Source organism: Leuresthes tenuis, unplaced genomic scaffold (assembly GCF_036924035.1).
Source record: "Leuresthes tenuis unplaced genomic scaffold, fLeuTen1.0.hap1 SCAF_14, whole genome shotgun sequence".
Lineage (NCBI taxonomy): Eukaryota > Metazoa > Chordata > Actinopteri > Atheriniformes > Atherinopsidae > Leuresthes > Leuresthes tenuis.
In genome coordinates, this window is record NW_027325368.1 from 7,053,260 (window position 1) to 7,300,318 (window position 247,059).

The 247,059-nt window shown below is 39.7% G+C and overlaps 18 protein-coding genes and 3 non-coding genes across 26 annotated transcripts; 17 read left to right on the top strand and 4 right to left on the bottom strand.

Moving 5' to 3' along the window:
* The first annotated feature begins 420 nt into the window (after positions 1-420).
* sdr39u1 (short chain dehydrogenase/reductase family 39U, member 1) lies at positions 421-4,223 on the top strand. The gene is made up of 6 exons (XM_072363480.1): positions 421-571; positions 1,203-1,309; positions 1,515-1,597; positions 3,034-3,155; positions 3,243-3,395; positions 3,774-4,223. Exons 1-6 carry the CDS (start codon positions 556-558, stop codon positions 4,199-4,201), a joined length of 909 nt encoding a protein of 302 aa, XP_072219581.1. The 5' UTR covers positions 421-555; the 3' UTR covers positions 4,202-4,223.
* Positions 4,224-5,746: 1,523 nt separating this feature from the next.
* On the bottom strand, positions 5,747-11,728 carry mettl17 (methyltransferase like 17). The gene is made up of 14 exons (XM_072364315.1): positions 11,574-11,728; positions 10,385-10,526; positions 10,143-10,292; positions 9,942-10,029; positions 9,623-9,704; positions 9,449-9,522; positions 9,279-9,373; positions 9,118-9,188; positions 8,295-8,402; positions 8,092-8,160; positions 7,941-7,991; positions 7,769-7,861; positions 7,422-7,618; positions 5,747-6,086 (listed from the first exon to the last, which is right to left on the bottom strand). The coding sequence occupies exons 1-14, from the start codon at positions 11,640-11,642 to the stop codon at positions 5,990-5,992; spliced, it is 1,386 nt and encodes a 461-aa protein (XP_072220416.1). The 5' UTR covers positions 11,643-11,728; the 3' UTR covers positions 5,747-5,989.
* Positions 11,729-12,139: 411 nt separating this feature from the next.
* On the top strand, positions 12,140-20,071 carry parp2 (poly (ADP-ribose) polymerase 2). Its single transcript, XM_072363684.1, has 17 exons — positions 12,140-12,294; positions 12,917-13,126; positions 13,467-13,637; positions 13,832-13,902; positions 14,912-14,962; positions 15,171-15,267; positions 15,383-15,458; positions 15,542-15,644; positions 15,751-15,904; positions 15,985-16,123; positions 16,232-16,295; positions 16,642-16,776; positions 17,059-17,186; positions 17,294-17,393; positions 17,519-17,617; positions 17,810-17,934; positions 19,380-20,071. The coding sequence occupies exons 1-17, from the start codon at positions 12,222-12,224 to the stop codon at positions 19,537-19,539; spliced, it is 1,956 nt and encodes a 651-aa protein (XP_072219785.1). The 5' UTR covers positions 12,140-12,221; the 3' UTR covers positions 19,540-20,071.
* A 113-nt stretch (positions 20,072-20,184) lies between these two features.
* LOC140268722 (protein lifeguard 1) lies at positions 20,185-23,951 on the bottom strand. Its single transcript, XM_072363689.1, has 5 exons — positions 23,651-23,951; positions 22,970-23,170; positions 22,383-22,511; positions 21,421-21,564; positions 20,185-20,438 (listed from the first exon to the last, which is right to left on the bottom strand). Exons 1-5 carry the CDS (start codon positions 23,924-23,926, stop codon positions 20,304-20,306), a joined length of 885 nt encoding a protein of 294 aa, XP_072219790.1. The 5' UTR covers positions 23,927-23,951; the 3' UTR covers positions 20,185-20,303.
* Positions 23,952-26,239: 2,288 nt separating this feature from the next.
* LOC140268822 (uncharacterized) lies at positions 26,240-34,638 on the bottom strand. Of its 2 annotated transcripts, XR_011907564.1 has the most exons (6): positions 33,838-34,638; positions 32,460-32,555; positions 32,266-32,371; positions 30,133-30,234; positions 27,748-28,739; positions 26,240-27,717 (listed from the first exon to the last, which is right to left on the bottom strand). XR_011907564.1 is itself a non-coding variant. In XM_072363810.1 (5 exons), exons 1-4 carry the CDS (start codon positions 34,361-34,363, stop codon positions 30,177-30,179), a joined length of 786 nt encoding a protein of 261 aa, XP_072219911.1. In that variant the 5' UTR covers positions 34,364-34,638; the 3' UTR covers positions 26,240-28,739; positions 30,133-30,176. The 2 variants fall into 2 exon arrangements, 1 of the variants encoding a protein (XP_072219911.1); XM_072363810.1 differs by having other exon boundaries at positions 26,240-28,739.
* A 219-nt stretch (positions 34,639-34,857) lies between these two features.
* tep1 (telomerase-associated protein 1) lies at positions 34,858-64,184 on the top strand. Its single transcript, XM_072364630.1, has 56 exons — positions 34,858-35,042; positions 35,628-36,152; positions 36,278-36,478; positions 36,610-36,759; positions 37,424-37,588; positions 37,673-37,810; positions 38,020-38,091; positions 38,330-38,454; positions 40,996-41,153; positions 41,475-41,584; positions 41,680-41,758; positions 42,440-42,629; positions 42,954-43,299; positions 43,404-43,556; positions 43,710-43,781; positions 45,276-45,397; positions 45,499-45,576; positions 46,253-46,396; positions 46,608-46,899; positions 48,205-48,326; positions 48,444-48,557; positions 48,746-48,863; positions 48,987-49,175; positions 49,308-49,495; positions 49,578-49,719; positions 50,240-50,419; positions 50,516-50,608; positions 50,848-50,983; positions 52,093-52,252; positions 52,575-52,708; positions 52,785-52,873; positions 53,151-53,265; positions 53,374-53,400; positions 53,470-53,677; positions 54,068-54,188; positions 54,483-54,604; positions 54,717-54,816; positions 55,179-55,334; positions 56,034-56,246; positions 56,525-56,581; positions 56,785-56,920; positions 57,154-57,405; positions 57,965-58,116; positions 58,388-58,495; positions 58,630-58,734; positions 59,171-59,300; positions 59,420-59,505; positions 59,649-59,775; positions 59,919-60,049; positions 60,327-60,451; positions 60,926-61,072; positions 61,461-61,560; positions 62,470-62,581; positions 62,812-62,894; positions 63,260-63,364; positions 63,763-64,184. Exons 2-56 carry the CDS (start codon positions 35,628-35,630, stop codon positions 63,880-63,882), a joined length of 7,923 nt encoding a protein of 2,640 aa, XP_072220731.1. The 5' UTR covers positions 34,858-35,042; the 3' UTR covers positions 63,883-64,184.
* Positions 64,185-66,354: 2,170 nt separating this feature from the next.
* LOC140268798 (uncharacterized) lies at positions 66,355-81,392 on the top strand. Its single transcript, XM_072363782.1, has 34 exons — positions 66,355-66,493; positions 66,609-66,668; positions 67,785-67,856; positions 68,241-68,309; positions 68,409-68,477; positions 68,875-68,946; positions 69,036-69,107; positions 69,227-69,286; positions 70,201-70,272; positions 70,369-70,425; positions 70,685-70,756; positions 70,836-70,901; positions 70,997-71,056; positions 71,541-71,606; positions 71,743-71,793; positions 71,888-71,947; positions 72,126-72,173; positions 72,287-72,358; positions 72,445-72,498; positions 72,604-72,675; positions 73,354-73,407; positions 73,876-73,941; positions 74,157-74,234; positions 74,328-74,381; positions 74,501-74,557; positions 74,806-74,889; positions 75,593-75,649; positions 75,761-75,862; positions 75,960-76,010; positions 77,295-77,348; positions 78,031-78,108; positions 78,222-78,261; positions 78,748-78,799; positions 79,007-81,392. The coding sequence occupies exons 1-34, from the start codon at positions 66,491-66,493 to the stop codon at positions 79,962-79,964; spliced, it is 3,012 nt and encodes a 1,003-aa protein (XP_072219883.1). The 5' UTR covers positions 66,355-66,490; the 3' UTR covers positions 79,965-81,392.
* A 1,985-nt stretch (positions 81,393-83,377) lies between these two features.
* On the top strand, positions 83,378-93,932 carry LOC140269154 (uncharacterized). Its single transcript, XM_072364179.1, has 16 exons — positions 83,378-83,480; positions 86,710-86,762; positions 87,564-87,590; positions 87,708-87,776; positions 89,099-89,152; positions 89,346-89,426; positions 89,585-89,638; positions 89,729-89,785; positions 89,892-89,948; positions 90,390-90,464; positions 90,538-90,588; positions 92,230-92,334; positions 92,640-92,711; positions 93,287-93,352; positions 93,678-93,746; positions 93,849-93,932. The coding sequence occupies exons 2-16, from the start codon at positions 86,715-86,717 to the stop codon at positions 93,930-93,932; spliced, it is 969 nt and encodes a 322-aa protein (XP_072220280.1). The 5' UTR covers positions 83,378-83,480; positions 86,710-86,714.
* A 140-nt stretch (positions 93,933-94,072) lies between these two features.
* Positions 94,073-110,009, top strand: LOC140268270 (uncharacterized). Its single transcript, XM_072363037.1, has 30 exons — positions 94,073-94,140; positions 94,226-94,291; positions 94,409-94,477; positions 95,884-95,952; positions 96,053-96,124; positions 96,430-96,489; positions 96,598-96,654; positions 97,259-97,327; positions 97,912-97,977; positions 98,326-98,397; positions 98,815-98,874; positions 98,958-99,032; positions 99,113-99,169; positions 99,251-99,319; positions 99,408-99,473; positions 101,430-101,495; positions 102,070-102,123; positions 102,214-102,279; positions 102,369-102,443; positions 102,620-102,682; positions 103,049-103,108; positions 103,254-103,313; positions 104,580-104,651; positions 104,818-104,880; positions 105,004-105,063; positions 105,329-105,403; positions 105,487-105,526; positions 105,622-105,673; positions 106,348-106,762; positions 107,170-110,009. Exons 1-30 carry the CDS (start codon positions 94,093-94,095, stop codon positions 108,835-108,837), a joined length of 3,864 nt encoding a protein of 1,287 aa, XP_072219138.1. The 5' UTR covers positions 94,073-94,092; the 3' UTR covers positions 108,838-110,009.
* A 3,605-nt stretch (positions 110,010-113,614) lies between these two features.
* On the top strand, positions 113,615-120,444 carry LOC140268272 (putative ferric-chelate reductase 1). Its single transcript, XM_072363038.1, has 7 exons — positions 113,615-113,739; positions 114,145-114,239; positions 115,515-115,721; positions 118,123-118,227; positions 118,482-118,623; positions 118,873-118,998; positions 119,388-120,444. Exons 2-7 carry the CDS (start codon positions 114,147-114,149, stop codon positions 119,438-119,440), a joined length of 726 nt encoding a protein of 241 aa, XP_072219139.1. The 5' UTR covers positions 113,615-113,739; positions 114,145-114,146; the 3' UTR covers positions 119,441-120,444.
* An 828-nt stretch (positions 120,445-121,272) lies between these two features.
* Positions 121,273-129,646, bottom strand: LOC140268923 (heterogeneous nuclear ribonucleoprotein C-like). Of its 5 annotated transcripts, none has more exons than XM_072363922.1 (9): positions 129,508-129,646; positions 126,614-126,717; positions 125,033-125,301; positions 123,890-123,962; positions 123,650-123,697; positions 123,394-123,560; positions 122,671-122,829; positions 122,394-122,569; positions 121,273-121,868 (listed from the first exon to the last, which is right to left on the bottom strand). In XM_072363922.1, exons 2-9 carry the CDS (start codon positions 126,616-126,618, stop codon positions 121,761-121,763), a joined length of 1,005 nt encoding a protein of 334 aa, XP_072220023.1. In that variant the 5' UTR covers positions 126,619-126,717; positions 129,508-129,646; the 3' UTR covers positions 121,273-121,760. The 5 variants fall into 5 exon arrangements, with proteins under 5 accessions (XP_072220023.1, XP_072220025.1, XP_072220024.1 ...); XM_072363924.1 differs by having other exon boundaries at positions 122,671-122,784; positions 129,508-129,645; XM_072363923.1 differs by having other exon boundaries at positions 122,671-122,784; positions 123,650-123,700; positions 129,508-129,645.
* Positions 129,647-135,938: 6,292 nt separating this feature from the next.
* glis1a (GLIS family zinc finger 1a) lies at positions 135,939-178,893 on the top strand. Its single transcript, XM_072364465.1, has 9 exons — positions 135,939-136,026; positions 153,217-154,252; positions 160,475-160,636; positions 165,780-165,893; positions 169,552-169,678; positions 171,021-171,177; positions 176,693-176,829; positions 176,923-177,021; positions 177,187-178,893. The coding sequence occupies exons 2-9, from the start codon at positions 153,365-153,367 to the stop codon at positions 177,327-177,329; spliced, it is 1,827 nt and encodes a 608-aa protein (XP_072220566.1). The 5' UTR covers positions 135,939-136,026; positions 153,217-153,364; the 3' UTR covers positions 177,330-178,893.
* Positions 178,894-182,087: 3,194 nt separating this feature from the next.
* On the top strand, positions 182,088-189,724 carry LOC140269330 (uncharacterized). The gene is made up of 3 exons (XM_072364379.1): positions 182,088-182,212; positions 186,266-186,438; positions 186,528-189,724. The coding sequence occupies exon 3, from the start codon at positions 186,530-186,532 to the stop codon at positions 187,751-187,753; it is 1,224 nt and encodes a 407-aa protein (XP_072220480.1). The 5' UTR covers positions 182,088-182,212; positions 186,266-186,438; positions 186,528-186,529; the 3' UTR covers positions 187,754-189,724.
* A 5,297-nt stretch (positions 189,725-195,021) lies between these two features.
* On the top strand, positions 195,022-200,429 carry best4 (bestrophin 4). The gene is made up of 10 exons (XM_072363747.1): positions 195,022-195,065; positions 195,150-195,318; positions 195,391-195,491; positions 195,569-195,802; positions 197,478-197,632; positions 197,736-197,813; positions 198,338-198,490; positions 198,951-199,031; positions 199,115-199,269; positions 200,067-200,429. Exons 2-10 carry the CDS (start codon positions 195,167-195,169, stop codon positions 200,335-200,337), a joined length of 1,380 nt encoding a protein of 459 aa, XP_072219848.1. The 5' UTR covers positions 195,022-195,065; positions 195,150-195,166; the 3' UTR covers positions 200,338-200,429.
* A 1,690-nt stretch (positions 200,430-202,119) lies between these two features.
* On the top strand, positions 202,120-209,642 carry hectd3 (HECT domain containing 3). The gene is made up of 20 exons (XM_072363609.1): positions 202,120-202,192; positions 202,556-203,012; positions 203,693-203,946; positions 204,027-204,162; positions 204,319-204,440; positions 204,784-204,897; positions 204,997-205,079; positions 205,185-205,350; positions 205,505-205,586; positions 205,873-206,055; positions 206,140-206,192; positions 206,278-206,446; positions 206,541-206,654; positions 207,445-207,534; positions 207,717-207,923; positions 208,043-208,172; positions 208,823-208,897; positions 209,005-209,086; positions 209,190-209,261; positions 209,416-209,642. Exons 2-20 carry the CDS (start codon positions 202,659-202,661, stop codon positions 209,498-209,500), a joined length of 2,571 nt encoding a protein of 856 aa, XP_072219710.1. The 5' UTR covers positions 202,120-202,192; positions 202,556-202,658; the 3' UTR covers positions 209,501-209,642.
* Positions 209,643-210,898: 1,256 nt separating this feature from the next.
* rps8a (ribosomal protein S8a) lies at positions 210,899-214,054 on the top strand. Its single transcript, XM_072363116.1, has 6 exons — positions 210,899-210,960; positions 211,867-211,973; positions 212,208-212,307; positions 212,524-212,699; positions 213,028-213,157; positions 213,899-214,054. The coding sequence occupies exons 1-6, from the start codon at positions 210,957-210,959 to the stop codon at positions 214,006-214,008; spliced, it is 627 nt and encodes a 208-aa protein (XP_072219217.1). The 5' UTR covers positions 210,899-210,956; the 3' UTR covers positions 214,009-214,054.
* Positions 212,022-212,131, top strand: LOC140269555 (small nucleolar RNA SNORD46). The gene has a single exon (XR_011907652.1). It is a non-coding gene; the product is annotated as a small nucleolar RNA SNORD46 (small nucleolar RNA).
* LOC140269554 (small nucleolar RNA SNORD38) lies at positions 212,359-212,426 on the top strand. Its single transcript, XR_011907651.1, has one exon. It is a non-coding gene; the product is annotated as a small nucleolar RNA SNORD38 (small nucleolar RNA).
* On the top strand, positions 212,863-212,931 carry LOC140269553 (small nucleolar RNA SNORD38). Its single transcript, XR_011907650.1, has one exon. It is a non-coding gene; the product is annotated as a small nucleolar RNA SNORD38 (small nucleolar RNA).
* A 1,489-nt stretch (positions 214,055-215,543) lies between the features above and the next one.
* acadm (acyl-CoA dehydrogenase medium chain) lies at positions 215,544-223,383 on the top strand. The gene is made up of 12 exons (XM_072363257.1): positions 215,544-215,650; positions 216,727-216,838; positions 216,931-217,028; positions 217,380-217,449; positions 217,876-217,976; positions 218,713-218,793; positions 219,564-219,694; positions 219,900-220,008; positions 221,019-221,159; positions 221,900-221,995; positions 222,132-222,380; positions 222,472-223,383. The coding sequence occupies exons 1-12, from the start codon at positions 215,636-215,638 to the stop codon at positions 222,541-222,543; spliced, it is 1,275 nt and encodes a 424-aa protein (XP_072219358.1). The 5' UTR covers positions 215,544-215,635; the 3' UTR covers positions 222,544-223,383.
* Positions 223,384-224,763: 1,380 nt separating this feature from the next.
* On the top strand, positions 224,764-230,802 carry rabggtb (Rab geranylgeranyltransferase subunit beta). Its single transcript, XM_072363948.1, has 9 exons — positions 224,764-224,823; positions 225,153-225,260; positions 226,076-226,273; positions 226,410-226,515; positions 227,158-227,210; positions 227,456-227,566; positions 228,486-228,611; positions 229,175-229,324; positions 229,454-230,802. Exons 1-9 carry the CDS (start codon positions 224,821-224,823, stop codon positions 229,592-229,594), a joined length of 996 nt encoding a protein of 331 aa, XP_072220049.1. The 5' UTR covers positions 224,764-224,820; the 3' UTR covers positions 229,595-230,802.
* Positions 230,803-247,059: the final 16,257 nt, after the last annotated feature.

Below are 247,059 nucleotides of genomic sequence, written 5' to 3' on the forward strand. Positions count from 1 at the left end.
ACTGAAACAAATCCCCATCATTAATGTAACAAGTATAGGAGATTTTTTTCCCCAGTATTGATATAAGCACATAAGTATGAAAGAAACAACCTTGACTTTTATTAATTCATTTTAATAAACATTAAAGAAAAATAGCCTGCAAAAATAACCTTATAATATCTACGTCTTGGCAAACAACTACTCAATATACCTCTACTCATCGTTTTTTTAACCGTACATCTTTATATATGAATAACAATTAAACATCTAATTTCCCCAAATTTCCCTTTATTAATGAATTTAATAAAACAACCTCTTTTTACATTGCATCCTCGCTGTGATGAAAACATCCGTGAAACCAGTGATCTGCAGGTGTTTCCATCACTGACTACAGCCAAGATACAATAGAACTACAAAATTACGTATCTGCCTGCCTGGACTACGGGACGCCCATTGGTCCAGAAATGATCAAATAAGTTGCGAACAGTGTCAAAGCAGCACAGTCGGACGGGCAAGGTGTGAGAAACTGCTACTGTCAGAGATTTAAACTTAGCGCCTGGCGGTAGTTTGCTGGCGATGAGAGTCTTAATAGGTATGTGCATCGTTTACAGAGTTAGTTCTTTTTATAAAAGCTACTCGGAAAGGTCAGTGTGACATAACGCTACTAGCTAGCTGTTAGCTAATATTAAATCTCCAGCCAATAATTGAGCAGCATTAATGTTTTAGTCAACTAACATATGTAGTTGGTCTATAAGCCGCGTATCAGCCTTTGAATCATACAGTTAACACTGTTTCTGAGGTTTCTTTTTATTATTGTTATTCAAGCTAAGTTCGGTCAAGGAAGGCAGAATCTTGTTTTGTAAGCGTGCATCATACGCATGCGCACTGCTTGTGATTTTTGCCCATTCAACTGCTATCAGAGAGGCTAGGTTAAATAACAGATGCAATCAATTTAAACAGCAAAAAAGATAAAGTTTAATCAACACCTCTTTGAAATGCTCTGAAGAAAAACTTTACATTTTCAACAACAAGATTCCTGCTGTGGTTACCTCATGGTATTTGAGTCTGTACAATTGATTTATTAACTTTTTAAAACTTAGGGCCAATATGAGAACCTTTCCTCTTCATATTAAAAGTTGTTGTTTCTCATGGTCATAGTTGTAACCTTTTATTATTCTGTTCGCTCTGTTTGGACATTTTTCTCTTTATTGTTGTCCTTGCAGGAGGCGGATCTGGCTTTGTGGGCCGTGAGCTGACGCGCCTGCTAAGAGACAAGGGCCATGAGGTCACAGTGATATCTCGCCAACCAGGACCAGGGAAGATAACATGGGTATGATCTCAAGTTGATACAGAGTGACAATAAAAGAAGAGATCAAGGTCAATTTAAGAGCTTGTGATTCAGGCCAAATAGCTTCAAATTAACTTTTTCAACCAGTATGTTGAAATGTACAATCATTTATTTTTTTCTCCTCTCCATCACTATGCCAAATCGCTGTGCTTTTCTACAAATCCACTGCTCCTCCTGGCTCCTGCAGGGTGAATTGGAGTCTAATGGCCTCCCACCATGTGATGGTGCTGTTAACCTGGCAGGAGAGAATATCATGAACCCGCTTCGATGGTGAGTATCAAATAAGCAGAACCACAGATTAAAGAGACCACCAATATTTCCTGTGTCTGTTAGACTGCAGGCTTGTGGATATGTGTCAGTGATGGCCGGGACACTGATGTAGATACAAATAGCTGCTTTGTACTGCTAAGTCGGATGATAAACCGTGCAGCAGGAATACAACCAGAAGATTGAAGCAGAGTTACCAAAAATATTGTGCCAGACACTAAGCCTTGTGAAACTGTGTGTTGGTATGTTTCCAAAGCACTGAAGAGTCAAGTATGTTGTGAAACGAAGACAAACCGCACATATTTTATTCTTTCTTTATTCAACAGTATTAATATCGTCGGGGGTAAAAGGCCACTAGAATGAAATAAGAAATGGGTTGTTTTTTATTTCTTTTTATTTTCAGTGCATATCAAATTAATGGATGAATTGATTAGGTTGGATTTTCTGTGAATAAAATTAGTTATTTAATTGCAAGAAATGTATGTAAATAAATAAATAAAGTGGGTGCTGGGACAGACTCGGAGTCTTAGTGACAGCAATTTTTCAAACGCACCAATGTTTTGTGGTTGATAAACTAAAGACAAATCGATTCACACTTCAGTTGATGTTTTTCATCCTCTTGCTGGCTTCCGTTAGGTCTTATTGTTTTCAACTTTGTGGTGACAGTTTTGGAAATAAATTCTCTGGTGTCAGCAAGACAGTGGCCCCATACACCAGTTGACAGGCATTTGTTACACAATCTGAGAAGTCGTTTAGGGAAACTGTTTGGAAATGGGGCAGCAGTTGACTGAATGAATCGTATCTATCATTTGTGAACTTCAAGTTAATTGTATTAATAATTTGCCACAGGTCGAGCATGTTAATAGATCTAATTTTTGTGGTAGACTGTCAGAAGAGTAAAAAAAATCTTTTCCACCAAGAAAACCCGCCTGAGCTGCTCTTTGTTCAATGAAGAGAATCCTCTTCAGTCCTGATGCTGTGGCACACTTTTACTCTTGCAGTAACGAACCAGCTCAAAACCCTCCGGGATTCTCTTACATTGCCTCACAAGGTAATCTGCACAAAGCATCGACTTTAACACTAATCCGGTATATTTCGGATGAGCTGAAGAACCAGCTTAAATCAAGAAGTCAATACAGAGTATCAGAGTTCTGCACAGACCTCATTTATGCTCTTGAGGATGAAAGGGAGCAACATTTTACAGCCAGTCTCCAAAATCTGTCGGAAAACTTGAAACCGGAATAATCTAAACTGTACTAAACAACACTAACACACACACACGTTTGGAAGAAAAATGACGAAAAGTCACATTTGACATTTATCTTCATTTTCTATCTCTTATCTGTATTGAGCCATCCTGTACATCTCATACTAATCAGTAATTCTGTCTGTTGTTTGTAACACTAGATTTTGACCTATTTTTCTGTTGTTTGTTTAAGGTGGAATGAAAGCTATAGAAAGGATTTGTTCACCAGTCGCGTTGACACTACAAAAGCTCTATCTCAAGCCATCGCTGCATCCCCCAGTCCACCTCACTCCTGGGTGCTGGTATCAGGTGTAGGTACGTGTCTGGCTGGTTGTGAAGCAGACCAGTTGAACTAATATAGACGGACACATTAACGCTCCATTTTTACTGCTTTATTTGCAGCTTGCTACAAACCCAGTGTGTCAGCGGAGTATACAGAAGACAGCGAGTGGACGCCGTTTGACCTCCTCTCAAAACTTGTGAAAGAGTGGGAAGGTGCGGCGCGTCTTCCTGAGAATGTGGCAAAAAACACCAGACAAGTTGTCATCCGGCCCGGTATGTACCACGATAGTGATTCCCAGTATCTGAGAGGACCCTCATTATTTATTCAGCAGGCTGATGAATTTGCACATTGACTCTAGATTTTTGCTTCTCAATTGGAGAAGCAGTAATATTCAAGTATACAAACATTGTCACATTTTAGCTTTTTGCTTAAACTCTGAAGATGTATTGGTCAACTGTATTGAATTTATGGTGTGAGGAAGGTAAAAGAGTCAAATAAAGCGTAACTAGATACCTGCTGGGTCAACAGCGAGGCTCTTTGTCTTTAGGGAACACAGACTAAGCTGGTTTGGGACTTTTACAACAAAAGATGCTAAATTAAAAACTTTTTTTGTCCTGCTGTCTTCTTCATTTCACCCCTCTGGCCACTAGGGGCAGTGCTGGGTCGTGACGGTGGTGCCATGAAGCAAATGCTGCTCCCGTTCTGGCTCGGCCTCGGGGGCACCCTTGGTTCTGGAAGGCAGCCCTTTCCCTGGATCCATGTTTCGGACCTGGCAGGAATCATCGCCCACTCTCTGGAGCCCCCTGCTGACGCTCCGTTCCCCTCACCGCAGGTGTACAATGGAGTCGCACCCTCGCTCAACACCAACTACGAGTTCACTAAAGAACTAGGTCGGTCCCTGAGGAGGCCCACCATCTTTCCTGTGCCTGGCTTTGTCATGAACACCCTGATGGGCTCTGAGAGGGCCGTGATCCTCACTGAGGGCCAGAAAGTCATACCGAAGAGGACTTTAGAGTCTGGGTTTCAGTACAAGTACCCTGACCTAACATCGGCCTTGAAGCAGATTGTCGGGAGTTAATAAACAAAGGAAATTTCTGTCATTTTGTGTTCCTATTTACTGTATCCCATGACTTTAAACAAATATACATGGGCTCATATGTGGATAAAAGTGAAAACATTCTTCAGATTTGAGGTTGGTTGCCGTTTTCATATCACATAAAACCAGTGAAGGAGTCTTGTTTTAAAAACTGGAATTTGAATATAATTCTGGGCATCTGTTCATGCTTTTCATTAAAAATATATCTGAGGAAAAACTCCCATCACTAGTTTCCATGGTGTCTTTTGCCAAACTGATGTGTTGACTGTCCACTATGTTGCACAGACAAGAAAAATAATCAGTGGGCAGAATGAAGAGGCTAAATGGCGACTACGGCTCAGGAGGTCGTCGGTTGGAAAATTGTCCAGATTACTTAGATGTTGCAGGATCCTTTAGATGATGCTGAACCCCACAATGCGGTCCTCATTTCTGAGTTGTTTTGATAAAAGCATCTGGTAAATGGATGTAATTTAAATGATGGACGATAAGGGTCCAGAGGAAACAGATGAGTTGAGAGTTGAGGGTTGAAAATCGTAGTGATGGGTTAAGGTTAAGATTCCCTTCCCAGGCTTGTTTGAAGTATGAGCAGAGACCAGCACTTGTTTTCTTCCCTCTTGTCCTTAAAGTGTGGCTTCCTTTCTAAATTCTGTTTGAATCAGAATGTATTTGTCTGAAGAACATCTTTCAGTCGTGAGTAAATGACAAAGCAAAATATGACATCAGCTTTAGTCGTGAATACAGTCAGCTGAAAGAAATTTCTCCTAGTTTCCATTTCCACAGCAACTTCGATTCATTAAAGATTCAGTTATCTGAACCTCGCTCATAAAACTCAACTGGTGCACATCCCAGGATCCACTGAACTGGGTGCTGGGTCAACGACAGCAAATAAACGAATGGATCTGCAAAGGATTGTATTCAGCTGTCATGTTTGATGATGCAGATTAGGTCAAAGACAGCCAAATAAAATCCCAAAGCACTGAACTAAGCTATAAGTCTGGTAGTATTGTTCGTTATGATTGCAGTGTTGTGCTGAGCTCTTTGTTATAATGAAGAACAAAATAAACATTTCTGAGAAAGTACTTTAGAGCAGCGTGGTGATATCCTCACATACACTGAGGATGCACAGGAGCTGAAGTTCTACAGATAATGTTATAAAAATGTGTTTTTTTGTTTGTCCTTTCGAGCAGCATTTGCTTCCTGTCACGTACGTTGGAACGAGAGGAGGATGCAGGGCTTATACTCTGATTATTTATAATTCTGATTATTTTCTCAATCGTTTAGTCAACACACACCAAAAAAATCCCACTGCAAGTTTACGGAGCCAAATATCTTGTTTTGCCTGGCTGAGAGTATTAAACGAGGAGAGATAAATGAAAGTTGAAAAAAATAGCTGTGGATTCACATTCTACCAGTCAGCTCACAGGGAACAAGATAAAAAGGACAGAAAAATAGCTTCCTAAGAAAATGGCGGCCAGTAAATCACCGAATCAGATTTTCTTTGACCCACTCCACATAAAATTATCCTATTTATTCAGACAAAGGTACATTTGAATTCAGAGCAACAAAACATACACAAGAAAAAAACTTCTAATTGGAACTTTTTAAAGGTCACGTTTCAGTTTAAAGAAAAGAATATTCCCAGTTTACTGAAGGTCACAAACAACAAAGGTGAGTAGAAAAATGATGAGAAATGCAGTTGTTTTATGCAGTCAGCAGCAGATGTGTGTTTGGTTGAAGGTTTGATCCCTTTGATGGGAGATGCTCCCGTCTTCACTCTGATTCAGAGTGGACGGCGTCCTCCTCGACTTTCTGGATGACCGGCACCTGATCTCCCCAGTCGCTGTTCCGAGCACAGCGGTACACGTCTCTGAAGGAGATAAAACTCAATCAACAGGCGAATCCAGGAGCGTCGAATGACAAGAGATGTGAAAGGTCCGGATTACAGAGGATCGCAGACTACAAGATTACAAAAGCGACACTTCACGTCTGCTCTATTTCAAGCTTTGACGTCTTCTCCGATCACAAAGTTCCTGATTTCAGTCAAAACATTCTGGATTTCTTGTGCGGTTACTTGAGTTTAGACCGAGGAGGTTCACTTTTTTTTGCAGTAAAATGAAGCAACATATTGTTTGATGTCAGATGATCTATTTTTTCCACACATTTTTCTTCTAAACGTTCATCATCTGCCTTCATGTTCTGATCTACATAAGATCTGCTCCCAGATCCATGACCAATGGGCCTTTTGGTTGACAGATACTTATTGGCAGCTAAATAAGTTGTTTAACATGAGTATAGGAGTTGGGAGGTGAGTTGAATCCAGTAATGACAACACACCTTGTTGACAAACGTGTTGTCAGCTGGGACAGGGCGCCATCTTGTGAGGAATGCTCTCCCATTACCTCTAAATAAGACCATTTTTGACTGGTTAGACTTTTTTTTTGTTTGACTAAAAACGTAAAATCTAGTGGAGAGGAGAAGAGTGGGTAAAGGAAGAAGAAGAAAGGAGATTAGACCTTACCGGGAGAAGCTGAATGCTAGATCTGCTTATTAAAAAGCCTGAGCTTAAATCTGATCTCTGTATTTTAGGCTAATTTATTAAAGTAAATAAATTACAATACAACCAAAATACACTAGAGATGTGTTAACTGTATGGATGTTTGTATGTGTTGTAGATTTGTGAGTGATTGTATTGATAATAATGATGTGTTTTAATATTGAATCTCATTAAAAATTCCACTTTTTTTCCTACTTTTGGTGAACAGATGTTTTTAAGATTTGGTTATGAAGATAAGAAATGGACTGAGATATGATTTCGGAGTTTGATCAAACAGTTTGAGAGAAGAAACAGCATCCTGAAGTTAGCCTTTAGAGCAATCGAGAGCAAAATGCGGTGTCCAAACAAACAAACTTTGCCTTCTCTATAGTTATTTATCACTGGTTGATAGTATATCAGGTATATCATTAAAGAAGAATGACAAGAGAGACAAAAAAGTGGGGGAGACAAAAAGAGGATGACTAACAATAAAGAAACCTTGATGGATTCGAACCGTGGAAGCTGTGTGCAGGACTGTGTGAGGTGAGGGCGCTCTGACAGGTGAGCCAAAGGGGCGCCGACCCCAGAACCACGTTTTGCTCCACATGTTATCATTCAAAGCGAAACACTGGCTCTCCCGATCTGTTGGCGTGATGCAGGATGTTTTACCTGCTGTGTTTTCGTGCCGTCACCACTAAGTGTTGCAGCTGTCCATCAGGGCAGCACATCCTGCAGTGCACGTGTCGTGTCCTGCGTAACACCGGAGCGATCAGCCTGGCCCACTCCACACCCTCTGTTTCCGATTTCGCCGGTTCTGTTCGACTCAGTATCAGGTAGATGAACTTCTCTGTCTGACGGTCGTTGTGCTGAAAGAGGATAGACGTGGAAGTCATTCAGTCTTATTTTAAGATTCCAACCGTTTATTCGCCTAAAGAAAATAAACTCTCAAAGCTTAACTGCCTCCAATTAAAAGTATTCTGATCACCTGCTCTTGATTTCAAAGAGCTGAGTCTTACCCCGGGCAGAGGAAGAGGATGGTACTTCTGCTGGAAGTTGCAGGGTGTAACGGACTCATGAGCCAGTTTGGGACACATCATTTTGTGAGAACACTGGAAAAACCGAACAACAGTGAGGAGCTGCAACAACACTGAGGCACAGCTGGCTGACAGTGGAAGAAGTTCAACGTACCGGAGCAAACACTGATGCTGGCCTGGGGTCGTGGACAGTTTTCTCTTTTTTCTGGAGAACAAGCATTTCAATTTGAGTAACTGTGTTAAATATTTTACCCAACATCACCAAGCCACATTAGGCTGCTGTCTTAGTTACTAAACTGTAGTACCTTTACTAAAGTGTCTCTGGCCTCCATAAGCATTTGATGACCCTCTTTGGTGCCGTTTTCTACCAACACCTGAAGTAAAAAGATGTTAAACACATTATCAACTCCCAGGAAAACGACATTACCGTAATATTTCTAATAAATGTGCTTTTGTATTTGGTCACTAAGTATTAAGATGAACCATTTTTGTCATTGTTTAAACTGACCAGGTATGAGCTTGTCTTTCTCCACAGAGTGATCACTGCCTCTTCTCGCTCTTTGGCATCGGGAAGCTCCGACAGGCTGAAAGCCGCGACCACCATATCAAACTGCACCTGCAAGAAGAAGCTGGACAGTCACACAATCTGCAACAGTAACAACATCCAAATTACTCAAAGGATTCACGGCATTTTCTGTATTTTGGTCAACTTTTTAACCTCACGCTGTACTCATCATTCTAAAATTTTCACTGATTTCTGTTCATGTTTGTCTCTCTTTCTCTTTTTTTCTTTTTACCGACACAAGCCAACACCACTTTTATCAAAAATAACAATGCAAAAATAGATCTATTCTGGATATTTTGTGAGACAACCACTGCATCTTCAGAAATCTGGGGGAAAAAAAAATCTTATCACCAACCAACAGTCTCTTAGCTGCTCAAACTTCAGGTTATATGTATGTGAATAATACTGATTCCAGACCATTGTTTTCAATTTAAGTAAAATATATAATAATACGACATATTAATATACATATCTTATATTTGGTAAAATATAAGATCTCAAACTTTTACAAGCTTGTCCTGACCCAACATATTCAACAGTTCATCATCAATGATTAAACAACAGAACCAGCACAATATGCACACAAAAGGAACATGAACATCTTCAACAAAAAAAGCATCTTGTTCCAAGTTGCTGTTGGATCCAAGACGATTATTTTTAAAACTGAAAAGATTTGGATGTATAATTTTTTTGACGAAAGTGACTTTCTCACAATAAACAAATTTTTTTTTTCTGTGGCAAAAATGAAAAAAAAGGGGGATCTTACCTTAGGAGAGACGGGCAGAAACTGTCTGAAATAAACCTGTTTGATGTGAGGTTCGGCTCTTTCATCATCGCCTGTGCAGCAGAATCCACACAAATGCTCAGTTTATCTTTAAATCCTACATCTTTGCATTAAAAAACAGGAACTTAACAGTCTGTGTGTACCTTTGAGAAGTCGTTCTGCTAAAATGTTCATCGGTCCAGAGCTGTCCACACACACCATCTCCCTGAAAGAGTCGCCCCAGCAGGAGTGTGACGCCCTGTGGCAGAGGAAGACACACTCAACTGATAGTTTAAATTCAGTTTAAAAACTCTGTATTTATTTGCACACCAACCAGGCAACTGTTCCAAGTCCTGAACCAAAATCCAGGAGTGACTGGGGAGCAAACGAGGGATCCCTCTTCTTTATCTGAATTAACAAAAAAAACAAAAAAAGAGAGAAATGTTCATTTAGGACTGATAAAAGCAGAATTCCAGGGGTCATAATCTCATCCAGATCACTTCATTACCTCATTTAGAGCTCTCCTCACTGCGGCATAGCCTCCAGCAAGCCGAGCTGCCATGTACACAACACCCATCTCTTCATCGAACCTGAAACACAGACAGTGAGCTACACCTACTACACCTCAAACTTAAGCTCTGACGTGTGGCTGCAGGACTGACATCACAGTTTACAGCCTGATATGTCAACATTAGATTCATGTATTAAAATGAACCAACAAAACAGTTCCTCATTTAAGATCTAAGGGTTAAATTGTTAAATATTTGTCAGCACTGGCACAAATCAGCCTAAATAGAGCAACATATACGATGGATAAAATGCGCTACTTCAGGGGAGTCCAGTGATATGTCGTTCTTCTGAGCTCTGAGAAAACCTTCTTCCTGATGCGGTCCTCCAGCACCTGCTCATCGATATCTGCAAAAGGAAGCACATTTATTTTCTCCTGCCGTTGCATCATAAACTCACAGCTCACAGCTCACAGCTCTCGATTATATCTGTTATTATCACCTGATGCATCCGTCACCCACCTCCTCTCTTCTGCATGGCTTTCTCCCAGAGTTCCTTCTCCAGGCTTACCCCCTTCTGCCTCAGCGTCACATCCTCGACTGCTCGCTTCCGGCTCCACAGGAAGTTTGTGAGTTTGCGAATGCGCTCAGGAAGCTGGGGCACCTGAGCTCCTACAGGTGGAGAGACAGACGAGTGGCAGAGCAGTTTGTCTAAATTGTGTGTCACAGAGATTAGAGGATCTGATGAAGATAAATGAACTTACTGTGAATAACGGACTGCGCAGCAATCTGGAGCTCCTCAGGTAGTCGCAGAGTCTTCAGGTTGGTCACACCTGGGTGCTTCCTGTGTAGTTCACCTTTCAGGAAGTCTGCCTGGGGCTGTGGGTGAGCCACAGCACTCATTCCCTAAAATAAAAGGTTTAAATTATCACAGTTTTAATCACTTTTGAGTTAAATTGAAATAAGATTGTGGGTTAAGACAATAATGATGTCTTCACTGATTAACCCCCACTCTGATCTTCTTCTAATGCATTTAAGTTAACTTATATATGAGAAATGCACAATTCAATGACCATTAGGAGTCTGGCCAATGATTCAAACTTTGTCCTTTGTTTAACCTTTGTAGTGTTTACATCACATATAGATTCTGCCCTGTTTTGTCCAGTCAGTGATAGACTGTGTGTCCCGGGTGATGCTCAAGTTGCTTCCTTGTTCCTCGTACTAGAGAAGCACCCACATATACGGTGTTGAAGTCACTAAGAATGACTGTTAATCTGCTCACAGTTTGCCTTCGTATCTTCTCTGTGCTCATGTTAACGTGGTGACTAGTTGTACTGTTGTGCTCAGACTGTATTATGAACCAATACTAGTAGATTGTCTTTAGTTCTTGTTCTGAGAAGACAGTGATAATAATAATAATAATAATAATAATAATAATAATAATAATAATAATAATAATGACAATAATAAACTAAGTAATGGCTGAATGATAGATGGACGTGATCAAAGTCTGTTGTTATTAGGAGCTGCTTGAAAGACAGGAAATTATGATATGTCCTTATTTCCCAGAGCTACAACATAATTACAAGTGCCATGTATAAACTCTTATTTAAATTAATCATATATTTCAAGGACAAAAAAGCAGGTTAGAAAGATAAAACAGCATACAATCCAAAAAATAAAGCAGATAGCTGCTCATCAGAATGAATAAATTGCGGAATAAGTTCTAAGTATTATAAGTATTTTCAATCGAGAATTAAACAGAAAGAAGTGTATAAAAAGTGACGACAGATTAAGTGGCACAAACTTTAATTTATGGATTGACACACAATTCGGACTAACATTTGTGTCATCGACCAAAGTGATGGTTTAGAGAGAGACGCACATAAATGTTATTATCTGACCTCCACAGTAAAGATGCTGCCTCCAATAACACCCACTAACAGTACGTACCCTGAACATCATCTTCACCCCAGCCACCCTCTGACAGATGGCACAGACTCTATAGCTCCTCGATGCCATGTCTTTGGTGCCTGAGCGGGGTTCAAACGGCGTAAAATTGTACTTTTATATCTACACCTTGATATAACACGCTATGCGTCTGCATCCCTTCAAAAAAATAATTCCGACCATTAGCTAAAGCGGAACCCTTTAGCTTCAAAGTTTTGTTCCCTCATGAAGAGATCTAAAACGAGTCTTCACTCTGCCCGTGTAAACGGATGCTGTCCAACGTCGCCAACATTTTACTTTTAGAGAAGTTTCGCACTTTTGGAAAAATGAACGTATGAACAGAATATATCAAAAGTCATATCTAAACTAACATTTTTGTTCAAACTCGGCTTTATTCCAAGTGGTTTCAGCCATAATCTGCATAGCCGTAGCATTTGTAACTGCCAGTAGGCAAGCGTACAGAATTTCTTCTCGCTTTGTTTTAATAGTAGAGTGAGTAGTCTTTATAATAAACGATCTTTAGCAGTACTCGCTCATCACTGACCCGGAAAAGACAATTGCAAAAACGAAGGCAGAAGCTAAAGCAGTTTCCCGCCCCGACTTTGCACCCTCTACCACAGCTGGCATCTACATATATTGTTATAGACAAACATGAGACGAACCAGAGGCTCGAGAAATAAAAATCAGAGCGCCATAGAAAATGAAGAAGTTAAGGGTAAAACAGGTTGGTGCTTGTTTTTAGCTACACGGGACAGCAACGGTTACCGGTTGCAGTTTAACTACGTCACTTAGTCCGGACAGCTAACACATCAATTCATTTATGATTTTTATTTTTTTACTACATCTATGAACAATAGGACAGTCCAAAACGAAGTACTATATTTAATGGAGCCTACATTTAGTGCTAGATTTAGCTTGTCTCAAGTGTGCATTTCTAATAAGGCGTTCACAGTTTGGGGTAAAACTGATATCCGCTTTATTTATTGTTTTGTTAATTTATCATGCCAGCTTTTAAAGAGATTATTTGATTATGTTACACGTGAAATCAACTAAAATATTGGATTTTCATCAAGCAGAGTTTAACAACTTTTCAATCTTTCAAGAAGATTAATTTTTAAGGGTTGTTTTAATAGAACAATGACAACTGAAATTATTGGCACATAGAAAATGAACATGTGGAAATGTAAGCAATCAAACAAAAGCAAGTAAACGTATTTCATTAAGAAATTTAATTTAATTCAGCTAGACCTTACTTTTGGTCTTTTTGGGCTTTGATTCTTTATCTTTGTTGCCCCTAAATCTTTGCAATTACACTGTGATTCACTGTGATTGCCCCTTTGCGTCAGTGTGGCAGTGGAAAGGTGATGAAGGACAGTGGGAACCGTACCCGCCTGCAGCCGGTGCCTTGCTGGACTCCGCCGTCTCTTCGGGGCAGACATCTGTCACTCTGAACCTGGGCTTGGGGACTGCATACGAAGTTGATCTGAAGAAGATGGTCCAGATTAATCCTGTGACAAAGTACAAGAGGAAAGTTCGCTCTCAGATTGTAAAACCAGGTTTGTAGTACTTTGCCTATCCGAAAAGAAATCAAAACCTTGATTTTTTTTTTTAAGCAAATACGTTGGAAAAGCACAACAGTGGTTATATTTAGTCTTAACTGATGCAGTGTGGAGCTTCTCACTGTTTAAACAACCATGTGAAGACGGATCCTGTGGTCATGGTAACTATTGGGTCTTACTTCAGTTTGTCTGGTCGAGGTTTTCCAATTTAATTGAATTCTTTATTCGATTTGACACAGTTCCAGTTGAGTTTTCTACTAATTGTTGTGTAAATAAACTATGTTACTGCATGTATTTCAACTCTCACCCCCCCCTTCTATTCTTTTCTTGTGTTAAGAAAGTTTAAATGGAGCTGGTGATGAGGCTGCTCATGCTGAAGAACTAGTTGAAGTTAAAAAAGAGGAGGAGGAGGAGACCAAAGAGCAGCCTGCAGCGAAGAGGAGGAGAGGACAAAGCAAGAGACAGGCAAAAACAGAAGAAGTGCCCAAAGAGGACGTAAAAAGCGAAGGTAAGGCAGATCTAACTGTTACACACTTTATGTGGAATAGCATTAAAAACAAGAGTCTTTAACTGTGGAAGTGCTGCTGATACATTCATTCATTCTGGCTGTGAACACCGGCGCCATGTTGTAATGTCAGAGACGAAACCGGCCATCAGCTTTCCACATTAATGATTTGTTTCTGATCTGCCTTTGCTTCGCAGAGGTTGTGAGAACCGTGGTGATGAAGGGCAAAGCTCCAGTGGATCCCGAATGCATAGCCAAACTTGGAAAGGTGCTTTATGTTTTATGTGTATTCACAGGAGATATGAAACTCCTGACTCCTGGCCTCTTAAATCACCCCAGTTACAGTTCCCCTTGTGGGCTGCACCCCGTCCTGTGAATGCTTCTGCATTCAGTGAAATGTTGCGTGCAACAAAAGAAACATTTGACCAGAGTCTAAATGTCATGTTATATTTTTTAGATAAGCAGTCATGCAAAAACAGAATGAGACAACGGTCAGTGGCAGGAAAATTGGGCTGTTTTAACTGTTTGATAAGAATAATGTCCAGATTTATCTGACTTGCTTTCAGTTTAATCAGCAGCTGCTTTAAGTATCTGGTCCTCAACCAAAACAACCAAGTTTTTCATTTTTTAAAGAAAAATTACTCGCATTTATGATGGTTTTTTCCTTCTTATCTTTGACAAGTGGTAGCTGGTAAAATGTGGTTTGGTTTGAGACTTTTTACCAAACACAATCAGGATGTCAGAACATATTAATCAATTCTGTTGGGACATTGCATGTTACATCAATCAGGGATCCCACTCTGAATTTTCATTTTTGATAGGCTTGAAAGGCTTTTTTACATGACATAAGATATCCCAAATATGTAAGATTCTATTCATCTTACAGCATCTATTACAGATGAGCTACCAATACTTTAGATTTGACTTAAATTATGAAGCAAGTTTAAGAGTTTCACAAAGCTCCCTATTACAATACTCTGCTCAGTTTCTGGGGATCATTCGGAAATTAAAAACACGCAAAAGGTATTATAGGCTATTTTTTATTACCTTATGTAAAATTGACTGTTAGTTAGTTAGAAAACAGTTGCCTTTAACATTTTAGATTACGAGAGATAACAATTTATTCAGTGAAAAATGTGAGGAAAAAGGTGTTTTTCCCTTTTTATCAGACTTATCAGGCGTCTTTAAACCTGTTCAACTCTTAAAACTTTAAGACAAATATTGAAAAGTTTGATACAAAACGTGTTTTTACAGTGCAGTTGCCTTTTCTCTTCCAGGCTCATGTTTACAGTGAAGGAGATGATGTTTACGATGTGATGCTGAACCAGGTAACATGTTAAATATTCAACGTTAAGTTGAGTGAAAATGTTCTGGATGTCACATCCAATTTGTTGTCGTGCAGCTCTTAAACTGTTCACCGAAGGAGGACTGATGAGGCTTTTTAAGCTTTAACTAACTTTAGTTTCATTTTTTAACCAGTAAGGAGGTGAATAGTTTTTTAAACTTAAAGCAAACACTTTCTGACTTATTTTGCAGACAAATCTTCAGCACAACAACAACAAATTCTACCTGATCCAGCTGCTGGAAGATGACAGCTCCAAGGCTTACAGCGTGTGGATGAGATGGGGCAGAGGTGACACAGCCGCTCGCTGATCATTTATTTATTAGATTCATGGAAAAGCTCACAACAAAGCTCTTTTCTTTCAGTGTAACTGACAGATAAAATTCTTTATCTGCTGTTTCCACAGTGGGCAAAGTGGGTCAAAACAGCCTCACAGCCTGTGGTGGAGACCTGCTGAAGGCCAAAGATGTCTTCAAGAAAAAGTGAGAACGTTTAGCTGACTGAAACGTTTCTAGATGTCCTCTGTGGAAGGGCTTTGAGTGAAATTCTGAAACTGTTGCTGCAGGTTCATTGACAAGACAAAGAACGAGTGGGAACACCGGCAGAGTTTTGAGAAAGTAGCTGGAAAATATGACATGCTGTTCATGGACTACAGTACCAATGAAAAGGTATGCTTAAGCCTCAAGGATCATGTCTTCTCTTTGGTTTAAGGCCTTCTAAGTCCCTCATGGCGGAGCATGTCAGTGTGTTCATGAATGTTTTTCACAGTTCCAGGAGGACAACCAGACCACGGTTGATGCTGCACCCCAAAAGAGGACCTCGAAGCTGGATGCAAAGGTTCAGTCTCTCCTTGAGCTCATCTGTGACCTTAAAGCCATGGAGGAGTGTGTGCTGGAGATGAAGTTTGACATCCGGAAAGCTCCTCTCGGTTGTTCAGGCCTTAACATCAAATTAAAGCTGCAGTTAATTGTGATGCTCTCTTCTAATATTTTCAAATTTAATCCGTAGGCAAGCTAACCTCAGAGCAGATCCGTGCAGGCTACGCAGCCCTGAAGAAAATCGAGGAGTGCTTGAAGAGGAAGGGCGGCCATAAGGAGCTGTTGGAAGCATGCAACCAGTTTTACACCCGCATCCCACATAACTTTGGGTAGGTAGTATGCAGCTGAGCCATAAGCAGGATGCTGCAGAAAACATAATGTCTTAATCTTTTCCAGTGTCTCTTATATTGCTGGAACTAAAAGGTGTCACTCTCCAGGTTGAAAACTCCCCCCATCATCCGCACAGAAGATGAGCTGAAGGAAAAAATTGCTCTTTTGGAGGTAAAATATAATAGTATTCAGGGCTCCAGAACATGTTTTTCCACTCGAAGCACTGATGTACCTTAAATGAAAATTTTGGGATTGATTTTACCGATACTGAGTCATACTGTAGATCTCATAGGTTAATTATGAGATCAATTAATCCACTCATTTAAAATAAAACAGCATCTTGATGCTTCTGTTTGCAGATTTTTCAGTTTTCAGCTCATTTCAAAGACTGATTTCAGCCAACAAAATGATCCTGAAGCCTTGATGTTATCCATTTTTATTCTGTTTCTGTGTCGCTCTGCTGCATGCCGAACAGAACGCATATAACACGTATAATGTCTGCTGTCTTCTCTTTAAGGCGTTAAGTGACATCCAGATTGCAGTTAAAATGGTCCAGTCCAGTAAGGAAAGTGATGAACATCCTCTGGACAGACAGTACCACTCCCTCCAGTGTGCACTGCAGCCTCTGGATTCCAGCAGCCGTGAATATGCGGTCAGTTTGACTTACCTTATACAAACAATTAAAACCTAAGCCAGTCTGAAAACACTCATTAGGACTTAGCCTCAGATACCGTGAGATGTTTGCTGTTACCAGTTACTTATTGTTTTATTTATTTTTTTCTTCACACATGTAACTTAGGGGGTCTATTAATTATCTTTTAACTGTCTTGTGTGGTTTATTATGTAACTTTTATTCCTTTTTTGCATTAAATTTAGTGACAATATGCATTTTTTCAGTCACAGCTAACACGGCTCTCCTCCTCTCTGTGTGAAGGTGATAGAAAAGTATCTCCAGTCCACCCATGCCCCCACCCACAATGACTTCACCATGACCGTCCTTGACATCTTCTCGGTGGACAGAGACGGGGAGAGCGGCGGCTTCCTCTCAGACTTACACAACAGGTCAGCAGAAACACCCCCGCTGGTTTATGTCACCTCCGATGTTGACTTTGAAGACTGATTTCTCAGTTTCCACCGACGTTAATCATCCCTTTGTGTGCGTCTGCCAGGACTCTGCTGTGGCACGGTTCCCGTCTCTCCAACTGGGTCGGCATCCTCAGTAAGGGCCTCCGAGTGGCCCCACCTGAGGCTCCGGTCACTGGTTACATGGTAGGATGAGTGGTCGAATCTTCTGACTCTTTAACAGAAATCGTAAAACGATAAATAATATCATTTTTGACTTTTTATACATGCCGTTCACGACAGAATGTAACAACATTTTCTTCCTGATTCAGTTTGGTAAAGGTATCTACTTTGCTGACATGTCATCAAAAAGTGCCAACTACTGTTTTGCCAACCAGAACAACCACGTTGGACTGCTGCTACTGTGTGAGGTGAGTTCCTTTGTTTTCAGTATCCGCCTGTTTTGAGCTCACAGTCATAGCTCTTCCAGAGATAAAGGTGCACCAGTAGGTGGCGCTCTCAGACTCCTGATTTATCTGCCTGTAGAAAATACAGCGTTATGTGTAAATCCAACATGAACTGAACAATTTGGCTCAGATATGATGCTGCGCTGTTTCCAACAGGTCGCCCTGGGAGACTGTAACGAGCTGCTGGACGCCGACTACGAGGCCAGCAACCTGCCTGCTGGAAAACACAGCACCAAGGGCCTGGGACAGACTGGACCTGACCCCAAAAACTCTGTCACACTGTTAGTCGCTCTCATTACAGATTTCATACACGTCAAACATTGATTCGGTCGTGTCTGACGGTTACACAACAAAAATCATTACACTCTCTGACGGCAAAGCTTATTAATTACATTTAGTAATTAAACTCGATGACTTACAGTTATCTGATCACTGGAATCATGTGATGCGTCCAGTTCAGCGGCGTTAACGTCAGCTCTTTACCTCTCCGTTGATCTGATTTGTGTTCTCATCTGTGTCTTTTACCAGAGGACGTGACTTACTGTAGAGTGACTGTCGCTCAGAGAGCTTTCCATCCTCACGGTGCTTTATACACGCAGAAACTGCTCATCTAAAAAGACTTTTACCTTCATGTAAATGTCAGGTTGTGTCACAGAAAGTCAAAATGCTGTTTGCTCTGCGGTGACTCAGCCGCTCTAATGGACTGACCTCGCTGTGCCCTCGTTTGTTCTGCTGTTTCTCCCGCTGTGCCTCTTCTCCTCTGTAGATTAAAAAACAAATCAGGCTTTTCGTTACACAACAGTCAGCAGGGCACGAAGCGCAGCTCTCATTTTTGTCAGGCAACCTTGAAAAGAAAGTCTGAGTTGCCACGATGGACCTCTGATTGTTTTATTCGATTACTTGTTCAATTTAATTGAAGGAAGTCGCAAATGACTATGAAGCAAATGTTTCTGAGCTCTCGAGCTCGATACAGATAAGACATCTGAGGATGTATTGTGCTTTCTGATTAAATGAGGAACATTATTTACAGTTCTTGGACCAGCTTCTATTTATAATTGCCTTCTTTCTGCAGCTGTTCGCATCAGACTGCACAGTTTAATTATTAAAGACGTCTTCTCAATCAACCTCATAGAGCCGTGGTCAGTGGCTTTAACTGGATAGCTTAGGGTTGAGTTATTTCTTTTTCTTGATTATTAAAAACCGTAGCACTCACAGTGTAAATGTCACATGCAGTTGATATGAGGCGCATTGTTTTGGGAGCTGTAGTTGTTGAATACAGACCTTTAGCTGGTGAGTGAGCACTTTGTTTTGCACACAAATCGCTGATGATGGTGTGCGCCCACTGCAGAAAGGAGTTGGCTTCATCGGTGCATATATTCATCTGAATGCCTTTGTTTTCGGCTGAGGATTAGAGGAACAGGACACTTAAGCGACAAATGCAGCAATCTGGGGAAATTTAGCTGTTTTTCCTCTGTTTCATCTCTTTTAGTTGAGCAAATAATGGATGCATTTGTTAATGATTTAAACAATGACGATGACTGTTATTGGCCACTGTTTTCTAAAGATTAGGAGCAAATGTCACATTGCTGCCAAATGGTTACCAGTGTTTTGATTTCTGCCCGTTAGTTTATTTGCTCCAACAACTTTTAAGTTTGTTTGTAAAAACAGGAAATATGTGAGACATCAGGAGTTTGTTTGATTCTCTGTCTCTCTTTTTCCTCCTCAGGGACGGTGCAACGGTGCCGATGGGCCCCGGGGTGAAAACAGGAGTCGGTAAAACCGGCAGTTACTCCCTCCTCTACAACGAGTTCATTGTTTACAACCCAGCACAGATCCGCATGCGGTACCTGCTGAGGATCCAGTTTAACTATTCTTCACTGTGGTGAAAACATGTTGATGAAGCAGAGAGGAGACTTTTATGCTTCATGTGCAGTTGAGTCTGGGGTTCGTTTGGATTAGCTGTTAGACCTGAGCACACTGTTGCCAGGCAGATCTTCGCTCTTACTGATTCTGGTGAAAGAATATTCTGGTGGAACTTTCTGAGTGACTCAATTACCTCTGAGTGTGTCAGATCAGTCCAACGATACCGTTGACTCTTTAAAGCTTTTAACTGCAGCCTGTTTCTGTCTGAGGGACCTTTAGAGTGGAGGAGTCATTGATGGTTATGAAGGTGAGAAATTCAAGTGAGAAAAATAACAAGTTTTCTGAAATTCATGTCAGCTCTCTGTAATGTTGGACCCTGTCACATATTTAGATTTTTTTCTTGGTTATTAGAGTTAAACTACAGGTTTACTTCAGTGGCCGCTGGACTTATCATCCTTGAAATGAAGATGATCCGAAGAACATTTTGCACTACATTTTGTCCACGTTGCTTTAATGGTGAATGCCTTCCTATCAATAAAAGCTGTTTTTATCCACGTTTATTTCACTTTGGTGTTTGCTTCTGGATGTTATTCAGCATCTGTCTGAAAAGATTAAAGTTGTTGGTAGAACTCCTCCAGACAGTTCGGATGTAATGAAACAAGTCTTAATGATACTTTCTAATATTTTTATTCAGGTGAAAATAAGATAAGATTCTGAGGAAACATGATTCTTTCATTGTTGCTGTTAGAGTATATACATAACGATAAACTGTGCTGGGAACCCAGTTTCACCTCCTCCCCAGCAGGTAGAGGAAGATGAGGACTATGTCCAGGTAGATCGTGAGAGCAGCGTTGATGTATTCCTCTGGATCCAGGCGGTAGCTCATCATCCCCATCATCAGCTGACAGTCGATCATCAGGAACTGAGGCAGGGAGGGAGATTTAGAACAGGGTGAGGAGTCACTGCTGCTTGATTACATGCCGATAACAAGCTATTAGCATTTATTACATTTAGAGAAAACGCAGTATGAAAAGCACATGGCGACTAAAATGTTGGCTGCTGCTGTTTGTGTTGATGCTGCTTCCTGGTACAAGCCAGGAAAAATATTTAATTAATTTTACATTAAACACAGTAACTAAAACTAACCCCACCGTGGTGCCTTCATACCAGACCTCTAACTTTAGATAGAACAGTTTCCCTTTGTTATTTTCTAATGACTCATTCCATAGACTTCCTGCTTCTCATTCAGGTTAAGTCATGATCAACTTGTGTCATTATTGGTTTTTATAAATATATTTCCCATTTTAGATTAAACTCTTTTTTATTTATGTATGAAAACAGACTGCAATGAGCCAAAAGTCATGTAAACCCCATATTTACTTGATAATTGCACAAAATGTTAACCACAGTTTTTAGAGGTTTCGATGGTAATCATGATTTTAACCACTTCCCTAATTTAGCTAAGAGGTTGTGAGATCTTCCTCCAGCTATTTTTATTTTCATTTTTTTATGTTTTTTGGCATGTTGTTGCTTTCAAGTTTAATTTGAATTTCTATTTACCAAAAAGCAGCACAATATGTCAGTTTCTGTATTTTATATGTTGTTTTTGTGCTTTTAGATTATTTGTAAATCACAGGATTCTGTTTTTATGTACATTTTTCACACTGTCTCACTTTTCTTATTATTATTAGCGAGGTTGTAAATTCTTTGTGGTCTTAAAATGAATTTGTTGAACACTACACAAACCCAGTTTTTATCTGAGCCACTTCACAACACAAGAATCACGTGTATCAGTGGTGTTTGACATTTGTTCAGGACAACCTAATTACTTATATCTGACGTGGCTCAAAGTCTATGTCACTGATGGCATTACTGTCACCATGATGCACATCTGTTGTCCTCACCAGTGAATAGAGCAGAGCTCCCAGACATCCGTAGGCGATGTCGGAGATGTAGGAGTAGTAGAAGGTGCAGAAGATCCCAAACATGATGAGATCCACAGCCACGACCAACAGGACGCCGTAACAAATAGTGAAATCATATCGAGTCTGGAGATGACACAGAAAGATGAGAACTCATGGAGAAATTGAATCAATAAAATAAATTCCATATAGCTGACAGTTTGCACGGCCCACCAACACACCACTAGCATCTATCTTTTTATAATAACTTGATTCATTTCTTTTGTTATTATTTTTTCACTGGTCCAGATGCCTTACAGTACAGCAGCTCTCATTGGCTAAATAAAATCTTTAAAGTGAGATCTGTTGTGGAGCCTCACAGTTTGGACTCAGTCTTCAGTTTCTGACACATGATCTGCACAAAGTCAATTTGATTAATCATTTCAATTCAGCTTTTATCTTACTATGCTGGAATTACAAGGAGACACTGTAGCTTCCATCTGTTTTCATAGTGGACACTTTTTAAGCTATTCAATAAAACCTGTTTTTAGTTTGTTAAATGTCAGAGAAAAAGGGAGAGGAGTGTATCGATGTCTCCCACAGAGCACGGTAATGACTTCACTGCCTTCTTTTTTCAAACTCACAATGGAAAACTGGAAAGATTTTAAGTTATCTGTGATATAAAGACAGAATTGGCTCATTTTTGCATTTGGAGGAGCTGGAAACAAAGACTATTATTCAGTTTTTAAAAATAATTTACATAAAAAAACAAATGATAAATCAACTTTTCTTTGCCTTCTTTCTCTTTTTTTTTTCCAGCACTTGCACCGTGTATTGTTCACATTTGAGTAATGACTTTAAAACCGAAGGTCAGCTCAGATGTGTGCACGCTGCTCTGGTTGACATCAACTCAGATGTCATTTTAACATGAAAAGCAGCTCTTCAGCTCAGTCTGGTCGTCTAACCTGTGCAGAGAAAATGATGATTGCCACAGAAATGACCAGCGTCACAGCCATGGTGATGACCACAGCCGTGGTGTTGTGAAAGGAGGCGACGGTCCCCACCATGTATGACAAACTCAGGGTGACGACAGCCTGCAGCCATAAAATTCAGTGTATTAGTCATCATTATATCATATGAATCCTTCATGTTATTGTTGTGTAAATAACACATTCAGGTGCAGATTTCTCTTCTTATCGTTCTGCTCTACAGGCGGTGGCTAACAAAGACAATGTTGCAAAAGCCTGTAACCGCATAAAGATGCAGAACAAAACCTCCACCAGCCTACACGTATCTGCAAACATCTGTGGAGGAATCTGAGGTTTTCTTTTGAAAACATTAAAGAGAGAAGATTCTCTGAACTCATCTTAATGTTTAGAAAAGATCTCTTTGTCTTTCTGTATCGAAGTAGTTGTTAGACAAAGATGCTCCGAGGCTGGCGTTTGTCTACATGACTGAAAATATATTTAACTTCTCTTTCAACAGGTACAATTATTTCAACTACAAAGCCTTCTTTGACGAGGAGGGTTCAGTTTCTGTGTCTGTGACCCACCAGTCCCACGATGTTCCAGGGGTGACGGCGGCTGAAAGACTGACAGAAACTGAGGGAAAGCGCCACCACGGCGAAGATGATGAAGGAGCTGAGATAGACCCACAGGTTGGTCTGCACCGCCTCTTTGACCACGCTGGAGAAGGTGAACACACACACGACACTGAAGGTGAACAGCAGCTGGAGAGTCAGGATGGCAAAGACCTGTACAAGAAAGGATGATGTACAACATTTCATGTAAAACATTAAAACATCTGAACTGTAGCTGAACAAAAAAAAAAACTCATCTCAGGAGTACATAGATTATAAGGTCAAAAAGAATACACACATCATCTTTAATGTGACAATAATCAGTAAAGCACCAGCCATGTTGGGCTAACGGCATATTCCTGCTCCCGGCTGCCTCAGACTGGTGACATGAAGAGTTCAGAAAGTCAAAGTAGCAAATTTTTCTTATTTTCTTATCAAAAAAGCCCCGAAATTAAAAGCAACTGAAACATCCAGCGTCTGTCGGTCCAACTGGAAACAGAACCAGTGCAAACTTGATTTAAATGCAAAAATAAATGAACGATTATATGTTGTTTTGTAGCAAAAAAATTTTCACATCTGAAGCCAAATGTGTCTCTCAGAGTCCTCCATCATTCACACTATTCTCCTGAATCTGCCAGTTAAATGTGCACAAACCTTTCTAACAAACCCTCTCCTCACTGATTTGTCATCAAAAGACGATGAGGATATAAATGGGGTTGTTTCCGATGCAGCCTCTGGGATTATGTCCTGGAAAGACTCGTATCCAGTGGAGGGCTGGTAGGTGTGAGCGGTGTCAGCTTTGGGTGGGTTGTACATTGCCGGGGCAGCAGAGTAAGGTGGAGGCTGCTGTTCTTGGTATGAATAAGGCAGTGGGGTGAAGGAATCAAAGCTTGGAGCAGCCATCGTCTGTTTGGATGATGTTTCTGACATTGTGGATGACGCTGAAAGACAGATGAAACTTATACAAAGGCTAAAAAACAAAGCAGAAGGATGTTTACCGGCAAAAGGGAGTAGTTCAGGGTTTGTATACTTTTTTACCAAATTGTGGAGTAGACATGAGGAAGTAAAAGCTGAGCTAAGGGGCCACTTTTCTGAAACTCAGCAGTAACTGTGGGAAAACCAGCGTTGTGTCTTTTTACTTAGTGTGAGGAAGGGTTTGGAAACACTGCAGCCAAGTGTGGTGATAGTTTCACTTGGTGATGAGAAGCATAGATGTTACTGAACAGATGAAGAAAATCTGTTCCGCTGTGAGAAACAACGAAGCACACCTACCGACAGCTGAAGCAGCTAAATGGAATTTAGCCATCTTTAGTTGTATGATTCATAGCTGTGCTTCTCTAAATGTCCTCTGTAGATAAAATGTTCTCTAAAGGGGGGTGAACAGCTTTACAGAGCACTGTTTGCAAGTGACTCTCTCATCAGGGGCTGAGCACCCACAACGGTCTGATCCGAGACCCAACCCTTGTTTTAATGTCTACATCATTAAGGCTTCTAAAAACTGTACACTCATGAATAGATGAGTTCAGTGATTTGAGTTAATTGACCCTTTAAATTGTTACTAATAACCAAACAGTCCTTTCCATCACTAAATATTACAAAGAAAGAAAGTGCAGCAGAGGTAAACATGAAACCTTTCCTTTCACTTTAGTTCTGTAATAGAGAATAAAGTCAGTGAGCCTCTTACCTCTGAATGTGGATGTCTCTCGAGTTGACGAACCCCAGCAGTCCAACACTGTGCTGTGTGAGGAGGAACTAAAACACTAACGCCCACTACATGGTGACGACATTCACATGTCCCACCAACCTATGGTGGAGTTTCACTTCCTGCTTGTTCGAAGTGATGACAAAAAGTTTTTGTCCGAGGCCTCAGTGTTGGAAACTCCTGCTTTGCTTCATATGCAATCAGCTCAAAAAGTCCAGACGCTCCTAGTTTAAAGTCTTCTCAGCCCCGACAGGAGTACAATGAGTTCATGATGAACTCCAAGCCAGCACAAAAGGTGTATAAACCTATTTTTTACTCGTAAATGCTTAATCTGTGTTGAGATTTGTGACATGAAAATGTTTACCAACTGTTTGCGTCTGTAGCTGAGATCATCAGAACTTTTGCATCTCTGATTTTCATCCTCAATTCAAACAGAAAGAGAAACAAAAAGACAATTTAGCTCATTCTAATAACCGAATAGGAGGCGTGCATCACTTAAAACGAGCGCCAAGTCTCTCTTTTAATTTTAAAAGTAGTTTTTTGTAGTTGCAGAAGTTTTCTGAATAATCTTTGTATTATTTAGGGATATTCAACCTCTGTCTTGCAGATCACTTTGTGTCATTACATTTTCAGGCTGTCTTGCACATTTAAAATCTTCCCTCAGATTTTAAGGAGCTTGTTTTTCTTCATGGTGGCTTCTTTTTACATCTGCTTTGTGTCATTTTCTTATAGTCTATGAGTGCACGACTCCCTTAGTTTGCTGTGCATTGAACCTCGTTCTTCCTTCTGTTTCTGCTTTCTCGTCTGTAATGGTTTACAGTTTCTAAAGTAAAACACAGCAGAGGAAACGGTTGATGGTCAGCCTATCATGGTCTAAGCCTCCACTGCGTTTCACAGCAGCTGAGGGGAGGTTGTGGTTTCAACTATAAGACAAACATGTTGTGCTAGAAATGCAACTATAATGTCGTGTGAGATAAAATGAGAAAAACAACCCCTGCAAATTCAAACTGATTCCTCTGGTAGATCTTTTAAAACTCGGATAACGTGTTACATGAATAAAACGCACTTTCATGCAATTGTACCTGCATGTTTTCAGCCTCTCAGTAAAATGTTTATGTCATCAAGCGTTAAAGGGAGGAAGAATTACTGAATCTTTTAAGGTTTGAAATGTAAATGTAATCCAACTGGTTCTGATGTTGTCATAATTTATATTATTGATCTAATAAGTCATCACTGTAAAGATTTGATACATAAATTGTGATTCATGTCATTACTGTAACCAAAACAAGAACTTCCCTAAAAAAAAAAGTAATTAAATAAAAGAAAAATCAACATAATTTCTGTTATTTTTTTAAAATAGTTTGACCAATCATTACCATTTTTCAGCGCCTCGTTGTTTTAAAGTTTAATATCTGAGCAATCTTAGTCCAGTTAGGTCATTTAAAATAGTGAAACTAATTAATTAAAACTCACTGAACCAGGTTTCCAAACAAACATGCAGACACCTAAAAGAAGCGAACAAAACAGACATGGACAGAACATCTCTCACACATATTTATTGTAAAAAATACATATAAAAACAGTTTCTGAGACATACAAAAGATCGGAGCTTAGAAACAGTATATTGAACAGACAAGAACCAAGCCATTTTCTTGAATTTCATTACATATTTACAATTTAATAAATAAAATTCAATTTGTTTTTATACCAGAGTAAAGGCAGACTGTCCGCGTCTTGGGGAGGCAGATATCGCTGTGGTGACTCTTTGAACATTCTCATCCAATACGTCGGGCTCAAAGCACAGGGCAGACACAAAGCCATGTGATTCAAAACCAATAGTTGAGGGACATTTATACAAAATACCATCCTTCGTTGGCGAGGAGCTAGCCTACAAACTGAGCGTTTAGCTAGCTTTGGGTAAAAATCGAGGTATTGCACCACACAGCTTAGAGGGAGTAAGAAAGTAAATCGAGAGTTATGTGGGGTTCTAGGATTGTCTCTCGTCTTTGTTGACAACCCAACCCCCACGGACCCCCCCCAGGCATACACAAACACCCCCACCCCTCCCAGCCAAAGTATACAACATCATAACTTATCACCACAACAAACGTAACACCTAATGATCAATGCACCACGTCTTCTGCACACTCTCACACAATGCTCCCAATGCACAGACAGACTTTTGGCATATTTTTTATATATATATTTTTTTTTTTATATCTATAATATGAGAAACATGCACAGGGCTGCCCACTTCTTGGGGGGGCAAGTTGTAGCACCTCAGACTGCAGAACAACAGAGACCAGAAGAGAAAAAAAAAAAACAGAGGTTTGTCAGCTGAATGCTCGTATGACCCTCTAAACCGATCCGGACCCCTGCTGCAACGAGAGTTAAACACATGGAACAGACTCAACTTTAAAGCAGACCGCAAGAGCAATCACTTCTTGTTTTTGTTCTTTCCACAGGCCTGTGCACAACCTGTGTCAGACAGCGTCTGCTGAGCAGCCTCACTGTTAGGCTTCCTCCTCAACTCAGCCCTTAAAACAAGCATCTGTTTGCACGAGAACCCCTTCACCACACAAAGGCAAAAGGAAGCCATTTAACACATTTAGCCGTAATCATGAGAAATGTGATAATATCAAAGCTAAAACCTTTCGAATAAAAAGTCAGGGGGGAAGCGGAGGGGGCGGCTTATGTAATAATTTACCATCAGCTGTCCATAGCCCCCAGTGTTGTGGAGAGGGGCAGATGCCACATGACGCAAACATGCCCCAAAAATACATCCCTCAGTCCATCCGTCCCTTTATCCCTCCCCGATCAGGCTTGAACCAGATGGTAAGCTATTGCTCTGGGCCTTGTCCAAGAATAAAAAATCCGGACGACGCCCCAGAGAGTGAAGAGAGAGGAGTGGGACGAAAAGCCAAGCTGCATTCAAAGTACCAAAGTTGACGTGTAACAGGGCGTCCGCCGGCGTGGGTGAGATTAGAAACAAGCTTTGAAAATGAGAAAGTATAACCCGCTTGACCAAGCAGACATGTGGCCAAATTACAGTGAACACACACACACACACTGTGTTGAAAGTACAGTCATGCTAAGGACATATTTTATCCCTGGTCATCATCTCAACACACACAAGCGCATCCACGCCCACACACACAAGTTTTTGCAAGAGAAGGAAAAATAAAAATCAGCCTTGACGGACAAAAGTGCTCAAGTTGGTGCCAACACGGCGCTACCATGGCCCTATGAAGCATTCACCACCTTCCTAAACGCTCACCAAGTAGCAGCACGTTAAACTCAGCCCTAACTACCCCCCCCCCCACCCCATGAGAAACTGACCTAATAAAGAAAAGGAATAAAAACAAAAACAAACCTCCCCTGAAATGGTTACAGGTCATAGAAAGCAGAGAACAGCAGCTCCCCATTCACCAAAAACAAATCCTCAACCTCTAGCTAGCTCAAAATAAAGCAACGCTTACATGGTATCAGTTTGCGCTTTCAGTGAGAGGTCTGTTCATTTTGGGTGAGCTGAAGAAATGAAACATTCATCCGATGTATGAGGAACAATACTCTTTTTGCAAAATACTTGATAAAATGAGTGATCCCATTCAAAGGGAGTCAAAAACACACAGGAGAGGAGCCGGAGTCCCAGTCAGGATAACGTTTTCCTCTCCCATGTTTAACATGGAGCAAGTTCCACGAGTTTGGGATGATAATATTTAGAAGCTCCGCTATCTCAAGTCCACAGAGGAGATGGGGGGGGGGGGGGGGGGGGGGACACCAGCACTTCTGTTCCAACAAGAGTCTGGACCGCAGATTAGACAGAGCAGCTGGTTTTATGGTTGACGTTTGGCTTGAGAACGTTTAGATCAAGTTCAGATGGATCGATCCAAGCGGAGAGCGACGGGTCTCGGTAACTGTAGCCTCCTGTTGGGGTCGTTTGTTCTCCACTGAAATGTTTGCGTCTGAGAGGGTCAGCGGACTTTTGTTTGTTCAATTACACATTTTTATTGGGATTTTATTGGGATTCAGTGTAGTCTCCTGTAAGGACAGAAAAAGACAGAACATTAGATGAATGATGTTTGAAACTTTCACAACAGCGTTTAAACTGCCCCGTGTTTACCTGCCTGCATGCATGTCCTTGCTACTTTGCCCCTGCAAACATCTGCCTTTAGAGTGCAACGGGAAAGTATTTAATCAGCATTAAGTTCCGTGACAAATAACTCTGCAGTAGCTGGTTTTTGATCTGATTAGCACCAACGGAAACAAAACACGCAGGTACGCATGCAGCAAGGTTGATAACGAGGTGAGGGTGCAGAACTTTGCACTGCAACAATCAGTCCCAGCTCTCTTTTTCTTTACAGAAACACAAGTTTACAAGCCCGTCACATCTCACGTGGAGGCTCTGAGACTGACAGCAACAACTTGTGCAGCTTATTCGCTTGTCTCCCAGTGTGGGCCGACGTTCTTGGGCTATTCAGAAATAATCAAATAGTTTAATTATCTCAGGAAGTCGTGTTTATTCGAATATGTTGTCCAGCACAGCACAGCTTAAATGCTTGTCCCGTGGCAAGTCGTGGTTGTAAATAGATGCAACTCAGAGCACCAGGTGTAAACATGATACTAATGACAGTGGGAAAGGATTTAATCGGCTTGTTTTAATGGCATTCGATGCTTTTTAAAGACTCATTTATACAACAACATTACTCCAGAGGATTCACTGCGGTTTGGGGTTGACTGGGAGGTATTCAGCTGATTGCAATTTGCAAAATGTGCCACTAGATTTTTCACATGCTTCGCTTCTTAAACTCCATCTCCACCTGATTCCGTCCTCATCTGACGGAGGAGGACACGCAGCTAACTGGCTCTAGTTTGGCACCTCAGCACTGGAGGCAGCCATGGCTCAGATGGTGGAGCGGGTTGTTTACTAATCCACATTCCTTCCACAAGCCTAACTGTCCTCAGGCAAGACCCTGAACCCCAAAGTGCCTCTTATGGTAGACAATGCTTCAAATGGTTCTGCTGCCATTTCTGTGTGAGGGGAATGTTGAGAAAATAAACAATTTGTAGAGCTTAGTCACGGCTACAAGGCGTTCTTCCTTTTTAGACATTTTATCTTCTGACATGAAATGTAAAATGTACTCGCAGAACTCGACTGAATGAGTAATGATTTCCAGTAAAAACTAAACTATTCTACATTATTTCAGACTCTTTATTATGCACCAGCTGATATAAATGATAAGCTAACACTGGAGGCCTGATTACAGCTCAGCTTTTGCACATCTTATTCCACACTGATTAAAAGCATCTTAACTTCCTTCCCCTTCTACTACTTAACACAAAATTTGACCATGACACCTATTGCGACACAGCTGTGTCCAAAGTTGAAGCTGACCGAGTGTCTTGATGTCTCGCCATTCTGACACACACATACCTGAGTCGAGTCGGTCACTGGGCTGAATACATGTGACCTGTGAGTCAATCAAAGGGATGTTCAGGGCAGCAGGGCTTCACCTTGGACCAGGAATCAATGCAGCTGCAGGGAGACAAAACAAAAAAATTCAATATATTTAATGACTTGCTGACTTGAAAGGGTTCAAACTAAATGTGTGAAAGAATAGCACTTATTTAGATTGGCTTTAAGTCAGTAATGTAGAGTTGAAACAATTAAATTATGCCTCATTTACTGAAAAAGCCACTCATCTGTTAGCTGCAGTTCCTAAACTTTACCCCTATGTTTTGATAAATAACTGACAATGTTTGACTTGAAGAAAAAAAAATCCACTTCAGTGATGCTGTTTTTTTCTCCTTAACCAGATTCACAAAAGAACTATCAATAGCAATCACTAAAAAGCATGTGTCAAAAGACTGTTTGACACATGACAGAACCACCAAAAAAAGAAGTGGAACTGAATACAATAACCGAAGATGACTTAAGGGAGGGTGTGTGTAGGCTGCTTTAAATTAACTGATAGTCAGTTTTAGAGGGACTTTGACTGGAAGTGTAGAAGAAGTTACTTTATTGCACATATTCCTGTTTCTACATATGTCAAAGACATGGTTTCATATGTGAAACAACATCTTGACATGGATGTTTCCCTAGGTCCATTTCTAAGGTTGCCAGGAGTCGCACCTTTGCACTTTCAAGCACTTTGAATTGCCTTGTGTACGAATTGTGCTCTACAAATAAACTTGCCTTGCCACCTAAAGAACTATATAGCGCAGAATAGACCGCAAGTATGCACTGAAAAAGTTTATATCGATTACTAAAATCCCCACCATGACAGCGTGGGTGCAGAGTCTGAAACTGGTCTAAATAATGAAATATATGACTTACAGCTTGCACACAAAGAGGGATATTTTTACAAAAAGGTGGACTTGTGTTGCCAGATATTTAGATTTTTAAGCAAGAACAAGAAGAGCTACACTTTCTGACAATATACACTGCCATGCTGTAAACACTGCCTCCCTTTCACACATGGAAACACCATCTGTTTAGTCCCTATCAACTGCACTTATTCTACTTATCTTTATTATGATATCATCACCATCAAACTTTAATATAATTCGAGTCATTTATGTTAGATAACGAAACCCACTGTAATTGCTGCTGTTTTGTTATGTGAAACTATGGGGGAAAAAAAAATTTAAAAATCAAATAAAAAGCTTTAACCTTCAAAAAAAATCTGAAACATATCGCAGTTGGCTTGAAATGTCAGTTTTGCAGACCAACAACCACACCTACAAACGCTGGAATAAAACTGAAAGTCAAACACTATGACTAAAATGAAAGTTTAACTCATGTGTAGAAATCATGTGTAGACTTAAATCTGCTTGAAGTCAATAACTTTGACTAAAGCCTAAAGCAGGTACACACATCTTTGACTGTTTAGGTTATCTTTGTAAACCTCATTCTGCACTTAAGTGATGGAAAAAAAAAAAAATCAGTGACTCTTGGAAGACGGGGGGGAAAACCGAGAGCTGAGCATTACAGCATGCTTTGGAGAGGGTGTTTTGCAGTAAATGGACTGAATCATGCAGACACACTGGTGGTCCTTTGACAACTTCATAGAAATGTATTTTTTCTGGACCTTTTGAATGCCTACAAATTATTTGCTGACAAATCTCTTAGATGTGAGACCGTGCCTGGTTGAGATGTAATGATGTTTTCATAGTCATAAAAGCTCTTACTGGCAAATATAAGAGACCTTAATTAAAATTAATTGTTAGACTGCAGACACACGTGGATTTCTTTTTAAAATAATGTATGCTAAACATTGCTCTCTCATTTTTATGATTATCCTAAATGACAGTGCCTCGAGATAACCTTAGCTCATCAGAAGTTGGTAAAAGACAGTGTGTGTATATTTATCAGGGTTGGGGTATTATGTGCTCAAGTACAAAACTAAATTTTTCCTTATTTTCTAAAACCTCAGCTGCCACATTTTCTCTGATGTGTTAAAGGCAGTTATATTTTCTCACCCTACTCAGGGTGTTTTACCCCTCTCCCAGTTTTCTCTGCCCAACATTTTACTGTTAATGAAGTATATAAACTGAACTTGGTTACCTCTTATGGTAGACGCAGAGGCAAGCCAGCCTGGCGATTGTCTCACCCTGTACCAGATCCTCCAAACAGATAGAACACTCGCCATTGTCTTTGCTGAGCACATCCGCTGTAAATACACACACAAAGCAACAGTAAGCGTCACCAACCTTATAAAAACACACAGCTGTTGGAGCATTTTGTGATATGATACTTACTGTTGTAAGGTAGGGGAGGAGATGTGAGGCAGCTCAACAGGTGATCCTCGATCCGACCACCCGGGAAAGGCTTTGAGCAGAAGGGACAGCGGATATCTGCAGCGGGGAGAGACACAACAGAGGTGAGATTACCACACTGTGTCACAGAGAGATCTAAATGATAAATGATGCGTACACCACATCAAGCACATGTGCCATGTGTAGACATCGAGATTACACAGACCGCAAAATGAGAAGTTTAAAACGCAGACAGACAGTTGGAGTAGATGCCGTCTCCTCCATAAGACAGCGTGGATGATTGTACTCAAGTTGATCTGAAATAGCTTCATTTGACTGTATGCATCACTGAAAACAGTGACTCAGGCCTCAGGGATAGCCACCACTAGAGCCATTCCTGGATGTGACAGCCAGGCGGAAACAGTGCCTCGCTGCCCTACATTCCCCCACCCCACCCCTCCTCCTCCTACAAGCTGCTGCCAACAGTGAGCGGGCATTTGTGGTTGTGACCCATTTCCCTACACTTGCTAGAGGGCTGGCCTGGGAAAACCCACCACACTATAGTGTTTTGGCTCAAAATGTCACGTTTGCAGTCACATCACCAACATCTCTGTATATCTGATTATCTAATGTACACCGAGTGCGCATTTTCGAGTCCTGTGCAAACTCAGGTTCCATTTTTAATACAGTTTGACAGAAATGCAGGCGGTTACTTAATGTTTCCACCTTGCATGCTGCTGGACTATCACTGACAACCACTGTCAACAGGCCTTGTGACATTAAAGGGGTTGTATGTCACCACTTCCAGTTTTACGCCATAGCTCTGCTTCAGACAATGAGGTCTCTGATGATTTTAGTCAGCATGCAAGCACGGGAAAAGAGATTATGTGCTCAGGAATGTAAATTCCACAAATAATCCATTTTAATTTCAAAATAGGTTGATTTAGGGTTTGATGGAGCCATAGACATGGTACTTTTATTTGCCATAAAGGTCGTTTTGGAGAGGTTTCTGAATGGATATTACAATCATGGCTGGATCATAAAATACCAGTAACTAACTGTTTTACTATTTTCTGAATAAGTCACCCACCCACATATTCACTAAAAAAATGTCTTATGACTGCATCAGCTGTCAGTAACTAATTTCATCATATTTCAGTCTTAAGTGATCCGTATTTGCTCATATTGCAAAGTCCTAACAAATCCATGGAGTCTGTGAAGCTTCTGTTCAAAATAGCTCCTTGCAGTTAACATCAAACAAAGTAAACACTATTTCTGATGGACATAAAAATATAAATATGTCTGAGTCAGATGTATTTATGCGTCACAAATAATGAACACTGCGTATTTTAAAGTACAGAAGTTTGGTGTTAATACTTACTGCCATGTCGGTTGTTAACACGATAAAGGCCGATCCAAGCCTCTGATACCGGCCGCTGGTGTGTGCCACGGACCCGGGCCGATCTTGCGCCAACGCTGCGGGCGGAAGAGTGGCGATTCCCGGGGAGCCGCTCGGAAAAAGTGCGGTGGGGTGTGCGGCCTGTCTCCTCACCGGGTTGGTGTTCTCCACTGGCAGGTGCCTCTGGGCTTACATTGCCTTCTTCCTCGGGTTTCCCGTCGCTGTTGTTATCGTCAGCAGGCGAAGCTTGGCTAATGCCAGACGGGATGCTGGGGTGGTCATCGGGACTACCGTCGGCGCTCGCCCCATGCTGCCCCAAGTCCGAGTCGCTGCCCTCCTCAGATCGGCTCCGGTTAGCCTCCGTGTCCTCAAAACTAACCGAGAAGTCGACAACGAGACTGGTGGGCCTGGTACAGCGGGGCCGCCGATAGGAATCCCGCTTTGTGCCATCTTTCCCGAAAGGAGAGGGAACCGGGTCTTCCTGTAGGCGACTTGCTCTCGTCCCCATCTCTAGCGGACTGGCTAGCTGAGCTGCTTCCTCAAAACGAATCACCACACAACAAGGGGACGCGTTAACCTTTGAAACGACCCTTCAACCGTCGAATATTCGGCTGTGAACGTTAAACAAAAACAGTTGCCCAGTAACGATGCTTTACGAAGAGAACAGCTTTCGCTCGACGTTCTTGCTCCGGCCTCAGTTTGTCCTCTCAGTCCACATTTTCTTTTATTTTTGACGTGCCCGTTGTCGCTGCTGCAGCGGAAATAGAGCAGTTTCGCTTCCTCTTTGAGCCGTGCACAAAAAGTTACGGTAACGTCATCACGTAAATAAAAATGTGCACTTTTTTGTTTTCTGATTTTGTTTATCACTGACCACTTTTTCTTTTTTACATACGGAATGATCCAGCTTTGAAAAAGGAAAAGAAAGAAAAATGTTATACTTAAAAACTCAGGAAGGCGCATACGACATATGACAGTTATTACGGTAAAACGTACATACAGTGCTGACAAATTAGCGCCCTGTGCTTAGCTTAGCAGCCAAGTCGGCGTCTGTTGGACGACGTTTACGGGAAAGTGATTTGATCCACATATTTATGCTAACGCCACGGGGCATTAATGATAACACAGCACATCAGAAGAAGTTCAGAATGAGCCCGTCGGCCCATGGGGTTTAAATTGTGGGTTTTGCGGTGAGTTTTCAGTGTCTGACGTGAGAAACACCATGCCTATGTAAACTCTTGAGTCATTCCAGAAGTAGGTTTATAGGAAACAATCTTCACCTGTGTCGTACAGTCAGTTATGTTTAATGCCACATATAATATCATTAATAATTGAATGCCGAGTTGGTTCGAAGTTATATAACTCAAGGAAAGTATTGTTAATGCATTAAAACACCCTAATCTTAAGTGTTTATTTGAACACTTTTCTAGCAGTTTAAATAATCATAATGGGGGGGGGGGGGGGGGGGGGTTGTAAAAGTAAAGTTCACTTTTTGGTTTGCAGAAAGCCAGCTTTTAATTTAAACCACTTAAAATCATCTATGTATTTTTGTTTCCCAGTGTAGTTATCTCGCCTGTCATATGTTCAGTGGTAGTCTGACTCAGACTTTGCTCCCATTCTCTGAAGAGTCTTTATTGAGCAACACACCCAAAAGTGTTCCAAAGAAAGCTGCTGAACGACTTGCCTTGACGCCATTTAGAATTATAGGGGCTTAGAAAGAGGAGGCTCCTGTTGGTGATCGCCTTTAACCCTTTCATTTTTTTTTCTCCTCACAGATGAGGGCACTGACTTTGCAGCAGGCCAACGTGGCCCAAGGAGAGCAGCGGCAGCCAGCCACATGTGGGAGTAGCTTGTCCTCCAACTATTGTCCTCCAAGTCTGGAGAATAGGATTTTAGCTCAGGCCTCCATGACAATGCCTCAGCCTTGCTCTTCGCTTACAAACTTTGCAGAACAACCTTCCTCTTGTCCATCTCTCCAGCCCTCCAGACTGTCCTCCACCTCATCCTCCCTCCTCTCCACCTCTTCCCCCGCAGCATCCATCACCTCATCCCTCCTCAGCACTGAAAACAAGCTCCTAACTGATTTGCCTCATCTCTCTTTTTCCTTGACCTCCTCTATCACTAATGATTCTGTGCTCCCCACATTCCTGGGCAGCAGTGGTCTGCTCAGTCGCCTTGCTCAACCTCCTTCATTCATGCATCATGGTCTGGGTGGAGAACAGAAGCAGAACGATGGAGGAGATGAAGACGCAAAGGAAATATCTGAAGACATGCTGTCCTCTTTTGAAGAAACAAGTGTGGTACATGAGAAGTTCTTTAAAATGCACAAACATCACTGCTAATACTGTTTTATTTAAGAATTTTCACCACCACTGTTATCGATGCATCTGATACTGTTTTAATGTAGCTTTTTCTGCATTGGCAGCATCCTGATGATGATGATATGTTGTCTGAAGATGAGAGGGCAGAGGATGCAGCTGATGTGGGGACAGCTATGGAGTTAACTGTCCTGGAAACAGAACTGAGCAACCAGGAACTCGAAAACGCTGTCCTCATCAGACAGAAAGAATTTGCAGAGCTTGATGGACGAAATAAAAACACTGAGGAGGAGCTGAAAGATAAAAAGGTTTTTTTTTTTTTAGTTTTTTTTTATACTGCATCTTCATATCACTAGAAAATGTTCAGCACTGTCAAGTTTACAGTGGGTGCTGACTAAAGTGATCTTACGCCTTGATTTTCTGTCTGTCCATCCTTCAGTATCTCCTGCTAAACGCTGTGTGCTGCTCCTTGGTAAATCGGAGCAAAGCTCCTGGCCAGCAGGACTGGGATTCAGAAAATGGGGTTTGGACCACCATCATAAAGCTGGCCAAGGACATCTCTGCCCGTGACCCACAGTTTCTTCTCAAGGTGTGTCTGCATGTTTGTGCAGATGAGCGTATTTAGGTGTGCGTATCTGAGGGTATTCTATCAAACTGGTTTAAAGTTTGTGAACTTTTGGTTACTTCTTAATGTTTCAGTTGGAGGACTTCATCATCATCCGTCATCACGTTTAAATAATCAAGCAAAACAACTGAGAAAGTCACTGAACACAAACAGTGAAACGCTTGAAATAAAACTTGTAGCTATATTTCATAATCAAATCCAGTACATGTACAGGATGTTGTTTTTTTTTTTTTAAACTGGCATATTTCCATGTGTATCTATGATTGTATAAATCACAAGATGGATTTTGACTTACTGACAAGCTTGAAAATATTAGCCTAGTTTTTCTTCAGGTCTCCACACAGTGTCCAACGTGGCTGTTATGTGATGTTATGTGATTATCTCATCTGGGGTTTAAGGAACACTAGAGTTATATGAGTGGTACAGCGTGTCACAAGTGTTCCCTTTTTTTTCCTCACATTTTTATGATGGAATAATTTTCTCTGGATATAAACAATTGTTTCAAATCATTAATCTCATGTTGGTTCAACAGTAGAAAAAGAAGAAAAATGGCACAAAGTGATGAAGTAAGGAATAATTATTTGGTCATCATATCATATTGGATATTTGCTCTTTGTTTCCCATCCAGGTGGCAGTTTACACCAGACAAGAGTTAAACATTCGCATCACTGCAAACTTCTTACTGGCTCTAGCTGCCAATCTGCCCTCAACTAAGTCACATGTCCGCAGATACTTCTGTGCGGCTGTACAGCTGCCCTCTGATTGGCTGGAAGTAGTCAGAATCTACAGCACAGTAAGTGTTAGTGAGCATCCACTGCATGGTGTGTCCGTCTCTGTGTTTCAGTTCTGTTTTCACAGTATTATTGTCTTTTTCCAGTGTTTCAGCCGCTCTCTGCCAACGTGTATCAAGAAAGCGATGGCTGACAAGTTCAAGCAGTTCAACGAGTATCAACTGGCCAAATACAACACACGCAAACACCGCTGCAAACACAACAAGAAGAAGTGCAAAAAAAAGGTACAGGCGCAGTCTAAACTGGGTTTTACTCACATAAAACTAACATGATCTTGTTACTGTAAAACGTTTAATTACTGGTGATGACTGTGTGTCATATTTTGAGTTAAACTTTGTGGCGTTTGCCTTAATCAACGCTCGGTGGATACATTCCTCACATATCCTCTGACATCTCAGTGTTTTGTTCTTAATACATTGTTTATGATTTCCAGAAACCGACTGAAGAACAGCTCAAAAAATGGGCTAACCTGCTCAGATCAGATGCCTCTATTCTGAAAAAGTTTGTAAGTCCCTATTTATTTCTATTCAGTGCATTAAGCATTTTGATTGTTTTTCAATCATGTTTTATGAACCATTTCTTCAGGATTTTAGTCCAGAATTTGTCCTTAGAACTAAATAAAAAATAAATCCTGCCGAACAGCTGAAGAACAACTAAAAATCAGCTTTTTTATGTTTACTCATTCGGTTTAGCTATTTGTTGCTACCGTTTAAACACTCAATAACAGTGGTTTGTGTGTGCAGTTGCAGGTAGAAGGTGACAAGGTGGTGGTGGAAAAGAAGCAGAGTGAATTCAGTTTTAAGAAGTTGATCAAGAAGCTGCACATTAAAGAACCTGCTGAACATGTTATGGCCATTCTTGGAAGAAAGTAAGTGTCAGACGGGACCAATTACGCACACAACCAAACAGGTGACATCTGAAGTGTGAAGGTTTCAGCATCACTCTGTAATATTTAGCTGATGTTCAGAATAAACACACACACAGGTGCACACACACACACACACACACACACACACACACACACACACACACACACACACACACACACACATATATATATATATATATCATATAATCACAGATTTTCTAGCTTACTGATGGCTGAAACGTACATGAATTTCTACGTGCAACTGTGCTCAATCTTTAACTCACCTTCTTAGAGAATAAACCACCAAACATACAGTGTTAAACTGTAAATGTTTGATAGTGGAAAATAGTTTGAAACACACCATGAAATCAAACGCAGTGTCCTACTTCTTGTCTTGTTTCCACCAGTTGCGATTGTGCCACTTTCCACCTCTGTCAGTGTTTTTTCCCCATCACACATGTGGTTTAGTTTTAAACCAGAAGCATTTAATTTTGTGCCCACTTGTACAAACTGCACTCAGTTGAGCAAACTCACATATTTCTGATGTATTCACTCAACTTCCTCTCTCAAAACCCCTGCAGTTGATTTCCACACTCTTTTTCTTGGTATATGTAAAGTATTTATGAGGTCATGAGACCTTGGTTTCAGCCCCTGGACGTCATCTTGTCATACAACAGAGTGTCGTCAGCTACAGGTATCTTAAGCTTCACTATAATAAGGACAATGGCCTTAATAATGACTGTTTTCTCTTTTTTTTAATTTCTCTTTTTATTCATTATCATTAATGATGATATATATTTATTCTGTTTAACGTAGGTAGGAGTAGTAGTGATGTGAGACATGATGGGGAGTGAAGATTGACTCAGTTCTCTATGGTCTTCCAGCTTCCTGCTTTCTTACACAGTCAAAATGTCATCCTCCAGTCTGTTCTTAAGCACTTTTCCTTGATGTTGTTGGAAAATGTCATGAGGATGAGGAAACTTTGCTGGAGGATTTCATAAAGACTTGGGGAGAGAAGTGTTGCAATGAGAATCTTCCCCCACTCGTACACTCAGGTGTGATGTGGGTTGGCAGCACTGAAACTGTGCAGCAAATATTCCCCAAAAACCACATGAAGTACATCTGTTAAAAGTGCATCTGGTCTTATCACAGTGTTTCACATATGTCTCATCATAATGAGACATTATAGAAAGTATCATATCTGATAATTACCTGAAATGTTCATTTTCAGGATTTATGATTCAAAACAGTAAAGAAACAGGCTTAAAAGTGACTGGCTGCACACACTCACCCTCCTGTCTTATTTAATGTCTTACAGCTCGTACAGCTGTGTCAAAATAATCAATCGTACCTTTGAAAGTAGCGGCAAAAAGGAATGTGAGACAGAATTACTGCCTTTACTTTTTTAAAGGGTAGATTCAGTGTTTCTTATACCGTTGGAGATAACAGGGGATCATTGGAGCTCCTTTCTGTAGTATTTGGAAAATTTGATCAGCTCTTAACACGGCTGCTGCTGCAATGCTTCTGCATCATTTCACTCATTTAGCGACCTTCCTAAGCAAAAAAGATTGTTTGACAGCACCCACAGTCAGCGCTGTTTCATGGAGCTTCTGTAATAAAAACACAAAGCCACTTCTGAAACGTGCTGCAGTGTGTCGGGTGAAGTCATGTGACCGCATCTGAGCTGAAAGGCGTCACAACAGCAGAAACAAGGGGTCAGTGTTCCTCTACATTATGTCACGTACCGTATGTAACCTGTTTTTCTGCTTCTTTCAGTACACAGACATTCTGTGGCTTACAGATCATTTAAGTTTTTTAGAAACTATAAATTTTGATGACTCGCCCTGTATTTCCATCCAATAGTTGTTTTCACCATTTTGTTTTGTCCATCTCTTATGGCTATAAAATCAGACAATATTACCCTAGAGCTTAGGACCTTATGCCTAGTGCTAGATTGGATTAGCAATTCTATTCCTCTGTGATTAATTGGTTTGCCACATGGCTCATTACACTCTGGATGTTCCACGTTCTTATGAGAAAGTGGGACTTGAATAGATGACTGCCCTCATTTTTACACCTCAGATGGTTTCAGGTTTCTGTGCCCACTCAAAAGTAATATGGTGTGTAATTTGAAAAATGGTTTCAGAGCTAAAAGTGACAATACTTTGCTCGACGAGCAACTCAATCATTGTGTTTCCATCTTAGCCGTTTTTTAATATGTATTTTAAATCATCACATTTCATAATATCTCGTTAAACTCTGTAAGTCAACATTTTACATTAAACTGAAACTAAAGCTTTCAGATAAAAGTAGGAAAGTAAAGACTCTTCAGAATTTTAATGGTGGAAACATCAATATGCTGAAACAATTGGTGCTGCATCAGCTGTTCCTTGGGTGCTTAAATTCATGTAATTTGATTCTGTTTTGTGAATAAATACCTTTTTGTATTTATTACACAAATGAAAGGAAGTGAAATTGTGCAAAAGTCTTTGAGAAGCCAGATAAAACTCTTTGAAAAGCAGTGCGTTCGTCTGTTCCCAGGTATCCCAGTGACCTGAAGGCGTTCACACACAGTGGGATAAAAGGCACGTGGGACAGAGAAAGAGCCGGGCAGCGGATGAAGCTCAAAGAGCCGCAGACATGGGAACGCCTGCTCAGTTCGGAGGGCAACACGGCCGCCACCTGGGAGAAGCTCATAGGTCTGACCCATAACTCAGAGCTCCAGCTTGTCAGCAAGCTGAGTAACATGCACAGACTTGCAGTCCAGTCCTGCCCAACCCCTGCATCAGTATTTCCAAGTTGATGATAGGAAGAAGCAATTCATCGCAGAAATTTTTTTTTATTTTTACTAACCTGTAATTTCCCATCTGGTTTAGAGATTCCAGTCTAACATTTTGCCAGTTGAAAGGCCTCAATCTTCCTCACATGATCCCAAAACATTCTCATGCACACGGTAACTAATCAAAGACAAAAAATTTCCACAAAGACACAAACTGACACATGATGTCTCCATTTTGCAGACGGTAAGTCTCTTCCCTTCATGGCCATGCTGAGGAACCTGAGGAACATGATCACTACAGGCATCAGTGAGACTCATCACAAAAGGATCCTCAGCAGACTGACCAATCAGGTGCGGCACACCGTAACTAAGCACGTTGTCTTCATCATATTTTTCTTTCGTAAAGTATCTAAACGTGTATTATGTCGTGCCGGATGTGCTTACAGAAAGCAGTGATTGGGAGCAGGCAGTTTCCTTTCAGATTCCTCGCTGCTTACAAAGTCATCATGGAGCTGCACGCTTTGGGTGAGACGCATCAGATGGCATGAAAGCATTTAAGCACATTCAGGCCAATTCTAACGTCTGTCTCTGAGGGTTATGGTGGACTGGGCGGCTCCCTGAAGGACAACGTACCTTCAAAAAGACCACGTAGAAATAGATCTCTAAACTACCTCCTACTTTTTCTGTAGGAGGTCATCGCACATATAAATATATCCAAAATCAGAGCACAGACATTATTTTAAGTTACTGAATATTGAATTTGTTAGATGAGGCTGTGGTTATAAGATCAGGATTTTATTAGAGAAGAGCTACAGTCTGGAAATGCAATAAACGACGGCGAGTTGAGTCGCAGTTTTAATGGGTGAAGTCACAGTTTCTGACACATTTAGCTGCCTGGCAGAAGAAACAAATAAGTGAATGAGAGCTGCTTGACTGGGACACTATCCCTTGTTGTTATATTTTATTGGATCTGTGTGTTAGTTCAGTTTTGTATGATTTTGGTTAACTAGGTTAGTCTTGTGTCATTTAAACATACAAGGTGAGTTTAACATGTCAGCAAGACATATTGTATTATGAGACTTAAACTGTAACTGGGATATGATTTGGCCCGTTTTGAATAACCAGGTATTAGATTAATTATGTCAGCAAACAACCTTAAAACCCAAGACCACATATACAGCTTCTCTTTACCTCTTTGCCTTTCAGCCTCTGCCTCACAGAAGACGATGCCCACTGCCAAAGAGATCCTGGTGAGCATCCTGAAGAAGGTTCCCAAGAGCAAGCGCTACAAGAAGCAGAAGTGGGAGACGTCCCAAAGGAACCGAATGAAGGTGACACTTGGCGTGCCGTTCATCTATCGATTGTACAAACTAAAGAAGGCCCAACTTCTAAAAAAGTAAGAGAATGTTAACATGCGTTTCTTTCATATTTTCTTCTTTTTTTTTTACATTATTTTGAAGTTGTCTGTTGAGATACTGTAGGATGACTGTTCAGCCATGATCTGCTTTACCGCTCAACACATTAAACACTGGTTCATTTCAGAGAAAAGAGCATCACATGAATACAAAGAAAAATAAGTTTTAGAAGTCACTGAACGACCTCAGGGAATACGCAGTCAGAATATTAGAAGGAGGTGTTTCTTTTTGGCCCATCAAGTTAAAAACAAATCCACTTGTTGATGAAACCTAAGAGTTGGATGTTTTTCTATGTGTGCATCCAGTGAGAGGAAGTACACCGTTGAGCTGTTGGATCGTTATCGCAAAGCTCTGGAGACGGCGGTTCAGATCTCCTGCCGTTACAACGTGCCGCCGCTCCCCGGGAAAACCATCATCCTGCTCAGCTGTGAAATGTTGAGCAACGAGTCCTGGAGCAAGAAACAGGACTTCTGCCTCCCTCCAGACCCAGAGCAAAAAGATGAGGAAGAGAAAGAGGAGGAGGATGAAGAGAAAGAGGAGGAGGATAAAGAGGAAGAGGAGGAGGATAAAGAGGAGGAGGATGAAGAGGACAGGAACCGTAGAGGAAGAAGAAGTAGGGAGGAGGAAGAGCACGACAAACTCACTCCTTCTGTAAGTGCCGGTTTGTTTTTCAGATGTGCAGTGACACAGAGGCAGGCCGGCACATGAAAGCACTGAATAAGCAAACCTCTCTTCACATTTATGAATCCTCACAGTTAATGGAGGCGGCGGCTTTGCTCGCTCTGATGATCAGCAGCAGTGCAGAGGATTGTCAGCTCTGCTTATTCAGCTACAGTCTCTGCGTGGACGTTGAGCTGGAGTCAGACGTCCTTTTGGATAATGTTCGAAGTGTGCTGAAGCAAAAGGAGGTCAGGATAGTATTCCTCTGATGCTTCTTGTAATCAGAAACATTTATTTCTGTTGAAACTTCTCATTGTGGACAGATAGTTATGTTTCTCCTCTGTGAAAGGAAGAGGTCATTTTCTTTATGCCTTTAATAAACGAACGCTCATCTTTCACAGAAATGTTCCAGTCTTTCATATGAAGACAGGGACCAGGCTTTAATTTACAGGACGTTCTCAAAGAAAAACAAAGTAGGTTTAATTCACTTATTTGTTGTTGTTGTTTTTTAAATGTTTTCCTGTAGTTTGTTGTGTCAAATATGTATATCCTCACTTTTAGCTTCTAATTTTAGGCATTCATTTATTCATATATCCCTTTCTTGTATCTGATATTTGCTCAAGGAAATAGAAAGTAGCATAAAAACCTTAACTGACCAGAGTTAATCTGTCCATAAATGCTGAATGATTATTGTTTCAACTCCTAAACTTGATCATTAATGTAGATATTTTAAAACTGGCCCACCTGCTAAAGAATGTATGAAATTTGATGATTAATTCCCTCCGTGTCTCAATTAACTAGGTTTTCTTCATTAAACAGATTCCTTAACTGCTCTCTGTGGAGCACATCAGCACATTTTCACATCTTTGTCCAATGTGTTCGTTCACTCTAAACCCGACTTTTTAATTTAAAAGTCCAACTAAAATTGTATAAATTGAAGTTCTCAAACCAAGAATAACACACCCAGATAGTGTGGTTGGGAGTAAATGAATCCTGAAGAGGCAGCCAGTAAACACAAAACAACTACACGAGATTGCGTGCATCTTTTATAAAAACAGTAAGGCGTAGTTTTATATTACTGCAGCTGAATCCCCAATAAAGCTTCTCTCACTCACATATTAGTCTGTTTCTCTGATCAGATAGCTAAACACATCAGAAATTGACTGAAATTCAGCCTGCTAAGCATACGGTCTGGTCAGATGGTCAAAATGACCTCTTGTCATTGTCTTTTCCGAAGGTCTTTTCCTTAACCTCGATGGAAAATATCGCGGAGTTAAGGAAAGACGGTTAAACAAAATCTTCAAGATTTAGGAAATGACGACCACACTTGCTACAGACAAAAGGGCTTTAGACACTTCATCTCATGTAATCTTTTGATGTTACGCAAAGGTTATCTCATATTTATTGTAGTAGAGCTAATATAGACTGTTACTTAGAATAGAGTGTAGACTCCTGTCCTCATATTCACATGACAGCTACATCACAGTTTGTACAACCAGATGAAAATAATCTAATATCACTATGAAAGTTGCAGTTGCAAGGAATTGTGGGACAGAATTACCTTGTTTCTTTCATAAAGGCTAAAACAGATAATTAAGGAAACATTTGAGCTCCTTTCGTTAGCATTTGGAGAATTTGAAGAGCTCTTATGGCTGCTGCTCGGATACTTTATTTCACTCAGTTAGGAAGGTTTGTAAGGAAAATGGATCATTCAAGCATTTCCCAGCTTTTGTTCTGCTCTAATAGAATAAAAACAACAACTTTAAAGATGTCTGTGAGTGTCGGTGAATTCAACTTTACTTCCATGTCTCCCACAGGGAAAGATGTTCACCTCTGCTTGTAAATGGTTTTAGGAGCACAGTTCAATCAAGCTGGAACTGTAGCTCAGCTCAACTGTTTATCCAACCGTGCTGACTGTGGCTCTACCTGATATTTATCTGAAGATCTAATGTCACTTTGTGTCTAAGGTGGACAACATAATTGTGCTGTCTGATAGCTGGATCTCCAATGAAATCGAGTGGGCCATCAGCAGCTACAGGAACGAAGTAAACAACAAAGCCCTGGAGGTTCAAATCTTCTTATCAGAGAGGTAACACTCTATATTGTATACTCTGTTTGATCTTACGCACAGTATTAAGAAGATACTCATGCAAACAACCTCTGCTTTCCCTGCCTCTTTCCCTCCCGTAGTGCTTCATTTGCGTCACGTAAAGACACCCCTGACAGGAACGTTGTGAAGCTGGCAGGCTTCAGTGAGCAAATGCTGAGGTAAAAATGCACGATTGTTCATTCTTTATCCAAAAAAGGCTGATTATACAAATTAAATAGCGGTGCATTAAGATTCACTGATTTGATATGTGGTTATTAAATCATTATAGGCAGTATGACTTTCTTGTGAGAATATTATTCTATTTAATTTTGAAGCTGGATTCAACAGATGGTATATAAAGAATAAAGTGGAAGTTACTGCACTAAGCCAGTCTGACCCTTTATTTATCCTCTGCTTTCATTTTCAGGCTTTATTTTTGGCAGACGTGTTTGTGTTGCAATTAGAACCTGATGGTTTTAAAAGTTCACCTTGCTCTGAAAACTGTGTCCAGTCAGTTCATTTGTAGATTGACTGAGTTTCTAAGTTTCTAGTTTTTATGTTTTACTTAAGAATATATGGGTTATTAATATAGACCTATCAGAAAAATGACCATTTTTAATTATTAAAGGGTAGAAAAAAATGAAAGGGTCTGAAATACAGATGGAGGTCAGTGTATAACAACTTAATTTGTGAGTTAAAGTGGTGTTTTTGTTTTTTTCACCTTTAGTAAAAACTGCTTTGACTTCTGTTTCTGTTCACATTTCTATGTTAATCAGCTGCGTGCTGTAACTGCAAATTTTGCTTATTAAATGTATTTCGAAAAGTGTCAAACGTTTCCTTCAAACGTGTGACCAGATTTGTGGCAGAACGAGGATCTTCCAGGCTGTTGGATCATGTGGAGAACTTGGACAAATTGTACAAGATTCCACCACCAGAGGGAGCTAAAGCCCCCCAGACTCAAAGCAACCTCGTTTCAATACCAGCCACCCCAAAATTAAGGTAAACTGTAAAACTGTCTTCTAATTTTATGCCTTCCTTTTGTTTAACATATTTGGATTCCCAACATGTCATTTCAAGGTACTTTAATGGGCAAAAACAAGTTAAGTTGGATTCTAATCAGATACAGTCCAATCAAATCCAAGTGTAATCCTGTTAAAGTTTGTTAGAATCCAGTTCAATAATTAACCCTGGCTTTACCCTCTGTCCTCAGGTGGCGAGGTTTGCGAGTGTTCATCTCCTCCACCTTTAGAGACATGCACGCTGAGCGTGACGTCTTGGTACGGAGCATCTTCCCAGAGCTCCGCCGCCGCGCTGCGCAACACTGTCTCTACCTGCAGGAGGTGGAGCTGCGCTGGGGCGTGACAGAGGAGGAGTCAGAGAGAGCCACAGAGCTGTGTTTATCAGAAGTGTGTCGCAGCCAGATGCTGGTGGGGATTTTAGGTGAGAGATACGGCCAGGTGCCCCCCAGGCCGGTCCTCCCCGACCTGCCACAGTACAGCTGGGTAAGATTTATGAAATGGAGTCAACGGATAGAGCTGTGTCAACAAAGATCTTTGTGCTATTTAGATACGTCAGTGAGGCGTTTTCATTCAGAGGGAGCAAGTTGGAGTGTTTGAACAGGACTTCCTTTTTATCTTTAAAATAATTTGATTAAATCACAATACAACAATATTCCGCAAGAGTAAAGTATTATAATGTTAATGAAGTTTAATCACGTCTTTGAAAACTAATTGGCAGCTGTTGAAATGAATGAACATTTAAAGTATTCAATCGAAATGTCAAACATGTAGTTCCAGCTTTTTTTTCCTGTTCCTCATCATTTTAAGTCGAATGTCTGGGTTTTGAGATGATTTGAGATGCAAAAACAAGCATTTCCACACATGAGACGTGTCATCCATCTATGAAAGGGATGTCATTCAGTCACCTTTCCTTCAAACTTCCCTGTGAAAGTGAAAACACGTGCGCAATACTTGACATTCATGTGAGATTGGACAGCTCAAAAAGTGAGATAATAAGACACATAAGACACATAGAGCCACGGTTTCTGATTACATGTCATGTGACCATAACGATTCAGACTGGCATGCCAAGTAGTCGTGTAAAACATGATGATGATGGATAGAAGCAGCTGAAAATACATGTTGAACCTTGTTTAACATTAGGTCTTAAACTCATTTTAATTGCTCTACAGTAACCGTGTAGTTTCTGTCTACTTGAACAAAATATGAACATATAGTTGTTGGAGAAGTTAAAGCACTTTTAAACTGTTTTCTGTTTATTTGACTCAGATACTGAGGAAAAAAAAGTGACTCGGTACTGCAGCCTATTATCGGAGTTATGGAGTATGGAGGAGGAAAGTTATGAGATAACCAATAAGGCCTGTCGGACTGATAGTGATACACACTGTGTATGTTATCAAGTCCGGCCTTGTTAGATTTTTGTCTTAAAGTGTTATGTAAAAGCACCAAGGAAGTAGCTGCCATCAGATTATTGGAAAGCAGTGCATGTCTGAAGGAGGTTTAAGAAATTAGAAATAAATAATCCTTAGATTAATAGATATTGTTAGTTGCAGATTCAGTCAAAAGTCTGAAATAAACAGCCTGTTTGTCCCTTGCGGATTGTAAAATGTTCATAAGAGGAGAAACGTCAGCAGCAAGTGATGAAACAGATGGAGCAAATAAGCCTTTTAGATGTAGATTTTTGGTCAAATTCTTAAAGTGAAGGGTAATAATGTGTTGTTTTTTTTTTTTTGTGTTAATTTTGCTTTAATGACAAACTAAGGCAATCACGTTTTTCTTGATGTGCAGCTGGACACGGCCTCGGCAGGTCTGTCCATCACAGAGATGGAGATCCGTCAGTTCCAGGCTCTTTACCCCGATACGGCGCCCCAGCGAATGTTCTGCTACTTCAGGGATCCGAACATCATCAAGTAAGCAATTAAAACCTCTAAAATGTCGGTCTGTGATGTGATATTGCAAGCTGGCCTCGGTGCTAGTTTACAGTACCATTTAATCCCATATTTCTGCATATCTTCTGATGTCTCCAGATCAGTTCCTGTGGCTTGGAAGTCACATTTTGCCGTTGAGTCAAAGGAGGCTGAGGATAAGATGACGTCTCTGAAGAGAAGTCTTTTGGCCAGCGATGTCAAAGTGACTGAAAGGTGAGTCCCCTTAGTCAAGTTAAATTATTCACTGTACTTGTCAAAGACATCTCATTTTAATGAGTTGATTCCTTTATTTTAATAGCTTTAGATACGTTTTTATTGTTTCAACCACTGACTCCTGAGACACAATTTTATTGGAGAAACTGACACAAATGGCACTCATTTCTAATGTCTTTCTGTTGTAGTTACTCATGTGAGTGGGGAGGCGTTGTGGAAGGGAAACCATATCTAAAAAACCTGGAGGACTTTGGCAAGGCTGTGCTGGAGGACCTTTGGGTGGCTGTTAAGAAGCTGTTCGTGGAAGTCAGTAAATCTGGAAAATCATTCTAAATCGCTGCCATGTATTATTTAACCTCAGCTTACGTGCGTTTTCTGTTCTCTCACCGCTGTTTTAACTCTAAACCACCTTTATTCTCCCTCCCACAGGAGACCGAGGACACCGAGGAGGCGTCAGAGATGTTGGAGCAGGAGGTTCACCAGGGGGCGCTGCAGAGGCAGTTCTTCGGCAGGTCAAAGCTGCTGTCAGGTGCTGTGGAGATGGTGGAGCAGGCCCACACCAAGGGAGGGATGGTGCTGATAGAGGGTGGGCCTGGAGAGGGCAAAACTGTCTTCATGGTAAATTTAAGGCTTCAGTTTGTTACAAAAGGAAATCAAGGTTGCTCATTTCAAACAGAGGAGAGTGGACGGGGTAAAAGGAGGCATGTACAGGGATTAAAATTGAAAATATCTTTTTTTATGCACACACAGGCTGCTCTATCAGATGCCCTCAGAGCTGGAGTTAAACCCAGAAGAAACCTCAACTTTGACATCATCTCTTACTCTACTGCTGCCAGCCAATCGGCACGCTCTGTGGAAACCCTCCTTCGATGCCTCGTTCAGTGGCTGAGAAAGATCAAAGACACGGAGGAGGAATCACCTCTTCCCCACTTGTACAAGTGAGCCTCCTACCTCATTTAGTCCCTGAAAAACCAGTGGTTTCTAGCTGTGTTTGTGTGACGACACGTTTTCTCATCTCAGAGACTTGGTGTCAGAATTTCACTCCACGCTGAGTGAGGTGGAGAAGAGCAAACCTGTGGTGCTGCTGGTTGATGGGGTGGATCTGGTCCGGGATGGCCGAGGTCAGCTCAGCTCTGACTGGATCCCGCAGCAGCTCCCACCGGTCAGTCTCAGGAAAATAGACCTGAATTTTGTCTCAGCTCATCACAAACCATGAAATAGTTAACATTAAGAATGAAAAATATTGTATTTTTTGCTGATATCCGATATGCAGATGTTTTCTCATCGAGCCTCTTCTGTGGTGGAACTGACACTATTATTTCTGCTATTTTAAAACATAGCATATTTAACTATATTTTTATGGAAAACCGTCTGCTTCATCCCACTCGAATAAGCATTCATGATCCTCTGACTCTGATGTTTCCCTTTAAAGCTTTTATGGGCACATAATGATGACACGCCGATATAAGTGTGCATCCCCACTTCCTGTTAGATATGTATGTTGTTTTATGACCTAGCTGACAATCCAGGAAAATTAAACCTGATTTGGATGGAAAAGAAAGATCTTTTCATAAGATTTAGGAGAATCCAGAGCATCGTTTGTCTGTTAATAAACTCTGATAGCTTAGTTTTTGTTGTAAATTTGAACTCCATTAAAACTCAGATTGTGTGTTTCTTGTCAGGGTGTGTGTTTGGTTTTCAGCATCACGTCCAAAGCAGCTCTGCTGCAAACACTGGCCAAGAAAAGAGGGACTGTCCTGTATTCACTGGGACAGCTCACCATGCCGGACAGAAAGGAGATTGTTCAGAAGGAGCTGGACACCTTCGGGAAGAAGCTCAGTGACTCTGCATTCAACAACCAGGTTCTACTTATCGTGTTCTTTTCTAATTAGTCTCTGGACTTTTAAATGCCTCCAGAACTCATCGCTTTACCCAAAAACTCTCTTGTGTGTGTGCAGCTCCAGACATTGATTATGAAGAAGGGAGCAGTGAGTCCTCTGTATTTGCACCTGGCCTGTGAAGACCTGAGGAACTTCGCCTCCTTTGACAAGGTGTGAGCTCAAATTTTTAACCACCTCTAAAATGTTTTGTGTGTTCGCTCTAAGTCAAATAAAGAAGCTGATAACACAGAAGATTAGTGTATGGACATTGAGCTTAATTTTAAAATGAAGTATATTGTATACCCTGATATTTATTGAATCCATATTAAGTGTTGTTAATGTCTCAGCACATTTCACTCAGCTTGTGCTGTGGATAGCGGTGATGAGTGTGTCCTGTCTCTGTGTCTCAGTTGAAGGACAGTCTACAGGGTTTACCGCAGTCTCTGAGCCAGCTGGTGCACTACAGCCTGGAGAGGCTCTGCTCGCAGCACAGAGGCATGATGGGACTCCACTGGGCCCTGGCAGCTCTCACTGTCAGTGCCACCGGTAAGGTTCATTTTGTGGAAGTGAGTGCCAAAAGATTAGAGAGATATCTACCTGTAACATTCACCCATCAGCCACAACATTAATACTGCTAACAGGTGATCTGAATAACATTAAATATCTTAACATGATGGCCTCTTTTTAAGAATATAGTTATAGGAAGTGAACAATCACTTTCTTGTATTTTGTGGTTAGTCCCTGCCAAAAGGTGAACTGGTGACAGGACCATCCACGCTCAAGGCTCACTGGTGTGCATGGAGTGCTAAGGCTGTCTGTGTGTTTCAGTCCTGTAGAAGAATTATTGTAGCACAAATCTCTGAAAACCATGATCATCGCTCAGTGTCTCATGCTGCACGTGAGGCTCGCTAAACTGATCCATGGAGACCACATTGTGCAGCTGTTTGATAACACAGGGACCCCTTCAGAGGTCTTAAGGAATCCTGACCCCGACAGGTCAGAGCTGTTTGGATGGCACAAAGTGGGCCAACCTGATATTTAGCTGATGGTTTTAGGCTTTCCTTGTAAGCAGATTGGAATCTGAACAAGAGCACAAATAAAGTAAAAAACTAACTGTTAGACAGAAATATTTGCACACACTGGGTCATCTTTTTTTAAAAGTGGTTTTCTTGCCCTTGCCCTCAGCTTTGGGCTCTGAGGTTGTGGAAAGTTGAGAAAGGTATTGCAGTGTGACGGGACAGATTGAAATCCAGACTGATTAGTATACACCATAACAAAAGCAGATCAGTTAATTCAATCAATAAACAACCAGATGCAGAGAGGAACAGCAGCAAAGTAGCTGTAATAATGCTTTTAGGGTGAATAAAAAGTCATTGAAACTACTCTAATTTGTGCTTCACAGATATGTTTATGTAGTACTTTAGTCCTTAGTCCACCTTCTGTTCATAAAAGTTATTAGAAAATAAACTAAATACAATTTCAGCCTAACTTATATGGTGTTATTGGGTTTCAGTTGTTTTGAACCGAATAGACATTCATTTAGACATTTGTTTTTTGGCTTTAATGGTTCTCCAACATTGTTTTAAACTCGTCCATGACTTTCCTCTCAGTGAGGACGGTGCTCACTCTGAACATTTCCTCCTCTTTATTTTCAGGCCTGAAGGAAAGAGACTTGTACTCTGTTCTGAATACATGCAACGACCTGTCTTCACTGGACAGACAGGCCACATGGGAGGAAGTGCTGCAGCTGTCCAGGAAGCCCAAAGGACGCATTCCCATGGCCACGTTCACCCGTATGGTACAGAATTTACAAAGGTATGACTCAGCTGTGATGTAAAAGTGTTAGACGATGTTAATTTAGTTCCATCTTAGTTTTTTTCAGTGTCTTTTGTCTTTTTCTTACATTAAGACTTGATGTTTGTTGGGATTCAAACGGTCCTTTTTAACACATGCCTGTAAATACGTCATTGAGTCATATTTAAGTACTTGCATGGATGACAGTTACAAGCCCTGGAAAAGCTTTGTAATCAAAGCTTCAATTTAGAAAAAGAAAAGATTGTGATTCTGTGCTAAAAAACACACATTTTCACACTTTATTTAGATTTAGTATATTAAATTTCTGGATCTCTTCCTGCAGTCTGATTGGTCCGTCTCATTGCCATGACACTGACGACTTGTTGAAACTTAACAATCCGGACATAAAGCGAGCCTTTGATGATTTTCTCCTCCCAACGGAAGGCGACAGAACCAGAGCTCATCTCATACTGGCAGGTAGAGTAAACAAGGCTTGCTGTTATAAGGCATGAGTATTAATGTCTCTATATTTACATTATTCTGCGTTTCACAGCTCACCTGTGGGCGATGGCTGACCCTCAGGGACAAGATACCTTCCTCCACTGTGAGGCCAACTCAGTCATGTACCTGCCTTCTAGCCTGGTGAGGGATCTACCATCATTTCCTAAAGGCTACAGAATGGAAACAGTTTGAAAAAGTATAGGATTTGTCACTTTAAAAAAGACAAAGATTGATCCAGATACTCATATTCATTCAGCTACAGCGTTTCGCTCAGCATTTTTGTATTTTTTATTTTTACAGATTTTAAGTTAGAATTTTTAATAAATCAGTTGGTTCAACATCATTTAAAACATATTGTTTAGATTAATCCTGCTACTTTTGATATTTACTGATGATTGTAACTCCTGTCTTTGGACAGATTCAAAGTGGACAACTGGAGGCGCTTCATTCCCTGCTGTCCAGCTATTACTTCCTGCACGCAAACGTGAGCCACGGCCTCCTGCACCACCTCATGGAGACATACGGCTTGTACGGTGAGCATTCATAACTCTTAAAGGAAGGTTTTGGCATGTTTCATGATTTACTGATTTATTAGCAAAAGATAAAGAAAAATCTTATTGATAATTCTTCCTTTCCTGTAGATAAAGAGCAAACATCTGCACCCTCGTGTAAGTCATAAAAACACTCGATAAGCAAATTCTTATCAAATTTAGTTATTAATTAGTTTGTCTTCTCAGTTGGGTTTCAGGGACGTCTGGAAGACTGCCGTGGTTTCCTGCGGCGCCACGCCTCCGTGCTCTCCGCCTGGCCGGCTCTTTTCATTCAGCAGGCTCTCAACGAGCCCCAGGAGACCTCTGCTCACACCTGGGCTAAAGGTCTGGTGGGAAAAGGAGGAGTCCGGGTGGTCCAGTGTCTAAACAGCAACAGCGTTGTTCAAGAAATCAGGTGAGCTGGTTATTTTCAAGGTGGGCTTCAGTCAGGAGTCAGCAGTGGAATAACTCCTACAGTCCGTATCAGTACAATAATTTAAGAATTATCTGTTACAAGTTAAAGTCTTGCTCTCTAAATGACCAAACAAGGCCACAGAATGACTTTAAGTGCTCAGTCAGCAGCAGTGTATATATTTTATGACAAGGCTTTGCAACTAAATCTTAGTATTCAGAGTAATAACAATATCTGTCAAATGAATGTAGCAGTAAAAGTGAGTAAAAGTGAAATCAAGCATGTGGTATGAAGTGGAAACAAAAGTACTGAAGTAAATGACTTAAAGTAGTTTCAGATGCTGGACTCTGCATCGTTATATTTACTTATGTGTTCTCATGTGTTCCTCCTCAGTGAGCTGGTGTCGACCTTCCCGTCTGAGCCGACATGTGTGGCTGTGAGCTCGGACCAGCAGCTGATGGTGGTCGGTACTGGACAGGGAACGCTGCACATCATCCACACACAGACTGGAATGGTATTTTCTCTTTCTTGTACTTTTTCCCTCCTTTGCCTCTTTCTTCTCATATCCCATCAAATTTGGGCAGATTAGTTAACAAAACTTTGGTTTTCAGTATTTTGTATTTGGTTACGAGTGTGCGAGGCAAGGAAACTTAGCTGGGAAGATTGGGTTTTACTAATCTGTTTACCCAAATATAGAAACTAGGCTTCATAGACAGCATAACTGTGTAGAAGCTGCTCATTGTCACGTGTGCTGAGAATCAGAAGCCTGACGATGTTGTGATATCCGCTCTCTCCTTTCTGTGAGCAGGAAGTGAAGTCGTTGGTGAGCAGCTGTGACGGCATCACAAGTTGTGTTTTTCTGAAGGAAAGTCTCGCTTCCACCTCCTTTGATGGACGAATAGAAGTCTGGGACATTGAGAACGGATGCAGGTGAGAGGAGAGTTGATAGAATAAGGAAAATACCTCAGGTTCGCCTCATACTGCTAGAGTATTCAAATATATTTGGTAAATGGTGCTTTAATTATGTGTTTGTCATGTGCAGGACGGCTCTTTTTGAAGGACACACTAATGTAATAACAGCAAGTGACATCACTCCAGACAGGAAACACCTCGCAACTGTGTCCCTTGACTTCATGCTGAAAGTTAGTTTAAAACAAATCCATTAAAATATTTTTCTATTCTGTCTACCCTTTCTTGCTCCATAAACTGAACCTCAGAAACATCAGCAACCACTTGGTCTAAGCGAACAGGGATCCAAATCAACTACCGTCCATTTAAGTTGTCTAAATCAAACGACTTCAATGTTTACTGTCGCGTCAAAGCAAAAAGATAATTTATAGACGAACAACCCTCCGAGATCTTGTCTTCGTACTTCTTTGTTATCACAGTGATAAAACAAGCGGCAGCTGTTTGCAACCAGATGTTGACCTGCCAACATTTAACAACCAGGTCACAAGCATTCTCTTCTCTGATCAAACTAACTGAACATGTTTCTGCTCCTCAGGTGTGGACCTCTAATAAAGGTCACGAAGTGGCGTCTCTGCCCAGCACCAGCCCTCTGAACTGCGTGACGTTCGACCCCGAGGGCCACCTGCTGGCCGGTGGCTGCTGGAACGGAAAGATTATTGTGTGGAACTGGCTCCAGAATAAAACACTCACGGTGAGTTTTCACGACGGTAGGATGGTAAACGGTTAAAAGTGCAGGGCTCACACTTTCAGGACATACTGTAACTGCAGGCAGAGGTGAGGGGTCAAGCAGCGAGCAACAGAGCACAGTCAACGTCGAGGAATCTGGATGAATCACCTTGATTTCTGTGTTTGTAGAAATTCAAATTCAGATAAAAGCCACCAATCAGCAGGCTCATATCTAGGCATCCACATTCATGAGGTGCTTTGTATTGACCATGTGTGGTTAAATGCTGTTGTATAGAGGCTGGTCCACATGCAGACATCAATATTTATCTCTCTCTTTTTAACTCTGTGGAGAAAAATGTTTCTTTCATTTGGCAAATAGAACTTATTATATGCTTTCTGTTGAGATAGCATTGATAGCAGTCTTTGTGTGTCATATTGGAGAATCTTTTCAAGGCTTGAAAAGAGGCGTATAACCATATAATGGAGTGAACGCGGCAGGGACGATTATCTGTCTGTATTTCACCAATACTTTAAGAAGAATGAATGAACGAACGCGTACTATTGCTCTGTTAGCACATAGCCGCTGTTATGTGGCTACTTGCAGCTATAGGATAATACGTAAAGGTCTAGGTTTAAAAATACCGAAGTTCCCCTTTAACAGAATCTGGGGTGTTGGGCTGAGTTGAACCAATTATTTTGAGAGTTTTCTTGCCTGTTTTCTCAGTCCCTGTGTGGTCATCAGCGATCAGTGCGCAGTCTCTCCTTCTCCCCCTCGTCTGCCATGCTCTGCTCTGGCTCTGTGTCTGGAGAAGTGAGGGTGTGGTCGGTGCCCACCTCCACCTGTGTGGGATGTTTCCAGGCTCACTGTGGAGCCACGGACGCCCTCGCCTTCCTGGAGGAAGGAGCCATGCTTCTGAGCGCCGGCTCGGATCACATGGTGAGGTTAACGGCGTCTTTGTGTTAAAAAAAATCTATAATTAAGACTTATAAATATTTTTGTGATTTATCGGAGGTAACACACATTTCTAAGATTGTTTTTCACCAGTTTATTTTCCTTGAACAGAAGCAGCAGCCTTCATCTAAGTTTGATGCTTTGATCTTTTACCTTTGCATTTAATTTAACTAACACATCACAGTCAAATAGAGGTCAGTGCAGGACAAGAGCATGGGTTTCCTCTCACGTACTCTGTATATTGTTGTTTTCTTGTGAAACAGCTTCAGCTCTGGTCAGGAGGACTCGGACGTTCAGTCGCTGCTTTAAAAAGTGATGAAGTAAGTTCTTCGACACGTTTAATAGAATGCAAATAAGTTGAAAAACTAACATTTAAAGTTAAATGTACTGATGTCAAAGTAGACCAGATGGTGGGTAATTTTAACACGTTGAATCTCAGAGATCTCCTTCTAAATGGAAGTATCCCTCTGGAAATATTCACTTCAAATTGCTCCGATCATTTCTGTTTTTTTTCCTTTTTCAGTGCGACCAGGAGCCTCCTCAGAAAAAAATAAAGTCTGTCACGTCTGAGCCTGCCGCTCTCTGTGTGGCCGTGAATGGAGACTGTGCTGCTTTGGGTTACCACGGTGATGGCATCAAACTCTTCAGTCTCGACTCGGGTGTGTTTGCATGTCACATTTACTGGATGGAGTGACTGGTAGACAGCAGCAGAAATACAGATGTGTGCTGATGATCATCAAGAAAAGAAACTAATCCCGAAGTTTGGCATTTTATCTGTTGAATTAAAGTAACACATCTCTATATTCATTTTTGCTTTTGTTACAATAGGATTTGTGGAAATGTTTCGAATGCTTCTTTTTGTATGTGTAATGATAAAATGTTTTAATCATAGGTGAGAAGATTTGGGCCTCCAGGGACCTGAACGTGTCCGTACACTGCATGCTGTGGGCTGTTGTGGACGCAGAGCAGAACGAGCCAGAGCTGCTGGTGTCTGGAGGAAGCGACAAACGTCTGAGGGTGTGGAGGAGGAAAGACGGAGGGGAGGGATTGATGGGAGACCTGATCTACCTGGGAATGTTTGGTGTGCAAACAGGCGCCATCCTGGCACTGGCACAAAGCACCACCTACCTGGCTACAGCTTCAGGTGAGTGTTTCTGCTGGAAATGGTCATGTTTTCACAAGTAAGTGTAAAACATTTGTCAGGTTTCAGTCACCTTGTTTGAAGCCCCGAGAGGAAAATAAAGAAAATCTGCATTCATCTTAGCCTGATTTTAATTGTTCTCTTTGCAGTGTTTATGATATACAAATTTATTTTAAAAATTCTTTGACAACTTAAAAGATAATCTCCATTGAAACAGCTAAAATAACTTTGAAGGTTTGTTTCTTTGTTGTTGTAATACCCAATTTGGCCACAAGAGGCAGAGATGCGCCCTCAGCTGGTGGTGAGAAATCCCTTTCACACTTTTGATGTTCTAACATCGACTCCAGTGTTATAGTAGCATTTATTTTTTCACATATAGTAAAAAGTGTACTAAAATCGATTATTTTGAGTAAGTTTTTGTTTAGCGCTTCTTTCTAACAACCAGAAAATTTATAAAAAGTATAAAGGGTCGCTTTCTTGCCTCTCCGGTCTTCTGTAACCTTGTCTTAATTTTAAAGTTTTTTTTTTATAAGTCTGTTCTCTGTGTTTCTCTTTGAATTAGATGACTTCACTATTGTGCTGTGGTTGCTCAGCAATCTGAGCCTTGACTCCAGGACTGATCATCATATAATGCTGAGGGGCCACAAAGGAGGGGTCACCTGTCTGGCTTTCAGTCCTGATGGTGCACAGCTGTTGTCTGGAGGGAAAGATCAGGTACCTATGCTTGTATAATCAATAAATTCTCAGTCAAAACATCCGTTAAGACCAATTAATTCAAACTTTTGAAATAATTTAATGAAAAGGCAGCAAATCTTCTCTGTAGAGAAACTTGAAACGTGGCATGTGGGATATTTTTGCTGATAAAACGATGTTATCATGAACTCCTTTTCATCTTGTTATTTCAGCTAAATTAAATAAAAGTCCTCTTTTGTACGAGACTTGCTGCTCGACTGCTTGTTTCTCTGATGAAGCCTGTTTGTTTCAGGCTCTGGTGGTTTGGGATGTCGGCTCGGCTCCTGCTGCTCTCTCTAAGTCGCTCCCTCACGCTCACAGAGACTGGATCACAGGCTGCGTTTGGACTCCAGACTGTGTGGTGGGTTCTCACTGTATATTATGTCATATAGAAATGTAAAACTCTGACCCACATGTCACTGAATTATCTGAAAGAGTCGCATCAAACTGATCATACCTGAAGACGGTTTCTCTCGTCTATCCTTCACATCTCAGATAAGCTCTTCGAATGATGGGAGACTTTGTTTGTGGGACCTGGGTGCAGGTCAGTGTATCAGAGAAATCTCCTGGAGGAGTCCACTGACCTCCGTCTGCTGTCTGGTGAGCAAATCATAAAGATATCTGTCAAAGAAAATGCAGCAGTCCTTCATGCTTTTAACACCTTTGAACCAAACTAATACAGTCTTCTATGTGGGTTTAGATCAGTGTTCTTTGCATTGTTTGCACATAGTTCAGTTTGCAGCAGCTCGTTTCTGTACGGTCTGAAAAAGTGGGAACATGACTCGGGTCTTGGTGTCCCTTCAACATCATAATTAACTGACTGTAAGAGCTCTACAGTCAGCCAGCCAGGTTCTCTGAGGTGTTCATGGATCTATATTAAAACTGTAAATTTGACTTTTTCATTGACTTATTTATTGGTAGAGCTAATAACATTGTGTTCAGAGAAAAGATCAAACTGTTCTGGGCTTTCTTGATGTGGAATATGATTGGCGTGACATAAAGGTTGAATTTACCGTGTTGATGTTTCTATGTGAAGGGGGATCATGTGATTGCCAGCTGCTCAGAGGGAGCGCTGCATGTTTGGAACTGGGAAACCAGCACAGAAATCTGCCACATTACTGCCCACAAGCAACGCATACACCACTGCTCTCTGCTCCCAAACACCGGTAGGACGCCTAATCCGGAGTCCTCTTCTTTCATTCCTTTTGTGCAACGTGAGGCAACATAATCAGCCGTACTTTGAGGTCAGTAGTTTGTGGTTTTAGTTTCTCACTTTATTTTTAAGACAAGAAGAAAGAAGTGAAGCCCGAGGAAATGACTGTCTTCACAGCGTCTGACGATGGCTCCGTGAGGCTCTGGAAGCCCTTAGAGGTGTGTTAGTGGAGATGAGACCCACCCACCCACTTTGTTAAACTCTCCCTTTAATGTCTTTGCAGGATTTATGGTTGACGCCATTTTTCTCACACATGATTTGATTTCAGCTGTAGTTCAGTTTTGTCCTGTTTTACGTCCAGGTGGAGCACTTCAACACCTTCCAGGGTCACAGTGGTGCAGTTCATGGAATCGTTCAAAAGAAAGGAGTCCCAGAATTCCTCACTGTTTCTGAAGACTGCTCCCTCCGGTGCTGGACCTGCACGACCGGTAAAATCGCTCCAGGGGCGCCACAATCAGATATTTTTATGAGCAACCACTCAGTGGGCTGTTGTTCTTTGTTTATAAGCTTATAAATGCACATCTGTGATGTAATGTCTGCAAACTAACTGTATTCTGTCTTTTCTGTTCAGAGAGCTCTCCAAACCCAAAAGGCTCCATCTCAGCTTTGTGCTTCTCTCAGACTGGCGATGTGCTGCTTGCTGGTTATGAATCCGGTTTGCTGGAGTTGTGGCAACATAACACGGTGGTTGGCCTGAAGCAGGTAAAGAAGTGCACAAAATAGATGATGTCCGCACCACAACACTAACCATAATAATAACTCCAGATGTGCCCAGAAAGAAAAAGAAGACCAGACCAGTGTGGGACCGTGCGTTTGTCTGTTGTAAAACACTCAAAGTGATCCATGCGATTTTGTTTGCCACTTTTTGTCATTAACCTGAATTAGAACATTTACAACCATCCATATACATTTGTATTCATTATTAGAAGGCTGGACAGGCCTTTAAACTGTTTCTGTTTTTTTTGTCTGTGGTAATCAGGCATCGGACAGCACCGTCATAGCAGCCGGCTCCATGCCTGACGGTCAGTTTGCCGTCAGCTACCTGAAATATTTGGTTGTTGACGTGTGGAAGCTGGTGTGGAACCAACAACGCAGCAAAGCCAGGTAAACGGCACCAGAAAGTCCCACTGCTGGATAGAAACACCATCCTTTATCTTTTTTTATGTCTGCAGTTATGAACAAGCTGTCATTTTTCCTTTGTTCTGCAAAATTTCTCCCTAATTTCACTAATCCGATGCGTTATGATTCATCAAGTAAACATCCCAGCACAGTGAGTGATGGCTGAAACTCAGCGAGACACATTTATTATTAGATTTTCTCTGAAGAAAGACTTAAAAAATGTTTTTAATCTTCTGAAAAGAGGTCAAAAGAGACGTGATGTGAATTGAAAAAGTCCGACACATTTTTTTTGTTGTACATGTAATATTTTTTGTCAATATCAGTGAATTATTATTTCTTTGCGGGGATGGAAAATGTTCAAATTATTGTAAGCGACTAAGATTTCCAGCTGTTGGGTTAATTCATCCCTCCTGACATGCTGTCTGTTCTCTAACCTTCTCTGCTCTGTCTCCGCTTCAGTCTGGTGAAGGTAACCACGCACAATGTGACGTTTCCGATGGTGCGCCTCATCTACTGCTCGCTGCTGATTGGTGTGACCAACACAGCACTTATATGTGATGTGTCGACCCAGGAAGACAGGAGCATCTGGAACAATACGATTTCCAAGTAAGGTTTTGGTGTTGTAATTTGTCATGAACCCAGTTGATTGAGGTTTAACAAGTTTAGTCTTAAAAGTCTTGATTGCATCATTTTTATGTGCTTAGTGTAAATGTTTCCTTGTTGAACTGAGAGACAGGAAGGTGAGTTCAGGGTGCTTATGACCCAGCTTCTCCTGCACCACAAAAAAAGGCTGATAAAGATCTGATTTAGCTTCAGAAGTGTTTAGAATTAACTTTTGACTGATGTGATACAAAATGAACCCTTAACCCCAGATCAGAATGCTCTTTTTGACTTATGTGCTTTATAATTTCAGTTCAGAGCAGTTCTAACAATGATACGATGATGTTTTTGAGAGCAACCCTAAACGCCACTTGCATTTCTCCCTCGTTGTCAGCTGGAACTGCAGCATCGTAATTCGAGCGGTGGTGCGTAATGATGAGAAAAGTGCGTGGTTGCTGGGCGTGTCCGATAAAGAAGTTCACATTGGCTTCATTGTGAGTTTAACTAATCTCTTTTGTATCATTTGATCTGTTCGATGTGCCTGTGTCCACACTAGAACGACGACATTTGAGGTGAAAATATTAAGAGTTTAAAGATGTTATGGTCACGTAGGAGCATAAAACAGTGTAGGTTTTTACTGTGCTGTATGTATGCTCTCCTTATTTTAGTAACACTTTGCTGTAGAACAGCATTTTATTGTCATTTGTGTTTAACTTTTAGTCTGCAACACTTTGGTTCAAGTTGTGTTGTTGTAAATGTGCTTTATGAATAAAATTGACACTGATTACATTTGCATTTAAAAAGAGATGATGGTCTGGGTGGTGACATGTATCAAAGCTGGAAAAGTAGTAAATTCACAGGTGGGATATGGTTGATTTTCCCAAAAATAAAGAGAGAATTCCATGAAATTCTATGGAAAAACTATTCTCAGACATCTTTCATTGATTCAATTTGTAGTTTTTTTATATATATATATATATATATGTATGTATGTATGTATGTATATATGTATATGTGTGTGTGTGCTTTTCACTTCAAGCCCTGAGTAATGCACATGTCACATTAACTATTTCAAGGTACACAAACTTAAAGTTTCATTTTCTTTTAGATATTATTAGACGTAAACGTGAAGTCGTTCACTGACAATAAAAGCAGAGGGTTTAATCTCTCTAATGGCTTTATTTGAATGTTTCTTGTTTCTTCGGAGGCTTTAGTCTTTAAACAATGCCTTACATCATCACAGGTTACTGTAGGCCGTTGTTTTTCCTGTGTCCAAACAGAAGCAGAAGCTCCGTTTCTTTTGGTACCTAATTTTCAACGACTGTGTCACAAAGGCTTTGAACAGAGACGAGTATTTTTGGTGAAAGGGAGTTATAGTTGACAAAACTGAACTCTGTTTTCAGTTTGGCATGGGCTCCAAAACCGCTCTCGATTCAGCTTTCAGCACAGTGAGCATGAAGTGCGAGGAGGACGAGAAGAAGGGATCCCTGATAACAGCTGTAACCTTGGACAAAGGTACAAAACACAACTGAAACTAACTAAATGCCATCTGGAATTCTCTTTTGATTGGTCAATTTTGTCTCAGAAACATAAAAACAATGATGATATTCAGGTTTCTGCAACAAATCCCACGTCTGTCTGGACTTTAAAAATGGCTCAAGTGACAATGAACCGACGGATGCAGTTCGTCAATGCGGCTTCATCGAGGGGAACTTCTGTTTAAACTGCTGTGATGTGTGTTTCAGAGTTTGTGGTGTGTGGAGACATGGACGGGAACATGTGGTACAATCAGCATCCGGACACCTCCTCATGGAGCGAAAGAAAACCTGTAAGAGCCGAGAACTTTGACTCTGAAAACATGGGGTCGTTTTTTTTTATTCCAGTTTGTGGCAGAAGCTTTCTTTTGTTTGCACGATTTCACGTTAAATCTAAGACAAATGGGTACATCTTATGATTCAATCCGTATGCCCTAAAATAACGGAAATTACCTGGAGCTCATATTATTTATTCTGATATTTATTACGTTTTTTATCTGAACAATAGACTCTAATGCTCCAAGATTCTCAGTCTAAACAGTAGACGGCTAAAATTTCTCAAAATCCGAGTTTTTAAATCTCTCTTGCACTAATAGGACGTGAAAATAAACATGATCAGTGACCGTCTGTGGTGTTAATGTTGATGGTTTGTCGTCAGGCTCACAGCGACAGAATCAGTGAGCTGAGACTGACTGACAGCACCATCATCTCCGCCTCCTACGACCGGACGGTGAAGCTGTGGGACAGAAACACAAAGAAACAGGTAAACCACATTCTTCAAAGCTGCACCTGCTCAAATGGGTCGTTACCGTGGAGCTTTTTAAGAGGTGCTTTTATGACTATTAATTAAAGTTTATTGGATGCCAGAAATGGACACTGGAGTAACAATTATGTATCAATCCACAGCTGAAAATAGTCCCCAAGAATTATAACGTTTCTTGCACATTTCTGTGACCTGGTTTTAAATGTTTTGTCCTGCATTGGAACAAATGAGTTTGGGATTGAGAACCCCAGAAATGACTTTTCATATCTTTTTAAAAAAGAATTGCAGCAAATAAAGAGGCTCGTTCCTTCTACCAGGGTTGAGTTTTTCTTTTCCGTATTTGGTAAACACCGTGACCTTCCTCTGCACTGCCTCTCTCTGTCTCTTTCCTCCAATAGGTGGGAATGTTTGTGTGTGGAGGTCCAGTTCAGATTTTGGAGGTGCACCCACTAAAACCCAGTGAGCTGGTCTGTGTTGACGAACAGGGGAAGCTTTACTTCCTCTCCTGGAAAGAATAACCCTCCTCATATCACACTATGTAGCCAGAAGTTTAAAACATAATCATTGCACGTACCAAAGATATAAAGGAATTATGTTTTTGTTTCTGTTTGGTTTGTTTCTTGTTAATGGCAGTAAATGTGTTTAAATGTGCTGTGTTTACTTGCAGCTTTACTTTGGGTTTCAGGGAACGTGTAAACAAGCAAGTGTTCAAACTATATTTAATTTGAATATTGTAAGAATTGTCGAAAATCTGAGGAAGAAATTCAATTGTTTTGGGGTTTTTTGTTTGTTAAAGTCAAAATAAATTCTGTTAAAACTATCATCTTTTGCTTTGTTTTTTTTCCACAGACAAAATCTTATTGCAGGTATATTTCTGCTTGATTAAAATTAATTTCCAGAGCTCTGTTATTATCAGAGAATTTAGAGTGGATTCATTGTTCTATTTGTAAGTTACAGATGGTTTGTTTTTAGTTTGAACTGAAACCAGAACGTTTGCTTGTATCATTAGTTAAAGAAAGCTCTTGAACAGAACCTGTTGAGAACATTAGAAACACAACCTGTCTGATTTGTTCTTAAATGAACAGCAGCATTAATATTCAGTTTGTTTCAAAGCCCTACTTTCCACATATATACATCTTATTTATTTTAAAATAGTTAACACTGACAGTTTGTGGACTTTCTAGCACTGCGTCTATGTAGTTTTCAGGTTAAGTGAGACTGATTAATTATGCCACAAGTTAAGGCTGGAATGTTCATATTTAAACCTTCCCTTTTAGTAGCTGGAACCAAATCAAAATCAACCTCAATTGAATAACAATACGTTAACAATACAATTTTCAGTGTGTAGAGACAAAAAATAAACAAAATGCAGAAGCAGTGTGTGACAAACTAAGTCCATCCTTACTGTTTAAGAAGGTAAGTATGAGCCAGGTGCTGATAATCAAATACATTTGATTAACTGATCATCAGTAAGTGTGAGCACCTCTATAAAAGCAGAAGCTTTGTCAGTTTTCTGCTCTGGAGCATTCAGGTGTGCGTTAACACGATGCCAAGGAGGAAAGACATCAGCCGTGATCTGTATTGTTGCTGCCCATCAATCTGGGAAGGGTTACAAGTTCATTTTCAAACTATTTGGAGTCCATCATTCTACAGAGAGAAAGGTTATTCACAAATAGAAAACATTTAGGATCTTCCCAGGAGTGGACGTCCCAGCAAGTTCATTGAATCCACCATGAACTCTTCTGTATTCCAGTATTCTAGAGTCCAATGTGAGGCCATCTGTCCCACAGCTAAAGCTGGGCTGAAACTGTCATCAACAGGACAATGATCCCAAACACAGCAGCAAATCTACAACAGAATGTCTGAAAAAGAAAAGAAGCAAGGTGTTGCAATGGTCCTTTCAATGGTCCAGACCTCAACCTGACTGAAATGCTGTGGTGGGACCTTAAGTTTAAGTTTTTCATGCACAAAATATTTCATGCAATCTTTCCACTTTTTGGCTTAGATTATAGATTTGAACTCATTTGAAACCTGGTAAGGATCAGAGTTTCTTAAAGTATGTATACATATATATTATATAATACTATATTATATATACATTTTCAAAGATAAAATAGTATTTTTTTCTTTTCTAATTAGCATGTCTGTAACTGATAAAACAGACTCCTCCAGGTAAAATATGAATCATCAGCACTAATTGTTCTTATGTTTGATTTGTGCATTGGAATACCTATTTAGTCTTAAATTAATTAATTAATTTTAATCTCAATGTACTTTCAATATCAAGTGAAACTTCTCATCCTGCAGTACAATGTTCCCTTGGCTGAATTAGCAAAACCATAGCTTCATTTCATCATTTATCTGCTTGAGGTGGAGCTGGTTTGAACTATTTTATGTTCAGTAAAGGCAAAAGAAAAAAGTCTGATGGGTGGAGGCGAACAATCACAACAATCACTGTCCCTAATCTGTAGTTTTACTGTGACATTTCAGTAATTTAAACACAGCAATTTTAATTATTTTTATTCACTCTGAAATTATTTGAAGGATTTTTATTTTATTTGACTATTTGACCATTATTTTTTCCAGTTTTCAATGCAATGCTTTTAATATAATGTTGTAGTCTATATAAAATCCACCAGAACTTGTTATTCTACATGAGTACCTTTACCTTTAGTACTTTATGTATATACTATGAAGGTGTGCTTCGGTAGCTTACTTTAACTTGGACAAATAAGCAAATAAGGGGTATTGATTTTCCGAGTGGCACCTGAACGGAGCACTAGTGATCTCAAGTTTCCAGGCGAGACAGACACGCCCTCTGATGGACCGCCTCTCACAGGTGGATGCAACTAAACGGGATACGCCAGTTTCAGTAACACCTGCCTTACATAAAAACCCGGACCTGTGTACAGTTTCTGATCTCATGTTGGATTGTTTTTATTTGTGTATTTATTTACAGTGCAGGGAGGTCTTACTACAAAGCACAGAGGGTGAAAACAGCTGACGGTACCAACACGGGGACGTAAACTCTTACTGAGACCTGAAACCTTTATATTTATCTGCAAACGTCGGTTAGCCGGTGAAAATAAAACTTTACAAAAAAACCAGGACAGAGCAGCCAACTGAATGGTAAGTGAAAGGTTAAATTTTGAAATAAAGGCTAACGTTAGCCGGTTGAAAATATCTACTGTGAAGGTGAATGTGTTAAACAGCCGTTGATAACATCTGAAATGACTTTTGACAGGATCGATACGATAACCTGGATTTGGATTTGGAGTGTGATGAAGGAGGAGGAAGCGTCTCTGTGAGTAACTTTAGCTCACTTTTGTCCTCTTGAAGTCGTTTAATAACCGTATTTGTGCACTCTCGAGTGCAGCGGTAGCCACTTTGAACGAGAGCTGTGGGTTTAAATCTCGGATAATCACCTTGATCATGAGTCAACATGGCTCTTACACAAAATTACAGGTTAATACAGTTAATTACAGTTAATACCTTCTCCTATCGCCTATTGTGTGCTTAATAATGTTGGGTGTTTCCAATAATGCTGTCCTCAAAGTGTTTTTATGTGAAACAGTGCGTCAAACATACTGAGCAGGGGCGAATTTTTAAACGACAGAGCCCAGGGCACAGGTGTCCCCCCCCCCCCCCCCCCCCCCCTGTTGCGCTACTAGAGAGCAAGATTATTACACAGATTAAAATAATAATGATTTTGGGGTCAACTCTTCATTTTTCTTTAATCTTAATGGTTGTTTGCACATTTTAGCTGTTTTTGGCCTTCTTATTACGCTAGCTCATTTTAATTTTGCCTCTATTTGTGGTCATGTTGTGTCTAATTTTTGTCATATTCCGTCTTTTTATGGGTTAATTGGCTCACCTTGTGTCACATTTACATAATTTTGCAAATCTGTGGGTCTTTGTGATCATTTTGCTTCTCAGGTAGTTGTTTTTGTCAATTTATGCCACATTTGAATTGTTTTAAACCCATTTTTGCTTGATTTCACATATTTTCTTGCTAATCTGTGGATAGTCTAATGTACAAGGGGTGGTCTGTACAAAAAAATGCATTAGAAGCTGGTTAAGAAGATGCAAAAAATAATGACTGGTTCTCCTCAAATGTTTGCCCAATTTTTCTAAAACATCACAAACTACTTTCAGCAGCTAAACAAAAATGCCTTGAAATGGGAAAAGAAAAATCACTATTTAACTGAACTGCTACAAGCTGAAGAGAGTGTTGCTGCATTGTCTCCTTTTACACAATAATTTTAGCACGAGCTGTAAATATAAAAGTCTCTAAATTTCCTTTAGACATGAAACCAGCTTCATGTACAGACTTCAAGTATCTTTGGGTTTTTCTGACATGCATATTAATTATTAGAATATTACTCTTTTTCAATTTCTCTTTTTTGTACTTTTCATTCAGCAAAAGGCGGCATTATTTGGTGGGATGTTCAAGAAGTCGTCTAAGAGTGCAGAACCATCCGCCAAAGCACAGGTGACACTTTGCTATAACCATCTTTACTTTTACCTTCAAACTAGAAACCAGCCACTACACAAAGAGTTGATATTTATGACAAATGACACCATGAGTCTGTACAGATGTCTCCTTTTATCTGTGGTTGAATGTGTTTTAGTGCAGTTTCTGATCTGAAAAGTGGTTTCCAGTTGAATTTGCTGATATTTGGAGCCATTTCAGCTCCTTGCAGTACGTTACATTACAACAGAGAGTCTTACGAATCTGACTTCTACACTTGTAAAATATTGACTCTCATGAAAAGCTTTATTATTATTTGTTCCTGTACATCTTAAGAAAAATACTTTTAAATTAGAATGATGTGTATTTACTTTAATTTTGATAAGCTTTGTGCTGACATTACAGGACAGTTTATCAGTAAACGGTGAGCTTTCAAAGAGCAACGACAGTCTGACTGAAATGAACAACAACAGGGTGAGTGAGTGGGATCAGCCTTACTTTTGATCATTTCAGACTAATGCCTGATTAAATCAGTCTTTAGCATACAGGCTGACATTATAATCAATATTCCAGGACAAAGGAGGAGTGTTGAAAGGAATGTTTAAGAAGACGAACAAACCTGCCAAAGAGGGAGAGCCACAGGTTGGTTGTCACATCTAAAATTTACTGTACTCGGCTTCAAAATGATTTTTTAGTATAAATTTTAAACTGCAACTGATATTCAGCAGGAACTGAAACAAAAATTTACATAAATATTATTGTGCACCAGCCTCTGCTTTGGGAGGATTTCATGTTTTTCATTTATAACTAATACCTGAACATCATCTTAAAGCCACCACCTTGTGCTCTGTGAGCTTTTAATAACTTGATAATGTTGTATTTGCAATAGATGAATCAGTGAGGAAGTGAAGCTGATATTGTTCTGCTGTATGTAAATGTGTGTCGCTAAACACAGCTCACAGAAAAAGTAACGTGTGTGTTCCAGTTTGCTCTATGTCTCATTCAGATTTTAGGCATTAAACCCTTTTTGTGCCAACAGGCCACCATGCCACTACAAAACCCTGAACTGTCTGCCAGTAGTGACAGCTTAACAGACAATAAGGCGTCAAAAGTGAGTCCACCGTGCGCTCTGTTGTATTTTTCGTTTTCACACACAAGTTAGCTGTGAAAATGAAGTATTTTCTGTGCTTTTCTCTGCAGGATAAATCGGGTGTGTTTGGTGGGATACTGAAGCGGTCTCCCCGACCAGGACATGTCCGCAGGCCTTCACAGGTGAAACAATGTCCTCTGTTATACATTTTCACCGTGAGAGATCCCCCGAGGAGAAACCTGCCTAAAATGCTAATCATATTGAGGTGTTCTTTTAGTAAAGAGGCTTGTTTGTGCTTCAGGACCTTTTGGAGCTCCCAGCCAGCAACGACAATCTAACTGAGCACACCACCGACACAAAGGTGAGTCAGCGTTAAACGGTCATGTTGACAAAGACAAATCACAGTTTCAGGATCCTTGATTCAAACTTTTTGTTTGAATAAATAACTGAAAAAAAAAAAACCAGTGCATCAATCAGAGTTCACAGCTTAAAAAAAAAATAAAATAAACCAGAGTAAAATTAAAGACTTGAACCAAGTAACAACCACAATACCAACCCCAAACAACTCAAGATTTGCAACAAATAAATGCAGAAATTAGGCACAGATGAGACGCTGACGTTTGAGAACACGGTTTCCAGCTATCAGGGTTGCAAGTAACAGTTATGTTGAATTATTCTGCAGGAAAATACAAATGAAAACCCAAAAATCTCATTTACTTTTACATGAGATAAAAAAAAAAAAAAACGATGATAATCATTAATATGATAGTCCTCATTGATTTATTTTAATTTCATTCTTCATTATTTTACTGTTTAAGCTCAGAAGTTCTTTAGTAAATTCCCTGCATATTGCTCTAAATCGCTTAAGAGAGTTGGCATATTAAACTGCACTGACCTAATCTAAAGGAAAGAAAACTCAGCACGACCTAAAATAAATGTCCACGGCTGGATCTCTAAAACTGGCTGTGGGTGGAAAGTTTGCATGAGATAATAAAACCATCTGCATGGACCCTCATGCCGTTGGCCTCGGCCACAGTAACTGTGCTGAACTTGGGTCACTGAACAGACTGTTTTTGTTTTATGTGTTTGTTCGGGAGCACAAACCTGCGTGCATCAGCCATTTAGAAGAGGTGCTGGCAACCGTGTGTCACTAAATCCCTGCCTGTCTCCGACAGCTGCAGCAGTTCCAAACACAAAGGATCTGTTATTTGAATTTTGAAAGGCGCAACACGTGCTGCCACTAACGTCATTTTTGTGGGACTTTTTCCCTTCAAGGAGTCAAGAGGAATGTTCACAGGAATGTTTAAAAAGTCCCCAAAACCCAGTGGAGCAAAGGCACCGTCTCAGGTATTTGTTTAGCTCCTCGTTTTGTTCACTTCCAACAGTTTTGATCTTAAAAAAAAAAAAATCACTTAATCAAGCTCTTTTATCTATGACCTTCAGGAGGATTTGTCAGCTCAGAGAGAGCTCTCAGGAAGCAAAGACGATCTTTCAAATAAGGTAATATTTGTAAAATCCACCCTCCCAGGACCTTCCTCTCCGCGCCCCTCGGTGCTCTTAGCTGAGTGTCCCTCTGAATTGTGTTGCTGCGACCACATGTAACCTGACACAAATACAAACAAAGTGTAAACGTGATGTGTCGGTTTGCACGGAGGGAAACCAGCAGGGATCAGTGGTTTTTGATGATTTGTTGTCATCAGGCCGTGTGATCATGGAAATGTTCTCAAACTATGGTTTTTATCTGACTTTTTCTGTACAGGAGTCAGGTGGGATGTTGAGTGGAATGTTTAAAAAATCCCCAAAGCCCTTTGGAGCGAGAGCGCAATCCCAGGTAAGACTTTGGACTTCTGTCGCAGCTTGTCTCTTCAGAGTTATGATGCAAATGACAGCCATTTGTCTTCAACCTTCAGGAGGATTTATCTGCAGCCAAGGAGCTCTCAGGCAGCAGCGACAATCTCTCAGAGAACCAGAAAAAGGTGAGGCTATAGCTTCCATCCAAGTCTTCAGCGAGCAAACAGCAGCCGTAAGTTGAAATGAATGCATCATATTTAACTTGATGTCAATTTCTCAGGAGAAAGGAGGATTCTTCGGTGGCATGTTCAAGAAGAAAGGGGCCAAGTCTCAGTCTCAGGTAAGATGTTCGAGAAATCAGTGCTTGATAGTTTCGGTTTAATACAAGGGCAGAGAATGAAGATATGATATATATATAATGTACGTCCTCAGGCCACAAATCAAACTGTGGATGTAGTGATAAGATTACTTATAAAAGTTTACATTTTTTCTTGCTGGATTGGCTTACCTCCTTTAATCTCTTTGGCTCTTTGGTGCTAACATTCCAGTCCTCTTTTCTTTTTTTCTGGATTGTTTTCTACTATAGAATGTCAAGCTTGTAGAAGCCAGTATGAACTAGAGGGAATTATGTTTCCCTCCACAGGTATTAAGGTCACTTTCAGCCGCAGCTTTCATTTCTGAAGTTGCTCGCTCAGACTGACCTGCAGTCTGTCTGCCCGGGGCCTGCAGTCATTTGGTGGAGATTGTAAAGTCAAACTTCTGAGCCTTTTCATTGCGTTTGCTACATTCTGTGTGCCGTCTGTGTGCTGTTTCCGTTGGTTTAGGATGACTTATCTGTGGATGATGAACTCTCTGCCAGCAATGACGATCTAAGAGAGAAGTCTTCGAAGGTAAGACAGTATTTTTCTTTCAAGTATCGTCTCTTTAATAATGTTTTTGTTCACTTGGTTGCGCACATCATGATATACACAACATGCAGCAGATAAGATCAGAGTCTAACCTTCCCTGCTCTGAATTCTCTGTCAGGGAGGCGTGGCAGCGAAGCTCCTAAAGAATCCTTTCACCTCATCATCTCAGGTTATTTCCCCATATGAAGTACTCTGCCTGCATCCACAATGTAACTGTCATCATCTTGTTTCCTGATTGGTAATAATGCTTTGTATTAAATCAGGAAAAGGAAAAGGCAGAAAGCTCCGGAGACTCTGCTGCACAGAAACCCAAAGCTAAACAGGTTGGTTTTTCCACCAAAGTAACTGAATCTCTGCTCTGTCTTCTGTTAAAAGGTTTTGGTCTTTATTAAGAAATATTAACTCTTCATGATATTTAGGCAGAAATTGTTGGTATCAGTTGAGTTTAAGCCCCACAGTCTTGTTTAGAGTAAATGTGTTTTTTCCTTTTTCTTTTTCCAGAACGGTTTGAGTGCAGTGATGAAGAGCACATTTTACACTGACAAACAGGTGACAGCTAGCATATGTCAGTTTATGCTATCATGCGAACCCCAACCTAACAGTAACTGTAGCAGAAAGTTGGTTTTACTGTTATTTACAATAAAAAATGGCTTTGACCGCAGGAGAAGAGCTCCAACACGGATGATGAAGAGACATCAGATGGAGATGGAGATAACCAGCCCAGTCACAAACAGGTTAGCTTGGACTCAGAAAGTGTATTACTTCTGGCTGTTTACTGTTATTATTTCTGATTGTCTTGTTTTCTTCCGTTCATTTTCAGAGTAAACTGGCTGGGGCGATGACTAAACTGAACCCATTTCGAGCTGCAAACAAAGTAAGGATAATTAGACGAATCTTTTGATAGTGCTCGAGAAAATTAAATTTTGTACCTTGATGTTGTATTTTTCACAAAGTGACGATTTCTGTCTCCTGTACGCAGTACGAGAAGCCGATAGGATCAGATGACGAGGACCCAAACGCAAGCAGCGAGAAGTCAACAAGCAACAAACCGGTGCTTTTGTGTTTTTCTTGTTCCTGTTTCATTGTGTTTGACAGTCGGCTGGTTGTGTTTCTTTAAAAAGGAGACGCATTAGCAGAAGATTACAGCTTCTTATCCATGTATTCAGTCGATTTCAGTCAGAAATTAGACTTTTACAATGCAAGTAAGCGCGTTAGTCCAATCGAAAATGTACTAAAACGAGCTTCTCAGCACTAACGTGTTCAGATAATGAGACTGGAGGTTAAATCCCTCTACATGTATATGCTCAACTAGACTCAAATTAGCAGATTAGTGTGTCTTAATCCAGATGTATTCCTAAAGAAGCTGCTCTCATTCGCATATTTGTCTTTTGCCAGATGGCTAAATGTTTGAAAATCAGTCCATGACAAATGTCTCAACTTGTGGTCCCATAAAACAAACCCAGTAATCATAGCTCAGCTCAACTGTGTTTGTCACCGTGATCAGGGATTCAGGCTCTGTAAATTCCTCTGAATTACAAGAGTAAGAAAACCAGTCAATTTGAGAGATAAACTAAGTGAAAATAAATGATTTTGGGTTTCATCTTTTAGCAACAAATGGTTTTGGCAGTTCAGATGTGTAATAATTGTGTCTGACGGCTGTCAAAGCTGATGTTTATAGACTATAATTCAGCATCTCAACTTTTTTCTGACGGTGTTTTCTCCTTCTCAGAATGCAATGGTTGAAGCTATGTCCAAACTGAATCTGTTCCGCTCTGCAAATAAAGTAACTATCTGAATATGTGGGTGGTGGTGGACATGATCGTGGCCAGGATAGTGGTGATGGGATTTGTTTTGTGCATTGTTTAAAACTGTGCTTCACATAAGAAGGATTATACCAGTCGTTTTGACTTTGCATCACAACTTTTCAAGTAGGTCGTGTCACTTCTTTTGTCTGCTGTTATTGGCAACCATTTATTTCCTTTAATTTCAGCTCAGTATGACTCGTAGATCAATTAGATCAGTCAATCATTTGCACCTGGACTAAAACATAGCCCTCCTAATGGGGAAAATTACAGCTTAAGCAAGTGTCAAGACTGACATTTGAATTTTGTGCCATCAAATATGTGAATTTGTTTCTCCTGGAAATCTAAAAAGCATTTTAAAATCGCTGGTATCGTCTCTCTAAACACTGAACTCATCTGTTTTTGGTTTAGATTGTTTAGGAGCTCATATTTACTGTCCCTTTGTTCAGAAAGACACTGAAGACACAGAGACACTCAAGGAGAATGGAAAGCAATCAGAAGAGAAGTCTGAACTGGTCAGTCTATTTATTACTTCAGTCATGACTCATCACACACACACACATGCACATGTGCACAGAGCTGATTAACTTCTGTCAAACATACCCCATGTCCTTAAGCTCCTCCTCTGCCATACTTAGACCACGTCTTCCTCATCTCCTTCCTGCTAGCTGTCAGAGTTCCGTCTCTCACTCTGGTTCACTGAGTCCCTCTGTGTTTGTGTCCTTGCCAGGTCAAAAGTAATATGATCCAGTCGGAAAGGAAGGAAAGACATGCAACGCCAACAGTCCCACCCAGACCGACTGAAGAGGTTTATATGCAGTCGCACGCAGCTGCTGCTCAGTGCCATGTGTTTCTTATGAAACTGATCTGACTTATGCTTTGCGTGTCTGTTGTGTTGCAGGAGATGAAGGGGACGTCTGCACACAAAGTAAAACATAGAGGAGCTGAGGAAAAGGTACAGTTTCCATTTACAGAATGATACGTGGGCTGTTTGTATAATCCTTTTGTTCAGTTTTATGTTTGAGGAGCCATTAATAAATAAGTCCAGCTAATTCTTGGTTTAACTGTGTCCAGAAGGACAAAAAGGAAAAAGGAAAACCTTCAGAAACTCCCACCAGACGGTCGGAGGAGGTGAGCTATCTGTGCAGAGGAAAAGTGACTGTTTTTATATTTTAATATTAATCAAATATGTACCTTTAGGAATCTGCTGCTTTGTTGGAGGTTTGAACAAAAAAAAAAACATTTAAGGCTCATTACAGTTGTTGCCCCCCTTGGTTGCCAGAATTCGGCCATTTTCTACAATGAATACTGTTTTAATATTTTTGTCTAACCCGACTGGAGTCAACGATTCACGAGCTGATTGCTTTAATTTACTGCAGAGCCAGTCGGGTGATGAAAGCACCAAAAAAGAAGAATCTGCTGTAAGCAACCACGGTGATGAGAACCATCTGGAAAGTAAAACGGTGAGTTTGTGATCATTGTGGCTCAAACAGGATTCAGTCCCAGTTCTCATTTTTAATTTCAGCCTCGGAGGCTTAACTCTCATGTAAGCAAAGTAATACATAGATGGTCTGCATATTGATTTGTGATATTTAACAAAACAGTTATTATACAGAGAGGTAGTTTTACATTCTGTTTTGTGTGAGTCGGGGATGTCTTCTTCTGTGTTTGAGCCATCATTGTATGTAATGAACCGTCATCTGTTGGCAGTGAAAACAAACTCAAAGTGTTTGTGGCTGCTGTTATGTTTGGACCTAACATTTCCGGTTCCTGCTTCATTACCAGCTCTTTCATTCCAGACAGGTGACACCCTCAGGCTATTGTCAGAGGGCGTTTCAAAAGGGCTCACAATTTTCATTTGTCACCTGAAAATTAAATCCCTCAACTTACAGTGTTAAGGTTTTGTTTTCCCCCTAAATACATCTTAAGGTTACCAAAATACTTATTTCACACCAACAATGTTTATATGTTCTGCTTCATGTTCTGTTACTTTATCAAATGTTTTCCTTTCCTCTGGGCATCAAAGCTCTGTCAACTTGCTGCTCAGACGTTGATCTCACATTTGAATACATATCAATGACAGCTGGAGTTTCAGGTTCCACATCTTCAGGTTTTTGCTTCTTACATCTAACACATCGCCACTGTGCCTTCCTCTTTTTCTTCCAGGCCAAGACGAAAAAACACAAGCACCACAACCCATTTACACCTCGTGTAGCAGTCAAGGTACACGACAGCTTGTCAACATTAACTGGGATTATGTTATGTTGTGTATTATTCAATACCAGATAAGAAAAGACAGACATCTTATTGTTTTTACTGTGACATTTATGTCAGGCTGCATCTGATGATGATGATGATGAAGGGCCAAAAGATCATGAAGAGTCTTCACCCAGAGAGGAAAAGAAAGAAGAGGGGGGAAATGAGAAAACTGAGGAGGTTTGTCAGCTCCCTTTTTACTTATTATGTGTTATTACTGTTGTCTGAAACAACGACTTCCTCATAGTAACACCACGGTCCTGTTTGTTTCTTTTAGACTAAAGTCAAGAAACCAAAGAGACATAATCCTTTCATGCCTCGGGTCAAGGTAACGTTTGAAAAATGTGACATGTGCAAACTTGTTTCTCCCATGTATTTATGTGCTGTGGGTTTTTATATTCAAGGAAAACAAAAACTGATGGTGGAACAAAGCGCACTGAAGTATATATTTACCGCTTGTAGGACTGGGCAATGTGAACCAATTTTCTACATGTTAACCAGCAGTCTGATTTTATGATCTCAATGTCCTCTTATAAAAATCACCACAGACGGCTGCCCTTTGATTTCAGCTACATTCAGAAATATCTGACAGACTTGGTTATCATATGCAGATGAATGTGCAAACTTGGTGTGAATAGAAATAAAGATGTGTACGGCGATCGAGATTTATGGATGTTTATGCCACTTTTTATGTAAAAAAAAAGAAGCTACAGTTTGTCCGACAAGTAACAAGATCTGAAGCGAGGTGTTATGAAAAAAGGAAATAAAATAAAATCATCACAACAGCTAAGAGAAGTTCTTAACTACTCTGCAAGGTTGTTTGTGAATCCAGAAGGAGAGTTAGGGAAGGGTTGCAGCAGTTTTAAAGAAGAAACATATTCTCTAATGCAGCAGTAATCAATATAACTGGTATTGACTCAATTTGTTTCTCTTCAGGAAAGAAATAGCTATATGAATTTAAAAAAAAAAATCAATACACCTTTCAAGCGTAACATGTAGCCACGATCGTAGTGTGTATAATAGTCCGTGATCAGGGCTGCACTCTGAGCAGATTGGATATGGAATGACACAAAAACCTGTAACAGTCATAATAAAAACTGAGCAAAAAGAATATTATGTAACTCGTAAAATGTTCTGAACTGTGCTGTAAGATGAACAAGTAGCTTCCAAAAAATAGGCTCATTTTTATTATTAGTTTGTTGAGCGCGCTGTCTGACATTCAAAATCTCTCAGAACTTGCTGCATTTATGCTTCTTTGTCCACTTTTTTAAGATTGCTTTAGGTTAGTGTTTCTTATTTGTGTTTTTGATCTGGCCAATAGAAAACACAAACCCTCTCGTGTTATTTTAGCATCGACAAAGGTGAAAATCCAAGACGTCTTAACTTCAAATTACTGCAGTAGTTCTGTAGCTGCTGAATAGCATTAATTCAGCCTTTATTTACAATACAGCTGAGCAGAGATACAAGTTATTGTTGTGACTTTGTTTCCCATTCAGAACATCTGTGTGTTGTTTGTGATCCTTTCTACCTCACGAAGGTAGCTGTGTTTGGTTGTAAGTTAAATCAAAGCTTAAGCCACATTTATTAATATGCTTTATTTGTTTGGTTTCAGGCCAAAGTTGTACAGAGACACGCAGAGACCGATGCTGAAGGCAACACAGCAGAGGTGGGAAAATTCAACTGCTTTCTGCTTAACTGCATGTAAAAGAAAATCATGTGATGTTTCTTCATTCTTTTCTTCCCTGTCATACACACACGCAGAGAAAAAGCTCATTCTAACCTTTTCTCACTCAGTCTGGGTGTTGAAATCTTTCTCAGTGTGGTTCACAATTACAAAAGGTCTGTTTGAGTCACTTGACTCCCTGAAGACGCCCTCTCTCCTCCAGTCATTTACAGAGTTTGTCTCCAGTGTCCGTTCAGCTCCCTGCAGACACTGCTGTTGTTTTCTTTTGCACCATTGACATGAAACCCACCCCCACACGGTGATCAGTGTCTGTCTGTGCATGTCCTCACTGTGGAAGATGAGAGGAGATAATGCTGCAATGTGCCCAGACTTGTTTTTCGACCTCTTTTTTTCAGCGTCTCCAAGGAAGCATTTGGTCCTTTTTACTTCTGCAAAAACAGGACGAAGTAGTCCGTACAGTCAGAATCCCTTTTACACTTCCTCCTTTTTTTATCCAAGCACAAACTTTATGAAAAGTGAAACTGAGAAATGAGATCAGCTTGATCAGTTTATTCAGATTCTTGCACTCAGCATGTTTCTCTGCATCTCACTCACATACACTTGTCCACGTAGGAAAATGGTATTGAAATGGGAATTTCAGTCTGTTTTATTTCTGTTTTCTCAGAATGAAGGTGCCAACAGGTCTTTGTTTGACCAACTGGAGGACTTTCGTGCTGAACCCTCAGCGCCTGAAGACAGTCAGGTTGGTCTCTGAAACTAAAATATGTCTGCCTTGTTTTAAAACAATCCGCTGCTTTATTTTTGAGCAGCAACCATAAAGAAGTCCATACAAACTACATTGTTTTTATTTTTCAGGATGTGGAGGATCTCATGGACTGGTGGAACACAGTGGAACGTTAGTTTTGCTCTTTATTTTGCTTTGCTCCTCTCTGTTATCTCTAAGAGGGAGTTTGGGAGGGATTGTTTTAACTGTCTTAAACTATGTACTAAAGTATGTGGACGCCCTCATTTTGATTCTCCTGTTTGCTGTTTTTTTTTTTTATGATTTAAGTCCCTAAGTGAAGTCATAAAGCTCCCAGTTTCAGAGTACAATTTGAAGAAGGCCATTTCCTGCATTTAAAAAAAAAAAAAAAGAACGCCTGCGTTCACAAAATTAGGAAATATTTTTAAGAAATTATTGTGAGAGACGTTGACCGTTCATGACGCATCTTTGGGGTGCAGTTGAACACCAGCCTCAGACCAGAGGCTGTCAGCTAATTCAGTTAGCAGTGGGGTTACAAATTCTCTGATTGGTGTCATGATCTGGGTCCCCTCACTTTTGGATTTGTAATGCATGAAACAATGATCACAATATTATTCATCATTACTTTTGCTTTGTTAGAATGGGAGGATGTGCCTGAGGATGAGGACATGACAGAAAAAGAAGAAGCCAAGTAAGTGAACGCCCAATTATTTTCTTCTGTAGTTCACTTAATGTTGTTCCTGGTCTCCTAAGGGTTGTCAACATATTTCATCATCAGATTGACTTTTATGTGTTGAAGCTTTAATATATAAATGTATCTAAAATGTCCTATCACCTCAACATAAGGAGATGAAAAGAAGAAGAGTTCAGTACTTATTCGTCACTTTTTTTTTTTTAGGGCATTTGCTTTGACGGCAGAGAAAGTGCAGAAGGGCATCCGCGTCTTCAACAAACTGTTCTCGGAGCGCGCCGAGAGCCTCTGGCAGCACGTTATTGACCTCAACAGCATGGCCGACGCTCTGGATAAGTTCAACAAGAAAACAAAGATAGCTCAAATCACTGGAGGCTCCACCAGCGCCATCGGGGGCGTTGCCACAATCGCCGGTCTGGCTCTGGCGCCTGTCACCATGGGAACCTCTCTGATTGTGACGGCAGTAGGGCTGGGTGTCGCCACAGCGGGTGGTTTGACATCAGCGGGTGCCGGCATCTCCAACCAAGTCAACAACTCTATGGACCGCAAGAAGGTGGAGAAGATCGTGGAGGACTACCAGGAGAAGATGGTCGACCTGAACAAGTGCCTGAAGTTCATCAAGCAGGGGATCGAGAACCTGCGCAAGTTCGACCTGATCAAGATGAAAAAGCACGCGTACAACCGCGACTTCCCTGCGCTCACTAGTAGCTTCTACGAGGACGGTGCCATGGCAGGAAAGGCGATCCTCATCAACGCCAATGAGATCATGCGTGTGGTGCAGATTGCCAACGTGGCTGGCAGCACGGCAGCCAGAGCGGTCCAGATCGCCAGCATGGCCACCGGCGTGCTCACCGGCCTTTTCGTAGGTATGGATATCTACTTTGTGGCTAAAGACTCTAAAGAACTCAAGAAAGGGGCGAAGTCGGAGTTTGCTGCCAAAATCAGAGAGGTGGCCACACAGCTGCACGACGGTCTGGTGGAGCTGAACGGCATACGAGAGGAGCTGCAGTCCACCGCGCCGGAGAACAGCACGGGCAATGAAACCAAAGCTGTGGACGGTGACATGAAAGAGAAAAGTGACAAATACTCGAGTTCAGATGAAGATGAAATCGACCGCATTAAAAAAGCCATCAAAAAAGACCTCGAGAGCAGAGAATACGTGTGACCCAGAACATCTCCTTTAAAGGAAAGAGTCAAACCCACACTCCTTAAAACCGTTGTCGTTGTGCACATCCCTGGTGGCTGTTGCCAGATTCTTAAAACTTTAATTCAGGTGCATTTTGAATCTCCACAGAGGAGAATTCAGTAAACAGTGAAGTTTCTAAACCTTCCTTTTCAGGGAACAGACAGAAATCTCAACCCGTACACTACAACAGTAGGAACTGAAATTAGTGGCGTAAATGGAGCTCATTTTATTATACCTGCTTCTCTTGTGGTGGTGCCATTTTGTGAAACTGCCATGTTGTTTTCAGTGAATGGGTTTCAGAGGTTTCATTAGATAATATATTTGTATATAAACATATTTAATTAAAACAATATGCAGTTAATATTTTCTGACTCTAATTTAGATCATGAAGCGTAGGTTAGACATGTATCCTCAAAGAGATGAGTCCCTTTATTCATAAAGCCTTAGAATGATGCAGAGTAGCGTCAGTCTGTTTCTTTAACAGTCAGCATCTCTGATGAGTTTAACCTGAGTTAGAGTTGATGAAATGACAGATGATCAAGTTTAAACACCTGTTCATAAATCAGACTTTGGGCTCGAAGCCTTTTTCTCGAATTTGTTGTTGGTTTCACACTAATTTTAAACTACAAGAGTAGCTTTTAACGCTCCGTGAATGTCCTGAATAATCCAGGGTCTGCAGGGCCAAAAGCAAAAAAACTGCACACACAGGAAGTCGCAATATGAAGTTTAGCGACCAAAAGTACCCAAACTGCCAGTGTTTTTATAAATGTAGAGGTTGTTTTGTTATTTTTATACACTGATTAAATGTGTTTGTTTGAGAGTTGGCAGCATTCATGAAGTTTGGAGCGTAACTGACATCTTCTGTTCATTCAGTCCATGTTTTTAGCCTTCGTTTATAACTTGTACGTGTTGAACCTCGTTTTTTATTTTAACTAAAACTAAAACCTCTTATGGTACGTTAGCTTCATCAGCTGGTTTCATGAGCTAAGTTTAAAACTGCGAGTTAAAGAGAACACGCGACTCAGCAGCTAACCTCTGTGCGAACAATACTTTCTTTGTTAGTTTTTATCAATTATGTGTTTTGCTCAAATGTAATTCATATCTATTGTTTTTTTCCTTCTGGGTGGATTTGAGAAGTCAATTACACTTTTTATGTGCAATATACTGTACGTGTGTAAATAAATGTCAAATTAAAGGCCAGAGCAACTATTTCTTTCACTCCTAGCTTTATGTAAGTGGGAGCACACTTGAGTAGAAACTTCTGCACACTTACAGAGCCGATATTTACTCAGGTGATAAAGGTTTGTTTGAAGTGTCCTGCTGCACTGTTGGAGTTTTCTTCTTAGATTTTCATGATGAATGTTGGTTAATTACGCAAAACTACAATGATTACTAGTGAGCATTAAGTTTATGCCACAGGACTAAGGCTTTAGGACTGTATATTAAACATATTCACTTTAAAGGTATATATTTGAGTTTGCTTTCCTTGACATTATTTGCCTAAGCCTAACTCAACTTCTCAGTCTTATTAGTAATCACACAGGAACCAAAATGGGACATTATACTTTAGTGAAGTCACTGTTCTGTCTACAAACTTTGTGAACATGATCTGTACATTGTCTCTCCGTGCTCCCGGCTGCCAGCGAGAACATCAACAAGTGTTTGGAACCGTTTTGGGAGCTGTAATGATGCATTTTGTAGCAACTGTGATGATGTCACCAGGTACTGATCCCATCATTGACTTACCTGCTGGAGCACTGCTGCAGATGAGGAGAAGCAAGACTTTCAGGTTTTAAATTTGACCTTGTACACAATAATGTTGTGGTAGAAAAAAGAAAAGTGACAATGTGAAAAAAATAATAATAGAGAAATTAAATAGAACTGGTTTAAATGTAGCAATGATTTCAGAAAATCTGAGTAAAATTAATATTAGAATTACTATGTGGGATTTAATCCATATTCAATCAGTAAAAAGTGGGATTGGAAGTAAAAATCTGTGTTAAATAATTTTTGTGATATGTATACATCCACATATGATCTCTTGGGTATTTTCTCATTTAACATTCAGTGCACACCTGCAGACTGTGATTTTCCACACACTGTCATGATCATTTAGTGATTCATCCATGTTTACTTATCTATTTTTGTAGCAGCCCTCATATTTAGCATTTGTTTTCATGTTAATCATCTGACTCTTATGAAACTCTGAAGTCTGAGTCACACTAGACACCCACAGACACGGTTTAACCCTCAAAACTGGCCACGCCCTTGGCTCCCAGGTGAGTTCAAAGGCAAAAAAACAGAGAGCAGACTAAAGGTTTCAGACCTCCCATCTTTTCCATCTGCAGAACTGGAGACTGAAACTGGAGCTGACCGAGATTTAATCCCTGAAGTCCTTTGTTGCGAAGGAAGTCTTTTTCAATGCAACAGGTAGTTTTACAAGGATGATTTGTGGCTCAGGAGCTCTCAGGGTGTGTTTGGGTTTGTTTAAGTGGCTTTGTTCAACCGGTAAAGTGATGTGACCTTTGGGTGGTGTCGGATATATTGGGATTACTTCATGTAGAAGTAAATAGAACAGAGAAACGTGGGAATTTGAGATTGGCATGTTGTGTACATAAGTTGTTGACATGCAAAGGTGGAGTAAGAGCTTTATAGTTTACACTGAAAGTGATGTCATCTTTATTATTTCGCATTTTCTGTATTATACATACTTATTTATTTGGCTTATTGATATTCAAACTATTTATTTTTTTGGCATCTGTAATTGTCTCTATTTTACTAATATTATGTGGCATATTTCTTTTTAAACCCAATATGAATGTTTCTCTGTTTGGACAATTGTTCAGTCATAGGGTCAAATATTATCACTGTCATGCCTGATTGCGTTAACACTAACAGGATGCCTTTATTTTGCTCTTCATTTGAGTAATACGCATAAAAATTAAGTATATAAAGAGTATTTGTATAACCCCTGACTAATCTGATTAATCAAATCTATGCTAAAACTACATAAAATGATTTTGAATCAATTCTTTTGCCAATTTTTATCATCACTCTTTGTGAAAATAAGTATATCTACTGTATGAACATATAACGTAAATGGCACATATCTTATTCATTATTTATTATTTAAAAAGAAAAACGTTTAAATGGTAAGATAAATATAACAGAACACCTAAAAGGAAACAAATAAATATAGTAAAATATTGAAAATATTTTGTCCATTTTCTACATTATTAATCATTCTTCTTCGACTTGACACTGCAAAAACAAAACAAATGTGCTTTGACTCGCGTTAGCCTTCCCGTTAGTGAAGATATAATTTCAGATCTTTGGTGGAGTTCCTGAACGCCTCCATTAGTGCAGATGTTGTCGTGCGGGTGTGGTGAAGTTTAAAAACTCCTGGGAAGCTCCTGTCCGTGAACAAGCCGTCGTTTTTATATTAATCCGTAAAAGTTGGATGTAAATCGTCTCTAAGGTGTCTTCAAAACTCCGGTAGGTAAAAAAGCTCAGTCTGACATCAACGACAGTTCATTAAGTCGAGTTTAGACGTTTATATTGTTAAATTAACCGTCAGTTTACGTTAAATAAACGCGTGAATTTGCTTTTTTTTTGACGGTCCGAGAGCTAGCTAAAAGGGTTTTTTTTTAGCATGGAAGCCCAACGGTTACACAGAGGAGAAGTCAGTTTAAACTGTAATAGTGATCGTAACTGTTGTTATTTCCAGTACCAACACTTTGTATTGGGTCTGCATTTAAATCTTGTACTGTACGATGAACTTTAAACAGTACACTTACTTATGAAATTTCTACTTTAAATCCTAAATATTGTATGCTTTGTTGCTTCTAAAACTAAAAGATTTTAAATCTTAACGTAGTTTAACTCCAGACAAAACAAGGATAATGTTATTTAGTAATGAAAGATGAGCTTGGTAATATTGTGACACCTCAGTTGATAAAAATACACACCTGTTGTGAGCACCTGTTGTCTGTTTTTAAGTAACATGTAGAAAACATGTAGGTTTTTGTGGTTTATTTAATGACACGTCTCATGGTTAATGTTGTTTTATTGGAGCTTTTTGTTATATTTTCCAACTTTTTATACATGCATGTCGTATAGAGAGTTTTGTTTCCAGACATTTCTCTTCCTACTTGGTTGAATTTTACTTACAAAGCGTTTCTTTAGCCACACATGTTCAGTTGAGCATAAACTGGAGGAAATGTGATTTAAATACTTTTAATGCGTTGTTGTTGGTGCAAACCTTTCGTTTTGGTATTTCAGAAAATGTGCAACCATCTGTAGGGTTTGATTAACCCCCAAAAAGATGATCCAGAGAGCACCGGGTCTGTGATAGAAACTAGAGGTCGGAGCAGATAAAATGACCACTTGTTGCAGCTAAGATCTCTGGAGGAGCTTCTCTTACCATACAACTTGTCCTTTTACCACATCAGTCACTTCTTTTGTCAGCTAAAAACAGAAAAACTGAGGATAAAGTGAGCACATTGACTGGATAATCAAGCACTTACTGATCCAATTAGGCTCCTTTTCATCGCACTTCTTCCTCCATCTTCCAGCCTTTGACACGTAAAATCAGTTTCAGCACGACAAAACAAAGATGCCTCAATTCCTAAAATGTGCTTAGAGCAGCGAGGATTGAGGGTGTTTGCTGAAAGGGCTTCTAATGAAGTTATTTCAGGCTGTGAGTTTAATTAAAGTGTTAATAAATAAGTTAAGAGCACACAGAGACCATACAATTCGCATTTTATTAAAATCCTTTTACCTCATCTTCTCTGCATCTATCCATCCTCGTCCCCTAAAATTCGTGGAGAGGAACAGAGGATGTTCAAATGGGGAAATAGTCATTTAAATGCGATAAAGGACATGTCCACCCCTTTATGACCACAGTGTGACCATCCTCTTTTGTCTCCTTTTAAGCAAGAAACAAGCTTTTTGTTTCAAAAAGGACCCAAATCTCTTGAGTAGTGTTTCAGCACCTTGTTGAATTCTGTGCAAAGGGTGACCAACACAAAGTGGAAATGCAGATAAATGATTAAAATACCATTTTTATTATGATATAATTCTTTTAAATGTTGTCTTTGCTTTTTTCCTGTCTCACTATGTCCAGATGTAGGATTTCACACCTTCCCTGACTTAAAATAAAGCACCGATTATCATCCTCCTTTTTGAGACAATTAAAAAAAAGGCAAGATATGAGCAGTTCATCTAAAGTTATTCCAAACCAGCTTAAAATCCAAATCACTGCAGGATTTTTCTATGCTACACTTTTAAATTTCCTTCTATTTTTGACCTTTACTCATGATAACTTTGCCTGTAAAGCAACAAGATTTACATGAGATTTGAACGATAGTAATCCTGAGAGCTTTGTTGCAAATCACCTGCTGCATCGGGTTGTTTATTAGCTCTTTGTTCAGGCTGATTTAGGGCATCGATACTCACCAAAATGTCAACGCATTCAGCCATCCCAAATCACACAAGAAATACAAGTTTTTGACCAGAAATGTTTACCTTCAATGATGGACAGCCAGTAAAATGTCAGGCTCCATTTTTATATCGGTGTGTATTAACAAACTATTCTTGTTTTACACTGGTTGCTCCCTGCGTTGGTTTACTTTGCTTTATGATTAATTTGTTCGTAAATCAAAAGGATATTCATTTGCAAATAGTTAAATAAGTGACTGATTTGGGTTTTGTTGCCGTTTTATTCCACTTTTGTTCTTTTAAAAGCTTTTCAAAACATGAAATTTACACATTATCTGCTCATTTTCTGTCATTTTTTCTTTTGTGTTTCTTAAAAATGTGATTAGTCAACTAACGGGTCCATCAACAATGGAAACAGTTATGTGTTTTATAAATTTAACAGTAACTGATCACTACCTTTTCAGAAATACATGCTAAATATGACAAGATTACACCGTGCAAGATTATCAACGGTTGTTTTTATCATGGTCACAGCGTCGGGGGTCTGTTTGTGTCCCACCGACATGGAAATGAGCCGTTGTTGATGGTATCGGTTACATCTGTGACACATGAAAATGTTTGGTATTCAAATGGTGTGTCAGCTAAATGCTCCTCTGGAAACGTGCGTTATTTCAGCTGCAGCCTCCTCAGTAAAGCAGTAGAGAACTGCATTTATAAAGGCTTGTGATGTCTGGTGGTAGGAAAACCACACGTGTGACAAAACTGACTAAAGTTCAGTTGTTTTAAGCTAAGACAACACACAATTTACACTGAGATGTGTCTAAAATGTGTCTAAAAGTTGACAAAACAACAAGAAAGGCATTTTTTTATTCTGAAATTCTTCACTTTGAGGGATTTGTTGACGTACATCATCCAGTTCATAAAGGAAGCTGATAACATCTGGAATATGTTACAACAATTTGCAGTTGGTGGTAAAACTGCTGGGAAATGCTCCTCGAAAATGTTACAGGCTCTAAAAACTTATCACAAAACGTCATCCTTCTGCACCAGTTGATCATAATTGAAAATAGGCAAAGGTTATGTTGAAAAATGGATAAAAGAACTGATTAAAAACAGACTTCTATGTATGGTTTCTCCATTAGACCTGGACAGTCCAGTCATTGCCGTTGTTATCATCAGGCCTGTGCTTATTTTCCTGTTTTGATGCGTCTATTTTTACCTTTGAACTTCCGATGCTTCAATCACAAACCAACAAACTTGGTGTTAATGTGTGTCGCTCCTGCAGGCAGGATGGAGGCCTGTATGGTGAAGCCAGAGGTCAAAAAGAAGCCGAAGCAGGTGAGAATATCAACAACTAACACACAAACAGACATTAAACAAGAAACCAGATGGTAAACAACCCTCAACATGTCATCCACGCAGTTTGGAAGATGGTATTTGAAGCTCTGTGAAAAAGTTTAAACCTCCAAGATGAAGTGAGAATGTTTCTTTATAAAATCAGTAAAATGGCAACAGCTGGTGCACAGTTGAGGAGTTGCATCATCTGCAGCAGGACAGATGTTTATGGATGTGTTTCTGTGCTATCAAATAAATGACAATCAGACACGGGTCCTCCTCTGTCCTGTCATTGCACGTGTTTCCCAGTTTAACTTCATTATCAGTGCTGAATGAATATCAAAGTCAACTTGTTAAAAGAGGGTTTGCCTCGGCTAACAGATTTATGACTCAGTAACACAACCAGTCTCCCAGCTCAGATCGGCAACAAAAAAACCTGACACAGTAAACAAAGCTCAGCGAAGTGCTGATGCACCTCGGTGTGAGGTGGCTGAGCTCAACAGACTGGTTCTGTCTGCTAGTGGAAAGCTGATATCCATCACTGTCTGATGTATTCCGCATACCCAGTATGTCTAACCTGCTTCCTGTTTCCAACCACTTCTTCTTCTGTGTGCGTTTTCTTTTACACCTTAAATATATGCAAATATTACCTTAGCAGAAATTATTTAAATATTACATTTTAAGGTTAATGTAAAAGTAAACTTGCTTTTATTTCGAGCGTGTGCCTGAAAAAACTCAAACTTAGTTTAAAACTTTCCAAGCTACTCCTCTCACAGACTCTTTTGTTCTTCTCTCTGTTTTCAGCCCAAACCTCCTCCAAAGCCTTCAGAGGTAGTGTAATAAACCCAAACCTTTCGTTAACTAGTAACAAATTGACTTATGTGTTTGCTTGCTTAAGTGTTTGTCCTGACTTCAGGTTGTCACAGAAGGCTGAAACTTTGTTTACAGATAAAAAGGAATGACCCAGAGAGACCTGAGAGGCCCGCTCCTGTGGTTCCTCGTCGACCTACAGATGCTGTAAGTCCAACATAACAATCTCTGCTTGTTTTGTTTGCGTGCTGCTGATGGTTTGTGCACGACAGTTCTGCCTCTGACATAATTTAATTCTCTGAATGTTTTTGCTCTTGTTTGTGTGTCATGTTTGTTAGAATTTAAGTTCCTCTGAGCAGATGTCGTGGACAAAGCATGAGTCCTAAACATGAGTTCTAGTTTTACCCACTGTGATCCTCAGTATTGATGTATTTTGGCGACATTGTCGACATGAACGCCTCTGCAAGTCTCTACATATGTTGGATACTGTTTATCACACAGCTCTGAGGTTAATAACAGGCTGTAAACCCCTCGCTCACCACTGCATTTCGTACTCTATGGTCAACTGATCATCATTATCCATCCATTGACTTTTCCATTGGTCTAATTTAACTTAAAAAACTATCCTTATTCTGTTGCCAACATATTTACCCTTCTCCAAGTCTCGTGAAGAGAGCAGCCAATGCCGTCGCTCCCAGTCCTTTGTTACCTTGATGTGTTCAGTACTAATGGAGCTCGATAATAAGGCATTTTCTTACTCTGACCCTTTGATTTGGAACTGGCTACAAGAAGATCTGAAGCTGTCTAGTTTGAGCCAATAAAGGATTTTAAACGTTGACTTTTTTTTTCCTATTTTTGATCATTTCTTGTACTTCCACTTAATCCTTGTACTCAAACACTGTAGGTATAAAGGTTAGATTAAAAAAAAAAAAAAGAAGTAGATGCAGCCTCAACGTCTGAATAACTCAAAAGCTCCCGCTAAAAATCACTTGAATAAACCATTTAAGATCCACCATTATTCACTAACCTATATGTACCTGCCAAAAGAGAACACTGATTGGTCTGTACGTTGCTAAGGCCACTAATGGATGACATGACTGCGATCATTAAGCGAAAGAATCCCGTTAACTTGCAGTGTTTTTAATGACCAACAGGGGGCGACACCACTGATCGCAAGAAGTCAAATTATATGGAAATTTCCATAATTTTTAGTTAGTTTCTTACTCCAGAAAGTCCTCTTCAATGCAGCACGATGCTTATTTTGTAAATTATCGTCCCATTTAACATAAAATAGACTTTTGGGGACAATGCTAACAAGTCACGTTGTAAAACTTGACATTTCATAACATGAATTTACAACTGTGTGATGACCGTGTCTACAAGGTAAACCAGTTATTCTCTCATTTAGATTAAAATATCTGCTCAGATCAGTGGTTTTTTGTTGGATTCATCAACACGTGCTCAGCGGCATTTACACTGAAACAAAACAGAATTTTCATCCAATGAATTGATTTGTGCCTTCTTTGCAGGAACTGAGTAAGATCCAGTACAGAATGAAAAGATCAGCCACCTCCAACGATGAGGTATTTCCTTCATGATGTTTTTAAACTCTTATTGATGTTTTATTAGCTTTTTAAGCCTGGATGTGTACGTTAAAAATGTTAAAATTCTTATTGTAATTCTACTCATTTTAACCAGTATCTTGGTGGAAACTTTACTGTATCCAGACAACAATAAAATCTGTGCATGACCAACTATTTTTTCTGACATCATCAGACCAATGGAAACCTGAAGCAACAAGAAACTAAAGAGAAACCGTCTGAAACTCCTGTTATTCCACCCAGACGTGTGGAAAGGGTACAATTAAATATTCATTTAAGGAAATATTATCAGACTAATGTTTGTTTTTATTTATAAGACTGATATGACTCAGCAGCTTCTGAGGGCTTCTCAGAGTTTCACATTTCCTCCCTGTTCCATTTATCTTTTGTTATTTGTCGTAATTGTTTGTGCAGGAACTAAACGCCACGACCAGACACAGCCAGCACAGAAAGGCTGATCACACAAAGGTGCACACACAAAAAATAAAGCCCATGTACACCTTGCCTTTTATAATCTGTTGATTAATCTGTTGATAATCTGTTCCTCTTCCCCCTCAGAGCCCCAGAGAAGCTGACCAACCAGAAGCTGCTGTAGATGTAGCAGACTTTAAACAGGTATTACACCTGCAACTGTAAACACAAAAAGCTCTGAGCTGATTTATAAACTGCACATCTGATGTGTTCCTCTGTCTTTACATCTGCTTTGTTGTGAAATAATCAGTCGGCCCTGACTGGAATGTTCCGGCGAAACCCAAAAGAGAAGATGCCAACATTTACAGTAAGCAGTGCACCTAAATCTCAGATATATGCTTGTTTATGTAACAGTAAATTTGTGCTTACACTAACCTGGCCGTGACATGAAAACAGCATGCAGCATTTCCAAAAAACACAAAAATCAACTGGTTTTAAACGCAGAAATCAGCCTCCCTGAACGGCCGTCTTGCAAACCGCATTAGAGATTTCCCCCTGTAGAGACAACTGACCTGATCGTCATTGTTTAAGAAGCAGAACAGGTTTCTGATTGCGAACAGGTGTGTGAGTGTCTGTACATGCATGCAACTTAACTGTGCATTCACACATGCAGTTAAGGTGTGTAAAATCTGCTGTTTATGACTCAGTAGACATTACTTACTCATATTTCAGCTTGTGTGTCAGTGAGCAGTATACTGTACATATACAATGTTTTTGAACCTGTTTGTCTGATATTTGTTCCTTTCAGAGCTACGTGATCCCCACCTCTGAAGAGGAAAAAACTGATGATGTCACAGTCAAACAAGCTCCTAGCAACAAACCGGTATGTGTGTTCACGTGTGTTTTCCACTGTTAGTGTTGCCATTTGGTGTGTGACATGTGACTGTGGTTGGCAGGGCGTTCTGAAAGGAGTAATGAAAGGGTTGCAGTTCAAATCATCACCAAAGGTATGAAGCAGCATCTGGTGTTGGTGTTTCTGCTGAAAATAGTGACGCTTTCATGGGGATGGTGGTGGTTACTGCTCATGCCCAGACTTCCTGAGTTTAGAATAAGAAGAATCAGATCTGCTGGTCATCAATTCTTTGACAGGAAATTCCAGATTTGTGTCAGATTTGTGAATCTGATTTGGTATTTTGGGCCTGAACCACTGAGGATGGTGAGTTATCCAGCTGTCTTTGGTCTTAACTCAGGTTTTGTGGTATAACAAAGCTTCGTCATGTATTATATAGTTTATATAATAGTAACTGAATAAACCGCAATGCTCTGCTCCAGAGCAGAGAAAGTTGAGTACAGACGATCATAAATCAAAACCTGTTCACAGATCAGCCACTGCTGACTCAGGTTGTGTGATGATAGCTGGAAATAAAACTGTTTTTAGAAAAATATTCCACACATCGTAGCACATTTCCCATAATTATGAAATAATAATTTCACTCAGGTAAACTTTATCAGGAATCAGCTACCTTTTTCTCCTCATTGATTTGGCCACTGAAACAAAAGCTCAATGTTTTGAGCTTTGTCTCAGCATGAGACAAAATAACTGGAAGAAAAGTTATACAAATTATTATTTTAACCGAGTCTTCATCTATTTATATTATTTGGCTTAATTCAATATTTATAGATAATTTCTAGAGTCCATGTAGGTCCTTGTTTTGTTCCAGCAGTGGCATTTTACTGTTACATAACATAATTCATACACCATATTGTTTTCTAATGTACACCCTCGTAGCTGGAGGTAAACTCAGGATAAATGGAGGCAGCTGATTTTTAAAAAAAAAAAAAAAAAAAAAAAAAAAAAAAAAAAGCTTTGTTATAATCGGAGAAACCAGACTGAGTCTTTCAGGCCTCTTATTATACATTACAAAAATACAAGTCTGATTTACTAATCAGAACGGTAGGGGCCATGAAACTGAGCCCTGGGGGACACCACACTGAAGATGAGCAGAGGAGGAAACATAGTCTCCCAAACCAACACAAAACGTTCACTCCGTTAGATAAGACCTGATTTCATGTGTGGTCCGTGAAGTGTATGCAAGTTAACGGGATCGTTTTAGTCGTTATGGGTTGTTGAGTGTTTCTTAAGGGCTCGACATTCAGCTGTCGTCGTCCAGTATTTATTTTATTTATTTTTAAAGACGCAAACTATGCGAAATCAAGAAGATGTAGTTTTCTTTGATAGAAATCTGCAAATTGTTAATCTGAACTGTATTTTTAACATGACTTTTTGGGCTTCTTCCACCTTAATTTGTAACATTTTAATCAATTTAAGGCTTGTATGTATGTAAAACATGGTGGAAGAATGGTTGATCACTTGAATTAAAGATGACTGCACTGTTTCATAAGCATATTAATTCATCTTCATGTAGATTCTGGATCTGAATGCAGGATTTTCTTTGGGAATTTTCCTCACTTTTTAGTTTGTTTGTTTGTTAAGCTAACCAAAGTATGAATTATAGAGGCACAAAGTTTCCTGACTAGTTCAAATAAGGGAGGTTTTTCCAGGATTTTGGGTTGAACGGTAGTTTCTCGTCTTCTCTTGTTGTGTCGGTGGAATCACAGCATCGGTCGTTTTCGGTGACTTTTTTCAGGCCAGCAGAGAGCCGAGTCCAGATCCCAATGCAGAAGAAACCGGTGCAGAGAAGGAACAACCAGCTGAGAAGAACAAGCAAGAGAAGAATGCAGAACCAAAACAGGTTCAACTCAACAATGTGTTGTGGCTTTTATGAAATACAGAGTTCTGCTTCTTCTTTTCCACACAAAAGAAATCATTATATTATGATTCACATGTAACTTTCAGCAAATGTGGAATAGGTTCATTCTTTTAAAAATGTAAACTGTAATAACATCTGAGTGAAAACCTTTCTAATTGTGGGAAGAAGCTGCATCATGACATCATTTTCAGAGATATTTAGCACGTATTTGTGAAAACACGGCAGCTTGTTTTACGGATGAGTTTCGCAACGGTAAAGTTTTAATCTTCCATGCTCTGCATTTTCAGGACAGAGGAGGTCTGCTTGCTGGAATGTTCAGGAAATCACCCAAAGAGATGTCAACTTCTCCAGCCCTGACAGTAAAACTGACTCTGCTTCTTCTTCTGTTGTGATTCTGCTTTTTCTCTTTGTTCATTTTTCTCCCCCTCGAAGTGTCTGCGACCCAAAAATGAAAAAAAAAAACACCTGCATGACATCTTCCCAAACACTGGTTGTTAGGAGCCCAAAAACTTACAATGTAGCATTTTGCTTTAACTCTAATTCAATCATTTTTACTGAAATTAGTCTATTTAGATATTGGTAGCATTTATAATCGTATAAACTTATTTATTTAGCCATTTATACATTTTGTTTTAATTTATTTCGGATTGTGACAGTTTCACAGAGCAGGAGGGAAACGGCTGTAAAGGCAGAATGCAAATGTGACGTCACAAATATGTTAATTAGCAAATTACCTCATCTAGTGGCTTCCATTGGGAATATTTGGTAACAATGCTCACTGAGATCAATAAATGCTAATAGTTGAAATGCTTATGACCTACCCTGATCGTTGTTGCTATTTGCTTTTATGTTTCCATTTTTTGGTTGTTGTTTTTAATTCCATCATTTGTTTTGATTTTGTTTTCCATTTTGATCTTTCTTATTTTTTCCTAAGGTCAGTAAAGCAGACGGTGATCCTGAAGATGCAGAAGAAGAGGAGAAAACATCTGACCAAAACAATGTAAAGTGTTACTTTAGTGGCTTTAACAAACAAGAAATGTTAAAATTCTCCGAGCACTTTACAGAACATTAACTGCAGAATGCTGCAAGTTGAATAAAATCTGAAAGGAGATGAGCAATTTTTGTTCTTTTTAAGAAAAGCTGCCATGACAGAAAGCCGTTGGTGCTTTTTTATCTTATTTGTAACAAGCTCCTCTTTCAGAGCTATGTAACAAACATCTGAAAAGATCCACAAATTCTGTATGCCTCTGTTAATGGGAAAAGATACTTTCATAAATTAATATTATTCAATGTGTTTTATTGATTAAAATCCTATTTCTTTTCAGGAAAGAGGGAGCTTCTTTTCCGGCATCCTTAAAAAGTCCAACAAGCCTGCAGATGAGACATCTGCACAGGTGTGATGGCTAAAAATCACCATTTAGTTTTCAATAAGCACCTCAAAAAGTACTCCACATTTTGAATTTCTCTGTTTCTGTTTGATCACTTTGTTGTTTCAGGAGAACCTGAGTGCGTGCAGTGAGCTGTCCGCCAGCAGCGACAGTCTGTCTGAGCACAAGGTGAGCAGCTTTATGTGTCTGTAGCTGCTCTGATCAATATTAACTCTCATTACAGTGTACAAACAAGTCTGCAGAAGATTCGCCTGCCAAAAAACCTGTGATTGACTTGAACTTTACTGAATAAATCTTCCACTACTGAGCATGTGCATCTGTTTTTCAGGAAAAAGGAGGAATATTCAGCGGGATGTTCAGGAGGTCGCCGAAGCCAGCTGAAACTGCTCAAATCGATCAGGTGGACTTATTAAAAAATACGATTTATCAAAACCACATAATCACACCATTAGTTTAACTTTAAACACTTTAATTTTGTGTCTCAGGACCAGCAGTCGCTTCCTGGCGATCTGTCCGGCAGTAATGACAATTTGGCTGACACTCACTCAAAGGTGAGCTGGGACGTGATCTTCTATGTAGCAAGTGGACTATTTATCATCCAACATTGCTGTTATTGTCTAGATGTAACAATCAGTGATGGTGCCGGTTTATCCCTCTGCTGTCACCAGGAAAAAGGATTTTTTAGTGGGATCCTCCGCAAATCGCCCAAGATTATTGGAGAGGGAACACCTGAGCAGGTAATGATCGTAAAAGTCTGTTTTCCTTTTTAGTTACCCGAGTTTTGGTGATGTCGAAGTGTATTGTGTAAACATGTCTGTTCAGGATCACATAAAGAGCCAAAAGAAAGCTGGAGGTACAGCATGAGGCAGTTTAACACTTTGTTCTGGCTTTTGCAAAATTCCATTATTTGCAAATATCCTCAAAATGGTGCAAAATAGTGTTTTATGTAAAGCAGCAGTGCGTTCCTCACAGTTTAAAGGTCAAAATAATGGCATCATGTGATGCTTACCAATGGAAACCTGAATGTTGTGCGTCAGTCTGTGTAAATCAAAAGATGCCGATGCAGTTACTTCCCGTTGAGATTCAGCATTTTGATAGACACGATTCTAAATATCCTGTAACTACCTTTAAGAAAACTCCACTCTGAGGAGCAAACAGATAGGCAGACTAAAAAAAGTCACTTAGAGCTGTAAGTTCTTGAATCTTCAGTAACAGTATCGTGTACTGGACTCGGATTGATCCACAGTATATGTTATAGTTTAAATGGCAGGTTAAAAAGACCCCTCACTACGAGTCTCGAAGAGAAAATTCAAGCTCAAATATAAGGGGAGTGAAATGGTGGTTGTTGGACGCACTCTGCACTCTGAGGTGTTTTGAGAGGGAACCATCAGGCTCATTGCAATGACAGTCACATCAGGAGAAAGAGTAGAAGAACGCCTGCTATTTGATATATAAATAATCGATGTGGGGGAGAAATTATGGGCGTGAACTAGTGAAAGAAATATGGTCAAAATTGAATGTGTGACGTCTGTGTGTTTTTTCAAAACTGCCAAACCCTTCGCATGCCAAAATATTACTGTCAAACAGTAGTAAGTGTGCTCGTAGCACCCTTAATGAATTAAATTCTGCTAGCAGTGAGTCCCCACTTTGACTTCCCTCCAAACAGAAGAACATCACTCCCCTGCTCTCATCTTCCATATTATAGCCTAAATGTTTCTCAAGTTGGAAGCTCTAGAAAACTTGCAGAGCAGGTGTCTTTCAGGTGAAAACCACCGCTCTTCTTTTCAGAGGTTTTTACCCTGCTGATAGTAGCTTTCATTCTTCTTCCCCTGTCTACAGTTCTAAATGTTGCTTTATGTGTTGCAGCTATTAAAATGCAATAGGAACATTTCAATAAGCTTTGTTGTGGTTGATTTTTCAAGATAAACCTGCAAATGAAGCTTGTACGTAACATTTACTCAACAGGTTTCCTGTTTGGACCTCCTGCATTTAGACCAACATTTCCTAACTTTGATCATCTGATGATGCTCTCACTGCTCAGCTGTTTCTTTTTGCCGTCTGTCGTCTCCTTCAGGGGACGAGACGATCAGCTGCTGGTCTCGCTGGGTGACTGAATATAAAGTTTGAGCCATTTGTGTTTCAGGATAAAGAATCGCTGCAGGCAGAGTTGTCAGCCAGCAATGAGAACCTGTCTGAGAAGAGCGAGACAAAAGTAAGGACGCTCTATGCTTTTCAACACACTGAGAAGGACTTTGTGTTACTGGACCGATAATTTAGTTGTAAAATCAACACTTTTTGTGTGTGTGTGTCAGGAAAAAGGAGGTGTTTTCAGCTCGATGTTCAGGAAATCTCCAAAACTGTCTGAAGGCCCCCGACTGAAGGAGGTAAGATGTCAACATCTGTCACCTCTGAAGCTTAAACTGTGCAGATGTGTTCACAGTGACTCTGAAAGCATCGTTATTTGCCGACTTTATGAATTAGAACACAATCATTTAGCTGTTTTTCATACAATCTAGTTAAAGAGAGAATTTATTCCGCTGTTACTCCTCAGAAAATGGCAGCACACACACAAACATGTTCTGAATTCCTGTGCCCTCTCTTAAATTTGGTTTGTCAGGTTTATTTATGCATGAAAGCGCACTCAATGCTCATGTTCATACAGGTTGGGTAACATTTTTCTTATGTTCAGGGTGCAGAGCCACTACATGGCGAGCTTTCTGTCAGCTCTGACAACCTGCTGGAGAGCAAGGTGAGTCCTCCATGACACACGAGTCAACATGCCTGACCTTCAGCAGGCGTAGCCCTGTAGGTGGAGGATGACGCTCCCAGGTAACAGGTTTCTGTCTTCACTCTTTAGGAGAAAGGTGGTTTGTTCAGTGGGCTCCTCAGGAAGACCCCGAAAGCAGCTGGAGAGGTAAAGCTCCTCAAACACACGAGTAGTTTTCATGTAGAAACTCAGAAAAACAGGTTATGGGGAATTTGTTTTCTCAAATCTTTTGGTCTTTTTGACAGCTGTGAACTGAAGACCGGAATGCATTTGTTTACACCAAGATTATTCTTGAGATTTTATCACCTTTATCATCTTTTTCACTGCAGACATTTTGGCTTGTGACAGCCGAAAAAGTACAAAATAATGTAAACAACCACATTCCATAGAGATTAACAGGTTTCAGGTCTCTACTCTTGTTTAGTAGCTTGAATATGTGATGGAACGGAGCCATCGCTGATGTAATGTTTTCCTGTTAGGACAGGCCACAAATACCTGACATGACCCTGGTTTCTTTGGGGTGGGCCTACCTCACTCACCTGTGAAACTAAATGAATCTCTGTAGCAGGATGTGGACAGATTCAACATTATTCAGCCAACATCTACAGGCGTATTGGCCTAATGAGATCATACAAAAATTACAATAAAAACATCTCATCCGTTTAAGGGAGTAACTTTTCCATCTTCAGAACGAATAACTGTGCTGGGAAAAATAAGACACAGTAAAACATTTGCTGTGTTTGTGTTCCAGGAGAACCTGCTGGCACATAAAGACGTTTCTGGCAGCAGTGACAGTCTGTCTGATGCAGCCAGCACAAAGGTCAGTTTGGCATTGTTTAATTAAACTTCATGCTGTAGATGTCCTATTTTGCTCGGTAAATATTCTACATGATCACCGTACAACAGCTGAGACTTGTGTATTCTTCCAAGTAAAATTCAAGTGTTCTCTGAAATCAGACCTTAGTGTGAAACTAATTTTCAGGAGTTATAATTTTCACTATACTGCACCCTTATTACATCTGTTTCACTGCTGTACGTTAGCCAAGAACAACCTAAATTGAAAAAAATCATCACTTGAGGCAATTCTGGTGAGCTCAGATTGGTTCCAAGTGTTTCAGGGTGAGAAATGAAACCTGCCTTTTGTCCAGTTCTCACACGTTTATGATAAATCAAAGTGAAAACGTGAAAAGTGCATCAACTTCAGAGCCTTTTTGCTTGCGTGTGATAATGACCACTCTTGGAGGGAAGCTCCTAAATTTGATTATCAGTTTAGGCTTTAAGTCTGCCTAAAGTCTTCATGGCGTCTCTATCTTAGCAAAACAAAAAGAAGTCTTTAAGAAAAGATTGGACTCTCACATCCTCAGTGTGGACCAGATGGATGTAACTGATCTCATCTTTTCTCAGGAGAAGAAGTCACAAGACGATGAACTCTCGGGCAGCAGGGAAGGTCTGGCTGACACCAACACCAAGGTGAGTCGTTTTATTCTTCATTCATAGTTGATTTTAACTGCTTGATGTGTAGATTGTATTGTGTATGTTTCCCATTTTTCTGTGACTTTCTGAAACTAACCAACATCAAAACCTACTTGACCGTCCAGCTGTGTGGAGATACTGCTCCTTTTCTCTTTTATTTGTAACTTCCTACTAAATTCTGTGGCACTCTTCATGAAATCAACCCTGTATTGTAGCCCTGTTCAGCTTCTCACTCAGTAAAAATGTTTATTATTGTCTATTTTTAAGTGTTGCATCCACCTCCTCCTTCTCCTGTGCCTCCTTCCTCAAAATGTGAAAAAAAAACTATGAATATGTGTGTTTCAGGAAAAAGGAGGAATATTTAGTGGGATATTCAAGAAACCTCCTAAATCTGCAGAAGCTGCTCAATCTGAGGAGGTAACAATGCAACATGAATCAGTGAATCCAACTCTTTTAGATGTCTTTATTCTGTTCTGTTTTCAGTTAACAGGACTTCAAATGTTTTCATGCATTTTTGGTGTAAAGTTAAGAACAGACAGGTCATTTCTGGCTTTGTTACAGAAGTTTTGTAACTTTTTTTAAACCAATTACTTTCACTGGAAGCCAATCATTTGTGCCCCACTATTGCTTGTTAATGTGTCTGTATCGATGCACACTTTTTAGAAACTTTAAGAACATCTTTTATGGTAACAAATCCTTGTAGAAACTATGTAATTTCAGTAATTAATGAGGATTTTCTAGCGTCATAATGAGTTTTATGTGTGTGAAGATTGAAATTGTTCAGTCATTTTGGTTAAACAGTAACGTTTTAAGGCCTTTAATCTTTCTTTACAGGATGGCCTTTCTGAGACCGAACTCTCAGCCAGCAATGAGAATTTATCTGGGAACAAACAGGTCAGTGAGTTCAAATCCACGTTAATCAAACATTTCAAACTCTTACCCCACATCCTAAAGTCTTCATTTTTGTATTTCATCAGGAGAAAGGTAGAGGCTTATTCAGCGGACTCCTCAAAAAGACTCCCAAAGCATCTGGAGAAAAGACTGAAGCACTGGTAAACTTAATGTACAGAAAGTCTCTAAATGTTCCCACAATTTGAACCGTTTCACATTTTAAAACCGCTTTCAGTTTCAGGACAGAGAAGAGCTGTCAGACGGCTCTGAAGATCTGTCTGAGAATACCGGTAACAAGGTCTGTATAATGTAACAGAGATGTGTAGCTCTCATGTCCCCAGCAGCAGCATTTTACTAACCCCAGCGTCCTTTTTTCAAGGAGAAAAACATTTTCAGCAACATGTTTAAGAGGCCACAGAAACCAGCAGAGGGCGCCACAGCAGAGCCGGTACAGTGGCTGCATCTGACGTTAATGATACTTCATGTTGGGGAGCAAATCTTTATTTAGTTCTACTCTTTTCTGCTTCTGAATGCAGGAGTTGGAGGCTGAAAATAAGCTATCTGGCAGCAGTGAGAATCTGATAGAAACAACCGGCCAGAAGGTATTTCTGCTGAAAACCACTTCTGCATTTGTTTCTGTCTCAGCTGCTTTTGTCATGTGAACATGAACTGAAACCTGCCCACTCGGATCAACTGAGACACCAGCCAACTGTTATAGTTTTGTCAAGCAGACAGATGATTATGTGCGATATTTGTGCATGTTTCTGTCATGTACAGTATGCCGAGTGTGCAGGGTTAAAATTATGACAGCTATTTAACCTGTCATGGAAGTTGGGGGATGTTTGTGTTTTTAGGGGTGATTTAAGCTGAGTTCTGTGGTGTCTAACGGAGGGGGAAAGTGATGTGTCAGATTTAAAGCAGACAGTGATGTGTGAACAGGGAACCATTATTGGACCAGCAGCTGCAAAGCAAGATACATCTCCTAATTAATGATTGTGTTTATGTTGTCTCTCATGTAGCATACAAGAGATTGTAGACGCTATCAACCTTAGAGACTAATGAGTAGAGACAGTGTACATATTTATGTAAACGTAACATCTTTTTAAGAAATGCTGTTTTCAAAACCTGGAGAACAAACTCCACCAAAAAAGTGCTAAAAATACCCAGAGATAAAGCACTGATGATGTTAACTTATGTTTGAGTCCTGGAAAAGAAGGTAGTGACTAAAAAATGAAGGTCTTTGCATAAGATTCCATTCACCTCCATCAAAGGTTGCTAGAAATTTGGGTGTCATGATTGATGACCAACTAACCTTTAAAGATCACATTACATTTGTTGCTTGATCATGCTGCTTCGCATTACTAAATATAAGAAAGATCAGGTCGTACTTAACCCAACACGCCACCCAGCTCATGGTGCAGTATATGGTCATCTCCCGCCTTGACTACTGCAACGCTCTCCTAACTGGTCTCCCAGCCTGTGCCATGAAACCTCTGCAGATGGTCCAGACCGCAGCGGCATGTCTGGTCTTCGATCACCCGAAAAGAACACGTCACCTCTGTTCGTTGATTTCCTCTGGCTGCCCTTAGCCGCCCGCATCAAACTCAAGTCACTGATGTTAGCCTACAAAGTGCTCAATGGAACGGCTCCCATCTGCTTGAATGCTCTCGCAAAGGCTTATGTCACATCTCGGTCCCTCCGTTCGTCCCAGGATTGTCGTCTAGCAGTGCCTACACCACACCTAAGACAATCCAGACTCTTTTCATGTGTTGTTCCACAATGATGGAATGACCTACCGAGCGCTACCAGAACAGGGGCGTCCCTGTCTATCTTCAAGAAACTCTTGAAAACCCAGCTCTTCAGAGAGCATCTCCTATCTTAGCACTTACCTTGTACTTCTCTACCACCTCTATCTTTGCACTTTATCTTTCTGTGCTTCCCTCTATGCCTGCACTCTATCGCTCCACTGTCACCTCTGACAGAGCCTGACTTGTGGTTTCCTTCTATGTAGTTTATTGTTAGCTTTGATTTTAGCTATAATGTTATATCTTCATTTGTGAGTCGCTTAGGATAAAATCGTCTGCTAAATGCATAAACAACATTAATTATCTAATAGACACATGGATACTATATTATTATAATGGTTTTTGCAGCAGCAAATAACAGTGACGGTTCAGAAGGAAAAAAACAATAGAATAATATGTCAAATATCCTAAAATAAATGGGCAGTAATGTTTTAAAAGAAACTAAGACTCATAGTTAAATTGGATAAACTGATGTGGTGTGAGAGGTGTAACCAATACTGCACTTTGTTGTTTGGTAACCTTTGTGTGTATTGTAGACAATCAGCTCTGTTACTGACCTTCTCTGGGGAACAATAAATCTGGGTATGAAATGTAGGCTTAGCCTCTGTGAATACCGAGCACTTCAGTAAATGGTTACTTCTTACCACTGATTACATCAACGCTTGTGCAACAGCTGATGTTGAAATTATGCCTGATACGGCGAGTGTGTTTACAAAGAAGAATAACATGTATGCATGTGGTTGTGTGTTTCAGGAGAAAAAAGGAGGCCTGGCAGGAATATTTAAAAGATCTTCGAGCTTCGAAAGCCTATTAGAGGAGGTCAGTAGCGTACGGCTTTGTAATTACATGCTTTCTACCAAATATCCTGGAATCTAGAATGAAAATGCTCATTTACTGTCATGTCCTGTTTCTCTTTCTTCGACCGAAAAGATGCTTAGATATGTTCTTGTGTCAGAAATGTTTTTACTTAATCAATAAGCATTGCAATAAAAGAGTTTTGGGTTTTTTGGGGGCTCCTATTTACTTAACTGACCTCTTAAATACCGCAGCCAGAGACCTGCAGTCAGTCAGCATGACACGAAAATGTGCAAAAAGCGGCGTGTTATTTCGACACATTATCATGATATCATGTTAGAAATGACCACCCTGAAACTGCAGCCTTCCATACTGCAGAAACCCCATAATGCAGTAAATTGTTGCATTTAGTATTTGTAAGGAATCGTGCTAAACTAGAACATTTTCTACATCAATAAATCTGTTTATTTAGATTTAGTAAATGACCAATAGTACTAACAATGAATATGGGCACTTGAAATGGGATTTTGCATGTACTCTGTTTTTTATGTTTTTTTGTGAGGTAACACAATTGTTTCTGTCTGTTCTGTGATTTCAGGACAAAAACATTTTCAGTGGCATGTTCAAGAAAAGTCCAAAAACATCAGATGAGGTGCGGTAGCAGCCTGTGCACAAACTTGACAAATAATTTGATTTCACTTGTAGTTGTTAGTCTCACTTTTGTGTCTGTGTGTGTGTTCAGGAGCCAAACGAAGCAGGCGAATACAAGAAGTTATCCACCAGTGCTGAAAATCTGTTGGAGGCAAAGGTGCAAATGTTGTCCAGCAGCCACAGTCCTGGCTTGTTTTTCTGAAATTTTCTATCACTGATTATTAACTGTTGATGTTTAATTTGTAGCAGGAGAAAACAGGTGGACTTGCAGGAATCTTTAAAAAGTCACCCAAACCATCCCCGCGCTCCATCGCTGCTCAGGTGACCGATTAATGCTTTCAGAGTTTTCACCTTCAACCTTAAATCTAATCGGACGGATATGAAATACTACTTCCTTTAAGAAAATAACTCTGAGTCCTGTAATATTTAGATTATTAGTACAGATCACAGTAGATGACGAGAGGAGGTGAGGAGCTCACAGCTGTTTTCTCTTCTAGGACCCCCTCAGTGACTCAAAGCAGCTGTCAGACAGCTGCGACAGCCTCAACGAAATTGGGATGGTGAGAGTTTTGTCAAAGAAATAGTGATATAATTTGCATAATAACCTCACATTTCACACAATATTGACAACATAGTTTGAGCTGGAAAGGAGAAAGAAATGCTCATTTCCTTCAGCCCATTAACACCTGATCCAACCAGTTTAAAATGAAAAATTTAAAATGCACGTATTTAATCAAGAAGCCAACCGTCTTTGTTGTTTTGAACCTTCATGAGGAGAGATGTCTTAACTAATACATGAGAAATATTCAAGTGTAAACATCTGATTTTTGTTCCTTCCTTGCTGTCTTCTTACGTGACGTCAGTGATGATGATTTATTATTCAAAACATTTAAATAATTCAGTTTTGTTTTGTTTTTTCTTAAAAGGAAGATGAACTGTTTGGTAGCAGCACCAATAATCTTCTTGAACCCGAAAATACCACAAAGGTGAGTGTCTATATAATATATATATATATATATATATATATATATATATATATATATATATACTGTATATGCTTCGCTTGTATTATTTTTTTGTGTCTTAATTAAATTAAACAAATGCTTCATTCATTACTTTTTTTATTAACAGGAGAAAAAAGTTGGGTTCTCTGGGATGTTCAGACGGACGCCCAAAACTTCGGAGCAGCAGGTACAAACAAAGAAAACAGCGTTGAGGGACATCAAACTAAATTATCTACACTCTCACACGAACAACAGACTTAAGACGTTCTCACACATGGACACTGGAGGTTGCTGCTCACGTAAATATGCAAATATGAGTAAAAGGATGCAGGGAAACTGGTCTAAAGGGAGCAGGAGGAAGCGTGTAATGAAATGAATGATGTTCAGACGGGGGCCGGGCGGAAAATCTTTGGAGCATTTCAGGACTCTCATGCACATGTGTGAAAACATTAATGTCGAAGGTCATAGCTGTAACATGGGGGGAAAGTGAAGTGAAGTGGAGCTAATTGGTGACAACGTTTTAGTGTAAATAAATAGTAAATACAGTCAGTTAAAAAAACGCAATGCTGCAAAAGGCTGAGAAAACTGGTAAAGTTCAGAATTTCTTAGGAGACTAATAATAACATCAATAGATGAAATGTTAAAAATGACAACGTAGTGGTCAAAAGTAGCCGTAGTTGTTTGTCAGTCCTCATTATGCTGGGTTTTAGGAGTCTAACTGGAGTCTCGGCGCGCTCCCGTCATCTCGATCGTTAAGTTCTGACAAAATCGGAAACAGGAAAGTCAATAACAAACATGGTGGCGGACGTAGAAGAACGAGTGACAAGCAGGCGAAAATGGACTGTCCAAAAGGTTTTCTCTTCTTTTTGTTGGGTTTTTCACTACAAACCACTGCACAGACAAGAGCAGCTGCAGCTAAAAGCTGCTTCTCCTCCATTTTTGTAAAACTTCTGCTCAGCATGATGGGGAAAAAATTACATGATGGGAAAAAAAGATCTTGTAAGTTGTAGTCTTGTAAATAGTGACCCTACAAGATTCAGTCTTTGTAAAATCTTTAGTCTGAGGCTAGTCTGGGACTAAAAACTCTAAACACTCGTCTTTAGATGTGAGCTGATAGTCTTTCAGAGTCTTTTCTAAGTCTGTGTTGGTAGCATAAGACTATCAGAATATCATAAATCTGTTTATTGATGTTTTAGTTTGTTAGCTAAACATGCTGTTTGTCTCCTTCTTTTGTTAATAAATATCTGCTTATTTCCACATTCAGATGAAAAATGACTGCGATCCAAGTCTTATATCGTATACACTAATAACGTGACAGCACAATAGTTTCTCGCACCACAACAAAAGATTTACATAAATCAGTTTCTATTTCATATAAACCCAGATAGGCAGCTTTGTGTGCGACCAGCCTAATCGCCGTTAACTCCAGAGCCGTCTGCGTGTTTCTTTGCAGGAAGGTGAGGACATGGTGGCGCCGGTGGGAGGTGGGCTGAGACGCAAGAGGACAATAAAGAAGAAAAGACGAGTATGTCGTTGTTTTCTTTTAAATATCTGGAGACGTTTCAGAACATGAATTTACACTCAGGATTTTTTGTTTTCATGGTTCTCTTGATTGTACAGTTTGAGATTTGAGCTCTGATCTTTACCTGCTCGCACTGCTGCACTTTGTCTTTTCTCTTGATTTTCATCAGGTTGTGTCGTTCCGAATCAAGAAAACTCTTCCCAGAATTCCCAAACTTGGTCAAGCTTCACAGGTATTTACCGCTGTCTGATGAGTTATTCACCCTGCACAGCAAAACGTGACAAAACATAAATGAATCGATTATGTTATTTACTCACTTAGTTAATGACTTTAATGACCTGTTTTCTCTCTCCAGGATTCAGATATGCCTTTGATTGAGGAATCTGTTGAGCTGCAGGACCTGAACGCAGCGCAGGTTAACATCAAAAACATGCAATACGCCCTTTTTATACACATATTAAGGATGAAAACTGCTTTTTTCCATAAATGTTTTTAAATATGCTTTAGATATATTTGTTTGTACCTGATGAAGGAGGTTTTGACAGATCCTCTCATTTTGTCCATTTATTATCAGGTTCTTTTCTTATCAGGTTCAGTTTGGAGTTTTATTTCAATTTTAATTTGCCTTGTTCTTAAAAAACAGACTTTGTGTTACAGTTGTGTTACTGTTTGTTAACCAGGAGAGCACAGTGGAGGTCCAGCCCGTGGAGATGGCATCTTTTCCAACCGAAGGAAACCCCGTTGAAACTGAGCCGGTGTGTTTGTGCGTCTCACTGCGTATGGTTGGCTTATACAGGCCGTTAGTTGTCTCTTCATTAACAGAAGTGCTTGTTTTCAGGAGAACGATGAGCTGATGGAGTGGTGGAGCACCGTGAAAGGTTGTGCATTTACATTTTTTTACATTTGATTTAAACAGAAATTTAATGTAATTTCTCCATTTACTGATTGCATTATTTCTGTTGCTGGTTGCCAGGTTGGACCGAGTGGACAGAGAGCTCTAATTTCCAGGAGGGAGATGGGGAAATGTAAATACAGTTTCTTACTTTAAAGACATTTAAATTCTGGTTACCAAAGAAAATGTATTTAGGGTTCTGGGGAAATGTCTCTGGGGTGAATTTATGGCTCGTTTCTACTTGTACCCACTCAGCTCGACTCGGTTTTTAGGGTTTTTTCGTTAGGTAGTAGCACCTGCTACCAGGTACATTTTTAGCCCCTACTCGGCCGGGTTCTGGTGAGCTGAGTCGAGCCTAAAATGTGACGTCTACAGACTGCAGGCCACTGATTGGCCAGGGAGTGACGTCACTGGATGAGCCATGTTTAAAGCAACGGCGACCGTGCGATTGTTTTATTTCTGTGATCATCAACGAGCTAAACGGCTACACACAAAGCCAAAGACCGAGCAGCAGGTATACCATCGCCTCGATGTCCTCCATCGTTGTGTCGTGTTGTGACGTATACAAATGACGTCACGGGACTTTCGGGCCGCCTTCCTAAAACGACCCCACCCACATTTACGTGGTACTCTAATGTAATGAAAAAGACCTAAAGCCAGTAGAGCCGAGTAGAGCCGAGTGGAAAAAAGACATTTTCTATCTTCTTATTGAGTATTTGTCAGCCTCAGGGTTACAATTTGAAATTTCATGTCTGAAGTTAAATTTCTGTGACGCCTCCAGTGGTTACATCACGTGTGCCTCTGCAGGGCGATGGAGCAGGCGGCCGATCGAGTCTACATGGCAGCCCGTCTTTTTGTGCGTCTTTTCAACCAGCGGGGGGCGTCCTTGCAGCAACGCATCCTGGAGCTTTTGTCTCTGGCCGACGCTGCCGATCAGTTCCACAAGAGGACAGTGACGGCTGCTGTGGGCGGAGGCGTGGCCAGCGTGGCTGGCAGCGTGGCCACAATCACCGGCCTCATTCTGGCTCCTTTCACTTTTGGAGCCTCAATTATTGTCACGGCGGTGGGGATCAGCGTGGCGACGGCTGGCAGCATCGCGTCGGCAACGGCTAACATCACCGACACGGTTCACTCCAACATGGACCGCAAGAAGGTGGAGAAGATGATCCAGGGCTACCAGGAGGAGATCAAAGACATCAGAGAGTGTATGGAGTTCGTTCAGGTGAGGAGAGGTTTGGCTTTGTGAACCACAAGCTTCAGCTTGGTCGAGGTATCATTTACTTCTGAAGCGCCATCAGTTATTACACATAAATATATGTGACTGTACATATTCTCAAAGATCAAATCCAATTCACATCTGCCAGAAAGTTCTGTGTTTCAGTTGTTTCTATTCTAAAATTATTAATCTTATGTATGTATGATGTGCACGTTTGTCACCTCCGTAGCTTAACTTCTTTTACCTCAATTCAATGATAAAATGGCAGCTATTCTAATATGCAAGTCAAAGAATACAATCCTAATATTAGTTTTTATTTTGTGAGTAGAAATCCTATGAAAAGGATCCTTATTGTAAGACATCTCCTCTCTGTGCCTTGTCTGACCCTCCTTTGTTGTCTCTGCCTGCTGTAGGAAGGTATGGACACCCTGCAGGAGTGGGATTTTGAGAAATATTCTCAAAGTGCCGCCAAAAAGGCTTTGAACCATAACATCAAACATGTGATGAAGGAGGGAGGCCGGGCTGGAAAAGCCCTGATGATCAACACTGACAAGCTCATCAGCACTGTGCAGGTTTTAGGCGCCGCAGGCGGTGCCGCCAAAGCCGCCCAGGCCATCAGCGTCACCACAGGCGTCATGTCCGCCCTCTTTTTGGCTCTGGATGTTTTCTTCCTCGCCAAAGACTCCCATGAGCTCCGTAAGGGCGCCAAAACCAAATTCGCCGGCAAGATCAGAGAGGTGTCTAAAGACCTCCAAGACGGCCTCCTGGAGCTGAACAAGGTGAAGACTCAGCTACAGAAGACCATGGATGGCATTGAGGTGGAGGAGTACGAGGAGATTGAGGAGGTGGAGGTTGAGGTGGAGGACGATTTGGAGTCTGACCCGAAGAAGCTGGCTGAGCTGGAGCAGGAGCTGGACATCCTGGAGGAGAAACTGGACAAGAAGGAGGAGGTGGAGCCACAGAAGAGTAAAGAGCCGGAGAGGGGACTGTTCAAACTGAAGAAGGACAAAAAAGAGGAGAAGAGCGTGAAGGAAAAAGCAGAGCAGGAGGAAAAGAAGGAGAAAGAGAAGACAGAAACTAATGCAAAGGAAGAGGAAGAAGGGAAGCACAAGTCTGACTCCAAATTAAAGAAGATTCCTGATGAGAAGAAGCAGAGAAATGATGAGTCGAGTTACAAAATCGACAAAGAAGTTGTACAAGAACAATCTCAGAAAGGAAGCAAGAAAGAGAAAGAAACTGAGAATCGACTAACAGCTGGAAAGGAAAAGAAACATGAGCGTAAGCCTGACAAGACTAAAGAAGATACTGGAGCAGATAAAATGACAGACGGGAAGGAAAAGGAGAGAAATAAGTCAGAGAAAGAGAAGGAAGGAGCTAAGAGCAGATCAGGAGATTCAAAACGAGATGACAGGAGTTTAAAGGCCCACACAGAGTGGGACAAGAGGGACAGTGAAAGGAGGAGCAGCAGCAAGGAGGATGAAGGAGGGACGAAGGTTGAGAGGAAACAGGAGAAAGAGGCGGAAGGTGGGAGGCACGGCAGCAGGAGCGACAAAGACGGAGAAAGAGGAGGCAAACATGAAACGAGAGAACGAGATGAGAGAGGAAGCCATCATAAAGACAAAGGAAGCGACAGGTCGGAGAGTTGGTTGAGAAAAGGAGAGGAGGAGAGAGGAGTGAAAGACTGGAGAGCAGAGATGATGAAGAGCAGAAAAGAGGAGAAAAGAGGAAACAAGGAGACCGAAAGAGAGAACCATAGAAGCACGGGCACGAGGAAGGAGTCGCATCGAGGTCACGAAGAGGCGACGGCGAGGAGGGAGCGCTTGGATCGAGACTCTGTGAGCAGCAAGCATGAATCTGTGAGGAGTCACCAGAGGGCAGGGCCCGACGAGCACAGGGAGAGGGGGGAGGAAAGGCACGGGAGCAGAGTGGAGAGCGCCAGGAGGCGGTTTGAGACCGCCGGGGGCGAGGAGGAGGAGGAGGAGAGGCCGAAGAGGAGAGGAAGCGACAGAGAGCATCACCACAGCCGGCGAGGATCTCGACTTCGATCAAACGCTCTGCGGGAAGAAGGGCTGAACATTTAGTTCAGCAAGATGACTGATGACGTCAGCAGCGTCCTTCTCTCACCGTACCTGCAGCGAACTTCACGGGGTTTTCTAACCTGCCTCAGACACGTGTTGGTGTCACACAGAGGTCAAAGTTCACACCGCAAAGAAGCATCTGGAGTGGACGGAAAGATTAGGTCGACTTCACCAGACGTGTGACGACAAACAAAATGTTGGAGGGATTTCTGTTCATCACGCAGACAGATTTCCACCCAACGTCTCAAACGATCTCATTTTGAGCAGATAGTCATGATCCAGAGGCACCGTCATCGGGTTCAAGATGAGATTTTATCATCCCTGCGGGAATTATCTGTGGACACAAAGCACGCCTTACTGAAGATGAGGGCTAAAATCAACTCTAAGAATACATGATGACACTAAACATCGCTTGTACTGTTTCTCTACTCATCACAGAAGAAACCGAAGCGGTTAAACGGCTGTTTTAAAAGGAACAAGACTAAATATTGTGCTACATATAGTGAATAAGGAGCGATTTCAGATGCTGTCTTGTTCAAATATTCATTTTATCCCAAAATGTTTGCTTTTTCTTTCTCTGAGTGATACAAAGCAGGTGATTTAATTGTTTTTGGTGCTTTCAGCTCTGATGAACTGTTTCAGAAATCAGCTGAGAGGATTTGCAGGTTATGCTGTTTCTACAGGAAATGAACACTTTTAATTATCCAGAGTAGAAGGAAGACGAAGTAAATACTGTGTCTCTCTATCAGTTATGAAACTGTTCAGTGAGACAAAGATTGAAGAGTTTCTCTAAAGCTTTTGTTCCTTTTTGTTAAAAACAACCAGCTGTAAACTTCATGATGGCTTAACGTCTGTTGCTTTCTTGGTGTTTCAGGGCTCAGACGAATGCCCTGTGTTTTTTATTTTTATCCCACCTGGAGACGCAGAATGATGGTTTCTGTGCTGAAATCATGTGATGGTTGCTTGTTTTTCTTAAACTCACCTGTTACATCACCTGTTACAGACTTCCTGCAGTCAGCGCACTTTAACCAGGCGTCGCTTCCTCCACGCCTGCTCTCTCAGGTGACTTCTCCGGTGTTTTCTCTGTTTGTGTTTGTATGTTTATTTACGGGTAAACCCTTTTTTTACGGTGCTGGTTTCCTACTGAACAAATAAATTATTAATAATTCCAGAAATGCCCGTGTTGATGTTTTATCTCACCTGAAAAATGAAAGTACGACTTATTCTTTATATCAACTTCTGCTGGAGTTTTAGAACTAATTGGCTGGTTAAGTTTTCTGAGCTTTAACATGTGAATACCCCCAGGGGGCGACATAGAGCTGTGAAACATGTTTAAATAAAGTGTGTTTGAGCTTTAATCAATATATGTTCATCACTTGTGCTTTTGACTGACTGAAGTTACATCTTTTCTTTTTATCTTCTGAGCCTGTCGGGTTGGTTTATTCACATTTACAAAATAAAGGAGCTTTAGAACGTTTTTACTTAAAGTTCCCAGCATTTCAAAGGTAAGTGTCTCACATGTGAACAAACCTTTAAAACAGCCTGTTATATACACTGCCAGATGATCTATCCATCCTTTATCTTCCGCTTATCTGAGGTTGGGTAGCGGGTGAAACGGGTTCAGGAGAGAAACCCAGACGTCCAGGTGACGCTCTCCAGCTCCTCCTGAGGGGTCCCGAGGTGTTTCCAGCCCAAGTAGAATATATAATCAGGATCTGGGGCCTGAAAAACCTGCAAAGGGAGGCGACCCGGAGGCATCCTGACCAAAACTGCAGCTCTGCCTCGAATAATCGAAGCTATAATCCAACATATGATGATACAACAGGAGCCACTGTTCAACTTCTTCCTTCATTTTATAATTAACACTTAAATTACATCTTAAATCTTGCAGAAACTTGTCTTTTTAATATATTTCTTTCCATTCATATACTTCTGTTGATTATCACACAGATTTCTGAGACTGAAAAGAGGCGAAAAGCTCAAAATAAGTACACTGAGAGGAAAGCGACACTAATGCACGTGGGTTTGCCGTGTATGTGTGTGAGCTTTAGCAGAAATTCTCTTTGAAACCTACAAGTAAATCAGTTAATTCTAAGTAATCAGAAGGATGAAACCCTCCTCTATTTAAGATATGGCTTTATTTACCAAAGGTGAGGCCATTTTAATGTAATATTTATGTTGGGAGAGTTTAAGTGACACTGTTGCTTGAAAGATTTCACGTGAACCAGAAGATATCGATATGAAGTTCCTTTTCAAGGCCTTTAACAGCGTAAAACATAGAGAACATAGACACAGAAAGCCGTGTTATCATTTGGATAGATAAAATTCCAGTGGGCTGAGAGGTTGTATTCACCCAGGTCTCATTAAGTAACATCCCATGACAGAAATGAAAGGAGAAAAATAACACTTAAAACATTTTCCATCACATGAGTTTGTGCTGATGCCGCCGGTCATGTGACTCATCGCAGAATGAGGGAGAATATGTGTTAGAAACTGTGATCAATGGAAAGAAAACCACAGAGAGCAGTGTCTGTTTGCTTTATATCAAATATGATAAAGGAAGATGCACACTTTCCTGCATTTAAAAAAAATAAATAAATAAAAGCCTGAAATTTGATTAGAAAGTTTCAGTTTCCCTCTGCAGTGCATGTAAAGGCAATGGCAACAATTGTGGCAGGGAAACCCACAGGAATCATTATTTACATGTATGTACATGTATGTAAATAATCCAGCTTGCACTCTAACAAGCCATTTAAGTTTCTTCTCCCTTGAAGAACCCGATTTTAATTGTATGAAGCTATAAATGACCCTACAGATGAGCCGTATCATGCAAACCACAGGATGGAAACGGGTCATATAAAAGGGATTTAACGAGTCAAAGACCAACGCTGACTCAGAGAACTGCTGTTTTCATCACATTTCGACTCTTTCAGCTCTTTAATTGTTTTATTTTTGGTAGATTTACATCTGGTTTGAGCTGTGACTGATCTGCCACCTTTTACTTACATCTTCATGTCAGTTAGAAAACTGAGAACAACAATCGCATGAACTGTTTTTCCTTTTGTTTCCTTTATGTTTGTTCTGCTGCTTCTTTATGCAAACACAAAAGGGCTCGGCTTATTTAAACTATGTCAAAGAGCTCAGACCTGAAGGGATTAGAGTGGGACTCAGATAAACTAAGCCAATAATTATCCATTACATAGTCTTTATTTAAGTGCTTTTTAACATTTTAGTGCAAAATAGATCAATACCAACTGGAGAATGCTTTTTTTTCTGTGATAAAACCACATGAATTCTCAGTTTCAAAGGTTTCTCTGGCTAAAAGTATGTGGAAGTAGATTCATTTGAAAGAAGATTTCATCTGTTTATGACGTTTTCTTTTTAATTAATTTGAATATTTAAAACATTTTGGCAAGGAAAGATTGGTGTGAGCACCCATCTGCTGGATGTGCGTCATATTTTTGGCATTCAAATGGTTTCGATAGCTGAAAGTATGTGGAAGTGTTTGTGTGGTCAAAAAAGAGGATCTCAATGGCTCAAACCGGTGCAGCAAGAAAATATCATCCATGTGAGGCCAAAATGATGCAGAAAGTTGTGTTTCATGGTCAGTAACGTGGGTCTTCTTGATCTAAAGGCTCATAAGTCGACCTTCACATGGTTGATGGTATTTTTCTGGAAGTGAGTCTTCCAGTAAATTCTCATGTAAAAAGATTTTAAAAAATGTCTAAAAGGAACACATCCTCCTGAGCTCTTCCAGGAACACTGCTTTGAACTTCATGCCAAGACCAAACCGATCTTTGTCATTGTTTTTGGCAAAGTGCTGTTTGTTGGGTTGGGTTGAGTTAATTCCCCATTTTGCAGAGTCCCTGTTGAGCAGGTGAACATCCTGTTTTACACCATCCCACCAAGAACAAAAGACAGCTGATCAGGCCTGGACGTCAGAGAGGGGTTTAAATTGTAGCTTTAAGCATCTTTACATTTTCACTCACGTTTCTGCTCACTTAATTGACGTGCCGTCGCTCTCTCAGATGTTCCAGATGTTTATATTTGTTACTTTAGAGCAGCATCAGAGCAGAGCGACACAGTTATGTTGTACAACATCGAACACGCTTACAGACACAATCTAGAAAATTGTCACGAGGAGAAAGACGAAGGAGAAAATCACCTCAAAGGAATGTTGGACCACTCTTCGTTGTATTGTCGTCACAAACCACATCTGGCATCAAACCTGTGATCTTAAGTGACATCTTGTTTAAGTAGTTGTATCACATTCCAGCTACAGTGAATCATGTTATCCTATGAAAGACGATAAACCACTTTCTCAGACTCAGTTTTTGAGTATTGGACAACTAATTACCAGACTAAATTTCTCTCTTCTCTGCTTGATGTTTAAAAACACATTAAACCCACATAATTGTATTCACTGGGTGATGTTTTTATGATTTTATCAAGTAAGTCTCAGTTTAACTCAGTTCGCAAACTTTTTGCTTGTCAGAACATCTGTTTGGTTTAGCTAAAACTATCACAGCTAAAGTAGATCTTTTTCCCCCATTTGATGATCCGAAACCTTTTTCATAATCACTCAAGTGTTTAACGCGGTTAAACTAATCCAGTTTAGCCAGATCAGAACTCTATTTCACCACTATTGTGTTTCACAGAAACTTTCCTGTTGATACAAAAACAAAGGAAGCACACGCCCACCAGCCAGGTAGTCAGACAGGTGTGTCTACACACAGCTCAGCACCCTATCAGGATGCTGCTACTGAAACAACAGCACTTCTGAGCATCAGCGCTGCCGATATAAATCCTTCCAACAGGGATCAAATCCTCTCAGAGGAGCTGAAACAGCTAAACTCGAACATACGTAGATTCCTGGAACTCATCATCTAACCTTCACAGCATCAAGTAAGTGTCTGAAAACTTAATCTGATCACTTTTAATAACTGGATCCTGCTGTTTATTTGCTCTCTATCGTTATTTATCAGCATGGTTTTAGAAAGCCTGTAAGTTTGTAAATACCTACTTTTTTAAGTAGATCGTTCGAAAGTTTGTGGTGTTGGGCTGCAGTCAAAAAGAAAGAAGATGGACTGATTTTCTGATAAATTCAATAATTTTTTTGTTCATTTTAGCTTGTTTAGCGACTTCAACAGAATTATGATTGTTTAATTGCTATAATTGCAGATAAACCGTTTATTTGAATTAAATATAAAATCCTTAATCTAAAAAAAGAAGTCTTAAGATTTTCCATCTTTAACCTTTAGGTAGTCCAAGCTCTTCAGTTTCATTTGCTTTCATGTGTCCTCCCGACAGGAATGGAGCGCGTATTGATCCTTCTGACCACCACAGTGATGCTCTTCATGGCCACGGGTGTCCAAGCAATGCTGTCATTTGCCAACAATAAAGAGGTTGGTATCCATCAAACCAGACCCCTCCCGGTATATTGCACCACACTAGCACAGTGTACAAAGGTCACTCTAAAACAACGAACCACAGTTGTTTAGCAACCGCTTTTAGACCGTATTTACTTGAAGAAAGGTGGAGGCTTTTAGGGTGCTTTGCATTTACAAGTGGAAGGACTTTGTGTGTTTTATGGGATGAAACTTAAACTGGATTCATTCTTCTGGTAAATCCTGTTTTCTTCAGGAAGGGTGCGAATCTCCACTAAAACCTGGAAAACCCACCTGAAAAGAAATGCAGTTCTTTTTTGTTAAAGGGGAAAGGATACGTTATGGTTAAAAAAAAAACACGGTTATTTATTAAATTTTAACTCTGGCATGCATTATGATGTGCGGTAAGCTTTTTCTTCCTTCTACCCAGCCTGTACTGAGGCCTGGACTTAGTTTTTAAGGACCACACCCCCACCAAGAATAAGATGTCTGAGTTTGGATTTAATTCCATATTTGCAGAAATATGCCATTTCAAAACAAATTACTAAGTAATGACGCCTACAAACGTTGTGCTTGTCTTAGTTATATTGTATATTTTTAAAAAATATGTAGTATATTCTAGATTTAGTCTGACTTTTTATTGCTTCCTACCAGGACCTCAGTACTTCCCTTTTTTCACTTTTATGTACCTCGTGCTCTTAAAGTCCATTTAACGTTTTAATTTTGATCAAATCTGACAAGGTAAAGAATCTCACCTACAATGTGAAAACTCTGACTTTTTGAAAACTATTAGGACACTTAAAATAATCAAAGAATCAGATCAAATAAAATAACAAATAAGTATATGATCTGGTAAGAAATATTTGACTAAAAATACCAATCCCTTGTTTGACTAAGGTTGGATTTGTGGTGTTGGGCTGTAAGTGATGGTTGAGCTTAAAGTGACCTCGATTGGCTTGAAAAGTCATTAATTTACTAGTAAGTGTTTAAGTAAGCATCAGTGTGGTGTTCAAACACAATGAGCAATAAAACAGAACACATCATCCGTGTCTGAGTTGTTTATAAAAGCTGAAGGTTGGAAACTTTCATGTATCAGATCACAAACTCCTGCTGAGTCTTTCATTTTTCCACATCAACACAAACATGAAACTATAGTATCAGTCAGCAGTTAGTCACAATCATACTGGGCTGTTCCTCACAGAAACAAATCCAGAAAATCACACATTTATGACTTCAGTGTTAGATACTCTAAGAACCATCTTCTGACTTTGGCTTTGTCTGTGTTTCAACCAGGTTAACATTACTCGGACAGGGTGTGGAGTCACCAAACTGTGCGTGGAGACACCAGACAACTGTGACCCCACAGGAAACAGCAGCTGTCTTTTTGGATCTGTGACTGCTGGCACCCCGATGCCTCCAAACGGCGTTAACATGTCCTTCGAACTGAGTGGAAACTCCTCTGGTTACATCGCACTGGGGCTCACCTTGAATGAAACTATGGTACAACACTCACAACTCTTATGACACTTCTTTAAAGTTATTAGTCATTATTGTCCTCCTAAATTCTTCTTTGGAAAAGCAACACAGAATTCAAGCTAAAGCATTGATGCTATTCAGTCAGTATCTAAACAATAAAAACATTATTCTGCTAACAAGGAAGAGTGCTTAGAAACTTTTAGCTTTTTACTGAAGGTTCAGCTTTACCACATGACCAAATATTTGACTATTTCCTAACCGAAGTTCACCTAATTAAACTGATGTAGCTACAATAATTTGAACTATGATAGTAAAACTTTAAATAAATCGTTCTTTTCTTTCTTTAATAATTTGAAATGACGATGGCAACATACTAGTATTAATGCCCTAAAATAAATAAATATATCAGCTATATGAAGTATAAATATAATGTCTCTTTTTTTGCCAAATTTAACAACTGCTCAGGCATTTTTTTTATTAGATTTTGAAATTAAACTTCAATTAAACTATTAATGTGGCCATTTTAATATACTTTTAATTCCTTACTTTTATTTTGATATATAAAGCAGTGGTAGGGCAGAATAAGTTTTGCTTTTCAGTGTCAGAAGTTACATAATGTTACATAGGGTTTTACATGAAAGTAAAAGGTGAGATCAGTCATATAGACGTCCTCAAGATGCCCAAAAGAGATGAGTTTAGTTTCTCAAAGACTAAATGTGTTGCTGTGTTCGGTCGTGGCTTTGCGAAGTCAATCATTCACAGCATCACGCTGCTTCTTGACAAATGTAAATATTTGCATTCCTTATTTTATGGTCTTTAAGTTGAATCATTAATGATGCAGCAAATGTCGTATCAGGGTTCCTGATAATGAAATCCATACCACACCTCTTTTTATTTAGGGACCTTTACAGGGCTCTCACACGCATTTCAACAAGTTCACACGCCACACATGACATTTCTCATGCTGAAAAAAATCATAATAAAATAAGTACTGAAAGACCTGTCCAACACCCGGTGGACTCACTCTTGCCTGGACCTGTAGTTTTGGTGAAAGATGATCAATATTATCTATGATCACCAGAAAGCAATCATCTATTGAATATGACCATGTATCAACTATTTTAAGACTAAATATGTTTCATACTGAGTTTACAAAACTGCCCTAAATGTTAAAAAAGACGATGGAAATCAGTAAGCAATAAACTACAATCTGTCTATGCCAAACACGGTCAAACTAGCTGTCCGTGCTAGTATGGTTAATGGACTACATCACCCATAACAACTGATGAGTTTGAGCATTTAAAACTTCTTCTAGCAAACTAAAAATAACCTCTCTGTGCCCTGTAACACTGGCCCAGTTTATTATAATATCACGAAACAGGGGAGGACACATGTGGATATCATTTACAAATGCCAAAGAAAATTAGCCTTTTTGATAACTTGGGAACATTTTTATTTAACTTGTTTATATGTTGTACATTGTTAATTTTACTGTCAAATAAAATAGATTCAAATAGGCTACATTTTGAATTTATGCTGAAGAACTTTTGCATAAGCATTTGTATGACATTTGTGCATTTGTGGTCATAACTGGCACAGTTAGCTACAGTGTTAGAAGTTAGCTTAGGTTGCTAACTAGTGAAGCAAATCTTAAGCGACATTTGAAAAGCTGCAAAAAATCATTTTTGTCTTGCAAGACATTAAGAACCAACATCAGATTATGATGCTGAATGTATTAGATAACATAAATGAAAAACAAATAAAACAAAAAAAGCAGCAAAAGTCTGATTTTTCTTTTTAGAGAGCTAGCCAGGCTAACAAACTAGCATTTACCCCTTTCACAAATACTGGGCAATTTACGTTGAATTGTTGACTTTTTGAAAAATGTTTGTCAGTTATGATCGGACATTTATTGGGCATCTAAATGCATTTGGTTTTTAATAAACATAAAAATTCAGTTAATTATTGAGCCTCATATAGTAGCCACTGGGATGGATAGACAGCGAGTTACAAAATATTTTAAACGAATTAACTACAAAATAAAGATTTCACAAACAACTTGATACGTGTAATGGTTGAATAAATTGCTTGTAAAATAAATATAAATATAATATAAAATAAATATTGACTTCCATTACATTTAATGAAACAGAAAAGAAACTTTCTGTAAAAAAGAACTAACAAAGTAAAACAACAGGACACAGTGCAGAAAAATGATTTGAATTGCAAATAGCGCTTCCTTATGTAAATAAAGTTTCTGCCACTTGGTTGCAAACAAATGGGAGGTATGACCACAGACAAAACAGGAAAGACTGGAAAGTTTTATGCAGAGTAAATAACTTTATCTACTACTACTATTGTGATGTTGAAATGCACCATTGTGTTAACACCAGCTGAGTCTCTAACCACTGCTTCTTTCTTTTAGGGTATCAACATGCTTTTCATCTGTGGACAAAACGGCTCGGATATGTTCTTCTTCCAAGCAGTGAGCAAAAATGGCACCAGTGAAATGTTTGAAGTACTAAACAGGGTGAGGCCTCATTTTCACTGCATCTTTCATATGTGAAACTTACAAACTTATAGTTGCAGCTCCTTCTACAGTATTTTTTTTCTTTTTGGGTCATAATTTATTGTGTGTGCATTTTCTATATAATGGGTCATAATAAATCATAGAAAACACCACATATGACAAGTGAAATGCTTAATCTTCTGGGCTAAATTCTGCTGTATTTTCCTCCCATTTGATTTTGCCATACCTGACTTTGTTTCACATAACATTTTTAGGATGTGATGGAAATACGAGGAACTGTGAATGGCGATATGATCCAGTGTGAGTTCAATGTTCCTGGTTTAAACGCCACCAACACCAGGAGCTTTCACGCGACCACCTTCATCGTCATCCTTGGACATGGAAATGTAATTGGAGGTAAGATTAAGGCACACCTTATCTGAATTTTACTGTGTATTCTTTCATGTGAATGAACACTTATTGCGATACCATGTTAGTTATAAAAATAAAGATGAAAACATCAGCTCATCTTCTTTTCTTTTAACAACTGTCCGTAAACATCTGGGAACCAAGTGAGGACCAGCTGTCGGACTCCTCAGGGTTGGGGTTGTTAAGATGAGATTACCCTCCAAACACTATTTTTCATTTCAACACTTTATTCTTCAGGCAGTCCTGGGCCCCTCAGAGTCGCCCTGACCACCAACCCTCTGAACCTCGCCGACCCGGCCAGCAACGTTAACACAACATCAATGCCCCCGACAGGAGGAGCTGGTCGACCTCATCTCTCTCATGGTAAAATATGCACGACCATTTTGAAGTTTTAAGGCCTCGGGTGCTCAATTTCAGGGGGATTCAGGAAAGCTTGAGCTTTGAGGACGATTCAGAGTACCAGGGCCACAGTTGTTGAGGAAACAATCTAATAAGTGTACAAATAAAATCAAATAGTGAAGTATTGAATTAAATTCTCTTGGCGCAGACGTAGATGTTTCTCAACTTAGTAAAGTGTTTGTGTTTATTTCACATTTTGCTGCGACACCATATTGGTATGTGATAATACAGGCTGGCAGTTACACATCTGCATACTCAGTTTTCTGCCACTTGTAGATAAAACCACGATCTGTTTGGTATAACTTTCACATGACAGTCTCTGATAAATACCTTTTGTGTCTTTTCCCCGGCAGCTGGGCTGCTGCTGCTGAGCATCCTCACGCTGGGCGTCCTGAAGACAGTCTGAGTCCAAAAGGGAAGCTGTGACCCGACGAAGACGCTATGAAGGCAGCCATTTTACACATTGGAGAAAACTGAGTGTGGAACTATTTATAACGTTTTTTTTCCTACTTAACAAATTAAGATCTTTTGCAGTATGTTTGCACCTCATGAATACTCAGGGCTGAAGAAATTGATGAGTTTCAGTCAGCAAATGTTAGATTTTTCCTTCTTTACTTTTCAATTTTGTCCATATAAACTGTGATCAGAGTCAAATTTTCCCACGTACAGTAAACACAACCTGTCTGTAAATGCACTCTTACAGACTTGTGTCAAGCGTGAGCTGATCTTGTCTGTTTAGTCTAACTTCAGCCAACAAACCCAGACCATGGTGGTTGTGTTTTAAGTTAACTGTGACCAATCTATCGCTGAATGGATGACAAAAGACCTTACCTAACCTGTAAACAATACAGTTGAAACTTTTTTGAATCTCGTTTGTGGTAAAACAACTTCTCCCACCACGGTACGGTTAACAGAACAAGGTTTTCTGGTTACACATTAAGCGCATATTCACGCCTCATCTGGGTGAGACGCGTGTGTCTCACAGTTAAATGCTGATTTGTTGAAGGTAAACCAAGACTTTTATATTCTTTAAAACTCATAATGTGGCCTGACAGATGTTTAGTTGATTCACTCCTGTATTCACAGAAGCATCCACTGACGGCTCATTTGGAGCTGAGGCAACCAAAGCACATCTTGTATATTTATGTAGAGATCAGACTATGAATCAATAGAAGATTTATGAGAAACTATTTTGATAAATGAATGAACTCACCATTTTGTTTGACTTCTGATTAAAAGGATTAATTAAGAAAATTATTTGGACACTCCGAGTGTCCAAAGCTCTTTTTCTTTTTATACTGCACAGATGAGTAATATATGTTTATGTGTAACTCCCTGTTTTTTTTTAAAATATTTTGTAAAGTCTGACACATGTCAAACCCATAATCTGAAATAAAATATATTATCGTACACTGTGTGTTATTTAGGTTTTATACACCAAGAGTCCACTCAGTTGTCATTAGAAAATTTGCCAAGCAAGAGACTGGCCCTGCAACTTTGATGCTTATATGGTTCAATTATATAATTGTTGGAGTAATATCAATAATAATAATAATATTATTATATAATATAGTTAATATACCAACGTAATATCAATTATATCAAGTATGGAGCCGCCAAAGTGCCGATGAGCTCCGTTAATCTGTTGAGTTGTGACAGAGATGACTTCACCTTATTTCAGCAAGTTGAAAAGAGGCACTTTTATTTTGATCTCTCTCATGATTTGGATGTTTTTTTTAGTCACTATGTGAAGCTTTGGTCAACATTACAAGTTACAGTCACAGAAGTCACTTTATAGTCTCTATATCTGTTTATGAGAGCTTTTTTAATAGCTACACCTCCTCCAAACAAATGAATTTAGAAAAAGTTCAAATTTATCTGCAAACTTATCTTTGCATTCCTCCTGAATATTGTCGCATTTTAAGAGGTTTTTATTTTTCTAAAGATGTCAAAGGTTTTCTGGTTTGGGTGTTTTTCGTTCAGGTCGCAGGTCCACGGTTTCAGGAGCTGTCAACACATCAAAAGTTGTCCTAGCTGAGGTAAAACTGAAGCTTACAGTTTCATTTACAACTGAAGTGCAGATTTAAAGCAGGAACTGCAGGTTGAGTTAGTTATGCATGTACAGACCGAGTTGTTTTCTTCTCATCACATGATCTCAGGAGGTGACAGCTTTGTGGCCAAAGCTGCCACAAACTCAGACACAAAATTTCCCCGCACAAAAGAAACCATAAGCGCATGTTTGATTTTAATATTTTATTGCAATTTATTCCTTTACAGTTAAACTGAAAAGTATATATATATATAAAAAAAAAGAAAAAAAAGAACTGACTTTAACATACAGACACACAAGGTCAAACAAACTCACCGAAGAAGAAAGAAAAGACACAGAAGCTAAAAACTGTCTTTTGTTGCTGAAATCCGCCCTCACGTTAAGACATGTCCGTCGAGCTGTTGCCTCTGAGAACATCAGAACATAACCAGTCCATGTTCCTGCCTTCCTCCTGAAGACAAGTAAAAACACAAACCTACAGCTATCTATTCCCGTTACAGTGATACTGGAAGACAACAAAAACAAACAAAAAAAAAGGGGACATCTTCAGGGATGTGACAGGGTGTGCGCACCATGCTTGTGTTTGTACGTTTGAGTTTCTATCTACAACATGAGTGTTAAAACAGGAGTCCGAGCTCCTCGTAGAGTACGCCGCCTCTCCCGCTGTGGTCCAAGTCTACGAATCATCATCGCCGTTCACGCTGTCTGCATCATCGTCATCTCCTTCCACATGCTCTCCTTCTTCTTCCTCCTCTTCGTCCTCCTCCCTCTCTTGACTTTTCACCTTTGAAAGTAGCAAAAAATGTAAGAAATTTAAAAAGCCTTGCGAGCCTCAAGCTTGGTTTACACGTATGCGACTGATCGGCCTGTAAAATCATAGATATACAGACGACAGATGAAAAAACACGCCATCGGCACGTCCACACTGCGTTTCTCCAACTTTTTCCCATGCGTGGCCTTCACAAAAATGCTGCATGATGTGTGAACACGGTGCATGAACTCTGTACGTTTCACAGCTTTAATGCTAACGTTGGCTATCACGGCTAAAGTTTCGCTTGAATGCGACCGTCCAACACGTCCTTGTTAGTCTGTTCACCGTTTACCCGAAATCCACAACAAAAGTCTAAATTTCAGAATTATCTTTAGTCCACTTATGAGGACACGAGGCGTTCAGAGTCTGACTGAAGTTAAGCCGTCAGAGTTTTGTTTGTAACTATTCTTTCTGTAAGACAGGAATACGTTTAAAGCTTGTGTCATTTCACCGGCGACTCATTACAGAACATGAAATAACTCTGACATCACATCCCACCTCTTCCTCCTCCAGCAGGTCTCCCTCCTCCTCCTCGTCCTCCTCATCGTCCTCCTCCTCTTCATCTGAGTCGTTCATGTCCTGGCTCTCCCTCTCCCTCTTTATTCCGTCGTCCTTCTTGTTGCTGGAGTGTGGGGGGGAGGTCACCTCGCCTGGCTCTGGTTTTATGCTCTTAGCTGTTGACACACAGGAGGGAACATTCATTCACGATAACATGTCATCTATTAACCTCAAAGAGAAACTGGAAGGCGTTCTGGTTAATACCAAAACCTCCTACCCGACTTCTTGCTGTGGTCCTTCTCCATGCGCTCCAGGCTCTCCAGCAGGTCGTCTACTTTGATTTTAATCTGGCTCAGCTCTCGCTTGATGGTCTGCAGTTCATCCACTCTCACTGCAGGGACATGAGAGGGAGGTGTGAAACTCTCCTTTCCACACGCTGAAAACACGTTTCCCAGTAAAACGAACATGTGAATTTATGTGAAGTGCAAGAAGAAAAGTGTTGTCATTTATCACAAAGTGCTTCAGAAAACTAAATTCAACCAGGCAAGACAGATAGTCAAAGTTTAAAGGTCTGTAAAAAGGAATCCTTCAGCTGTGGTCGTTTTTAAACATGCTGTGGTGTCCCAGGTCTTCTGTCACTAAGGGGAAGTTGAGAGGTTTAGACCATGGAAGGTTTCATTTCCTTTTAGGTTAAATCATAACTACTGGGAGGGAAAGCTGGAGTTTAAGTAACAAACATTTAAAAGAAAATCCTACTTATTTCTACCTGCAGAGTCACTGTCATGCTTTAGTGTTGTTGAGGATTAGGTTACTTAGATTAGATTCTAATCCGGTCTGGCTGTTTGTGACCCCCATCGTAACCTGTGCAGGACTTTGTTGTCGTCTTCAGCCACTACTTAAACAAACTGCCTTGTTTTTGTTCACCCACAGAAAACCCAAATCCCGTATATAGACATCTACGGAGCTTTAGATGCAGTGACGAGGCCGTCGGGACACCCACTTGCTCTGGATGACGAGGTCCTCTGACTGCTCTTGGATGAAGAGAAGCTGCTTTTGGTCCGCCGGCTGCTTCCTCCGCTCAGGCTGACTCGCGGGCGTTTGGATGGGATCACGGCCCGCGATAGAGGAGGCGGCGGGGCGGGGACGCGGGACGGGTACGAGTACATTCTGGTGTCAAACAAGAGCGGGGAAAGTATTCAATGAAATCCCATGAGCTCCTGCTAATGTAAACAAAATGCTTCAACACTTTCACTCACCTGTCATAATAATCTCTCTGAAAATCATAGTCGAGTTCGAATGAAGAGCTGCTATACGGGGAAAAGCAAACAAAGCAAACAAAGAGTCGGTGTGAGGAAATATGCCATTAGGACAGTTTCACTGCATTCCTTCTGGTGTTCTCTTTAGACCGCAAACTTCATCTTTAGTGGCAACACTCGCTCGTGGTGTTTTTACTGAGAAAAACGTCCAACAGCTGTAACATTATCACACAAACTGACCTGTACATGTCTCCTGCAGAGCGCTTGGTGGTTTTTGACCGGTGTGGTTTCGGTTCTCCAGCCAGGTTGATGTCTGAGGAGCAACAGATCGATCAGAGAGTGACGCCAAGGCCTTACGGACATTAAATTTACACAAGTGTCTTCAGCGGTGGTGGTTTTACCAGCATCGTGATGTTATGTTCCCCTCACATTCCTTCCATAAGAGCACTGACAGCAGCGCCTCTTAGATTTAACTGTGTTTCATTACCCCATTCACATCATTTGTTATTGGATTTATCTAAAGTCAATGTCCCAATTGGACTACAGTCTACATCCCTGCAGCCTACAACCACTTGTAAATTCCTTTATCTGGGATGTATCTTTTGCTCTTGCAGTTATTTTTCTTCAGGGCAGTCTAAAACTGTCTGAAGTCATCGGTTAAGTGAGAGCAGCAAACCTTTCGGAGCATTTCCTGTGTGCATGTAGGTCAAAGTTAGTCCTTCATACTCTGCAGTAGCTGCTCAAGTGGCAAAATGTCTGGTTTCTATACTGATAAACAGTGGTCAACCACTCAGTGCACGGAGACACGAGCGGAGACTGGAGCTGTTGTCTTCGTAGCACCATGACTCCCCGTGACACAGCCGTGCACGTTGCAGGCAAACAGAAACACAAAGCAGGACTCAGGCAGAACTCAGGAGAGGACACAACCTGCTGCGTTCACACAAGTTTTGCCTCTGAAACAGAAGTCTAATTGTTCTGGAACTTCCTAATTTACAAATCAACAACAGTTTTCTACTCCTGCTCGGTTAACACACATAAAGTCTGGTGTTGAATGGCATTAAGTGACCTTTGTTGAAGCAGCAGATGGCAGCTCCAGGGGAACAAAGGCCAGTGCTGTGATATTATTTCATGTTTGTCGTTTATGAGAATGAGCTTTTAGTGGGCGGTTTTCACTTTTCCAGAAAACCTTCAGGCTTTTTATATCCTGCTCTTAAACACAGTCCAACTGCAGGAAAGGTTACAGTGGACACAACCAAAAAGGGTGAAAAAGAGCGTCATGCTCACACTTCCTCAGATTTTACAGTTGTGAGTGTGATCAATCTTCTAGAAAAGGATTCTTTGATGTAATATTGTTTGAAATACACACAAAGACCGAGTCCTCACCCAACACTTGACCCACTATCATCCTCCCGTCTTCCCCGCCGACAGCGGCTCGGGCGTTCCTCTCATTGGCGTACTGAACGAAGGCGTAGCCCTTGTGGATGGAGCAGCCTACGATCTTCCCATATTTGGAGAAGATGGCCTCGACATCTGCCTTGGTGACCAGCAGGGTGTTGAGGTTACCGATGAAGACCCGGGAGTTAAGGGAGCGCGGGTCGGTTTTGTTGGTGACGTTGCTGCTGGCCATCAGGCTGGAGGTGGTAGGTGAACGACTGACAGAAAGACACACACACACATTAAGGATTTAGAGGCAGGACGTGAACCAAAAACCCAGCTGCAGGGACTATGACTCCAGACGATCTGCAGGGTTCCCTGAGGAATGAAGGCCAAGGCAACGACAGCTGAGCATGACGGCACAGGAGTAAGGTGGAGGAAGTTAAGACTTATCATCTGCTTTGGAAACTCAGCCTTATTCTGTTGCTTCGATAGGCCTCTTTATTTATCAAAGAGGCCGTAATGGCAGTGTCATAACAAACCAGAGAAGCCCCTTAAAGACGAGCATCAAGAGGCCTTTAATCAGCTCAAACACATTACCAGTGAGTGACTGAAGGACTGGCACAAGCATGGCTTGGCTTCATGCAAATGTCCCAAAAGACACTGATAACTAAATGTGACCGCAGATGAGCTACTGCTGTTAAGAATGCAGGATGTTGTCTTTTAAAGCCGGCCTCTGTGGAGTCCCTTTAATATAATAAAGTGAAAAAATGTGTAAATACAGCTGTGCTGTAAGATTAGCCTCAGGTTCCACATTAGCAGAAATTACTGTTCATAAACTGTCTTTTTTTGCTTAATGCAAAGACGAAGCTCAATGTAATGAGTCATCACAGGAATGCGCTACAAACTGCATCGACACACATCCGCAGAGCAGTTCTGCCCCCCCCACGTGCTTATCTAAGGTTATTACCCATTACACTTTAACAGTTAATTTTCTAAAAACCGTTTCTTCCTCTACTCCAACAAACACCAAAGAGTTATTCATCAGATTTAGGAACATAAAGCGGTGAGATCAAATGACTTCCTATCATTAGTACCCACTGAACACCACACCATGTGACACAGAAAAGGAACTTCTGAAAGAGGTATTCGTACATCACAGGCCTGATCAGGAGAAGGTTGGCACTCAGTATTTTAACTCCATGGCTCCACATTATCCGAGAGCCTGTTGATGCTTTTGTGCAATAATAATCGCCAACTAACCTATTGGTTGATATGCTCATTTCTCTCAGCGGGTGTTTTTGAAAAGCAGTTTTGACAATAATACATTTAAAAAGGTCAAAATCAAATCCAAATCATTAGTAAAGCACCAACAGTACGTTATTCATGCTTGAATTTGCAGGCTGTGTAAACTCTACTGGCCGTATTTAACCGAGCTCAATGTGGTCATTAAACAGGTTAAAAAATAACTTTTCTGGCACAAGGAAGGGCCTTGTGTGCGACTCTGGAAACATGAAAACAGAAGTGGCATCAACAGTAACCTCCCCGAGCTGACGGGGAGAGGGAGGGGGTTTAACATTCATCACTCACTCCATAGCGTCTGTGTGCAGGGCTGTCGTCTGATGTTTGACACTGTGGCTGGGCTCAGTTTGGGCTGGTGTCTTGACCTTCACCTTCGCCCCTCTCGATTTATACTGAGGTGACAGAAAACACACCTCAGTCAAGCTGGGCAGGGTTATCTTGTACCAAGTCTTACCTGGCTGGAGTGTGTGCAGGAGTCAGTGACGAGGCAAACACAGAAAGAGGAGCTCCAGCAAGCCACTGAGGGGGCTAAAACTAGACACCAATGCATGTTTAAATACTACATCTATTGCTTTGCGATATCAAATCTATTCTGAAAACACACGACACAAAACTATCACATTCCCACCATTAAGAAAGGGTGCTGGTTTGAGCACCAGTCGGTCGACAAATGCTCTGATAAGTGAAGCCTTTATGAAAAGTGGTTGAAGCAGCTCAGAGCCGAGTTGATACTTTATTATCAATGTGTCTGATGACCCTTTACAAGTGTAAGTTAAGCACACGCCGTTTAACAAAGATAATAACATGTAGTACCAGTCCAAGGTTTGGACACACCTACAGACTGAAAGTGAACGTCTCTTATCAAACAGAGAATGTGAGCTTTCTTTGTTCATGTTTAGAAATACTGAAAGCAATCACTGATTACTGAAGAGTTGACAGACTCTACTGGAGATAGGATTTTTCATAGACCCAGTTCTCATAAATGATATGTTTCCTTCAGCTTGATTAAGGAGGAGCAGAGTGACATTACACTGCAGAACCGTCACCTACCAACACTCAAATAAACCAACATTAAACACAGCGTCCGATGATGTCAACACGAGCACTTTCATCATCATCATCATCATCATCATCAAAAGTCTGGAGCCGAGCGTCAACATCTCCATTTTCTTTCAGTGAAAACAAAAGAGGTTTCACTATCGACACTCATTTATGTGATAAGTGCCAGAACCTTTAAACTTTCTATAGAACATAAAACTCTGTTTGAAATCAGTGTTGCCAGGTTGGCTTATTTAAGCAACTTTGGGTCACAGATTGGTGGGTTAGCTCATTTTGGCTTAATCTAAATTTGCCCATTTGAAGTAGAATAAAAATGAAATTTTGTCCTCTCCTCCAACCTTGTTCTTCCTCCATCCGCACAGCTGTTAAGACAGTCAGTGAGACTAGTCACACAGGGTGGAGTTCCTGCAGCTACTTTGCCAACAAAGCGGAAACATACAGCAAATATTGGGTTAAAACACTGGATTCATTTGAATCACTTGAACATATCTAAGCAGCTGCTGGCAGCAGGGACAACAAAAATGGAGATTTATTGTGTCAACGATGAACATAAAAGCAACAATGCTAACATTAATGAAGATTATGGGAGAGATGAGGCTTTGATTTAAAGTAGACTTGTAGCTTTTTTGTTTTTAGCCTTGAATGTATGGAAATATATTTTTAATGCTGGTTTGCAGGTCTACTTGTATTCCATTATGTTTTTGGGTGGATTTATGCTGCAACTTAATTCTTTATGTATGTATATATGTGTGTCTCAGGGCTTTCTTTATTGATATCATTACCTAAAAAACAAGATTGTATAGTTTCACAGCCCTGTTTGCTTGTTACTGTCACAACACCTGGCAACACTGGTTTGAATGACTTTGTTTTTATTTCACATGAACGGTATTTTCCTCACAGGTTCCATCTGTTATATAAAGACCAAGGCCCAACACAAATGATCCACTGGCCATCTTCCCTCCATTTTCTGCAGGTACGGAGTCCGGTTTCTCTTTAAACTGAGGGCTGTTGGTCTTTTCATCCTAAAAAATGAGGAGTTTTCAGATGTAAACTACGAACGGAGCATTTGGCAAATGCCAAGGTAAAGATTTCGAGAACATTTTAGCCTTAAATAGCTGATTCCTATGAGCCTGCAGCGCTAAAAACTAGTAGGAGGGCCTAGAACTAGGATTGGGTCCTAAACAGAGTTAATGGGTGTTAACTACGGCCTTTAGATTAATGTAAGGACGTTGTTTGAATTTGGTACACATTAAACAGTCATCTTTCTCATAAAATGTTTAATCAAATGTTTGTTGTGACGTTATGCAACAAAAACCCAAGGCCGCTGGCAGTCCGGCGCATTCAAAATCAGAAAAATCAAAATAAAATTAGAAAAAAAAAAAATTCACTCATCATGCGAAAGAAAAAGAAAAATCGGGGAGGGGAAAAACTCCTTAAAAAGCTGACCGAGCCAGAAAAGTAAAGTCTAGGAATGTTTTTGTTAAAAATTACCTAAACCATCCACAAAACCCGCCTTGAAAGCGACAGCGCCACCGCCAGGCTTCAGTGTGAACCACAGGCCCTGCGCTAGCCTCGGGGGCTCAAAGCCGGCTAGCATGGCTAACGTTAGCCAACCACCAATTGAAAAGCATGAAAAAAATACACAGCAATATGACCAGTTCTTGTGCTTGCAAAAACCAAAACTTGCAAAATTCTGATAAATATGCAGCCGATAATCAGTAATCAATCGTGGATCGGGGGGATGCTGCGGCCACCAGAGCAACTGAGCCTCTGACGCCGTTAGCTAGCGCTAACGTTAAGAGCGTGCCAAAAAAAACAAATCAGTCCCGTCAAGGAAAAATCTTCAATGTAAAGGCTAGAAAAATTCAAACTAGACAAAACTTGCAAAAATAGGAGAATCTGTAGCTAATATGCATCCAAAGCGTTGTCTCTAAAAACAACAAGCATCGTTCGAGTCTTTGAGGGGGACGAGCATTTCCACGTTAGCTAAGCTAGCTACCCCGCTAGCCAGCACATTATGTCCTGTCCACTGGCAAAATAGAAAAAGCATCGTAGGAAAAAAAATCCAAAAACAAAAGAAAAAGGAAGGAAAAATGAAAAATGTCTGGGGACAAAATACTCACCACGACCTTTACGAGCAAAATGTCTTGCTTTCGGTAAAATCTGTCAAATTATTTAGGTCGTCCTTTTGGTGCACAATCGAGCTTTCTTCTAGCCAAACGAGCTAACGTTAACGGGCGATGGCGCAGCAGTGGGCAAGTGTGTTGGTTTTGTATCACAAGCCAGTCCGGGATAGGCGGAGTTTGTAACAGAGGTGTTAACGTAAGTAGCAACGCTCCACCGGTACAAATTAATAATCAAAACGAGCTCTACAATTGATTTTGGAAATCATTACGCCGTGCTTCCAAAATAAAATCTCTTGATATATTGGTGTTGATTTATCTGTTTTCTTTTTCGAAGCAACAAAGGCCTTTAATTTCATGTTTGTTCCCTCCTTTTTAAACAAGTAACTATAATAAGTTATTTGTAAGGCATATTCATTTCTCTTTACGCGCATTTATTGTTTACTTTGTGTCACAAGACCTAATTTACTGTTGCCACTTCTTACATTTTTCTCAACTGTTTAATATTTTTATTTGGTATAAAAGGCTATTTGATGGGAGTATAAAAAGGGATTGTACTCATTTCGGCTACAGAACAGTGGGGACCGTGAGGCAATATGTATTTAAGTGAAATAACTCCGTGTGCCTAATTGATTAGATTATAGATTAGTGTTGCAATAGTTACTGGAAATCATACCTCGTTTAATTTTTTTTCTGCATGTGGAGTGAACATGATATCAAATACAATGTTAGTAAGAGTGCTGCTGAGGTTTGTAGAACTAAAGAAGACAAATGTCTTCGGTACCCACATTTTAAATGGTCCGATAGTAACCTTAGTGTCTGTAATGGGTTTAAATACCTCAGAAATACCTAAGAAATGTTGATTATGATCAAATGACAGATGATGAGGATATTTATAGACAATGCTCAAGCAAAAATTCTGCTGATATTAAGTGCATGCACAGATGGGGTAAGGATGTCTTTGTTTTTGGCATTTATGCTACTCTATTCTGCAAACCTGTGGTCAAATGAAAGAAAAGCTGGTCTGCAGAGACTTCAAGTTGCCTGTAATTATATCATGGGATTATCATTTAGGAGATCGAGATGGTGCAGTGCAGAAAATGAACTTTTTTAAAATCTATATTGTACGATTTAGAAGAATACGATACAATTTCATACATTTTTATTTTTCAAGATATATTTTCGTGTGTGTTTGTATGTTATTTAATTGTGTGCATTTTTTTGTCTTAGACCCTGCGTCTGTAATACATTTGAAATTAATTACATTGAACATAACTTGTGGACTCTCCGTAAAGACCTGTGGTTTATTACCACAGTCAACCAGGAGGTGGCGATGTTGGTATAAATTAGATGACAGGTGAGCCTGGCATTACTGTGACACAGTAGAATTTGGCAGAGGTTACAATGCGCAACCTTTTTAATTGGGTAACAGGTTTGTGAAAAGTTGAGCAACACGAAGTACTGCTGTTGAGAAACAAGTGAAAACAATCCAAAATAAGGCTGTGGCACTGTGGAAGAATCATAAAAAAAACATTGTAGTGCTGATTATTTTGTCACCAGTTCTGGGCAGATTATTCTATTTTTTGCCTGGCGTGAATACTAAATAAAGCTGCTTTCTCAATCAGACTCACAAATGAAGTTGACAGATAAAATAAAACTTTAGGAGGCTGTCCAAAAGGCTTTTGATGTTCTGATAGAGGAGCTAGTAAATGGATTAACAGAACTACCTTTGAAACAATCACGCAAACCTATCTAAGCAGCAGGTGTGCAATCAGGAGGGTTATAAGAAAGAAAGAAATCCACAGAAGTGGCTAAACTCGCTGAGGTCCTCTAGTGTACAGGTGCGGAACAACATATATTCTCCATAACACATTTATGTGTTGATAAAACGCAGATAAAGCGAGCATTGTTATTGTCAGTGTCATGACTTACACTTGCAACTTTTATTTCACTATAATGTTTCCCAGCTGTTTTGACTGGCAACTATCTAAAGTAAGATCATATCTGCTCGTGACCTCTTGAACAATCACACGCAAATCTGACGCAAGTCATTCACCAAACAATGATTTTCTGATCTAAATTGGTCCCTGTTAAGACCTATGATATGTTTTTAGAGGCCTGATGGGGTGAGAATTTTAGAATTTCATAACAGAAGAGAAACAACATCCAAAAGAAGTAAGAAGGATATAAACATTTCATGCTGTAAGTCATTTGGCTTACACCAGGAAACTAAAGTAGAAGAGGTACTATCAGTTACATTTTCTGACCACATGAATAGTTTTATTCTTAATTTTGTGTTTTGCTTCCCATGTTGTAAACCATATTTTGACCTTTTATATATTCATTTTGCAACCAGTTAGTGGGCCCCGTCCTGCAGGCCATGACGTCAAAACCCTTTTATGACCTCCATGAAATACAAAACCTTTTATATCAAAAAGTCTCGTAAGGTCTTGTAAATCTGGAAAAACCGTTCTACTCTGTAAATTTGAACTTCAACACATAATTCCCAGTGATATCTTTGGCCTTCGCTTCATTAACTCAGATGAAAATGAGCGGCAGATCTCCAAAGGATGTGTGTTTTACTTTTGAGTAAAGCTTCATGTGACCCTTTGCTTAAATTCTCATTTTGCCATTTCAGTGAAAAAGGACTGCAAACAAAACAGAATGATACCAGCTGTTTTCTGTATCTAGTTAACAGTGAAAACCCCCTATGTCCCAATTTTCATGGAGAATATGTTCTTTTGTGAATTGTTTTTGCCCATCTGGTTTTGTTTAGAGCACTGTCCCAGAGGGCTTGTTTACAGCTCTGTGCATCATCTCAGGAATCAGAAATCTAACTCTGACGTGCATTTTTACCGTCTTGTACGCAGATGAAAAGTTTCTCTGCTTGTTTGCCTCCTTTGTGTATTTCTGACAGTCTCAACAGTGCACGAGCCAGATGTTTGACAGGCTGTTGGACGCTGTGGACAAATGTGGGATCAACGAGGAGGCACTTCACCTTCTGCATGTCACAGCAGGCAGTGATAGGATGTTAATGTGTGCCATTAATTTTCACCCAAGAATAAATTATACAGAGCTGACGATGACAGTGATACCACTGGAAACTGCACAGACCAGAAACCAGAATATGGTCAGTGTGAGGTCAGTGCTGAGCACCTCAAACCTACTGAGCTAAAATTATAGGGAAACCACTGGAAATAAAAATACCAGAAAGTGAAGAGAAGCCATGTGAACTCATAAGCCATGTGAACTATCAGTTATTATATAGGAATAGTGGTTAACCGTACAGGGAGAAAGCAACCATAAAATATCTTGTGTTAGTTTGGCAGATGTATTCGTCTAAAGTGCATTACATGCCGTTCTGTGCACACATGCAGCTATTCGAGGTCTGATAGCTTGCTTGATCTGTGTGCAGCAGGTACTGGAAATCAATAGATGGCAGGTCTCTTTTCAGAGTTGCACACAATATTATGTCCTTCTATTTTAACACAAGGTCCGTGAGTGAGAGGTGCCATGAAGTCATGTGCGCCACTGCAAGAATATTCCAATGAGTTTTATTCAGTGGCCTCGTTAGTAAATTAAATGACTACCACAGGCTCCAATAGAAGTGTTGCACTTATCACACTCAGGACTATAAAAGTTTTTATTCAAATGAAACGATAGGATGCCACTTGATCTAATTGAAGAAGTCACTAAATTAATTAGTGTTCTATAAATCCAAATGACAAGATTTTATGTTCACTCTTTGAATATTAGATGCAGTAACCTAAAACTGCCCAATTAAATGTGAAAAATCACAACACAAAAAGAAAAGAACACTTTGTGATTGTTGGAAAACCTCATAGCAGCAACTAACTGTGACATAAATACCATAGACCGAGCTCTCAATAAACTCATTCATGATCAAAGCACAGTGAGGCGCTTTCTGAAGCACATATCATACAGAAATTTGAAGGAATAAACATTATCCATAGAACAGGTGCTGTGAAACTAGCTCACAGTTTGAACATACTTTGTAGCAGCCTAAGCAGGACAGAAAAAAACCCCAACACTTTTTAACTTGTTTGTTTTGTTAAAAACTAAAAATACACCCTAAATTCAAACTTATTTAAGTTATACCAGCTGTTTGCTGGTAAGTCATGACATTACTAAATGATTTTGGTTACAGAATATAGACATTTTTTTCTCTCTTATTCTGTTCATTCCAAATATTAAGAGACGTCCTTTTAGTGTTATTTCAGTGTCAGCAACAATTCAAATTTGACCATGGATTGTGAATCCACTACTTCTTAAACAGGGGGACTTTTTCTTGTGAGATTGATCTGGTTCAGTGTTTGCAGATGTGCCGACATTTTAAAATGATTTCCAATGAATATAAAGTTATTTAGTTAATAAGATCTGTTCTCTGTTGGATATATATACACACACACCCACTGGCCACTTTGTCAGGGACACCTTGCTAGTAAAAGGTTGGACCCCCTTTTGCCTTCAGTACTGCATTAATTCTTAGTGGCATACTTTCATCAAAGTGTTGGAAACATTCCTCTGAGATTTTGGTTCATATTGACATGATGGCATCATGCAGTTTCTGCAGATATGTCGGCTGCACATCTATGATGTGACTCTCCCGTTCCACCACATCCCAAAGGTGCTCTGTTGGATTGAGATCTGGTGACTGTGGAGGCCGTTGGATTACAGTGAACTCATTGTGATGTTCAAGAAACCAGTTTGAGATGATAGGAGCTTTGTTACATGGTGCATTATCCTGCTGGAAGTAGCCATCACAAGATGGTACACTGTGGTCATAAAGGGATGGATATATCTATCTATATATCTCTATATATACAGATATATATGTATATACAAGGGCTGTCAAAATTAATTACGGTACTTAATTAACACACATTTTGTTACTTTGGTAGTTAGAAGTTATGTTTAAATGCATTAAATTGTGAAGTGTGTGATCGTACTGGGACAATCACCATAATAGTACCCGGAAGTGAAAACTACTGAATCTACAGTTGATATAAGGTGAATAAGCGAGCTGAGAGCATCCAGCTGGTTTGTACAACTTATTTTCATTACTCAACAATTACTCTAAACAGAGTTGCGATATTCAGAAAACCACAAAAATAATCCAAAAACCAAACTAAGACCATTTCATTACAATGAAGGACTCACTCAAAGACAGATTACACATACACCCAAACAGGGATTTAATGACAAATGCATAAAAGACTGTAAAATAGTTTAGAATAGCATTTGTGGGACCATTTTTCAAATTTTACTCATGAATAGTATATGAAACGGTGACTTGCTGAAATTTGAACGAAGATTCTTGTGATCTGCTTGGACTGTTTGTGGTAATTAAATTTATTGGTCTCTTCTCTGGCAACAACAGGATCACTTTCAGGAATCTTTGTGTTGACTTTGATCAATGTTTGAATTTTTATCCTCACATTAAAGGGTTTTCAGTCTTGTTTCTTTCTTTCAACTATATTAGAATATTATAGAATATTATCAGACTTAAACCACTACTTTCATGTAACAGGGAAACTCTGTTGCATGCTTTGACGTTTTCTTGTTTAGACTACTGTAAGTCTGTCTTTGCCAGCCTCACTCAGTTCTCTGTATCCTGTCTCAAAGTGATCCAGAATATAGCAATAAGGCTCCTCATAAGTCACGTCTCCCTTCATTGGCTACTAGAAATAGTCTGAACTGATTTAAAAATATTAAAGAAATCATCTTTGGCCCTGCATGGAATGGCACCTTCGTATATGAAAATGCTGAGCCCTTATTCCAGTGGGTTTCCTTATCTTTAGATCGAGGCCTTTTATCAACCCCCCTGTTCTAATTTTACAACCAGAGGTGACCCAGCTCCTGAATCTGTGATTTGTGTCAAATGACGACTTAAAACTAATTTCTACAAGTCAGCCTTTTACAGATATCAGGCCTTACCTCTGATTGATATCAAGTCAGTGTTTGCTTCTGGTAGTTTTCAAAGATGTATGTCAGCTAGTGTGCTTGTGTATATGGATGTATATAAGTATGTTTAAATGAATTTTTGGAGTAAGATTTCAGCCTAAAAAGACTAAAAAAGATTAATAGTAGCCCGTTTTCTTGATCTATTTTACCTCTCCAGCCAAATAATTCTTAATCTCCATTTCCTTGACTGGTGTTTTCGTTGTTTTTACTCTAATTGTACATTATTAAATATTGATGAATCATTTATGAAAATAAAAACGGCTGAAAAGCATATATAGAGTACATAGTTCACAGCAGAAAGAAAAAGAGCAGAAATAGTACCATGAGCACATCCGAGCGAGTATTACCATATTAAAGAAAAAAGAAAAAAAGTGTGTGTGTGTGTGTGTTTGGGGGGGATTAGCGTGTGCGCGCGAGCAACAAAGCAGATGCAGCCCCTGACTTGAGCGCGCAGTGACAGTGGGAAGTACAGTCCGCGTGCAGCCAGCGCGAGGAAAAGATCAAGGAACAAGCTGGATGGTTGGACACAATACGGTAAGAGCAGCGCTCCCAGTGCAAATCTGTCCCCGTTGTATGAAGTTTCTACTCGTAGAAACACTTTTATAATGTAGTTCACGACGTTACCACGTGATGCACGGTGTGTGTTGCATGCTTAATTTGAACCTTTTCTGGTGATGATGTGACCTTGATTCCTGTGATGTGACAATAAGCAAAGTGGTAAAATAAGAAGTATTTCTGTGAACTGACTCCAGCTGAGACATGAAGTAACGGTTGGTGCATGTATCAGCAGAAAGCTGTGAATAGTTTCTGATCAATGTGGAAAACCTTCCCTGACAAGAAGAATAGTTCCACGTTGTGATAGAGAAAAGCTATTCTCTGTTTTAATTTTACCTCCATATCATGGATTACACAAGAACTTGTTTTGATTGTGCAACAAAGATTTGAGGAATTAATACAGTGGGTGCTCAACACTGTGGTGAGCTCATACTCAAATGGTTCTTTATGATATTTTTTTCTTTCTTATTACTTATGGGACTCTTCCTTTCCACTCCTCTGCAGCCCACTGATTTATGTAATGTTGCTGGAATGAAAAGTGCTGCGCAGGGGGTGGAAATCTGGCTTACTGAAAGTCCAACAGATGAGGAGGCTTGTTTTAATCATTAGTCTCATGATATCACTGGCATAGAGCGTTTGCTGGGGGATCGTGGTTTATGCTTGCAATGCTATGGCACAGAGGTGCGTGAAGCCAGGGTTAAATCACTGTAGCTTTTATGATCTTCTTCATTTAATCTTATGTATGTGGCTATTAAAAAGGCAATAAACAAGATTTGCACTGTTTCGAAAAGAGCACAAAATTACGTTAATGTGCTATTGGGAGATTGATCAGGTTGTTGATCAGTACCAGTGACTTGTTGATTATTTCACCAGATGCTCGGATTGTTTGGTCAAGTGTTCAGATGAAGCATGGCGCTACAAGCGGGAAACAGCAGCGAGCCAAGATTTGTGTCAATGTGAAATATTTGTTTGGATTGGCAGATGATCCGTATGTTCGTTTCAGTTTCACACCAGGGGAAGAGAATAACAAAAGCATTTCAGTTTGAGTGGGTTGTTTTCTTAATGCAAAGTTTTTATTTATAAGGAACAGAGTCAAAGAGTGTCATTGGGTTACAACATGGATGGATTAACCCTTGGAGGGGTTCAGAGGCAAAAAATGCACTGTTACTGACCTCTACTATGCAAGAAAATAGCATACGTACATAACCAGCAATACAGAGCTGAATTGATCATCACTTTTTATATTCTTATTTTCTAGTTTTACAGTTAATTCTTTGGGCGACTAAATTCTTTCGATTGATGGCGAATGGGCATCAGATAAAAGCAAATAGTGTTGTGCATATTATAATCTGTTCAAATGGGAGCCGAAGGCGAAAATCACGATGTTCACCACGTGCAACACACACGCCATGCAGCTGGTATAAAGCTATGTGACATGTGGGTCAACTTCAAGAAGGAAAGAAATTCAATCTCTTTATTATTCTTATTTGCGTCTGAAAAACACTGTGACAATATCATGAAGCTGGCTGAGATTCCCAGTAATGTGCAGCTTTGTTATCAAGGCTCTCTTACTTTGGGTACATCCATCCATTTTCTATACCTGTTTTACTCAATTCAGGGTTGCAGGAGCCTATCCCAGCTACCACCCTGTGAGAGGCAGAGTACACCATGGACGGGTCACCTGTCCATCACAGCGCCGAATAAAACAAACATCCACACGCACTCACTCCTAGGGTCAACTGAGAAACACCAGTTAATCTAATATGCATGGATTTAGATGGTAAGAGGAAGTGGGAGTACACGGCGAGAACCCACACGTGTAACAGGAGAACAAACTCCACTCCAAAGCCCCCAGCCGAGTTTCGAACCAGGAACTCTCTTGTTGTGAGGTGACTGTGCGAACAACCACACCCTGGTGCAGCACAGGTATTCCCCAAAAGCTAAACGCTTCCATTAACCTGAGCATCACCTTCTTTTGATAATGTAATCGCCCTCTTCTGGACATTTGCGTAATGGAATCAGATGGGAAAAAAAAATGCTAATTCAGCTTTTCTTCTGATGATATTTTGTAAATTTGATAAAAACTTGAGCAACATTTGGATGGAAACAACTCATTACTGCAATTCCCACTGGTGGCCGATTGAGTTCATTTAAAGTCACAGCTTTGTTATTAAGCTGCCTTTAATACTCATGTTTATATTACGTAGCAGGATGACCTAATGTGTTTAATTAAGGGTCCACAGTCACAGGGAAACAACTCTGATCATATGGGTTTCATCAGTGTTGGGCAAGAAACGGGTTTGCTGTCTCACACATAAATATTTGTTACCGCAGGCTGAATTTGTCACATCCAATGTCATTCTATGTTGAACTGGTGTTTTATGACAGTCGTTCTGTATCCGCAGCACGCTGATGAAGCGGTTCGTCACATGTTTTTCTCAGCTGCCTGGACCCTGCATACCTTTCATGGACATTAACAGTGACTGCCCATACGCAGAGCTCATTTTGGTTTGGTTCAGAAATGTTATTCCTGGCCAGAGTTACCTGCTCTTTTGCAACACCCAAGGGTGACAAAGCTGGGTAATATGACCCGCTGCAAGTATTGGAGGTAACTGTTTCAACATTGTTTCTGGTGTGTATTAGCTGAAGGCCAGTATCTTTATAAACTGTGTTTACTTGCTAAATTGTTCCAACTCCCAGAAGTTTCCCTCTTAGCACAGTCCAGAGAATTAGTGGGTTTAAAGGAGTTCCAGTTTATACATGGAGAGTACATTATCTCTACATGATGATTTCAAATTCTAAACTTTGCTTCAGGGTATTCTCATAGTACATAAAGGGAAAACAAATTACTTAAACAAAAGTTTGTTTCTCCTCTTGTGTTTAGATTTGAATCGACATTTGGACATCTGGGCTGAAAGACTTAATGATTCAGAGTCATTAGGTGGAATTATTACTCATAATAGAAATGTCTATGTATGACTCAAAAGAACAACTCCAATCTTGAACAAATAAAAAAAAAAAATGTAATGATTTGCAAATCTCATAAACCAATTGTTTATTCTCAATAGAGAAAAGCATAGAAAGTAAGACATTTTACTATTTTAAGAAAAAGTTGGGATGGGGCAACAGAGGGCTGATGGTTCTAAAAAGAATCATCTGGAGGAGCATGTTGTAACTAATTAGGTTAATTGGCAACAGGTCAGCAACATGACTAGGTGTAAAAAGAGCACCTTAGAGAGGCAGAGCCTCTCAGATGTAAAGCTAAGCAGAGGTTCATGATTCTGCAAAAAACTGTGGAGCAATTTCTGCATAAATGTTCCTCAACATGGAATTTTAGAAGAGTTTAAATGTTCCCTTATCTTCAGTATATAAGATCATCAAAATATTCTGAGAGTCTTAAGACATCCCTGTGCACAGAGGACATGTCCAAAATAGTCGGTATCGGATTCCTGCGATCTTCAGCTCCTCAGGCAGCACAGCGTAAAGAACAGGCATGATTCTGTCAAGAAATCACTGCATGGGCTCAGGAACACTTCCAGAAATCATTATCTGTGAACACAGACCATCGTGCCATGTACAAATGCAGCTTAAAGCTCTATCATGCAAAGAAGAAGCCACATGTGAACATGATCCAGAAACACTGATGCTTCTCTGGACTAAAGCTCACTTAAAATGGACCAAAGCCAAGTGGAAAACTTTTTCTGTGGTCAGAGGAATCAAAATTTGAGACTCTTTTTGCAAATGATGGATGTTTCATCCTCTGGACTAAAAAGAAGAGGGATCATCAGACTTACATTAGTCAGATGGGGTTGCATTAGTGCCTATGGAACTGATGCACATCTGGAAAGGCCACATACAGGTTTTAGAGCAACATATGCTCCCATCCAGACAGCCTCTTTTTCAGGGAAGGCCTTTCATATTTCAGCAAGACAATGCTAAAACACATACTGCATCTATTAAAACAGCATGGCTTCATAGTAGAAGAGTCCAGGTGCTAAACTGACCTTTAACCAACCGAAAACATTTAAGATACAACAAAGAAGAAGAATGGGACAACATTTCTCTCCTAAAGATCCAGAAGCTGGTGTTCTTAGTTCCCAGATATTTACATACTATTGTTAAAAGAAGAGGGGATGCTACACAGTGGGAAACAGGATCCTGTCCTAAGTGTTTTGACAAATGTTTCTGCCATCAAGTTCAAGATAAGTAAATATTTTTCATGATATGGTAAAATGTTTTACTTTCAACATTTGATGTGCTTTGTCTGTTCCATTGTGAATAAAATACTGGTTTAAGAGCTTTGAAAATCATGTCACTCTGTGTCTGCATGCAGCATCTCATCTCTTTGGAGTTGGAGTTGCATTAACAGCTGAGTGTTTTACTGAAAACCGAAGGTTGTCATTACAAAGCTTTTTTGGTATTTCATTATGCAGGAGTGAATTATTCTGAATTGATTAGCTAGCTTCTTTGAAACACGGCTTGTTCAAATGTTTACGCAGTCTTCTGGTTTTCCTTGTTGAATGTTTTAAATAGACTTCGACCTCCTCCTGCACTGGAGAGCTATATCTTCTTTTGCAGGTGTAGGTCGGGCATCCATGCTGGCAGTCGGACACGATCTTTGTGTTTGAGCGCTATTTGCCAGCACAAATGCTGGAGACGTGAGAAGATCCAGCAGGGGCTCTTTTGTCATTGCTGGTTCTCGACATTGGTTTGGTGTATAAGAGCCAAGAGACCGGTGATGTCTTTGAAAAGAAAAAAACATGAGATTTGTTTTCCCAGAGAAGTGACAGATGCTTTCAGATGACAGTGTCAGATGAGACAGATTGAAACATAAAAGAACATTTGAGAGCTAAAACTTTTGATGCAAAGAACTGTCTTTGCAATGATATTATATGATATTGTTGAAAAAAACCTGTGCATGGCCTGAAAACAGTGAGGACATATAAAAAACACTCAGGTCGCATCAGGTTTTGAAAGGAGAACCACACTGATTTCGCTTCAGGACTGATAAACTCACCTATGCAGCATGTTTTTAATCCTCTGTTTGTTCTTATCCCCTTGGAAGCAGCAAAACTCATAACAAAAGACTGATGTTACCTCATAAAGCTGATAAACATCTTGCTAATGCAAACCATATTTAGCGTGAATATTAAATCCGCTCAGATTAAGTACAAAATTCAACCTCCTTTAGGCTCTATTTGGGTCTACTTCTGAGGAGTCTCTTTAGCCGCTAAATGCCTGCTGTCTGCTTTTCGCTGTGTTTGTTATATACTCTCAGGCTTTTCATCCAACTTTATTAAGCTGTGCTGCCTTTGGTAACTAAGTAAAATATTAAAATAAGACACACAACTTTCAAACAATCAATCCAGCCTAGTTGAGTTCATTTCCCTTTAATTCTAAAATCAGATGTTGATGTTGTGGAAGCACAAAGGACAAGAGCAGAGAGTGCAATTAATAAGGCTGCAGCAATAAAGATTAAACTAAAACACAAGGAGGAAGCGTCCCACAGACATGAGAAGATGATCATGTCAAATGAAACTGTAATTCTTACGGGGGATGTAGTCATGACCAGCAGCAACATGAAACCATTTTTGCATTAGTTTGTGTTGGGACATGTTCACTAAAGAGAGGACCAGACTCAGTGTTGAGGGACTTGTTCCAATAAAGTTGAAATATTATTACTGAGAGCCACCTAGGACTAACATACAAGCGCAGCAAATATACTGGTTAAATGAACAAAAACTGTCCAGATTATTTACACCACCTCACAGAATCTACGGAGCAGATGAACACGGCTCTCCTCATCTCAGCTGCTCAGTTTTCATACACAAGAAAGAAATGTTCAACCAGGATCTGAGTTTTCATAGATAATTGTTGGTCAGAGTGTCGTTTAGCATGAATATATTTAGCAAAATTAGGAGCAGAACCTGAAACGAGTGTGCATTTGAAGTATTAATTCATTTTGATGAATTATAGTGAGGTTTTTTTCTTTCTGCAGTGCTCTGTAGATCTTCTTCTTTCCTTCCCTCCATATATTTGAAATATGACTCCAACAATTTCTTTGCCATTCCAGTAATGCTATAGTTGTCCACTTGCAGTGGTTTCTTCGTGTCTCTTAGGCGGCCTCAAGGCCTCTTTCCTTTTTTAAGACTCTCACTTTTTATTCATTTCAGCCGGTACATGTAGCTAAATAAACAGTTACACACCTGCTTCTCTCCTGTTGTTTGAGTGTTTTGGACCACATTTTGTCACATAATGTGCCAGGAGGCACGTGTGGCAGTTTCAGCTTTTGGGATACTTCTTTACCATCTCTTTGCTGCATATTGTAAGTTATCCCTCTATGGGATTACAGTTTTTCATCTGGTGCTTTGTTATGCATTAAAAGTACTTGGTTGACATCTTGAAAGACTGACAGCCAGCCATCTGTCTTTTACTTTATTTCGCTGTGTAAACAAGTCCTGTGATTAAGTGATTGCGCATGCAGCATATTTTCTGGAAACCTTGGCCTGCTGTTTTATTTTATTCAATGCATCTTACCCACATCACGTCAAATCAGCACAGAAAACAATCAAAAGAAAAATTAGAACATTTAGGCAACTCGCATAAAAAGCCTCCCATTGATCCACTGATCATGATATCTTGTCCAGTTCTGTAAAACCTTTAGCCTTTAAAGATGTTTCTCCAGTGTAATCCCAACAAAATCCCGTTGCAACACTTAAAATAAGCTGGCAGATGTGCCTGATATTTAACTTATCTTAAGCCTTCTTGGCTTTTGAGTGACGCCTCACTTGAGCTTTTTGGAGCTTCCATGTCATGTCCACAGGCCACCAAAAAGCCATAAAAGAGCCTGTGTTGCAAGAAAGTACACGTACACAAGTTGTTATTTTAAAACTTGAATTGCATATAAGTAATGTGAAAAAGATGCCAAAACGACATGTTATTTACCTTCAGATATACTTTTTTCCCGTTGATCCTGGGTTAGATACAAACATGGTGATGGTGAATATAGAGATCATGTAGAAACTTTTAGATTTTCAATTTGTTTTCATGGTGACTTTAAAGCCACAGTAGATAACAATTAAAGTGTTAATTGCACGTTGAAGTGATGTTTAAATTGTTTAAACATGTTTAAACAATTCATTCAGCCAACAGTAACAGGTAATTATGATCAATTAGAATAATTCACTGTGTCAAATGCAGAGAAAAACAAACTCTTAATGTGAGGCAGTTCTTATGTTGGGGTCACACACGACCTCTCCCATGATGTCACACAGAGCAGCGCTGGAAGGTGCTGGTTGATGTCGTCCTGACTGATCAACCGGCTGAAACACTGATGGTTCTCCAAACATCAGCTACAATAAACCACTCGATGTAAAACACAGTTTGTTTTTAATAGGTTTTCTCAGACCAAATACCACCCAAACTTTGTTTGGAAAGACACAGTCAGATCCCACCGCCGGGTAGGTTCATCTCACGAGAGTTTTAACTTTGCAAGGCTGCTTTTATTTCAGAACCGGTCTATAGGTGCTGCTTCTGTATCTGGTCCACGGGCTCTGTCCTGTGGTTTGGACTGAGCCACTGTCATTTCACTGGAATTTCCTGCCATCTGTGCTCAAAGTTTCTCACAGATCCACACCTGCATGTAAATGTCTGGGTCCTCTCAGGTGGTGATCATTGTACACCACAGTACTTTTTGTCCTAATTACAAGATCTTTACAGTGATTCTAACACAGTAAACCATAATTCTAATATTTCTAATAATAATATTTTCTTTTTTTGAATGCATTGAGTTTCTTTACAAAACCTATGATTTACTGGCTAGAAAAGAGAGCCAGCTTCTGTCCGTATTTTAAGAAGTAAATCTGGAATAGATTAACGGATCAGTGTGTTATATGCTGTGTGATTATGCATTATGCGAATAGATTTTCTTTTTAACTTTTGGGGTACACACTAAGTGGGGGGTGGGTGTCTGGTGGGGATTTTTTTATCGGCACATTTTCTGCATCAATTTATGGTGATAAAGTCTTTATTTATGTTAAGAAAAACAGAAATCATTTATCAGGTGTCAGTTCATTATATATAGTAGCTAAGCTCTCAGGAATCATGCTCTGTTTTCAGATATTTATCTTCCTATAGATCATCTTTATTCATCTAATATGATCAGTGGTGAGTTAATGCACATATCATCAGGATTTACTTTGTTTCATTGTGCTTGATTTATTGTTGGTTCACATTTGTTTCAGAAAATTATCTACTGAAATGCACTTTCTGCACATTTCAAGACATACCAATCTAATCTGTAATTTGGGTTCAGTTTTTTTAGCACTGATGTATGAATTCAACTTGAAAAATAGTATCTAATGATTCATATATGATTTAGTTTTCTTAATAAACAGAGTGTACACATTCACTGGATTTATAGCTCCATAATCAATTTTGGATTTTAAAAAGATGCAGTGCTGACAAAAAGACACATTTCTGTCTGGGGGCTTCCCGTTATCTCATTTTCCAAATTGTAAATCTCCCTCTCCTCTCTTTGTGTCTCAGTCCTTATCATCAGAGATACAAGAAGAGGAGCCACGAGGAGAGAAGAGTCAAAGTAACAAGCATTAACAAAATGAGACATCCGGGCTTTAGAGCCAAGGACGGGAAGCCAAGTCCCCTTCTTATCATGCAATAAAATGTTGTTTTTAAAGTTAATTTAAGTGACCGAACTTTCACTCTTTGCATTTAAAATTCTGGATTTTGGAACATGTGAATGCTGTTGATTTGAAAGTTTAACCTCGTTTGACGGCACAAATAAATCGTAAAAAAATTCTTTAAGCTAAAATTATAAAGTTCTTTACATTTGCAAGGATGCATTCCTTCAGAAATGCAGGATTCATCTATATATATATTATAAATTTGTGGTATGAGCTCCTTTATTCTTCAACACAGCCTGAACCCTCTCAGACAAGCTTTCTGTCATTTCTTTCAGTAGTCTTCAGGAATAGTTCTCCAGGCTTCTTGAAGGACATCCCAAAGCTCTTCTTTGGATGTGGGCTGCCTTTTGTTCCGTTCTCTGTCAGATGATCCCACACTGCTTCAATAATGTTGAGGTCCGGGCTCTGGGGAGGATTCATCCCTCCATAAGACCTGTTTCCACTGATTTTCAGTCCACTTCTTGTGTCATTTGGCATAGCTCAGCCTTTTCTCCCTGTTTCCCTTCCTTAAGAATGGCTTCTTGACAGCCACCCTTCCATGGAGACCATTTCTGATGAGGCTTGGGCCACTTTCAGATACTGTTCATCTGCTGTAGATAGTTTTTTAGGCCTGACACTTCTTCTTTTGTCCTCCACTTGTCCAGTTTCCTCATATTTTTAATGACACACTGCACAGCATGCTGAGATATGCCAAGTTTTCACTTAATGGCTCTTTCTGAATCACCTTGTTGTTGCAGAAATACTATTTCATGTCTCTCAAACTGTACTATCTTTGGCATTTTTCATCGATGCAACTAAAGAAATGGGAACAAATGATGTGTGACAGGCTGGTAATAAAGTGCCTAAAGATACACTTTAAAACTGTCTCTTTGCTAAGTTGTCGGTTATGTGTGGACACAACACTGATTCATGTCTTGAGTTAGGAACTTTTTTTTAACTTGAATCATAGGTCATTGTTAAGCAGATTTAAAGAAAAAACGACAACAAAAGACACTGAAAATGGTCAGATACAAGGAATGGAACAAAAATCTGTGTAATAGCGGTGAATATCCAAAGAAAACCTTGAAACACTCTCAGGAAGCCTGGAGAACTATTGCTCAAGACCGCTTACAGGAAGAAGATTTCAAGATTACAAGAAAGTCTGATTACTTGGAAGAAGAATATAAAGAAAAAAGTGGTGGTTTCACTGAAGGCTTTATTAAAAAATGTGGAATAATATGTGTACAGTTTTAGTAATGGTGCTCTTGGTTTGACTGAGCTCGTTCTGAAGTAAACTATCAGGGATAAAAAGCCCTTTTGAATGAATGAAGTCTATTTTTTTAGTTTAATTTAATTATTACATGAATATTAAGACAAATGCTAACATTGGTTAATAACACATAGCAGTTGCATATGAATCAGTCCATTTTAACTTTGAAAAAAACAAACTTTCAACACATTCATTTTCCAGTGGCACTGATGAATAGTCGACCTTGGTTACTTTATGAGTCACCATGGCAACAACAAGTCTGTCCCAGTACATCACTTTTTATTTGCCTTGTAGTTTGTGCTATTTGCAGCGTGCTTCTGTATTTGGTTGTGTTTTCTTATTTTCCCAAGCGTTGAGACCACCGTAACCACTTGAGCCTTGAGGTTATTTGCAATATGAATAACACTCCTTTATCTTTGAGTGATTGCTCACCTCGTTTTCACGTTTTGCTTCTTCCAGCTGGAGTTTCCATATAAACAGGGATGGTAGAGTAATCACCTCCTCTGCTGGGGTCCTGTGGTGCAGTTTTGCATTCCTTGCCTCAGTTTCAAGCCGTTTCCATAGGCATCAGTGGTTTGTCACCTGAATAGGCCTAATCTTTAGGTTGAGCCTCTAAATTTGAGCATAAATTTGTGGTTGTGTCTTGATTGGCATCGACATTGAAGTTTGTCATGGTGCATTTTCTGCTTCACACTGCTCCCTTCATTAAGCTCGTTACTCACTTGGATGCTTCAGGGGTTTCTGTTTGGAAAAAAATGTATTCAACACCTTTTTCACACAGACTTGGATGCAGTGTGACTGGCACACCGTAACGAGGTGGCACCTTCTAGCTGTCAGCCATGTGGTCTTCATCAGTGGCATGAATGTCCCCAGACTTTCTGTGCACTTGGTTGTTGGCAGGACTGTGTTTCTGCATCGTCTGTCATTAGTTTTGACTTCCTGTTGGAGCTCTTGGTCCACATGAAGTGTTAAGTTTCTGAAGCCTTCTCACTTTAGAGTCCTTTTTGTGAATGCTTACCTCATTCTATCAGTGTCTATGTTTGTCAAAATGGAAAGTTTATTTTAACAGAACAGAAAAAGTAGCTTAAGGTGATTTGTACAACTGTGTGTAAAACAAGGGGCAAGCTGTATTTATGCTTAGATACTCAGTTCAGTTCGACTTTCCAGCTTTCTGTTTTTTTTTCTATGAAAGCCTGCAGTGTTGATTCAATGACGCACTGCAATAGCAGTTGTTGCGACACTGTGATTCTTTTCTATTTCAGATATTCTATTGCACTGCTTTCATAGTAATTAAGAAGGTAAGTTGCAGCCAACTGCTGATCATCACATACCCTTGATTAATTGATCACCAGCAAGGGTGAGCAGCTATAATAGAAGAAATTGTCAGTTTACTGATCTGAAGCATTTAGATTTATGTTAGCAACAACAAAGCCTCAGTTAACATGTTGACAGCACAGTTAGAAAAAGGCTGAACAAGTATGGCTTGTTTGGAAGGGTTGCAGAAGAAAGCCGCCTCTCTCTAAAAAAAACATTGCAGCACAGCTTAGGTTTGCAAAGCTGCATCTGAACAAACCAGAAGACTTCTGGAACAATGTCCTTTGGACAGACTAGACCAAAGTGGAGATGTTTGCACAGCAGTACGTTTGGAGGAAACCAAACACAGCATATAAGCACAAACACCTCATACCAACTGTCAAGCATGGTGGTGGAGGGCTGATGATCTGGGCTTGTTCTGCAGCCACAGGACCTGGGCACCTTGCTGTCATTGAGTCCACCGTGAACTCCTCTGGATACCAAAGTATTCTAGAGTCAAATGTAAGACCATCTGTCCCACAGCTAAAGCTGGGCTGAAACTGGCTTATCAACAGGACAATGATCCCAAACACAGCAGCAGATCTACAACAGAATGTGTGAAAAAGAAAAGAATCAAGGTGTTGCAATGGTCCAGTCAAAGTCCAGACTTCAGTCTGACTGAAATACTGTGGTGGGACCTTAAAAGAACTGTGACCAAACCAATGCTGCAGACCTCAATTAAGTGATCTTCCTTCTATTTTTTGGCATTCATTGTTTTTGGAATATCACAGATAGATTCATACAGTATATCTACATATCTGCTGCTATATCATCTAAGTTTAGGTCTGCATTTTTTAGACAGACATTATATAATTCTTGGTCATGAGGTAATTCTGAGAAAATGTGTCAACTGTAGTGATATACAATGGTTTGCTGATGCTGACTGTAGAGGACAGCACATGCTGGAACGTGTATAGAAGTAGTTTTTTTCCTGATTTGTTGTTCCAGAAAGTTTTAAGAGTTACAAAGCTGTGGAAATTAAACCAGTAAGAAGCTCATCTGAGGCCTTACAGCAGCCTCTTGTGCAAATGTGTGGTGAATTTTCTGAGTGTGAAAGTGTTTATCTGTTAAAATGAATAACAGGCTGCTGTTGGTAAAGCACATATCATTTAACCTCCTCTGGAAAAACAAAGGTGACCTGAAAGTAAAGTAAATTAGGATTTATTATTGCACCACAAGCTAACAAAATTGATTTAACAGGATTAAGATGTTTTGAAGGTGGAAGACTTATTCAGCGAAGTGTAAACTCTCAGCTTTCAGCGACCTCCGTCCGTTACTTGGATACTGGTCTCTCTTGTCTGTTATAAAGACACAAGCGACAGTTGTGAAACCTGTTTCGTAATTCTTCTGTTTTCTTTAATGCGGAGCCAGACAAACTTATGAGATTTTGTTCTCTTGCAAACATATTGTCCAAACCTGGAACGTACTGCACTGGCAGGGAGTTTTACCCAGAAAAACTGTCCCCTGGTATTGTTTTGAAGCCAGGATTTTCAACACGCATTTTGCCAACCAAACATGAAAACTCTACAATTGTTATGTGGGAGTGAAGTAAGGTTCACTGTCAGGCTTACAGATCAGATCTATGATAAACTTTAAAGCAAATGATGATGACGACATATGGCTCAATCATCTCACCTTGGTTTGATGTGTCAGTAACTTTCCACTGTAAAGCAATTAAGACATTAAAACTGTACAAACAGAGAGTAGAATCTTCAGTATGATGGTCTGTTCAAGTCCTTTAATCAGACATTACATTTGTAACGCTTATCTAACTGGAAAAATGTGAGTGTACATGGTTGTTTGTCTCTGTGGTTGGTCTTGTGATGGACTAGTTACGTGTCTAGGGTGTACGCTACCCATTGCCCAATGGCAGCTGGGATAGGATCCAACCCCCCACGACCCTGTATGAAGCAGATATGGAAAACAAATGGATAAATAACTGGGAAAACAAAATTCTTGAAATTTCAAAATCTCCAGTTCCAGGAGTGTCCTGGCCAAGTTAGGCAGCAGCTCAGGTCAGCAAAAATAACTTGACAAAATTATAAATAATCAGAATTCTAATCATCAAAACACCTCAGAATATTTAACTTTATTGCAGGAGTAACAGGGGCAGAATGGCCAGTCATAGCATTTACAACCAGACAGATGTGCCTCCAACATGTTTAAAATCTTCTTGATTTCATTTAGTGAAATCAGCACCTTGAGATTCATTTGATTTTGCAGCTAATTCCAAGCAGAGGGAGCTGTGTATTTAGGTACCAGTATCACTTCAGATTCCAAATCTGAGGGCAACTAAAGTTTAAGGTCCAGTGTGGAGGTTTAAGTGACATCTAGGCAGCATGTGAGAGAAATGGTGGCAGCTGTTGCAGAACCATGCCAACACAGACTGGTAGGCTCAATGTGCAAAGACCTGCTCAGTTCATAGATCTAAATGGCCAGTTTAAGGAAATCTAATGAACAGACAAACAGAAACAATAACTCTTAATGTCACATGATTACACTCAAGAAAACGTAGTTACAGTTAAATTGTGTTGCTTTTCTAGATCCAAGAAGAAGTCCTACACAGTGGAGCCTTAAAGAGGCTTTATAGTTTTTCTTTCTTAGATTTTTTTTTGTGAGTGTGGGAAAGACACAAGAAATCTCTGCTGTTCAAACTTAGTTGTACATCCAACCCAGTTTCACGCTAAAATGTGAAAAAGCCGTGAAAACATAACCCATCAATTCGTGTCCACTGACATGAAAATTAGACTAACAGGTGGCTACACACATGACTGACAACCTGAAGAGCTCAGTTTCAGGCCCGCACTGAGCACTGATGTTTATCTGACTTACAAAAGTTCTTTTTACATTTCAGTCTCTATTTCACTTGCATTTCCATTGCTGTTTTACACATTTTGGACCTCTCCGTGAAGGGTGGACATTTAAAGCAACGTGATTAAAGTTAGGTATAAAAAATTAGATGGCTAAGGTTTGGAAAGCATCATGAATTCCAATGAATTAGATACTTTAATAATGTAACTTATCAAAATATCCCTCTGTGGGCAGTTTTCTCTTAATTTGTCATAAAAGTGCACTGCAACACAACTTCCACTCATCAGAACATATAACTCGCTTTCTTGCTGTTCCCTGCTGGGCGATAACTGTCTGTCCTTAACACATTACATTAAAATATTGATCAGTCCAGCTTGTAAAGCAGCAGGAGTCTGGCTGCTGTGTTTAGTCTGCTGATCTTAAGCACTTAAGGAGTGAATAAAATGTGGATTTTTGTAGGAAAATTGAGCCCCTTTTTATTAATTTTTTTTTTTTTTTTTTACAAAAGTAATAGTTCTTAAAAGTAAATATTTATATAAACATATTGTACAATAATGGGCTAATATTTGACCTGTATTGATAATCTTTAGGATTGTCAAGCATATGTAACAGCACACAGGATGATTTATAAGGACCATAATTAAAAAAGTATGTTCTTGTGGATTTACACTCCTAATTTCAATGAGGTTATCTTTCCCACGTTTCAGCTGAACCAAAAAGCACAGAAAAAACTTTGTGACTGCAGAACCAAAGTGCTTATTGTTGAGATAAGTACACATTTGCTTGTGCTGAAATGCCACAGCTGTGTTTAGCTAACCTCAGCAAGTGAGTCTATAAAAGACACCACATGAGATGAGGCTGCTATTTTATAACGCTTGCTCGCTTGGTTGAGGCTTTGTGGGTCACTTTTCTTAGTTTCACTGTCTGAGTCTTCTTTCTGGATGAGGACCAAAGTGTTTTTGGAGAACAAACACAGCTGCACTCACTGCTGGATCTCTTACATTTATTTCAGAGTGGATATGATTATGAGCACGAAGGTGATTATTTGTCTTTGACTGTTTTATTTGCCCTCAAAACTCTAATATTGGTTTCAGCCCTGAAAGCCAGCAGGTACTATGGTTGCAATTATCATACTTAAGTCATACCAAACCACTTCTGCTACACAAGTATTATTAATACTGCTGAGTTCGTTGACACACAGACACGTTGCAGCCTCTCTAATTAAGATCCAACCACAGTTCCCATGACTGGTCTGCTACATGACTCTATGGGGGGAACTCCAGCGATTTACGGGAAGAATCATAAAACTGTAAACCAGACTATACCAGGAAACTATGGGCCTGAACCTACATTTAGTGACTCCCTCATCAGCTAATATAACTACAGAAGTGAACTTACTCATCCTCTGAGGTGCCTCGTTAAATCACCATTGGTATGAAATCCTATTGAAGCTTTCCGATGATTAATTACACGTGGCAGGAATCCTGCTGTGAATTAGATCATCAGTATCTGGCAGATTGCAGAGAAGAGTGGAAATTGAGTCCAATAACCAGTGAAGGACTTTCACACAGTAGAGCTACTGTATTTGCGACAGAGGCGAGGAAAATTCTGTTTAGCCCACCATTTTCCAGTCTCCCTGTATTGCATTAGCAGCAAGCAAAGAGATGTGGTCCATTAATTCTTATCTTTTAACAAGCATCTGGAGCAGGTTCCAGGCAATCGGCTGCCATGCAGCACCTTTCTGTTTGCTGCAAGGGTGGCATGTCGCAATGAATCAGCTTTGGCTGCTGCAGCAGCTCAAAGGAAACTAAATACACACTCACTATGGCGACTCTGAAATATTTGACTGCAGACAAGAGGCTCAGACTTCATGTTTGTTTGGGTTTTACTCCATCCAGAACCTTTCCTGCTGGTCACTGTGGTCCATTTGTTGTTAATGATTGAACTCAGAGAGGAAATCATGAAGTAGAGTGGGACATTGCAGGTTTTGTGTTTCAGATTAATGAAGTTTTGTAGCATCACAGTAAATGTCTGACTTAATTTAGCTGATATGGTGGAATAAGCTGCCAAGTGTCATATTTGAAGGATAAATTCATCAGTTTAACACACCATAGCTTCTGTTGTAAGAAGCCTGTTGAGGGAGATGTGTTAAATGTACTGTCAACTTAGAAATGAGGAGTCAAAGACAACATAGATGATCAGAACTTTGCAGCATTTAATGTGTTGCTTGTTGGATAAAGTAGGTTCGATAGTTTGACAAGGAACATGAGTGGACGAAACATATAAAAGAGGACTTACTGCTTATGCTACTTCAATTTGGATCCTTTGTCAGTGCTGAACTCCGTCAACCTTTTTTTCCCCAACTGTTGAATTTTTATGTGGGTTATGCATGAAATCTGCACAGTATCTTTTAACTTATCTAGACTGTTGCTTGTTTTTATTCATTTTAATTATTCTATTTGTTTCTCTTTATATTCTTTTACGTATTTTAATGCTTCTCCCACTCCGCGCTGCAATGCTTTTATTTTATGTAAAGCATTTTGAATTGTTTTGTACATGAAATGTGCTATACAAATACATTTGATTTGATTTGATGTGGGGTGAAGAAACTGAAGTCCAACAGATAATGCAGTCAAGAGAGACCATCTCTGTTTGATGTTACGAAAAACACAACTTATATGCTGCTTTGTTTATGTTTTTGTATTCTATGCTGTATTCTGGTTTCCCTTATTATATAATGTATGCACTACTGACCCTCCTGCATTGGTGAGCTGTGTCTTCTTCGACAGATATAGATTATACGTCCTGGCGGGCAGCTGGAAATCATCTTTGTGGTGTGTTCAAGAACTATTTTGCTTGCCTAGACTCTGGCTACTTGAGGAGATACAGCAGGGGGGCTCGCATTTGGTGTATAAGAGTTCTGTTGTTGGATTTTGAATACAAGGATCATATTCTGCCACAAGGACATTAAACTAAATGCTGTGAAATAATTCAGAGACGGTGATTTTTGTTTTTTAAGATGTCTCATCTGCCTTTGGTTTCTCTTTCTCCCAGTGTTCAAGTTATGACTGACCACTTTGGAACAAATGACAGAAGACTACACTTGCAGAAGATGCCAGATGGTTTTATCTTAAGTGGATTTTTAAAGTTGCTTTAATAGAATCACCATCATCAAACTCTGTTGGTGGTAGCGGGGGCCGGCATGTGGCCCCCTGACCTTGGTCCTCCAGATGTCCAGCTGACTCTTCCTGGTTTTGGGAGCGTGTTTGAGGATGCTGAGGATCTTCAGGCGCCGCTGTCCTCTGGTGGCTTCTGCCAGCCGTCTTTCCATTCAGGAGGACTGTGTTGCTTTTCCAGGACCTCCCTGTCCTCGCTGAGATGTGACCTCACCTCCCTGCTCAGCTGTAAGACAGCTGGACCCCACTTGGAAAAGTCTGTGGAGGAATTTGCCTCCAAAGTTCAAATAGACCCCAAAATCAGCACCCAGAGGTTCAGCTGCTTCCCTCAGCCCTCCCTTCCTGTTCCCTACATGCTCACCAACTGTGCCACATCTTTTGTTTCTCCACCCTCCACCCTCTCTTCTTCCTCCTCATCTTTACCTCTGACCTCTTGCTTGCCAGTTTCTGATAGCCATAACAAAGTATCTCTGCAACAGCAAAATCCACACGAGGAGTATCGCTCGATTAAACAAGAGCCTGCAGATGATTTCTCGCCGTGTAAAAGGGAACAGATTCAAATGAGCAACCAGCAGGGAGAACTCTTCCATCTTGGCCAGTCTCTTCAGGGTTACAGTGGTCAAGACAGGACCCAGTCCCCTCTTCACTCTCCTGGGCTCAACACACCTGCAGGACAGAACCCCGCAGTGGACCAGCAGGAGCAGACGTGTCACTGGATCGACTGCAGTGCCACATACAGCTGCCAGGAGGATCTGGTGAGGCACATCGAGAAGGTGCACATCGACCAGCGCAAAGGGGAAGAGTTTGCATGTTTCTGGGCTGGCTGCATCCGACGGCACAAGCCCTTCAACGCTCGCTACAAGCTGCTCATCCACATGAGGGTCCATTCCGGAGAAAAACCCAATAAATGCATGGTGAGTGTGCTTATTTTGGTCCGGGTCGAATGTAACACACTGGTTTTTTTTTTTACTGTTATTATTACAGGGTCAAAAATAACATTCAAAAATCATAACTGATACTTAAATGCTGCTTTAATGTGTTAAAAATCTGATGTCCAGCCCGCAAGTGGGTAACGTACCGTATATGCAATGTATTAATCTTTGATGGCCAAAATTCCTCTGATTCATCTGATTCACAACCGTTCAAAGTTATATTAGTAACAATCGCTATAATCAACACAAAAAATCAACAAAGAGAAAGAAAACGAAAATGTATAACATGTAATTCACCTGTGATGTGTTATAGAAACCCACTTATTGACACTATAACAACAACACAAGTTTTGTCACGCTGACAAAGGCCCAGAAAATCAAATTTAATCAAACGTTTAGTCCAAAAAATAAGAAATGATTCAAAATAAAGAGTTACACCATAACTTCCTATTTTTTTATTTTGTAATTGTAGTTTGTGTGTAAACATTCCTGTAACCTTGATTTCAAAATGGAGATAACGGGCTGAGCTTGATAGATACCTGACTTTAACCAATAGGATCCTCCATTTATTGTCCACACGCTGCTGTAGCCAGCAAGAGTCTGCATTTAAAGGAAGTTCCTGCTCCTTTTTTTGATGATGTATAGCCATCGAAAGCAATGTAAAGCAAGTCTCTGCTGCCAGTTCTTTGTGCATCCCGTGGTAAAAACATTACACTGTTTATGCTTTTGACTCTGCAAAACAGAGTTTCGAATGGTGTAATATGAAAAAAAAGAATAATAGATATGGGTAATGTCACCTAAAGTTGTACAATCAAGTGTCGTGGCCCTATTTTCTTAGGAATGTGAGCATTATCACTAAATGTCCTTATCTGATGAACACCTGAACATATCTTTAAAAAACCTACTCTAACTGCCCATTAGATTAATTTTTAGTCCCTTGTTGTTACAGTAAAGACCTGAAATCAATGAGGCTTCGGCTGTGCTCTGGCTGTTCTCATTTCTTGTCATATACATGCATCTGTATGCAAGAAGAAGAAGAAAAAAGACAGTGGGTCCCAAACATCTGGTTCTCAGTGCTAGTAACAGTTACAGTCATTCTGAATATTTAGGAAAAGGTTTCAAAACAGGCCAAGAGGGATACAATTACTCTAAATGGCTCTTTCAAAACATGAATTCACTTAATCATCAAATTCTGTAAAAGAGTGTTTTCACACATAAAACTCCCTCCTGACTTCTCTAGAAAATGTTTTCATACTCTTTAAAGAAAACAGTTCTCGAGTAGCTTCAGAAATACAGCAAAGAAGCAGCTGGTGTGTAAAACAGTGCAGCACCTACAGCCATATCATCTACAGCCGTATAGACTGCAGCCATAAGTCGATTCATGGACCGTTTTTTAAAAAATTGTCAAATAAAAGATTTCAACTTTTAAACCTGCTCAGTTTTTAGTCTTTAACCACATTCCCAAATTGCCATGTTGACACTTCATTAAGAAGTGAACCAGCTTTGAGATGCTGAAAATCCAGACCTGAGCCTGAAGTTACCTCACTCAGTCACTAATCCTGCATCAGACCGCAGGAAGTGAAGAAAGTGTTGTCAATGTTGGTCTTGAACATGCGTCATGAATGATTGAAAGTGCAGCGCCATCTTCCACACCCCTCCTGCCTCCTAATGATGACTATGTGGCTTCTTAGATAAAACTCTTTGGAATGACGTCTGTTCTGATGTGGAAATATTGATATGAGTCATATTTCCCTCCTGCTGCTTGTAGGAGTTGTACTGAGGACGCTGTTAAAGGTCACATTTAAGGGTAAGAACAGACGACATATTTGGTCCTTTTGACTGAAGGATTTATTTAAAATGTACGTTTTTACAGTGAAAAAACACTGAAAAAAATAACTTAAGGCACATGTTATAGTGGCCAAATAGAAATGTGTTTGTCCAACGTAATTTAACACAATTTAATAATCCTAAATTTAATACATTATTGTGTTTTTAATGAAAGTTTAGGCTCTTTGGTATGTGGCACACTTCCCTCTGAAGGTTGTTTGTCTGGTTTTGAGACATATTATAAAACTATTGATGAAAACATCCATTTTTATACTTAGACAACTACAACAGGGGAATTGTAATTAAAGTGACCTCAGCCTATGATCTGCAGCATGACGTTTAATGATGTGGGATTTGGCTTTACTTGGAGGTCGCTCAAAAGACACAAGCACGCTCGTGTTACTTTATCACCCGGCCAGCAAAGCGTTTAGACACTGAATAATTCTCACTGGGAATGTGTTCAGCTCAACTTTAAAAGCCCTTTTTGAATTACTCATGATGCATATTTGGGATGAAGACAAAAGCAGACAACATCAGGTCTGAGAAATAAACCTGTGATGTTTCAGCGTTAAGCATCACAACAGTAGCCTTTGAGCTCACGTGACAGCGTCACCCTCCATCACTTCTGTCATCAGTCACTCTCTGAAGCTCATTTCTTCACGTCTATCCCATGATGACCTTCTGTTTGGAGCCAAATTCCCATCCCAGAGAGTGAGTAACTCTCTGTTATTCCCAGCTGTCACCAACCCACGACTCATAATAATAATTCATTCAGAAGTTTTCACTCAGGGACACGCGCTCCCTACTTAACTGAATTACTTCATTATAGTGTCCTGCTCTGCTGCCAGCTCATAAATGTGTTACAGTGAAGAGTCGCCTGCAAACAGATTAATATTGAATCAACATAAACACAAAAAATTAGTCATTGGTTACACTTGAGTTGCTTCAGTAATGTGATTTCATTTTCATAAAGTGCACAGACCTGAATATGTGAATGAAGTCATTCCTGGTGCTGCAATGGAAAACGAATGTCTCACATGAAAGCAGTCAGTGTTTGTTAATGAATTCAGCCTTATTTACCACCTCGTAACGTGGACAGGTGCTATTCAGGCTGTAAACACATGTTGCCAAAGTGTTTTAAATCCGCTGTGGTTGAGTCATAATTTATGGTGCTTCAGAGACATTCAGATGTAACAAAATGAAATGGTGATATTCTATATGTCCCTAAAGACCAAAACCAATAACTAGCTCTTTTCTGTGCCTTGTAGTAGAGCTCCATCCAAAACTAGAGAAAAACATCTCTGAATATGGTTCATCTTGTTTATTTTTATTGCAGTCTGTCCACTTACATAAACATGAATAGCATCAGCATGTGCCCCAATGAAATACAAGAGACAAAGGCTGCAGAAGTGACGACTCCATCTCATCAGAATAGGAGGAAGTTGGGCGACAATAATGTCAAGGCAAAGTCTGGATGGAGAGGGTTTATGGAAAAGACCAAATCGCTTTTAGTTGCCACCTGCAGTCACAGTCTTTGTGTTTATTTCTCTTTAATCTCTCCACGTTTCCAAATATTTATTATTGTAACTATCCTTCCATCCATTTTCTATACTCGCTTAATCCAAGTCAGGGTGGAGCCTGGAGCCTATCCCAGCTGTCATTGGGCGAGAGGCGGGGTACACCCAGGACAGGTCTCCAGTCCATCGCAGGGCCACACGGAGACAAACACCCATCCACACTCACTTCTAGGGAAAACTTTAAGTCACCAACTAACCTAACATGCATGTTTTTGGGCGGTGGGAAGAAGCTGGAGAGAACCCGCACATAAACTCCTCACAGAAAGGCTTCGAACCAGGAACCCTCTTGTTGTGAGGCGATGGCGCTAACCACCACACCCCGTGCAGCTCATTATTGTAACTAGAGTTATGAAAAATTAATCTGTGGAAGTCTCACTAAGCTAGCCGATGAAGATTTCGAACCCTAATCTTCTAAACCTAGTTATTCTTGCCTAAACTAAACAAAGCGGTTTATGTGCCTGAACCTGTGTGTAACTGCAATATCCCACCCTGCCTCATATTGTGAAATATGATAGTTTGCTGCTTGAAGTCAAATCACTGTTTTTCTGTATTTACATGTTGTTTTGTACAACTTAAATCCCCCAAAATGTGTAAAATGTAAAAAAAAAACAGAATGCAGTGTTTTGCAGATTTCAGAAACCCATATTTTATTCACAATTGAACATTTAAAACATATCAAAAGTTGAAAGTGAGACTTTTTTTTACTGTTTTATGAAAAAAAAATCTAAAAAGTAACAGAAGGCTGAAAATGTAAGTTGTACTGAAAAAAACAGCTGGAGGAACATGGTGCAACTAATTCGGTTAATTGGTAGCAGGTCAGTAAAATTATTGGATATAAAAAGAGCAGTTTCAGAAAAATGTTCCCCAACGTAAAACTGTGAAGACAGAATATGTCTACATCTACAGCTCATAATATGATCAAAAGATTCAGAGAATCTGGCGACATCTCCGTGTTCAAGGGACACGGCTGAAAAATCAGTATTAGATTATGTTCGGTCCCTCAGGCAGCACTACATTAAAAACAGGCATGATTCTGTCATGGAAATCCCTGCATGAGCTGAGGAACACTTCCAGATATCACTGTCTGTGAACACAGCTCATGTTATAAAAGCACCAGCTTTTATTGCTCTTATGGAGCGTCAAAGCGAGTTTAGATCCTGCTTCTTGGCATCAGATAAGGTACAGCTGTGTCAGGCCTTTCTGTAAATCTACCTAATGAAGGTGATAAAGTTTAAGATTTGAACTTCTGTTATAAGTGTCTTCCATGCTCAAAGTTATGAGGCTATACTTCTCTGTTGTCAACCTTATCTAACAGTTAATAAAAACAGTTAACATGTATATATTGCACGCAGTTATTTGCAACAAACATTTAACTCGCTCTTTCCCCTCTTTCACAAGCTTTTTCTTTTCCTTTTTTTAGACTCCAAAGGAAAAAGAAAACTCTCCAAAATCAATCCCTTACACCCTCACAGCTGTAAACTGAACAATGTTTGATTCCATCGATAAGCAACCCAATTTCATGCCAGAGTGAGAAATGACTGTTTGATCCACAGTGCAAAGCACTGCAGTTTCACGATGAAAGCTCAAAGATTGAACAGTTACAACATTTTCTAATTACTCTGTTTCCTGCAAAGATATAACCTACACTTCGATTAGTCATCACATCGCCTGTCTACGTCATAGTGTCCTCTTTCAACATCTTCTTTACTTCTTCTTTACTTTACTTCACTCATACCTGCTCAGCACTTTCAAAGTCATTCCGTTCTGCATCCCTCCCTCTCCCGAGTCTTTACTTTTTAATGGGCTCTCATTAGCGAATGGTTAGGCTTAATGGTTAAAAGTGCATGTTTAGGGTGTCCATGGTTATGTTTGGATGCTACAAAATATTTGGTTAGGTTGTCACAAAAATGTGCTGTACTTGGTTTCCACATTTTCACATTCACAGGTTCACATTTCTGTCATGTTTTATAAGAGCTGCAAGACAACTGGACAAAGTGGGTAAATGTGGTCGGGTCGGCCATGGCTCTGTGGTTAGAGTGGGTCGTCCAATAACCGGAAGGTTGGCAACACTAAATTGGTGAACTGACAAACCTTGAGGTTCCCCGGGCGCTGTCCTGCCCTCTGCTCCAGTGTGTGAGCATGTGCATGTGTGTTTTCAACAGGTACCAACCTGGATGTGTATTTCCCTGTACATGACAATAAATCTAATCTTAATTTTCTGGTGAGACGAAGTTTTTTAAATTTCTAGTGGAAAAACATCCTAAAATTCATTCAGTAACAGCCTCACAACTGTAAGACCAAACTGAAAAACTATGGCTAATTACTCTGAGTCTCTATGTCACAACTTCCATCTAATTCAAACTGTAAATGAAAGCCTTGTAACTGAAGTGAGTGACTTAAATTTCTTAATAATAATAAATTTGGTGCAACAAACATGATGCAATGTTAATTATAGTAGTAACATGCAGCCTCTTGACTGAATGTACAGCACGTAAAAGTGGCAGTGGGTCGAGTTTTAATAACAAATACAGCTTGGTTTTAATGCACAGACCTCCAGGGTTACTGAATCGTGCTCTGAATGGGATTTTATGTGATCATAACCCTCAAAAAATTACATTGAATGAACCAAACTGTACTGAAGTCATTCAAATTGAGTGGACTCAAACTCAAATCAAACTATAATGCACACATGATAAAGTGTAGCCTTGAACCAACATCTTGTTTCATGAGGAAATACATACTCACAATTCTTTTAATTTCTATTTTAAGTTTTTTTTTTTTAAATTTCTACCTTTTTTAGTTTGAGGGCTGCTCCAAGGCATTCTCTCGTCTGGAGAACCTGAAGATCCACCTGAGAAGCCACACAGGGGAGAAACCGTACATCTGCCAGCACCCGGGCTGCCTCAAGGCCTTCAGTAACTCCAGTGACCGGGCCAAACACCAGCGCACACATCTGGACACGGTCAGTGAACACCTGATAGACTGCTCTGTCCATTAAACAGCACCTTTAACCTGAGAGAGCGTCTCTGGATTTTTTTTTTTACTGACATTTGCATGAGAGATGCAAAAACGCGATGCGTTCAGTGACAACAGTTTTCAGAAGTGTTCTTGAGACCATGCATTGATTTCAACAGCAAAATCTGTATTTATGAGAACATATCAGTAGTAGTTGTCTTTCTTTAGAGCTGAAATGTGTAGATGGTGAAATGTCATAGGAGGTGGAATAAGGGCAACTGGACTTCTTGAAATGTTTCTCCTTGAATAAGGTTGCACTTATTCTAGCTCTTATGATTACCCTGACTTGGATGGTGAAATCCACATTTCTTTGTAATTGATATGTTCTTCTTTTCATTACAGACTGAAAAAAGTTTCATAAAGTCAGACATCTGAGGCAGCAGTAAAAGAAAAACACCTCAGAAGATTAAAGCGCCACACACAGCTGCTTCCCTGATCTTTTCTTTGTTTCTTTCTGTGACTGAACACACTTATTAAAGAACAGCATACTGACAGTAATAAGAGTGAGCCAGCTTTTTATAACTTAGCCGAGTCTCCTTGTGTGGGTCGGTTTAAGAAAGAAGTAAAAAGAGTGTATGAGTTTATGTACGAGTTTCTATACATTTTCAGTCACAGCGTCTGCATTAATGAATGATTTGATTTCAAAGTCAAAGAGCTTTAGAGACAACACACAAATAACAAATCCCAACATGACTTCATGTCACTGTAGGCTTACAATGTATAACCAGCAGAATCTCCATCTACAGTAACTAATAAGTAAATAATAACTGGTAAGACTGATAGATTAATCTGAGGGATCACCCTCTTGTGTTTCCTGTGGAAACTGCAAAACGAAATTATACAATTAACTTCTGATACACACAGGGATCAGGTCTCTTTCCCTGGAAAGGAAATAGTTTTACTCATCATGGTTTTCTCTCATGCACCAGATATCAAATGTATTCCAGCATTGGGACTCTTTCCATGGGGACATATTCAACTGCAGCACAAAATAAATTTTAATTAACTTGAACTTTACTTTAGTGCTTCCCTTTTACAACACGTTTTTCCACCTGCTTCAGTAAATGTAAGAGGGAATATTGTCACGTCTATATACTGCATTAGTTACATTGGCACAAACCTATAAGTTTATCTACTGGTTGTGCCATCATTATTTTTGTCAGGTTGCTTTGGGTTCGTTTGTGTTTGTCAAATCTAAGCTTGAAAGTCAATATTAGTTATGAGCTCCTTAATTCTCCAACACAGCCTGAACCCTCTCAGACAAGCTTTCTGTCATTTCTTTAAGGAGTCTTCAGGAATAGTTCTCCAGGCTTCTTGAAGGACATCCCAAAGCTCTTCTTTGGATGTTGGCTGCCTTTTGTTCCGTTCTCTGTCAGATGATCCCACACTGCTTCAATAATGTTGAGGTCCGGGCTCTGGGGAGGATTCATCCCTCCATAAGACCTGTTGCCACTGATTTTCAGTCCACTTCTTGTGTCATTTGGCATAGCTCAGCCTTTTCTCCCTGTTTCCCTTCCTTAAGAATGGCTTCTTGACAGCCACCCTTCCATGGAGACCATTTCTGATGAGGCTTGGGCCAACAGTAGATGGATCAGCTGAAGGTCCAGATGCATCTCTCAGGTCCTGTGTCAGGTCTTTGTTGGATTTTTTCCTCTTTCTTAATGGTTAAAAGTGATCCTGTTCATCTGCTGTAGATAGTTTTTTAGACCTGACACTTTTTCTTTTGTCCTCCACTTGTACAGTTTCCTCATTTTCTTTAATGATGCACTGCACAGCATGCTGAGATATGCCAAGTTTTCACTTAATGGCTCTTTCTGAATCACCTTGTTGTTGCAGAAATACTATTTCATGTCTCTCAAACTGTGCTATCTTTGGCGTTTTTCTTAGCTGCAACTAAAGAAAAAGTCTCTTTGACAGACTGCTAATAACGAAGATACAATTTAAAATAGGTTCTTTGCTAAATTCTTTGTTATATGTAGACACAACACTGGTTCATCCGTTGAGTTAGAAGCCTTTTTATTCTCGAATGATTCACAGGTCAGTGTCATATGGTTTAACAAGCAAAACACACATTCCTCTGACTGAAGATTAGTGAAAAAGCAGCCAATGTCAAAAGACAAACCTCCAAAAAGCTTGGAAAACAGTTGCTCAAGACCACTTTAAAAGATTACAAGACGGTCTGGCTGCTTGGAAGAATAATATGTATTGAAATGAGGGTTGGCTTGAGTAGCAGAATACAGTAGGTTAGTGCATGACTGTCTCTTTTTGTTATCCCTCTGATGGACTGACAGCCTATGCAGGGTTTAGCATCCCTCTTGCCCAATATCAGCTGGACAGGGTCTACTCTCCTTAACCCTAAACAGCTTTTATATCCACTGGATTAATAGAATTGGTCCTGAAATATACTATACATTATTACATGTTCTTTGAATATATTAAGAGATCATCATCAGTAACTTTTGACCAGCAGCTTTTTGGTGTCAGATTGTTTAAAAAGTGAATCATAACCATGACTTGATCTGGGAGTAAAAAGTACATAATTTTCCTGTGAAGATACTGGAGTGGACATTAACTACACCAAAATTCATACATTTGTGGGATATTCATACTATTTTTTAACTGTTAATGTCGTCGTAAAGCTGTTGGGGACATTTTTATTAAATACATTATGTTGAATGTTAGGAAGCTGTAATTATACATCATGAATTATGTCAGAAATAAAGCTGCAGAGTGTTGAAATATATGCTATTACACCAGGCTTTGCTTTATTGTTTAAAGTATTTGATAAACAATATTTGAATAGCTGTGTGTGCTGTCCTGCACAGACACACACTAATTTAGAGTGCCACTGCTCCCTTCATCCACCCTCTCTTGAAAGCTGCCTGATATACAGTCTGAATTTAGCAGGACCGTTAAACTGCATACCTTCTGTGGATTTATTCTGCAGCCCGAAGTTATTTTTACTCCTGCTGACAAGCAATGAGGATTTAGTAGTAATCCAGCAAATCAGATCTCTTATTACACGGATGAGATGGAGTTGCACATCCAACTCCGCTGTTATTACAACGAGAGTAGAAAGTTATTTTGCTCCCTTTGTGGTTTCATGCTGGCTAATGGCGGTTTGACAGTTGCGTCACAAATCAGGAATCAGACGCATCTGGCGCCGTTACGGAGGCCCAGTGGAAGACTGGCTGAATGTAAGTGATTGGTAAATATGACAGCCAGCCAAGACAGGCTTTTCAAGTTTGATTAAACAGCTTGTATTGTGTTACTAGAATTACACCTTAGAGTTTTTTGTCTTGCCTAAAATTAAGTCAGTGTCACACAGAAATGCCTTTTTACCAGTTTCCGGTACATTGGTTACTTACTACTCGATTTCCGATGGTAATGATTTTCTTTATCTGCACAACAGGTTGGTGTTAAGCTAATTGGATTGTGTTAGTACTGTACTTTTCTACTTCTATTGATTAGTTGTAGCACTTTACAGTCACAGCCACATTCACATCCTTATCCGTACATGTTTTTTATTCTATACAATGAACACATTTCTCTGTTACAGGCCTTTCGTCTTTCCTCCTTGGCATTGTGTTAACACAAACCAACAAACTGACAAAACATCTGCTTTTATAGAGGTGCTCATACTTACCGATGATCAATTAATCAAATGTATTTGATTAACAGCATCTGGTTGCTTCTCACCCTCTTAATTCCCGTGTCAGCAGTAAGGATGTGCTGAGTTTTTCACATTCTGCTTTTTTCTGCATGTATTAAATAAATAATGACACATAACGTGTTTTGTTGTTCATCTTATGTTGTATTTGCTTCATTTCTTTTTTTGAAAGAGCGCGTTCTGTCTCTTTAACTGTAATTACACATTGATTTGCATATTCAAGAATGTACTGCACGTCTCATTCCTTTAACCATTTAAGATGTTGTGTCACTGTGGATTTATTATAACACACATCTTATTTCTTTTCAGCCTGAATTTATGGTCACAGGTTATGAATCCCTGAAAATGTAAATCTATTTATTTTAAGGTGTAAAGAAACAGTCCCACTTACTTGATCCTACCCCTACTTCCTTTTAAACTAATTAAGCTTTTTCTTTTCCATTTGATAATATACTTATTTCACTTATTTCTTTTGGACCTGATGTTTGATTATCTAAATTTTAACACTAGTCAATTAACAAACAGAGTTATTCTGTAAATAAACACTGTACATGTGTTTTCATTAATTGATTCCAGTTGTTAGTTATTTAGCAATGAAGTCTGTGAGGAGTTAGACTCAGAAATGAGCTCATTTATTTGTCTGTTCATGCAGCTTTGATCAAACTCTGCAGTGAAGGCAGCTTACTGCTGTTTAGCTCCTTGATGTTTATGTATCTCTTTTATTATTATTATGCTATCTTTCAGGCTACAGTATTTTTCTGTGCTACAGGATAGAAACTAATGTGGATAAATACATACAATTTTACTTGCATGCAGCTCACCTTATGAATGAAAATGTTCATGGCTGAGATCTTCTCTCTTCCTCTTTTTAAACTTGCAGATGAAAGGTAAATATATACTGCATTCTCAGCTGAGGAGCAGCTTATGTAACATGTTGACATAACTACACATCCTTCCTTTCCCTGTTTGTTCAGTCATCTCCAAATTTACAACATCCATTCCAAATGTTTATGAATACAGTGTGGACGTGGCTCAGCTGAACTTGTAATTTTAATTGTAAACATATTTCTGGGATATGTCTGGCATTGCATCGTGTGTGATCATACAATCATCATCATGTGCTGAAAGTTTTACAGTTTGCTTTAAACACTCCTAACCTATCCCACATCAATAAGATTACAGGACTTGTGTATGTATGTTTTTGAGTATAAAGAGCAGGGCTCAGTCTGTTACATGTCAAAAACCAAAATCCCATAACTCTGAGTTTATTTTGTTGTCAGTTTTTATTTGTCTTGCTGTTACATTTTGGTCTCAGTACCTCAGTGCTGACAGCAAAAAGTAATAACCAAAATGTCTGCATGTTTGTTTTTACATTCCTTTCAAACTTTTCTCAACTTACCTTTTTGTGTATCGTTCACAGAAGCCGTACGCCTGTCAGATCCCAGGATGCACCAAGCGTTACACCGATCCCAGCTCGCTACGAAAGCACGTCAAAGCCCATTCTGCCAAAGGCCTCCAGGAGAGGGAGGTCAAGATGCCATCAGCAGCTGCTGTAAGTTTTCACACACTGATAGAGCATCATAATCACCTCTGCGATCAACTAAACACACGTCAGCAAATATTAATGGTGCGTTCAGGGGAATTTTGGGACATGTTTCAGCTTTTATTGGTTAGATAGTCCACAGAAAGTACACTGATTAACAGAGTAAGTATAAAAACTTCCCCCTGAGCCAACAGGACTCCAGCACACGGTTAAACATCTTGCAGGAATATGGTGGAATCAACTAATAACTCATCTTTAACTTGAGACCAAAGCATTCTGTTTTAGATTGTTGGGGAAGGTATTTTTTAAGGGAATCTGCTGCATGTCTGCTCAATAAGACGTTTCCTCTACATGGCGGTAAACGGTAAGCTAATGATAATTAGTTAATCCAAATCTAAAGTGATAAGAAATCCGAACAGTAGCTCATTTAGACTAGCATACTGATCATTATGACTTAATTATAATAGATTAATAATTCCCTAAAATTCATCTCTCAGTAGGTATCCATAGACTGTAAATAATAGACAGACACAGAAGCTATGACTTCACTGATTGTTTTGCCTAACTCCAGAATATGTAATAACTACATTTGTTCACATTGCAAAAACACAGTCAGTGCGGTTACATGCGGGCAATCAGATCAGATTAATGGCTAAATTACAATAAAATTGAGTTATTCAGCTCACGTAACAAGCTTAATCCGACAAGAAATCGAATCGGATCAGGTTACTTGCGATCGAATTAAGACTCCGGGATAACGTGCATGTAGACGACAGTGGATCGGATCGAGCGTTCTGTGAATGCTCGAGATTTTTGTCCCGCGATCGTCACCCGGAAGTCGAAGGACACGATATTACTGTTTTTGTCTCCGCTGTCAGAAAGAAAGAAACAACGCGATGGAGACTGCGCCGTTGTGCATCGCGTTTGTGCCATAACCAGCTCATCACAAATGTAGAGGGATGGAGCTTCATCTTGCTCCTCGTTCGCCATCTTTCTCAAATGCTTTAGTTTTGTTGTTGTTGGTGGTGAAGACGTCAACCGGAAGTGGCTCTATTAGGATAGTTGAAATGGGTACAGCGCCACTTATCTACTGTGGTATTGCATGCTTTGTGCCAGTGATTCGATTCCTTCACCACCATGTAACAAAGGATAATTACCCTTGCTCAGATAAGGAGCATAACCCAACTATAGCTATAATCGAGTTAATCTCATCATGTAAACCCACTGAGTGTCACAGTGAAGGCTCAAAAATGGCCTAGTGTCCTTTATACATGTTCATGTAATGTGATGGCAAACCTCATCTTTGTATTTTTCTAACATCTAACTGCAACTGTGTACAATCCCAATTCTAAAAGGTGAAGATACTTTAAAAAATGTAAATAAAAACAGAAGGCAAATCTCATAAACCAGCCATCACAGTTACACTGGATCATGGAAAGCATATTAAATGCTGAAAGTGAGACATTTAACAGTTTATTAAAAATTAGCAGCTCATTGTGGACTTGGTGGCTCAGATAAGTTTGGGCAGGATCATGTTTACCACTATGCAGCATCCCCTCTTCTTTTAAAAACTGTCTGTAAACATCTGGGAACTGAGGAGGCCAGTTGCTGGACCTCTGGGAGAGGAACGCTGTCCCATTTATATCTGATATAGGATTCTAGCTGCAGTCCTGGTTCTTCTTTGTTATCAGTTTCATTTCATGATGCTCCAATTTTTTTTCATTGGGTGAAAGGGCTGGACTGCAGGCAGGTCAGTCCAGCTCCCAGATTCTTCTACTGTGCGCACCCAGGTTTGTTTCTCTGTCAGGGTTTTCAGTCACCTCTGAGTTGGTTGTAATATGTGTTAATCAAACCAACGATGATCCAAAACACTGATTCTCTTAGGCCTTAGATTTACTTAATAATATAATTATTTGGAAAAGGACCACCAGAACACTTATTAAAAAGACTAAAGTTAGCTCACCACAACACTTTGCAAAAAACAAATAGCTTTGCAGGTACTTTAAAACCACAGTTTTACCCTAGAAAAAGTCCCATCCATACAGCACTGCACCCTCTGCAGGGCATCCTGCCTGCATTTCTTGGAAAATACAGGTTTAAATATGGACCTTAGTACATCATGAGAGAAGTTGTTGCATTTTAAATTGCATTGGCTTTCCTTTTGGTACCGTGTGTTGTAATGAATATACACAATCTGGTTTTGTTAGGGTGCTCGTGGCTTTTATTTGAAGGTAGGTGGACAGGAACGGGGCAGAGAGTGGCGGAGGACATGCAGCGCCCCATAAATACGCAGATTTTTGTGCTCCTAATAGCTGTTTGTGAGAAAAATTTGAAAGCAGTGCTTTCCCAACCTGAAAAATACCACCTTGAAATGATTAACAATCTGTATGTTGACATGTTGTGTTATTATTGAACCATCTTAGCAACAGAATCATTCAGTGAAAAGTGCTCTGAAATAAGATCTGATATAGAAATAAGACGGCTTTATTTATGCATTGTAGTTTTGTAAATAAATGGGGCTTTTTGCTTTAGTTCTGGTCTTGACCCCGAGCAGAACATTACCAATATTAATGGAAATAGAGAAAAGCAAAGCAGAACTCTATTTTATGCTTTGCTGATTTCATTTTCTCATTCTTGTCTGATGAACGTCAACATCTATTTTTAGGCCAGAGAGATGACTGCACAGTTTGTTCCCTTTAAACCTCAAGTCTGAAGAAGATAATGCTCTTCCAAAAAGAGTTCTTTCTTTCACTATATATAAAAAAAGGCTCCTTAGACAACAGTGGTTGAAGGTCTTGTTTCTGAGGAAAGGATATGTAAAGCAGGAGGAGAAGGAAAGAGTGAATTCATTAGGATGAAATACAGCTAAACGAAGTATTACACCCATTCCCTGGAAGTCAGAATAGGGAGCCTATTGTTCTGCGTTATCTGGGCCTTGTTTGTTGTCTATGGACCGTGAGTGACACGCTGTTCGTTTAAATAGAACAACATGTGCTTGTAAGTTGTAACATGGCCAACGCACCCCCTTGGGCTAAAAAAGACAGAAATGTTAAACATGCCCTTTCTGATCTCCTTATATTTCCTAAAGCTTATGCGACCAAGCTATTCAAGCTGGCACCTTCATAAACACAGATTTGGGGAAATATTTTTCGCTGATTATATGTACATAACTCTTTTGCGGTCTCTGGGTGTCCTCTGCAAGCTTCATCTAACAATAAATTGTTTTGGAAAATCCCGGGGGATGCTCTGCTAATGGTGGAAAATAAAGTAAATTATCTTGCCTTAACTTCGTTTGAACATTTTGGAATAAGATTGCCAAACATCATTTCTGGATTTTGTACTTTGAGAAGTTGGACTGCAAGATGAAACAAGAACCCGGCATCTGGTGAAAGCATCATTTATTTGAAAAATTAGGCCAGCAGAAAACTCACTGTGTTTTCAACTGATCTACTGTATGTAATCAAATAAGAAAACAGTCCTTTTAAATGTAGATCCATGGGAGTCGAACGGGCCAACAACAAAATACATTTGGAAAACAGCTAAGCTGCAGCTTTAACATTATCATTTTCATTCCTATATGCAGGATCCTGAAACACTAACTGCACCATATATCAGCATTATCTAAATGAACATCTGCATTTTGTCTTACTGGCAGGCCCATACAGTACTGGAATCTGATGTTTTGAGTGATTGTCTGGCAGGACAGCATCTCCACAGCTCTGCATCTTCCCACCAAGAAAACAGCTCACCTTTACCGGCCTTAGATGACTTTGCAGGTATGTGTAGATGAAACAGTAGCAAGTGTCTGTGTTTACTCTCCAACACGTCTCTGAAAATGTGTAAACGCAAAGAAAAGGGGGAACTGCCCAAACACCTGGGCTTTTAAGCTGTCTCTTTCATTTTCTCCCATGGCCTCATTTGCTCCTTTTCCTCGCCCCCTCCCACTTCATTCCTTCTACGATAGCTCATCATGCCAGTGTTTACCTTGTCCAATTACCGGGCACTGACTGTGGGCAAGTTGGCCTCACTCCGCCCGTCCTTCAGCTTCTCCAACACAGGTTTTCCAGCCAAACTCTTTTTTTCCCTCCTTTCAATGGCTGAACTAGGATCAAGAAGCTGTCAGGTACGCTGAGGCTCAATTGGCAAAGCAGAGGAGAAAGCGTCCAGGAGAGCTGTCCATGTCTATTACTTCAGACTACTTGCAGTTTTACCCAGAGGACTGTGAGGGAAAAGCCTCAAACGGCAAACTAAGCGCTATGTTTATTCAGGGTGAAACAAGCATGTCAGTGTTTAACTCAGAAAATATCCCGAGAGGACTTTCCTCTTATCAAAAATGTTGTCCTGAAACCTTCTTTCTGACTGCAATGTTTGTTGTTTGGTTTATTGTAACTCATCAGCTGTGCTTGAACCCAAAGTGTTCAGGATGTTGACGACGTACAGTTACTGCTTTGAATGAACATAAAAAAAGGTTTATGGTATTAACCAATTGGCTGATGTAGGCTAAACAGGTGCTTTTAAAATTTGAAGGGAACAGCGCAGTGTTGCCAACTATTTCCAATGGAAAGAAGCTAAATGATTAGTTAAAAAAGTCACTAAGCCTCACTTTATGATGATGGATGACACCTTAATGGCCTAATTCTTAATAAAGAAGCTAATTTTTGAAGACTGAAAAACAGCCGACTCAGACAACATGTTAACCTGTGGTTTAATGTCGAGACTCCTGCTCTGACAAAACCCACAAATGTTAAAGAGAACTAATATGCTGTGATTTCAGCTGTATTGACAGATATATAGATCCCTCATAGAGAAAATTAGAACAGATATACCACAAGGATTACACTGCACATGTGCAAGCAGCTCACAAACGCTGCAGATTTTCTCCCCAAACAAGAATACTTTGCTCCTGAAGGGCAGTGCATTTGCTGCAGGTCGCTTTTTTGGACCAAAAGAAAAAGGGTGCTAATGAAAAGAAGCTAAATCTAGCTCCAAAATCACCAAATTGGCAAAAGTGGAAAAGTCACCTCATGTTATCTCTAGTGTTACCAAATACCTGTAAACTGCATATTCACACGTTCAGCTTAGAAAATTCCCTGACACTCACCGTGACTCCTTTTTCAGGTTTGTACTCAAACAGCAACACCACCCACAACGGGGGGAATCCAGAGTTTTTGCCTCCGTCTGCAGACACCTGCTCCAGGTATCCAGGCCTGGAGGGAAACTTTGATGCCAACAGTCCAATGTCTTCATTAACAAGCCCGGGCAGCCTGCGAGAACAGTAAGTGCGAGACCAGAGTTTTCTATGACAAAAGCCATTTATGTGTTTATTCATGTCGGAAACAATCACCCCTGTAAACTGGTCATTATTTACAACTGATTGAAACAAGTGGTTTGCTCATGGGAAGCAACAGCAGTACTTAAACTAGAAGTTTTAGGAGTTTATTTGTCTTCCCCAGAGTTTGGCCATGTTGCATGATATGATACACAATAGATGTCAAAAAATATTTCTGTATTTTATCACTTTCATATATCTTAATATTGCGCTTCGGGAGGCATATCACTTTAATGATATTTAATTGTGTACCCAAGGGCAAACTTGAATCACCAGTTCATCCAAATTACAAAAAAAACATATTTTCCCACTTACTCCTTGTGGTCTCTGGCAGGGTTTCAAGTTATCTGCTGCAGGAATATCTTCTGCCAACGTGATACAGTGCAGCTGAATGGGATTTCATTTTGGCAGTTCATTCAGAGCTATTTTCTGCCAAAGATAAAAATAGTGAAAACTTACTGACCACAGTTTTCTGCTCCTCGCTGGATCTGCTTTTTGGAGCAGTCTCTTCAAGAATTTAACCCCTTTATTTGTCTGTTTATCACACAATCCAGCCCGTATCCTTTTTAAGCCTAGCTTTGCTTAGCAATCCCTCCCTGTGTTGTTTTGCGTGGCAACCATAAAATCCTCTTTTATTGTGACTCTAAATGATTCACTGTCACTTTGCTAAGCTTTCTTTCATGTCTGAAAAGAACATGCTCAGGAACCAGCACAGCGATATGAGCTTTCACATTCTTGTATAAACCAGAGACATTATCACCAGAGATGGAGTTATGGCTTTGCGGTCACACTGATTGGGTAGTTGGAGGCCACAAAGCTTGTGTGTGTTGTAAACTGAGACAAATTTTGTCTAGCCCAGAATAAAAGTAGAAGTGAGACTAAAAAGATACAGCTGAAAGCCTCCAGGGCTTCAGTTTGTGGACATTTTGGCGTCAAATCTTTGGTCATTGAAGGATTGCCTGCAAACTGAATTTTATTGGCACAATAGTAACAACAAAGTCACTCTATCCGATAAAAGAATGTCCATAAAGGCCAAGTTAACATTTTTGGGCTTTAATAAATGATATAAAATCTTCACATATAATGCACATTGTTCTGCATGAACCTTTCCTGTATTTCCTCAAGGTCTTTTCAGCAGGCTCCTCGTTTTACTACATTTAATTCGATTCATCCCAAACAGGAATGATAACAAAGAAAATTAATCGTAAACATTTGCTACATTAATAAACATGTCTATAAATGTTACATGTCTAACAAGGAGAAGTCAAGTGTAACCCAAATAATTACCTTATTGTTTATCCTGTTTACAAATGCATGAATATTGTGCTCAACACTCAACAATACATACATCATGAACAACAAGTGGAACAGTCCTGAGTGAAACAAAGCCTCGTCCTCATCAGCTGTACATCCTTACCAACTTAACTTGAGCTCATCGCATTGTTCACTCTATCCTACGCATGATGAGTGTGTGGAGCTTTTCAAATGTTCTTCAAACTTCATTATTAACCTCTGAAAGAACATTGATCAGTTATATTCTATAGAGTGTAAACGTTACAGCCTTACAGCTCTGAGGACGCAAATCAAAATAACTCAGAAATGTGAGGAGATTTTATACTCATAGTTTAAGGCTTTATAGTTGATGATATCCTGCCTGGAACCAGGATGCTTACCATGTGCAGTGGTGACTCCTTACTTTATATTTTGCTCTCACCCACAAATGGTTAGGGTCAGGACTTAAAAGTGCTTGGATAAGAACAAAACTTATGTTCATGGTTATGTCTTCATGTTAAAAAAATACATGATTAGACAGTTAAAAAAATCTTTTTTTCATATTCATGTATTCAGTTCCAGTCATGTCACTTGCTGCCCAAGAGAAAACAACAGATGAGGGATGTGTTGCCATTCGACAGTGTACAACCATGATTCTAACATCACTACATTTTGAAGTGGGAAAATGCACCTTTTACACGTATTCTAGTGAGACTGGGCCACTGAAAACCTAAAAAAATACAAAAGAATTTGTGGACAGTAAAACTCTGGGTTTATTTAGACTATATGCAACAGAGGAATTACGATGTGATTTTGACCGACCTACCACCATTTCAGTGTTTCAATCTAAAGTATGAATGCAAGTAGAGAAAGAGCCCTTGAATGTGGGTTTTCTTTCGAGGCACTCCACACTGCCCGTAAACCACAGAGAGCCCCTCGAACTGTTGGGCCTGAATGTGCTTCATGTGCTCGTCCTGAAAAACACAGCATTTCAATCGAATCTCCAAACACTGAAGCAGTCTGTTTTGAACAGGGTTAAAAATCAGGGGTATTATCTGGCCTGCGTTTTGGGTTGAAACTTGACACACTGGTACATATCCTTATGTGAGACTAATACAGACCTTTAATGCAGCATCTCTCAGCCTGAAAGCATGCAGCCAAAGCTTCCATGAAGCGATGCACAGTCTCTCCACTGACGTCTCTTTATAGAGGCTGAGGATGTCATTGAATCCCACTGGTGCCCACAGTACATGACAACCTGCCAAAGCTAATACCAGACAAGCACTTGTTTTTCCCCCAAATAACTTAGCGAGACGTTAAACACGTGAAAGTAAATTATCTTTGCTTGACAGCTTAGCCTGCATCATTCTCTGGCTTCATAGCCAGGTGAGTGTTTACTCTGGCTGGAATGAACCATCTCGACCTCCTTTTATACTTGAAGGATTCAGTGGCACCACTGAGCTGTGTCCATCAGTGAGTATTTGTGATGATCGGTGTTTGTATATTTTGTGGTCGCAAGGGAGGGTTGGATGGAGCTGGCTTGGCTTTTCAGAGCGGCATGTCTATCAGATACAGGCACACTAACCGGGATGGCTCACACAAAAACACTGTTATACATTTTGAAGGAGAGAAAGAGTACTTTACAGAGTGACACTCGGCCCAAATAGAGGTATTTGACATGTCTGCACATTTTTGTTATTACGCAACTTTAACATTAACTGAGCCTCTCTAAGTACTTTAATGAAAGTGCTGCGATCATATTGACTCAACTGCCATGAATCTTAAATTCTGGAAGCCGAATTCTTCTCATTCCTGATAAACAGCAAGGAAGACAGCTGGCTGTAGTTAGTTAGAAGGGAAAAAGTGAGTATGAGGGTTGGTAACATATGATCAGAGAAACAGTTTCCTGAGGCTGTGCTGACAGCTGCTCCCTCAGGCGTTGGCTCGTGCTCTGTTAAGCTTATGCATCTGAGCAGTTTGGGCATAGCGTCCATAAAGCGACAGACTGACCCTCCACAACTCAAACATCTCAGCTACGTTGTTGCAGCATTACAAGAATGTTTATAGCTAAGGTCAGTGCTGATGTTTCAGGGGCCACTGAGGGGAATCCAGAGATGCGTTGAATTCTTAAGACTTGCAGTCACAGCAGCACAGTCAACAGTCGCACTATATCAAAGCCCACTTTGTTTACATAATCCTATGCAAAGCCTGGTCTTTATTACCATGAGAAGCCACAGCCATCTGTAAGCTATATCAGTTTGGGTTTCAAAAAGCCATTCTGATTGATTTTGGCTTTTATTGTATTTCTCCGCTGAAAGCAGAGACTGTTAAATTAAATGTAATAGCATTTGACATGGGAAATGGGTAATAAAGAGACCTGGGAATGATAAATGATAGATATGTAAAGAAATCTCCAAATAGTTCCTTTCTTTATAGCTGGTCAGATGCATTTATAAACTGCACAGGGCCGGCAGCCATCGGTATCTCTTACTAGGTCTGGATTGTTTATGAAGCCCACTCTAACAGAAACCGAGGCCGCTTGAATCTCCGGGGACCAATATGCTTACAGTACATCATCCAGGAGAGCTCCCCGGTCACATGAAATGCTGAGAGAGAGCTCTTTGAAGGAAGAAGACGGCCGTGGGGGGAGGGGGGACTCAAATACCATACTGGGGGTTTTCAGCTGCATATCTCCTCAGAGAGATTCGGCTGCCTTCCTTTCTTCTCATCGACTTGGCTGCACTGACTCATTTGTTTCCATGTTGAGTCAGAGTGTTTGTGCACAGTCAGCACATTCCTGCACCGTAGCGACGGATACAGCTCTGCACAAAACCCGTTTAAATTACACCCCCTGCGGTGGAAACGCTTGTTTAAAAGAAAATCTCTACTGTTTGTAGATGAGAAGAATTTACATGTGTTAGAAAAGTGACCGGTTAAAGGTTATCTGCATCCAATAAACATTTGTTCTGGTCATGGAATAATTTGATCACAGTCAATATTTCCTTTCTCGAAAATCTTAATGATGCTTAAGAGACCGTAATGTGTTTTTTATGAACCAGAAATCTTCAAGTTTAAGCCAAAAAAGAAGAAAATGGAGTTGGTTGCGTCTTACCACAAAAAGTTACTTTAGGATTCATGTCCAAAGACATTTAATGTTTTTAATGCTGCTGGGAACAAAAATAACTCCACAGAGGAACATGATGTCACTGAATTTTCTGAAATGCTCTAAAAAATGAGGGGTGAATGGAGCCTCGCACCACTCCCAGCAGACAAGAGACATTCCCTGGATATCAATATGACATTTACAACATCCACTAAGTCAGCTACCAGTGGCCACTACAACGTAGCAGCTTGTCATGTGGTCTCAGGACGAATGAAACAGAAATCTGAACTTAAGGGAGTGTCATCTTCCGGTCCTGTGAGCAATGTTTTCTTCTTTCACCAGTCAGAATGGTGCAGATCTGCATGAATAAAGTGTAAATACCTTTATTTATGGGGTTCTTAGTTGATTACATGGACATGGTGGGGAAAAAAGAAGTACAGCTGAAATTCAGTTCATAGAACCTTTTTTTTGTTTTTTGTATTAATCTTTGAAAGAGATAAATATGATCAGATTAATGTGCAACGTCAGCTTGTTGATAAGCAGATCTTACATTCAGTGGAGCTATTTAATTTGTCCTGGAAGATGCATCTTGGGCTGCATAGTCTTAGATCCTGGTTCAAATCCTGGCCGAGGCTTTTCTGTGTGGAGTCTGCTGGTTCTCCCCATGTATGCGTGGGTTCTCTCTGGGTACTCTGGCTTCCTCCCACTGTCCAAAATTCCTAGGTTAATTGTTGATTCTAAATTGTCGCTAAGTGTGAGTGTGCATTGTTGTGTGGCTCCAGCCTCCATGCAACCCTGAATTGGATTATTATGTCTATTAATAACACAGTATCGATATCTAATTTTTTAATAATCATGTTTTTATCATCAGTTCTAGTATATAACCCCAAACTCAGATGTCATATAAGGTCTGAAATTTCAGAAAAGTTGTCATTTCTTTGTCTGGAAAAATACAGAATTCTGAACCAAATAAATGTAGAAACTCTGAAAGTTACATGCATCTAGCCCAGTAACATGCTGGAAGTTTTACTTTTAAGCTGCATTAAATATTTATGTTTGGGCACTGAAAACATAATATATTACCAGGCACAGACCTGCATCCCTGTTTGAGTCAGCTGATGTCAGCCCGGTGAGCTCCTCCTCAGACAGAGGCGACGTCCAGCTGCAGGCCTTCCAGAAAACTTACAACCACCAACAGCCGGTGTTCTCACAGCAGCAGCAAGGTACCAACAGTTAGCTCAACTACAGTCGGTGTGACACGTCCTGTCTGTTTTTAATGTTTTCATGTGTCATTGTTTCCTGTGTGGCTCTCCAAGACTGTCTGTACGGCGAGGGAAAGGTAGTTCCTCCAGTCAGCGATGGAGGCTATGAACCTGCCAGTTACTTCACAAACCCGTCCACCTCCCACTCTGCAGGTAAGAGAGCAATAGTAAGAGTGAGTCTGGGTGGTTGAATAATTGCTTACCCCCCTTTTAAACAAACCTTTGGGAAATTAAAAGCCAACAGTTGTATATTTCTGGTACCACAATCTGTTTCTGAGACAAAACAAATGACTGAGTTTCCTGTTTTCCTCCTCTCAGGGTTTGACTTGCTGCAGGACCTGCAGGGCCAGGCGGGGGGTGGTTACTCCATGTCTGCCTGCCCAGACGACAGCTTCCTCTTCCAGGCAGGAGGTGTCGACCGCTGTCTGAGTCAGATCTACTCCATCTACCTGGACTCGTGATCAGAAGCCTGAAGCAAAAAAACTGAAGCACTTCCATAGAAACAGACCAAAGTGCAGCACGAAGGAGACAGCCTGTCACATCTACAATGTACTGCATGTTCCAGGAGGATTTTATTATCATTGTTCTTCTTAGCAGATGCTGAATTTCAACAGTACGAAAATAACTGGAGGATAAGAAACTGTGCAAACTGGCAAATATGAATGACCAAAGTCTGTCTGCAACACAGCTGTAAATAGCAGTGAATTTCATATTCAGAGATGACCACAGCATTTGTGATCTGGATAGAATGAGCTATACACTTTACATTTTCCTCTGTCTCTCTCAGCAATGTCAGACTGAACCATGGATGATATTTTTGCATCTACAACTCAACAATTTGCAATATAATACAGGGTGGGAAGCCCTGTATTATACTGCCTGGGCTAAATAAGTATGTCGCCAGACACAAAAAAACAAAACAGAAAAGTAATTTGGGGCCCAAGAGCAGTTAGATAAGACAATCTGTGAAGGGTTAGACAAAGACCAAGTCTCAGAAACACGCATGATGTGACAAGTAGGTGTAAGTCATTTCATTTTAAGGTGCCATAAGCCAAAATTATCAATAACCATGATGTTATAATGCAAAGTTTGAGGCTTAGTTTGACAAAATGGGAAAAATCCTCAGTTCCAGGTTGGCCAAATGTGTCATGAGAGGCTATATGACACTTCCAAGCTGCTGCTACCAACTGGTTAGCTTAGCTTTGCATAAACAATCAGCTTGGTTCACAAAAGAATTAGATAAACTACCACAAGCTGTAAAATAACCCCCTTTAACATCCAGTAACATCTGTCTTTTCTCTTCAGTGGAAGAGAGTTCCATCCACATTCATTTCCAGGTAAAATTACTCTGCATTATCATGAATGTTATACGTTCCAGCTGACCAACTTTTGCTTCTTGGTTGGCGCAGTGTAACAATCGACAATACTGCCAAAAGTGCAGAATATTCAGGAACCTGAATGAGGGGCCGGTTTCCAGACTAACCAACTTCAGCTCTCCTATGAACACCAAGTAAGACAAGAAAGTGTTTCTGAGGATGATGAACTGTTCCCTTTAAGTAAAGTGAGTAAGTTTATTAGCTGCCAGGCTGTCTTGTATTGTATTTAAAGTGCACTAAAGTGTCACTGAGCAACCACCAACTTGTTTTTGTAGTAGAAATTGCAGCAGTAAACTGAAACAGTGCTGCTCCCTAGTGTAAATTATGGTACAGAGCATGTTAGTGTGGGAGAAACTGATGAGCAAAAGAGCTGCACTAAAGTATATTTACTTAAAAAACAGCAAAATACCCTTTTTCTTTATCTTGTATATGTGTTGTCGCTTCAGCTCACTACCTTTACAAGTTTGTTGTACAGTTTCTGTCAGTGAGAACGATACGTGTGCCGTTTACAATAACTTCTCTGCACCTTTTCTGTGTCATCATGAAGACTTTAGGAAAATGACTAAACAGAACATGTTTACACTGATTTTGTAGCAGTTCAGAGATTTCTTGTTGTCTCTGAACAGTGTATAGACTGTATAAACATTCATCAGTCTTTTATATCTAAATAAAAATTTGTATTTTACATTTTTAATATTTTGTGACTAGTTTCAAAATGACTTTCACAGTTAGGCTAATTAGTAATTTCCCTATTTCAGTCTTTACTAGACAAGATCTAAATATTCAGATTAGTGGAGCTACAATCACTGCATAATTTTCGGTTTTGTATGAAATATAATCGAAACAGTTAAGTGACCTTTATAACAATTATTTGTCGTGAAGTATTTCCATCTATGTTGTGAAATAATACTGACGATAGAAATTAACTTGTGAGTTAATGCTGCCACCTAGTGGTCAAATGTTTAAAACCTGAATCACAGCTGAGCACCATTTGGCTATAGACAGTTGTCATTTCTTTCTTTGACCTTTATGATAATTTAAAGGTTACAGTATCACAATGAAGTACTTAAAAGACTCTTAAAGGCTTCTATTAATTCAATACTCCTTCAGTAAACTGTTGGAAAAAAGAAACATTTCTGTGTAAACTGGAAATTATGATTTGTGTGAAGATTTAGAAACAATCACAACACAAGATGAAGTTCTGCATAATGAAAAGGAAATGTTTCATTGTTTCAAACAGCAAATCAAAAGCAGATTATAGGCACTGATGTTACTTCCAAGAGCTGTATATTTCCACTGAAGCAGCATTCAGATGTGGATTTGTTCGACTCATCAGAGGCTTGCACACATAAATCAGCCTGAAACGATTGCCATAGATGTTATGAATATGGCTGTGACTCAAATTTCCAGCAGAACATATGGGATAGTATTCTACGCAAAGAGTGGCTCTTAGAGTTAATTTAGGGATAGATTCAAAGTTTTTATGGGGGTGGTGCGTGATGCTCAAGAACACATTTGTTGGATCAGAAGCAGATCATCTGAACACATCAAGCTTAGATCTAATGCATACATAGATGGACAAATTAAACAAGCAGGACTCCAATCAGCAGAAGTCCTGTCAAAAGAAGTCTGTCCAGTATATCAGAACTACTTTTCAGGAGAGGCCAAAGCCTTTCACAGTGGATGATTAAAAGCCAACTTTATGATACAAATCAAGACTTTTACATTGTTAAAACATCTCAATAAGATGTTTTCTATGTGTTGTGAGACATATCATGAGCAGAATCAATTCCATAGCTGAGGATTTCTGCTTTAGCTCCACCAGCTTCTCAGATAGGTGGGGTCAGACAGCGCCTCTGCTCTATATCAGACTAGAAGAACTGAACTTGACAGCTTGCTGTGTGGGACTTTTTGCACTTGCTGTAAGGGAAATGAGAAGTTAGTGCAGGCAAAGTGGAGAAGAGATTTAAAGTAAGGTCCAGCGAGGACCCGGCAACAGGCTTACGGATGAATTATCCTGATATTAGAAGTGCTGAACAGAGCATAACTTAAACAGTCAGCAGTGGGCAGAGATGTGGACAGGCCAGATTAGCCTAGTCATAGATCCCCATTCACTTAATGAGACAAAAGGTGGAGTCATGCCCCAAACTATCTTAATACAACCAGAGGTCTTCTTTTTTAAATGGCAAAAACTTTCACTGTTTTGGAAAACACAGATGAACATTTTAAGGGATTTTAAAGTACTGGAGTGGAACTTCAACAAAAAATCTCAAAAGCTTTGCAAGACCAAAACAATGGTTGTGGGAAGGTTCACGTCTGGAAATAAACACCAACACTGACTCAACTCCACCCCGAGCACGAAGAAGTAACACTCCATGACATGGAGGGAGCAGCACATACTAAATGAGGTAAGAGAGAACTGCAGATGTGTGAGGGCTCACACCAGTTTATACTGGAGAGCTGGAGAAAACCCAACTGGCAGAGAGGCCAATCAGGAGCTGCCACACCACTTACAATCTACCCTTTAACCTTAAATCAGTGGGGGGAAAAGAAGAAGCAAGACTATACTTTTTGTTTCTTTTGACTGTCTCAACCAGCCATACAGAAAGCACTTGAATCCTAAATGTAAATAAATCTGTTAAGCCTAGCTTTGTATTTTTCTTTTTTCATGGACTTCCAGTGTTCAGTTCTTTTTGTTTTTATTTTAAAAATGTGTTTAATCTAAAATCTAAATTAACTTCACTCATATGTGGAACAGGATGTTACAGCGGACGTCCTTAGATAAATATACAACAAAAACAACTCAGCACTTAGAGATTCAGACATAATATGGTGGATGATAATCATTTCATACATTGATCTGATTCATGCTCATCATCCTCATTTATCTACTCTTCCAAAGACGTTATCCAGTATTTAAGAGTCCAATGGTTCCTTCTTTTTCTCAAGAAAAGATTCTACTTTCTTCTAATAGTGTTCCAAAGTGTCTCTCGTAGTCCTTTGACTTGGCGTGTAGTGTCCATCCAGCCCATAAACCTGATTTGAATCAATCTGCAAACAAAAAGATGTTACCATGTTACCTGCCAGAGCTCAAAATAAAATAGGTTCATGTCCTGTTTTTTTTCCTAAATCAGAACCTCGTAGATCAGAGATTTCACGATGGCATTCCCAGTCACCATTAAAAGCATCTGAACCACCTACTTGTGTTGCCTAAGAGAGCCAGAAACACTTCCACGAAGACTTGAGGAGGAAAGAAGTGGGATTGAGACATTCCTTTGACCCTCTGTCGTGTTCATATTTGTGCATAATGGAACTTTACCCACACGCGGTATAACCTGGTACCTGCATTTGTGTTGCAGTTGGGCTCAATTTGAGCTCCAATTTGTGATAACATTTAAATGTTATTGAGGTACTTTACCATGTTTTAATCACTCTTTGTATTTTATCTTTTTTTTTAAATTAAATTGCTATCTTCCCCTTCTCCAACCACTTGGCCTCTGACTTTGTAGAGTTTATTAAACACTTAATCAGTTTTATCCATTAGCCATATATCTCATGTTACCTTTACTTTCAGCACTGTAATTAAACTTGTTGTTGATTAACTTCAAAATTGTAATTGAACCCGTGAAGCTGGATCACAAAAGTCTGTTCAGCCACCAGGGGGCGCACTGTCACCACACAGCTGCTCAGTTCGACTTTGCCCTGCGAGGATAAAATCTATCGTCTTTAATAAGATAAACCCCAAAATAAACATTCAGTAAGTGAACATTGCCTAAAGATAAACTTAATCAACACCACCCTGGAGCTGGAGGCTGTTTTTCCACATTCCGCACGGAGGAGACACACCCTCAGATCCGGAGGAGCTTCAGTCGGACCAGTTAATGGGATGCAGAGAGGAGACAGACGGGATGTTTGAACCATCCATCAGAGTTCCAGAAAGCCCGTGGGTGCAGACATGGACGCAACAGGTAAGAAAACCTATTACTGGTGCTCTGTTTACTTCTGGGCTGCTAGTATATTCCTTAAAACAGTGACTGAAGTAGTTTTCCTGATCTTTTTTACATGTCAAGTCTCTGTTACGGTCATAAACTGTTGACATGAGGCACATTTTACAGTAATGTAAACAGTAACCCAGGCTGAGGAATTGATACTGTCAGGATATGTTTTCAGGAGGTACAACCAGATTTTGGAAGTACTTGGGGCTCATGGGTTCATGTATCCCCAAGTCAGCTCTACCTTGATAGGGAAATTTTTACCACACATTTAACATCTTAATGGACTCATTCAGCTCTCCCTGCATATTTATTTGTGTTCACTTAGTATAATGAACAGCACCTGGGCTTGAAATTGACTTTTGGGAACAGAGTCTCCCAAATTCCCAGAATTAGTACCAGATTTTACTCAGTTATGTCCTTATAAAAGGATTCACGAAACCATTATTTCAGAGGAGGCTCCGCTGGCAGAGAGAAAGTAGCTGCTCACATTGTTAGGGAGTGAGATCATCTATGTTTCTCCAAATTTAAATCCTCTCTTTGGATGATAGGCCCTCACTCTCACTTTAAAGCTCAATCAGTGCCTGTATACTGTGTTACAGTCCAAAGACCAGCTCAGCTGTCTGTGTTTCCACTGAATGCGTGTTTGACATAAATCGACAGAAACTTCACACAGGCCTCTTTTCACTTTAACCTTCACCCTTCTCTTGTCAAAAAGAGATGAGAGTTTGATTCCTCAGGATCTAACGCCTGACTGCATGCACCTCTGACACAAAGTGTTTAAACTTTGCTCAAATGTAGGTGTGAACATTTGAACCAAAGCATCCAAATTTAAGCAAATTACTACCCACATGTAACCTCACAAACTCACCAACTTTCCTGTTCCTTCTTGAGACTGATGGAACTTTGAATGTATCTCTCTGTTGATAGCTATCGGTTAGAACAAAAGCCTTCCACAGGGCTGCACAGCATGCAAATAATTACAGAGTTAAAGGACATGAAATGCAGCACACTATAAATAAACACAGAGCACAACAGGGGCTAAATTCACATGATAAAATCCTCAGGAAGTCAAGATTACTAAGTAAGAAACACATAGAGCTGAGTTCTACATGCTGTCCAGTCATGAGCAAAGGTTTTAGGTTCTTCAGATGTGTGGATTAAACCAGAAATGCAATTTATAGCCCCACATTTATTCTGCATTAAACCTATACATAAAGCCAAAGTGGTAATTACTATCTTCAGCCATAACAAAGAACAAAGATATATGGGAAGTTTTATTTTATCTTAACAGAGAACTAATTTGGCTCTTATTAGATGTTTTGTGCATTTTTACCAGAAATATGTCAGTTTGGCTGTTGAGATGTTGAACAGTAAGAACCAGATGGCAGACAGAACCAAACAGGAGACATGATGACACTGGGATAATGAGAGGGTGTGTGCTAAACCTGTGAAAACAAACAACCAAATTGAACTTGTCCTGGAGTGAAAATGCAGTTTCTGCTGGTCGGAAATCCCTTCAAGATGCTGAAACTAACTCAAAATGACCTTCAAAGCAAGAACAGCTGATGTTGTGTTAAAGACAAGGGTTGTTTTTTTGGGTTTTTTTGTTCGTTTTTTGCTGCACAAATGAAAAAAGATGCACCAATCTGTTGTGCAGCACTATATGAAATTTAAAACCAGAAACTTTTATGTTTAGGACTTTAATGGTCACACCACAGCTGCTTGAATGTGAAAGTAATCGCTTTAAGTTACAAAAGCACTGAGAGTTCTCACCTGACTCTGCAGGTCCCCTCAGTTTTAGTGTCTTTCAGCTCTTTCTTTTGGTTTCAGGCCTGCAGAAGAGGCCACATGTTTTTCTCAGAAGTTTGTGAAGACCAAAACAAAGCTCAAAGAGGAGTGATGTTGGCCCCTCGATCTGTCCAGATGTATGAGTCCTTGTCTGCTGGATCACATGTTTGTCATGTCAACCAGTACATCCATTATGTCAGCAGGAACTGGACCAATAAATCACTAGATTATTGCAGATGTATCAGTTGGCAAATGATTAACAGGAGACTGCAGCGAGACAAGCCAAATGGGGTTTGTTTTGAAACAATCTATTTCAAAATGTGGCACTCAAAAGTTATCTTGGTCACATTTTTAAAAAAAAAACTTTCAAACAAGATTAGGATTTAAGTTAATGTCTTATAAACCCACAGACATACTAAACTAACATCAAGTATCTGCAGAATTGGTTTGAGCTACAGAGCTGTGGCAGTCTCTAAAAGTGGGCTTCCGTGTTTGGACTCTGCGTTCTTCATACCATCCATATTTCATCCTCCCTTATACACATACTGGATATATTAGATCACCTCCATAAGCAGCTCACTTCCTGTCTTTGTTCAAAAGCATTGCTGAGTTTGAAAGATAGTCCTTCACCTCACAGTTTCCATCCTTTTCAGTTACCTTTGAAGTTAACATTGAAGTACATGATGGAACTTTATGTGAGCATGTATAAAATCAAACAACATCATAGGTAATGTTATTACAGATATATTGTCGTTACAGACACAATACACCAACAGTGAGGACTAGATGCCCAGAAAATAACAGAATACTCAGTTTTGCACAGTAATTGTGGGATGGAGCTTCTTCTTGCTCTCTTTTCACAATAAATGCTCCAGTGTTTCCTGTGCTAAAGGAGGAGGTGCTAAGGCTCCTTCCCATGACATTTTAATTAGAGAATTTGGCAAATTGGTTGCCCTTTGGCTCCCCCTACAGTTGGGGTATTAATACCACTGTCGTAAAAGTAAATCTCATACAGCCATAAACATTAATGTGCCATCAAAAGGGGCTGAGACAGGTGATGATGAATCGGGCTAGTCTGTGAATTTTAGTGGTGTTGGTGTGGTTCAAACCCGAATCCAGTGGGACTGTTTTTGTAATACTGGATTTCTGACCATTAGCACACACTCCTACAGATTCTAACTGTTAATGCAATGGTTTAATTGTTTTTCTGTCTTCCATTCAATGTGTGAAACGTGTTCACAACAAAGACAATTATCCAGATGTGTGACACCATCACTGTGGTCAAAGCTTGGTAAATAGCGGAGCCAGTGTCATGAAAGGACCCGCCCATCATAATCTGACAGCCCGCTTCCACCGGCACAAACGTTAAAATCTCCAACTCCCTCTAGATTTGCGTCAGGATCTCACTCTCAATTTACCCCTCTTGTTCAAATTATTCAGACGAAGGGCTTGAACATGGATCTGCACTGAAGCTTTGGAAACACACCTCTACCTATTGTAAAATGATCTTCAGCTCAGTCTTTCACTTAGTTGTGTTTTCTCGTGTTTGCTAGTTGTGGTGAAATTTGTTGAAATTGATCTTTGAAGATCGATTGAAGTCTTTCTCCTCTTGTCTGCTTCACATGTGAGTCATTTGGGAAAGATGGGCCTTGTTTATGTTGACCACATGTGCTATAATGACTACATTTGCTTTAATGTTATTTGCTCCATTTGATTTTAAACATCAGCTAAAATTTGCCATGTGGCTAGATGTGGCATATTTATAGTTTTCTGATGAAGTCAAGCAAAATGTTGGTCCATGTTTATCAGCTGAGCTTTAGTGAGTCAGCTCTAGCCCAGTAATACAGTTGGTCAAGCTTTGGGTGTGTGGATTGGAGCCACAGAATTGCCACTTTTAGTTACATTTGGACAATGGACCATTTATGGTAACTTAAATGTAGAAAAGATAAAGACCTGGTTCAGTTTAAGTCTTCAGATTTCTTCTTCTACTTCTTTCTTTTTCAAATATTTACTTTGAAAAAGGTTTGAAAATGTGAAGGCTTATTGATTTATTGAGATGGAAATAAAAAGGCTGGTCTTTTTTTTTAATTATTCAGATTTAAGAGACGCTACCTTGTTAATCCACTTGGTCCAGGATCCAGGTGTAACTTGCACAAATGCTTGTTGAACTCCCACCTGCTAATAAACAGCATAGCCTTCACGTGAGATTCATAGTAGCATCTGTTTCCTCTCCCACAGTCAAACACTGGACTCCTGCTCCCCATTGACCTGTGTCACCATGCCAACTTTTATGATCCTCACAGCAACCTGGAGTCCTCAGAGAAGCTGCTGAGTTTACAAGCACATTTACATCTCCGTTAGTCTACATAAAGTGGCTCACCGCCAGCTCTGACAGAGAGACCAGGAAGCAGGTAGGGTAGAGGAGGAGGCAGAAACCAGTGCTGCAGTGATATGTGGATATAAAGTTTCTTGTTATTTCTTTCTGTCTTTTCTGTTTCAGAAATGGTTTTCCAGTGGGCTTTTCTGATCATTTTTACATTGCTGGAGAAGACAGTACTTGTTGATGGATGTGTTTGTCCAGCAGCCACCATTCTGTCTCAGTTTCCCTCTGAGGTTCCTCCTGAAGTGTGCTGCTTGAACTACTCTGGCTCTGCTGTCAGCCATGTGCACTGGTCTGTGTTCACCAATGAGACAAACATAGAGACACTGGATCTCTCCAACTGTAATATCAGTTTTATTGATTTTTATGGAAAAGAAGCCTCCTCATTGCAGAAGGTTTACTTGAATCGTAACAGACTAACAGTGTTGCCAAGGCAGTTTCTTGCTGGCCAGCTCAGTCTGACTGAGGTGAATCTGAGTGATAACCTTCTCCAGGAGCTTCCTGAGGGCTTCCTTCAGGGCTCTGATAGCCTCCAGAGGCTCAATCTGCAGGGGAACCAGCTACGCTTCCTTCCTGGTGCTTTACTGCAGGTGCCCAGTCTTCAAAGGCTGAAACTGGATGGAAACCTCTGGGACTGCTCCTGTTTGTTATTGGAAGACCTGGAGGCTGGCAGGCGGGCTAATAGGACCACCAAACTGCAGGATCTTGTGGGGAACTTGACCTGCTTCTCTCCTCGCCACCTTGCCGGCAGGATTGTGTGGTCGGTGAGCATTAATGACGTGTGTCGCCCAGCTGGCATCACAGCACTCTTCATCACGCTCCCCCTCCTCGTACTCTCTGCCTTGCTGCTCTGCTGGTGCTGTGGGAGGAAGAGGAGGAAGAAAGAAACCCCTGCATTTAGTGCTTCAAAGAAGAGGGCTTCCAGTACCAATGGTCAGAAACATCACAGCAAGCAGCAACCTTCAGCTGCTGAGCAGGGTAAAGCTGGAGACTGTGGCAAAGAGGGGATCCTGAAGAACCAGCTGCTGCTTCGCCCGGCGTCCGCACTCCTGGGCAGCACCAGGGACATCTATGAAGAGGTGGAGATCAAGCTGGGCTCAGTGGAGTCACTTCCCCCAGTCTCCTCTTACTGCTCGAGCTCCACAGAGTGGAGGCAGGGCTCCCAGGAGCCTGACGGGGCCAGCAGGACAGAGCTGGACACAGTCAGTGTGACGGAAGTGATGAAAGACTCCGCTGACAGGGAGAAAGCTTACATGACTCAGTCTACGGAGTACTACAGCCTAGTGCCGGGCATTGAACTGGAGGACTCGGACCACGGCGAGTATGAGAATGTTGACCTCTCATGACACCATCTTTAAGGAGAAGTTCAGCATTTTGGAGAAATGTGCTCTGTTTCATTCAAGAAAATTGAACGAAAAAATCTGTTGCTCTTATGTTTATGGGCTTTGGTAACTCACATCATGGTGAAGTGCATCATGGGGCCATATTGTGCGACCACAAATAGAAAAATCAACGGAATGATACTGCTGCTTTTTTACACACTGCTCACACAATCTAACTACTTTTAGAATCTGTTTGAAAAGGAGAGGATTAAAGGTGTGGTTCAAATAGTTACTCTGCTGCACAGTTTCACAACAAGCCATAGGTTTGTTAGCACTGATGCCAATTTAAATACAATGCAGTGATGATTTAAACTTTAACAGTCTTCATAATGAAAATGTCTGGAGCAAACTCAATAATCGTGAGATGCTGGAAAACTTGATGTCTGTCAGTCCTAACCTAAACGAGACTGCATAACTCCTTTTAAAACATTTTGGATCCCTGAAAAATAAATAATTTCTGAATTGAGCCTTTGGTAAAATTTTGTGCAATTGGGTGAATATTTGTCCTAACAACCAAATGTAATGACTAATGACACGTCCTTCCTCCCCATTAGAGATTCTATAGAAGTAGATTGGCATAGAAAAACAAGGCTTTAAGTTTGTGTACCAGCGACAATAAAATGCTGAAAGCGCTGAAAACACTACAGAACATCACTCTTATCAGCCAAGCTGGTTCAAAAAGTAACACAAAGATTTTTTTTATATACATTTAACTGCACTGATGCTTACTTGCTGTTACAAGTATACTGTACTTAAGTTTGCCTAGCTTAGCACATACACTGGAAGCAGGGGGAAAAGGTTGACTGCTGACTGTTAATCTGCCTCTTAGTCTTAGACTGTTTTATAATCTTCTAAACTGTCTTTTAATATGCTTGTTAACAGATGTTCTACTTTAATCAGAAATCAGGCCTGAAATCAGAAATATGAATTCATGTTGCTGCCTCATCTTTAAACAGATGTTAGGGCTTTGGTAAGCAAGTGACTGCTCTCAGGGCTGTTTGGAATACCGCTGGAGCTGGTGAGCTAAAGGCTAAACTGTTGGCACCAGTCCCAACTTGGTCACAGTACTGCCTTACAAAGACAAAAAGTAGTAACTACAGATGGAGAGTTTGACATTTGAAGGCCTTTTAGTGCACTGTGTAGAGGCTGTAAAACTCTGAACATCAGTCACAGATGTTTAGACACTGAAGTATATTAGTAATAACATCTAAAAGCTGCAATGAACAAAATGTTTTTAAGCTCTTTTTTAAAACAATTTTTGACTCAGTGCTAGTTTGACTAATTTGATCATGCTAACTGATAGTAGGCACGCATATCTGCTTGGTCTCTCACAGGATGTTGAGTTAGAAAGGCTATATTTTCCTTATTAGGGTTTCCATTTACCTCAGCTTGTCATATATGCGTAAGTAAAAAGGTCTTAAGCATTACAAAGCCCTCACCAAAGGTAATAATTATTACCCATAGAGTACATTTTGTTTTTAATTCAGGGTTTTCTTCCTCTACTTAATGATATCACCTTGTTACACATTTGCATAATGTCTTGTTTATTTTGGCTCATGTCACACAAAGAATAAGCAGCTGCCTCGTGCTTTGCCAGTCCAATAATGACCAATCAGTACACAGTGGGCCTTTTAAGAAGGTGAAAGAAAAAAAGGTGTTTCAGGACATGCAGTGTGCGATTTGATGGAAATAATGTACATTACATTAAAGAATGTAAATATATTGTAGAGCCTCAAAATAAAGTTGTGATCCTCTACATGAGTATACTTTGGTCTACGTAACATTTCTTTAAAACCACAACTAACTCTGTTGTATGAATATCAGAAAACCATGTGGATAGATTTGCATCAATAAAGCAAACATCAACAAAGAGCAAAAAGTAGTGTCAATTGTTGGTCGATTATAAGAATAGAGTGAAGTGTAGTAAAGTGCAGTATGTATTGTTTCTGAAACAGCTTGAATGCCAGTATAAGAAGTTTAATTACACTGCCTGGTGAAGTACAGGTAATCAGCAACAATATTTATTAGCTGGCGAGCACACCTATGCTTACCACTCTGTGCAATGCTCCAGTATGTTTTAGCCCAAAGTGATCAGTGATGTTTGATTTGACAAAACCATCCAAAGTCAAGTACAACTCATAAAAATCCCTCTCTATGTTAACTGTCTTCTGCTGTCTGTGCATTCTTAACAAAAGCAGCTCTTTCGTACAGGTCGCTGTAAAAACTGTTAGATTATGTGGGGCCTTTCTTGTGTGCACGACCATTAGGAAGCGTCCATGTGAATGTTTTCAGATGGAAAATTTGCAGTGACACAATCATACGGTTTCCAAATCAACTGTCCCTAATCTGTACGTGCCACCTATTTACTTAAATAGTTCAGTATTTAAATTGTCAGATTAACTGTTTTCCCCTCTTCCTGTCTTTATGTCAACCTAAGCAGATTTCCTCTTTGCCCGAACTCCTTACTTTCCATACAGATTAAATAGCTTTATCTTTCTTTTTCTGAGCAAAAAATGTGAATAAGTATATTTCCCAAAATATAAGAATATTAATTTTACTGCCCTAAAGAGAGCGTTTTACAGACAAAGCAGAGTGTTGTCCAACTTCTGGAGTATCACAATGTAAGAGGAAATGATTCAGTCCAGACCTTTTCCTGTGGGACCTTAGGAACGCATTAACAGTATGAAAGGACAGAAAAAGAACAGCTTTTTTAAAGACACAGATACATTTATTCAATTCGATGCTTTTTTTTTTCAAATGTTAATTTCATGTTTTTACATCCAAAAAAATCTGTGCTTACTCAAAGTAAAGTGGTATTTTGTATTTGTTTCTCTTTATTTCATCCTGCTGCAATTGTATCGTACATTGCAGTCTGACTTGTGACCTATTGTTTCATGTTACTATATTGTATGCAAGAAGGTACTTGATGAAGCTGCGCAACCAGAAATGTAGCTGCTAAACAATGAGTAATCCCTTGGAAATTCTCAGTTATTTCAGAGCAAAATGTGGAAAGTAAAGCTTAGATGACAAGTCCAAAGTTATGTCATCCATTCTGAAGGAAAGATATAATCACAAAGATTTGCTATTTATTTGCATCACACAGAAATGTGCAAATAGGCTGAAAAATTGCCAGAGTAGTTTAGCCTTTAATGCTATTTTAAGATTTAAAAAATCTCTGTAGTGCTTCTTTAAATTGAAGAACAGAATATTTGCTCAAAATACTGAGCATCGAGGTCACTGTGAAGGTGCAGGACATAGAAACTCAAATTTTATTTGAAATGTAGAGAACAGATAGATGTATCTCACATTTGCTGCCTCTGAAAGCTAATTTGTTTCAGTGAGACTGACGGAGGGTGCAGCAAGGGTGTGGAACTTCCTGGAATTGAAAAAAACTGAGGGGTATTTTCCAGATGGCTTTTCACATATTTTCCATCTAAGCTTTATTTAAGGTGTACAGCTTTCCGAAGGACAAATAAAAAAGAAATTTTGTATTTTGTAAATCTAAAAAAAACACAACATAAACATGTTAAATGTGAGCATGGCTGTAGCTACAGGTTTCTGAAGTCATGTCCTCTGTATTATTATTATTTTCTTTATTATTCAAAATGATCTTGGCCACCAGTGGGGGGGTAACATTTTTAGTTTTTGTTTCTTTGCCTAGATTTGTGTTTTTGTTATTAATGTACAATTATAACTGCTCATGTTTTCCCATCTATTTGTAACAGTTCATGAAATAGGCCTCTTCTATAGTAGTTCTGTACTTGAATTAGCTAGCAAATCGAGTTTAAGTTCTCTATAAATTGAGTTAAACTGGTCACTTTTTTTCCCCTGTGCTGCTTTAAAACAAGACTGTAGTAAACTCAGTTATATTTCCCTAAAAGCTGCTCAAGAAAACACACAATACACAATATATGATACAGAAAGAATAAAGCTAAGGCGACTAGGCAAAGAGATAGCATCTTTAGTTGGAGACTCATATGAAAGACACAGATAAAGAAACATTATACTTAAGTTACTTTTATATTTTAAACAGTATGTTAACACTTTTACCTTAAATAGAAACAGACTGTTAGCATGTGGGTTAACTGTGCATATGATAAACAAAATAAACCACGGAATAACGTTTAGCTTGTGGTAACCTTCTGCTAATGTTTCTCACTCACTATATTGAATCACAAATTTTGAAAATGAAACCTAACCTATAACCCCTCAACAGATATTATGTGTTAATGATGTGCTCTGCAGTCTGTTTCAGAACTAAAACTCTAACTACTCGCTAATTAGCTGGACATGCTAACATATGAAGCACCATTAATTATGAGTATGGAGATAAAAATTTGTTTGGTAAACACACTAATAACCTCTACATTAATATTCTTCATTATTAAACCATCTTTAGTCCAAACTTTCTCTGTTTGGTGAGGAAAATAATTGTTGTTGTTGTGAAATTGCTAATTGCAGTAGCAAGTTAGCTAACAGTCAGTTGAAATTGGGTATTTAAAATCTTGATTCCAATATTTTTATAATACTAGTATTAAATATATGTAATTTTGCACATTTGATCCGCTGTATTAACAAGTTTGTAAGTAAATAGGGTTAAAGAACATTACAATATTTCTAAACATTCAGACATTAAGAACTTCTATGTTTTTTAGTTTATTGTGTGTTTAAGTTTAAGTTGGGCTCTATAGTGTGAACTTCAATGGTAAAACTGTCCCAGTAACCAAAAACAATGTTGGTATTCATAAGTCTTTTAGCATAAACTGGACACATGTAATAAAAGCACTGAAAACCACTATGATGATCAATACAATAATTTCAATACTTTTTAAATATGATAGATATTTTCTCTTTTTACCATTATAACTGATAAAATCCTCAGTACAATGAGATATGTAACAATGTAGCTGCATAAGATAAAGGGCATGATATGACACCATATAAAATAGTTTAAATAATTTAGGGTAATTAGTAAAAACAAATTATATATAAACAATTTAATACACTAAAGAGAAGAGCAGCTAGACATAAAATTAGATTAAATTAAAAGATTGAAATGGCCAAAAGACAAATAAATCACGTTTCAAAAAATGAATTTACCAATTATGTCATAAAGCATGTGGCACCTGTAGTGTAGGGCCTCCATTAAAGGGTGACATCATAACAACCCAACAAGTAATGAAAAGTCAAAAAGTTTTGATAGCAGTTCACTCTGTCTCTGAAAACATGCTCCGGATCTTTTCATTCTTCGTGGCCCTTTGGCTTTCTGCCCCGACAATGACCCAGGCTGGCCCCATCTACCTGAAATCCCACTTTTCTCTATTTTCCCACTTGAGCTCAAATTTCCCTCACCGTGGGAAGTTGTAATTACAGCATTGGGTTACTGAAATGATCAAGATGGAGCTGCTCGCTCTGTGTGACTCTCAGAAGTCTTTGCTCTGACCAGTGGATCCAGTGGCAAATGTCAGGAAATGACTGGGCTGAAACAGTTGTTGGAGTATTCATGAAAGATATTCTGGGAGTCAAGACCACAGACAAGCCATTGTCTGATCTGATATATAGGACTGAGATTAAAATATGAAGAAGGAAAGCCTATGTTTTTACCCTTTTTCAGGAGCAATGATAGAATGTAAGCAAGATGAGGTATTTTATATAATTCTTTTCTACCTTGAAAATAATTTAATGATAGGAAATTATAGGAAACAAATTCAGACTAAATGTAAAACAGACAGCTAATCTCAGTTTTTGTAGATAAGGAACATTATCATGAACATATAGTTATGTTGAATATGTCAGAATGTTCTTTTGAATGTTTTCTGTCAATAATCTTTGTTTATGAGATAAATACAGGACTCTGGGTCAAAATTTAGCTCCTCTTGATGGTACAATAGTGACATCTAGTGTCAAGGTACTTAAACTTATCCAAGTAAGAAAGAGAAGTATTACACAATGAGAATGATTTATTGTGACAAATACATAAATCTGTTAGTGATAAGACAAAGATAAAAATGCAGGCACTGCAAGGGTCATTGCTCAGCTGCAAATTCAGACAAACAACAAGGAAGTCTACCGGCCCAGGCTCTGATGGAGGATACATGGCCCCATAAATGTCCATTCACTGTAGTGCAAACACAGTTAGTGGATGAAAAGGCTGGAAAATAAGAATCTGATTTACAGTAGACTGCTGTAACGATGTGAAAAACAAACAAGTGAGACGAGCGCAGCAGCCAATGACAAAGGCTGAGATCCAGTAGGGACGGACGCATCTGACAGGTCTGACGTTTGGTCCATTCTTATCACAGTCACCAGTAAATAACACCAGAAGACTCTGCATTCAGTCCCTGTGTGTTTTATTTAATCTTCTGTGCTGAGGCATTAAGTCTTCACAGATAACAGGTCCAAAGTGCTCAGCTGATTTTGTGGTATCTGTTAGATATGTTAACAGAAAAACCTCAAATCAAAATACTGTTTTCTAGCCCCCAAAATGTAAATAAAACTGTATCTAAACAGGAGTAGGCCATGTGGCAATCAGAAAGTACCTCATGGAGCTTTGAAAGTTGAAGTTTCTCACAATTAATTTGTCAGATTAAGTTACATGAAGAGAACGATTAAGCTTCACAAAGAAAGTCAGGCCAAAGGGATCCAAAATCAGCAAATAGGGAGTAAAAGTAAAAATTTTTATCACCATTTATGGTTATTTCCAAATGTGTTATAAAAGCTTAGATAGAAATAAATTCTTCATTCCTGTTTGTATGTAAATATGTACTTAAAGTACATAGTACATGTACATTACTTTGGATAGTTTGTATTATAAGCCTTTTCTGCAACCTTATTTTTCTATGAATGTGAATGAATGAAATATAAATGGCAGATTTTTGCTCTTTTTTATAAAAACAGATGCAATTTAATCATTTTTTCTTAATTTTTCTGACATATTGTAGGAGACTAAATAGGAGATTTAGACCCCATCCTTAAAGAGTTCTCAGTGAAATATAACCCTTTAACATCGATGTGTTTACCAGGACCCTTACAGATGATGAAAACTTTAATGTAATTAATTTATCTGATCAATCTGGTTTGAGTTTGATTTGAGGGGAGAAATGATTGCTTCCATTCTCAGTAGCTTTAGGTGTGTTTGTCCCGGCCTGCAGTTTCCCAGGTAATAAATTTAAGGTGTTAATTTATGACAGTGCAACAGAGGAGTTTAAATTGAGATTCAGAGGAGGAACGTTTTTCTCCAGCGAGGCAGAACACAACACAGGATCAGCCCTCTCAGGTGAGATATGTCTGTTTTTTCTTTTTTATCTGTAAATCTAAATGAACTGTTCCACACATTTTAACTAGTTTATGTATTTTTCAGGAATTCCCTACCTAAAGATGACAGTCTCCTACTCTCTCGAAGTAGCCAATGCAAAGTTTTTTGGCTTCTCCAGGCTCCTGTTCAGGTGGAAGGGAAGCATCTACCGGCTGGTGTATAAAGAGTTCCTGGTGTTTTGTGGAATGTATCTGTTTTTTAGCCTGTTTTACAGGTAAATGAATTGATTCCATGTTTTCATTATGTTCTTTGCAGCGGTGTATTCGAAGTTTCTCCTCCTCCACAGGTTTCTCCTCACATCAAAGCAGCAGGATCTATTTGAGCGTGTCGCCCTTTACTGTGATCACTCCACCAACGCCAACTTCATCCCTGTCCTGTTTGTTCTCGGTAAGACTGAATGAGCAGACTCTTTCTTTCTCAGTCTTAAACATGAATCAGTACAATTGACTTTTTTGTCACGGTAGGTTTCTATGTGACCCTGGCCTTTAACCGATGGTGGGGTCAGTACACCAGCTTCCCGCTGCCTGACAACCTGATGATGGTGGTGTCTGGAAACGTCCACGGTGCAGACGAGAGGGGTCGACTGCTGCGACGAACCCTCATGAGATACGCCAACTTATCCTCAGTCCTTATCCTGCGATCCATCAGCACCAGAGTTTTCAAGCGTTTCCCAACTTTGGAGCACATTGTGGAGGCTGGTAAGAAAAGCAGTGGGGGCGAAATCAACTGTATTTACTGAAATTGGGTGAAGTCACCTTTTCAGTGCGGCAAAATTACATATTTTCTTTCAAAGCAAACTATTTAATGTGCAGCATGCAACACCTATTGTCTGTGAACCCGTGTGTGGACCAATATAGACACAAAATAATCCTCATCTACTAAATAATTTGTTATTTCAAAGTTTTGTCCTCTATACTAAACCAACTGCTGTTAATTGAAATAGAAAGACACTGATACTCCACAGCACCAAGGTTGACGTGATGAGGGGAAACTTCCCACTTCTAAAAGTACTTGATGCAGAAACGCGTCACCTGCGGCTGAAATACTTTTATATGTTATAAATTAAAAATAGGATACTAGTTACAGTTTTATGGTTATGTAGTTTTATTGTTGTAGTTGAGAAGCTAATTTTGAACCATTTTGTCAACTCAATCAATCAAATCAAATCTGCTTTTTTCCTCATGGGAAAATATTTCTTGAACTGAAGTGCTTCTCTGCTCCAAAGCAGAATATTGTGTAACAATCAGCACTTCAGGGTACATTTAAGACACAAGTTAAATGAATACTGTATCTGTACCCCCCCCCCCCCCCCCCCAAAAAAAACAAGAAGAATCAAACACAAAGAAGACAAAACAGTTTTAAAAAGGAATACAGCTAATGATGTAATCAAATCACAAAATTTAATGAAAAAAAAACATAAATTCTAAAGACAAATAGATATAAAAATTATATATATATATATTCTGAATATCACATTTTAGAACGGCAGTGAAAACAAGATAATACCTTAAATTATTATAAATTGTTGTTGGTCAGTTTTCTGGTAATGATCATTTCAGGTCTGCTTTCGTTTTATTGAGTTGTTATAAATCATGATATCTGGACAGCATGTCGTTTTGGTTATGAAGATAACAAATAAGACTTTTGTTATCTTTGAGCTAAAGAAGTAAAATTAATCTGGGTTGAAAATATTAATCTCTGAACTGTAATTCAACTAAATAATTTAAAGTCCAGATAACTGAAAGTTTTAATCTTTATTTAGATATTTACAGTACTTTTTAAAAACTCTTTTCTGGAAAATATTTGTTGTTTTCTATCTATGTTCTGGAGATAATTGTGACCTGGATGACTGAGTCGACACTGATAATTTCAGAGCAGCTTCACATGAGGGTAAACAGAACAAATCTCAGCCTGTTTTCCAAGTCAGGCATTTGAACAGATCAAGGAATTTATATCCTGAGTGGATGAACAATCAGTGGCCATACCAACATTTTTTATTTTCATTGATATACCTGCGTAAGTAAATGGAAGTTTGAGTTCTGGGATTTCTCTCTGAATTCAATTAAATCTTTCTTCAGGTTCTAGGAAGAAGGTGAGCTTTTTGAACATTTACAGAACACTGGCTCTAGATTTGGTTACATATATTCTATCTGAAATAAGTGAAAGCATGTAGTTGTTTTTAAGGCAAGAAGACTGAGATCTATCTTAGCATTTTTACTTGAAAAATTATTCAAATGTTTATTTGATAATAAGAATAGCTGCAACATTATGATATTCCAGTCATTTATCAACTCATGGTTGCTCGTCTAAACACTGATGAAACTAGTTCAGTTGACATGTGATTTATAGAGTTTGTGTGTGATATTTACGCAGGATTTATGACGACACATGAGCTGAAAAAGTTTGAGTCGCTGCACTCTGATTTCAACAAGTACTGGATTCCTTTGACGTGGTTCTCAAATCTGGCGTCCAGAGCACGAGAGGAGGGCCGAGTGAGGGACGACATCGCTCTGAGGCTGCTGATGGATGTGAGCCGTTTGTTATGGTCTGCGAATAAACACAACATTTCATGTTGCTCACACATAAAATACGACTATGATATGTGAATAAACTGTTCTACTGTGTCTGCAGGAGCTCAATAACTACAGAGCCAAGTGCAGCCTGCTGTTCCACTATGACTGGATAAGCATCCCGCTGGTATACACTCAGGTACAATAAACCGTGACATTGTAGAAATAGACAAGTACAGTTCTTCACTGAATATGCGGAACTTCATGTGACAAGCTTATATGGTTGACAACTAAAAGCTGGAGCCAGAGCTGAACCATCAGCAGATCAGTAAATGTGTTAATGTTGCATTCTGATTTAAAATTAAATGATTCAGTCAGTTATCTAAACAATCTGTTGGATTGTATCTAAGTTTTCCAATTATCTTCTAAAAGTATCTTAAAGGAAATGGTCAAATTTATTTTTCAAATCAAAGTTATAAAGTGCTTCAGATGGATAACACAGGTTTAAAACATTTAGGAATCAGCTTTGGAGGATTAAATTAATTCCAAAATAAACAAAACTAATGAAAATTTAGTAAATATAAGACCAAAGTTTAATATATGAACAAATAACAGGAGAAAGAAATCTTTAAAAAGCCAGTTTTCTCACTATCTGTCTTTATTATAAATTAAATCAATGTACCCAACTGACTGTAATATTTTCTATTTGCTTGTTTTGCACAGGTGGTAACTATTGCAGTTTACTCGTTTTTTGCTTTCTGTGTAATTGGTCGACAATTCCTGAATCCAGAGAAAGGATACAGTGGTCACAAACTGGACATGTACGTCCCTATTTTCACCCTGCTGCAGTTCTTCTTCTACACCGGCTGGCTCAAGGTAAACTGATACATCTGTGCTGCCTTACGCTACCTCTATGGTACGTTTGAAAGTCTGCACATTAAAGAAATGTAACAGCCTTAGATTAATTTAGAGGTTCACAATCAACTTGACAGCTATGTTGTTACTGCTCCTTAAATGAGATTTATTTTGTAAACTTCACATGATGTTGCAAATGATAGAGAAGAGAAGCAGTTTGTGTCTCATGATCCCACACATGCATCTTCTGATCATTTGGAGGACCTCGACTATTTGTTTCAGATAAAATCAGGTATAATTGGTCCACCTCAACCTGCTCTTTCAGTAAAATATTGCTAAAGTACGAATGCATCAGCATTATTATTATCTCAGTCTTTGCCAAAATTTGCACTTTTAAAAGTATATTTTGCAATTTTACGACCGGAGTGATTCTTCTACCACGGCTTGTCCAACCAGTTATTGTTATATCTCCACTCTGCAGGTGGGAGAGCTGATCATAAACCCGTTTGGAGAAGATGATGATGACTTTGAAACCAACCAGCTTATTGACCGAAACATTCAGGTTTTCACCTCAAAGCTTTCTTCTTATACACCCAGTGTAAAAACCTACAGTGAGTTCTTTAACTCTGTTCCTGTCTTCCGCAGGTGTCAATGCTGGCTGTGGATGATATGTACCAGAACTTGGCTCCCATTGTGAAGGACAAACACTGGTCGCAGAGCCACTTCTGCATCCCTTACACTCTATCAACAGCAGCAGAGACTCTCAGACCGGCTTTCATGGGCTCCACCTTCGACATGAGGTAAAAGGACAAGCGTGGAAATAAACTTAAAACAAACACTCAAAACAAATCTGGTGTATTTGTATCAGGTAAATTTATTATCTGAAAAGATTAAAAAGTGAAACAAAATTTGTTTAACTCAGTTTACCAGTTTATTATCTTCCTAGTAATTCTAAGTACTACAAGTTATATTCTTCTGCATCAAATTCTTTTGACACGTTAAAACATTTTACTCATCATACTGACACAGTGAAGCCTCGTTTTCAATAGGGATGCACAGAAATATCAGGAGATATTCGTTTTATTGACTTTGTAACATATCAATGGCAGTGGCCGATATTTATCTGATGTTGCATCGACTTTGACCTGAAACTGGCGGACTAGTCTGCAGCTGCAGATTCAGCAGATATCCAGTAGGGGGCAGGCTAATTCTATAGCAGGCAATTTATTGGTCACAACAACATTTTGTTTGGCCAGTCAAGTATTGAAAAGCAATTCAGTAGGTAATGGTTTAACAGGCTAAAAGAGATTTTCACACGAAGACTTTTTCTCATGCGAAAGGTTTTACTGAAGTATGAAAGAATTTGTGCTCATTCAAAGATACTGTGAAGAAAGTCCGTAATACTTACTGTTTTATCATTTTTTTTTAAAAAGCACATTTTATTATTTCACTGATAACAAAGGAAGAAAAAATTGGCAAAAACAATCCGTATCGACGGTTGTATATAAGCCAAATTATTACCTTTATTTACTTAATTGTTACATGTTAAGTAAGACACAAAAGTGACCTTGTTTTTGCTTTAATTACTTTTTTACAGAATGAGCGCTGAAGATCTTGAGATCCAGCATCCGGCAGATGCACCTGTGAACAGACAGTATTTACCACTCCAGGGCTCTCTGGTTAATGGGTTTGACAGTTTCCTGCACAGGGGTAAAGGCGTCCTGCGCAGTGGTAGTCTCCCTTTTCTGATGGATATCCTGTCACATCCAAATGAGGAAGACGAGGCTGATGAAGGTGAAACAGATGCCACCAGTCACAAAGAACAAGACAGGGCGGTTGTTACAGTTGCAGTGGAGCAAAAAGACTGAGAGACATTGATTCTCACCGGCATGTTTTGACTACCTTCATGTGTAACATTGATCACATATATAAGATAAAATAAAACATTTTTGGAAAATGCCACATTAGATTTTTTTAGTATATGAGCACATGACTTTTACAAGAAACAAAAAGCCCAATGTTGCCATGGATACAGTGAGTTAAACTTTAAGCCAGCGTCATTTTTAGCTTGTATTTTTTTAAGGCCATAAAATAAGATATTAACATTTCCTCTTTGCTCTGTACCATTACATGCAGTGACAGTTATCCCTGATTACTTTGTTACTGGAGAAATCTTCAAAACCTGTTGACATTTTATTATTTGAACAGTCAGTTATTAAAGAAAATGGCGTGATATGTCATATGCATTGATGAAATTTATTTTCACATCTACACTATTTTGTCTTCCACTTGTTTTGTCCTGGAGTTTGTATATTATTTTCTACCATGGGTCTACACCACACTCATGGTGGAAAACACTATGTTTATATAACAGACAGGAGGCTATATTTTAAGCTAAAAGGAGGTGGAGTAAAGTGGGAAGAGCCTCTTACTCAGTAGCCAGGGGTTGGACAATGAACAACTCAGTTAATTTTGGTTTCAACTGTCAACCTGTTACCGCATTTGTTGTGCTTACAAATAGAAAAAATTCTAAACTACCTTTGCGGTAATTCGTGCCACAGTTGGTGTCCAAAGAAGACCTTTTAGCTACAAAAATCTTCATAAACAATGACACACAGAGACTCACAAAGTTGCACTATCATTGCTGGTAAGTAGACACAAGAACCAGTTAACAACGCCTTTAACCTGTTCAGAATCAACCTTTGCGCCAGAATATTCACTTTAAGAGACTACTGTAACTGGGCTGTATTTGTGTGTTTTATTGCCTTAAAGGAAGGCTTATATAAAAGCTAAAAATAAACCCCTGATACAACCTCTGGCAGAAATGATGGAATCACACACTTGGAGAATGTTCATTAACATCTAACAGATGAACATTCTGTCTTTGTAAAACTTCAGATGTCTTTAATAGGATTTGTTAAATTCTCTGGATATAAATCCTATTTCAATTAGATGGCTTCTTACAGTTTGGTCACAAGCATTGACTCCTGTTTCTGATCATTTGTTTTTATTTCTTTTGCAGTGAATTTTCTATTCTCTGGCCAATAGCTTTGAGATTTCTGTTTTGGTGCTTTGGCATCGTTCTATGTCAACCTGCATGTTTCCTTTGTATAACCCTCCCATTTTTGCTCCAGATTTTAGCCTCAGCTGACTGGGATCAAACAATACTTTTTGCTGCACACTGAGCTGAAATATCTTCTTGAAGGAGTTTCAGAAACCTTTCCACTGCTTCCACTGACAGCTCTCTTGTTGGATCGAGTTTCCTAACAAATTAGTCATAATTACCTCATTAAGCTCAGCAAGCACTCTCTTTTATCTACAGACTCATTTGCATATTAAAACTTACTCATGTAATTGTTTTAGAAATGAAAATTGGAAAGGATTGAGTGATTTCATTTTTTTTTTTGCTCGTCTTCATCTGTTAAAATTGCTAATAACAACAATTTTAAGCCAGAATGTTCAGCTGTTAGATTAAATTGCTTTGTGTCATTATTTTTTAACCTCCTACAAGTATGGTGGTGATTTCATGGGTTATAAAGAGCTAATTGAAAATCCAAATTCGTCAGGTATTTTCATATTAAAATGGGAAACTTTTATTTTGGTACGATAAAAACGACGGAAGTGGAGAAGGATCAAGATTGTTTGTTGCGCTTCCGCGTTGTCAGAAATCTGTGAAACGGACAGACGAGCTCAGAAACCACAGCACTTCAGCAACGTCAGCAGGTATGTTAACGCTTACTGTTTCTGAACAAGACTCATTATGTGTTTGTCATCTAAAGAGGTCTGACAAATACGAAGACGCTGAGCCATCTGGTTTAATTGATACCAACTAAGAGTCCACTCATGTACCGAACTCACTGCTAGCATGCTAATGCTAGCTCAGTCACTTTTACCTTTCGAAATGAGGAGAGACTTTTGTCATTCGGTGAGGTATCTTTGGTTGTCGGTTAACAGGTTTTTGACCTTTCAGATTGTGAACACTCGCGCTGTAAGGGGGCTTTAAATCAGTATAACTAACAGGTTTCATGTTGTGTCCAGTGAAGGCTGTGTTTCTTGTAAATATTGGGTTTTGTTTGGTGTTGACAGGAGCATCCCTGCTGCCAGGCAGGAAAACGGAGCAGGACAGCGGTGTTATGTCACCTGACGGCCCCCTGCTGAGCTGCTGAACGCCACCCTCATCAACTCCATCATGTCTCTGGGCGACAACCCTCACCTGCTTCTCGGCAGGATCCGCTTCTTGAACAGGTGCATAGAGAGTTTCAGGAGGAGCGAGCCGCTACCCGAGTGCCTGTGTTACGTCCCCAAAGAGGTGTGCTACAAAATCTGCAAGGATTCATCATCTGGCTCCTCCGCCTCCACCGGGGGCTCAGCGGGAGCCTCCACCGTTGGAAAAACGCTGGTGTCCGTCTTTGAAAGTCCGCACCAGGTTCTCCACAGCAAGAAATCATGCAAGTACAACATTGAACCAAAGAAAGGGACATGCATCCGGACTACAGGGGAGGAATACTGCAACAGCCAGGGCCTTTGGGTCAAAATGAATAAGGTACAGTCACATCTCTCCTACTTCTCTAAATCTGCTGAAACAGCTGCTATAACTCTAATCTACATGATGATTGCACTGCACTCCTCCCCTTTACCCTTTGTACCAAGAGTCCTGTGATATATAAGGATATTCCTCAATGTCTTCCATGCAGCTACATCATGTTTTCTAGATAGTAATACTACACAAGTGTAGTTTATATATGTTACACTATGGGCACCTGATAGTGAAGTTACAGAGGTTACAGAATGTTGCTATGAAACAGAAAATAAATTAAACACTAACCTGAAACCTCAGATTCAGATTTGCTGTGATGACCACAGGGGCTTGATGGTCATCTAAGGGTCACATATCATTATGTTGTAAAAGTCATCGGAGGCATTTGCTAGTCAGTTCTTATTCCTAAATTTTACAGACAGAGAGTGGGGTGAGAGGAGATCTGCTTTGGCAGCTTGTCTTAAACAGAAATAAAGAGTATCAAGGTGAGATGTAGGCACACAGAACACTTTGAGCTGATAGTTCGTTGTTAATAACCGTGGTCAAAATTGCCTTGAAATGAGTTTTAAAAAGGTTTAGTCTTATCTATGGAGTGTCTAGTAAGGAGCTACACTTTAAGCTTTGTAGCTTGAGTCTTAATAGACAACATATCACTTTAAATGTTTTTGATCCATTTCGGTTTCCAGGAGCAGCTGGAGGAGCACCGTCCGGGCCAGGAGCTGGAGGAGGGCTGGATCCTGGTGTGTAAACACACAGAAGGAGGCGACAGGCTCGTGCCCGTAGAGTCACCAGACACCATCAGCAGGCAGCAGCAGCTCTTTGGCTACGACCACAAGCCCTGCAACAGGTGGGAGCAGGTGGTGGATGTGGAGAACGCACTCTACATTGGCTCCAAACCCAAAATCGCAGAGTGTGATGCCTCCGCCGTTCAGAAGCTAAAGTGAGTCTGTTTGCGTGAATCAACAGTGTCGTATGGAGTCGCAAATACCTTAATAATAAGGCTAACTTCATGTTTTCAAGGTATGTTCCTCCCACCTGGGCGTATGAAAGTGACGAGGACCTCGTGCACTACTTTTATGACCACATAGGAAGAGAGGATGAGAACCTGGGGAGTGTGAAGCAGTGTGTGACCAGCATCGACGTGTCGTCATGTTCAGTAAGCAACAGTTTGACATTTAACACTCAAATGAACAGATTTGGCCAGTTCTGTAAATCCTGTTTTTTACTCCTGTAACATAAAACTGATTTTTGTAAGTTTGGGAATTTATTTTAACCTAATTACCAATCAAACTGTCATGATATTTGCTGTCAGGAGGATCCCAACGGGGGGGTGAGCTGTCTGACGGACGGCGACACTGAAACTTACTGGGAGAGCGACGGCATGCAGGGACAGCACTGGATCCGCCTCCACATGAAGAGAGGCACTGTGGTCAAGTAAGAAGCTGAAAGTAGAAAAACAAAGAACAATAGTTGTGTGTTTAATGTTGGCCACCACTCTGATTAGCACCACTAACATGCTGGGAGATCACAGATTATCTTTATTTACAGCAGCTTTATTCATTCATAGCCAAAATACAAGAGGAATTATACTCATTCAATTGAAAAACAAGATGTTTCAGTAGTTAAACTGTTACAAAAAGTAAGTATACGCTTGAAAAGTGCGATTTTATTACCTTGATTTACGGTGACAGATTTGGTCCCTCCGTGGATGAATGATCCCACTTTCTGAGTGTGGTTTTCTTGTCAATAGTAGGCTTGTTTTTTTTTTTTCCACCAGTAAGCTGATACTGACCGTGGATTCAACGGATGACAACTACATGCCCAAGAGAGTCACAGTTTATGGAGGAGAAGGAGACAATCTGAAGAAGCTGAGTGATGTCACCATAGACGAGTGAGCTTTCTCCAGTGATTTCTTCTATGGGATTCACAAATATGAGCTTCAAATTTTATAATCTGACACCAAGAAAACCACCTTTTCATTTGTTTGTAGCAATCTGATTGGAGAAATATGTGTGCTGGAGGACATGACCTCCCACCTGCCTGTCATCGAGGTTCGGATCGAGGAATGTAGAGGTCAGGCTTTTTAGTGCCTTTCTGTATTAATTTGATCCCATTTTCCTTGCAGAAGCTTCTTTAATGAAACCTAATAAAGTTTTTCCCTTTTTCTGGCTCTTGCAGATGAGGGGATAGACGTTCGGATCCGAGGTTTGAAGATCAAGTCGTCTTGTGAAAGGGACCTGGGTCTGAACGCTGATGTTTTTCAGTCCTCTAACCTGGTGCGCTACCCCCGTCTGCAGGGCACCCCTCCTGACATCCTGTACCGCAGAGCATTAGTCATCCAGAGGTAAACCAGCGCTCATCGAGCTGATGTGTTGTTACGGTCGCACGTCTGATGCATGAAGATGCTTTTTCCTTTTTAGCTGGTTGTGCCTTTGCAGTAAAGGCAGTAAAGTTCTCTGGTGGGCTGTGTTTTAAGTGGCAGTTATGTTCTTCTGCAGGTTTATCTGTCTCCTGGACAGTGTTCTGCCACATCTGGTGCCCGCCTGGGACTACAGCCTCGGTACCTTCAGCCAGATCAAAGTGAGTCAAACAAAATGTTTGGTATACATTACTTTTCAGGAGCCTGTGTGTCCTGGAAATTTGTACTTTATTTGATTCATGGCATGGAAGTTGTTCCATGATACTTTATATAATAGTTAAATTCTTTTTTTTTTTGTTTTGTTTTTTTTGTAATTGTAGTTTTTTCTGTATGTAGTTTCTTGATCTCGAACTGTAGACACTGTAGAATTACAGTTTGTACCTTTTTATAAGTCAACCCAACATCTGGCATGTTATTATTCCCATGTGTGACTTTGGCGCCCTCTAGAGCATAAAGCAGTTTTTGCTGCTGTCCAAACGCCGCTCAGCCCTCATCACTCAGTGCCTGAAGGACTCAGAGACCAGTAAGCCAAACTTCATGCCTCGACTCTACATCAACAGACGTCTGGCCATGGAGCACAGAGACAACCCGTCTCTGGATTCCAGCTGCAAGAACGCCGTTTTCAGTCAGGTACTGAGCAGTGGGAAGCCTCAAAGATGTAATACTGCCGATGTCCTTACTATGGTCTCATTGGTTTTATCTATGCTCTTGCAGGTGTATGAGGGTCTGAAGCCATCTGACAAATTTGAGAAGACTTTGGATTATAGGTGAATTTTCTCAACCTCATGCGTCTCTATTTCAAAGTTCTAACTTAAGCTAAAATCTGATTTCTGATGTATCTTTTAACATCAGATGGCCCGCTCGCTATGACCAGTGGTGGGAATGCAAGTTCATCGCTGAGGGAATCATCGATCAGGGAGGAGGATTTCGAGACAGCCTGGCAGACATGTCAGAGGAGCTTTGCCCCAGCTCAGCCGAGTGTCCCATGCCTCTGCCGTTCTTCACCAGGACGTCCAACCAGGTAGTCATTCTTCATCACTGCCTGCATTCTGTCAGGACCAGACAGGACTTCAGTGTCCTCACCTTTCTGATACTCTCGTTTGTTCGTCTGACAGGGCGCCGTAGAGGCCAGAGATTACTACGTCCCCAACCCATCCTGTAAAGACTTCCACAAGTACGAGTGGATCGGTCAGCTGATGGGAGCTGCTCTCAGAGGGAAAGACTTCTTGGTGAGTGACGCTCATTTCCATCTACTTTAGGATGTCTGGATCACTACAGAATAAGAAGTGACACTTTTCAGAAACAGAGTCATGGTGGTTTAAACTGAAAGCTTAAAAAAAGAGCAAGTTCAGATGCTTTACTGCACCAAGAGAGTCAGAAGAAGGAAGCAACTATTCCACTATCAGCCAGGGGGAAATAAAAAGGTTTAAAAGTAGCTTTTATATGATTGAACCAGCCGTTGAATGTTTGGGGCTTAAGTAAACTTAAAGCGCCTACAGTGAATGTTGATACAGTTTGATGACAGAGAGTAATTTGATTGTTGCATATTTAAGCCTCAGCTCTTTTAATGGAGCTCTTTAACTGGTGGACTGAGTGTTTGGACAGTTAAAAAAGGTTTTGCTGTCAGAGACACATGTTTATTCATAAAAATGTTAACACAAAGACAGAATTGCATAACAGGGTTGTATCATCAAGAAACCCACACAATGAAGTAAAGTGAAGACCTAACCAAACCAAAAATATGCTCCCATTAGTTATTTTTCTTATAATATGATTATTAGGTGATCTTAGATGGTATCTCCTTCCCACTTTCAATTCTCTTAACTGTCTTTTTCCTGTTTTATAATTTCTTTAGATTCACAAGAGACGGATTTAAAATTTGGATTATTTTTCCTCTCTATTTTTTTCTTGTAATCAAAAGACATCACACGTCATCAGAAGTTCAACCAGCATTCTTAAAAGTATTTCAGTTTAAGTTAATGTTCATGGAGTCTTTTCTCTGTCCTTTTCCTGCTGCAGGTCTTGGCTCTGCCCGGGATGGTGTGGAAGCAGCTGACTGGGGAGGCCACCAGCTGGGGCAAAGACTTCCCTGCAGTGGACTCAGTGCTGGTGAGGTCATTAAGATCATTTACATGCTGCTCAGCAGTCGTGGCATATCAGTCTCAACCATTTGAAGAGACTTTTGTACCTGTAGAGGACGTCAGAATCTTTTATACTTTATTTGGATTCTTTTTTTAAAAGTGGCCACTGAGTCCTCCTTCTCTGTAAATGTTGCTCTAATGTGTGTTCAGGTGAACTTGCTGGAGGCCATGGAGAACATGGACAAGGAGACCTTTGATTTCAGGTTTGGGGAGGAGCTGGTGTACACCACCCTGCTGACCGAAGGTCAGATGGTGGAGCTCATCCCCGGCGGCAGTAATGTGGCGGTCCGCTACGAGGACCGCTGTGAGTTCATCCGCCTGGTGCAGAAGGCTCGGCTGGAGGAGGGCAAGCAGCAGGTGGGGCTCAGATTCCTGTAACTGCTTTGCTTTTTGTCCTCAGTCTGAACTCCTTTAGTAGCCGTGAAGTGCATTCTTGCGTCTGATTTATTTATTTATTTTTTCCTTGTGTGCTGCAGATCGCAGCCATGCAGGCGGGGCTGCTGAAGGTGGTTCCTCAGGCCGTGCTGGATCTGCTCACGTGGCAGGAAGTGGAAAAGAAAGTGTGTGGAGACCCGGAGATCACTGTGGAAGCTCTGAAACGACTCAGTGAGTGTTCAGCTTGGTGTGAATGACAATCAAAGCACATTTGGCCATAAATAAAGAGCTAAAAGTTTACTTTTTGTGCTAAAAAACCAGAAGGAGTTAATGAATTAAAGTAAAATTCCAGTTTTCTTCAACGTGGGTCTTATTTTAGCAGTGTTAACTTTAGGTTTTTATTGATTAATAGACCTTTATAGTTAGCACATTTCCCTGAAAACTGATTTTCAACGCATTTTTGTGTCTATTTTTTTCTGTACTCTTTGTTGCCTTTTAGCATTTAGGCTGCAGTTTTAATGTGATCCGTTGGCCTCCTTTGCTCGGCAACTTTTTTTCAAGTTGGCATTATATGAATTGACCTAATTCAGATTGAGAACATTTTATTTGATTTGTTTCTAACTGCATTACAGTGAGTAATTGGTTTGAATTGGACTGTATCTCTCAGGTGCCTTAAGATGACACTACATTTGGCACTGCATGAATAAAACTGAACTAAATTTAAACTGAGTATCCTAAGCAGCCTCTACTGAACAATCATCTCCTTTACATGTTGAATTGTTGCAGGTTCACACTCATTTGGTCAGCAGGTAAAAGCAGAAGAACCGAAAATGATTATCTAAGGAACCACTTTTATTGTAATGTTTTGTTCTCTCCACCAGCTCGCTTTGAAGACCTGGAACAAAGTGATGTAAGAGTGCAGTATTTATGGGAGGCGCTGACAAACTTCACCAATGGTCAGTTCTTTACAACACAAACTGTGTAACACGAAGACCTATACAGATGCTGTATTTGTATCTTTGTGAAGAAATTAGATCTCACAGAATTTGACTTAAATTTTCAGAGGATCGCAGCAGGTTTCTGAGGTTTGTAACTGGTAGAAGTCGTCTTCCTGCACCTATATACGTCTTCCCCGACAAACATGGGTGAGTAATAATCCTAATAAATGGTTATTTTTCCAAAGTCGATGGGGTAAGAACTGATTTATATAACAAATTATTTCATCATGTTGTCTGTTTCCTGATTCAGCTTTGAAACAACTGATGCACTTCCACAGTCCTCCACATGTTCCAGTACCCTTTATCTTCCCAACTATCCAAGGTATGAAGAGCTGAGGGTTTTGAATGCATGCTTAGTTGCTGCGTATCCTCTGTGGTAGACACTACAGACACTATCTGTGTAAAACTATTTATTGGTGACAAGGATCCCACATTTATTGCGCCTTTCTTCTCACTCTTTTCTTTCTGTGCTGCAGTGCGAAGGTTTGTGAGGAGAAGCTGCGTTACGCTGCGTACAATTGTGTGGCCATCGACACCGACATGAGCCCCTGGGAAGAATGATCCCCCTGCTGCATCGCTGAACACCGCTCACTCCACAAATCATACTTAAATGGAGAAACCCAGCCAAGTTCATCACCAGATCTTCACAACTGCCAATTAATGATAGCTGTATATAATAAAAGAGCTATATGGAAACCTGAAAGTGACTGATTGAGACTTTTTTTTTGATTAACTTTGATAATAAACTCTTAACCATAAATACACTACTGTGCAAAAGGCTTGAGCCACCCCACATTTCTTTATATATCATTGTAAAGTCAGTATTTGGTCTGAGCACCTTTATTCTTCAACAAGATGATCCCACACTGCTTTGTGTACATAATGTTGAGGTCCGGGCTCTTAGGAGGATTCATCCCTCCATAAGAGCTGTTGCCACTGATATCCAGTCCACTTCCTGTGTCATTTGCCTTTTCTCCCCATTTCCCTTCCTTAAGAATGGCTTCTTGACATCCACCCTTCCACGGAGACCATTTCTAAAGAGGCTTCAGTGAATTTAACACTTCTTCCTCCATTTATCCAATTTCCTCGGATTATTTTTGAAGACAAACTTTGCACAATGCTACCATATTCCAAGTTTTTAGCTAATGGCTCTTTGGGTATCACCTTGTTCAGGCAAAATGTCTGTCAAACTGTTATTTTTTGGTACTTTTCATAGATGCAATAAAAGAAATTGGACCAAATTATGTCTCAGTTTGTGACAAACTGCCAGTAGAAAATTCCCTACAGATACAATTTAGAATAGGTAATTTGCTAAGTTGTTTGTTATATGTAGACTAAACATTGGTTTATCCCTTGAGTTTTCTATGCTTGTGTGATTCACCCAGTGTTACATGGCTGAACACTGGCAGCAAAAAGTACATTCAACTGAAAATGGTCAGGAACAAGAACTGGACTGAAAATAAGCAGCCAATGGCCAAAGAAAAAACTTTGAGAAACCTTAAAGTCTTAAGAACACTACCCAAGACTACTTTAAAAGATTAAATTATAGAAAAGATTCATGATGTAAAACTAATAATCTTACTTCCTCTAGTTTATCTACTGATTTTTCTGTGGACGAGACAATATTCAGTCAGATTCATACAATTTACTTTTTAAAAATATAAACGGATTTTCAGTGTAAATTTGTTGATTTTATTATTTATTCACCGGTATTTAATTTTTTAAGCTGTCATTTTACATAATTGTAACAGCCAGAAAATAATAATAAAAAATAGTTAAAAACTATTATATTAAAGTTATATTTAAATGTACAATTTCTAAGAATCGTTTAAACCATGGCACGTTAAAAATAAAACACGAGTCTCGTTAACCTTATATTTTACTATAAATCAAAGACATTCACGATGTTGAACTTTTCAGTCGCGAAAACGAAAACCTCGTTCTCTCTCGCGAGATCTCGTGGGTTCAAACCTCCCCATGAGCCTTTGCGATTCCTCTTTCTAGCCGGCGCCTGAGAATGGGTACGTGTTTTCATGCTCGGGTCGGAGGCAGAATCTTTCTCCATCTGACGTTTTTACCAAGGAATATTCCTAAAATGGTTTGCTGAACTAAAGCTAACTGTTATTTGAATTGATATACCGCTAACTTTATTGTCTAGAATAATGATACTTAGTTGTAATGAAGTAATTTGCAGTGGATTTCAGAAAGGCTCCAAGATGGCTACTCTCTATGGCCATGTAGTTAGCTGCTTATGCTGAAGAGTGGATGAAAACTGTCAATTGATAGTGAGGTTTGAATTTGTTTTAGCTGGAGCAAGGATTGATATTGCAGTGTACCAGATATATAGGGGTAGATTTGTAAATATTTTATGAAAAAACTTTAAGGTATATGGCCATCGAAGAGCGTGTTAGCATTAGTTAGCATGCTTGTCGTGATCGTGTCATGCTGCTGATTTGAAACGCATGGGGAAAACTAATTTAATACACCTGGTTTTTTTTTTGTGAATTAAGGGTGAATTTGAATGATTTTATATTGCAATCGTGTAATCAATAGTAGCCAGTTTCAGTAGTTGTACCTGCATGCGTGTTTCCTTAAGGCCTCGCTTCTGCTACAAGGGTTTATCATTGTTCTTGAAATATTGTTTTTCTTAGTTGTGTCGTCTTAAAAAGTCAAGTTTAGTTAAAAGTGCCATTATTATGATCTATTGGTGGACCACGTGACTCTGAATCGGCATTGTCATTTAGCCACATAAAGTAGTTGCTTGAGTGATGTGATGAACCTCTTAAAGCGGAATCCGAATGTGAAATGTGGACAACCTTTACCTTGGAGAACTGATCACTCAAGCACAAAGTAATTTATTGCTCTGAAAATATGGTGATTGGTTCAGTGGTCTAACACCTGGTTGCTTCTCCTTTTCGCCCATGCAGGTATCTCAAGGGACAACTGGCATAAACGCCGCAAGACTGGCGGTAAACGCAAGCCCTACCACAAGAAGAGGAAGTATGAGCTCGGTCGTCCTCCTGCAAACACAAAGGTGAGTGAAAGCCTGTTGTTTGATAGCAGGAATTGTAAAAAGTGGTGTTGCGTGAGTGATGAAAACATGACCTTAGGTAGGTCTTTTTTTTGAGCCGTGTTGGTTCAAAGCTTTGGGCTTACCAATGTTAGGATTCGTCATAGTTACACTGACACGCATCAGTACATCACTTTTACTTTTTGTACTTTTACTGTAGTTGATGTTTCTCAGTGCTAATGAGATGTTTTTTTATAGATTGGACCTCGTCGCATCCACACAGTGAGGGTCCGTGGTGGCAACAAGAAGTACCGTGCTCTGAGGTTGGATGTTGGAAACTTCTCATGGGGCTCCGAGTGTAAGTTTCTCAAGCAACACCTGCTAAGTTCTCTGATGCTGCTGCTCTATCTTTCCGTGATGATACCTTGTCCAGTTCTGCTACTGAATGCAAGTGATGATATTAGAGACTCTGAGAAAGACTTGTTTGATGTATCAACTTTTTTTTTAAAGAATTGTCAAATATTGAAACAGGGTGATATTCTTGTTTTCAAAATGCTTGTCTCTGTGTACGCAGGCTGCACACGTAAGACCAGGATCATCGATGTGGTCTACAACGCCTCCAACAACGAGCTGGTCAGGACCAAGACCCTGGTGAAGAACTGCATTGTCCTCGTTGACAGCCTTCCCTACAGGCAGTGGTATGAGTCCCACTACGCCACTCCTCTGGGACGTAAGAAGGGAGCCAAACTGGTACGTGAAATACCTTTTAAACTCTAATTATGTAACTTGGTGTGCTAGCTCTGGATTATCTGTATCGATTTTAATTTAAGTTCGTATCGTATTAAGTTTTAATTTCACAATGTAGTGAAATTAAAGATTAGCTCTTAGCGTAAAGTACCTGATGCAGTGTTTCTTTCCATGAAGATAACTTTGTCCAGTTCTGCTACTGAATGAAAGTGGTGATATCAGAGACTCTGAGAAAGAATGCTGCACTTTCACATTTACATCCGTGTTTCACATAGCAACAGAGGAGTGTTTGATGTTGTTTAAATTAGTTTGGTTTCCTCTCCCATTGCAGACTCCTGAGGAAGAGGAGGTCCTGAACAAGAAGAGGTCAAAGAAGACCCAGAAGAAGTACGATGACCGTAAAAAGACGGCCAAGATCAGCACTCTCCTGGAAGAGCAGTTCCAGCAGGGAAAGCTGCTCGGTAAGTCCAGTTTTTGGTGTCCTGAGTTATAAAGTTACACCTAAAACTAAAGGTTTCAGATAATTCTGAAAGGTGTGGGCACAAAACAAATGTTGACATTTTTAACCCAACAAGCAAGAGACAGAAGGTAGCGGCCAGGCTAACAAGACAAAAAAATTCTATATCAGCAATTCATTTGAAAGAATACATCTGATTGGTTGTCTCCTGTAGGTCTCTCCGGGCTGCAAGACTGTAGAATCGAGTCAATGAGTTGGATTTTTGTAGTGAACTCGGGATTCCTGTGGCATATCATGTTTGAATGTGTTTTACTTGAGAATTTTCATAATTAGGAAAAGTTTATTTGTTTTTAAAGACTGTAGAATCGAGTCAATGAGTGGATAGTGTAGTGGTATGATTGCCTTCTTTCATGTGGGAGATCTGGGTTCAAATCCTCTGCATGAAAGGTACTGTCTCCAGTAGGGGTCCTTAGACCCCCTTACCCCATCTGCTTATCTGTAAGTCGCTTTGGATGAAAGCGTCTGTTAAATACATAAACATAAACATTACTGTAGGAGGTGGAATTGATCACAGATGAGCCCTGAACCTGGAGTTAAATTTGGCAAAAAGATGCCACTATTTCAAATGTCCCCTTTAATAATCTGTAACGAGATGGTGATATCGGTGTAAATATTTGACCTTCAAGCTGCTAACATTTTCTGAAGCCTGTTCATCCTCTTCATCCGTTTCTTTCTTTTCCTGCAGCTTGCATCGCCTCCAGACCCGGTCAGTGCGGCAGGGCAGACGGCTACATCCTGGAGGGCAAGGAGCTCGAGTTCTACCTGAGGAAGATCAAGGCCAAGAAAGGCAAATAGATGTACAGCTGTTTGATACGTCAATAAAATCCAACTGTCCCACAAATGTCTTTTTGTCGCTGCTTTATTTATTGGCGGATGTGAAGTAACTGTCAGTTATTTTACATAACCAGAGGAGAAAAATCGGCTCTTGTCGGTAAAGAGAAGTGTTTTTTTTTTTTTTTTTGTTTTTTTTTTTTTGTTTTTTTTACCTGGTATGAGCACTACTGACTTAAGGAAGAGTGATGCCCTGCAGTGTGTAATCTACTGTTTATATGAGGTATCAATTTACACAGTTACTTCAAGCTTGTATTTTTGTAATTGGTAGGAAGCTGTAACTATAACCGCTTCCCTATTAGTCAAAGGAAATCTCTTTAAAGAGCTCAGGTTAAGTTTCCATTTTTTTTTTTTTTTTACTTAAAACTGTAACGGTCAACCCATTCTGGGTGAATCCCTGTAATAAATAATGAATATTGTATCAAGCGCAAAGCTGTGATTTATTGATACCAGTTCTACACAAGTGCTTGTTGGGCTCTGAATAAATGTAGTTTTGGGGTTAGAAGGTTGTGAAAAATTCCTCTCCAGCATCTGCTATTTTGTGCCTTGTTTGATCAGTATCGAAATCCATCAATAGACTCAGTTTACACTCAGCTATCGATGTCCACACATACAGCTGAAGCAAGAATTAATTTTCTTTAGAGTCTTTTGGTTGTATTGTCTCGGGTTTTGAGCTAAGATTATCGCCCTCTGCTGGCAGATTTGCAGCTCTGCAGTGCGTTCAGGATACGTGTCCTGCGTGCCCCGCAGTGTCCACACATCTCAGCACAGTTCTGTAACCGGTGTGAACAGCAGTGTTCATCAGACTGCTTATCTGAGTATGGTTAGAATATTAGATCCTGTGCTTAATTAGAAAAAGTGTCATTTAATGATTGTGTTGGGTCCTTTTTTCAATCTAATACTCTTCGTTTTGAGTCTTGTTTTTAGTCTCATTCTGTCTGTGAAATTCTGAAATATACAGAATATGAATACATAATGTCTAAGAACAAAGCCTATTATAACGTGTCTATGCAGCTGTTTTTTTGTGATTAATGTTAGTCTGAATCATTTTATGGATCCTTAGTGTTTGCAGTCACTTTAAGTCTTTTGTTTATTTTCTTTGCGATGTCTCTTGGTTGTGTTGAATTATCGTGTGTATCTTTGCTGTCATGTCTTTCATTTTTATTATGATTCTGACTCTGTATGTATGAATTGGACTAATTCAAGCCTTTTTGAATTTAATGCATTGGATTTGATTACAATGACTTGGACTCGAATTGGATTGTATCATTGAACTGCCTTGAGATGACATTTGGTGTGATTAGGCGCTATTTAAACAAATTTAAATTAATTTAAACTGATATTAGTGCCATTACATTAAGATTAAATCTATTCAAGTATAGATTAAGCTGCATTATTACCTGATATTGTGATCCTGATTTAGCTGGTTAGGTAACGAAAACTGGGGCAAAAGTCATAGTGCGGATGCCGAGTTATGACATGTGACCAATCTCTCTGCTGTGATTGGCTGAACGGGTGTTAATGTCTCTGTGGGGCAGAGGTAGCAACCAGTTTGTTCTGTTTATGCTACAGGTTCAACACTATCGTAACAATGATGCTCAATAAGGTACGTTTCTTTACACTAGCTATCATTTACTTTTGTGTTTTTTTATAGATTTAACTAATTAAAGCTTTCAGCTGCCCTCCAAGACCGGATTTTCGTTTGTTTTTCGGAAGACATCGAGAGGTTTGGTGGTTACGTCACAGGCTAACATTAGCTAACAAAAGGCTGCAACCACTATAAAACATAGTTTGTTGTTGGTTGAACGATAATATTTAGCTTGCACTTTTAAGATCACGATGTATTTAAATGATCTTACATCACATTTATAGAGCTATATCCATGTTTTCCTCGAAATATCAAACCTAACTAGCCTTAGCAATCTTTGACAACCCCAAGGTCTGTGAAGGTCCAGTGAAACTATTTGTGTTGTCATTGGTGTTTTTGAACAATAATTACTCTCTTCATAGCACTTTTAATGTCAGTAAGTCTACATATGTGGAGTACCATACAGTATAGTACCGTTTTTTTGTTGTTGTTGGTTGTGTGTTTTCACAAAGATAATTAAAGTTTTTTTCTCCGTTTGTCAGAGACTGTCTAATATATATTTGATTAGGTTGACTTTTTGATTCAGGCCTGATCTAATGTGAAGAGGCGGGGCAATGTCTGTCCATTTTGATCATGTTTCCACAAATATAACCAAAGTTTTTAATAATTTTCTTCCATGCTCTTTGTTATTTCAGTTCAACTGTGAGGAGTCAAAATGAAGTAGTTTTCATGCGTGAACACTAGTGCAGTCAACATTGGGGGCACTTTACCCTACTATATACATAATATAATCATTTATATTGTTGCGGCCAGGCTGGCCTCAAGAGTGCTTGTGCACATGAGTCCTTCCCATGATGCCCAAAACAGGCAATCTTACAGATAGTCCCCCCAGCCATAGAGTGAATCATATCATTTTAACAAGGCCAAAAGCATCCTACAAATAAAAGAATGACGCAGAAGTCAACATTTCTTGTCTTTTCTGAGATGAAGAAGCATACAAGTGGATCCTGCAGCTCATGAACAACATTGTTGTTGCTATTGAAACTATCAGAGGTGTGAAGGTGACTTTCAATACTGATCTCCCCAACACGCAGGTCTTCAGAGCCAGTCTGCAGTCTGGCATCCGTCTGCAGAGCACCAGCGCTGCTGCAGCCAGAGCTACAGCAACACACAGCAACCATGCAGGATCCCTTGGCTTCTCTTTCGGTGAGTAGGACTTGACGTTAAGGGGTATGCAATCCACAACTGTTTCACCTGTTCGGTGGGAGTTGGGACTAAGCTGATGATTTGACCTACAGAGATGACAGACCAGCAGAAGGAGTTCCAGCAGCTGGCGAGGAGGTTTGCACGTGAAGAGATGATCCCTGTTGCACCCGCTTATGACAGAAGTGGGGAAGTGAGTATAGAAAAGATAAGGTTGCTGTGTACGTGTCTCATTGAAGTGCATTTTATTGATTGACCTCAGACCTTTTTAAAGAATTTTCTGTTTTTGTACATTTTCAAAACCATTTCTCTCTGTAAACAGCATGCAAGAAGTCAAATGTAAATACTTTGCAGATGGTGATAGTGGCCAGGGCTCCTTTTGATGAATAATCTTATCAAAGTCTGTTATGTTGTGTTGGCAGGATTTAAAACGCATGCAGTGAAGCTTAGCAGAGTAATTCCACTTAATGTGCTTTTGTTTTTGTCAGATTTAGCTGTTCAGCTGCCATTACAAGTCAGTCCAATTCTAAAATGTCTTTCACAGTATCCGTTCCCCATCATCAAGAAAGCGTGGGAGCTTGGTCTTGTGAATGGTCACATTCCTCAGGAATATGGTAAGTCGTTAACTATTTTAAACTTTAAAGTAAGACCTTACTCATCTTCCTGGAAAGTTTTGCCTCTGAAAGATTTTTGTTTTTGTTTTTTTTACACTCTGTGTCGAGCATAAGCCAACATGAAGTCTGGTTTAAATTTAACTCCTCATCTGTATAATTAACAAGACCAGAGATGTGTGTGGGTGGTAGTTGCAAAAACCCCCAAAAAGAATAACATTACTAATCACCAACAATGTAGATGCTTCTCACATTTAACTAAATGAATGAATGGAACATGTAAGACAAAAAGATAAACACTGATGCAACATGTTGAATGTACAGTGGTTTGGTTTTATTTTTATCATGTCAGTGGACACTTTTAATTTCTAGAGAGTAACTGAGCGTCTGTTTGAACTTGTGTCATTTTGATCTATTCTTTGTACTCAGGTGGGATGGGCTTGTCCATCTTTGACAGCTGCCTCATCACAGAGGAGCTGGCTTACGCCTGCACAGGGATGCAGACCGCCATGGAGGCAAACTCTCTGGGAGTAAGTTTGTCTTTCAGTTCTGGAGTTTCCAGTAATTCTTTATTTTGCTTGCTTCTATTTTCATTCTTATCTTGTTCTAAGGTCATCCAAATCTTAAATCAATCTGTCTGTAGAACTGTATTCTAATGAGGAAAAAGCTGAGTCAGTTCAGGAGGAATTCCTTTGAGATACACTGACAGGAGATTAATCAATAAAAAATAGAAAATTAAGATGACAAAATGATGGACTTTTAACATGCAAGTGATCTAATTTTAGGTATGAGAGGAGAGTATACAGTAGAGATGAGCGAATTATAATATTTTACTCACCTTGGTGACTTTTTACTGTCCGTGCAGTAAGACTTTAGTGTGTAAAAAGCCTTTCGGTTCATCATCCGACCACCTGATCAACAAGCAAAGGCTTATATAAGTAAATATTGGAAGAGTCTGCTTCCTGAGCGTCTGGTTGGATGGTGACGTGTTGACAACAAAGAGTTAAACGTCAGACAGCATTTGTTTTTAACGGCTACGAGTGACAACAGATAATGATGCATGTTCCACACCAACTGTTGGCTAACAAACTCGGATATAAGCATTATTGTTTTATTATATATAAGAAAAATAAATGAAATGCTGGGTTTCACCTGCAATGACTCGATTAAATCTGTGCTGTGATGTGTCACATAACCCATAACGGTGATTAACAGCGGACATTGAAGCTCACTTAGAATTAACTTGTTTCTTGTTCTGTCACACAGCAAATGCCTGTTATTATTGCGGGTAATGATGCTCAGAAGAAGAAATATTTGGGAAGGATGACCGAGGAGCCTCTCATGTGTGTAAGTGTTTCGTACTTTAATCCAAAAGCTGTACTTAAGCACACTTAAATCTGCATTTCTCTGTGGCAGTTGCTCTGTTGTCAGAGGGAAATGTTGCTCTTTTTAAGTCCTATTTATTGAGCTGCCACAACCACTGAGATACTCAAATTAAAGTTGTGTGATCAGATGGATCAGACCTGATCTCCTCAGCTAGGCCGCAGACCTTATGAAAATAATACATTTGCAAAATGTTCCTTGATTAAGAAACAATAGGGGCATTTTGCTTTCACTCCATTTTGTTGGTAATATTAAGGTATTTGGCTCAAGTAGAATTGTAGGGATTTTACTTTTACTAGTATATTTATTCTATGCTATCGCTGGCTGGGCTTTCTTCACCACTGATGGTGAACGTGGCGTTTACTGAATCAAAGCAAACCTTAAACTAAAACAGTAAAGAGTCTGTAATATAAGAATTAATTCCACTGTGATCAAAAAAAGACTCTTTTACTTGATGGCAGCAAAGGGATCGAATGTGAACAGCTTTAAATGAGGTGATGAAGAAGTTTCTGTTTCTTGTTTTAATAGGTTTCATCAGAATTTCTTAACATGCAGCTAAAAACTGATGAATCTTCACACTGCTGACAATCAGATACTCTTTTTAAGTCTATTTTTAAAGTTCAGGATAAAATGGCATTTTAGTAGTTGTGTGGCAGTAAAAAATGGAAAAGGTGCAGCTGTAACTTGCTTCAGATCAGACCTCGCTGACTCGCTTTGCGTTTTGATTTTGGCAGGCGTACTGCGTCACTGAGCCCGGGGCGGGCTCCGACGTGGCCAGCCTCAAGACCCGAGCTGTGAAGATGGGTGACGAGTACGTTATTAACGGGCAGAAGATGTGGATCACCAACGGAGGGAAAGCTAACTGGTGTGTGCTCACTGCTCTTTTTCTACACTCAGGAACGTCATGTTGTTCACTTATTTCGATGTTTTAAAGAGGAATCATTCGTTATAATAGCCTGTTTGCAGACAGTGAAGCTGAACGTCTCAATGCAAAGTTGATTCTATGTAGAAGGCTTCTGAACCATTTTTGTCTGCATATTTGGTCATTTCTACATCTTGTATTTTCCAAGGTATTTCGTCCTTGCTCGCACCAACGCAGAACCCAATTGTTCAACTGGTAAGGCCTTTACTGGCTTCATTGTCGATGCAGACACTCCAGGAATTCAAGTAGGAAGGAAGGTAAGATGAGGCTTTTGTTGGTTTATTTTAAAATCTAATTTATATGGAAACAGGATCTGTTCAGTTAATCAGCTTTATCAGGCTATGGGGTTTAACCTGCTGAGGAAAAATCCTTCCATGTTTAAATTAGAGGATTTAAAAAAAACTGCAGACAGACCCAGATGAAATCCATTAACCTTCCTGTAACAAAACTCCAGGAGTTTGTGTTGCCATGTCAGCTGGAACTGTGTGCCACACTTGCATGTATTATGTGATGGGCATGAGATGAAAACAAAAACTTGTTGGCTTAATGAATAAAGGGAGACATGAGTGCTGTCTAATTTATGGGAGAACATTGGCTGTCCAACCAGGACAGCCTGTCTCACTCTTGGTATGTATTTTTTTTATGCTGGTGCACCCACTAAGACAAGCTGTTTAAAGCCTAGCTGACAGTGGGTTTATCATCACTGTTCTGACGGTCCAGAGGACGGACGTGTTACTACGACAACACGAAGGGATGCGGTTACAGTGTGAAAGCTGTGTTTCTGATAATCGTGACTCTTTGCAATAATAAGGCTCGTTTACTACCGTTGACCACCGACTTCAGCTCCAAACAGTGGGACGATGAGTCTCGTTTCTTTTTGTCAGATTTGTTGCCGTCAGTTCCAGCGCTCTGTGTGAGCCGTGTCTCATCTGTCGCTGCAGCATCCTCAGAAGATTAGCAAGTACACCCAGGAGTTGTGTACTCAATGGTGCTGAGCTGAAGCAGGTTTTAAAAATCAAATCAAAGTCATGAAAGCCGATTCAACTTTTTCAGAATGCACATAAGCTGTTTATGCATTAGGCAGACGCTTTTATCCAAAGCGACTTACAAACGAGGATATAACAATGCAGCTAATATCAAAGCAAGGAAAACCACTAGTCAGGCTCTGTCAGAGGTGACAGATTATTTTTTTATCCAGGGTAAAAGGGGCTTCTGTTAAACGGGTACTGCAGGTTAACGGTTTGTCATGCTTGCTTTGTGTCCGCAGGAGATGAACATGGGCCAGAGGTGCTCGGACACCAGAGGAATCACATTTGAGGATGTGAGGATACCGAAGGAGAATGTCCTGATTGGAGAGGGAGCTGGTTTCAAAATTGCCATGGGTGCCTTTGACAACACCAGGCCACCAGTAAGTTGTCCAGCTGTGACTGAACTCAACATCTGAGGAACCTGCATGCAATGTGTTTGAGATCAGAGCAGAGGAATGAAACAGATTTTATTTAGACATTTTTTAAATTTAAAATATGATCAGATGAGTTAGAAATGTTAGTTTTTTTTCCCTGAGTGAGAATTCAGTCGACTGCTGAAGTGAAAAATGCATCATTCACATAGTTGGTACCCAACAGTCAACTGCGTGATGAAAGTTTACTATTTGTATCCAAGGTGGAGAAACGGAGTCTGATCTCAAGTGATAATTTGTGATGTATTGACATGTAAGTGTAACAGTGACACAAAGAGCTGCCACTTGTGATCAGATCTTTGCAACATATTAACTCAACAAATGACTCTGAAAGCTAAAGCTTTTGCATTGATTTCTGATTCCTGATGTCTTTCTCAGACATGCTGAAAAAGAGTGCTGTGTTAGGTGTCCTCAGCAGCTCTTATCTACCCCAGTTTATCTTACAGAACATAGCTAATGAGCTGCCTTTATCGTCCAATAATACGTTTAATGTGAACTTTAGCTTCACCTCAGACGCCTCTGTGGACATTAGAACTAATGAGCTTCAGCTATTTTTCTCTTTAAGCACATAAGATGTACACTAATACTAATTTAAAGGACATTTAAAACACACAATCCAGAACAATACCCCAAGTGTAATTGAATTTTTCATTGGAGTTTACTTGACTAACATGTCTGATGCCATCTAGGTGGCGGCAGGAGCAACCGGCCTGGCACAGAGGGCCCTCGATGAAGCCACCAACTACGCCCTGGAGAGGAGGACCTTCGGCAAACTTATTGCTGAGGTTTGTGAGCGCTGACACTGTATATTTATCAGAAGATTTTATAAGCTGATACGTGTCATCTTTAGGTGAAATTATGATTTTTAAAAACGGAAGAAAAGTCCCCCATCAGATGAGTTTCTTGTCTTTTGTTTTGCAGCATCAGGCTGTGTCGTTCCTCCTGGCTGAGATGGCGATGAAAGTGGAATTAGCCAGGATGGCGTACCAGCGGTCCGCTTGGGAAGTGGATCAGGGCCGCAGAAACACCTACTATGCCTCCATCGCCAAGGCTTTCGCTGGAGACATCGCCAACCAGGTGGCCACAGATGCCGTCCAGGTGTTTGGAGGCAACGGCTTCAACACCGAGTACCCAGTCGAGAAACTAATGAGAGACGCCAAGATCTACCAGGTGAGCAATGATGTTGTGGATCTGATGACTGCCAGCAGTGACTTTGTGGTCAGTCTCAGTTTTAATCATTTTTTAAAAATTCTATTTGTAGATCTACGAAGGTACAGCTCAAATCCAAAGGCTCATTATCGCCAGAGAACACCTGGGAAGGGCCAAGAAATGAAACCTGCTGCCTGACTTGTCATCACACACGTACTCGTAGCTTTTTCTGTACATAATTTGTCTGTAATGATCCGGATTCTTAAACTCAGGATGCAGCTCAAAATGTTGTTTGCCTTAATGCAGTTTTGTACCGCTGTGCTTCATTGGACTAAAAGGAGAGACCACTGTCTCATATCACGAGCGATATCCTTGTTAATGTTTTATGTATCACATGACCCCGTCCGGTTTAGTGTGTTATCATCCAGGTAAACGTATTTCTGTAATATGAAAGAAAAGTCTGCAGTTTGGAAATACTGTCAGTAGGAGATGGATTCTTTTAAAATGTGTTGATCATAGGAGGTGCAGTTTATTTAAGATTAATCTGGAGCTGCTTTCTGTGATGAACTAAAGCTGATGATGATAAACTTGGACAGAAGTGAATCGATAAGTTGACAAAGTCTGTTTCTGGTGATGATTGATTGTGCACATTTGGGGTGGACCTTCATACTTTTTATTTCCTCACCTTCTCTGTTCTGAAGTGTCATAGGATCAAACATTTAACTGAATGCCTTCATGTTTTAAAAGATCAAACTTGTAAAATAGATTTTCTAATGTGAAAATTATTTCTTCACCAGACTGTAGAAACATAGGAAAAGCATGCAATCTGAAGAGTCTTTTCTACCCGATCGATTTTCTTCTGCTGGTTCCACATTTAAAACCAACTCTCTGGCATCAGCTTGCAGTTAACTTCTGCAGACATGCTGCGTAATAATGATGTATTACTGTAGGAGGTCAGTTTCTGACAACACAAGATTTTTGGGTCTGTTTGCCATTCTCTAAATAAAATATTCCATTCAGTCGAGATGTCTCGTTTTTTTTTTTTTAAATAGGCATGAATAATGGAAATAAAACAGTTCTTTTGTTGTTTGATGAAATAAGAAAACCTGCAACCAACAAGATTTTGGTCCATTTCATCAGCTGTTGTTTTTGTGTTCTTCCACAAATGGAGATAAAAGCTTTTTTTATTCAATTGAGTGATCTGTTGAAAGTTCATAACAAACCTGAATACAGTCAAATAATTTTTTCTCCAGTTAAGCTACAGCTTTTTTGGAAGAAATATTTTATATAGTTCAGAGAGTCACTGCAGGAGGATGTAGTTGGATCTTGTACCACAGGAAGTACTAATACCACACTATAAAAATACAGGTAAAAGGTGATCTTACGTAAGCAAAAGCATATGAATTGTAACGTTAGTTGGGAAAATGTATCTTAATTTTAACTACTGACGCTTGATGATGAATTAACCAAAGTCTAATATTTTCCTCAATTATAATAAGACTGGATAAAAAGCAGATTGTTCTTCTTCTTCTGCTTTCGGCCTCTCCCTTTATCAGGGGTCGCCACAGTGAGCCGATCTCACATCATTGATTTGGCTCATTTTACGCCCGGATGCCCTGCCTGATGCAACCATCACCATTTGGATAAGAAACAGATTATGTGGGATAAAAAAGCTTCTGCCTGCACACATTATTGTTTTACCACAGTGTTATATTTAAGGTGTGCGCTATTTTTTTACCTTTTACTTACTGTTACCTCAGAGTTGCATTTCCAGTTCAGTCTATTATCCAGATAAACTCCCAGGGATCAATAGTCCTCCCAGGTTCCCAGTTCTCCCAGGGTGGAAATAGTGGTTGACTTATTCCCAGTCCTCATAAAATTCACAATCATCTCCTTTGTTTAATTTATGTTCAAGATGAGGTAATGGTTTTCGCACCATGCCAAATAAGTGGTTGAACAGTTTCCTGTACTGAGCCTCTTGTCCATCACTGATACACTCAACAACTGCAGAGTCATCAGAGTATTTCTGAAGATGACAGAACTCTGAATTTTACTGGATGTCTGAGGTGTTATAGTGACAAACGATGAGAGTACATTCCCCTGTGGTGCTCCTGTGCTGCAAACCACTTTCACAGCCACACAACAAAAAACTAAACATTAGATGTTTAGTGGAATACAGCTGAAATTCACAGAAGTCGTGTTTTAATTTCAAAACAAAAGGAGCCATTGGAAGTGATTATAGAGGACTGGCAGGTTCTACATTTCGTATAAACTGCAAGAAAGGAAAATATTTAAGTAAATATATGAATTGGAACGTACTGGACAGTACCACTAAAACAATCTGTGGTGCGTCCTCCTAAACAGAAGATGGCGGTAGAGATTCAGAAACTGAGTCCTGTAAAAGCTTCAGTAGAAGAAGAAGAGGGGGAAGGCAGAGGCGTGAACGTCAGAACATGTCAGAATGGTAATCAGCTACTTGTTTCTGAGCTTTTTAGCGTTTTGTGTAAAGCTAACGTTATCATAGAAGGCGTAAATATCCGCATATCACGACTGTGTCCAATTGTATTCTGACACTGACCGTTATCCTGTGAAAGCAGCTACTAGAGAGGCTAAACTGCAGCTAGCATCAACGTTAGCATGTAGCAGCTTGTCAACAAGACGTTTAACATGCTCCAAAGTCTTAGCTACATAACACGAGTTACATCAGCGGCTGAATTAAAGTGTTGGCTACATTTTAACATCTGGTTGTAAACTGTAATATGTGTGACTTATTTTGTTGTGTGTTTCTGTAAGGGTACTCAAATAAAAGATGTCATTATCAAGCCTGACGCTCCCAGCACGCTGCTGCTGGACAAACATGCAGACTACATCGCTGCCTACGGCTCCAAGAAGGACGACTATGTGAGTCAAGTGTTTTACACGCTCTGCTGCCTGTTTAAGAGTGTTTTTTAAACCTTGTTCAAACTGACATAGTCTAACTGCGCCGTCATAAATCACCACCTTCATTCAGATTTTGCTTTCCAGTTTTTGCTGTCACCTTCATTTTCAAATTGTTAGGAAAACCAGAAACTTGTTCGGTGATTTATTGAAACCTGCCATAAGAAATGGAACTACACTATATGAGGCATAGAAAGTGTTTTACCCCCCAAATCAGATGAGCTTTAAAGTTAATATTTGGTATGACTACTTTTATTCTTCAACACAGCCTGAACCCCTTTAGACAAGCTTTGTTGTACTCTCTTTAAGTAGTCTTCAGGAATGATTATCTAGGCTTATTTCAAAGCTCTTCTTTGGATGTTGGTTTGTTCCATTTCATGCACTATGCTGAGACATAGTTAGTTTACAACTAACAGCTCTTTGGGAATCACCTTACTGGTGCAAAATGATGTCTCATTATCTGTCAAACATCTTTGGAAATGTATGTAGATGCAAATGCAGACTTTTTTGACAGACTGTTAATGTCTATGATACAAATTAGATTGGTTCTATGCTAAGTTATGGGACTTTTTTATGTTTTAATAATTTTAATTCATATGTCCCTGTTTTAAGTCCTCTGAAAATGGACAAGTACAATGAATAGACTGAAAAGGAATAAAAAAAAAGCAGCCAATGTCCTAATGAACAGGTTAAAAGACCTTCAGCAAGACCACTTTAGAATATTACATATATAACGCTCCATTAAAGTAAGAGTCTTGTGTGCGGTACGGTGTGTTCAGGAGTACACGTTGTCTGAGTACCTGAGGATGAGTGGGATCTACTGGGGTCTGACGGTGATGGACCTGATGAGCCAGCTGCACAGAATGAACCGACAGGAGATCATAGACTTCATTAAATCCTGTCAGCACGAGTGTGGCGGTATCAGCGCCAGCATCGGGCACGACCCGCACCTGCTCTACACCCTCAGTGCAGTCCAGGTGAGTCCTGGCAAATAGTTTCAGCTTCAGCTGGAGTCTGATAAAGTCTCATCTTCTGTACAATTAATCAGAAAGCAGAACTGTAAATGTATGGGTTTAGCTTACTGTAATTTTTCCTTTCAAATCACCTCCTCAGATCTTGTGCTTATATGACAGCGTGGATGCAATTGATGTGGACAAAGTTGTGGAATATGTCAAAGGGCTTCAGCAGGAGGACGGCTCGTTTGCAGGGGACAAATGGGGTGAGGCAACTTTACTAAGATGCATTTTAAAAGTGAGAAAAGGAACTAAAGCACACGTTGATTTTTGTTCCGATGGAAAACATTTTGTTCATACTTCAACACATCAGGAACATGTCCAAGTTTCTGTGAATATCAAAGAGGCTGAAGATGATGTGTTTCTTCAACACTTTGTTTCAAAATGTCTTATATTCATCTCAGCTCCGTTCTGTAATCATGTTACAAACCGAGGAAACGGTTTTGCTTTTTAATCTTCTTAAAGTCCAGATACATGGTGCAAGGCAGCAGCTTTGATGAGCTTGTGGCTGTTTTCCTGACTGTTGAGACAAAGTTTGAGTTTTTTTAATTTGTTTTATAAAGCTCACATTTACATCTCCTGAGCTTTCGTAGTAATGAACCACAGACCTAACAAGCCAATTAAGGTCTGGGAGGTTGATAAAAGAACTCAGATCTCTCAGCATCCTCTCCTTTTCTCACTCTTACAGAAATATTACACTGTTCTCTCTTAAAATGCTGAAAAGAATGTTTCATCCCTGAATTTGATGTTGATCAGTTCATCTCTAATTTTTCACAAGAACAGAAATTTTGGTGCCTAAACTTTTATGTGGGAGTTGATTGTAATCAGGGTTTTAATGTCTTTCTCAGGGGAAATAGACACACGGTTTTCTTTCTGTGCTGTTGCCACACTTTCATTACTGGTAAGTATTTTCTTTATTTCCTCAAAAACCCCATTAAACAAAGTTTTTAGCTGACAGAGATCAGAGTCTCTTTATATATATAAAAAAACATGCAAAATAGAAATACCCTCCCTTTATAACATGACACAGTCCAACAGCATCACAAACTCCATGAGTTGAATGAACAGTTTGTACAAACAGGACTGTTGTGTTAAACTATGATAAACTGGTAACTGTATCATTTGATGATGTCTGTTCCTTCAAAGGGAAAGATGAACACGATAAATGTCGACAAAGCTGTAGAGTTCGTCTTGTCCTGTATGAATTTTGATGGAGGTTTTGGCTGCAGACCCGGTTCAGAATCCCACGCCGGTCAGGTGAGTTCACATTAGGGATTTTTGTAAAAGTTTGAACATCAGTGATCTGTCCAGATCCAGAACTCACAGTCTGTAAGTGCCTCGGATGGTTTTGACGTCAGACTGTTGCCTCATGATCGAACAATATTAGCTTTACTTAAAGTATATCTCGGTGAGAAAATGTTATTCTTGGAGAAGCATCCTAAGAGGACAGTTGCAACACCAAACAGTCTGGGAAGTGGTCTTTGGAAGTATTTTGGATTTTATATAGTAAACAGTAAGGCTAATTTGATATATACATATAGCACAATTTTAACTACAAGGTTGATCCAAAGTGCTTTATGTGGTACATACTAGCATTAAAACTTTACTGTTTAAAAAAGAAGCAAAGCAGCTGTTTTACTCTGCAGCAACAAATCTATGGACTCGCCTGCTGGTTTTCCACTTGAGGGAGGCAGCGTGGGCATCACAGACAGGCCAGTTAGCGTTGTCTGACTGTCTGCTTTTCAGCACAGCCAGCTTCAGCAGGTCCCTTTGCGAGAGGCCCGTAAAAGTGCCATCATTAACCAGACTGCACGATTTCTGTGCAAAGGTATTGTTTCCAGAGAGGGGTGTCTGGAACTTGTGATACAACTGGAACCCCAATATTAAATTTCACATTGCACCAGAATTTCATCATACACAGTGCTGCTATACTACACCATGTTGGGGAATATTTAGACAGTATTCAAGAATAAGATGCTTTTACCTGAACAAAGACGGATAGCCATTTAAATGCATTCAAAGATAAGAACTTCGTTAATTTAATTCTTTAAAAAAAACAGAGAATCCTTTAAGTTTAGGTTTAAAAAGGTTAGTGTAAAGTTGCTACTGTTTGTGAGATGTGAATCTGCACGCTGGCCTCGATGGAGGTTGAAATGAAATCTCTCCCGTCTCTCAGATTTACTGCTGCACTGGCTTCCTGTCGCTCACTGGCCAGCTGCACCAGCTGAACGCCGACCTGCTGGGCTGGTGGCTCTGCGAGAGGCAGCTGCCGTCCGGAGGCCTCAACGGACGACCTGAGAAGGTTTGTGCCCTCAAGACGTTTTGACGGTCATCTTCTACTGATCAGGAAAACCCATTTTTCTGTTTTTATGGTACATTTCACTGAAGTACCTGACCATCTTTTGTTCAGTTTTGTTTGTTAAGCCAATTAACACTCACCTATTAATCCTTCAAATTCAAAAAGGCACCTAACTCAGGGGATGAACCAGTGTTGTCTACACGTAACAGACAAGAGACTTAGCAAAGAACAAATTTGAAATTGTATCTTTAGGCTCTTTATTACTAGCAGTCTGTCACAGAGACACATTATTTGTTCCCATTTCTTTCTGTAGTTATGTCTGTTTTTGCCTCATATACTGTGTTTTCATTTAAGTTTACAAATGTTTCAGTAAATCACTGCACATTTCCTGTTTACCTGGTAGCATTTAAAGAAATTAGGTCTGACTGAAGCCACCTACATTGAAGTGGAACATTTATCTGGTGACAGATTTGTTAATGATATGCATCTTATTTCTGAAAATATCTCAAGATTTGAAACAGGTTTTCTTTTTAGAGTTCAGACCCATTCTCTCTCTGTTCATTCAGCTTCCAGACGTTTGCTACTCGTGGTGGGTTCTGGCATCACTGAAAATCATCGGCAGGATCCACTGGATCGACAAAGCAAAGCTGCAGATGTTTATTCTGGCCTGTCAAGATGAAGAGACGGGAGGTTTTGCTGATAGGCCAGGAGATATGGTGAGCTCCCCCCTCCAAATACTGTTTACTCTCCACTAACAAGCTTAGATGTTACAAGATGCTGTTTAATGTTGTCTTTTTGGCTTCATCATGTTAATATATCCTCCTCTTATGACCCCTTCTCTGCAGGTGGACCCTTTCCACACTCTCTTTGGAGTCGCGGGTCTCTCCCTCCTCGGCGACGAACAGATCAAACCGGTGAATCCCGTACTGTGCATGCCTGAGGACGTCCTGCAGAGGATCAGCCTGCAGCCAGACCTCCTCAGCTAGCCCCTCTGACACATCACACACCAGACAAACGCTGCTGCCCCCTTACACGCCCCTCAGCCTCACACTAACCCCCACGGCTGGAAGCTGCAAGCACAGAGAGGACCACAACGCACCAGTGCAATTGCTGAATTTTACATTGTAGATGCAGAGTTGTCAGTGACAATGTGGGGGATAAATGGAGCTTCCCATTTAGGAATTCCTCCCTCATCAACTAAGTTTTCTTGCTTCGCTCCAGTAAATGGGTTATTGTAAAGAGAGATGCTTTAAATTGTCATCATTGTAGAAGTTAAATCATCATAAAAGACATTCCCTAACGTCTCATCTTGATCAGTATGTCAGTTACAGGTAAAACGTGTAACTTTCTTAACTGAACGACTGGGCGATAGTTTGTTTTACATGACACACTTCAAAGTGAAAGAAAGGGAGGTTTACACAGGAGGAGATGGGTTCAGATGAATTCAGCTGAGGGAGATGAAAGATAAAGATTAAATGTGCTACTTTTTGATGTTTTGACACCTCAAACTCATGGCAGTTAGTTTAAAGGCACTACGTCTCCACTTTGATTTTTCTGCCTTTTCTTCCAGCTGCTGTTTTGCATAAAGCAGCACCTTGTATATGAAAAGTAAGAGCATGTGAAGACACTAAAGCAATCAGACCCCTTCGTGTTAATGGGCTTCACAGCTGGAGGTGCACCACAGGACGCGCTAAAAGACACTTTTATGTCACTGCTTTAAAACAACCTCAATGAACCATTATTTGGCAGGTTTTAGGGCGAGGGGAGAGGTTCTCGTCCTGGCTGTAAACAGCATTCAGAGTATCATTATGTCTTATCCACGGCTGCAGTTTTACCTTATTTATTTAAATCCGTGTCGCTTTGTGGGCAGCTGTGTTTGATCTGCCTGCACTCTGTGCAAAACATGATGAAATGTTTTAGTCTTACCTTCACTTCGCGCAGCAGATTTTGTGAAATGGCTTTCAGAAAACACACGGTTTGGTTTGTAAAGCTTCTACTCTTGTCATATGGATTTTTTTTCCCTGTTGCCTAAATGTTCTGTTTATTGTTACAAAGAGCCAATAAATCATGTCAAAGATTTGTTACTGATGTCTCCCCCAGTTTGAAGGTGTTATAACTGGCTTTGTTCTTAGACATGTATTCATATTCTGTATTTTTCTAAATAATCTATGTTCCTATCTTGTACTTGTATAACTGGACTAAATAACTGGGTCAGATGGAGCTTCTCTATCTTGTCAGATAGGACTGTTAGATTAGATACACGCCTAAAAAAACCACACACACACGTTTATCACATCCAAAGAAAATGACGTGGACGGTGGTTGGCCTGGTCATGTCACTGATAACTGGCCAGTTATCGGTGGCATGTAAATCCAACCCTGTGAGATAAATGTGAACTATTTACAGATATTGGGTCTCGGCCTTACAGATTTTTAACAGGTTTTAAGATTTATTTGGGGCTTATTTCTTCATTTGATTGAGACTGGTTTTGGATGTCATGCAGGAAAAGGGCAACAGTTGGATTGAAGCAATCAGTGTGTCCCTTTCATAGTAATATTGATGTTGATTGATTTGTTGATAAAAAGTATGTTCATCATAAAGCTAATGGCAGATTAGTTTCAGACTTTACATTCTCAACTTTTTAGCTGCCGTCATTACATTAATCCACATCCTTTTTCCCCAGATGTTGTCCATTCAGTTCCAGGTTCAACTCCCAGCTGGAGCCTTTCTGTGTGGAGTTTGCATGTTCTCTCCATGTGCGCGTGGGTTCTCTCCGGGTACTCCGGCTTCCTCCCATCATCCAAAAACATGCATGTTAGGTGAATTGGTGTCTCTAAGAATTGTCCTTAGGAGTGAATGTGAGCGTGTGTGTGGTTGTTTGTCTCATTTGTCTCTGTGTGGCCCTGTGATGCGACCTGTCCAGGGTGTACCCCGCCTCTCGCCCGATGACCGCTGGAATAGGCTCCAGCCCCCCCGCGACCCGACTGACGGATTAAGCGGGTATAGAAAATGGATGGATGGATGTTGTCCTTTCAACCCTAAAAACTGTTAACTGAAAACATAAAACTATTAAGATAAAAGTATTGCAGAAAAATCTCCCCCTGTTTTGTTACATGTGGAGATAACTGTTATCTCTTAATAAGCTGAACCTTCGTTTAATTATTTCTGTTATTTATACATATTTATATGTAAGTATGTATCAGATTTCCATCCGGAGGATGGTGTGAACTGTGTGTTTGTGTACCACTAGAGGGCAGCCTTGTAATTGAAAGTGATTAGAGGATGACTGACGCTTCCTGCTGCATGTTAGAATTAGTCATGTAAATTTCTCATTGATGATCCAGTCAGAAATGGTAAGCCAATGCTGTGTTATGCTGGATGTCTTTATGTGCAACACACTCGCTTTATAACACGTAACTCAATAGAACAGTTCTGACTAATTGGACATTGCTAAATATTTGGGATATTTGTTTTCTGATTACATTATTAGAAATATTCCCCTGTAACTATGTGGCACGAAATTATAAAAAGTCCAGTCCAAAAATGTCTTGAAAGAGGAGCTCAATGATAAAAACTTCCAGGGCCCCCAGCTTAGTTTTATTCATTAAAACAACTACACTCTGTGAAAAATGCATGTTTTCATAAAGCATGTACTGTGTCACATATTCATGGATAAAAGAAAAAAGTCCCAAAGGAACTTTGGTCAGACTTCTTGTTTTGTTCAATCAATAGCTAACAACAACAAAAATGTGTATGTCTAAGAGTTTATTGTGTATTTCTATGCCTGTTAAAATAGTACAATCATGTAAAATACATCTCCATTCCAAAGAAAAGCAATATACAGTTATAAAAATAAAGCAGATGTAAGTAAATAAAGAATGCAGACAATACAAAGAGAGATTTACAATAAAAGTATGTGAAAGACATGAACTGTGTATTGAAAAGGCTAAATTGTAAGTTAAATTGCAATTGTCATGTTGCTCGAGGGGAAGTCACTGTTCCTCAGTCTGTTGGTGTGTGATATGTGAATCCCGTATTCTCTGCCAGCATTAGGGAGGCCAGTCTGTTGTGTGCATGTTGTGCCTCCTCTGACCCTCAGGGATGTCCTGAGGCTCCACTGGCTGGCAGCTCACATCCAGTGATGTGCTGTGCTATGCATTCCACCCCAACCAGCACCCTGTACCTCACATTAGAACATTAAGTTTTTATGACATAAATGCTCAGTTACAGTGTATTGGTACGGCATGTGTATCAGCCGCCAGCTTCTCCTTTGAATCTAAAAACAAAGCTCTTCACATACAAAAAGGAACACTCTGAGAGTATAAAGCTCAACCAAGGCTGACCAGAAAAACAAGTGGATTCGGCTCCAGCTTGACAGATGACAGATAATCATTTACATGGTGTTGTACCATGCACTTTATTAAAGTTTCATGTGATTTCTAGCCTAACTTTTTGATTAATCCTGCTAAAAACAAACACACCAGTCACACAACTTAGTTAATGCAAACATAAACGACTCAATGAATCAGCATCAAGCAGCAATAAATTGTTAAAAGTCACTGAATAAAGGACAATTTCTTCAGAAATATTGCTCTTTAAATGATCTGCATTGACTATGACGTATCCAAGTCAGTTCTGACAAATATCATTCTTCCCTTTTCCCAGATAGATCTTGAATATTTTTTATTTTACTGTTTTGATGTTACATTACAGGTTAAAGGAACACCAGAGAATCTGGTCATTTCCTCCTCTGTGGCTCCCCCTGTAGCTGTGGGCTATAACACCACTCCACCTGAGCCTTGCACATGGACTCGTTGTCATACTTAAGAAGCCAGCAAAGACACCACCAAAAGCCACCAAAAATGTAAAGAAACACAGTAGAGCAATGTTAGAAGACCTAACACGATTAAACAGCATATTTCTGAGATATATGTGATGTAAAAAAAACACACAAAAACAAAATAATTTTTGTATTTTTCTGTAATACGGTTTGTTTTTTCTGATTTACCTTTTTTTTTGCTGTTTGAATGTGGTGTAGGTGTAAAATCAATTATTTAAGTTGTAGCTATAAATTACAGTGCCATGGACTTTAAGATAGAAGAGAATCATTAGAAAGGTCATGAAATTTGCAAAAACTGACCAAACATTTTTACCTGGTTCAGACAAACCTGCGTGTTAGTCTGAATCAGGACTGAGGTGGCTAACTGTGGCTTCATCTGTGTGCTGCAGAGCTGTGATACAGAGCTCTAAAGTACAAGTCTTAAGTATATAAATGTGTTGCAGTGTTTGCATAATGTTACGCATAAAGATTGCTAACATGCTAATCCATCAAATGCTGTAAAAGTAATGTCTGACTAAAACATATGAAGACATAGGGTGCACAGTGAACAAAACACACCTCAGAGATCTTTGATTCTCAGAACAAACTATGAAGACTTCATGGCAAACCAGCTCAGGTAGATATTAATTTTACTTAGAAAATATAACTATGCGACTTTTAGACTTTTGAATCGTAGCTAAAATGACCTTTTTATAAATCCACCCACAGACAACTCTACCGACAGCCAAGTGAAGGAAACCAGACACAAACAGGCAAGATGAACTACTCAGTCATTGCTTTATAATTGAAATAAGTAAAATGAGAAGTTGTCATCTGTCTTTTATTTATTTATTTTTCTCTGAGCTCTCCAGCGAGGAAAAGTCAGTCTAATGTTTACTCTTTTCCCATCTCTTTCTCTTTCTTTTCCTCGGTTCCTCTGTTGGAGTTGTGTCATGTCTGCTGTGGTGTGTCCATATAGCGAAAGTGTTGTTTTCTTTCTCACAAATTTTTATTTGAGGATAGAAGTTCATGGTAAAACTATCGTGTGACATGGTATTGGAAATAAAGATAGTTGTGGGGCCGGAAACCAAAGGTTGTGTGGTGCGTTATCTCAGATCCTGGCTCTCCAGAAAAGCCTCGGGTCTGGGAATGAGCACGATAAATATCAACGTACTTCACAGTGAGTCAGATGCACATAGTTAAAAGGTTCACGCACTTGTTTTGCGTTGAGTTAACCCTTACAAATGAAATTCAAATGAGAAATGGAAAATCTTATCTCTGATAATTGCGTACATGAGCCAATTAAAAATCTTGGTAGGAGTCTTTGAGGATCAGGAGACTCAGACTGAAGGTCTTACAGCACCTGAAGTCTTCCTTAAAGACAGTGTCGGTTCTGTAGTGTGGAAAATTTATGCAGCTTCTCCACCACTGAATTGTTGATATTGATTGGATGGGAAGAACCTGTGACATTTGTCAGTTTTGCTTAATTATCAAGAATTTCTCTGAGTATATTAACTGATTTAATGTTCCGCTTTTAATAGTCTTTTTGTGCTTCTTTGCTTGTGAGTTGTGTGCGTTTCTGTGTGTCACAGTCATTTTTCAACAGCCTCTTTCTGTGTCTCTTAATAATTGTTCATCACAGTTAGATTTACATCGCGTGCATGTAAGTTAACAGCTAATACAAAGGCAGACAATTGTAATTTATCAGAATAAGTAAATATTGTTAGTAAAAATATCCTCTATTGGTGGAACTAATTGTTGTCCACGATGAAACTATGACTATGTGTATGAAGCTTCCCACTTTTAGAATTAACTTTAAAATTAACTTAAACTTTTAGAATCCTTTGCATCAAATTCTGCTCTATCAGAATCAGCTGCATTATCCAAACAGTCCTCCCTACATATGTTAAATGACTGTTGACATACATGGACGCACACTGCAACTTCACTGTGTATCTAAACAGCTTGTAATTAAAGACAGAATAAATAGATAAAGTTTAGGCTGCTGCCAGCATCAGGATTAAAGACTTTATATATCAGATCATGCTGTAGTAATCATACTGGCAGGCCAGAAATACCACTGCTGATGGTGTGTGAGAGATTGTGTTTCACAGCAGTGGCAGACTGTAATAAAGCAGCAGCAAGAAGATGGATACACTCCGGCTGAGTAATTAAAGGCAGGTAATTCTCCCCTACCTGTTTTCTTCCATGTAATGAAGATAAGGACTTCCCCTGTGGTGTAGCCAAGATAAGAAAATGACACTTTACCTGAAACAATTTCAAACAGTGGCTTTCATAAAATGTCAGACAAATGATGAAGTGATAGCAGTAGCTGTGTGTAACATTATTATCACCACACTCTAATTAGCGTGCGGCGATAGTGAAAGGGCCGTAATGGTTTAATATTCTGATGCACCTCTGGAGTTCTGCTGCAGAAACTCTGAACGCATTAAGGCTCACATTCAAATTGCTGGTTTTGTTGCTTTGATATCCAGGCATTGAAGCTGCAGAAACCTCATTTATTTTGTTTCAAAGGAGTCAGAATTCTTTGGCACAGACAATCTTTATCACGTTTCGACATGTCAAACGTGTCCACAGTGACATCCTCCTGCAGTTACTCTGTTTACAAAGCTGGACTTCACAAAAAAATGAACAATTTATGCAAAAGATATGGTTTTAAGTATTCATTTAAGTCAACAAATGCTAATAGTTAAAATGTTCACTATCTACATACACAGATGATTGTTTCCAGTTTGTGGTTCTTTTAATCATTTTGTGCCTGTTTTGGCTCTGATTTTTAGCTGTTTGGTTCTATTTCTGGTTATTTTTTTATCTATAAAACTTTCCCATCATATTTTCTGTCTTGGTGCAGCAGTTTTATGTCTCTTTTCAGTTAGTTTTGTGTTCCTCTGTAGTTGTTTTGTGTCTTTTGTTTATCTTCCCGCTCTTTGTGGTTTTGTTGCTTCTTTTAAAAGCTGTTTTGTGTTCGTTTGGTTATTTTGTCTTTTTTCAGTTGCTTTGTGTCTTATTGTCATTGTTTTATCTTTATTTTTAGGTATTATTTGTCTCTTTGTGTTTATTTCCTGCCTCTTGATGTCATTTGTGTCTTGTTGTAGTTTTGTGTCTCTCGATGATGTTTTGATTGTTTAATGTCTCATGAGTTTAGTGTGAGGGATTTCTGATAAAAAAACACTTCATACAAGGGTTTTCTGTCCAGGTCTCTACTCAATCAGCCTGTTTAGTATTCCATCCAAGATACAAACAAGCCAACTACCTTCAGTCTTTCTAGGCCAAGCAGATAGTCATTCTCTTGGCTCAGCATCCACCTTTTCTTTGGTTTCTGCCACATGCATTTTTCATTATGAGAATTTTTCAGTGCAGCATGGACTTGCAGAAAATAAACTGGCGGCCCATGGAGTTTTAATGTATTTGTGTATTCAGATACTACATGGGGAAAAGTAATCTTTGGGCCCATGGCATCTGGGTAGAGACAAACATGCTGGTTGTTCGGCTACTGAGAAACCCCACTGGCACTCATTAGTAAGAAACAGGCTGATGAAAAGGACGATAGAACATGGATAAAGGAAGAGAGACAAGTGTGAGAAAGAGAAGCAGGGAGACAGATGGATGGATCACAGCTTTCACCTCACTGTCATGTTTGTTTCCAATGAAAGCAGCACTACATTTTCTTTCGTCTTCTCTTCTGAGTCCTGGCACCCTCTTCTTATCGCTCAGAGCAAAAATACTGAGGATTAGTCCAGGAGACAAGGCTGCAGCCAGACGCTGCCAATCCACAGGCACAGCAATCACCTCATAAATGCTTAATTAAACCACAGCGGTGTTATATGTTTGGGGAGAGAAAAATAAATGGAAATTTGTCTTGTCTTTTCACCCGGTTTGTGGTTATCATTATTCTGCTGTTATTATTTAGACATTTAAGCTTTGATTGTAAGTTTTCACCCATAAAATTTCAGTAAGCTGCAGGTGGTAAAGTTACTTTGGAGAAAGTCTTGCTTAAAAATAAAGATTTTCAGTGTTTTGGTTGAGGTGCGGAATCGTCAAGGGTCTCTATCCTGAATATATGAAGGGGTTCATATTCAGTGTGTTGCTGAAGAAAAATAAAATGTATCCACGCACCACATTAACCCCTGATGTCTTCTTGGATGTTTGAGTGTGTGGCTGTTATGGATGCTTGCTCAGCTTGTAGTTAGTGTTATGTGAGTTACAAACACAATTCATCTACCAGTTGATTTGGAAGCAAGGGATCTGTTAGCTTAGCCTTAAGACAGGAAACGGGCAAATGGTTCACCTGGCTCTATACAACACAAGCAAAACATCTGCCCACCAATAATTGTTATCTGTACATTTTTTTATTGAATGGGAAGTAAAAGAATCAGTTGAGTCTCAGTCCGAAAGGTTTATTCAACACGCCACACATGATCTTTGTATCAGCTCAATCCGGCTTGCTATGTCATCAATGTCCTCAAATGAAAACAAAATAGCCACAAAAATAGAAAAATCTTTAAAAACACCAGTGAAAACAGTCTATACTAGTCTACGAGGGACTAGTGATGGCAAAAAGACTTAGATGAGACTTAGGAGTACCTCAAAGTGGAAACATTTTGACTCTAGATGCTATATTTTTAACAGTGCGCCTTTTAAAAATTTGTCATAAGCATCAGTTCAAAGGAGGAATGTTTATATGCTGAGAGAATGGCCAACAAGAGTAGCTCATTGTTTTCTTTTAAATGTATGAAACAGATCAAGGCTTTCTCTGACAGTGACTGTTTGAAAGACCGTAAGAGAAAAGGCAGCTTAGATTAGATTACTAGCTGCTTGATTACTTATTACTTGATTAACTATTTTGATATGACCCTCTAGCAAATACTGCCAACTTCTGTGCCAGGCCTCAAAGAAGTGCTGCAGATAACTCATCTATCCATCGTTTTACACCCGCTTCATCCGGTTACGGGTCCTGAGGGGCAGGAGACTATCCCAGTTGTCATTGTTTGAGTTGTGGAGTAAACTCTGAATGTGTTCCCAATCCATCACTTGGGACTCTGGCACATAACATCCAAGGTGAAAATGATAATAGAACAGGATGTAGAGCTTTGCTTATGCTTGAATTAGATAGTTTTGAACAAAGTCAGGATCAGCAGTTATCGCACCATTGATTAAGGTAATCAATTGTTAACCTTACTCCAGTTTAGTGACCTTCAGTGTGATTTTAGACTGTAAAATATTGTTTTAATATAAAGGAAAATTCACGCTGAGTAAGCACTGGATTAAAGTCTGCTGTAAATCATTGTAAATTTTGCCAAATGTTCACATTTTCTGTTAAAACCAATATAAAACCAATTATGAAAGCAGCCACTCAAGTACTTCTCTCTGAAAGGTTTATTTATGGGTTCAGACTGCAACGCAGCACTTTTCAGCTTTTGTGATGCATGTTTACATCTACGTCTTTTTTATTTTCTGAGCATCTTCTTTCATGACCTTTTAAAAAGGATCACATATAAACGACAAATCTAAGATAAGTTTGAATATGTGACATGGCTTAAAGCTTCTAAATGGACTGTGAGGTGCTTTATTTGTCCTTAGATGTTGTGTTTGTAAGCAGAACAGATGTGATTTTTATCACACCACAGCAACACCTGATAATCAGACGTGTATCTATCCACCACTAGGAGGCAGTACAGCACAAATATTGCGCACTCAATCAAAGGTTGGGACAAAATAAAATGACCTTCTGCCCCATCATTACTCATTCATTGATATAAGTGAATCTTGTGCTCCAGGATGAGTAATGTGTACAGTAACAGAATGACACAGTGTCCAAAAGGCCTCATGGTGATTGTATTTTAATTTTTTCTCAGAGCCTGAGACAAGTCTGTTACAGCTAAAAGGATTTATCTTTGTGCGCCGTCCGAGGCGCAGACAGGAGCAGGCTTCAGCTTATCTGCTGTTTCTGTTGCTCGATCCGACTTCGTCCTCTGAAATCTTCACATGTGTGAGAATGCTGCTTGAGTTACGACTCAATCAGGTCACAGAGAATTGATGCTTGCCGTACAAAGCTGCAACAAAAAGGTTACTGCTGAATTTTCTGTGGTTCATTATGAAGTATTCGTAACCATACATTTAGTTGTTGCTGCCAGTCATGTAGTGCCAGAATTTGTAAATGAATTATGATGATACATCTGAGAACGAGGGCCTTCATATGAGGATGCAGGGTCACAAAGATTAACCTAAAGTCCACAGATGAGGACTTTTATTTATTAAAAACTGCATCCTGTTCAAAGGCGAGGCTTAGTTTTTTTTTTACTTACAGTCAACAATGACTGAAAAATATATTAGATTTAAAGCTCAGGTATAAAAAGGGTATCAACGGGGTCACTAAACATCCATATTGATTCATTTAAACTCTGTGACAACCTGTAAAACCTGTAAATATATATGAAGGTGCAATTACATTTGCAGTGAATAAACAAAAAACCTTGAAGGGAAGAAATATTCTAGACTCTACATCTTTTCCAGATCAGCATTCAAACTGAAACAGATTAAAAGCATTGATTAAATGTTTTGTAGAGATTTCCTTGAGTTTTGTTCTTCATTGAAGTGTTATGAATTTGAGACGTGAAACGTGGTATTGAAAGTGTGTCAGAAGTCTGATTGTTGTCCTAATATAGAATGGCTTTCTCAGCTTTAAACCATGTTTATGTAGAGAGATGTTCCTCACTGAAGTTAGATACCTGCAGAGGATCTAGTCCACCATGACAACATGGAAGTAGTACGTCATGCTTTGAGACACGGTCTGGCTCTGGGTTTGCATCTTTGTGAGGAATGATTCATACTGCGGGCTCAACTCAGCCAGGCTTTGTTAGCTTTAGTTGCCTTAACAAACCCTAAAGCTCTCGTCAGAGATTATGAACATCAGAACAGTGGTACTGTGATAGATATCAAGGCACTAATCAAAGAAAAAAAAGAAAATGATCAGTAGTTAAAGTGTGCTGCTCTTAACAGAAGGTTTGTCTGAAACTGGACACACCGTTTTGGAGACAACAGTGTAAGTATTTATAACAGTGAGTTATGTCTGCTTGTTGGTTGGTACCGGGGCCACGGAGTCATCATTTCAGCGTCAACTCAAGTAAGATTCTGTACAGGCTAAGAAATGCAAACGGCTTGTCTTTACTATTATGACCGTCATAAAGATAATGAAAACAAATTGACTAACAAAAAATGATTATTTTGCTGTATTACATCCATGACAGTGTTGTTGTTTTGTGTTCTGTGTGAAATCCTGCTCATCCACTTTCACAGCGTCAGTCACACCATTAAAAAGCATTAAAGCCCAAACTGACTCCGCCCGGCTGTCGGGATGTTTAGTTCAGCTTCAGTGAACGTGATGGGAAGAGAAACTTTGTTAACAAGCAGTTTAGAGGAAATAAGCATCATGACATCTCAGGGAAACTTTCACTTAAACTCCCCATAGCTTCAGTGCAGGTCTTAAGTAATGCATGAGTTGCCCTAGGCCTGCTGCCTCCACCTGCAAACGCTCCTCAGTCTTTTTGCATTTTCCATCGCCTCCACCAACACACCTCAGCACTACTCTCTCTGTTATTGTGGGCACTTCACAGTGACACTTTGTCCTGTTTAAACTTCCAAGAGAATCTAATGTTGAAAAGAAACATTTCATTATAAAATGACCAGTAAATAATGTTGTTTTGAAAGTCACTAAGTAATTGTGTCATGAACATAGTACTGAATCAAGCAGACCCAACATAGGCCGAAACATTAATAGATACATACATTTGCAAGTAACAGTGCTACAGTAACACCATAACAGACCTGTCTCCATCAGATGGGAACCCTCATTGGTGTCTTTGTGCTTATGTCTGTCAACAGAGGAGGAGGGTCTCAGAATGCATCATCACACAGGCATCCTCTTACTGGTTTCACTGGACTGAAGCCTGGGAACCAGACCAACGCCAACTGTTGTCATCAGGAAACTGAGCACAGGTTCTCTGAAACTGAGATCAGAGCCCGGCTTCACAGCGGGTTATTCACTAGTTTATGACAAAATGTGCACACTTTTTTTTTGTATGTTCTTCACTAGCGAAATATTCTCAAAAGAACACACCATGTTTTTCTCGGGATGAGTTCTATTAACATTTTATAATCTTAAACATTTCAGTTAGATTTATCATTATGGCAATTTACCATCAGTTTACAGTAAAACTCTCAAGTTCTCTTCCCATGTGTCTGCAGGAGAAGATCGTGGTTTGGGCAGCATTTACTACATACAATCTTTATCATTGTCCATCTTTTGAGATTCCAACACATCAGTTTCAAAGACAGAATGTCCACCTACTGTCTGATATGTTATATTCACTTCATCAATCAGTGGTTAAAATGTTTTTGAATAGTCTACTAGTCATGTTTCTTTATCAGTACACAGTTCATGTGTGCTGTCAAAATTGAACAAAGCTGAGGCAGAAATCTGAGGCACTTTTCCATCTTTTCTGTGTTGTGCTGCCTTCCAAAGCTTCTCTGAGACTGATAGCTTCTTATCACATCTACAGAGGTATCATCCACATTCTCTTAATCATCCAGAGAGAAATTTCAGATGTAGATGACCTTGACTTTCTCTTTTCTAAGAAGAGTTTTCAAAGCCCATACCGAGCTAAGAATTTAATCCAAGATGTGTTACTCTGAGTTCAAGGATTACTTTTTCATGCTCCGTGTGAAAAGCTTTAGAAGATGGAAGATTTGGTGATAACCCCAATAGAGCATTGATTTGGTAAGAGGACCTGCTTCACACCTGCAGAAAATAACTGAGGAGTCTAATCAATGCAGCAACGGCTAATCAAAAGAAGTGCAGCGTTCCAGCAGGCTGTGGTTAGAGGGCTTATGTGAGAGTGTGTATGTGACTGTTCCTTCAGCTGGTGTTTGTACCACTGTGGATTTAAGCTTATTTGTGTCTCAGTAATTAAAGCTGGTACACCTCAAATATTTTTCATGTTCAAAAAGAAAGAAACTTATGTTGGTTTCTGTCATTTGTAAACAAAACTAACCTCTTTGAAAATTTCTATTTACTCAAGGTGTCATGTGTTCTGGCAGAGGCAGGCTGCAGCTGAACTCAATTACAGCCTCCCATGCAGGTGGGAGAAAAACAAAGGCAGCGTCTGAATAACATGATGCAGAAGACCAGCAGAATGTTTGCTCGGTGTCTGTCTTTTCCTCTGATAATTTCAAAAGTTTCTGTGGAAATATAACAAAATCAATAGGATGAACCAAATTGGTTCGTCAAACACATGCTTTAAGAGAAGGTTAAACTAACTTTTGTTAGTTCAAATGGGTTTTTACAGTAGATTTAAGCCTTCGTTTCTCCATTATAGTGTATAATAAAGGCTGCTCTCTCAAAATGCTGCCAAGACTGAATTTTGTCATTTTCAGCACATTATAAATTATTATTATTGTTAACCATTTTTTCTAATTTTGGCAAAGGGTTTGAACTGATGCAACTTTATTCAAAGCAATACTTTTTAAAATCAACAAACAAGTCTATTTTGATTATTTCCAATGAGCTAAAAAAATTCCTCAACACACAAGTAATTGAATATATCTCTCGCAAGTAAAAAAAAAAAAAATTTAATTCAATTCAGTTTACTCAAAACAAGTAAACCTGCCGTTTGAGAGTGAAGTGCTCCAACTATGAGATATTTAAGATATGATGGAGCTTGGTCATTAAGACCTTTATTTGTGAGAAGAATTTTAAATTCAATATTTATGTCTTTAAGACATGCTTGTAGTCTGACCAACCTATTAGTTTCATCTGGTTTCATAGGTAGGTATAGCTGAGTATCATCCGCATAGCAGCAAACATTTATACCATGCTGTCTAATAAGATTACCTAATGGAAATATGTATGAAGTGAAAAGATCCAAACACAGAACCCTGCAGAACTCCGTAACTAACTCTGATGTCGGAGGAAGATTCTTCGTTTACAAGAACAAACTGAAATCTATCAGATAAATATGACTTAAACCAGCCTAAAGCGGTTAATTTAATCCCAATAACATGTAGAAGTCTCTGTGACAGAATGCTGTGATCGATCGTACTAAACGCAGCACTGAGATCCAACAGGACAAGAAGCTAAGATATCAGAAGCTAAGATATCAGAAGCTAAGATTAGATCATTGGTAACTTTCACCAGTGCTGTTTCAGTGCTATGATGCATTCAACAGATTATTTCTGTGTAAATAATCACAAAATGTTGAACTGTAACAATTTACATAAGTGAACTTTAATGATACAACATAACACACTTTATATATGAGCATCGTAGTCATAACTTTGTTTTTTTATGTATGAATTTGCAAAACATTAAGTATTAAATCACAAAGCAACATGCAGGATATATTTAGTGAGGAGTTACACTGCAAAAATAAATCACTGTATAGCTACAGTATGGATCTTCTTTCAGTCATGCTGGTAAGATGAAGGCTGGAAGATAAACTCGGGCCTACAGCCATTTGTTTTCTTCAAGAACTAAATTCCAGTGAAAGTGTTGCCGTGAACAAAATCAATACAAAAACTAAATGAGTTTTATTTAGAATTGAAACTGGAAAACTGAATTAAATTTTAAAATATTTAAGAGCCAAAACTGGCTCTGTTACTCGTCTCCTTTTTCCCCCCAAAACTCTATCGTTTTTTTAAACTGCATCTCAGGACTACGGCAAGCTCAAGGTTGAGGGTCACAGGAAGGTTGAGAGTCTGTCACAGCAGGATGAACACATTCACACAGCTGGTGATGTCTCCACTTGTTCAGACTGTGGAGGACACCAGAGCAAGCAGAGAAAACAGGAGCACACACAGTGAGAACATGCAAATGCAGCAAAAGATGAATTTAGCCGACCCACAAAGAGTCTGACACATCACAGGTTCCCCTTGAGTCTCTGTATTAGTGGGTTTATTGATCCTGTTTTTATCATCCACGTGAGTGAAATATTCCTATAAAACTACAAGGCCTGACTATTTTCATTGCATAATTTATGTGCCACTAGCCTATTCATTGCACTTTTCTTTTTCAGTTTATATCAAAGAAATAAAAAAAATTATTTTTAATGGAGTACCTGCTTCCCTCTAGTCAGTCTAGTTATTGGAGATGCATTTTGCATGGCTGAAAATCGGCCAATGATACAAGAAGTTGTCTTTTTTAGAATTACTTCTTGAATTACTCAAAACTGCTTTTGTAAAAGTTTGGTTAAGAATCACAAAGGTAAATGAAGCATAGGCGAGGATCAGTATGTGATGAACTGCTGAGCTGACTGTTCGAGCGGTCACATTAACCGATGGATTTCTCTTTGTTTTCTCTCTTCTTTACTTCTTTACTTATGTTGTTGTCCTGGCACTTTGTTCATATATGTTTGAATGACAAAAGAAATTAAATTAAATTAATTATTATTAAGTGGTGTGAGAGGAAATGCGTAAGCATACCCACTTCCACGAGGGAGTGCACCACATTCGGTTGTGTGTTGGAAGTCAGTTTTTATCTTTTTTTATCAGTTTTTATCAGTTTTAAGGAAGGCCTGTGCCTCTCACTGGCTCGCAGTAGTGAACGTCAATGGATGCTTGGCTGGGTAAAGGTAAATATATCATACTGATCCTTTCTCTGTGTTTTAAAGCAGTAAAAGATATGTAACAGTGGTCAAACACTAACCTGAGCGACCTAAGTTGAACTGAAAGTCAGAGTTTTCAGTATCAGGAAAGTGGCTCTTGTTTAACTGGGGCAGATCACGATGGTAACTTAAGCTGAACTCATAATGGAGCAGTTTATGCTCTGAGTTTTGGATTTAAAAATGTGCCAACATTTTACTGATTTTTGTTCTGATGGTATCCTGGAATCAGACTTTAAATATCATCCGGCATGATGATATTATGTTGAATCAAAGCCAGACTAGGCTAGGCTAAGTGGCAGAATTTGTTCTTAATAGTCAGTAAGAGTACAACAGTTAGATGTCAATCAAATGTTGGCAGTCAGTGTCATCTTTTCAGGATTTAATATAACAAAGTAAGCTTAACTAAAAATAATCAGTTTTGACCAGAACTCAGTGGTGAATTAACCTGTGCCACCAAAGAAGTTGACAGTTAACCTACAGCAGAACAAAATGTAGTTTTAGGTCCTGTGTTACCATGGCAGCCATACATTCAGTTGACAAATTAAAGTGGATTTATATTTTGTGCCAATTTCCCAAAAAGTCAAATCCATTCTGCTGATTTAACAGATCAGAGAATTTATTAGTCTATTTCCACATATCAGACAATAATATTTGCTTTGATTTTAAGTAATTGACTTTTGTGATTTCCATGTTATGATGAGAGTGTCACAGCTAAATACACTTGTTATCAACACAAACGTGTGAGAGCTTTATGTGCAGCTGTCATGATTTACATGGCCGGCATGTGTACAAATTTGCACAACTAATCATTTTCTGCAGCACTTCTCTGTTGTCTTAGTTGCTGCAACTATAATATATTCATAATGATTTCTATATTTTCACAGCTCTCCATTCATGCAATCTGCTCTCCTTATGAATGAAATGTCCATTGATCAGCACATTTTGTGTGGAAGAAGCATCAAATGATGCATTACAAACAACCCTTTTCCTGATAATGTGCACAGAGCCTGAAGATGAAAGTCTGAGTTAATAAAATTAAGAACAGAACCACCATCGTAGTATCCGATATCTCTGCTTGGAGGTTTAGGTTTTGTCGAAGCAGTTAATACAAAGCAAGCTTGGCTGATTTGAACTTATATGCTCTCTTATATGCACCATTTTTTTGCACAGGGTGTTTATCCTCTGCTTGACAGGCCACTTGGGGTACAAATTAAGAGTATACACAATTATCTGGGCACTAAAAAAAAGAAAATAATTGCTGCTGCCATTACCAATTAAACGGTAGCTTACACATCCAAAAACATCAAACAGACCTCTTTGAGGCTTCGGGAATCATCAGTTCTCGTCATATTCATCATGCATTCAGTTTTTGTGGACGGGCATGAGTCCCGGCCTGGAGACTCTCTGTCTCCTTTCCTGTGTACTCACTGCTGAATAAAGAAATAGGACGGATACAATATAGAAGAGATAAAGAGAGAAGGAAATAGGAACAAAATGGAAACAAGGATCAGGTGAGATAAGTGGCGAGCTGAAGGATGCTAAAAAAATTACTGGTAGAAAAAAACAGAATAAAATAAATACATGACTGAGTCACTGAGGATTTATACATTTCAGTCCATTCAGTTATATCAAATTTGATTTGTAGAGCACTAACACATAATGACGAGCCATCTCAAAGCACTTTACATTAAGGAACTCCAAAATGCAACAGTTTAGCAAAGGGTTCTTCAGTTCCAGCATTACTAATGTTGTAATTCTCATTGTTTGTGCCACAACTAGGGAAAAAACCCCAGAAAAAAACACCTTCAGGGCTTATAATTTATCCGCCCTGTGAAGCTTATTTTAATCTAATTCCAGTGTGCCTCACATGCAATCAATAAAATGCTTAAAAACCAAATTTTTCTCTTTAAAATACCAGGGTGCACTAATAAGTTCCCACCTACTTTAACAGGGC

Bases quoted from the DNA above. Each gene is read 5' to 3' on its own strand.
- sdr39u1 (XM_072363480.1), top strand. The intron at 1,310-1,514 runs GTATGATCTCAA...TGGCTCCTGCAG, and splicing joins GACCAGGGAAGATAACATGG to GGTGAATTGGAGTCTAATGG. The intron at 3,396-3,773 runs GTATGTACCACG...TCTGGCCACTAG, and splicing joins ACAAGTTGTCATCCGGCCCG to GGGCAGTGCTGGGTCGTGAC.
- mettl17 (XM_072364315.1), bottom strand. From the start codon at position 11,642: ATGGCATCGAGGAGCTATAGAGTCTGTGCCATCTGTCAGAGGGTGGCT. The intron at 10,293-10,384 runs GTAAGTTCATTT...CTCCACCTGTAG, and splicing joins TGCGCAGTCCGTTATTCACA to GAGCTCAGGTGCCCCAGCTT. The intron at 7,862-7,940 runs GTACGTTGAACT...CGGTTTTTCCAG, and splicing joins CAGCATCAGTGTTTGCTCCG to TGTTCTCACAAAATGATGTG.
- parp2 (XM_072363684.1), top strand. From the start codon at position 12,222: ATGAGACGAACCAGAGGCTCGAGAAATAAAAATCAGAGCGCCATAGAA. The intron at 17,394-17,518 runs GTAGGATGAGTG...TTCCTGATTCAG, and splicing joins CTCCGGTCACTGGTTACATG to TTTGGTAAAGGTATCTACTT. The intron at 17,618-17,809 runs GTGAGTTCCTTT...TGTTTCCAACAG, and splicing joins GACTGCTGCTACTGTGTGAG to GTCGCCCTGGGAGACTGTAA.
- LOC140268722 (XM_072363689.1), bottom strand. From the start codon at position 23,926: ATGTCAGAAACATCATCCAAACAGACGATGGCTGCTCCAAGCTTTGAT. The intron at 23,171-23,650 runs GTTTGTGCACAT...TTTCTTGTACAG, and splicing joins GGAGAGGGTTTGTTAGAAAG to GTCTTTGCCATCCTGACTCT. The intron at 20,439-21,420 runs GTGAGGACAACA...TCCCTGCCTCAG, and splicing joins GAGCTCTGCTCTATTCACTG to TTCCTGATGATCGACTGTCA.
- LOC140268822 (XM_072363810.1), bottom strand. From the start codon at position 34,363: ATGGGGACGAGAGCAAGTCGCCTACAGGAAGACCCGGTTCCCTCTCCT. The intron at 32,556-33,837 runs GTAAGTATTAAC...TCCCCGCTGCAG, and splicing joins TGTTAACAACCGACATGGCA to ATATCCGCTGTCCCTTCTGC. The intron at 32,372-32,459 runs GTAAGTATCATA...GTGTATTTACAG, and splicing joins TCCTCCCCTACCTTACAACA to CGGATGTGCTCAGCAAAGAC.
- tep1 (XM_072364630.1), top strand. From the start codon at position 35,628: ATGAGGGCACTGACTTTGCAGCAGGCCAACGTGGCCCAAGGAGAGCAG. The intron at 57,406-57,964 runs GTGAGTGTTTCT...TCTTTGAATTAG, and splicing joins CTACCTGGCTACAGCTTCAG to ATGACTTCACTATTGTGCTG. The intron at 59,301-59,419 runs GTAGGACGCCTA...TTTATTTTTAAG, and splicing joins CTCTCTGCTCCCAAACACCG to ACAAGAAGAAAGAAGTGAAG.
- LOC140268798 (XM_072363782.1), top strand. The intron at 71,057-71,540 runs GTAAGATGTTCG...CCGTTGGTTTAG, and splicing joins GGGCCAAGTCTCAGTCTCAG to GATGACTTATCTGTGGATGA. The intron at 74,235-74,327 runs GTTTATATGCAG...GTTGTGTTGCAG, and splicing joins CACCCAGACCGACTGAAGAG to GAGATGAAGGGGACGTCTGC.
- LOC140269154 (XM_072364179.1), top strand. From the start codon at position 86,715: ATGGAGGCCTGTATGGTGAAGCCAGAGGTCAAAAAGAAGCCGAAGCAG. The intron at 89,639-89,728 runs GTGCACACACAA...CTTCCCCCTCAG, and splicing joins GAAAGGCTGATCACACAAAG to AGCCCCAGAGAAGCTGACCA. The intron at 90,465-90,537 runs GTATGTGTGTTC...TGTGGTTGGCAG, and splicing joins AAGCTCCTAGCAACAAACCG to GGCGTTCTGAAAGGAGTAAT.
- LOC140268270 (XM_072363037.1), top strand. From the start codon at position 94,093: ATGTTCAGGAGGTCGCCGAAGCCAGCTGAAACTGCTCAAATCGATCAG. The intron at 104,652-104,817 runs GTATGTCGTTGT...GATTTTCATCAG, and splicing joins CAATAAAGAAGAAAAGACGA to GTTGTGTCGTTCCGAATCAA. The intron at 105,064-105,328 runs GTTAACATCAAA...TTTGTTAACCAG, and splicing joins AGGACCTGAACGCAGCGCAG to GAGAGCACAGTGGAGGTCCA.
- LOC140268272 (XM_072363038.1), top strand. From the start codon at position 114,147: ATGGAGCGCGTATTGATCCTTCTGACCACCACAGTGATGCTCTTCATG. The intron at 118,228-118,481 runs GTGAGGCCTCAT...TAACATTTTTAG, and splicing joins TGTTTGAAGTACTAAACAGG to GATGTGATGGAAATACGAGG. The intron at 118,624-118,872 runs GTAAGATTAAGG...TTTATTCTTCAG, and splicing joins ACATGGAAATGTAATTGGAG to GCAGTCCTGGGCCCCTCAGA.
- LOC140268923 (XM_072363920.1), bottom strand. The intron at 123,701-123,889 runs GTCAGTTTGTGT...TTCCCCGTATAG, and splicing joins TCTGCAGGAGACATGTACAG to CAGCTCTTCATTCGAACTCG. The intron at 122,570-122,670 runs GTAGGAGGTTTT...GTGTGTCAACAG, and splicing joins GGACCACAGCAAGAAGTCGG to CTAAGAGCATAAAACCAGAG.
- glis1a (XM_072364465.1), top strand. From the start codon at position 153,365: ATGTGGCCCCCTGACCTTGGTCCTCCAGATGTCCAGCTGACTCTTCCT. The intron at 154,253-160,474 runs GTGAGTGTGCTT...TACCTTTTTTAG, and splicing joins AAAAACCCAATAAATGCATG to TTTGAGGGCTGCTCCAAGGC. The intron at 176,830-176,922 runs GTACCAACAGTT...TGGCTCTCCAAG, and splicing joins GTTCTCACAGCAGCAGCAAG to ACTGTCTGTACGGCGAGGGA.
- LOC140269330 (XM_072364379.1), top strand. From the start codon at position 186,530: ATGGTTTTCCAGTGGGCTTTTCTGATCATTTTTACATTGCTGGAGAAG.
- best4 (XM_072363747.1), top strand. From the start codon at position 195,167: ATGACAGTCTCCTACTCTCTCGAAGTAGCCAATGCAAAGTTTTTTGGC. The intron at 195,319-195,390 runs GTAAATGAATTG...CCTCCTCCACAG, and splicing joins TTTTTTAGCCTGTTTTACAG to GTTTCTCCTCACATCAAAGC. The intron at 195,492-195,568 runs GTAAGACTGAAT...TTGTCACGGTAG, and splicing joins CCCTGTCCTGTTTGTTCTCG to GTTTCTATGTGACCCTGGCC.
- hectd3 (XM_072363609.1), top strand. From the start codon at position 202,659: ATGTCTCTGGGCGACAACCCTCACCTGCTTCTCGGCAGGATCCGCTTC. The intron at 207,535-207,716 runs GTGAGGTCATTA...ATGTGTGTTCAG, and splicing joins CTGCAGTGGACTCAGTGCTG to GTGAACTTGCTGGAGGCCAT. The intron at 209,262-209,415 runs GTATGAAGAGCT...TCTGTGCTGCAG, and splicing joins TATCTTCCCAACTATCCAAG to TGCGAAGGTTTGTGAGGAGA.
- rps8a (XM_072363116.1), top strand. The intron at 212,700-213,027 runs GTACGTGAAATA...CTCCCATTGCAG, and splicing joins GTAAGAAGGGAGCCAAACTG to ACTCCTGAGGAAGAGGAGGT. The intron at 213,158-213,898 runs GTAAGTCCAGTT...CTTTTCCTGCAG, and splicing joins CCAGCAGGGAAAGCTGCTCG to CTTGCATCGCCTCCAGACCC.
- acadm (XM_072363257.1), top strand. The intron at 217,450-217,875 runs GTAAGTCGTTAA...CTTTGTACTCAG, and splicing joins TCACATTCCTCAGGAATATG to GTGGGATGGGCTTGTCCATC. The intron at 221,996-222,131 runs GTTTGTGAGCGC...TTTGTTTTGCAG, and splicing joins TCGGCAAACTTATTGCTGAG to CATCAGGCTGTGTCGTTCCT.
- rabggtb (XM_072363948.1), top strand. The intron at 225,261-226,075 runs GTGAGTCAAGTG...CGGTGTGTTCAG, and splicing joins GCTCCAAGAAGGACGACTAT to GAGTACACGTTGTCTGAGTA. The intron at 227,211-227,455 runs GTAAGTATTTTC...GTTCCTTCAAAG, and splicing joins TTGCCACACTTTCATTACTG to GGAAAGATGAACACGATAAA.